Consider the following 288,358-nt stretch of genomic DNA (forward strand, 5'->3'; position numbering starts at 1 on the left):
ATGAACTCCTTGAGATCAGGAACTATTTTTTCCGTTCTTTGTATTCCCAGGATTTAGCACATGGTCTGGCACATAGTAGGTTCTTAGTAAATTTTAGTTGATTGACTTTCTCTGGAGAGAGGGCTGTTGACATACTTTGTTCTATATTTAAATTGTTATGAGTATTCAGTTTATTAATTTGGTGCTTGAGTGTGTCCTCTCTGGGTTTCTGGATGAGTCATCTGGGAGAGGAGTTCCTCAAGATCTTTTATTTCGCATGAGATGTACCATCTATTTGTGCCCAGAATTCTAAGGAAACATCACTTCCAAAACAGCATATTGTCCCAAGTGGTAGCCATCATTGCCTCCTCCAGATCATGGGGGCAGATACTCAAGATTGCATGCTGGTAAATGTACTACCCACCACAAACAAAGCTTGAATGAAACCAAGGGCATTTACTTTATAAATTAAAAACTCTTGACAATCAGGGAGAGGTTGTGCAGAATCTCTCTGTGTATCTTCTTAAGAATAAGGAAGTGCAATGTCCTACTGTGTATAATTTGAAGTATCATTCCAGTATAAGACAAACTCCTTGAGGACAAGTTTTTAATTTTTTTTTGTTTTTGCTTTTTTACTTTTGTAGCCCTATTGCCCAACATAGTGCCTTGTGCCTTCAAAAGAATCAGGTCAAATTTGAACTCAGGACTTCTCATTGCTAGACCTGGCTCTCAGTCCATTGAACCACCTAGCTGCCCCTGTAATAACTTAATAGATTTTACTGTTTCTTGGATCAAAAAAATCAACCATAGTAAAACAGAATGAGGGAAAAGTGGCCATAAAAGCAGTTTCTTTCTTTCTTTCTTTCTTTCTTTTTTTTAAGGTCTGAGGGTTTTAGTGAATTAAGTCAATATGAGTCATCAGGGTATTCTGACAGTCAAAAAGTTCATACAATTTGAGACTGTATTAATAGAAATAATGTCCAGAAGTAGGCATGTGACTATTCTCACTATACTTTGACAGTCAGACACATTGGAAATATCGATACACTTCATCTACAGTTGTTTATCTCTTCTTTGAAAACAAGATATCAGGTGAAACAATATTGCAAGGAGGGAATAAGTACAGGACCAAAATTCCATATTGGTGATTGACTCAGAGATGTGGCAGTGAGGATTTATGATCTTGTAGGCATACCCAGATCCTGTCCTTCATTAAAAATTCAACAACAGCAATAAAAATGTTCACTTGCTTTTGTATCTCCCAAGCCTAATGTTTCTGCCCCTTTTTACAAATCCCTACAAAATGTCAGCACAACTGCTTTCATTTCCTCACCTCCCACTTATTTCTTCCTGCCTTGTGATCTGGCTTCTGATCCCACTTCTTGATGAAAATTGCTCTAGCCAAGGTTATCAATGATCTCTTTTTTTAAAAAATATATTTTATTTGATCATTTCCAAGCATTATTCATTAAAGACATAGATCATTTTCTTTTCCTCCACCCCACCCCCCATAGCCAACGCGTAAGTCCACTGGGCATTAGATGTTTTCTTGATTTGAACCCATTGCTTTGTTGATAGTATTTGCATTAGAGTGTTCATTTAGAGTCTCTCCTCTGTCATGTCCCCTCAACCTCTGTATTCAGGCAGTTGCTTTTCCTCGGTGTTTCCACTCCCATAGTTTATCCTTTGCTTATGAATGGTGTTTTTTTCTCCTGGATCCCTGAAAGTTGTTCAGGGACATTACACAGCCACTAATGGAGAAGTCCATTACGTTCGATTATACCACAGTGTATCAGTCTCTGTGTACAATGTTCTCCTGGTTCTGCTCCTCTCGCTCTGCATCACTTCCTGGAGGTTGTTCCAGTCTCCATGGAACTCCTCCACTTTATTATTCCTTTTAGCACAATAGTATTCCATCACCAACATATACCACAGTTTGTTCAGCCATTCCCCAATTGATGGGCATCCCCTCGTTTTCCAGTTTTTGGCCACCTCAAAGAGCGCAGCTATGAAAATTTTTGTACAAGTCTTTTTTTCTCTTTGGGGTACAGACCCAGCAGTGCAATGGCTGGGTCAAAGGGTAGATATTCTTTTGTCGCCCTTTGGGCATAGTTCCAAATTGCCCTCCAGAATGGTTGGATCAGTTCACAACTCCACCAGCAATGAATTAATGTCCCTACTTTGCCACATCCCCTCCAGCATTCATTACTTTCCTTTGCTGTTATGTTAGCCAATCTGCTAGGTGTGAGGTGATACCTCAGAGTTGTTTTGATTTGCATCTCTCTGATTATAAGAGATTTAGAACACTTCTTCATGTGCTTGTTAATAGTTTTGATTTCTTTATCTGAGAACTGCCTATCCATTTCCCTTGCCCATTTATCAATTGGAGAATGGCTTGATTTTTTGTACAATTGATTTAGCTCATTATAAATTTGAGTAATTAAACCTTTGTCAGAGGTTTCTATGAAGATTTTTTCCCAATTTGTTGTTTCCCTTCTGATTTTAGTTACATTGGTTTTGTTTGTACAAAAGCTTTTTAGTTTGATGTAGTCAAAATTATTTATTTTACATTTTGTGATTCTTTCTATATCTTGCTTGGTTTTAAAGCCTTTCCCCTCCCAAAGGTCTGACATGTATACTATTCTGTGTTTACCCAATTTACTTATGGTTTCCTTCTTTATGTTTAAGTCACTCACCCATTTTGAATTTATCTTGGTATAGGGTGTGAAGTGTTGATCTATTCCTAGTCTCTCCCACACTGTCTTCCAATTTTCCCAACAGTTTTTATCGAATAGTGGATTTTTGTCCCAAAAGCTGGGATCTTTGGGTTTATCGTATACTGTCTTGCTGAGGTCGCTTTCCCCCAGTCTATTCCACTGATCTTCCTTTCTGTTTCTTAGCCAGTACCAAATTGTTTTGATGACTGCTGCTTTGTAATATAGTTTTAGGTCAGGGACTGCAAGGCCCCCATCATATGTGTTTTTTTTTCATTATTTCCCTGGATATCCTTGATCCTATGTTCTTCCAAATGAACTTTGTTATGGTTTTTTCTAAATCAGTGAAGAAGTATTTTGGTATTTCAATGGGTATGGCACTAAATAGATAAATAAGTTTGGGTAGGATGGTCATTTTTATTATATTGGCTCGTCCTATCCATGAGCAGTTAATGTTTTTCCATTTGTTCAAGTCTAGTTTTAGTTGTGTGGCGAGTGTTTTGTAGTTGTGTTCATATAGTTCCTGTGTTTGTCTTGGGAGGTAGATTCCTAGGTATTTTATTTTGTCTAAGGTGATTTTGAATGGGATTTCTCTTTCTAGTTCTTGCTGCTGAGCTGTGTTGGAGATATATAGAAAAGCTGATGATTTATGTGGGTTTATTTTGTATCCTGCAACTTTGCTAAAGTTGTTGATTATTTCAATTAGCTTTTTGGTTGAATCTCTAGGATTCTTTAAGTAGACCATCATGTCATCCGCAAAGAGTGATAACTTGGTCTCCTCCTTGCCTATTTTGATGCCTTCAATTCCTTTATCTTCTCTAATTGCTACTGCTAGTGTTTCTAGTACAATGTCAAATAGTAGAGGTGATAATGGGCATCCTTGTTTCACTCCTGATCTTATTGGGAATGCATCTAGTTTATCCCCATTGCAGATGATATTAGCTGTTGGTTTTAGATATATACTGTTTATTATTTTTAGGAATGACCCTTCTATTCCTATGCTTTCTAGTGTTTTTAATAGGAATGGGTGTTGTATTTTATCAAAGGCTTTTTCTGCGTCTATTGAGATAATCATGTGGTTCTTGCTAGTTTGCTTGTTGATGTGGTCAATTATGTGGATGGTTTTCCTAATGTTGAACCAGCCCTGCATCCCTGGTATGAATCCTACTTGATCATGGTGAATGATCCTTCTGATCACTTGCTGGAGTCTTTTTGCTAGTATCCTATTTAAGATTTTTGCATCTATATTCATTAGGGAGATTGGCCTATAGTTTTCTTTCTCTGTTTTTGACCTGCCTGGTTTTGGAATCAATACCATGTTTGTGTCGTAAAAGGAGTTTGGTAGAACTCCCTCTTTGCTTATTATGTCAAATAGTTTGTATAGTATTGGGATTAACTGTTCTCTGAATGTTTGATAGAATTCACAGGTGAATCCATCAGGCCCTGGGGATTTTTTCTTAGGAAGTTCTTTGATGGCTTGTTGGATTTCAATTTCTGATATGGGATTATTTAAGAATTCTATTTCCTCTTCTGTTAGTCTAGGCAGTTTGTATTTTTGTATATATTCATCCATTTCTCCTAAATTGGTGTATTTATTGCCATATAATTGGGCAAAGTAATTTCTAACGATTGCCTTAATTTCATCTTCATCGGAGGTGCTGTCCCCCTTTTCATCTTTAATGCTGTGAATTTGCTTTTCTTCCTTCCTTTTTTTAATTAGATTGACCAGTACTTTGTCTATTTTGTTTGTTTTTTCAAAGTACCAGCTTCTTGTCTTATTTATTAAATCAATAGTTCTATCACTTTCGATTTTATTAATTTCTCCCTTAATTTTTAGGATTTCTAGTTTGGTTTTCTGCTGGGGGGTTTTAATTTGATCGCTTTCGAGTTTTTTCATTTGCATTTCCAATTGATTGATCTCTGCTCTCCCTTGTTTGTTAATATAAGCATTCAGGGATATGAATTTACCTCTGATTACCGCTTTGGCTGCATCCCAAAAGGTTTGAAAGGATGTTTCGCCATTGTCATTTTCCTCGATGAAATTATTAATTGTTTCTATGATTTCTTCTTTAACTAAATGGTTTTGGAGTATCATATTGTTTAATTTCCAATTGGTTTTAGATTTGGTTTTCCATGTACCATTACTAATCATTATTTTTATTGCCTTGTGATCTGAGAAGGCTGCATTCATTATTTCTGCTTTTCTGCATTTGTGTGCTATGTTTCTGTGACCTAATGTATGGTCAATTTTTGTGAATGTGCCATGTGGTGCTGAGAAGAAGGTGTATTCCTTTTTATCCCTATTTATTTTTCTCCATATGTCTATTAATTCTAATTTTTCTAAGATTTCATTCACTTCTTTTACCTCTTTCTTATTTATTTTTTGATTTGATTTATCTAAATTTGATAATGGTTGGTTTAAGTCTTCCACTAGTATGGTTTTATTGTCTATTTCTTCCTTCAATATTCTCCTAGTTTCTCCATTAGAAATTTGGGTGCTATATTATTTGGTGCATACATGTTGATTAATGATATTTCCTCATTGTCTAGAGTCCCTTTTAACAAAATATAATTACCTTCCCTATCCCTTTTGATCAGGTCTGTTTTTGCATTGGCTTTATCAGATATCATGATTACCACTCCTGCCTTCTTTCTATCAGTTGAGGCCCAGAAGGTCTTACTCCATCCTTTAATTCTTACCTTGTGGGTGTCAACCCGCCTCATGTGTGTTTCTTGAAGACAACATATGGTAGGGTTTTGGATTCTAATCCATTCTGCTATTTGTCTACGTTTTATGGGTGAGTTCATCCCATTCACGTTCAAAGTTATGATTGTCATTTGTGGACTCCCTGGCATTTTGATAGCCTTCCCTAATTCTAACCTTTTCTTCTTCGGCTCTACCTTTTAGTCCAGTGATTTACTTTGAATCAGTCCCCCTTGTCCGCTCCCTTGATGTTTCCCTTTTTAGTCCCTCCCTTTTTGTTCCCTCCCCCTCCCCCCTCTCTTTCCCTCCCTTTTTGTTCTCTCTCGCCCCCTCTCCCCCTTGGTTTTCCCTTCTCCCTACCCTTGTTGGGTAAGATAGAATTCAAGATCCCAATGGATCTGGATGTTTTTCCCTCTCAGAGTTGATTTCCCTGAGATTGAGGTTTAAGTAAAAAAAAAAAAACCTCTCTTCCTCTCCTTCTTATAGGAGTTTTCTTCCCCTCCCCTTCCCATGTGAATCTTTGTGTGAGAACGATTATTCTATTTGGTCTTTCTTTACCCCCTATTTATACATTACATTTTCCCCACATATTAGTATACATAGATTGATATAAATGTAGTCCTTATAGAAGAGAGTTTGAGTAAAAGAAGAAGATAACATTTTTCCCCTTTCCTTAATATTTACCTTTTCAGGTATTCCTTGCTCTTTGATTTTCGGTATCAAACTTTCCACAGAGCTCTGGTCTTTTCTTTGCAAAAAGTTGGAAGTCTTCTATTTTGTTGAATGCCCATACTTTCCCTTGGAAGTATATAGTCAGTTTTGCTGGGTAGCTGATTCTTGGTTGGAGACCCAGCTCTCTTGCCTTTCTGAAGATCATGTTCCATGCCTTACGATCATTCAGAGTAGAACTTGCAAGGTCTTGTGTGACCCTGATTGGCATTCCTTTATATCTAAATTGTCTTTTTCTGGCTTCCTGTAGGATTTTTTCTTTTGTTTGATAGCTTTGGAATTTGGCAATTACATTCCTGAGAGTTGTCTTTTGGGGGTTTAGTGTAGAAGGTGTTCTGTGAGCTCTGTCAGTGGCTGTATTGCCCCCTTGTTCTAGAATCTCTGGGCAATTTTCTTTGATTATATCTTGTATCACCATGTCGAGTTTGGTGTTTATTTCTGGCTTTTCTGGGAGTCCAATTATTCTTAAATTATCTCTTCTCCCTCTATTTTCCAGATCTGTCATCTTGTCGGTGAGATATTTTATGTTCTCTTCTAATTTCTTGGTATTTTGGCTTTGCTTTATTAATTCTTGCTCTTTTACATGATCGTTGTCTTCCAGCTGCCTGATTCTGGCCTTTAAAGCCTGGTTTTCCTTTTCAGTTTCATCATACCGGTTTTGTAGATGCGTGAATTTCTTTTGCATTATTTCCAACTTTTCCTCCCAGAAGGCTTCCATCTTTTTGGTCATTTCTGATTCAAATTCTTCATAGGTTTGTGGAGAGTTTCCATTTCCTTTGGAAGGTTTTGGAGCATTTTCTTGTATATCATCTTCTATCTGCTCTGTATTTTGTATTTTGGCTCCATAGAATGTGTCCAAAGTCGCCCCTTTCTTCTTATTTTTCTTGGTATTTTGGGGCTTCTGTGCTTCTGTGGAGTTTGCCATCTCTGAATGTGGAGGATTAGTTTTTCTTATCTCTGTCTGGTGTTCAGAGGCTTTAGACCTGGGCAGATTGTCGGTTCTATGAGCTTTCCCTGGGTTAAATTGAGTATGCCTCACTGGAACTGGAATGGAAGGGTCGGACCACGAGGCCACACTCTCCCCTGGCTCTCTGGGTCGGGTTGCTTTCCGGAAGTTGCCTTCAGAATAGCTGGCCGTGAGGCTGTTTCGTCGGCCTGCGGGGGGATGGGCTGCAGCTTCCCCAAGCTCCGAGGGCAGGGACTTTCACTGAGATTTGGATAGCAGGATCCAGCCCTGAGGCTGTCTTGCCCGCCTTGAGGGTTGCTGTTGTTTCGACCTTGCTCTCTGCCGGGGAGCTCCGAGGGCAGTGACTTTCACTGGGACTCAGATAGAAGGCCCTGAGGGTTGCTGTTGTTTTGACCCTGCTCTCTGCCTAGGGAGCTCCGAGGGCAGTGACTTTCACTGGGACTCAGATAGAAGGCCCTGAGGGTTGCTGTTGTTTTGACCCTGCTCTCTGCCTAGGGAGCTCCGAGGGCAGTGACTTTCACTGGGACTCGGATAGAAGGCCCTGAGGGTTGTTGTTCCGAGGACACTGCTCTCTGTGCCGGGCTGGGTTGCGGCTTCCCGGAGCCTTGGACTCTGCGCTCCTACCCCTTAGGTCCGAGTGATCTCGGGTTCTGGCTTTTGAGGGGGGCCGTACCTTTTGATCCAGGTCCAGGTCCAGGAGGAGGATTCCCAGGGTCTATGCTGTTGATCGTCTTGAATTTCGGCGCCTTAGGAGCTTATAGTTTGAGATCGGTCGGGAAGGGTTTTCCGGAGATCTGAACTTTAGCTTTCTCTAAGACGCCATCTTAACCGGAAGTCCTCAATGATCTCTTAATTGCTAAATCCTACAGACTTTTCTCAGTCCTCATTCTTCTTGTCCTCTTTGCAGAATTTGACATTGTTGACTTCCCTTTCCTCCTGAATATGTTCCCATCTTTGACTTTTCAGGATACCGTTCTCTCTGATTCTCTACCTTTTCTGGCTACACCTTTCCAGTCTCCTTTGAAGAATAATCATCCATGTTCCATCTTCTCTACCTGGACATACCCTAAGATTCAGATCCCCTTCTCTGTCTATATTCTCTCCCTCGATGATCTCATTAGGACCTATGGGTTCAGTTATTATATCTATGCATATGATTTTCTAATCTACTGTACATAAGCAACCCTCACCTTTCTCCTGAGCTCATGTTAAATTGCCAACTGCTATTTTGACATCTCTACCTGGATATACCATAGGCTATATTAAATCCAACATATCCAAAACAGAATTCATTATTTTCTCCCTAAATCCACCTCTCTTTCTATATTCCCTGTTTCTTCAAAAGGTACCATGATCTTTTCAATCAGGTTCACATTCTTGGAGTCAATCTTGATTCTTAACTTTCCTTCCCTCCTGATATCCAGTCAGTTGCTTGGTCTTATCAGTTCTAATTTCACAGCATCTGCTATTTTCTCTCCACTCCCATAGCCACCACTTTAGTCCAAGATCTCATCCATCTGAATTATTGATTATTGCAGTAGTATTCTAATTGGACTCCTGCTTCTAGCCTCTCCTCCCAGTCATCTTCCAATCCTGATGCCGGGTTGATATTCCTAAAACACAGGTCTGATCATGTCAATCTCTTCTCATGATTTAAAGCATATTATCATCTGGCTTCAACCAATATTCCTAGTCTGATTTCAAATGACTATTCTTCACATATTCTAAGTTCTAGCTTAATTGGCATATTTACTATTTCCTGCTAAAAACATTCTATCTCCTAACTCTTTGCCTTCATACTCCTTGTCTCCCATGCTTGAAATGCTCACCCTGAATCATTTCACTTCTTGGAGTCCTCAGCCCCTATTAAGGCTCAGCTCCGATTCTACTTCCTAAATGATACCTTTCCTAATGCCCCCTATTGTTAGTGTACTCCCCAACCTCCAACAAATTATCTTTTGTCTGCTTTGTAGGTATTTGATATTTGCTCATCTATTCATATGTTGAGTATCTCTCTGTGTCTCTGCCTCTGTCTGCCTGTCTCTCTCTCACACACACTAAAATGTAAGCTCTTAAAAATGGGGACTGACCTTTTAATCCTGAGATTCCACTTCTAGGCATATATCTCAAGAGGGTCATAGATAAGAAGAAAGTTGCCAGATAGACCAAAATATTTATATTAGCAATTTTCTTGGTAGCAAAGAACTAGAAAAAAAGCTAGACACCTATCAATTAGGAAATAATAAACAAATTGTGCTACAAGAACATAATGGGATATTACTATACTATAAGAAATAGCAAATATGATTAATACAGAGAAAGATGGAAAGACATATATAAACTGATATAGAGCAGAACCAAAAAAAATAACATTCACAATGATTACAATGATGTAACTGGAAAAAGCAACAAACAAAAAACAACAGAAAATTAATGTTGCAGCATTATAAAAAACAAGCATGACTCCAAAGAGTAGATATAACTAGGTAAATAAGCATTTATAAGGGCCTACTATGTGCCTTGTACATTGTTAAGTGCTGGGGATACAAGAAAGGCAAAAGACAGACCCTATTCTTAAGGAGCTCAAAGTCTAATAGAAGAGACATCATAAAAATAACTACATGGAAAAAAGAGGTATGCAGAAAAAAATTGGAAATAATCAGAGAAGGAAAAACATACTCACACTAAGGGGGATCAGGAAAGGTTTCTTGTAGATGGTATTTGGGATGTGGAGAAAGACAGAGGGCAGAAAAAAACTAGATAATTCTAGGCATGGGGGACACCTTGTAAAAGCACCCAGAATGAGAAGATGGAGTGTTTTATTCAAGGAATGGTAAGGAGGCCAGTGTCACTAGATCACAGAGGATGTGGGAATGAGTAAGGTATAAGAAGACTAAAGATGAGAGGGTGACAGGCTGCCAAAACAGAGGATTTTATATTTTATCCTGAAGGTGTCAGGGAACCACTGGAGTTGGTAGGTGGAGGGGAGAGACATGATCAAACCAACTCTTTAGGAATATTAATTTGATAGCTGAGTGGAAGACATACTGAAGTGGGGGAATAGTTCTAGGCAGAGAGACCAAGCAGCAAGCTACAGAAAAAGCATAAGGTAATAAGGTCCTGAAACAGAGTAGTGGCTGTGATAGAGGAGAGAAAGGGGCATATATGAAAGATATTACAAAGGTCAAATCTATATAGAACTTGGCAGTGGTTTGAGTATGGGGAAGGTGAGAGAGTAAGGAGTTGGGGCTAATACCTGGGTTGCAAACCTAGGTAACTGGAAGGACAGTAACACCCTTAATAGTAAGAGGAAATTAGGAAGGGAGGAAACATTGGAGAAAAGATAATAAGCTCAGTTTTGGACATGTTAAATTTAAGATATCAATGGGACATCCAATCTGAGAAATCCACTAGACAGCTAGAGATATGCATCTAGAGGTTAGAAGAGAGATAAGGATTAGATAAGAAGATCAAAAAATCACTAGCAAGGGATCTAAAAAAAATACTACCCACAAGCAGAGGATAAACTGTGGGAGTAAAAACACCGATGAAAAGCAACTTGGTTGGAGGAGATAAGACTGAGGAGAGACTCTAAATGAACACTATAATGCAAATTCCAACAACAGGGAAATGGGTTCAAGTCAAGAACACATGTGATAACCAGTGGAATCATGCTTCAGCTATGGGAGAGGGAAAGGCGGGGGAGGGGAGGGGAGGAAAAGAAAATGATCTTTGTTTCCAGTGAATAATGTATGAAAACGACCAAATAAAATAATGTTTAAAAAAAATCACTAGCATAGAGACAATGCTTGAATACAGTGGAACTGGTGAGATTAATAAGTGAAATAAATAGAAGAACAGAAGAGAGCCCAGGTAAGAGACCTGGATAACACACATAATTAGCAGGCATGCTTTGGATGAAGATCTATCCAGTACAGAAAACTGAGGAGTGGTCATACAGGTAGAAGAAAATCCAGGAAAGAGAAGTGACATGGAAATCTAGAAAGAAGAGAGTATTGAAGAGGATAGGATAATAAAATTTCAAAGTCTTCAAAAGTGTCAAGAATATTGTGGACTGAAAAAAGGACAATAGACTTGGCAATTAAAAGGACATTAATAACTTTGGTGTGAGTAGTTTTGGTTAAATGATGAAGTTGGAAGCCAGCTAGTTCAGAAGAAAGTGAGAGAAAAAAATGGAAGTACCTATCATTTATGGCCTTTTCAAGGAGTTTAGTCACAAAAGGATAGGTCAAGAGTTTATTTATTTAGAGAATGAAAGGCATAAAGGCGTATTTGTAGGCAGTAAGGAAGCTACCAGTAGATAGTGAGTAAGTGAAGACAAGTGAGAAAGAGGGAATAATAGAAAGGACAATGTATTAGAGAAGTTAAGATGGAATGGGATCATTTGGGCATGCAGAGTGGTTTTCTTTGGCAAAAGCATTAACTCTTTTTCTGAAAAAGGGATGAAAGAGAAAATAGAGACAGAAAAGATCTGGGAGATGTGAGAAGAGGACGAAGGAAACTCTTAACTGAATGGCTTCGTTTTTTTTTTTTCAGTGAAATATCAGGCAACGTTATTAACTTAGAAAGTTAGGAGAGAGGGAGCCATGAGAGGTTTAAGGAGGATTGTTTGGAAAAGCTTTTTTTTTTTATCAGTGAGCTAGAGAGCTGATTAGAAAGATGTAACAAGATTCCCCTGCTATAGTAAGGACCCAGTTGAAATTATGGATGATTTATTATAATATGTTCTCTAGGATTTATTTTTTTGATCATGACTTTCAGGTAGTCTAATAATTCTTAAATTTACTCTCCTGGATCCATTTTCCAGGTCAGTTATTTTTTCAATGAGATATTTCATATTTTCTTCTATTTTTCATTTTTTCAATTTTATTTATTGTTTTTTGATGTCTTGTGAAGTCATTAGCTTCAATTTGCCCATGCCTAATACTTGCCTGACATTTCAATCCTCCTTTTCCATTTGGATCATTCTAGTTTTTTATGGAGCATTTTCCTTCTTTGTATTTTTATGCTTCTTTTTCCAGCTGACCAATTTTGCTTTTTAAGCTGTTTTTTTTTCTTTTTGCATTACTTTCATTTTCCCCCATTTTTATTTGACCTGTCTTATTTGATTTTAAAAAATCCTTTCTGGGTTCTTCCTGAGCTTGAGACCAGTTCCATTTTTTTTTTTAAGTTTTGCATGTGGTTTCTTGAATCTCACCATTCCCTGTTGGTTCTGTGCTTTGCTCTTTGCCCCCATAGAAATTTTTGAGGATTAAATGTTACTTTCACTGTTTGCACATTTTCCCAGCCTTTCTTTTTGCCCGTGGACTGGGGATTCTAAAAGCTGCTTGCTGATTTTGTCTCCTCTGCTGACTTGTAGGGATCCCTACATGGTGAGCTATTTTGTCCTGGGACTAGGTCTTCAGCACAGCAGCACAGGCTTAAAAAGGGACCAGTCTCACTGCGGGATGGTGCCAGGCCTGGGACTTCAAGGCATGGGTCTGAGTGTAGCCCATATCCTGGGATAACAAAGTTAGCCTATGCCTAGGTGGAGTTTGGGAGTTAGTCGGTAAGCATTCCTCTGTGTTCAGTTTTGCTTCTGGTTTTACCTTGTCCCATGAAAATCAATTCTCTCTGTCTACCTTTCAAATTGTATCCAGTGGGAGAGCCCCCCAACTCTGTCTTGCTGTTCATTTTTTATTCCTGTTGTTTTGAGGTGCTTTTTAAAGACTGGTTTGGAAGGACTGTCAGAGTGGTTTCAGCTTTAGCTGCAACTAAGCCACCATCTTGGCTCTGCTGCCCCAATTGAAATTATGTTACATAAATTTGTAAAGGATTCAATTGGCACAGTTTAATGATTTTCTTTAGTTGAATGGGTATGGGAGCAACAGTAATGGACAATGAGATTAAACCAAGGTTGAAGTTTAGCAGGATAAGATCAACAATAGAAGTGGGTAAGGGATTCAAGAGAAGAATACACTATAGAATTGGATTGTTTCACCAGGGGGTCAAAATGGAAGAAAATATAGATAGAGCAGGGATGATAGCCTATATAAGAACAGAGTGACCAAGGGATTAGAAGTCATACTGAGAGTAAAGAACAGGGATTGGATCACAAAACATATGGAAAGGTGGAACAATAACAGATCTTGATTGGATTGAGATGGATTTCAGAGTTCATGAACATGGCAGCAGTGCATCTGTAAGTAATGACAAGATCAAGGGTAGGACTATCTTTGGGTGAGTTGAGATGAGGTGGAAGAATGGGCTATGTCCAATAAAAGAGTTAGGATCTCAAAGGTTAGAGTACTTGAGAGAGTATCAATATGTCTGATGAAGTTCCCTGGTATAAGAGCAGAAGTGGGGGAGGAGAAAAAGACTTTAGAAGTTAGATCCTGAACTCATTGAGGAAAGAAGAATGTTCTAGAAGCTGGCAGACAACAGCTACCAGAATTTTGATGGGGGTGGAGGGGAGGTTTCTTAGTGATTGTGGTAGAGAAAGAACGTGGAAGTTATAATGGGGTGCAAGAAGAATTCTCTTTCACATCAACGAGCGAATCAGGGGGAATGAATGAAAGTACAGGCTAGACTGGAACAGGAGAACAAAGAGGCCATGTTCTGCAAAGGGAGCCAGATCTCTGTCAATTGATCTTTCTGCCTGTCTTTCCATCTCTGTCTTTTTCTGTATTTCTTTCTAACATATTGTCTTTTTCACTTTGTCTCTCTCCCACCTGTGTTATCAGAAGGGAATCAGTTCTCTCTCCATTTTTCCTTCTCTCTCCCTCCCTCCTAGCCCTTCCTTCTTTCTTCATCTTCCTGCTTCTTTCCCAGCTTCCTTTCCCTATCACTTTCTCTTTTGTCTAACACATCAATATAATTTACTTTACTTCCAGCATCCTGTACAGATCCTTTTCCTATGCCATCTGCTCAGTCCTAAAATGACCTCATACACTATTGATGCCAGGCTACCTCCCCTGTTTTTTCAAAGGCTGTCATGTCCTTTCCCCCATCATTAAGTCAGCTTCTAGTAAGGGAAAGATGAAGAATTATTTCTTCCTGGTTTTCACGTAATGTCTATAATCTGCCATCCCCAACACAAGCAAGATGGAATTTCCAAAAATGACATTAAAAACCTATATATTCCCAAACAGATTGGAAGAAAGACAAACAGAAGCTGAGATAGAGCTGGGAAGGCAGAGAAACACAGAGGACAAGAGAACTCTTTACTGCTTCTTGATTACCTGTTATTGTAAACTACTGAGTGGAAAACTCATGTAATAATATTAACAATATCTCACATTTTAATACTTCTTGTTTTTTTTTTAATCTCATCTTTTGTTTTTTTTTGTTTCTTTATTTTTAATTACTTTAAAAACTAAATTAAATTATTAAATTAAAATTTTATTATCATGCAAAACACTTCCATATTGGTCATTGTTATAAGAGCACACTCATACAAAACCAAAACCCTCAAATAACAGCATAAATACACTGATGTGAAAGATAGTACAGTATGCTTTGTTCCACATCCATCTAATTCAACAGTTCTTTCTCGGGAGGTAGGTATCATAAGTCTTTTAGGATTGTCTCAGATCATTGCATTGCTGAGAGTAGCCAAGTTTTCACAGTTGATCATCATACGATATTGCTATTACTGTGTACGATGTTCCCCTGGTTCTGCTTATTTTACTTTCCATCAGTTCATATAGATCTTTACAGATTTTTTTGGAAATTATATTGTTTATCATTTTAATAGCTCTTGTAGAACAAAGTCTATAGTGAGAGAGGATGATGATGGTGGTAGTGATGAGGAGGAAGACATGATAAAAGATACTGTTGTGAATATGAATTTGATGCAGACCACTAAGATTGAATTTCAGTCAAACACCCTACTTTAACTGGCTCTTTTCCTATGCAATTATCCGCCAAGTCATACAACATCCATATCAACATATATGCTCTTCTTACCACTTAACACAACCTCTACCTGAGCTCAAGCTGTCATGATCTCTCACCTGGACTACTTATAATTATACTCCCAGTTTCTAGTCTCTCCCCTCTCCAATCCATCCTCTACATAGCTACCTCAACAATCTGTCAGAAACTCTGCACATATTCTGCACACAAACTAGCCAATTGCTATTCCACAAACTTGGTCTTCTATCTCCCATCCCTATAGTCCGGGCCATATGCCTAGAATATACTTTCCTCACCTTTCCCGAGTAGTATTCAAGGCTTAGTTAAGGTGCTACCTTCTAAATGAAGTCTTTCCTTAGCTCCCTCAGGTCATACTATTCTCTCCAGTCTCAAAGGATATTTACTTGTCTATGTATATATTGTATTTTCCCATTAGAAGCTCCTTTATGTCAGGGACTTTTTTTTAGTCTTGGCTCTGTATAAGTGTCTGAATTGTAGAAGACCATAAAAATACTCATTGGATTGGATTAAATGAGATGTTCTTTCCTTGTCTAAAATGACTTTCAGTCTTAATAGCAGGACAAGAAGAAGCAGGAAGTCTAGAGATAAGTTTTAAAACAATGTCAGGCTTAGTTCATGACCCACTTGGACTGGTCCTGGACCTCATTATTTGTCCATCTATTAGACTGCCAGGAAACTAGTTAGCAGCAAATTTATTCTTGCTCAAAGGAAAGTTGTATATCAAAATGTTTCTTAGAGCACTGCAGTTGCTGGAACTATGTTGAGGGAAGAATTGAGTAAAAAGGAAGATATGGTGCAGAAGAGATGTGTTCCCCAAAAGGGTTTGGATCCAGATTTTTTTTTCTACTTTTACAATATGGCTATACTGTTGGAGGTTTGGAGAAGAATAATTCCTTGCAACATGGCACCCATAAAGCTCTAGATGTGTGTCAATCAATGGTAAAGGTAGATTTTGTACAAGTTTCTCCATGAGCATTGTCATCAATGCTCGTGTGTGTGTGTGTGTGTGTGTGTGTGTAATCATGCTTAGGTGAACTGGAAGGTTCAGTGAAATGATTCTGAGTCTTTAGTACACTAACCTAAAAAAAATAAACAGTTTTCTTTGAAAGGAAGAATGAAAAATACAACCCTGAAATATATTTTGTTTTCTCCTGTCAGGCTGTTATAAATAAAAATTGATCGTGGAGACTTTATACTAAATTATAAGTATTTACTAGTAAAGAGAAAGAAATAGAGAAAGAAGAAAATTATACCAGTCTAACTTCCCAATATCTCCTGCCATATTACTTCTGCTTTACGAGGTCCTAGATTCTCCACAGACCCAGTTAACTACATGGTTGAGTCAGACAAATTAAGGCCAGTCATGGAATGGGTTCAAGTTCAGGAAGGGACCATAGCCCAAGAGACTGAGTTTGCAAATTCCCAACTCTGCATGGTCCCCAGATCCCCAGCCTGGCATGGTTCCCTGCCCCTTGCCAGAGATGACTTATATAAATAAGTGTGGGGAGGGCTTAAAGAGAGTTCCTTTCACAAGCCCCCCAAATGGCAGAGATAGTTCACGTCATGCCTGGCGTTTTTATGCACAGTCTAAACCCTCCCCTAAGATTTCCTAATTGGACAGGTTTCACTTCAGTCCCTACAGTTGCATTCCTTGACTACCTCTGGTTAGGAATCTCACCTACAATGCTGGAAAATTAAGACACATGACTGTGATTCTTATAAGGTGAGACTTCTGGGATCTGGTAGGGGGTTGGGGGTCTTCCCAATATTCAATTTGCACAAGGCGAGACACACAAGGACCTTTGGTTCAAGAGGCTGGATCCATAGTCTATTTGTTAAGTCTTTCTTCTCCATAGGTATGAGTGGATTTTCATTTCATGAGTTCTGAGATCCCTTTAGCCAAAGAAATAACAAGTCTGAATAAAAAAAAGTAATAAAACTTCAGACCTCAGACAGAATCTTTTGAGGTTTCGTAATTTAAGGTGCAGTTGGCAAACATAATCAGTGAGTGAATGGAGAGAATGAGTTAATGAATGAATGAAAAAAGCATTTCTTAAGGCCTTACTAGGTGCAATCTACTTCACTAAGTTCATAGTATATAAGTAGGAAAGCAAACAAGCTCTGCTCTCAAGGAGCTCATGTTCTAATGGGGTACACTATACAATTTCCTGATTATTAAGAGGGTAATGAGAGGTTGCTCAAAGGGTTGATAAGAAAAAAAGAAGCTTATCAGCCTTTTTAGACATCTGAAAGGCTCTTAGAAAAAATTTTATTATATAAGGTCAAATTAAAGAAAGACATATGGGTTTCAGTTTTCCAGAGACACAAGGATTTGGCAAATCAAAGGTATAATAATTTTGGCAATATGAATTCGGGGCTTTCCCAGACACCAAATGCTCAAAAAAAATGGTCCAGGAACACTCTATTGAACTCTGTCCTGTGGCTATGATGGGTCCTCATTTTGTGATAATTAACCAGGTCAGGATGAAGTAGAACAGACAATTGAATTAGAACTATGTGGACTTCCTCACTGTAGGACCCTGGGCCAGTCACTTAACCCCAATTGCTTAGTCCTTACTGTTCCTCTGCCTTAGGATCAATACTATAAAAGACAGAAAGTAAGAGTTTAAAAAAAAAAAGAGGAAGTATTGTAGAATGAAGAGCCCTGAGCATGAGGTCAAAAAGTTCTAAAATCAGACTTTGACTTTTGTATGTACGGGGCACATGATCATGGACGATCACAGAATCAAATAGAGGTAGGAGAGATTTCATTTGCAATCTAGTCTGAAAAAAAATTCTCTCTACAATAAACCTTATAAATGGTCATAGAGTCTATAGTTGAAGACTTCCAGTCAGGCGTAACCCAGCACCATCCAAAGCAGTACATTCACTTTTTAGATAGTTCTAATTGTTAGAAAGTTTTGCTTTAATTGAAACCTATGATTCTCTTTTTTTGCAATCACCATGGACTATTCCTTGCTCTGCTTTCCAAGGGTCAAGAAAAAAACTCAAACCAAATCCTTCTTCTGGATTACCTTTTAAATATTTGAAAACATATCTACCTCTTTCCATTGCCTTTCCAATCTGTTCTTCTCCCATTTCTAGAGAGGTTAAGTAATTTGTCCAAGTTTATGCTTCATAGTAAATGGCAGAATTGGGATATGAATTCAAGTCATTGGGCACTCAAAACAGTACTTTCTACTGTGCTGCCTCAACCCTCCTCCAACCCTCAATATCTTCAACCCATATGGCATGAATCGGAAATGAAACCTCAAGTTCTTCACCTCTTGGTTATATTCCTTTGGGCTCTCACCAGCTTATCAATGTTTTTATTAAAACAGAACTGAATATAATCCTCAGGATGTGGGATTACTAGTTTTAAAGGTAAAATTAGGGTTCTTGACTAAATATATTTTAGTGGTCAGCAGGGATTTAAATTCAATACCAATAAAATACTCAAGTCAGTTTGGAATTTTTATGGTGGTTTAATTACAATATTAGGAAGAAATTAAGAAGAAGAGAGAGAGGAAAGGGTATAAGATTTTCTCCAGCCTAACCTAAACCAAGGGAAGTTCAGAGGCCTTGGCCAAGGGGCCTTCTCAGAATAAATAAATAAATAAATCTAACTAGGCTTCCAGCCACAAGGCCTCATCCAAGATGAGGGACTTCTTTGGAGGATAGTGCCTTTCAGGAGGTCAAGGAAAGGAGAAATTATGCTAACCACTCACCAAGGTTGCTCAGGGCAGACGCCTCACCTAAACCACACTACAGAGCCAAACCCTGCAAGCTCGCCAAAACACCGACTGGAGCTCCCAATGCTGCCCAGAGAGCCCAATATCACTGAGAGAGAGCCTAACATAGCTGAGGGGGCGGGGAAGTGACGCAAAATAAATAGGCAGTTCTTTACATCACTTCCTTCATCTCACATGTACCAATGGTAGCATAAGCTTGGTTTAGGACAGCCCAGGGGGTCTGTCAGTTGTTCTGATTTCTCACTTGCTAACACATGTCGGTCAAAGGTCATCCTCCTAGATACTTAATCCTTAAGTGGGGGGTGTATACATTCCTGGTTGCTAGAATTCTAAAGTCTAAGCAGGGTGGAATAAATCTAAAATTCACACTAGGGTGAGAGAAGAGCTGTATTATTGCCTCCCTAGTCCTGGCTGGCACTATACTTGTCATAAAACACTCTAAGAAAAAAGTATGGACCCTTGTGACTTTTATATCATATTGCTGACTTCCATTGAGTTTGCCATCTACTTGAAATTCTAGATTTTTAAAAAGACAAACTGTTCTCTATACCTCTCCTATCTTAGACTTGTAGAATTGATTTTTTTCATGTGAAAATTTCTATATCCATAAATACATATATATATATGTATATATATCCATATACACAAAATATCTTGTAATAACAATTTAACATTTATTTTTTGAAATTTTGAGTTCCAAATTTCCTTTATTTCTCTCCTTGCTCCTCCCTGACACAGTAGTTTGACATATTATACATGTACAATTAAACAAAATATATTTCCATATTAGATGTATTATAAAAGAAAACACAGAAAAAAAAAACAAGAAAAATAAAGTTTAAAAAAATATACCTTGATCTGCATTCCAGTTCCATCATTGATTTCTCTGGTGGTGAATAGCATTTTTCATCATGAGTCCTTTGGAATTATCCTAGGTCACTATATTGCAGAGAATAACTAAGTCATTCTTAATTGATCATTGTACAATATTGCTATTACTGTATACAATGTTCTGATTCTTCTCACTTCATTTTGTATCAGTTCATATAAGTCTTTACAAGTTTTTCTGGAAGTATCTTGCTTATCAGTTTTCATAGCACAATAATATTCCATCACAATCATGTAATATGACTTGTTCAGTCATCCCCTCAATATTCAATTCCTTGACACCACAAAAAGAACTACTATAAATATTCTTAGATATTCTCTTCCCTTTAAAAAAATTATTTGGAATGCAGATCTAGATCTAGATCTAGTAGTGGTATTACTGGGTATGCATAATTTTAGAGCCCTTTTGAATAGTTGGATCAGTTTATATCTCCACCAACAATGCATTAGTGTCCCAAATTTTCCACATGCCTTCTAACATCCATCATCTTCCTTTTCTATCATGTTTTCTAAATTGAAGGGTGTGGGGTGGTATCTCAGAGTTGTTTTAATTTGCATTTCTCTAATCAATAGTGATTTAGAGCATTTTTATATGACCATAGGTAACTTGATTTCTTCTGAAAACTGCCTGTTCATGTCATATTCTTATGAATTTGACTCAGTTCTCTATATGTTTGAGAAATGAGGCCTTAATCAGAGAAATTAGAATTGATTTTTTAAACTTGAGCATGAGACTTCATATTTATACTTACTAAATTTCAGCTTATTTGATCTGATCTACTGTTTTAGCACATACTAAATTTGTGTCATCTGCAATTTGATAAATATTCCATCTATACATACCTTTATCCAGTAATTAATTAAAAGTATCAAACTACCCAGAGTCAGATATAGGACCTTGTAAATCTTAAAGGCTACTTAAATGTGTAATATCAATAAAAGTATTTTGTGTGTATAGTGGTTTAGAGTCTACAAAGTTCTTTCACATAAATTATCACATTTAATTCTAACAACAATAGTGAAGTAGATAGTAAAAGCATTATTACCACCATTTTAAAGAAAACAAAACTGAGTTTTAGAAAAGTTGAGTGATTTACCTATGATCATACAGCTGGCAAATGATGCAGTTAGAATTTGCTTCCCCCCTACACCCCCAAATCATATCATACCTTAACTATATCTCTGGCTTGAGAACTATAGAGCTGTATGACTTTGGGAAAGTCACCTCTCCTCTTTCAGTCCCAGTTTCTTTATCTGTAAAATGAAGAAGTTGGAAAAAGTTATGTTTAAGCAATACCATTTCTAGATCTGTATCTCAAAGAGATCAAAGATAGGGAAGAAGGACCTACTTGTACAAATATATTCATAGCAGCTCTTTTTGTGGTGGCAAAGAACTGGAAACTGAAGAGATGTCCATCAATTGGGGAATGACTGAACAAGTTCTGGTATATGATTGTATTAGAATACTTTTGTGCTATATGAAATGATGAACAGGAAGATTTCGGAAAACCCAGAAAGACTTATATGAAGTGATATAAAGTGAAGTAAGCAAAACCTGGAGAATTTACACAGGAGAATGTACACATTAACAGCAATAATGTTCAATGATTAACTGTGAATGACATAGCAATTATCAGCAATGCAAGGATCTAAGACAACTCCAAGAGATTCAAAATGAAAAAGGTGATCCACCATCACAGAAGGAACTGACCGCGTCTGAATGTATATCGATTTGCATGCCATTCTTCATTTTATTTCCTTTTTGAATTTTTTCTATAATATATGCAATATGTCTTCTTTCATATGATGAAATAGAACCATGTGTTGTTTCTGTATGTTATCATGTATGATAACACATATCTAATTTATATCACATTACCTGCTATCTTGGGAATATGGAAAGGGAGAGAGCAAGAAAGATAACAGATAAAAAAGTCATAAAATGATTATTACAATTGTGATCTGGGGAAAAAAAGAAAAAAATACCAAGGTTCCCTTTTGGCTTTAATGCTTTATTATTCCAAGTATTGTTTTTCTTCGGGATTTATGACATAAATACTCAATTCAGATACATAGTCTATGTTGTAATCTTTGAGTTGAAGCTGACCTATTAAATATGGGGGAGAAAGAGAAAAATAATAATTCTTGGTATATCATTGCTTCTAGCATTGCCTTTGTGTAGCTATCATACATATAAGGCTTGTTTGCTAATGAAATAACTTTATTTAGAGTTCATTACTGTTGTTTCCTTTCTAATAATTTTCCTGAGGTCAACATATATGTAAATACACAAAGAATGTCTGATTTCAATAATGTTGGGACTTATTAGCAAAGAAACTCTCTCCATCCTCCATTTATGACCTAGCAGATAAGTCCTAGGGAACAGACTAAGACACACAGAGGGGCTGATGTGACTTGTTGATGTCATGTAGGCAGTTAGTGTCAGAGGCAGTGGGATTTGGACACAGCCTTAGTGACTTGTCTCATAGTCTATCCACTATACCATGTTGTAGGATCTGGTAAGTATTTTCAAAAATATTCAAATGTATCTGTCACATCCTAAATATAGTTATTCCCTCCACTGATTCAAATCACAACTCATCCATGCCATCTCATTCTGTACAGTTCTTGTCTTTGCCTTATAAATTTGTCATCGAGGGACCACTCAATGTGCTAAGGGCCTTTCTTTATTTCCTCTGACATTGTGAGGGAAGCACTGAAATACACTGGGCATCCATCATTTATCTAGGGCATTTGCCATGTGACTAGTCCATATTATTTTTCTATCATATATTTCTTAGATGGCATCCTTTTCTCTAGCATATTATATGCACATGAACTTAACCCCAGAATTAAGTATGAAGATGACTCTTTTTTCCGAACAAAGATCCTCATCTTTTTTTCACTTTAAAGAGTACATACATGTGTACTTGCCCAGTTACCTATATAAAAATTTCATAAATTCAGGTACATCTTAAATGCACAGAAGGCTCTTTAAAGAGACTTGGCTTGTATCCTTTCACAGAGATAAGATTTTTTGAATAATGTTTATTATTTGGAGGCAGCTAGATAGCTGAGTAAACAGAGCACCAGGCCTTGAGTCAGGAGGACCTGGGATCAAATCTTTCTTGACATTTCCAGCTGTATGACCCTGCATAAATTACTTAATCCCAATTGCTTAGTCCTTACTGTTCTGCTTTGGAACTGATACTTGTATCAATTTCAAGAGAACAGATACGAGTTTTTTAAAAATACGCCTATTATTTGGTAACAATAGCTGAGCATTTTTAGGCAGGGGTAGAAAGGATCCACTATATACTCTTGTTTCCTTACCCACCTGTTGGGTTTGGGGAGGACACACAATGACATCTGAGGCAAGTTGGCTTCTCTGCCACATTTGACCTTAGATTTGTCCTTTGATTTATCTTTGTTTCTCCAGTACCTAACAATGCCTAGCACATAGTAGACAGTAATAAATACATATTGTTTGACAGACTCAATGACAAAGCAGGGGAAGCCTAGGTATCTGGTGACTCTCCATTGTCTATAATCCATGGCAGTTTAGGAAGTGGAAAAACAGCGGGTAGACACCCACAAGGTCAGAATTAAAGGATGGAGTAAGACCTTCTGGGCCTCAAGTGACAGAAAGAAGGCAGGAGTGGCAATCATGATATCTGATAAAGCCAAAGCAAAAATAGACCTGATCAAAAGGGATAGGGAAGGTTATTATATTTTGTTAAAAGGGACTTTAGATAATGAGGAAATATCACTAATCAACATATATGCACCAAATAATATAGCACCCAAATTTCTAATGGAGAAACTAGGAGAATTGAAGGAAGAAATAGACAGTAAAACCATATTAGTGGGAGACTTGAACCAACCATTATCAAATTTAGATAAATCAAATCAAAAAATAAATAAGAAAGAGGTAAAAGAAGTGAATGAAATCTTAGAAAAATTAGAATTAATAGACATATGGAGAAAAATAAATAGGGATAAAAAGGAATACACCTTCTTCTCAGCACCACATGGCACATTCACAAAGATTGACCATACATTAGGTCACAGAAACATGGCACCCAAATGCAGAAAAGCAGAAATAATAAATGCAGCCTTTTCAGACCACAAGGCAATAAAAATAACGATCAGTAATGGTACATGGAAAACCAAATCAAAAACTAATTGGAAACTAAACAATATGATACTCCAAAATCGTTTAGTTAGAGAAGAAATCATAGAAACAATTAATAATTTCATCGAGGAAAATGACAATGGCGAGACATCCTTTCAAACCTTTTGGGATGCAGCCAAAGCAGTAATCAGAGGTAAATTCATATCCCTGAGTGCATATATTAACAAACTAGGGAGAGCAGAGATCAATCAATTGGAAATGCAAATAAAAAAACTCGAAAGTGACCAAATTAAAAACCCCCAGCAGAAAACCAAACTAGAAATCCTAAAAATTAAGGGAGAAATTAATAAAATTGAAAGTGATAGAACCATTGATTTAATAAATAAGACAAGAAGCTGGTACTTTGAAAAAACAAACAAAATAGACAAAGTACTGGTCAATCTAATTAAAAAAAGGAAGGAAGAAAAGCAAATTAACAGCATCAAAGATGAAAAGGGGGACATCACCTCTGAGGAAGAGGAAATTAAGGCAATCATTAGAAATTACTTTGCCCAATTATATGGCAATAAATATACCAATTTAAGTGATATGGATGAATATATACAAAAATACAAACTGCCTAGACTAACAGAAGAAGAAATAGAATTCTTAAATAATCCCATATCAGAAAATGAAATCCACCAAGCCATCAAAGAACTTCCTAAGAAAAAATCCCCAGGGCCTGATGGATTCACCAGTGAATTCTATCAAACATTCAGAGAACAGTTAATCCCAATACTATACAAACTATTTGACATAATAAGCAAAGAGGGAGTTCTACCAAACTCCTTTTATGACACAAACATGGTACTGATTCCAAAGCCAGGCAGGTCAAAAACAGAGAAAGAAAACTATAGACCAATCTCCCTAATGAATATAGATGCAAAAATCTTAAATAGGATACTAGCAAAAAGACTTCAGCAAGTGATCAGAAGGGTCATCCACCATGATCAAGTAGGATTTATACCAGGGATGCAGGGCTGGTTCAATATTAGGAAAACCATCCACATAATTGACCACATCAACAAGCAAACCAACAAGAACCACATGATTATCTCAATAGATGCAGAAAAAGCCTTTGATAAAATACAACACCCATTCCTATTAAAAACACTAGAAAGCATAGGAATAGAAGGGTCATTCCTAAAAATAATAAACAGTATATATCTAAAACCATCAGCTAATATCATTTGCAATGGGGATAAACTAGATGCATTCCCAATAAGATCAGGAGTGAAACAAGGATGCCCATTATCACCTCTATTATTTGACATCGTACTAGAAACACTAGCAGTAGCAATTAGAGAAGAAAAAGAAATTGAAGGCATCAAAATAGGCAAGGAGGAGACCAAGTTATCACTTTTTGCAGATGACATGATGGTCTACTTAAAGAATCCTAGAGATTCAACCAAAAAGCTAATTGAAATAATCAACAACTTTAGCAAAGTTGCAGGATACAAAATAAACCCACATAAGTCATCAGCTTTTCTATATATCTCCAACACAGCTCAGCAGCAAAAACTAGAAAGAGAAATCCCATTCAAAATCACCTTAGACAAAATAAAATACCTAGGAATCTACCTCCCAAGACAAACACAGGAACTATATGAACACAACTACAAAACACTCGCCACACAACTAAAACTAGACTTGAGCAATTGGAAAAACATTAACTGCTCATGGGTAGGACGAGCCAACATAATAAAAATGACTATCCTGCCCAAACTTATTTATCTATTTAGTGCCATACCCATGGAACTCCCAAAAAATTTCTTTACTGATTTGGAAAAAAGCATAACAAAGTTCATTTGGAATAACAAAAGATCAAGGATATCCAGGGAAATAATGAAAAAAAAACACTAATGAGGGGGGCCTAGCAGTCCCAGACCTCAAACTATATTACAAAGCAGCAGTCATCAAAACAATTTGGTACTGGCTAAGAGACAGAAAGGAGGATCAGTGGAATAGACTGGGGGAAAGCGACCTCAGCCAGATAGTATACGATAAACCCAAAGATCCCAGGTCTTGGGACAAAAATTCACTATTTGATAAGAACTGCTGGGAAAATTGGAAGACAGTGTGGGAGAGATTAGGAATAGATCAACACCTCACACCCTACACCAAGATAAATTCAAAATGGGTGAAAGACTTAAACATAAAGAAGGAAACCATAAGTAAATTGGGTAAACACAGAATAGTATACATGTCAGACCTTTGGGAAGGGAAAGACTTTAAAACCAAGCAAGACATAGAGAGAATCACAAAATGTAAAATAAATAATTTCGACTACATCAAATTAAAAGGCTTTTGTACAAACAAAAGCAATGTAACTAAAATCAGAAGGAAAACAACAAGTTGGGAAAAAATCTTCATAGAAACCTCTGACAAAGGTTTAATTACTCAAATTTATAAAGAGCTAAATCAATTGTACAAAAAATCAAGCCATTCCCCAATTGATAAATGGGCAAGGGACATGGATAGACAGTTTTCAGATAAAGAAATCAAAACTATTAATAAGCACATGAAGAAGTGCTCCACATCTCTTATAATCAGAGAGATGCAAATCAAAACAACTCTGAGGTATCACCTCACACCTAGCAGATTGGCTAACATGACAGTTATGGAAAGTAATGAATGCTGGAGGGGATGTGGCAAAGTAGGGACATTAATTCATTGCTGGTGGAGTTGTGAACTGATCCAGCCATTCTGGAGGGCAATTTGGAACTATGCACAAAGGGCGATAAAAGAATGTCTACCCTTTGATCCAGCCATAGCACTGCTGGGTTTGTACCCCAAAGAGATAATGGACAAAAAGACTTGTACAAAAATATTCATAGCTGCGCTCTTTGTGGTGGCCAAAAACTGGAAAACGAGGGGATGCCCTTCAATTGGGGAATGGCTGAACAAATTGTGGTATATGTTGGTGATGGAATACTATTGTGCTCAAAGGAATAATAAAGTGGAGGATTTCCATGTGAACTGGAACAACCTCCAGGAAGTGATGCAGAGCGAGAGGAGCAGAACCAGGAGAACATTGTACACAGAGACAAACACACTGTGGTATAATCGAATATAATGGACTTCTCCATTAGTGGTGGTGTAATGTCCCTGCACAATCTGCAGGGATCAAGGAGAAAAAAACACTATCCAAAAGCAGAGGACAAACTGAGGGAATAGAAACACCGAGGAAAAGCAACTGCCTGACTACAATGGCTGAGGGGACATGACAGAGGAAAGACTCGGAGCGAACACTCTGATGCAAATACTAACAACATGGCAATGGGTTCAAGTCAAGAACACATATGATACCAGTGGAATCACGCGTCGGCCACGGGGGGTGGGAGGGAGGAAAAGAAAATGATCTTTGTCTTTAATGAAAAATGCATGGAAATGAACAAATAAAATACTATTTAAAAAAAAGAAAAAAAAGGAAGTGGAAAAACAGATGAAACAGTGTACCAATGTTAAAGTGCTGACAAAGGGGTCAGAATGCTCTTATTATATTCATATTTTAATTTTTCTTAAAGTGGGACAATTTTGTGTTGGTCAAGATAATAATAATAGTATTTATATAATACTTTAAGGTTTGTAAAGTGCTTTACAAATCTTACTTGATCCTCACAACAACTATCATTCTTTTCATTTTGCAGATGAAGAAACGGAGTGATTTGTCCAGGGTCACATAGCTAGGAGATATCTAAACTCGGATTTGAACTCAAGTCTTCCTGACCCTAGATTTGGTGCTCTTAGCCACTGTGAGACCTAGCTAACTAATCTCCTCATTTTACAGATGAGAAGCTGAGGAGAAGATGGGTGAAGTGAGTGTCTCAGGGTAAGGAGCAGAGCCAGAATTCTTTTGAGTCCCTAGCTGAGGCATTTCCACCACACTGTTAGCGTCATTCTTCATCTCTGTGGAGTCAGGACTAGTCTCCATGGCCCCTCACCTCTAAACTGATCCCCACCTCCAATATCCCGTCAGTGAAAAATGCCCTTCATTCTCATAAGGGCTTTTGATCACTACAAACCAGGGCCAAATTCAGAGCAGTGACTAAGAGGTGAAAGGCTCTTTACTCCATTACCTATCCCATTACCTATCTCCTGAGCCATCTTGACCCCCTGTTCTAAGGGGTATTTTATGACCCAGACATCTCTAATTTTATGTCCCTGGTGAAATTTATGACAGAATAAAGAGAATTGGAAAATGAAGCCAACCAAGATAGAACCCTAAATCTCCCTTCCATCATTCAGACCTCTATTAGCCCCAGTTCCATTTAATACCTCTTTTAAAAGGAAAAAATAGATTTAAAGAAAAAGCAAATGTGACAGGAAACCGCTCATGGCCGCCTGGACCAGAAAGCTAAGGGTTGTTTTTCTCTACTCTCAGAGCTGTAGCCCCCTCTAGTGGTAAGAACACGAATTTCTCTCAAACAATGCCTTTTCACCTAATCATTTCCATCCTTTTACACCAAAAGATAACTTGTGTACTCTTGTGGTTGGATTAGCGGAAGATGGCTTCTACAATCTTTTGGAAATAAGAAATATTGGGGTTTGTCCCATGTTGTGTGGCTTAAATGAGAAAAGATTCTTGAAAGAGGAAATAATTCTACATGTTAGAATTTTGTTACCTTTGTTACCAGACAATAATGCTTTCCCGGTGTTAACCCTATCAGGTTTTGAACTGACAACCCAGCCTCTAGATTTCTTTTGACTCTAAAGTAAAATGCCCAGAGTTATTGAGGATTGCTTGTAAACAGACATCACAGAGACCAGAATACTTTGCTCCTTAAAAATGACACAGTGGGGGGCAGCTAGGGGGCTCAGTGGATTGACCTTAGACACTTCCTAGCTGTGTGACCCTGGGCAAGTCACTTAACCCCCACTGCCTAGCCTTTCCCACTCTCATGCCTTGGAAACAGTAGTGATTCTCAGACTGAAGGTAAGTAAGGGTTTTTGTTTTTTTTAAAGACACATTAGAGTGATCAAAAGCCTTATAAATAGAAAGAGCACTATATGAAGTACTAGGCTTTAAACCTAGGTTTAAATTCTATCTCTAACAATTGCTCATTGTAATATGTCCTTTGGCAAATCATTTGCCTCCCTAAACATCAGTTTCCTCATCTATAAAGATGAGAGATGGGTGCAACTATGTGGCTCAGTGGATAGGGAGCCAGGCCTGGAGATGGGAGCTTAATGGGTTCAAATCTGGCCTCAGACACTTCCTAGATATGTGACCCTGGGCAAGTCATATAACTCCCACTGCCTGGCTCTTACCACTCTTCTTCCTTAGAACCAATAAACAGTATTGTTTCTAAGATCAAAAGTAAGGGTTTTAAAAGGAAAAAAAGAAATGAATAGAGGTTCCACGAGAAAGTTTTGATCATAACAAATTTTTTCCTGCTCAAATGTTCAATGTGATATTATGTAGTTGTTATAAGAATTTATTAGATGTGGCAATTTTTTGTTCTGTAAATAGGCTTAATTTTTCTCTACTTTGTTCCAAGATATTTCCTAACCCCCTTAACTCAGGGGTATGCTATAACTTCTGTTCTCTTCAAAACAGTATTTATGGGTTCATTTGGTTTCATTTCAAACCTCCAAAAGTGTTCTGGGGCCGATTTAGTTTAAAAACTTTATTCTGGGATTCAGCCAGCAGGACCAGTGTTCAGTGCTCCTCAAGCATCTTTTCTCCCTCCTCCTCACTTCATTTTATCTACAAAAAAAAAAAATGTGCAGAGAAAAGGAGGAAATTATCTGAGTAAATATGGTCAATCTGATGAGGCTTTCATTTGTTTGTTTTCCCCCAGAGACAAACAGGAACAGGTGGGATAGGTGGCCCTTACGGGCTTTTCCCACTAAAATAGTCTTGGGATCCAAAAAACCCTAAGGACTACTGCACTGTAGAGATGTACATATGTCATATTCACAAACATAATATGGAATGGGATGCAGCTGAAAGATTTGGCTCTCTACCAATAATCCTTTCTTCTCACAGAGAAATTCAGAAAAATAAAAGTCCCAAAACATGTAGAATTTTTCCCTTTCTTTTTTCTTTCTCCCAGTCAGAGTGGTGGGCAATTCCTTTTATGAATAGAGTCTGTAGTCTGGAAAAACCTCATTAAGCACAAGTCTGTCCCCTCCAAAACTGGGTTATCATAAGCTCAAATGCAATGTAGGGGAGAATATATCGCCCCCTATCAACCTTTTAAAGGACAACAAACAATACTCTGGAATCATCCCCACTCACAAATCTCAGTTAACAAGTAAGTGGTTACTTTGTGTCAGGCACTATGCTAAGTGCTGGGATACAAAAAAGCAAAAACAGGATCCATGAACTCAAAGTGTTTACATTCTAATGGGGCAAGAGCAACATTAGAATAATTATGTACATTCACAATATATACAGTATAAATGGAAAGTATTCTTAGAGGGAAGAAACTAGTTGTGGTGAGGTCTGGGCAGTTAGATATGGGAGGAATTTCTGCTGAATCTTGAAGAAATCCAAGAAAGTCAAAAGGCCGACTTAAGAAGGGAGAACATTCCAGGTTTGACAAGAGGAAAAATGCCCAGTCAGGACATAGATGTCTTGTTCTAGAAACAGCAAGGAGGCCAGTCGGAGAGTGCCTGAAGGGAAGTAAAGAGTAAAAATAAGAACCAGCATAATATAGGTTTTAGGTTGCATAAAACACACACACACACACATACACACACACACACACACATATTTATTATTTATATTTATAAAGATATTGATTTAATATGTAGGGCTATATACAACCAAAAGCCCTATATTAAAAATGGGTTATATATCTATATTATACATTATTATATGTACACATTCTTTACATATATGCCACACATATATTATATACATTTGATCCCCACAACCCATTTCCCCATCTTCCCAGATGAGGAAAGTGAGACTGAATGATGTTAAATGATTTACCCAGGGTCATATAGCTAAAAAATCTGAGGCAGAATTTTAATTAATTTTTTTTGGCTCCAAGTCCAGCATTTTATCTACTGAGTCACTTAACATGTGAAGTTAGAAAAGCAGGAAGGGGCCAAGGTGTGAAGAGCTTTAAATACCAAAGAAAGGATTTCATATTTGATTCTCAAAGTAACTGGAAAATGAAGGGTTGACTTGTCCTTAAGGATTGAAGTGGGGTAAAATTTTTGCCTAGTCCTAAAAGTGAGACAGCTAGGTATTGCAGTGCATAGAATGCTAGGCCTAGAGTCAGGAAGATTCATCTTTCCAAATATGGCCTCAGATTCTTTACTAGCTGTGTGACACTGGGCAAGTCATTTAACCCTGTTTGTCTCAGTCTCCTCATCTATAAAAATGAGGTGGAGAAGGAAAGGGCAAAGCACTCTAGTAACTATGCCAAGAAAACCCCAAATGGAGTCACAAAGAATTGGACATAACTGAAATGACTGAATAACATGTCCTAAAAGTACACGTACCAGATGAGGAAGCTTGCTATTCTAAGTCTAAATCCCTTTATATAATGGCATTTATCAAGAAAAACCAATATTCATGCCATTAGTTGGGATTTTTGACTCAGTGGGGTCAATGGATTAAGCCAAGGCTGCTCTTAGAATTAATGCCTTTAAGTAAAAAGGACAAAAGAGAGGAATAAAGAAAAAGTAATCTTGTGATTTTTTTTATTTTTGAATGCTTTGAGTTGATCTGTAGAAGCTCCTCAGGGTTCTACTACTTATGAATGAAAAATTTAAGAAATTAATTTAATGAGCTGGATCATGGCCCTCATATTCCTATTTTGTAAGTATCCCACTTCTTAGGAAGTAAGGAAAGAAACATATTATGCACCTATGTGCCAAATGTCCTAAGTGTTTTATGAATATTTCCTTTGGCCCTTACAACAAACTTGTGAGGTAGGTACAATTTTGAGCAACTAGCACATTTTATAGATGAGGAAACTGAGGCAGATATAGGTTAAATAATTTGTCTAGGGTCATGCAACTAGTAAGTGTTTGAAGCTAGATTTGAACTCATCTTCCTGACTCTAGATCCAGCACTCTCTCCTCTATGCCATCTAGTTACCTCACTGCAGAAAACCCACAAGCTTCAAAATATAGAATATCTTCTCCCACTTCCCCCCTCAACCCCCCAAATGTAGGGCAGCTAGGTGGCACAGTGGAGAGAGTACTGGAGTCTTATCTTCCTGAATTTAAATCTGGCCCGAGATACTTCTTAGCTGTGTCACCTTGGACAAGTAACTTAACTTTGTTTGCCTCAGTTTCCTAATCTGTGAAATGAACTGGAGAAGGAAGTAGAAAACCACTCTAGGATCCTTGCCAAGAAAATGCCAAATGGGGTCACCAAAAAGTTGAACACCAACTGAAAAATGGCAGAACAACAATTGGGAAGGTTTTTCTCTGCTAGCACAATTTCAAGTTTCATTATGATGGCACAGCCAGTCCTTAATTCTTTGCTAAGATCTCTCTCTCTTTGCATTTAATATCTACTCTACTCATTAAGCCACTCTTTCTTGCCCCCATCCAAGGTATTTTAGATTCTTTCTCCCTTCTCCTTTGGATATCTGCATCCCTGATTCCTTGACATATTCTATTTCAATCCGTGACTACTGACATAGTTTCTATATCTTTGCTCACTCTCTGTGGGTACACCACAATGACCAGAGTTGATGTACCAGTTGAAACCCAGGACCCCACACCTCTGCCAATTATCATTTTTGGCTTCCACCCCCCTTTCTTCTCCAAATTAGTAAGATTCACAGGTTTGGGTTTTTTGTTTGTTTGCTTGTTTTGTTTTTAACCCTGAGCTACTATTCCCACAATTATGGCTTCTGCTAGTCTTTTTTAGGAGTGCATCAGGCTTATAAGCCCTGACTCCCAGGGGAGTGTGTGTTGTCCCTGTTCCCACACTTGCCCTATAGGATTGCTGTACTGGCACTTCCTGGGGATGCGGGTGTGTGCTTCCCAAGCCTGTATATCCTCAGGGACACCGTGAGAACCAACATATCCTTTTCCTCTGTCTGTGGGCGATTTCTTCCCAAAATCTCACCCTTCAAGTTTTGAATTCCACCCTCTTTTTGTTTATATTTTCTAACCTGGTGACAATATAAACATCCCATTCCACATAGCATTTTGTTAAGTAACATATACAATTAAATTTGATTCAATTTAAATCAGCAAATATTTATTAAATATCTACTTCATGCAAGATAATGTGCTAGGAACCAGAGATACAAAAACAAGCTAGTCTCTGCCTTCAAGGGGTTTAAATTCTATTTGAACAGATAATATAATGTCAATAAAAGAATAATATATTGACAAATCGACGTCGTTCATCTTCAAAGGTGGTGGAACGACGTCGATGTCTTGCCGCTGTGCGTGAACGTCGACACCAGGCCACAACCGCACCTCCCGAAACAACTGGCGTCCCATGCCCCATGTGCCACAAACTTTGTGCCTCAGTCTTTGGACTTCAAAGCCATATGAGGGTACATCAATAGATGATAATGCACAAAGACAATTGTCATTCTCAGTCACCGAGAGACTACCACTATTACTATTACTATATTGACAAATACAAAATGATACAAGGTAATTTCAAGAAAGAGATGGTTTCAATAATCAGGGGGAAATACTGATAACTTCTCTAATTGGAAGATCCATGGTGTAGCATTTAGAGTGCTGTACTGGACAACAGGAAGACTTGAGTTAAAATGCAGCCTATGACACTTACTAGCCCTGAGATCACAGATAGATTTTTACTCTTTGAGCCTCCTCAGTTTGCTCACCTGTGAAATGGGTGAAATAAAATCTTTAGTAGCTCCTCAAAGGATTGTTCTGAGGATAAAATGAAACAATATGTCCAAAGTATTTGGCAAATCTTAAAGTGTGATGCTATTATAATACCAGCTATCATTACTTATGAACTTAGCATGCTGAAGACTATAGGGATCTAACTATGCTATTGTCTTACCTTCCCAACTAGACTCTACCTTCTGTCTTAGAATCAACACTAAGTATAGCTTCTATAAGGAGGATATTAGAAAATAAGTATTGTTTTATTAGTTTAGGAATAAGAAGTAAAAGAGAAAGAACTGGAATTTGAAGGTGACTTGAGAGAGCGTGTTAATTTCAGATGTGACAGTTATAACCATTTTTCTATGTCAATTACTCTCTCTGGCAGTTGGCAGAGACACACTCAGAGACTCTCTCTCAGGGCTGGAGGAGGTAACATCTTTGCCTCTCTGTCTGAGTTTTTCTTTCCCAACTTGGGAAACACTATTCAATATCTATGTCGGTTTTATAGATTGTTTAACTCTGAGAAGACCAAAGAAAAACCTGGTCTTTGGTTGGGATGCTGAATCTGTTAAGACTCAGAGTCCTAACTGGATTCTTGTTGAGACTTAACCAGCTAGCCTTTGCTATTTAATCATTTGAAGGCAAAGTTAAGATTTATAAGGATAATAGTGGTAGTTTTTATTTAGATAGTATAAATTTGGGTTAGTTAGATCAGGGAGGATTAGTGTAGCCTGTGAAACACAGGAGAAGTGGTTCCTTGCGGAACCTGGGAATTTATTTGGGTGGATTTAGAATCCCTTAGAATTAGAAATCCTTTATTTATTCTTATATATATATATATATATATATATATATTATATATATATATATATTATATCCTTATATATTTCAACAAATATTTTACTTTTATAATAAGAGTCTCAGTAGGATCCTTTTGCCTGGCCCTGAAGGGAAGTTCACATTTGAGCTTCACTTCATCACTAAGGATACTTTTGATTACCTCTATCAAAAGTATCTGAAAATATCCAAACAGTTTGAACCTGATTGATGAGTTAAACAGTTTTAAACCTGTATTGAAACAGTTTTTCCATCTAAATATTTTATTTTTTAACTCACCCATTTATTTTTATACTTCTGTGGCTGAAGAGGTAGGCTAGGCTATTGGAATTGTGACTTGCCTAGAGTCTCACAGTGAGGAAGTATCTGAGGCTGGATTTGAATTTAGGATCTTCTATCACCAGACCTGGTAATCTATCCACCGAGTCACCTAGCTGCCCCTTTAATTGTAAGTTTCATCAAGGTAGAGGCTGCATTTTGTTTCTCCCTCAGAGCCCAGCATGGTCATCTGCATGTGGTAAGTGCTTAATGCACTGAATATTTGTCAAATGAATTCTACAATCATCTCTAATTCCTTGGCTATTCCATTGTTCTCTTTTTTCCTTTTGCCCAAGTCCTGAGGGGTCTGTAACTGTGTTAGTTAGGCCAAGGGCTTAGATCCTTTTGTGTGCCCATATCTATATAATCTATAGTCTCTAAAAATGGTGTTTTTATCTTAGCTCTCTAGTAGGAATAAGTCAGAACTGGCCTGAGAACAAATAGTGAAGACTATAAAAAACAAAATAAAGGTGTGAAAGCATGAGGCCCTGGCACAGCAAAGAAAAGGGAGAGAATAATACATGTATGCTACTCAGAGAAGTTAAATGACTTATCTAACCCCAAATATCAGCCCCTGGCCCTAAAATAATTAAGTGATGCCTTAGTCAACATAGTTGTCCATAGACAACATTGTTGTTTGACTATAAGTCACCTAATTTTTTTAATCTTCAATTTTCCAATGTGTAAAATGGGGATAATTATCCATGGACTGCCCACTTCATATGATTGTAGAGAAGGAATTATTTTGTAACCTATAAATACTCAGACAGATCTGTGATCTCATAGATATGAATATTCCCTTCAATGGTACTGATAAAAATCTATCCTGGCATGGCTCTGAGTGACTGCTATAGATATCTTCTTGTAAGTTTGCCACATGAGTGGTCTACCCAACATTCTGGAGTTGGAGTTCTCCAAACATGCTACACAGATCAATGGAACATACAGACTAGCCATCAGGTGAAAGTGAATACCTCTTGCTCTTATCTTCTCCTTTGATTACATATTTTATCCATGGCAACCTTTACTCAGTTTTTTCTTCTTTATTCTGATATTTGTTGTGACTTCCTCATGCCCATAGAGTACATCTCCATTGCCCTTTGGGTTATCTTCAACCTCAGTTTTCCAAAGACTACAACAGTGTTCCATGGTAGCCTCCCATCACTGGGAGAGTATTGATATTAACAAATCTGTACTTATTAAGTACCTTCTATGTGCCAGAGAAACTAAGACAAAAGCATTCTCAAAGACCTTACTTTTATATTGGGGAAAACAACACAAACACATAAAAATAAATGCAAATGGATACAAATATCTCTTTGGGGGGACATTTTTGGGTAGTTTTGGGGTAGTAGGGTGGCAGTTGGGGGGGTCAGGAGAAGCCTCAAATAGGAAGTAGCACATGAAGTGAACACAAAAAGAAGCTCCGAATTCATATAGGAGCAGAAGTGAGGAAGGAGTACATACCAGGCCTCTGGAATAGCAGAGAGGCAAGATGGGATACTGGATATAAGAAAGAGCAAATACGTTAGTCTAGTTTGATTATCAGGGTGCATTAAAGAGGATACTGTGTGTTACTGTGTGAAACTCTTTCCTTAATGAAACATTTTGAGACAAGAAGTATAAAAGTATTCCCCATTCAAGGAAAGGGGTTTTTCATTTGTTTTTGCTTTTAGAATGGGGGCATAAGTATGTTCATAATCAGAGTGGGGGGAAGCATGTAGAAAGGGAATAATGAAAGATTAAACAGTACAAGGGAATGTACAGAATCAGTTTTTAGGAAGATGGGAAGGGATACGGTCAAGATTACAAATCTGTGTTAACCTTTCACAACTATAATTAGGGGAGAATTTATAGATAAATTTATATGTGTATATAAATAAATAAATATAGATAAATTTATAGATAAAACAATAGATAAGGAAGATAGCAAGGGACAAAATAAACAATTTCAGTCAGGCAAAGGTTTTATTTTTTTAAATCAGATTTGATTTGTTGATAATTTATCGGTGAAGTTTAACACTTGCTCTGTAACTTAGACTTATAGAAAGTTAGTTGCCTGGGATACTGAGGGGCTAAGTGATTTGCCTGCAGTCACACAGATGGTATGTGTTGGAAGTGGAACTTGTTGATTCCAAGACCAGACTTCTATCCACTACACCAGGCTATATTGCCTCTCCCTAAAAATTTTTTTGCAGGATTAACATTACATGTACTTATATGTAGATATATATCTTTTTGTCAAATGATGCTTTCTCTAGTGCAAGGAGGGAAGGGAGAGAGATTCTGGGAATTTTAATGTAACAAACAAATAAATGTTAAATTTCATTTAAAAAAAAAAAGAAGAGATGCTTTCTTTTGCTGGAATGATGCTCATACCTCACATGAGAGGAAGTATAATGTGGCAGAAAGAGTGCTGAATAAATATCAGCAGATTTGGGTTCTAACCTCAGTTATGCCATCAAGTAGGGTTCATTGTGAGCAAAGGGACCACTTCATCACTCTATACCTCAGTTTCTTCCTTTATAAAATGAGAGTACCAGATTAATCTCTAAGGCCCTTTCTAATGCTCAAATTAACAATTTGTCAATCTAGTATCTAGTGTGTCTTCTTTAGAGCATCCCACCATTTCCTTTCAATTATTTTAACAAGGCAGAAGGGCCTCATCACTGTAATTAATAGTGCCAAGTTCTATTTCAATGGATCAAGAAAATATACACATTGAAAATCTGTAACAAATGGCAATGAAAAGAACAGAAGAAGGAAACACTTGAAAGGCAATTACACAACAACATTTTCTCTTTCTGATGGTCACATTATGAGTTTTGTTTTGATAGATCATTTCATTTCCAACTGTGCTAAATCTGATCCTAAGACAATGAACTTTTCTTAGCATGCACTTTCAGATGACATGAAAATTACTTGGTTCCTAAAAACAGCTTTCTAGTGATGATTCACTCTAGCAAGGAATACTTTGATTCCTGTCTTTTGGGGATACTTTTAACAAAATTTTCATTTTTAAAAGGCATCCAGCTCATACTAGAGAGCAATGAAAACTTTAGACTCTAGATTAGATACGTTTGTATTTCTAGTTCTGGTTGTATTTTTTCTTTTCTAGTTTATTATAATAGAATATATCTTATTAATTCGAGTCAGGCAAAGTTGATCATTAATATAGTTAAAAAGGAAAACTTGGTATTTTGAGAAAACAAAAGTGCATTTTATTAAAATGGAAATATAAATCATGCCATATAAAATGGGGCAAATTCTTTTCTTTATGAAGCTCAAACTCTTCATCTCTGAGGGGTGGAAAATAATATGTACTATCTAGCTCAGGGGATAGGAATAAGGAAATCATTTTGTATGCCTCAAAGTGCAATGTCAGGAGTTCCCAGATTTTTCATTATCATTGATTATGATTATGCTATGATTAAAATGACTGAGGACCCCCAAAAGAGCTTTGTATCTCTTGATAATTACCATATCAGAAATTAAAATATCTTAGTATTGTTATGAAAATAGTTTTGCCTTATAAACCCTCTAAAAAGGGTTTGAAAACCGTTTGTTGAGAACTTTGAGAACTGTTAGATAATACAAATGAATTATCATGACTCTGAGGCTATAATGCTGACCTAATTAAATTATTTTAGTATGTTAATAAAAATATTATATAATTGATTCCAAGGCAGAAGAGTGGTAAAGGATAGGCAATGAGGGTTAAGTGACTTGTCCAGTGTCAGGACAAACTGACAATCAAATCTGAAGTCAGATTTGAAACCACATCCTCCTGACTCCAGGCCTGGATCTCAATCCACTGGGCTATCTGATTGCTCCTGATTATGTATACCTCTTTTTTCTTCTTTCTTTTTCTTTTCTTTCTTTTGTCTTTTTTTTTAAACTCTTACCTCCCGTCTTGGAGTCAATACTATGAATTGGCTTCAAGGTGGAAGAGTGGTAAGGGCTAGGCAATAGGGGTCAAGTGACTTTGCCCAGGGTCACACAGCTGGAAAGTGTCTGGGGGCAGATTTGAACCTAGGACCTCCCGTCTCTAGGCCAGGCTCTCAATCCACTGAGCTATCCAGCTGCCCCCTTTTCTTTTCTTTTTAAAAATATGTTTCCATGATTCATTTTTTTCCTTCCCCTTCTCCCTACCCTCTCCCAGAGCCAACAAGCAATTCCACTGGGTTGTACAAATGTTATTACTTGATACCTATTTCCACATTATTCATTTTTACCATAGAGTACTATCTTTTAAAGCTGATGTGTACACCTCTTGACCTAGTGATACTATGAGTAGGTCTACCCTAAAGAGAACAAAGAAAGAGAAAAAGGATATTTCTGGTAGTCATCAGGCCATGACACCTTGACAGAGTCATTCACGGCAGTCAAGAGGTCACAGAATGTCTCTTTGGCAAAATGGAATTGCCCACTCAGCCCCCTCTATTCGACTTCCCTCATCTATATCCCTCACTAATGGAATTGATATGATTCTTGTTCTCTCCCTAATCTTAGAAGGAATAATATAAGAGCAAAATACTTGCACTCTATTTCCCCAAAATGCCACCAAAAGATCAGACTCTCAAATCCAAACCCAAAAGATCATCATGGGTTAACTTTTACTTAGGTACATAATTCCCAACAAGACTAGAATTTCCCCTACTCCTCTGCACAGAAACTTATTCTCCTAAAGCCAACATATAAATTAGTCATAAAGGCCCAAACAAAATGTACAAGTACATCAAGCTTCACCATGCCTCAGTGACTCCATTTCACTAACCAGAAACTCCTCTTGGTAGAAACTCCCTGCTAACCCTGAGAAATGATGAAGCTAATAATTGATCTGAATTGTGTTCTCAATGCCTCTCTGTTCTCTCAACCTCACTGCTATGATTGTTGAATTGTTTCTATAACTTCTGATTGATTATCTATTTTTATTAAAAGTAATAAGCAGTTTTCCTGAATTGTTTGTAAGCTCACGCTCCTCACAGGTTAATGAGAAAATTAAGCCATCTGTGACAAAATCACTTATCTTAGGTAGAACCTTTATTCATTCTGTCAAAAACCTGTAATCACAATATAAGAATATAGAATGACCTCAGAATGTTAATCAAGTGATTTGTTAAAAGTTAATGTATCACTTTTCCAATTATCCTTACTTGAACATATGTGTTAGGTAATGTATCTATGTGCCAAGAAAATGGGTATAAAAATAAAGACCAGACCTGGGCATGGCGGAACAGCCACCAGATGCAGAGCTTGCCCCTGGCTGATTTATATGCACAGCTGTCTTTGGGTTTTTTTTTTTCTCTAATTGTTCATTCACCTTTTGAGAACCCCTGGAGCCACAAGTGGGACTGGACTCAACTTGTGGCAGCATATATATATATATATATGTGTATATATATATATACACATATATATATGTATGTATGTATATGTGTATGTATATGTGTATATGTATGTATATATGTATATATGTGTACATATATATGCTATATATGTTAAGCGATTATAAAGATTTGTGAATATATATATATATATATATACACAAATATTTATAACAGCTTTTCTTATGGTAGCAAAGAATTAGATACAGAAGGAATGACCATCAACTGGGGAATGAATGATTAAGGTAACGTATATGAATTGATGGTATACTATTGTATTATAAGAAATTATAAAGGGGATAGTTTCAGAGAAACCTAGAAAGACTTGTATGAACTGATACAAAGTAAAGGAAGCAGAATCAGATGTAAAGGTAATTAACTGTGAAAGACTTAGGAATTCTGGTCAACACAATGATCCTCCACAGTTCCAGAAGACTCATGATGAAATATGCTATCCATATAACTGATACAGAAAATTGTCTAGAAGAAAATTTAGATTATATTATTTTTATACTTTTGTCTATCTCTGTATCTACAGATGGAGAGCTGATTGAGTCAATACAATATGAAGAATGTTTTCTTTCTTTTTTTGACATAACTAATGCTAGAATTTGTTTTTCACATATGTATAATAGGCTTTGTTTTTCTTGCCTTCTTAAAAGGTGGAAGAGTAAAAGGAGGAAATTTGAAATTGCCAATAAAATAAAATTGAAAGAAAGAAAGAAAGAAATTTAAGGCAGTGTGCAGAGGTAAGTTGTAACCAGCCAGCAAGACTGAGTGTACCTTATACTCTAGGGCAGAGATGGCAAAGCTTTTAGAAACTGAGTGCTAGACTGTGACCCTACCCCATCCCCCAGACAGAATGCTGAATCTGGCCCCCTCTCCACTTTACCTTTTCCCCCAGCTCCCTTCATCCCTTATACCAGACAGGGCAGGGAGGAAGCATTCCCACTGGGATGCTGGGCAGAGGGGTGAATGATAAGAGGTACATGTGGAGAGGGGGAGAAGAGTGGCTCCAGTGCTCTGATCTCCTACAGCTCTGTGCCATGCTGTGAGCTATACTCCCCTCAAATCTAGCTCTTCTACAACCCCACCATGGGAATCACTTTCATCACAGATTGAACAGGCTGCTATCTGTACCACACCCTCATACAGTATGTGAGTTCCTCACCCCTAGCACCTTACCAAAGACACAGGAGGGAGGAAGTGCTCCCATTGGGCTGTTGGGCAGAGGAGTGGGTGATGTGAGGAATGTCCTCAGGTGCATGGAGAGGGGAAAAGGAATAGCTCTGCCCTCAGTCCCTCTGGCTTTCTAGTAACAAACTCCGGTGGGTGACTGCAAGCATGCCCACAGAGAGAACTCAGCATGTTCTTTTTGGCATGTGTGCCATAGGTTCACCATCATTGCTCTAGTGCCTATCCCCAAAATTTGATTCTAGCATTTGGGGAGAATGGTGGCCGAATACTGGTAGAGGGAAAGTATCTGAATTGCACAGTTCTGAGCCCTCTACTCATCTATTGTTATAAGATCCAATCTGATCCACAAAACCATGCTGTTTACCTTCTTGGATAACAACTTGGTCCATATTCTTTCCCCTCCAGAAATGTTTTCCTTACCCTGTTAGTCATCCTTATTTACCTAAATACATTGGACCCATTTCCTTATTAGGAGTGGATCTTACAGAAAGATTTCAGGGCAAGGGCCAGAAAAGGCTTTCAGCTCTTTTAGGTCATATCTGCCTACACTTTATGTATCTGAAGGATAGACCCAATGGTTAGGCTTAATTTAGGTATATTTAAAAGACTTTTATTGAATGTTTATATTCACTGATATCCATCTGAATCTACTTTGCTTTCAAGCTGATTTCTTAGCAAAATTCCTCAACTACATATTCATATGCTGGTACCCTTATCTAAATTTTATATAATTTATATATAAATTTATATAATTTAAACCTTCCCGAACCTGGACAAGAGGAAGCCATTTCTCCTTTCTGGCTCATTCTCTTCTACCAAATGACTAAATAAATTTCTTTCTTAAAAAAAAAAATAAATCTCTTCTAGGTTCAGCTGAAAATCTGAAGTTATAAAATAGAGGCAAACATCACCAAGAAGTTTATCACTTCTATTTTGTTTGTGAATTCTTTGTCAAGATCTTGACGGAGATTATAGAAGCTATTTGAGTGATTAGACGATGATAGATTTGGAGATGGAAGGAACTTAAAGGTCATCTAGTCCACTTCCTATTCCTTTCATTTCACAAATGAGGGAAATGAGACAGAGAAAAATTGGGTGATTTACCCAGTCACTGAAGTAGGACATGGAGGAACAAAGATTTGAATCTAGTGTACCTTGGTTCAAAATCCAGTACTTTCAGGGCAGCTAGATGGCTCAGTAGATAGAAGGCCAGACTGAGAGATGGGAGGTCCTGGGTTCAAATGTGACCTCAGACACATCCTACCTATATGATTTAACCCCAATGGCTAAGTACTTACTACTCTTCTGCCTTGGAACCAATACTTAATATCCATTCTAAGACAAAAAGTAAGGGCTTAAAAAATTATATTCTTTCCCTCCACCAGCCTCTGGTATTGTCTTATTGATACAGGTTAGCATCTGGTGTGGAGAATACTCTGAATACCTCTTGCACCTATATCCTTCTTATGTGACAACCAAAAGAAGATTTCTCTGTAGTGTTTCAACAGAACAAAATGTCTTGGACATCCATGATTGACCACTTTGCAAGTGACTTGACTTTCCCCCGTATAGGAAGCATTAGCAGGACTGAGATGAGAAAAGAATAATGTTAGCACTTGTTTTCTCCCTCTGGCTCCAAAATATAACTTCCTGAATGATGTAGTTTATTCTGGATCTTCAGCTTTTGTGGTTTCAGGCTAATGTACTTTAATGTGTTGTGTTCATAGCCACTTAAAAAAAGTATTAAAGTAAGCATGCAGAGATAGCACCAAAGTGTTATAATGCTTTTAACTTTTTAAATCAATGTCTATTATCTTGAAGATTTTATAAAGAATAATGGACAGAATTATGGTAGATACCAACAGGCTGCATCACCTTATAGATAAGGAATTAGAAGGAAAAGTGGTATAAAATATGACATCAAAAGTATATACAAAAAAGAAAGAAAGGAAGGAAGGAAAGAAGGAAAGAAGGAAGGAGGGAAGGAAAGAAGGAAGGAAGAAAGGAAGAAAGAAAAAAAGATAGGTTGGTCACATGGCCAGAATATAGGATGTCCAAAGAATAGCCTCTGTATTCCTCAGCAGTAAGACAAGGAAAAGTAATAAGAACCTGGACTCATTTGAGTATTTGAATCTGTTATCTTATTTCATATCAGATACTTGAAAATAGAAATAATATTCTTATGTAAAAAAATCTCTATAGCTCAGGAGTTAGAAATTGGCTTTGTTCACTAGATGGGATTTGATGACCTCTCTATCTCTAAATTTATGATTCTTTGGTCCTATGATCCTGGCACAAAAGGCTCTCCATACTCAATCTATCTTTGCAGATATTTTGTATTACTCTCTTTGATACCTCCTATTCTAGCTAAAAAAGATGATCAGTTTTTTCCTGAAATTGACATTTACATGTATGTGGAGTAAAAAGAATTAATTTGGTCTTCTTGGGGTGAACATCCCTCCTAGACCCTATTAGGGAATGAAAGCCTGTATAGGCTTTATAATAATAGATAAGAATAAGATAATAAGATCTCAAGGACTTTCATTATTGCCATAAGTCCAGTGAATTGGGAATCTTCTTATCTCAAGGAAGAAAACCATTTGACTATCTTACCTTCTTATCTCTTCTGACTTTTAGAAGTCAGAGGAGTCCCTCCTGAGGACATGGCTATCTCCCAAAAACCTTTCCCCTCCCTGGTAGAAGCTTGTGATGAGCTCAAGCTATGTAACTTCTTGTTTTCTAATTGGTAGACGTTCATGCCTAGGTTGTAACTTCAGTTGGGAGACATAAGGTATCTGACAGAGACTTGTGTCAGGAATCTATAAAATGTTTATATTTGCACTCAATTGCCATTAGGGCAATTTCTCCTTTCTCATGAGAAAGAATAAAGACTGCTTCCTATAATATCCACTCTCTGACTCTTGGTTTGTAATTATAATTTGGGTGGGTGGTCATTTTATTTCATCCCACTCAAACGGATTGCACTAATATGCCAGGAGTTAACTTTTTCATCAGAATCTTTGTCCTCCTTTAAGACTTAATTCATTCATCACTTCTTCAATCAAATCTGTCTTCCTGTCCCCAGAGTTGAAAATACTCTCTCCTTTTTTTATATTTCCCTAGAGTACTTTATGTAATTCTTTTCTTTAATTCAATCACCACTTAACTTCTATTATTCTTATCTGTATACACACCATAGCTCACTCAATCTAGCAAAATATAAGCCCTTTGAGGGCAGAGTTCTTTGTTTTGTTTCTCCACCAACTAGTATCTTGCACATTGCAGGTCTTTAATGTTTATTGAATTAAATGAAATTTTCTCTCTTTTTTTTTTGTTCATGATATACATTTTAAGCTCAAACCACAATTTTGTTTCTATTATGATCACTAAAGTTTATATAATGTTATTTTGTATGTTTAACAACAGGTAATAATAAGTTCAAAGTATGTTATTATATTTAAGAACTTAAGCATTCATTTGATGCTTACTTCTTCTTGTACTTATTTTTATTGTTCATTGAATTTTTTTACAAATTACATTTAATAACAAATTTCCACACACATTTTCCTAAGTTATACGACTGAACTTATGTCCCTCCTTTCATTACCTTCCCTTTCCTGGTGCTGGTAGGTGATCTGATCTGCATTATACAGGTATTATCATGCAAACATATTTCCATAGTTTATTTTTGTGAGTAATCTTTTAAAACCAAAATCCCAAAATATAAACCCAAATAAACAATTGAAAAATTGTCTGCTTTCATCCACATTCTGACTCCAACAGTTCTCTCTCTGGAGGTGGAGAGCATTCTTTGTCATAAGTCCCCCAGAATTGTCCTGGATCATTGCATTGCTGATACTTACTGTGTACAATGTTGTCCTGATTCTGTGTAGCAGTCTTTTTAATACTGGCGTTTTGCTGGTCAATTCTCAGGCCTGGTTGACTTGAGTTCTCTTTCACTCATGTATTTGTATTTTTGTCAATGGGTCTTTTATTTCTTTCTGTGCTTTTTTGGGGGAGGGGACAACTTAAGGTCTTTTAAAGTTCATTTATTTACCAATTTTATTTTATCCATTGGTAGTTCTTACATCTTCTTTAGGTTTTCTTATACCTCCTTTAGGGTGTTTCAGCTTGAATTTATGAATTTTATCCCTTTTTTATTTATCTGTTTATCCCTCAGATCTTTTTATGTTCCAGAATTTATTGTGTCCTCGTTTTTCTTTGGCATTATCATTATATGTTAAATATCATTGTTTACTCTTGTTTTTTATTTCTAAGGGATACTGTGAAACATTAAAAGTCTACTTTTAAACAAATGATTGTTGAATTAAATTGGCTGCTATTTCTATAAATCTTTGCCTCTAGGTCTTTTAAAAATTAATTTCTGGGGGCAGCTAGGTGGCACAGTGTATAGAATGCCAGGCCAGGAGTCAGGAGGACTTGGGATCAAATTGAATCTCAAACTCTTTCTAGCTGTGTGACCTTGAGCAAGTCCCTTAACTTCCACTGTTTTGCCCTTACCACTTTTCTGACATAGAATTGATACTGACAGATGGTAAGGGTTTTAGAATTAAATTAAATTAATTCTCCCTGGTCACTTCTTTCATTCTGTTTTTGTTGTTCCTTTTCCCTCCTAGAATAATCAGGATAGAGTAGTAGTGCCTGTTTACTTCAGCAAATTCTACATTATGCATTTTTATTTTATCTTCTACCCTACTTTTATCTCCTTTCAAGGATGTAGATGATAGTAGGAATATCAGGAGTTATAATTAGCTAAACACACAAAGGTGAATGAAACTTTTGCTAAATTAGTGTAAGTCTTTTTTTCTTTAAAGAGTTATGACATGTATCTCATTGGTGTGAGAGTTTGCTTAGCTACATCTCCAGAATTTGTTCTTCTCTACAGCCAGCTCTTTTCTCTGCTGCCACGGGACATATTCCTTGAAGTTCTTACTCTTTCAAGTGATTGCCTTTGTGTACTGGCATATGTCTAGAATGTGCTCTCAGCTTTCCAATGAATTCATCTCCTACCAGACAGTAGCCCTATTTTAAGGCAATATAACTAATTGGGAGTTAAGGAATTGAACATGAGAGAGAAACTCTGTTCTTACAAGAGCTATTTTTCAGGGGCCAGGTTTTCCCTCCACTTCTTGATTTCACCTTAGAAAGGCCTAAAGAGCTAGCAACTCTGCTTTATTTTGTTTTGCTTTTTAAATAGCCCTCAGATGTATGACCAGTTTTCTGTCTAACCAATCTGATTTGCTTAAGACATTTATTCATATCTCATAAAGGTATATCTGCAACTTTACAGTTAGTTTAATGTTTTGTTTACACATTAAAACTTTTATTATCTATGAATAACTAAGTTTTGTGACAATATAACTCAGCTGAGGGTGGGGAGAGTGTGGGGAAGAAAGGACACATCTCATTTTTCTTATAGAAATATGTTTGGAATAGTTCTGATTAGGGAGAAGTGAATTTATTGGACAAGGGAACCATCTCTGATTTTTTTTTACCTACTTTATTTGCATCATTAATAAAATTGCTCATTTTTTAAAAGTCTCTTTGCAGAGGAGAGAGAATCTTTAAGGAGATGAATAAAAATTAAAATGTTCTTGGCATTGTGCTATATTCTGTGTGTAAAATAAAAAGGGAAAAGGGATAAAGGCTTAGATGTTTCAGTGGTGCAAATGTTTGACAAAGGTAAGCAGCCTATCAGAAATTCTCTAACCAGAAAGATCAGAAAAGTTGATATTTGAATAAAATAGAACATTTGTTAAGGTACATTTAAAATGGTTTCTTCTTCCTTAGTGTCCCTCAGTCTTCTTCTGTTTCAGGAAATAGAGGCCTGGTGTGATTTGTCTTGGTGAAGGAATATGATAATGCCTAAAACTAAAATGAGTTTCTGATTATAAGTTAGTTGACAGTTGAACTGAGAGACCCAAGAAAGATAAAGAGATTCACTTTAGTTTAGAGGAGAGACCTAAAAAAGAGTTGAAAGGGTTGGTCTGACCACAAAATAGTAATTTCTGATGAAGTCTTCTTAAATTCTATTATTTATTCCTTTGTTTCATCTAAACTCCACAGAAGGATAATCATACAGTAAATCTCAGATTTCTTTAGATGCAGAGTGCTATCTATGTAGTTCCCATTATGGTCAAATCAAGTAAAACTTTTTTAAGAATGGATATCTGGGCATACTTGTAAGCAAAAAAAAAAAAGGCCAAATAGAGAAAGAAATATATAAAATTAAAGAGAAAAATGATCAAATAATTCTGTCAATCAATAAACAAGAATTTATCAACCACTTCCTAGGTACTTATTGTTGGTATAGATCACTGTTGGTAGGCATTCAAGATAGCAATACAATAGCAAAACATTTTTTTTCCTTAAGGAACTTCTGTTCTAAAAACAGGATATGCCCTGCATAGAAGAGTGATGATTTAGGAATGGAGTCTAAGTAGTCATTGGGATTATAGGTGAAGCAACAATAGATCATGTGCCTCTCTTTCCAGTTGGAATGTAGTATTAATTTGATTATTATTTTCAAAATAAGATAAAAAAATGTGTGTATGGAGGGATAGCTAGGAGAGTATATATAGTAGAAGGTCAAAGACTAATATATAGGTAGGCTCTGGTTCACTGATAGATGACTGGAAGAGAATATGAAGCATGATCCTGGGAAAACTAAGTATAATGGGCAGCTAGGTGGCTAAATGGATAGAGCACCAGGTCTGGAGTTAAGAAGGTTTGCATTCAAATTTGACCTCAGACACTCTCTAGCTGTGTGACCTTGGGCAAATCACTTAACCTCTGTTTACCTTAATCTGCTGGAGAAAGAAATGGCAAACCACACTAGTTTCTTTACCAGGAAAATCTGAAAGGGGGGCACAAAGGGTTGAACATGACTGAACAATTGAACAACACATAAGTATAGTGAGTTACATGAAATTTCATATATTCATTCACTCATTTACTTACTCATTCAATCACCACTTAAGACAACTCAGTCTCGGGGAAGAGTCCTAAATTTAAATGAATTAACTCTCTATGGGTGGAGGATAGGGATGGAGGAATAGTCTCTCTTCTTCGTGGAGAGATAAGGGCAGTGGCAATGAGTAACAGCACAGATGGTATACTTCCAGAAATCATAGGAAGGAATAGGATCAAAGATACAAGTAGAAGTCTTGTCATTTGCAAGGAGAAGGGCCTTCCTCGGATTCTAAAGCAAAGGAGTAGGGGATGATTTTTAGGGGATTTGTTTGGAGGGCAGAATTATGAGGAAGAAGAGGTTTTTTTAACCAGTTATTTTATATTTCAATTGAATTAAAATGCCTTTGTTATGAACAAAGCATATCTTATGTTTGACTAGTGAAAGTAAAACACATTGATTGGAACTTGTGAGAAAAGATTTAGAAAGGATTCTGACCCACAAGCAATTAGAACCTATGGTAGCTAAATGGGAGACCAAATTGAATGGGATTTTGTAGGCTACATTAAAAACAGAAGTTCCCAGTATCAAAACCAGATTATATGAGCTCAGACCTGAGTTTTTGAGCCATTGGTTATGAAATGGATCTTAAAAGTAAGGATATAAGGTAGGGATGAGAACTGTGGGTAACAGCTGCATCTTCTAGATAAGGAGTAAGACCTGAAGAAGAACATGAAGGTAATGGGCTCCATAGCAATAGTGAAACTTCAGATGTGGTTATAGGTGTAACAGTTAAAATTTTTGGGGAAACTGGGGCAGGTAGAAATTAGTTTCTCTCTGCAAGGAGTATTATAATTTTAAAGTTTTATTAAAGGTTGAGAATTTGAGAATATACAAGTAAGAGACTTCTCTTACTTACTTACTTACATGCTAGGTGGGCCAAGAGGCCCATTTTAACCTCACCTACATCATGAAAGAACCTTCTGCTTGCAAGGGGAAACAGAAAAGACCCCTCCATAAGCAGAGAACTCCTTTAAATAATAATTTGTGATCTCGCCCAGGTGAGAATTCAGTGCGATTACAAAGTATTCTGGGAAGTGAGCAAGGACTTCTGGGGACTGGAGTCCTGGGTTCAAGTCTCTATTTTTTACATAGGGGCTCTGGAAATGATAGAAACATAGCTTGCAATATCTTGACTGGAGAGTAAGATGAAGGATAGAAGTTGTGACCTTATAGCCTTGAGCCTGGGGGTAAGATGGTTACACCTGGGCTATATGCTGAGGTGATGGCTCTTCCTTTCTGGTAGAGATAAAGGATAATGTTGGCCTTCCCAATGTGGCCAAAGACCTTGAAGGAAGAAGATATTAGAGGCCATCAGTTCCCTTGCTAGGCTAGAAGTTGGAGTTGTTGAGATGCAGGGAGAGGGCAAGGCACAAAGGCATGCTGGAGCCAGCTTCAGAAGAGTCGGCTAATCATTAAATTTCCCGTGTGAGCATGTACACTTCAGAATTTGGCAAATGCTGCAAGCTTGATATGACATTTTTTAAATTTAATTTTTTCACATGTTGATATAATTTTTAATGATCATTTTCTGATATTTTGTGATCTATGTTCTCTCTTCCATATTTCTCCTTTCTCCTCCCCAAGATGGCAGGTAATATGGTATATGTTATCTTACAATATATATTTCGATATTCATCATTTTGTCAAAGAAGACATATATTGCTTACACTAAGGAAAAATTCATGGAGGAAATAAAGTGAAAATTGGTATGTTTACATCTGCATTCAAACTGTTCCTTCTGGTGGTAAATATCCTTTTTCTTCATTAGTCCCTTGGAGTTATCCTGTATCCTTGCCTTGTTGATAATAGTCAAGTAATTCACAGTTGCTCATCATACATTGTTGTTACAAAATATAACCTTTTCTCCTGGTTCTTTAACTTTCTTTGTGTCACTTCAAAAAAGTTTTTCCAGGTCTTTTTGATGATCATCTTGGTTATTATTTCTTATGGCATAATAGTATTCCATTGCAATTCAGTTTCTTGTTCTTTGCCACCACAAAAAGAGCTGCTATCAATATTTTTGAACATGTAAGTCCTTTTTCCCTATCTTTGGTCCCTTTGGGATACAGATCTAGTAGTGGTTTTGCTGGGTCAAAGAGTATTCAGTTTAATGGCCCTTTGGACATGATTCCAAATTGCTCTCCAAAATGACTGTATAAATTCACAACTCCAACATTTATCATTTCCCTTTTTTTCTCTCTCTCTTAGATTAGCCAATTTGACAGGTCTGAGGTGGTTCCTCAGAGTTATTTTGATTTATATTTCTCTAATTAGTTGTGATTTGGAGCATTTTTTCATATGTTTAAGGATAGTTTAATTTCTTTATCTGAGAATTGTTTTTCTACATGAAATATATGTATTTTAATTATCTAACCTTGACATGATGAAGAAAATGTTATTTATGTAGATTAAATGTGTATGCAGGTGGTTGTTTTTTTTTTTTAAGATAGCCAGTTGTTAAAAACTTACAATCATCTCTTGAAGGAACAGTACAAACCATATGTGCTACTTGGAATTGAAGATACTGAGGTTCAGGGAGCAGGTAACATAGTTTCTAGCAAAGCTTCTTCCACAATGACAGCCAATGTTTGAAAATTAGGATCCTTTTTCTGGGATTCATCTCTAGATGATGCATCTCTTAGAAGGAACCCATTTCTTAAACCTGTGAAATCTGGCAGATATTTCAGGTTATCTCAAATATTGATATCTACACCAAGATGAAACAGTCCTAATACAATTATTTTGTCAAAGGGCTGAGTTAAACTCATACCAATTCCAATTGGGGATTTACAAAAGTGAAGGTCCAGGTCTATAGAATAATCCGAGCCCTGACATAGGCTTTTGTTGCAAAGGGCTATATTGCTTTTTTCAGTTCAGGGGCAAGTATGCCTAGTTCTTAATAAAGCACTGATTAAGAAAAAAGATCAATCTGTCAGCAACACTGCCAATTTATGTCAGCAATCTCTGGGCAGCCAGAAAAGATGTGTGATGATTCTCAGGAAGGGGCCAGATAATGAGTGGTTTCTGGCCCTGATTAAGCAGGAAACAAAAGGAGAGTCATAACTAGATTCCGACATTGATTAAGCAAGAGGAATTGATGCTGGCACTCTGGGTGCATTTACAGCATCTGCTTATACTGAGAAAAAATATTCAGGGAAGTTTCCAGAGAACATATTCCCTTGAGAAAATCAGCTTCTGTGTCTCTGTCAGAGCAAGTTTCAATAGCTGTCATCCAAAGTCTGAGAAAACAGTGAAAAATTTTCTAGTAGTGAGGCCAGTTGTGTAAGGCCAGGCTTGCTTTAAAAAAAATTAAGAAGTAAAAATTACAGACATTTATTTTCACCAAGATAACTGAATTCTTTCCTTCTGGGACAATTAGCTCAATCAGATACTAGTAATTCTGAGATTTTCTCTTTGTTTTTTAATTGCACGCCAGAATTGGTAATGAGACAGATATCATATTTTATCTAAGTCCCAAAGGAGACAACAGTTATACAATTTTGTCTGAGTGGATTTTCTACTACTGAAAAAAATGCAGGGAGTAGTAATATGAAAGAAAGTAAAATTAGGCTTGTGGACACAATAACACATTTGTATGCTAAGAAGCATCCAATATATCAAATGTACTAAATGAGCTGCAAATAGCAATAAGCAGTTTCCTGTATGAGTAAGAACTAGGACAAGGGATCAGATAATTCAGAAGCCAAAAAAATGGTGATGCTAGTGTCCATGGCTGGTTTGAGATGTTTGGGAGTATATTTGGAGTAAGCCTGTAATCCACAATAAATTCTGAGTGACAGAATGAATAGAATCAAGAAAATGGCTTCTTTGAAGGGTAAATTGGATGAAAATGAATAACAGGATCAGTATTAACACAATAAAATAGCTTAAATCCATTACCACCTCCATTTTGCTCTGTAGGGGTATCCAACTCACAAAGGAATCTCCTGGGCTATTGTAATAACCTTCCAATTAATCTCTCTGCCTCAAGTTTCTTCCCTCTTGTCTCTCCACGCTTCAGTCAATCTTCCATATAGCTGCTAAAGTAATTTTCTTAGAGCACAGGTTTGATCATATTACTTTTCTACTCAATAAACACCAGTGGCTCCCTATTGCTTCTAGAGTCAAATATTATTTCATCTTTCTCTCATTCTTTTTTTAATTATGCTTGATGATTCTCAGGAATACAGCTATGAGATTCAAAGAAAAAAGAGCACAGAGACCTTTGCATTATACTCTTGCCTCTTTCTTCCTCACCATTTACTGTTCAGCCCTTGGAAATCTAATTTCTGAACCCAATACTCTACTGAAACTATTCTCCTATGCATTTCCTTAATTAGTAAATTATGGCCTTTTCTTGGTCTTAATTTTTCTCAATAGAGAATACAGAATAGTAGTCTCTAATACCACTAACCCTTTGCTTTTCCTGGGTTGTTTCTCCCCTTGATTTCAGTGTGCCCCTCAGATGAGATCTCTTTGAAAGTATATACAGGGTGAGGGGAAGCTAGGTGGCCCTGTGGATTGAGAGTCAAACCTAGAGACAGAAAGTCCTGGGTTCAAATTGAACCTCAGATACTTCTTAGCTGTGTGACCTTGGACAAGTCACCTAACCCCCAGTGCTTAGCCCTTACCACTTTTCTGCCTTGGAATCAATTCCAAAGTGGAAGGTAAAAGTTTAAAAAAAGAGAAAGTATATATTGAGTCAGCTAGGTGGCACAGTGGATAGACTGTCAGGACTAAAGTTAGGAAGACCTGGGTTCACTGGCTTCAGACACTTCTCAGATGTGTGAACCTGGGCAAGCCATTTAACATTGTTTGTGTATTAAAAAAAAAAAAGCATACATATGTGTGTATACAAAGGTATACACATATGTATATGTTTATATGCATATAAACATATATACTATATATACATACAGTATATATGTATACACAATATTGAAAATAATACTAACTTTAGTCATAATTTTTATATAAGCCAGATCTGAAGAAATGGGATTGCTATATTTAGGGCTTCTTTTCTAGGTGCCATACTGATAAAATGGAAAAATGAGGTGTCTCAGAGCTTTACTCAAACAAGCACCAGTCCCTACCTTCAAGGACCTCACATTCTAATGAAGGAGTCAACTATGTACTAAAAAGATATATACAAAAAATTGGGGGTAATCTCAGAGGGAAGGAATCAGGATTGAAAATGACTAGGAAAGGCTTCTTGATCAAGGTAGAAATTTAGCTGAGATTTGGAATCTAGGAGGCAGAGATGAGGGGTGAAAGAAGTCCAGGCAAGTGAGGCAGACAGTGAAAATGCTTGGAATCTGGAGATGGAGTGTTTTATGTGAAGACAGCAAGAAATCCAGTATTATTTGGATTGTTCAATTTGAGGCCCATCCTCACCAGCATTGACCTTCTATCTTAATTTGATCATCTGAGATAAATTTCTCAGGTTCCACAAATAAGTGAATGAGTGAAAATGAATGGTGTCCCTCATCTCTACTGTCCTCAAAGTCAAACTCCTCTCATTCTCCTTGAGAGGGGAAATTTCACTATTATTCTAAAACTGTTGAGAACAGGACAATCTCCAAATGAAAAGAACCAGAAGTAGTGGAACTGAGGAAAAGGGAACAGCATCCAAAAATAAAGTATCTATCCTGGACAGATAGCATCTAAAGTATTTCTGGGGCCCACATTTTAGGAAGGATTAGTTGGAAAGCATCAAGAAAAGAACTAGAATGGTGAAAGACCTCAAGTTCATCCCATCTTTTGAAAGAATTGTAGAGAATTTAGCTTGTAAATGTGTCTTCTGTTACCTGGAAGTGGTTTGATAAGGTTTTTTTTTTTTACTTTAGGGTGCAGAACTATTATGGGGGTAGGAAATTCAAAGAGGCAAATGTAGACTTAATACAAGGAAAAGTCACATATGGATAAAGAGCTCTCCAAATGGATGATAGGCTGCTTTAGAGTATAATAGGCACTCCCCTCAATAAAGACCTTCAGACAAAAGGCTGGATGTCCATTTATTGGGGATATTATAAAAATGAAATCATTTTGTCAGATTGAACTTGATAACTCTGATGTTCCAACTCTGAAATTCTATGTTTCTAGAATATGTAATCCTAGAATATGTTTAGGCCTGGAGCTTTTGTATGACCCTCACCTCAACGGTGGAGAGAATGGCAATTCAATGCTTTTGTGCCTTTGTGAGGAGCAGATTTGACCTTCCTTTTACCTTTGAGAAAGGACACACCCTTTTCAGGGAGTAACCAGGAAAAAAGATAAAAAATCTTTGGGAAGCAACTGAAATGAATACTCAGTGCTTTAACAGGTTCCTTTTTTTCAGTTTGTGTCCTTTTTATGGATAGGCCTGCCTAGGTCCAGTACTAGCTTTGATATTGGTATGGAATGAGTTACTAGGTCATTGAGAAAAAATTGTAAAGGAGTTTACTTAGTCCTGATTCATTGGATAGCTGGTGACACTGGAGAGAGTCCTAGGCCTGAAGTCAGAAGATCTGAGTTTAAATTTGACTTCAGACACTTACCAGCTAGGTAACACTATTTGCCTCAGTTCTTTATCTGTAAAAATGAGCTGGAGAAGGAAATGGCAAATCACTTTAGTATTTTTGCCAAGAACACCCCATATGAAGTTACAAAGAGTTGGACACAACTGAAAAAAGACTGAACAACAGCATTGACTCATTATACTTATGCTTAGACCTAACATAAAGGATATTCAACAAGCATAATTGGCACTTAGCTCAGGTAAATAGATGGGTGTCCCCTGTCTCCATTTGGAAATTCTTCTAGTTAGCAGGGCATAGTGTGGTGGGGTCTTAGGATATCCTCCAAGTCTGAAAGACTCTGACCTCACAAAGTGGACCTTTTAGGCCATTAGGTGACCAGGAAGGCAATCAATTTGACCAGAGGCTACCAAGAAGCTGCATTAAGGAAGAAACAGCTCACGTTTCCCCCACCCAAAAATCCAACTAAGTCCCAACTTTGTTTCTTTTTTAGAGAAAAACCAGCCTAACCTGCATTGTGAGGGGAAAAGGGTGCTCTGGAAGATATTAGTCCTATCATATTTCCAATAGAGACTTTGGAGAAATTCTTGTTGGGTGGGATCAGGGATTTTGTCTCTTTTGTGTTGAGCCAAGATATCCCATTCCCACCCTTAGAGTTTATTCATTCTATTTGTTAAATATTTTGTAATCTGTGCAGCTCAATTTTGTATGCTATTTGCTTGGAAAATAGTTTTACCCATTATTGTTTGTCTTTATTTGGTGAGAAGGAACCAAGCCTGCACATATAAGCTTCTGATTCTTTAAGCAGTAACCTTTTTTCCTCTAACTTTAAAGCTCCGCTACAATGTAAAAACTGTTTAGCTACATAAAGCATTCATTATTTGGATTGTGGGTAGAAAATTGATAGTGCTGTTCAGGTATGAGTAGGGTTGGGAAAAGTAAACAGCTACAAAAAATATCCTTCTTCACAAAAATTTGTTTACTTGCCATGATACTTGAATTTCTTACCAATTCCTTTGGGTTGATATACTGTCATCAGGAAGGTGATACTCAAATACTTCGAATGATCCATGATTTTATTTGTGTGGATAGTCCTTTGGGACAGCGAGGTAACAGTGAGGAGAGTGCCAGGCTTGGGCTTGGAGTCAGGCCAATTCATTTTCCCGAGTTCAAAGCTGGTTTTAGATGCTTCCTACCTATGTGACCACGGGTAAGTCATTTCACCCTATTTGGATCATTTTCCTCATCTGTAAAAAGAGTTGAAGAAGGAAATAGCAGACCTCTCCAATCTTTGCCAATAAAACACCAAATGGGTTCATGAAGAGCCAGCCACAACTGAACAAAGATGAAAAAGTTTCCCCACTGTTGTAAATAAAAATCGCTCTAAGTCTTCTCATTATGTGTAATTCTTGCCCAAATCCTTTCCCTTCGTAAATCCTTAGTGCATTTACTGAAAGTTAGTCTTTCTTTTTATCCTGTTATTTTCTGAGTGGTAACAGTGTACCACTCAAGTTATTCATTTTTCATTCTCAGCGAAAGTAGCTCATTTCCTTTTTCTATTATACATCTCAATACAACAATGGTTACATATCTTCAACCTCCTAAGGGTAGCATCCATGCTGAGAATTCCTGCTTCCCTTAAAATCAGGACAGCCTGTATGGTTGATGGTTCTTTAACTGACAATGAAGAATGGCATTAAAAACAAAACAAAACAAAACAAAACCGAGAGGGTGGAGGAACACTGTAGTTCTATAGTGCTCTAAAAAGCATATTCTTGCTTGCCCACCCCTCTTGAGGGCAGGAAATTTGTGTTTGTGTGTGTACCAGCAATCTTGCTATTACTTGGCGTTGGGGGCGAAGAGCTGCACTTGGTCAAGAAAGCCTGATTACTTGTGTGATCCTGAGCTTTTTCCTCGGCTTCAGTGTTCTCATCTGTGAAGTGAGGAAGAAAGAGAAGTCATTTCCAGTTTTAAATCCAAACGTTTCTGTAATTGAATTGAATTGTAATCATCGGTTGTACGTGCTAGAACTTAAGCTGTGACTCTTTTTCATGATTATTGTTGGGAAGAGGGCAAGACCGACCTTGAGCAAGCGCACTCAGGGCTGGTAAGGAACGTTCCAAATCCTTAGCTAGAGGCGGTGTCTTTAGAAGCGATCACCCAGACGACGGTGGATTGGGCCGGATCCCGGAACCTGAGAGCACAGCGGCCGGCTTCCGGCCGGACTTTTTAGAAAGGTGCACTGACCGAGGCCGGTGGACCATGAGAAGGCCGGAGCCAGGCCCGGAGCCGAGCATGGAGGGGGATGTGCTCGACACGCTTGAGGCCTTAGGGTGAGTGTTTGGGGAACGTTTCCTTCGGGGAAAAAAGCTCTGCGTCGCCTTGGTCTCTGAGCATTTGCAAGGAACCTTTTGCCGGAACCGCCCCGGGGGTTGAACGGCGCGGACCTGGACGAGGAACGGCATCGACGGGGTTAAGTGGGGAGGGGGGCTAAGGGTTCCAGTGGCCCCTGGTGTCCAGGACGAGGCTGAGACCGAGACCGAGGCTGGGGAGGAGGGTGGGGGGTGTGTGTGTGATTTGTGGGGGTGTCTTTTGGGGGGGCAGGTCGCGAGCGCCACTGACTCCTCCCCCCAGGTCTCCCGCCTTTCTTGTCCATCTTCTTTACGACTCTATTGTCCGTCTGCGTCGGGCACGACCCGCTTCCTCGTGGCTGCCACCCGCTCAACGGGACCGAGGAGCCACAATGGGAGCCTGAGCCCTGCAGCCCTTCTGAGGGTGTCAGGAAACGCCTCCCGCAAGAGACTTTACGGTGGTGTTGTGGCTCTGGGGGAGGGGAAGGTTTGCAGAATCACCCGTCCCCTCCTCCCCCGCCCCCCGCCTCTCGCCTTTCCTCTGCGCGGGGCGGTCAAATGGAAACTTTGGAGAGGCAAGTAGGTGGCGCAGCGGATAGAGCGCCAGACCTGGAGTCTGGACACTCGAGTTCAAACCCGGCCTCAGACACTTCATGTGTCTGTGGGACTCTGGGTAACTTGCTTCACTTCTGGGGATGTTTCCTCAGTTGTAAATCGGAGATAATAATAGCACCTGCGTCCCAGGGTTGTTGTGGAGATGAAATGATATAATGCTTGTTAAATACCTTGCAAACCATAAGGTGACCCAAGTGTCTTGGCGCAGTTTAAAGCTTTCTTCTTATTACCTACTATTTATACAGGCAGTCCAAAAGTCTTAGTGCGGTCTACTTTTAGAATACCCTGTATAAATTCTAGTTACTATTACTAGAGATACTTCCACAGCCACTACCGCTTTCACTTTTTCCTGAGGCTTTAGTAAAGATATTTCCTTTAATGAATGATAATGAATTTTTAAAAGCATTTATTAAGCTTATGTACAAAGCACCTACTAAGTGCTGAGTATATAACTGGAAGAATTAAGGCAGTCCCTGCTTTCAAGGAGATCGTATTCTAATGAGGGAGACAACACAAATGGAGGGTTCCACCTGCAAGTTGGATGAATGGACAGAAATTCTTTATTTCATTTGCTTTTATTCGTTTTTAGTACAGTGTCCAGCAGAGTTTATTCCAGTGTATGGCACATAGTTGTTGCATAATAAATGTTTGCTGATTTGACTGCTCCCACCCCATAGAACAACACTTGTTGGTTACAGAGGACAATCTGCTTCTGGGCAGAAGTGGCAGCACGTTTAAATTTTAGTGCTGCTATTAGTCAATTTACTGAGAAAGGTGATAGACCTTGATATTCCTTATCAGGCCACAGTTCCCCTGCACCAGTTGAAGCTGCAAAACAAAGGTCCACCTGATATAATACTGTTACTTACCATATTATGTCCTGACAAATTCATGATGGATTGATAATCTGAACTATACTATTTGTACCATGCTAAGAGCTGTACAGTCATGGGAACCAGCTGCCCCCCCACCCTGAAACAGCCAATGAGATTATTCCCAGATTACCTAATCCCTACACCCCTAACTTTCCCAAACCCATAAAAATCTATATCTCCGCCTGCCCAAATGGGACCCTTTGCTAGTTCTCCCGGCTTTGGGTCCTTTGTCTTTGCTGTGCCTAAAAAACTTTACTGAATCACCCTACTCTGGTCTCATATTGCCTCTTGTGTTGGGCCTCCATCAGCTAGGACTGGCAAAAGGTATGGGCTTATGATTTCATTAGTGTAGGAACTTCAGATGAAGAAATTCTTTGTGCTCCTTAAACTTTTTTTTGTCAAATAAAAACACAGAGGATGAAGTGACTTGTTTTAGGTGGCATAGAAATTGTGACTTCAACCCATATCTTCCAGACTCAGAAGGCCAGCCCTCTATCTGTGGAAAATTAATATTAAATTGGAATAGTTTTTATGTGAAACCTTTCTTAAATCTTGGGTTTTCTCATTGGGCTGGCTTTTGTTGGAGAAAGAATGGAGACCTGTTCCTTATTTATCTGTAAACAAGAGCTCTTAAGTAATCAAGTCAGGGAGCTCTAGCTGCCATTTTGGATTACATTGGGGGAGACTACCAGCCATGAGGAAGGAATTGAGGTCTCCAAGTTCAACTTCTCAGTGGCTATTTACCAGTCAGAGATGTCTTGGGATATCTAGTGGAAGTTACAAGGTGGTATATAAGACATGGGTCAGAGGAATTCACTTTGGGGGGGGGGCTGTTCTTTTAGGCCCCACTCTTTTGCCCTTGTTAGCAATCCTTCAGTGTCCCAATTTAATTATGGAGGGAGTTTAACTTGCTAGTTTAGATTGTTTTGAGTGATTAATAAATTAGCTTGAAATTAAGAAATACTGTCTCTTGAGAATTTAAAGCAGTACACATCTACAATTCCAAACATGATTCAGTAATAATAATAATAACAACTAACCTGTATATAGCACTTTTGATCCTATCCCTTTCAGGCTTTAGCAAATTTCTTCTACTGTCATCTCTTAACTTAAAATGATTTCTATCTCCTGGGTCCTTCCTTGCTGCCTACAAACATGTTTGTATCTCTCCCTTCCTTAAAAAATCCTGCCTGTATCTCCCTGGGTATCTTCTCAAATCTCTCCTCTCCTTCTAGGCTAAAAACACCTTCAGAAAGTCATCTATGTGAGGTACCTCTGCTTCACCTTACACCTGCTTTTTGGAACCCACTTCAGTCTGGTCTCCAATTTCATGATTCAATTAAAACCACTCTTTCCAGAGTTGTCTCTTAATTTATTAATTTAGATTATCTCTTAATTGCCAAATCCACTGACTTTTTCTGCAATCCTCATTCTCCTTGATTTGCCTCACTCTTCTTTTTGAATATTCTCTCCTTGGGTTTTTGTGACAATGTTCTTTCCTGGTTCTATTGGTTTTCTTCTATCTGGCTATGTCTTTACAATTTCCTTGATTGTGTCTTTATGTTTTGAAGAGGACCAAAGGCATCACATCGTGATGTCATGGCTTTTAAGTAAGTTGGATTTAAGTGAGACAGAATTGAACAAAAGCATCAATTTCACTCTCTTCCAGTCATTGAAGTACTGAGGCAAGACAAAAGTCAGTATAACTGTCACAAGGGCACAGAATGTAATGGATGATTGTAAAAATGGAGATTTGAACCCCGGACTTCAATCCCCAGAAGTCCTTGTTCTAGTTCCCGAGATGCCCTCTAGTCTCACTGAGATTTTCACCTGGGCGAGATCAAAATCTCTGTTTAACTGACTGTAAAAGCCTACTGAGGCTCTCTTCCTTCTTCCCCTTCAGAGCACACGCGGCTCTCTACCTAGCAGGCAAGATGTGAGTGGTTGTGAATGGGCTCACTGGGCCTAGACACGTGCTTTCTTACTTGTACTTTCTTAAATTCTTAATCTTTAATTAACCTCATAAAATATAAAACTTCTAGCAGACAAATTAATTTTTACCAGCAACAGTTTGACAATTTTAATTTTAACATGATCTTGACATCTTTGATGTCTGAGAAAATTTTAAGAGTTCCATATCATCTACTCCAGCCACCTTCATGGCCTTTGGAACAAATTATTCTCATCCATTCATTCTGATGGGGAAAGTATTCACATTCTTGGGGTACACATTCCCCTAACTCATCAATAGGCTTGAAATCTGTTGGTTATCCTCAACCTGATTTATCTGGTATGCTGAGATAGTTTTTCTAGGGTATGGTTGCTGTGCATTCTATAGCTTCTTAGAGTCACAGGTGAGTGTTGGATGACAGGTGGACACCAAAGGTGGATAAGCAGCTTGGAAAAGAACTCTGCAATCTCTCACATGAGAGATGCTAGTCATATATACTAATATGTACAACATATGCACAATAGTTCATATGAAACCTGCTACCAAGTTTCCCCCAAGGCTTTGTTCTGGAATCCATTTTCTTCTCTATATATTAGGGGTTCTTAATCTGGAATCCACAGGGTTCATGGAATCTTTACTTTAGCATGCAGTTTTATGTATTTCATGCATATATTCAAAACCATTATTCTGTGACAGGTTTCATAAAGCTTCACTAGCCAAAAAGGGTCCATGATACAAAAAAAGTGAAGGACCCCTGCCCTGAATTTCTCATTTAGTGATCTTATCAACTCCCATGGGTTCAGTTATTATCTTTATGCATGATTGACAAATTAAGATATCTAGCCCCAGTCTCTCTTCTATGCTCAATTTACTCACTGACAATTCCCTTTTGGATATCTCTAGCTAGATATCTCATAGACAAATTAAATGATTAAATGATGTAATTTATGTGAGAGCACATTGAAAATTCTAAAAGGTAGGTGGCTAAAAGGATAGAGCCAGGCCCAAAGATGGGAGGTTCTACAGAAGGTAAGGGTTTAAATAAAAGAAATGAAGTTAGGAAGAAAAAAAAGATTTCTAAAAGGGCTCTATGAGTCCTTGGCTATGAGAGTTGAATCTTTTGTCCTAGAGACAGCCAGACTTTTTACCTCACTGCCACTTTTTGCAGGATCCTTACTTTGGGTGTGTGGGATTACTCATTCATTCCCTCTTCCCTCCTGCTTTCCAACACCCTTTTATTAGTTGTCATACCCCATTAGAATGGAAACTTCTTTTTTTTTTTAATTTTTAAATTCTTTATTGATTAATTAATTTAGAATATTTTTCCATGGTTATATGATTCATGTTCTTTCCCTCCCCTCCTCCCTAACCACTCCTGTAGCCAATGAGCAATTCCACTGGGTTTTACATTTATCATTGTTCGACATTTCCATATCATTAATATTTGCAATAGAGTTAGTCAACATCTCTAATCATATCTCCATTGAATCATGTAATCAATCATGTTTTTCTTTTGTGTTAGAATGTAAACTTCTTGAGGGCAAGAAAGGTCTTGTTTATTTTTATATTTTCCAGCTTAGTACAGTGCCTGGTAGATACTAATGGCTTATTAAATGCTCTGTCAATCTATCTCTCAGTATATTGGATGTATGAGCATCTGTATAGCTATAAATTAAAGTCATTAAGAAGAAACCATTGGGGGCAGCTAGATTGTTTAGTGAATTGAGAGCCAGGCTCAGAGACAGGAGGTCCAAGGTTTAAATTTGGACTCAGATACTTCCTAACTTTGTGACCCTGGGCAAATCACTTAACTCCCATTGCCTAACTCTTAACCACTCTCCTGCCTTGAAACCAGTATGCAGTGTTGATTCTGAGACATAAGGCAAGGGGGTCGGGGGGGAGAAGAAACCATGCCTAACCCTGTATGATTCTTCAACAGTTAATATCAATGCTAAATTGTAAGAAAAGTCAAATAAGGGGCAGCTATGTGGCTCAATGGATTCAGAGCCAGGTCTGTAGTTAGGAGGTCTTGGGTTCAAATTTAGCCTCAGACTGGGTAAGTCTGGTAAGTCACTTAACCACAACTGCTTAGCCCTTATCACTTTTCTGCCTTTGAACTGATAGTGTCGAGTCTAAGATAGAAGGTGAGGGTTAAAGAAAGTCAAATATTAATTACATAGAATTATGTAGCTCTAACTTTTATTTTCTTTATTCCTTTCTTTTCAGATACAACGGTCCTCTTTTAGAAGAACAAGCACTTATCAAAGCAGTAGAAAATGGCCTGTCCTCACCTGAATTTTCAGAGCTCTGTGTTTGGTTAGCATCTCAGATAAAGCCATTATGTGACTTAGAAGAAAGCATTTCTTCAACTGCTGGTATTCCATTGAACTTTATTTATTCATTTGTTCAATTGTAATATGTAATTAAATCTCCATTTAAAAAAAAATCCTTACTTTCTGTCTTAGGATCAATACTATGTTGGTTCCAGGGCAGAAGAGCACTAAGGGCTAGGCAGCTAGATTAAGTAACTTGCCCAGGGTCTCACATCTAGGAAATATCTGAGGCTATATTTGTATTTAAGCCTTTAAAAAAAAAGTTTCCTTAACTTTATTCTTAATATACAAAGAAGAGATTGTCATTGTTTAACATACTTAGCATTTGGTTGTTCCATTAAGTTCAGTTTATTGGAAAATGTGCAGAAACTTAATTATGTTTTGATTTAGGAAAACAATATAGCAAAATTATATTAATTCAATTTAAATTTATTCCAAATTAATGATTACATTTTATTATTCAATACAAAGTTTTTCATATATCTTAGATGCCATTTTTAGCCTTAATTTTTAAAAGAAGCACAATATGAACATGTTAATTCAATCTTTTTCTACTCCATTTTGTTTTGAATTATTTGGTTTGGAATATCTAAATTTTATATAACATACATTGAAAATTTCATAGAATTTTTGGCAATTTAGGGAAATTCTTGGGTCACCTTTAGCTTGTTTCAACTTTTTACAGTTCACTCTTTTCTGAACTCCTATGTTTCCAATCTCCAAGTTTCACTGATAGTGAGAATAGCAGCTACCATGACTTTGTCCATGAGGTATTTTTCATAGAAGGACTGCTTATACATATATAAGCTGAATCAGATGTGGAGGAATCTATTCTTTTGGTTACATATCAACTAAATCAGCTTTGAAATTCAAAATACTACTGACTGCAAAACAGGCTTCTATCATATTACCTCCAAGAATAAAGATGAGCAATTAAAGTTAATCCAAGGATTGTTAAAACCTGAATACACACATTTCTCTCTCTCTGACTTCTACTCCATTGTTTCTAGTTTTATCCTCTGGAGTCAATTGATCAAGTCTAATCTCTCATCCATGTGATTTTCTTTCAAATACTTGAAAGTAATTATTTCACCACTAGGTCTTTTCTCCTCTTTGGGAAACATCCACTGGTAACTGCAACTGATTCTCATAGTACATTGACATAGTTGCAAACCCTTAGATACCTTCTGGACATACTCTGGACATTTGGGATGGAATACAGTGCTCAGGGAGGGGTAGTATCTCTGGTATGGAGGGCTTGTCATGCCCTCCTAGGGCAGTTCTCCAGCCTCTGACCCCCACCTGACACCCAGCTCTCACACTTGTGGCTCCCAGTAGCTGCTAGCATGTGGCAGTGGCCACACCCCGGGCAACGGCTAAACCTTGTGAGGGTAGCCATCGGGTCTACGTCGACCCCTGGTGAACTAGGGCTTTGCTCACCCAGCATGTGAAGACTGCTTCGGCAGAACAGGCAGAAGAAACCAATAAGAAGGTTCAATGGCTGAGATGGCGACGCAGCAAGGCACTGTGGAGTGCTTAGGGTGTGTTGGAGCACAAAAGACAACACGGCCATCCAGTGCAGCTGAGGAAGTCTCCAGGTATAACGACTTTTCGTACCACTGGACCCAGGCTTCCAACGCCGAGAGAGTGGGACTGTCTCTGTGCAACGACTTTTCCACTTAAATCTTCATGCATAAGTGTCTTTGTGCACAAAAACACACAACGACGGTTACCGAGAGACTACTACTACTGATGGGCCAGAATACAATGGAACTTTTAATTTCCTTTTTTTTTCTATCTTCTCCACTTTTGTTCAGTATCTCAGAATGCTAGAAATTTAAAACTTAACTAGCTTGATGAAACTTGGGCCCAGAGAAACCTGTTTGATTTTGCCCTTGGTTACAAAGTGAGTTAGCAATAGAAAGAAATCCAGAACAGGCCTCCTGATTCCCAGATCAGTGTTCTTTCTACTGTTACATTATTGCAAATATAATTTACTGATAGAATTAAATGCTATAATGTTGCAGCTTCCACTTCCAAACCTTTTAAGTTCTCCCCCGAAAAAGTGAAGATATGTATATATTTTTCTGATCCAAGGAATGAAGTATACTACACTAATACTTACCTGTGGAACCCATTTATAGCACATGGAGCAGGATTATGCTAGATATATCACTCAGTTCAGATGCTTTTGGTATTATGTATTTGTTAAATACTTGTTGGCTCCCAGGTCATTCTTCTTTCACAACCAACCAAAAAGCATTTATTAAACACCAATCAGGTATTAGGAACTGAGGATTCCCTGACAAGCAAAGTTATCTTGAATGTTTTATTATCTCCTGCTATATCATCTATAAGTATTCCACTTCCAAGACCAAGAATCTAAAAATCCTTTTTCCAACCATAATCCCCTGTTGTACTCTTCCTAAATCTATGTATATTTATTATGGTCACTACTCATTTCATCCGTTAGTATTCTACCAAGTTCATCTCTGTTCCTGCTTGATTTCCTCTTTCCCGAGGACACTATAGTTAGTTCAACTGTAAAATGGTCCATTATTTTTTAATTCCTTATCCAAGCACCTCTCATCTCTCATCAAGGCCAATCTTAGATTATTATTCCCACCCTTCAATTCCTCTGTTTCTACTTTTGTGGTTTTGCTAAAAGGGTTTACAGGAAGTCCTTTAGCTGTTGCCAGTGTACACAAATGATTGGTTATCTAATCCCACCTGGTCCCTTGGTGCAATAGGCCAATATTTTTACATCAACTCCTAACAATAGCTATTCTAAACATTCTTTTCTTTCTTTGAGTCTTTTGCCTAACTCTTCCTCACTCCTCTCAGCAAACCTTTTCTAAGATAAGAGGTCTTTCTCTCTAAGCTCCCTTTCCCCATTCTTAAATGTCAAAACCTCTTCATGTCATCCTTTATCTTTTTATTCTGGTGCGTGATACAGAGAGGGTGTGTGTGTGTTTGTGTGTGTGTGTGTGTGTGTGTGTGTGTCTACCTTATTCATCTACCTTACTCATATTCTTCAATCTCCACATATATATATATAGTTGTATTTTCTACTGCCTTTGAAAACACATATAGTTCTCCCTCAAAAAATCCCTAAACATGAACCTGCAATGTCCTCAAACTGTCTCCATAGCTTGCACCGTGTCTTGATTGTTGCTATTGCGAAGACCTTTTCCCAATCCTTGTCTTTGTTGACTTCCCTGTAACATTTGACATTAACTATGTAGTCCTCTTAGATAGTCTCAACTTTCTAAGTTTTCGTGAAACTACTGTTCTTTGCTGCTGCTTCTCTTATGTAACTCCTCTTTAGTCTCCTTTGTTGGCACATCTTCCATGTCATATCCCATAATTGTGTTTGTACCCTGAGAGTTCTGTCCTGGGTTCTCTTCTCTCTCTACGATGATTTCTTCAGTCCACATAGTTTCAGTTATCATCTATATTCAAATGTCTTCCAGATTCATTTATGTGGTCTAATCTGTCTTGAGCTTGAGTTATGCATCATCAGCTACCTGTTAATCATTTTAAACTGGATGTTCTGTACATATCTCAAAATCACATGTTCCTACAACCCACCAATATTGTGACATTCCCAGTTGTGGTCAAGTGCACCACTGCCCTCCTAGTCTAAAGTTTATAACCTCAAGTTATTCTTGTCTCTGCTCTCCCTTATCCTTTCCTCATATCCAAATAGCTAACAAGTCTTATATCTCTTGTATCTGACCCCTTCTTTCCACCCAAACAGCTACTACTAGAGGTTTTGCTTAGGCTATTGGTCTTCTTGCCCTGTCTTCTGCCAAAGTGATTTTTCTGAAGTGCCTGTCTGAGCCCATCAGGCCTCTTGCACAGTAATGATGACGCCTTCTTGCCTCTAGAATCAAATATAAATTCTTATGTTGTGCACATGTGTACATGTTGTTTGCCAATAGACTCTAAGGTCCTTCAATGTAGGAGCCATTTCATTTTTGTCTTTTTATCTGCCAGGGCATAACATAGTGCTTGGCATATAGTAGGCACGTAATAAAAATATGTTGATTGGTGCCTTCAATAACAGGAAATCCTGGTTTGTACTGCAGCATTTCTTTTAACTTAATTTTCACCTAAGTTGGGATAGCATTTTTTTTTCCGCTTTGCATAAGTGATCAGTATGTGTTTGATGAATTATGTTAATTTTTTTTTTCTTTAAAGGAAGTGAAGATATAGAGAGCTTCCAGCTTGAGATAAGTGGTTTTCTGAAAGAATTGTCCTGTCCCTATTCAACACTCATCTCAGGAGACATTAAAGATCGTTTAAAAAAGAAAGATGATTGTTTGAAACTCTTATGTAAGTTATCTTTTACAGTATGTACTTGAAGTAATCTGCATTGCTTATTGTTTTTAACCTGTTATTTATATATCTGTATGCATGTATATGTGTTGTCTATTCATGTACAAACATAAACATATGTTTAGTGGTGTGGAAGCAATCATATTTTTCCAAAGGCTTTCCAGGAGAGCATTTGAGGACAGGCTGGAGATGGGCTGACTGTATGTTGTCCAAGGATAGAGTTTAGTTCAAAAGGTCAGTCACCAATTGTTGAAGGCTTCCTACCAAGGTATAAAACAATTGCACTCTGTTTTGGTGCAATTTTTATCCCTCACAGATAAAATCATAGATCCTTAAAACATTTATGTATATATGTGTTATATCTGTAAGTTAAAGATTAGGATAAATTTTCACTAATGAAATATAGACTTTTAGTCATAAAATTTAAATTGGTATAATTTTCCCTATTTGAATAGGTAATGTATTTTCAGTCACACTTGCATTTTTCTAATTATGGTGATAGAATATTAACCAGGATTTATAAGGCTTTTGATTTTATTTTATATAGCTTGGTGGTAGTTTTTGTTATAATTAAATCTTTTCATGTTTATACCTTTGATAGAGATTTTGAGAAATCTGGTAGTAATTAATATGAATTAAGAAATTTTAATGAAAGGCAGCATGTAGAAAAGTGCCAGATTTGGAGTTGGAAGAAATCTATATTTGAATTGTACCACCAGGATCTGCTAACTTTGAGACCATGGGCAAGTCATTTAACATTGCTGAACCTTAGTTTTCTCATCTATTAAATGGTGGTAATAATACCTATAGTATTTTATTTCAAAAGGTTGTTGTTAGGATCAGATAAGATAATGTGAAAGTGTTCTGTGTGCTTTAAGTGGAGCCCTATGTAATTGTCAGCTATAATTGATACTTTGAGATAATAGGGAGATGCCATGTCTTTATATGTAATGTCAAGAAATTAATTTCTAATGGATAATACATACATTTGTAAACAAAGCCATAGACTTTGAGATTTATCAGATCTGATTAGAGTAAGGGTTCTTAACCTTTTTTCATGGACCTCTGGCAGTCTATGGATGGACCTTTTCTTGAATAATGTTTGTAAATACATAGGATTACAGAAGAAACCAATTATTTTGAAGTAAAGATATATTTTCCCCTCCTAGATTCACAGAACCCCCCGAAATCTATTCATTCCCCATTCTCCACCCTCTCCTTCCCCCATTATAACCCCTGATCTAGACTCAGAGAAAACTTGACACTGAGTAGAAAAGTTACATAAAGTTAGTGTGTTTATACTGTTAATGTATAACTGAATTCCCTTTTTTCTATTTTTTTGTTACTTTTATAATTTTCCATGAAATTAATATAATACTTTACAGATTGTTTTGTCTTTGCATGCTGTCCATTCATAGTAATGAGAATAATATTGTAGTTATTGTGTAGTTAAAATCTTTTATCTTGGGAGCAGATGGGTAGCTCAGTGGATTGAGAGTCAGGCCTAGAGATGGGAAGTCCTAGGTTCAAATCTGCCCTCAGACACTTCCCAGCTGTGTGACCCTGGGCAAGTCACTTGACCCCCATTGCCTAGCCCTTAACCACTCTTCTGCCTTGGAGTCAATACTGTGTATTGGAGCCAATACACAGTATTGACTCCAAGATGGAAGGTAAGGGTTTAATTAAAAAAAAAATCTTTATATCTAAAATCTTAGTCTAATGTCTCATGGTGACCCTGAAAACAAAAAGTCTGCCAATATTGTCTAAGCTCTGGTATGTCCTACCAGAACCTGAAAAAGGATAAAGTAGTATGAACCTGGTGATCAATAAATGTAACATTTATTAAGTATATGTTATGTTCCAGGCATTTTGGAATTTATATCTCCAAGTGCCTGGCATGTAATACAAATCCGTACAAAGAATGAACAGTCAAGGCAGGTAGGTGGTTCAGTGCATAGTGGCAGGCCTGGAGTAGGGAAGACTTAAATTCAAATATGTTTGACAGGGGGCAGCAAGGTGGCTCAGTGGATTGAGAACCAGGCCTAGAGATGGGCAGTCCTGGGTTCAGATCAGGCCTCAGACACTTCCCAGCTGTGTGACCCTGGGCAAGTCATTTAACCCCTATTACCTAGCCCTTACCACTCTTCTGCCTTAGAACCAATGCCAATAGATTCTAAGACAGAAGGTAAGGGTTTTAAAATATATGTGTGTGTGTGTGTACATATATATATATACATATATACATATATATATATATATATTTGATACTTCTTAGCTGTGTGACCCCTGGGTAAGTTACTTACCTAGCCCTTACCATTCTTCTGCCTTTGTAAAGATACAAGTATCTTTTCTAAGACACAAGGTAAGGTTTAAAAAAAAGAAAGAATGAAAATCCTTAATCTCAAGGGCTTTTCTAACAATGAAGAAACAGTGTATAAATATATACAAGATAAATGTAAACAGAATACCTATAAAGAAATACCAAGCAGACAAGTGCAAAGTATTTAGGGAGGAAGGGCACTAGCACTTGGAAGGATCAGGAAAAACTTCATGGAGATGGTTGTCCATGAACTGTATCTTGAAGGAAGAAAGTAATCCTATAAGGCTGAATTGAAAAAAATGCATTCCAGGCATGGGGCACAGCCAGTGCAAAGGTGCAGAGATAAGAGATGTACTACCCTATATGAGGAAAAGAGAGGACAGACAGTATTGGTTGGATAGAGAGTATGGAAAGGGGAGAGTTTATACAGTGGGGTTGGAAGAATAGATTTGGATTTGGACCAGTTATAAAAGGAAAAACCTAAAACAGGATTTGATTGAGCAGGAATGTGACATGTTCAGAGCTGTATTTAACAAAGATTTCTTTGGCAGAAATGAGGAAGGAAGACAGTAGGAGGTATTTGAAGGAGAAAAAACATTTAGGAATACTTTGCAGCAATCTCTATGAGGTGTGATGAGGCCACATATAAGATTTAGGAGGTTGTTGCAGTCATCTAGATGAGAGGTGATGTGGGCCCCTGTGAGTAGAGAGAAGGGGTTTGGATATTTATGGAGGTAGAAATGGCAAGATTTGGCAGAGTGGATTAGATAGGTGGAGTGATAAAGAATGAGGAGTTGGAGAATACTACTAAGCAAAGGGACAGATTGTTTGGCCACAGCAACTGATCAAATGTAATTGATAACTAATAGAAGATGTATGATTTGTGTCATTGGAAAGATTATCTAAATAAACAAAAAAAAATCCCTTATGCTTCAAAGCATTTAAAACAAGTTCTTGTGTATATGTCTTGGACTGTTAAGTTCTCAAGGGAAGTGATTTTGTGTCTTTTCCTTTCACTTACTTTTCCCATCCCGTTTCATTACCGTAGTTATCCTTGTTTTCTATAGTGCTTGACACAATGCCCAACACCTTCTTCATGTTCAATAAATGTTTTTTAATCAATAAAAGTGAGTATAGCAAAACCTCATTCTGACTGCTTCAAATTCAGAATGAAATTAACATTTATTGGGCTTCTCTGATATACAAAGCACTCTGCTAGTCTCTGATGAAGAAACAAAGATGAGAATTCAGGGCATCATCCTCAGTGAGCATAAAGTCTAATGAGCTATAAGAAGAGAAAGTTAAGGCATTTGTTCAACAATCAGTAGAACATTTAAAGAATTAAATGAAGTTTTCTCTTTTTACTTTCATGGAATTATTTAAATAGTTAATTGTAGTTTTCATTTTTTCTTTTGTGCATATCAAAACCACTTAGGGATTAAAATAATGACCCAAATAAAGACCATATAGTATGTAATAGAATACATCAATGATTTTTCAACTGTTTCTGCTTTTCATAAGTTACTATGTTTCAAAAGTCATCTGATATCAATGACATTACTCTTTGATCTTCTTAGGAAGTTTTTTCTTAAGTAAAGTATTTTTAAGGAACAGAATTTTTCTGTTTGTATATTTATATTTTCCTGTTTTCCTTACAGTATTTTTGAGTACAGAACTTCAGGCATTACGGATTTTGCAGAAAAAGAAGCTCAAAGGTTCTCAATTGGACAAAAACAATGAAATTTACCAGGAAGTACAAGCTATCTGTGACACCTTGTGCTTGCCAAAATCAACTACTTCTGACATTCCTGTCATACTAAACCATGTGGAATCAAAGGTACTAATTCTCTTAAAGAAAAAAAACTAATGATACTCATATTTTAAATTGCATTTATAAATATTTTAATAAGAGATTTGCTAATTGAGGTCATCTCTGTGAAAATAGAATGTTGGTTTCTGTCTTAATTATTTCTACCATGACAATAGAATTTTTAAACCGAATTTTTTTTTTACCTACATGATCTGTAAGTCAATACCAATTAATTGTGATATATGGCATGATATGTTATTTATAAGGCATTTACTATGTGCCAGGTACTGTGCTAAATTCTGGTGTTACAAATATATACAGAGTTCTCATTCTCAAGGAGCTGACATTCTAATGTGAGAAGAAATTACACAAATGGGATAGAGAGTACATAGAAAATTACTTCAGAGGGAAAGGTTCTAGCACCTGGGAGATCTAGGAACGACCTTATGCAGAATGTGAGGTTTCATCTGAGTCTTGAAGAAAGCCGAGGAAAGCCAAAAGGCCTATGGGGATGGAAGAAGAGCGTTTTAGACAGGAGAGGCAGTTAGGAGGAAGCCATGGAGACAGAAGATTGAGTGATGTTTGAAATATAGCAGATAGGCCAGAGTGGTTGACTTGCAGAGTGGATAAGGAAGAGTAAAGTATAAAAGCACTATAAAAGTTAGATGGTCAGGAGTCAGGTGATTGAAGGGATTTAAATGTCAAACAAAGGATTTTGTATTTACCATCCATGTAGTGATGAAGGAGATAGTGGGGGAAGATAATTTATGAAAAGAGGAGGAAGGGAGAAAGGAGAGCTTTCAGTGAATGGCCATGTGAAGTATGAAGTATGAGGCAAAATTCTCAGTTTAGAGGGTAGAGGAAGAAGGGCCTGAGAGGTTTGGGGAGAGATGAAAAGATCTGGAAAAGTTACTGTGAAAAGTGGGATAATCAGTCAATAAAGGAAGAGTAGACTGATTGCCTTGCTGTAATAGAAGTCAGGTTGAGGTGTTAAACATAAATTTGTGGTGGGTCAGTATATATAGTTTCCTGAGTTTTTCTAGCTTTGTTTAATAGCACATCAATAAAGAATTATGAGCCAATCCATGGTTGACCTTTGTCAAAGTGGCAGTAGGGACAAGGCAACAAGTGATCCAGGAGTAGGGGTTAGTGTAGTATTGACATGTTGATCACTAAAAGGTTCATAAAGAGAGGGAAGAAGAATGTAGCCAGGGCAGTGAGGAGGCCTGGAAAATAACAGGGAATTGAGGTCATGAAGAGGATGAAGAAAAGATTTAGGATCATAAAGCATAGGGAAAGATTATGATCAGATGAAAGAATTTGAGAGTACATGATTATGCAAGTAAAACACTTTTGGGTGATGGCAAGATCCAAGGGTATGACCATCTCTGTGTAGTGAGGTGGTTTGGAGAAGAGTAAGTTGTAGAAATTAAGTTCACTTAGAAACTGGGAAATCAGGGTATTTGAAGGAGTATCAGTGTGTATGATGGAATAACTGAATATGAGGGCATAAACTGGGGGACAAGAAAGACTGAAACATACATGAATTCTTTTAAGAAGGAAGGAGAATGTTCTGGTGGTTCAGTAGATAATGGTCACCAGAATATGAATTGGTTGATAAATGTGGATAGTGTAAATCACAGATGAGAAGAATTTGCTGAGTAGTTGTGATAGAGGGAAAAGCTGAAAGTGTCAATGAGGAACTGATATTATTTCGGCTTCCTGCTGTATCTTGATGAGCCGGGGAGTAAGAGAAAAAGTGTAGTTTATCCTAAAAAGGATGATCTGGAATACAGTGTCATCAAAGGGAGCTAACTCTCAGTGCCAGAAAATGGAGGAGAGAGTGAGGAAGGAAGAGGTTTAAGATGAAAGAAAGTTTATCATTTATAAAGCAGTCATTTCAGAGGGCACAGTGGAAGGAATAGACAGGTCTGGAGCAAGACATTGTGGAGATAAGATTGAGGTAAATAGGAAGAGAGTGGGCAGTTGGGATGAGGAATGACAGCGATACATCATTAATGAGAATGAGGGGTTTCAAAATCACAAGGATTGAGAGTTGGGCATTTGAGTGTGCCATTTATGAGTGAGGTCAAGCAGCTTATCACTGTTTGGAGAGAAGTTGTTGAGATACATGTATGGTTATATTGTTTGAGGTCTAGCCTCATGGCAGGTGGTATCCTATGAATAGGATATGTTTCCCTCAGGAGGACTGCCTCACTGCAGGCAGGAAGAGGACCCCATACTGAAGGCAGAGGGATCTTCTCCTTGGACAGACTACCATTGGAGAAAGTCTCTGAGGCCAGGAAGTGAGAGGTGGGTGGTGTTGTCTGAATCAGGCACTGGAGGTGGCTCCAGGGCAAAGTTTAGAGAAGGCTACAATTACTGTGGCCACAGGATTTTTTGGCTATTGAGTGCTTGTAAGACTTTTTATTAAATGACAATACTTTCACCTGCAAGAATATAGTCAGTTTTGCTGGGTAGATGATTCTTGATTGTAGACCCAGTTCCCTTGCTTTCTGGAATATCATATTCCATGCTTTCTGGACCTTCAGTGTAGATGCATACAGGTCCTGTGTTATCCTAACTGTGGTTCCTTGATATCTGAATGACTTCTTAGCAGTTTGTAATATTTTTTCCTTGGTCTGGTACTTCTTGAATTTGGCTATAATATTCCTGGGCATTGTCAATTGGGAATTAAATGCAGGAGGTGATCTGTGGATTGTGGATTTCAATCTCCACTTTTCCCTATTGTTTGAGAATGTCGGGGCAGTTTTCTTGGAAAATTTCCTGTAGGATGATATCCAGGATTTTTCTTTTGTCGTGATCTTCCAGTAGTCTAAAAATTCTTAAATTGTCTCTCTTGGATCTCTTTTCCAGGTCTGTAGTTTTGCCAATGAGGTGTTTCATATTTTCCCCAATTTTTTTCATTTTTTTGATTTTGTTTTATAGACTCTTGCTGCTTTGTGAAGTCATTTGCTTCTAGTTGTTGGATTCCAATTTTTAAAGACTGAATTTCATCCTTGGCTTTTTGGTCAACCTCCTTCTGGTCTGATTTTCTTTGTAGGTCATCTTTCACCTTTGCCTCATTTTCAAGCTGGCCAATTCTGACTTTCAAGACACAATTTTCTTGTTTTAGTTCATGTGTCTCTGTTTCTTGATGACTTATTTTGCTTTTTAAGATGTTTTCCCAATTGTCTTCAGCCTTTTTGATTGTTTTTTGAACTGTTTTTTGAGGTCTTCCAAAAGCCTGTGTCTTTGAAGTTTCTGTGTCTTTGCTTGGTGTTCCTTGGTCTTCCTCTGTTCCATTTGCTCTTTGTTCATTACCTGGATAGAAATTGTCTATTGTAATTTCATTTTCTGTTGTTTACTCATATTTTTTCCTTCTTTTCCCTTCTCTCATTGGCTGTAGTCTTGCTCCTCTGATTATATGCTGGGTCTGTGGGTTTGGGCTATTCTGTCCTGAAAGGGCTTCTTCTCCACTCTGCTGATAGACCAGGTTAGACTGATGTTATTAATGAGCCATAAGGTCAGATCTTTTCCAACGGGCAGAAGAAGCTAAAGGTGTAGGTGAAGATGTGGAGGCTAAAGGGAGCTGGACTTCCCACCCTGTCATTAAGGTATTCTGTAGTAGTTGCAGCCTTTGCCCTCAGAATTGTCAACAAGGCTCTCAGTGGAGTCAGTGGAGGAGTGTTGGAGATTGAGCTTCCCTGGCCTCTGAAGGCTTTCTTATCTGCCTTATTGATAAGATTAAGCCTGGGCAGAGTTGATCTTCAGAGCTGGATGTGCCCTGAGGCCAAAACCTGGGGGAGAGGGGGATGATGGAGTGTTTTGGTTGTGACTAGGCTACCCTCTCCTTGCTTCTCCAGCTGCCTCTTTGCTGATTGTGTTCAGTGTCCTGAGCCTGGCACAGCTGTGCCAGCAAAGCATTCCCTCTGGACTAGTGCCCTTTCCCACCCAGAGATTCCAGGGACCCCTTCTTCCTTTCCCTTATAAAAATTAATTTATATCTAATAATAAAAATATATTTTATGAGGTTTATTAAGGATTTTAGAAATCAAGGATACAAAATAAAAACCACGTGCCCATGGCTGATTCAAAATCCCCATGCTTAGCTTACCACTAACTTCCTACATCATTGGAATTGAAGAGAAGAGAACATGGGAGGTGTTACTGCCAGTTAAATACCAATTGTGATCTCACCAACTTGGGAACTCAGGTGAGATTATAGGGAATTCTGGGAAATACCAAGGATTTCTGGGGATTGAAGTCTAGGGTTCAAAATCTCCATTTTTACACCCTTGAACCTAAGAGTTTAAGAATTCAGGCTTTTGGGGGGCATACGTTTTAAGTTCAATCCAGCAGGAGGGTCCCCCAGCTTTGTCATGTTGGTAGATTTGATTTTCTGTCCCCATAAAACACTTTGTTTTTGATTGGTGTGGAAGGGTTTTCAGAGAGGTCTGGACTTTTGCTCCCTCTAAATGGCCATCTTGACTCCGCTCCCTTTTTAGCTATTGAAAGTACATTGGTGTTCACTCATTCAGTGCTTCCCTCTGGCCCTCAAGTTTAAGTCAAATCAACAAGCATTTACTAAGTGTCTACTAAGAGCTAGGCATTGTACTAACTCTAGGGATAGGCAAAATTCTTGCCCCTTTAGGAACTCACATTGTAATGGGGGAGACAAATGCACATAACCATTTAGAGTGGTACAAGCATGGGATTCAGCCTGTGAGAAGGAATAGTCTGAACCAGAGATGGAATGTCTTATATGAGAAGGAACAGCAAAGGGACAAGTGTCACTTGATTATAGAGTAGGTTGGGGGAGTAAGAAAATGAGAGAGGCCAGGTTGTGAAGAAATTTAAATGCCAGACATAAGGTTTTATATTTGATCCTCAAAGTCCTGTGGAGCCACTTGAATTTATTGAAGGTCAAAAAGAGGGATGGTATATGTTCAGACCTACACAGAAGATCAGTTTGGCAGCTGAAGAGAGCTTGAATAGGAAAACTAACCAGAAGCTATTTAAATTAATTTAGACTTGAAATGAGAAACCTAGATTAGTGGCCATGTCAGAAGAGAAGAGCTGTGGTGCATTAGAGTGAGTGTAGACCAGTTGGAAAATCACTTAAACTTTCTTAGAATCCATTTCCATTTCCTCATCTGTAAAATGGGAATAATAATTACCTCACAGTTTTATTGTAAGAAACAAATGAGATAATATATGTAAAATGCTTCTCAAAACTTTAGTGTAACTGTTAGCTGTTACTATGCCCCTTTACATGACAAGTGATCTCATTCTATCTTGTCTTCTCCAGCCTCTTGCCCTCTGAAATCCATTCTTAACTAATCTTCAGGTTCATCCTGACCTTTGGCTGTTTATTGTCTGTAGACACATCCATGTTCTTTCTATCTTCAAAAAACCATAATTCCTCCCTCCATCTTTGTTAGTTGTTATCCTTCTATATATTTCTACTTTGGGGGACTAAGCTCCTTGAGAAATGGGTGCTGTATTTCCTTTTTTCTTCCTTCTTTCTTAACTTTGCCTTCTGACTTCAATCTCTTCATTTATCTACAGCTACTTTCCAGAGTTAACAATGACTTAAGAAAAATGACTTTAACTTCCATCATAGAATCAATAGTATGTATTGATTTCAAGGGAGAAGTGTGAGTAAGGGGTAGGCAGTGTGGGACTTGCCAGGATCAAAAAGCTGGGAAGTGTCTGAGGCCATATTTGAACCCAGGACCTGGTTTTCAAGTCTGCCTCTCTGTCCATTGAGCCACCTAGCTGCCTCTCCAAATGACTTCATTGCCAAACCTAATGGTCTTTTCTCAGTCTTCATTCTTCTTGACCTCTGTTGCAGCTTTTGATATTTTGGTCACCCTTTTCTCCTAGATAGTTTCTTTTTGTGACATGATTCTCTCCTGTATCTCCTCCTACTTGTATATGTCCCCTAAAGTTCTATTATAGGCCCTTTTCTCCCAGATCTTATTACCTCCCATGGATTCAGCTAACATCTCAGTGGGTAATTCTCAGATCTTTTTATTTAGCCCTAACCTCTTCCCTGATTTCCAGTCTCATTCCCCAGTTGCCTAATGGAAATCTTGACTGGGATATCCTGTAGCCATATTAAACTAAATATGTTTATAACTGACTGCATTGTTTTTCCTTCCAAACCTTCCCCTCTTCCTAATTTCTTTCTTACTGTTGAGGATACTACCTTTTTTCCAGTAGCATAGCCTTATAACCTTGGTGTCATCCTCAATGCCTCACTTTTGTTCAGCATCCATAGCATTCAATTGCCATGTCCTATCAATTCAACCTTGGCATCTCTCATGTTCCCTTCTCTCTGACATTGCCACCACATTGACATAGGCTATCATTGCTTCAGGTCTGGCCTGAAGCGGTGACCTCCTAGTGCATCTTCTCTGCCTCTGGTTTCTCTCTGTTCCAGTCTGTCCTTCACTTAGCTGTCAAATTGATCTTTCTTAAATGTTAATCTGACCATGTCAAACTCCTCCCCCTTCAGTTAATTCTATTGGCTCCCTTTTGTGTCTAGGATCAATTATAAAATTCTATGCTTAACTTTAAAAATTCTTTGTAGACTGGGTCCTTTCTTACTTTTTTAGCCTTCTTACACTTTATTCCCCAATATAACTCTGGGATTTAGCCACACACCCGGCTCTTCTTCATATAAAACACCTCATCTCCTAACTTGCAGCATATTTATTGGCTATTCTTTATGCTTGGAATTGTCTCCCTCTTCATTTTCTCTTGACTTCATTCAAGTCTCAATTCAAGTCCCACCTTTTATTTTATTTAATTTTTTTCCTTTTCATTTATTTATTTATTTATTTATTTATTTATTTATTTATTTATTTATTTATTTATTTATTTATTTGAGGTTTTTACTTAATTAATTAAAAATAGTTTTTCCATGGTTACAAGATTCATGTACTTCCCCTGCCCTCCCCAAATTCTCTTCCGTAGCCCACTCGCAATACCTCTGTTAAGCCCTACCTTTTAAAAGAAGTTTTTTCTTAATCTTAGTGTCTTCCCTCTGAGACTACCCCCAATTTGTACTTTCTATATAGTTTTTTGCATGGTGTTTCTCCCATTAGACTGGAGTTCCTCGAGAGTAGGGAGTGGTTTTTTTTCCCCTTTCTTTATATTCCCAGAGCTCAGCACAATGCCTAGCACATAATAGGCACTTACAATAAATGCTCATTGAGTTGATGTGACCAAGTAGGGGCATAAAGAAAAAGCAGGCCTATGAACACTTAAGAGGGAAGAAAGAATCAAGAAGAGGGTGATGACAGTGTCATATGTTGTATAGAGATCAAGAAAGACAAGGCCATTGAGTTTGACAATTAAAAGAATTATGTGGAAAGAGTAGTTTCAGTGAAATGATGAGAGGAAGTCAGATTGTAGAGAGTAAGAGCAATGGAGGTGTAACCTTAAAAGGGAGGAGAGGTATTGGACAAAAACTAGTGGAAATCAATGGATCAAGTAAGGTTTTTTTGAGGATTGCAGGCATGGATGTGTTTGTAGGAAATAGAGAAGCGGCCTAGATAGAAGATAGAAAATTAATGAGAGGGTGGAGATGATTGAGAAGAACAGTTGGAAAAGACACAATGGAGCAGGATTTGAGGGTGCATAAAAAAGGATGAGGATTAGCATTAGCAAGGAGAAAAACTACCCCTTCATTTAAGATGAGGAAATGGAAGAAATAGGGGAATTTATCTGAATGATGGGATCAAGAGAAAGGCATCAATCTCATCAACTGGCCTCAGTTTGTTCAGTGAACTTTCTCCAGTGCTACCTTTTATGTGAAACCTTTGCTGATCTCCTTAACTGCTAGTGACTGCCTTATAAAACCACTTTGAATTTAATTGGTCCAAATTCAGATTATTTGGATTTAAATAGTACTTTGTACATATCTTATATGTATATATTTTATATTTATACATAGTCTTTCCCCACAGAATGTAATTTTCTCGAGGACAGGAACTGCTTTCCTTGTCATTTGTACCCATGTACCCAGTGTCTCACACATGGTATATGCTTAATGATTTGTTGATTGAGTTAAGAGTGGTAGGTCATAAACTACAGCCTTTGTATTGAAGTATTAGATGGTCTTTATTATTGCACAGTTGCTTCTTCCCCTGTAATAAGCAGAAACTGTTGCTTTACCCCATTTAAATCCAATATCAATCTGAAATGTGTGTTAGACATCATATCACATTTGAATTCTTATGGTAAAACAAACCAGAGTTGGTAACTTATAGAAACCTAAGTAGGTATTCTATGGTCCCCTTCAATTTAACATTTTTTAGTTGACTGATATTAGGAGATAAGAATGGGAGGTTATTTTCCCCCCTTAAAGAGTAGGAGTAACTTTGCAGAATGGAAAGCTATCTAAAGGTAGCATCAATTCATTCTAGTGAATATTTGTGTAATTAGACCACCTCTCACCTTGCAAAACTAACTCCTTTAGATTGCTAAATGTCTACAATTAAAAGGAGTTTCCCCTGTAGAGGCTGTCATTTTTAAAAGCCATTTTTCTTTATGAATTATTTTTGCTATATGATCTTCAGTGTTGCTAAAGGAAAAATGAGTGCCTAATTTGCTGTTTGCCAAACTGAAAGTGCACCCTGTAGTTTGAAACAGTGGCCATAAGATATTTCTGGCATTTCAAATAGTTTTTGGGGAAAAAAATCTAATGTATGAAATTCAGTGACCCAGGCAAAACAGGGAACATAGAGGCAAGACTAAACTTCATGTGCAGGGCTCCCCCATGTGGCTAATATTTGTATTACTCTTATTGAAGCATACAAGCTGAATGTTTGATGTACATGAATTATGTATAATGGGGTGGGGTGGAAAGTTACCTGTTTAAAAATTTCTATAAAACATTGGGATTCAACTAGAATATGAAGTAGTTAGTATGTGATTTTTGAGAAACTTAAAAATCCAAAATTAATGATATTCCACACACTTCCTATATTCTGGCCCTTTTACAGATATTTCTGTAGTTCCAGACACATATCATGTCTTTTAATTGGGAAGACGACTACAACGTGTAGTCTTGAAATAAATTAGCTTTTCTTTGAAAGAAGTACCTTATTACTTTTTTTTTATAGCATTGAGAAACACCCTGATAATGCTCCTCTGGTTATGAAAGCTTTTAATTTTAAATTTCATTAAACTTGTCTAATTTTAGAAGAAAACCTTGAATAAGAAACAAGATCATCATGAATTTTAAGGACTTGTATTTTTCACAATGAACATGTTTTTGTATTTTTTCAGATGAAGGATATTCTCTCAAAAGTTCAAAATAACCACATAGGAAAACCATTGCTGAAAACGGATTTAAGTCCAGAACAGGCGGTAAAACCTTTTCCTCATGGGTTTATGTAATTAAATAGGGACATATTAATTTTCCAAATAGTTACCTGGATTTTAAAGGGTTACTTATTTATAAGACTTTGGTGAGTAAAAATTAAATTGAGAGACTATGGAATGGTGAATTTTTACACATATTGCTAATTAAATAACTAGTCCTTGAAACATTTTTATAGTTCATAAAGTGGATAGGACTGATATTACATTATATGACACAAACAAGAAATGTTTTGCTTTCCTCTCTTTTGTAGATTATTTATAAAGCAAGTTTTTCCATGGCTTAAGATCATTGACCAAAGATAGATATAACACCAGTGAAAAGAGATATTTGCATAGTGCTTCGGTTATAGGATCATATATCTATAGCTGGAAGGGACCTCAGAGCCATTCAATCTAATCTCATTTTACAAATGAGGAAAGTAAACCCTAGGGAGGCTAAGTGACTTCCTCATGGTCATACAGGCAGTATGCATGAGAGTTGGGATTTAAGCCCGAGGCCTCTGACCCCAGAGCCAGTATGTTTTATATACTATTTATATTAATGATTTGTCTTCAAAACTTACTCAGTGGCTTTAGGGAAGGGTATTAATTGGGACATAAAGTAAGGTGAATCAGTTCAGTATTTTTTCCTACAACTTCTTATTCATTACCATTCAAAACTGATCATTTCTGTTATTTATATATTTTAGGAACAATTGGAAAGGATCAATGATGCTCTCTGCTGTGAATATGAATGTCGTCGGCGGATGTTAATGAAGCGATTAGATGTTACAGTTCAGTCCTTTGGATGGTCTGATAGAGCCAAGGTAAGAATGCGTTTTCAAGCCTATAATTTTCTCCAAGCAATCTCATCTAAGTATATGTTAATTGTATTTATGTGCTAACAAAATTGCCTTAGTATTCCTTAGCTGGCTAGATCCTAAATCCTAATGATAATCACATTTTGAAGTAGTTCCTCATTCCTATCCAAGACTAAACCTAAATTAAAAAAAAATTAAAATGGTAATTACTTATGAGGTGGAATAACTAAAGATGAATCCACACACAAAAAAGATGCTCCCTATAATTGCAGAAGAGTTAAGTGACCATAATAATATGAGTAATAAATGGCAGAACCAGGATTTTCACCTAACAACTTTAACTCAAAATTCAACATTCTTTTCATTGCATCTCTGCTTTTCTGGCTTTGCAAGAGGCATCAACTGTATGAATTCTTAAGAGACTCTATTTCTCCTCCCCCTTTCCCAAAATACATTGTATATTTCAGGTGCAGGCAGTACAAATAATCTCATAAACTCTGCCTAATGGTCTAGCAATGGGATTTCCTCCCTGGTTACCCTCTACAGTGATTCCACTGGAATGTTTCTTCACACCACAAGAAATGGCAGACACCAATTCTATCCAAGCACCACATAGGAAAAGTAGAGTAGAAAAGATGTAGTACAGAAGATGTGGGCAGTCAGTGCTGGGGCAGAGTCATCTAGAAGGGAGAAAAAGAGCACCTAACCTTCACTGAGGGAAGGAGGGAACATTGCAGTATTTCCAATGTTATTTTATAGTTTAAATGCTCTACATGGCAAACTATTAAAGGGATTCTTTACAGATCTTGATAAAGTTACAGACTTCATTTGGAAAAACAAAAGATCTAGAATATCAAGGGAAATATTGGAAAAAAAGTAGGAAAGAAGATTAAATAGGAATTCCAGACCATTTTTCTTGTTTTAAAAATTGTGGAGATCAATGGGATAGACTAGACAAGGGAAAATTGGAAATAATGAAACTTGAAATGGAAGGTGTTGGGCTAAGATGGTGGACCAGTAAGTATGGTCACGTTTCTCCCACAACTACTTCACAAAGATCTGGAAAGCTCATTTAATCAAGTCTTGATCAGGAAATTAGAAAAAATATATCACAATACGTCATATCAAGTCAGCATAAAAAGATAGATATGTTTGTACACAGCTGGGATTGGGATCTAGCAAGGAGTGGCATACAGAGCTTACTAATATAGAAATTAGGAGGAAGAGGTGAGGAAGAGGCACCAGACTCACCTAGAGGGTCCTGATCCCATTCAGGGTATAAGAACAAGTTCCAGTTGATAGCTTTGTTGCTCACTACCTAGTTTTGGGTCACAGATGCAGGAGGGACTGAGGCAAGACCTATACTTAGGAGTAGAATTCTACAATGAAAATTTATTGTTAGGACTATGCTCTGTATAGAGCAAATTTAGAAGCGAACAATAGCTGTGTATGGCCTATGACTTTTCAGGTTCACAGTGAAGAAAGTGATTATTCCATATCTCATTAGGGGTGGTAGGCAGCTGGTTCAGAGAGCTAAGCCCAACAAAACTACTGCTTTTCCATTGTGAGGAAAGATCATTAAAAACAAACAGTCAGAATGCTCTATAACCAAATCAATGCATTCAGTCAATGATGCAATCATTTTTCCCCTGTCCCACTCACCAATATCCCACCTCCAATCAAGCTGAGGGTAGGGGTCTGAATTTTTCTCTGACAGTCCCACTGTGTCCCTGGTCACATGAGCATCTTCCTCCCACCTCCAAGTAGGGAAAGAAACCATAAGGTGAGTCCATGGATACCATAGAAAGTTTATGAATGTCCAGCGGCTGTGAAATAAAGCAACTTTACATAGTTTTGTGGAAGCAGTCCTCGTTTGCCATTTAAAGTTCATTCTAGTCAGCCATGTTCCCTTGAAGTTTGAATATCTTCAAAAACTACTCCTATTTTAAAAGACAGCCTAGAACTTTGCTCTCCCTCACATGGAAAGATGGCCCAACCTTTCACCTCAGTTTTTAGTTGGCTTGTCAGCCACAACACTAGAAGGGGAGAGAGGAAAAGATGACGCCATTGGTGATGACAATACTGCAGCTGTGCTGGCGCTTGAGTTTGTATGAGGCTGTGGGTTTAGCCACTGGATGGCCACCGGACAGTAAGAGGGCAAGCCTGGTTAGATGCCTAGCCCACCAATTCCCCACCATTTGTAAGTGGTGGGGTTTTTTCCCCCTGGCCTAGGGGAACTACTCAATAGTGACAGGTGTTAGGGGAGTGTGAAGAAAGAGAGTTGAGGCTGTCTTGTTAGGTTGTCCTCCTTGGGAGGACGATTGTTATCTTCCACCTTAACTGTATGGCCTCAGGTCTCTTATGCTTCCCCTGTCTCTTCAGTTACTTTACTGAACCATTTGGACATTGACATGGAGTCTGGTCCAGGGAGGGTGGCATCTGGCAAGGCCCTGAAAATCTTTTCATGGTTTTCTATAAAGATTCCCACTACAATGTTCAGAAATTTCAGGTCATAATGGCAGTGACTGTTTATTCCTGTGACTTCCTCACTGTTGTTCCAAATACCACTCCCAGATTTGTAATTGTCATTAGATTTTGCTTGGCTTAGTTTGAAACATTTGTAATTTGGAGTGATACAAATTGGGAATAATCTGTGTTGAAAGGATGTACTAGTGTAGAGCTATGAATTGTTAAAACCATTTTGGAAAGCAACTTAAGAGTTAGGCAAGTCAACTGATTAAATTATCCATACCTTTTGACTCAGATTGTGCTGCTAGATATATATACCTCAGGGAGCCCTTTCATAAGAAGAAATTCTCCATGTACACGATAATATTTACAATGGCACTTTTTGTGGTATCAAAGAAATGGAAATAAAATGGATGCCCATCAATAGGGGAATGCCTAAGCAAACTGGTACATGAGTATAATGGGATAATATTCTATAAAAAACTAAATATAAAATCAGAAGTGTGAAAAGTCTTAGATGAACTAATGTAATGAACTAAGCAAAATCAACAATATACACAGTAATTTTAATTTAAATGAAAGAATAACCACAAACAAAACAGTAGTGAATGTTGCAGAATTACAAAAAAAAGCTGCAAGAAGGAAATATGAGAAGACATTTCACCATCTCATTTTTAGAGGCATGGAACATTGCATATATTTTCATATTTGTTTTGATATAATGATTGATTTTACTGATTGTTTTTTTTCACTTCTACTTATATTTTATGGCTCTCTGGGAGGTAAGAGGTGAAGGAATACAGTAGAAAAATAAAAAGTATTACTGAAAACATATTAAAAAATAAGTACAGAATACATTCTTTGCCTGGGGGTAAATTGTCTAGGCTATCCTCAAGACTTAAGTACAATTAGAAAATATTCTTAGAAGAAATAAGGAGTGATTTAAGTAATTGGATGGAGATTTATTACTTATAGTTAGATTTCATCAGTGTAAAAATTATTATATTGATTGTATTACTTTGCAAATTTGTTCTTATGGCAATGAGACTACCAAGTGGTTAATTTATAGAATTAAACAAAACAATAAAATTCATTTGGAGGGAAAAAAGTTTCAGTGATGAGAAAAAAGTAATGAAGGGGCATCATATGTCTTCAGCTCAAGTTATTATAAAGCAGCAGTTTTTAAAACTATTTTGGTACTAATTATGAAATAGTAAAGTAGGTCAGTGGGATGGATTAACAAAGTAAGAAATAGAAGCAATTGAACTCAAATACCCCAATGTTTAACATTACTTTAAGAAGTCCTCATTTGACAAGAATTAAGATAACTAAGAAGCATTTCAGCAGAAAGGTTTAGATGAATATCTTATATACATACTACCACAAATTTAAACAGTACACTTGACCAGATTATAAAGGTTATACCATAAAAGAATAGAAGACAAATAAGAACAGGTACCATACATAATTATGTCTAGAGAAACAATTCTAAATCAAATGAAGTATGAAGATATCACAAGGTTTAAAGTAAGTTTAATTTTAGGAAATTAAATAATTTTTGCACACAGGGCAGCTGAAATGATAGGAAGTCATCATTTGTAGAAAAAACACATCAAATGTTTGATGTCTAAGATATGGGGAATTAAAATAATATCAAGAACCTATTATATATAATAATGTCCATTCCCAAATGGATATGTAGCTAAAAGACCAGAGCAGTTATCAAGTGAGTTGTGAACCACTAATCACATAAAAGATTGTGCCAAATAACTAATAAGGGAAACACATATCAAAATATCTGAGATTTTCCCTCGTGCCCACCAAATTGGACAAAGATGGGAAATAGTTTTGGATCAGCTTTAAAAAAGCCACATTAATATACTATTGATAGAATAATGGATTGGTTTAACAATTCTGGTAAGCAGTTCAGAATTATGCCTTTTAAAAAGTTAGCAAAAATATCTATAAACTCTTTGACTCAAGATTTATCACTGCCTGTGCATATGCCCTAAGGAATTAAGACACAAACTGCTTTATACCCCAAAATAGTTATTACAACACTTTCTCTGATAGCAAAGAACTGGAGACACAAAGGTGCCCATTGATTTTAGGATGGCTAAACAAATTGTGTTATGTGAATATCAGAATATTTTGTTTCATTAAGAAAAAAATCAGAACAATTAAGAGAAACATGGGAGGATTTATATATACTGTTGAAAAGTGAAGCAAACAACCAAGATAAAACTGTACTCAATGACTCAATGATTGTAAAAATGAAACAGTAAACAAGCTTATTGAACACTATTGTAATCACACTAGAAAACTGAGAAAATGTGCTTCATTCTGCAGAGATGGGGGGTAATGGGTGTTGAATATATCACATATACAGCCAAATTTGATGCTACGTTGATGTGTTAGTTTTACTGAATTCCTTGCCAGTAGGTGAGGCTTGAGAAACATTTAGAAATTAATTATTAGAAAAATATGACCAACAAAAGTATGAATTAAATTTAAAGTGGAGAAAGAAATCTTTAATGTTAAGGAAAAACTGCATACTGATAATAAAAAAAGATCAGATAGTTTGCTTTAGATTCTGAAGCAAAGAAAATCAGTTCTATTTGAATGAGAAATTTTATGGGAGCAACTAATACTTCAACTCACTCTTCTGGAGATACCACTTCTCTGAGGCTTCATTTTTCTGGTTGTTAACTATCTCCCTGAACGGATGTTTCAGTAGGTGCTTCAGCTGTGCTTCACTTACCTTGAAACTTAATTCTCTGGTCTTCTGCTGTTGGATGCTTATTTGACCCCTGCCCAGACTGTCATCTTCCTTCCACTCCACTCCCTTTTCTATCCTTAGATACTTAGTACAATGCCTGGTACATAATAAAATTTCTTAAAAATTGCTTTAATCTAAATATTGTTACGTGTATTTGATGACATTTGAAATTTGTTTTTTAATTCTATAATGTATAGTTAAAACCATGAAAATTATATATCTATTTTTTAAACATCATTTTATTTGGACATTTTCATACACTGTTCATTGGAAACAGATCATTTTCTTTTCCTCCCCCCAAACCCCCCCCACGCCTTCCCTAGCTGACACGTGATTCGTCTGGGTATCACATGTGTCCTTGCTCTGAACCCATTTCCTTGTTGTTGGTATTTGCATTAGGGCGCTCATTTAGCGTCTCTCCTTGATCATGTCCCCTCAACCTCTGTAGTCAAGCAGTTGCTTTTCCTCGGTGTTTTTACTCCCTCAGTGTGTCCTCTGCTTGAGGATTGTTTGTTTGTTTGTTTGTTTTTTTCTCGTAGATCGCTGCAGGTTGTTCAGGGACATTGTAAAGCCATTACTGGAGCAGTCCATTATGTTCTCTTGTATCACAATGTGTCAGTCTCTGTACAATGTTCTCCTGGTTCTGCTCCTCTCACTCTGCATCACTTCCTGGAGGTTGTTCCAGTCTCCATGGAATTCCTCCATTTTATTATTCCTTTGAGCACAATAGTATTCCATCACCAACATATACCACAATTTGTTCAGCCATTCCCCAATTGAAGGGCATCCCCTCATTTTCCAATTTTTTGCCACCACAAAGAGCGCAGCTATGAATATTCTTGTACAAGTCTTTTTCCTTATTATGTCTTTTGGGTACAAACCCAGCAGTGCTATGGCTGGACCAAAGGGCAGACAGTCTTTTATCGCCCTTTGGTCATAGTTCCAAATTGCCCTCCAGAATGGTTGGATCAATTCACAACTCTACCAGCAATGTATTAATGTCCCTACTTTGCCACATCCCCTCCAGCATTCATTACTTTCCTTTGCTGTCATGTTGAACAATCTGCTAGGTGTGAGGTGATACCTCAGAGTTGTTTTGATTTGCATCTCTGATTATAAAAGGTCTAGAACACTTTTTCATGTGCTTATTAATAGTCTTGATTTCTTTAACTGAAAATTGCCTATTCATGTCCCTTGCCCATTTTTCAATTGGAGAATGGCTTGATTTTTTGAACAACTGGTTTAGCTCTTTATAGATTTGAGTAATTAGACCTTTGTCAGAGGTTTTTGTTATGAAGATTGTTTCCCAATTTGTTGCTTTCCTTCTAATTTTAGTTACATTGGTTTTGTTTTTACAAAAACTTTTTAATTTGATGTAGTCAAAATTATTTATTTTGCATTTTGTGACTCTTTCTAAGTCTTGCTTGGTTTTAAAATCTTTCCCTTCCCAAAGGTCTGACATGTATACTATTCTGTGTTCACCTAATTTACTTATAGTTTCCTTCTTTATATTCAAGTCATTCGCCCATTCTGAGTTTATCTTGGTGTAGGGTGTGAGGTGTTGATCCAAACCTAATCTCTCCCACACTGTCTTCCAATTTTCCCAGCAGTTTTTATCAAATACTGGATTTTTGTCCCAAAAGCTGGGGTCTTTGGGTTTGTCAAAGACTGTCTTACTGAGGTCATTTACCCCTAATCTATTCCACTGATCCTCCTTTCTGTCTCTTAGCCAGTACCAAATTGTTTTGATGACCGCTGCTTTGTAATATAGTTTGAGATCTGGGACTGCAAGGCCACCTTCCTTTGTATTTTTTTTCATTATTTCCCTGGATATCCTTGATCCTTTATTCTTCCAAATGAACTTTGTTATGGTTTTCTCTAATTTAGTAAAATAATTTTTTGGTAGTTCAATGGGTATGGCACTAAATAGATAGATAAGTTTGGGTAGGATGGTCATTTTTATTATGTTAGCTTGTCCCACTCATGAGCAATCAATGTTTTTCCAATTGTTTAGATCTAGTTTTAGTTGTGTGGAGAGTGTTTTGTAGTTGTGTTCATATAGTTCCTGTGTTTGTCTCGGGAGGTAGATTCCTAGGTATTTTATTTTGTCTAAGGTGATTTTGAATGTGATTTCTCTTTCTAGTTCTTGCTGCTGAGCTGTATTGGAGATATATAGAAATGCTGATGACTTAGGTGGTTTTATTTTGTATCCTGCACCTTTGCTAAAGTTGTTGATTATTTCGATTAGCTTTTTGGTGAAAATTATATTTTCAGTGAGCAAATGCAGCAAAACTTTACTTTTGACAATAGTTATCAAAAATAATAGTAGACCCAATGTACAAAATAATCTAATGACCATAATCCCTACATTTGAGAAAAGATAGCTTGGTTTCCATGTACTCTACATATTTTGTATCTTCTATATAACTTCATTTAAAAAAAATGTAATAAAAATTTCCAAATAATTCAAGTTTAAAGGCTCCCATGAAAATTGCACAAATTTTAGAAAGTCAGCTCCATGGGCTCTACTAACAAATGCTTAGCCATGTGTGCATGGTAGAACTGAAGCTTCAGAATATGCCTGGCAAATGATAGTTGCTTAAATATTTATTGACTGTCCATCAATTTAGGTGAAAGAATTATTCAATTATTAGGTGAAAGGATGTTCAAGCCTAGTCTTATTCAGTCTTGTGTAAAAGCCATTTTAATTACAGAATGTATATCTTTGCAGTACAATGATTGAAAAATAACAAATGGTGGTTTTTTAAAATCAACACTAAACACCTAATTTTTTTTCTTTCTTTTCTTTTCAATAAATACTTCCAGTTTATTTCCAGTAACAGTAACATGAATAGCAGGCCTGCTCCATTGAGGCAATACATTAAAATACAGGAAGACCTAATTTTGCTTGACAGATGTGTTCCTAAGGTCCTTTGTATAAGTTAACAATCATGCATAATAGCAAACTCCATTATTTAATAAAGAGCATTAATGAAATCAAGAGAAGCACTGCTCTGAAATGGACATGACTTGTTATAAGAGAGAACTGGACAAAGACTGATGGGGGAACTAACGTTTGGTGAAGATCAGTATGATGACTCACAGTGATGCTTCTCAGAGAGACAATGAGCATGATTTGGTAAACTTCTGTGAGACAATGCCACTTGGAAAATCATGTAGACTTAGTACATAATTTAAAATTTTTGCTTTATGTGATTTTTGCCTTTTTTTTTTGATTGCTAGTTGTATATACCTGAATTTGTGTGTTTTAATTAGCATGAAGTGAAGTGCTACTGTACATTTTTGGTTGCAAAAAGATGAAGGATATTTTTGCCATTTCTCTTTAGCATTATGATTCAGTTCCTCAATAGCAACACTACTGTACAACAATAAATTATATTGAAATAAATGTAGCTATTTATTTATTTATTTATTTATTTATTTATTTTGACTGACTGGCCTTCTCACTATATCTTCTATTTTTTGCCTAGCAAATAAAGAAAAAATAAACTCAAAAGCCCATGGTACATAACTACATAGTCTAGGAAACAAATTTCTATATTGACTCTGAAAATGTATGTCTGTATTTTCACCTTTCTCTGAGGTGAATAGTGTGGTTTGTCTTTATTCTTTTGTTTTCATAGTTTATCATTGTGTTGGCCTGAATTCTAAAGGCTTTTGAAGTTTTACAATTGTGTTCTTAGTTCTGATTTTATTCCATATCAGTTTACTGAATTTCCCAGATTCCTCTGAAATTGTCCATGTTGTCATTTCTTATGGCATAATATTCTGTTATGGTCATGCACTGGAGTTTGTTAATGTTTCTAAGATAGCTTTGTTTCCAGTTTTTGCTAATCATGAAAAGAGCTACTCTAAATATTTTTGTATATATAGGTCTTTTTCCTCCTCTTCGATTTCTTTAAGTTCTAGGTCTAATGGTAGTAAGTGAGTCAAAAGATAGAAGAATAATAACTTTTGAGGGAATAGTTCGAAAATGTGGACCAGTTCATGGCCTGACCAATTGTCCTCTAGTTTCCTTGTTTTTCTGCAGTCCCTCCAACACTTAACATCATTTTCTTTTTCCATCTTTGCCAATTTGATGGGTTTGAGGCAAAACCTCAGATCTTTTCATTTACCTTTCACTTGCTTTCAAGTAGGTGGAAGAAAAATACTGAGGTGATCTAGATCTGAGTTCCAGCATCACGAGATTGAATTTTCTATGAGGCAGAATTGGACACACCCTGATAATCCTGGTGTAGCATGTGTCCTGTTCAGATCAGTCTAGAGTTTATATAAGCTTCTTAGACCTATGTTACTTTATCAACTAGCAGGTAGCTGATGCCTGATTCTCTTCCATATATGGCTCAGGATTCAACTCTCAGGATAACCTAATAAGCCTATGGTCATCCACCATTAGAAGAATTTTGGGGACCTAGAAAATATGGTATATAAACCCTTTCCATAACTAAGACTACTGAATGAACCCAGTGCTGTAAAAGGCAATTTTAATATTTATATGTAGTTTTAAGACAAATTTTCGAAGATGAATTATAAATTACTGAATATTGCCCAAGAGAAAATCATCTAAACCAAATGGGTTTTGTTATTTTAGGGGAGAATTGGATTCTCAGAAGGTCTCTTTGTGTATCCCAGGACTAGAACCCGAGTTTTTATATTGTATCATGAATCATATTCAGATATACTGAGTGAAATGTTACTCTGTGATCTGCAACTGTATTGTTGCCTTTTCACCATGGCCTTGGTGTTTACCCACATGTCTTCTTTCTCTTTTTTTATTTTTGTTTCTTCTTTGATCTGAATTTTTACCCTTTTCATTTACTTTCTGAAGTTCTTAGAACTTTACTTTCACACTTTTCCATATGAGTTCCTGAATTGTTTCATTACACTTTCTTCTTCCACTTTGCTTATTAGTTATGCTTTGGGAGCTCTTTTTTCCCTACTTAGTTACATTTTTAGGTATTGTTTCAATTTACCTTTTTATAACTTTTTTTCCTGTTATATTCCTGTTCTACTTTCCTCAAACATATTAGCTACAAAACCATTATTTCTTTTTCCTTTATTATTGCCCAGTTTTTTAACCTGCCCGTGTCAATATTTACACAAAACTATTTTAAAGCCCACTACAGTTATTATAGAGGGAACTAGAGGGTGCAATAGAATGCTAGACCTGGAATTAGAAAGTGTTGGGTTCAAATGCAAACCCAGATTACTTCTTAGCTGTGTGATCCTGGACAAGTCATTTAACCTCTGCCTGTCTCAGTTTCCTCATCTATATAATGGAGATAATTATATCATTTTCCTCTCTGTGTTGTGGTGAGGATCAAATGAAATCATAAAGCTTTTTGTAAATAGTAGCCTTAAAAAAAAAATTAAGCCTCTTGCCTGAATTTCCAGATCTGTTTCATATTGCTCTTCTTAATCTATTTTCCTGTCAAAGTAAGTTTAATAATTATTCTCTAAACTTGATGTTCCATCACCTATCTCTTTACCTTTTCAGAGTCTGTTCTCCTTTCTTGTTTGAATCTTGCTTCCTGAGCCTCCTATCTGCCTCTCAGAAAACTTACTTTCCACTGAACCTAAGCAAATCCTTGTAGCCAGTTGTTAGTTTTCCCCTGTGTCTTTGTAGATCTTGTATACCTCCTTTAGAATATAAACTTTTTGAGGGGAGTACAATTTCTTTTTTGCCATTAAACACAGGGCCTTGCACATTAGAGGTTTTTTTTTTTTTTTTAAATCCTACCTTCTGTCTTAGAATCAATACTAAGTATCAGTTCCAAGGAAGAAGAGCAGTAAAGGCTAGGCAATGGGGATTAAGTAAATTTGCCCAGGGCCACAAAGCTAGGAAATGTTTGAGGTAAAATTTGAATCCAGGGCTTCCTGAATCTCCAGGTATGGATCTATCTACTGAGCCATTTAGTTGCCCTGCACATAATAGGTTCTTGATAAATATTTTATAACTTGAGTAACGGGGTTGTATATAATTGCATTTTAGAGAATTTCTTTTTTTTTCTTGCCTTATTAGTTTTGCAAATACATATGAACGACTTCTATTTTTGATTTAATGATACGTTGCAGCAGAAAGTTCTGGGTGGTGTCAGGAAGCTTGTTAAAACTTGGATCTGATGTTTACTAACTAATATTTATTAGGCTAAGTCTCTTATTCTCTCTGATTTTCATATTCCTCCTCTGCAAACTCATAGTTGCTTTACTTGCCTTATAGGTTGCTAGGAGAAAATTGCTTTGCAGACTATTAAATTCTTTGGGAATGAGAGCCCTTTTTAGTACCTTTTGTTTTAGCTCAGATTTGAGTTTTCCCAAGTATTTTTCCTACTACTTCCATTTTCTTAATCTGTTATATTTTTTCTTTTTCTTATCTGATAATTGTATTATTTTGCTTTGTTGACATTTTTTTTCTATCTTTTTTCCAGGTAAAAACAGATGATATAGCAAGAATATATCAGCCTAAGCGTTATGCATTGTCACCAAAAACAACAATTACACTAGCACATCTTCTTGCTGCTCGTGAAGATCTATCCAAGATTATAAGAACAAGCAGTGGTTCTACCCGGGAGAAAACTACATGTGCCATCAATAAGGTTTGCTTTTTAATTGAGACTTGATGAGGGCAGAATCTCGTCTCGAGGTGTTTTAGGGAAATTTTTGTTCCTTGATTATGTTCACAAATTTTCTTCTTTATTCAAAGCCCACTTTTGGCACTGGAAAAAAAAGTGCTTCAGCACACCCAAGCTTGATTAGAGATGTTTTCTGTTTAGTTCTGTTTCAGTGAAGAGTTTTTGATACTTTTTCAGTTCTGGCCTTCTCCCGTTTTTCCCTTGGAGATTGGAGTGTGCTGGCAGTAGCAGGTGCAACTTCAGTGATCTTTTCCATTCTCTTGGAATTATAGTTAAGGAAAATAATTATTTTTGTAATAGTTTGACATTTATTGAATTGTGTCTCATGATTAAGAATTTATGGACACTGTCATAAACATAATTACATGAGCATTACTTAATGAAATCATAACAGATTATAGTCTTTTCCTTTTTAAAGTATAATAGAGGAAAATAGTTCTTTAAGAAATTACTGCTGCTAAGGCCTATTAGGATTTTTTGTTGTATTAATGATAGTTTACTATGTAATTTTTAGAATAATTTAAAATAATTTTGAAATAATTTAAAATAACTTAGTTTAAAATAATTCACTTTTTTTAACAAACTTCATGACTAAATTAAGAAAATGATTTATTTGTTTATAACATTTCTTACTTGTGTTGATATGGTTCTTAGAAGAAAAGAATAAATTAATAGAAATTTGTTTTTTCTTTTTCTAATTCAGAGTTTGCTTTGTTATTTGAATAATTCCTTATGGTTAGAAATTCTTAATTTTTCAACAAATATTTTTATGTTTATTTTGTGTAAGACATTATATTAAGAACTGTGGGAGATAAAAAGGCTTATAAGACAGTCACCTTGCCCTCAATGAACTTAAAGTATAGGAGAAAACAAAGTAAATACACATTAAAAAGATAATTGACACATACAAGTAGTGCTTGTTAGGTAGTAGCTAAATGTTTCAGATATTAGGATGGTCAAAGGGGTCTTCACCGAGAAAGTAAAACTTCAGATTAGTTTTCAAAGATGTATATTCTTTATATAGATGGAAAAGAGAAGAGAAATGATTCCAGGTCTTGGTAATGATTTATGCAAAGGCAGAGAGATAGGAGTATAATGATTCCTAGTTACTACACTATTTGTTTTTCTAACCTGATTGTATCCACATACTTCAAGAACTATTCTTTAATAACAAAATGGGTCCTTTGTTTATTTTTAGTGATCCATATTAGGGCTCTCATTCATTTTCACCCCCTAGACCACAAGAATAGGAATCTCATCTAAACTTTGGATGTCTTTCCCAATTCCTAAAGAGTTCTGCATTTAGAAAGAATCTAATAAATGTGTCTTGAATTGAATTCATCTCCATGGTCCATCTCAAAGTTAACAACTTAAAATAATCTATAATTCTTTTATGTCATCAGTATTTTTTAAGCCAAGATCCTGATGGGGCTAGAAATAGTAAATATAGAATTCTCAAGAAGATTTTAATTTAATAGAAGAGAAAAACTATACCAAAATAAATATACAGTGAAGAGTGTGTCAAGTGAATAGGAAAGGCCTAGGTAAAATATTTTGAGAAATTTGAGGTAGGAGATTTAGAATTTTTTTAGGAAATCACTTGCCATGTACTAGACAACATGTCATACAGATGAGGGTTATTTGGAGTTGGGCATAGGAAGAGAAGCCTCAAAGGCTGCAGAGAGGGAAATTGGATTTTTTTTCCCCAGGGTAAAACTTCTTAACAATTAAGAGCTATCAAAGAGTAGAATGAACTGTATTGGGGGATAGTAAATTCTTCAAGTTGAAGATAGTTGACCATTGTAGAAGAGATGGTTACCTGAGCTGGTCTTTAAAGGAAGGGGGGGAAGGACTTTAGTAGATGGGGTTAGGATTGAAAGACTATTATAGGATGTGTAATATTAGTGAAAGCATAGAGGTCGAATAGGACAGGATAAGCAAGGGACCTAGACTATTCTAGACTTGCTGTAATAGAATATAAAAGGGATGAGATATGCTTTACTCTGATTTTTGGAATCTTTATTGTAGAGGGCCTTGAAAGTCACATTCAAACATTAGTTGGTGGGGAATGAGTGAAATTTGTAAATAGAAGAGTGTTATGATCATAGCAATAATTAGAAATATCACTGTGACTGTTTTGGAAAATGAATTTAGGGAGAGGAATTAGAATGGAGGCAGAAAGATCTATTAGGAGACTGTTTTAGTTTAGGCAAGAAGAAATAAGATGAACTTGAGTAGGGAATAGAAAGGAGGGGACACATTTAAGAGATAGGATCATCAGGACTTGGCAACTAATTGAATGTTATGGTAAGGAATAATAAAGAGTCAAAGTTGACTTGAATGTTATGAATCCTTGTGACATGTCGGTATTAACATGATAAAGAAGTAAAGGGAAGAGACATCCTTTGGTGAAGGGAAAGTTAAGTTTTGAATAAGTTTGAGGTTTTAGTGGGACCGTTATAAGTGGAGATACCTTAAAAAATCATCTTTCTGGAAGAATAATATTGTGGATTTTTTTCCTAATTGATATCTTTGCCTTTTCCAGGCAATTTCTTGAAAATTGCTCCTTTTCAGTGCTTTCAGAATTGCCATATCTAACAGAACATTGGAAATATAGAAACAGCTCTGGAAAAAAGTTTGGAGTTAAATGAGATTTTTAGATTTTAACACAGAAATGCTCATCGAAGACATAACAGATGAGATCAGCAAAGGAAGAAATAGAGAAGAAAAGAAGACTAAGGATAGGATTTGGAGGGACATCTATCAACATCTATCTGTACAAATTAATTTTTTTTTTACTTTACTATTTTAGTATTTGCTCTCATCCATGTGAGCACTTCCTCCCATGATGCAGGTCATAACTTATCCATGTATTCTTGTTCTATGCAATCCAAGTCCACGTCTTCCTATAAATTCTCATTATAGGACCTACCCAGTATGTCTGGAGTCTTTTACCCTTCTCCATTGTTAACTTCTTTTATCTTTTTCTATGTATATAAACTTTATTGTCTGCACAGATACACTTCAGTGTGTATAGATTATTTTAAAGCTTTTATAAAGATAAGAAAGTAGTCATATAGATCTGTAATTAATAAAGACCTCTTGATCATCTTTCTGGAAGAATAATATTGTGGATTTTTCCCCCCTAATTGATATCTTTGCCTTTTCCAGGCAATTTCTTGAAAATTGCTCCTTTTCAGTGCTTTCAGAATTGCCATCTCCAGCATGGATATCTTCTCTTTGTGTTTGATCTGATCCAGCTGGTTTTAGAGTTTCTAGTTACATTTCTACTTCTTCATATATAGCATGTTGATTACTGATGGTTATTTGAGTCTTCTTTGGATAGTTCTACTATCACTAATCATTTGTTAGTGATGACTTTGATCTTTGTTGTAATGAATTGTTGGTCTGATTGTAACTGATTTTAAAGGCCTCTTCATTTATAAAAAGTAATTTTGTGTTTATTAAGATAGTCATTGCTAACCAAGTTTTGTATCTTTAGATTCTCTTTTTAAAAATTTCATGATATAAGACTTGAGGCTTTCAAATAGTTAACAAGCATTTGTCCTCTTTTGTTTTTTTATCATGAACCATATTTTCCAAAAAAGTTTTCACTAACCTTCCTTGGGCCCATCTTTTTGTTGATATCACGGAGTATCAGTATGTCTGTTCACTTGGTCCCACTTATGTATACTTATGTATAATTTTTGTTTATGTTAACCAGTTACCAAAAGTCCCACTAAGTGTTTTTTCTTATTCTTGGTTACATAATAAAATAAATTTATGCTTCCTTATTTGGAACCTCCTTGTTGGAAATTCCATGTTAGTGTATTATTTATGTAGTTTCAGAGTAGAATGCTTTTTTTTTCTTTGAGGAATATATGTAAGAATATTGTTTTAGAAGACAATTAAATATGTTTGAAATAAAAATAAATAAGCAGATTATCTTAAATAATGGAGACATTCTCCCTGATTATTCTTTTGGACAAGTTAGAAATAAAGCCTTATACTGAGATTTGTTAAGTCATATTTGTATGTTTAGTATTATTATAGTGCTTTAAGTTTCAGGATGGTCTACATAGTCTTAAATAACTGTCTTTTATTTTTATATCATTAAAAATAAAAACTAGGGGTAGGTAAGTGGCTCAGTGGATAGAGAACCAAGCCTGGAGACGGGGAGGTCCTGGGTTCAAAACTGGCCTCAGACACTTCCTAGTGTGACCCTGGGCAAGTCACTTAACCTCAGTTGCCTAGCTCTTACTGCTCTTCTGCCTTGGAACCAATACCTAGTACTGATTCTAGGACAGAAGGTAAGGGTTTTAACAATAAAAATAAAAACTTCCAGAATGTCTGAATGCTTCGGAATCTTAATTTTTTCCTTTTTTTTTTCCATCATAAATTATAGGTGCTGATGGGAAGGGTTCCAGACAGAGGAGGAAGGCCAACTGAAATTGAACCACCACCTCCTGAAATGCCTCCTTGGCAGAAGAGACAAGAAGGCGGAGGGAGGGGTGGCTGGGGTGGAGGTGGAGGTGGAAGAGGAGGAGGTGGTGGGGGTGGCCGAGGTGGTTGGGGAGGAGGTGGAGGTGGAGGTGGAAGAGGAGGTGGTGGTGGGGGAGGCTGGGGAGCCAGTGGTGGTGGTGGTGGGGGAGGAGGTGGAGGTTGGGGTGGGGGTAGAGGTGGGGGTTTTCAAGGCAGGGGAGATTATGGTGGAAGAGGAGATTATGGTGGGAGAGGGGGTTATGGTGGGAGAGGAGGTTATGGTGGGAGGGGGGGTTATGGGGATCCATATGGCGGAGGAGGTGGAGGTGGAGGGGGTGGATATAGAAGATATTAAAATTCCGTTCTAGATAAATTAGATGATGCTTGTTTTCTAGTAGAAGGATGTGTTTGGTACTTTTAGGCATAGTATTTTAAATAACAGATTTGAATATGCTCTATGAAGTATACATTCTTTAGACCACCTGATACCATTACTATGGAATCTGATTAGAACATAAGAGCATTGTTTTTATATTGAATTTTGATCTCTTAAGGGAAATGGCCCCTGTACTCCATGTATCCTTGAGCATGTTGGAGCTTTTTTTTTTCAAAAAAAAATGATGAGGAGAAAATAAAATAAAAAACTTTTTAACAATGTAAATATTTATTACCACTAATCTTAGAACATGGGAAGGGAAGCATTTTAGTATCTTCTTGATCAGAGTTTAGACTCTAAAATACCTATATTTTATTTAAGTTTGTTTCATAGAACTGACCTCACTTCCCATGAAGCTGTAGATTGTTGGCTTCATCAGTATTTTTTTGTATATCCTTTGTATTTGTTAGCTGCTCCCACCTCCTTTTTTTTGCTAGGGAATAAGTAGTCAAGGGTCTAACATGCATATATCCAATTTTCCTTTTTCTTTACAGGAGGGACTCCCTCTATATTTTTGCTATGTTCCTTCTCTATAATCCAAACCTATTTGTACATATGAAAAGTAGCAGGTTTTCCTTGCTTTATAAAATTTCTCTGTAGCGTTTGAAAATGATTTTTTTGATTTGAATTTAAAATCTTTGGAATTTTCATATCTCACTAACAAAAGAAAGTTGAAGATTCAAGTGAAAATTATCTTAATATCAACAAAGGTTATATGTACTGTCTGCATAAAAGCATGAAATAGCTTTCTTTGGGGGAAAGGGAACAAGCCTTTGAAGAAAATGATAATTTTTGCCTCACTTGGCCTTAGACCATATATAAATGCAAGCTGAGATGTCTTCCACATTTTAAAGTAAGGAATTGACTGGCCCTTTGGGCCAGATTTTTTATCTGGTTATTCTTTAATGTTAAAATATGGCCAGAAATAAGATTGGCTTGGCAGATTCACTGTAGTGCCACTTCCTGAAAGAACAATCTCATTTGACTGTTGGGTGAGTCAGCAAGTTGGGATAGTTCACCAGGGAGCTAACTCGGTTCCTCTGGACTGATGGTTAGAACAATGGCCTGGGAATCTAGAATCCAGAGTTGTAATCATGGCACTATTTACTGGTATATTTGTGGGGTGGAGCAAATGCTATCTCTGAGAAAGAAATATCCCACATATGACATGGGGATGATAACACCTTGCTTACTTGCTTCACAAATATGTAAACATTAGTGAAATAATGTTGGGAAGTCTTTTGGGGCAGTTGCTTGTATTCAGGGAGCAGATGATGAATGATAAATCTCTTCTTAGAAATATGGTTGGGCTACACAAGTTCTTCTCAGGCAGGTTGTAGAACCATTAACCCAGCACATGTATAACAACTTTTCAAACCCCAGTTAATTTAGTAGACGTGAAAACATGTATCGTTATCCAGAGAAGTAATGTGATTACTTGTTGAACAATTTTTCAAAAGAAGCCATTAGGTAAAATCCTAAAGAAATGTAATACTATTAAAAAAGGAAATGATTCTGTATGCTGTAGTCTTGAAAAATGTATTTTCAAGCCAACCCTTTAAGATAAGATACTTTCCAGAGGAAAGGAAAATGTAGAATTTTTTTTTATTATTTGTGAGCATTTGTTTAGGGTATTTTTGGTATGTTTATGTTTTAATGGACAAAAACATTCAAGTTCTCATTTGTGACAATAGAAAATATCCTTTCCATATTTAAGAAAACATCTTTTAGTAACAGCTGTGAACACTGAATAAAATATTGTTTTAAGTTTCATTTGTGTTATTTTTATAAAACCTAACATTATGCTCTACCAAATTATTGTCACCTACTCTAAGTAGAACAGAAAGGACCACTTGAAAAAATAAAAATAATTTAAAAAATCATTTTTGCTTTGATCACTAAATAATTCCCAACCCCTCACCTTGAAAAATATTTTTAGTTTTAAAATAATTTTATCATTCTGAATTTTGTCTGGGAGGATGTAAAATTGAGGCAAGATTAATTTAGGTTTCTGTAACAAAAGCCCTAAACCTGGGATAGGAGAAACAGAGGGCAATGAATGACCTGGGTGCTCTGGTGCTTAGTGACTTTGCTAGTGGAGGCAAGTTACTCTAATTTCCTTATTTGTGAAATAACAGGGCTGGATTAGGTGATCTCTTGAGGTCCCAACTTGGATTTTTGGATATCAAATTCCCAGTTTTTTAAGTGTATCTATTCTGAGTAAGTATAAATAGGAGTGAAATAGATTAACCAAAGTTCTAAAGTAACTTCTGCCATTCTTTTATCAGTGTAGTTAAACTGTAGTTGGAATAGGATTGGAAGGAAAAGGATGGCTATAACAGCTACTCCTGATCAATGACAATTATATGGCAATTATGCCCAGTACCTTCTGCTGGAAACAAAGCCAAAATGAAGTTTGTATTTTTGGCCTTTTATATTCCCAAGTTATAAAAGTTTTTTCCCTTTATATCTTGCCCATAATCTCTAGTCTCAAGTTTGTTGGGCCAAAGCTATGGTATGAAAGGTATAAAATTATAACTCCAAAGCTTTGCTCTGGTGACATCTCTGTCACTATTCCTTTTCCCCTTAAAAATGACATTCTCCAGACCTGATTTAGAGACTGTCCTGCTGCTAAGTCAACTCACCCAACTATATGAAGCTCTGCTTTTGGGCCGAACTACTTAATTTCTGAAGATGAACTAAGCAATTCTAGCTGGACCCCAGACCATGCTTCATATCCCATCCAGTGATCCACCCGAGACATCTTGGCAAGGGCACTACATCAACCCTTTAGAGACTGCTTTTCCTGTCCAACCTTCCCCCCCTCCCCCCACTCCAGGCTAATCATCTCAAGTTTTTGGAATGGATTATTCATTTCATTCATTCAATAGCATTGGATTCTCTAAGTTTAGGCCAGTGAAGTACAAACTTTGGTCCTACTATGCTAGAGAAAGGTTTTCAAATGCAGACCTAGATAGGTGAATTGTTAGGTCTTTTGACCATTAAGGGATGAGCTACGTTCAGAAAGGCCCATCATTGTCGATAGCAAGGTTAACTTTTTGTACCACATCAATTTCCAAAGCTTTTAGATAGGTCGTTCTGTTCCACACTTAACACAGTGCCTGGCACTTAGTAAATAAACCATTGTTGACTGAAGGAAACACATACGCTGACAAAATTACAGCAGGTGGAATCGGTGTTCTAACACATTAGTGACAGCTTTTCAGTTTTAGCACAGTCTTGTTAGTGAATTGATGTGGTTGGATATTTGACCAAAACCATGGGGCAAAATTCCAGTTTTCAGTTATTCAGAAAGTAAAGTGACATTTTTCCGTTTTTCATTAGTTACAAGAAGAGACGTGACGATGGGCCTAATGTTTTTTATCATAAATATTAAACAAAGAAAACTTACATTAGGTATCAAAAGACTTTACAATCTGTACATTTGATTTTTCTTTCAGTTCTTTTACATTATACAACTTTGAACAGTTTTACAAATTACAACAGGGAGGGCACATCAGAATTAACAAGTACCAGTGAGAAATGAGACTACCTACTAACAATGACAAGTTCTGGGAATAAACATCTACAGTAAGTACACTTAAGACCAAAGATGGTTAGATCATGGTAAAGCAGGTATTAACCAAATTATTGTGCCATGTTAATTCTGTAACTTTTATGACTTCACAAGGTTTATTGTAAATAAGCCTAACGAGTTCTGTTTATTGATTAAGCACAAGGATTTTTAATCTAGGGTCTGTGGACTTGTTTTTGTTTTTAATATTTTGCTTAACTATTTTAACTTGGGTGGTTTCCTTTGTAACTTTATGTATTTTATTCATTTAAAAACATTCCAAGAATGGATCTTTTGGCTTAGCCCAATAGCTTAAAGGGGTCTTTGACCAAAATAAGGGGGGGAAAATACAAACTCCTGGGGGCTTAGTGAATCTGGGAAAATTTGTGGAAAATTAGTCACCCCTCATCCAATTAATTGTCCAGGACCCAAATAAATGTTTGGGGTTGTCTAGAAATGTTTGTTCTAGCTAGTGAATTGTAGCTTTTGGAAAGCTGAGCATTCAAGTTTTAAAAGTGAAAGATATTCCAAAATAAAAGATAAAGCCAAGTTCTCATTTGGTAGAGAGGGAACCAAAATAGCAGTTTGCAAAGCCTTGTTCAAACTAAATTAGTAAAGTTGAATGATGCAAAATTCCAAGACGGTAGAAAAAGTTACAATTCAAATTTGGTTACATTTGACTAATAAAATTTGATCTTACCATACTCCTTACAAAAGTGTAACAATTGACAATATAGTTGTAAATCTTTGTGCAAGATGTTTTACTATTTTGATTTCAGGCTACCTTGGTGTTTTTGTGATTAATGTAGGAATATCCAAAAATTGTACATATTTCACATTCACATTTTTACACTGAAGGAGGAAAAAACCCAGCCCACATGCAGGTACAATATTTCCTATACACAATGTATACATATTTACAACGTCAGCTATTGAAACTATTCATCTAATTAGCTTATACTTCAAACACTTTCACTAATAAGAGAGGGCATATATAATCTGCTTCTCCAAAATACATACAATGAAACAAAAGAATTGTTATGACCAGCTGAACTTTCATAAGTTTCCTTGAATTAAAATTAGTTGCAGAACAAACAAGTTTAAAAAAAAACCTCATTTTCTAGCCTTAGTATAATGTTAATCTGTATACCAATATGTTGATCGGCTATGTCATAAATTTTTAATGCATGCTTTATCGAATGTAAAAATACATATTTGGATACAATATTGTATTTATTTTAGCTACCACTGATGCTAAAACCATATGATAGGGTAATAAATTCCCAGAGACTTAATTTGATAGCAGTGGACTTGGGACTTAATATCCTGCCACTTTAATAGATTATGACCTTGGAGCAAGTCACTACTTTCTGAAATTCCATTTTCTTCATCTGTAAAATGGAGGTAATAATTCTTATGCTACCCATCCTGTACAGTTGTCCAGTATGGTGTTGTGAAAAGGACCCTACAGAGAGCCAATTTAAGTCCCAACTTCACCATTTATAAGCTGTGTGGTTCTGAAGAATACACCTATCTAAGCCTTTGAAAAAATTTGAAAAATTAAAGACTGGAAAAATAGTTTTTTGGGTCCTACTAGCTCTCACTTCCACACTAAAAGAAATGACGAGTGTGCTTTGTATGTAATGTATATTGTGCTTTGTAAATGTTTAAAGCAGCAGTCATTCAATTTGGAGAGGATCTCTTCTGATTATGATTATCATGTAGGTTAGATAGTTGAGATGATAGATAAGCTATAACTTTTCAATTACACATAGTGATATTTTGTTAACGGGCTTTTTAGGTGAGGACAAGTGAGTTCACTGTCAAGTAGAAATGTCCAAAATGTCCGTGGATAGAGGAAGAAGTAGTATTTGGAAGAATGGGAGAGGAGGAAAATGGCTATTCTTTTGGGAAACTTAGGGACATCAAAAGGCAGAATGTTTGGCCAGTCTTCTCCAAAGACATGGAATACTGGTGTTAAGATGATCCATAATGGCTCACTGAGGATCAAGGGTGCCAGCACTGGAGAAGGGATATGTAGGACAAACATAGTCTACTGACTTACTAACAGATTCTCTTCCTTATCTCTGATAGAAAGAGGGCACTGTTGCAGATTTGAAGCAAGTTGAATAGGTGGGACAAAATGAATCCTGATCCCAGGTAAAGTAGTTTCTGCCCCACAGGGAAGAGAAATTTTAGAGCAATTATGGCTAGGTTTAGAATTATGAGAGGTGTAGAGTTCATCTGAAGTCATAAGAGCAGTATTTCAAGAAAAGAGTTGCTAGCCTTGTCAAGAGCCTGTAATGAGGTTTTCAACTCTCCTGGACTGGAACTGGAGTTGGAGAGGGGAAGGGAAGGATTGCAGTAGAAGGAGATGCCTGTTATACCAAGTGCTGACATATTGTCTGGTGGGGAGGACATCTCTGGAGAACACCCCATCAAGAATATACTTCCTCCTCGAATGAGGGGGAAGAGGAATGAGAGTATGTTTTTCCTGAAAAGAGGGCATATATTTTAAAGTACCTCTCTAAATCCCAATATCCTTGCTTTTCCTCATTCCCTTGTATTTGGCAGTTCTGGAGAAAGTTGAGCTCTACTACTCTCCATAATATGGTTCCTATGCTTTCCTAGCTTCAGGATTAGGAGCAGTTTTGATGCTCATTATGTCTCAGGACATGATTGTTGCTTCTTTCAAGCCGGAGAGACTCAATTTTCTTCTGAGCAAATCTTAGTTCAGTCCTTAGAACTTCATTGTCTGCCTTCAGAGTGTGTATTTCCTGAGGAAAAAGAATGAAGTGTTTATAAGGGCTGCAATGAAGACCAAATCTGGTGGTGTCCCAATATACCATGTTTTAATATGTATACCACATTCATTGTAGGGAAAATAAAATGCCATTTTCAAGAGAGTTGGGTTCCCCCCACCGCCACCTTCAGGAGAAAATATCTTGAATCTCAAAGCAGCATGTGAAAACAACAATTAGTTCTTGGTTTCATGACTCAAGAATGTACTTGGCCACTACATATGTTAACCCCCATTACAGTTAGAAACGAGAATTCCCTAGACCTATCTGTTTGCGTGTTATGAACTCTCAAGTCAGAAGGCCAGGAGGTAGCAAAAGCACCAGACAGTAAAGTCAGAAGGGGAATCAAGTGGTCATCATTAGGTCATTGTCAAGAGACCCTTGGGCATGTGATAAGAGGAGATTTTGCAGAGTTTAATTGGGAGAAGGAAACCAGCTCTGGCCAGGTAGAGTGAAGGTAGAATTGGGGATAGGAGAGAGAATACAGCGTAGTGGCTGGGAAGAATCAAGAGGTCTAAGATGGTTGTGGCAGCTTTTTCACTTTGCCCCATTCCTATCACCTCTTTATTCTATGCTGCTTCATCACATTTCACATCTCACTTCTAGCCGCTGTTTTTTTTTTCTTTCATTAAGAAGCATCTGCCCAGACCAAGTTTTTTCCTGCTAGTGAAAAGCAGACAAGACTCTTAAAGATTACTTGAAGCTTGTTCGCTCCAGATGCCAAGTAGATTTGCCATATCTGTGTTCCTAAAATTGTCCTTCCTTAGGACTCTTAAAATTTCCTCTTTTTTTTTTTTTGGATATTTTCCTCATGAAAAAGTCCATTGCCCAAATCTGAATTTTATCACTTTTTGAAATGACTTGGTTCCTGGAACACTTCTCTCTCCTGCATTTCTCCCAATCTAGTTTTCTTTATTCAGACAAAAGAATTCCTTTCCTTTCCATCAACAGCAAGGGATCAGTAGCTCCTTGCATTGCTTTTTCTCCAGCTTCCTTCAGTTCAGTTTCTGAGATGCCAAATTTAAGTGAATGCCTGCAAGGCTGAAGGGTGGCTTCAGTAATCCTATCAGGTAGACAGATGGAAAGATAGCAGGGCTTTGGATTTGAAGTCAGGAGGATCTGGTTTTGAATCTCACCTCAGACCCTTACTAGCTGTGTTTTCTAGGCAAATGATTTGAGGCCTTAGTTTCATCATCTGTAAAATGAGAGTATTGGTCTTGATTTCTAAGGCCCTTTTCAACACTAAAACTATGATCTGGTAAAGTTGTAAATCTTGTATTTGTTATGTTTGGTTTCTGAAAAGGCCTGCCAACCTCAGTGTTGTGGGAAAAGTGGCAGGTCCAGGAGTTCCTTCAGATGTTTAATCCTGGCTAATGGAGACATAAAGCCCTTTGCTTCTTTGTCCTGAAAAGGAAGGAGATGATCCAGAAATGAGTGGTTAGGGGTAAGATTACAGCAAGGGTATCTAAACCCCACTGAAAACCTGTGACTTCTGACAAACTCTATTTTTTGATCGCTTGTTGAAGAAGTGTCTTGCCATCTTCACCTTTTTTTCACATCTCTTTCCTTTCACCTCACAGACCCTAACTCAAACTCTGTTAAACTCTCCCTCTTGATTCTCCTTCACTTGGCATATGTTCTTCCCTGATCAGCTCTGACATGTAATAGGTTCATGGTCGATGTATTCTTTTAAATTCAAAAGTGTTCTTGATTGTTGCTGTTGAGCCAATTGAACATATTCCCTCAAGCACATTCCAGACAGATTTAGGAAGGAGCAGATTTAGAACTGAAAAAAATCACAGAGGTCTAGTCTAGTCCCTAATGGGAAGCAGTATGGTACAGTGATGAGAGCACTGATTCTGTAACCAGCTGTGTGAACTTGAGCAGATCCTTTAACCCCCTGAGCCTGTTTTCTTTTCTGAAAAATAAGAGGGTTGGATCAAGACCCAACTTTAAGTGTATGATCCTGGTTCAACCCCTTCTGTCCTATAGATTAATGAAAGTAAGACTCAAAGAGATTAAATGATTTGCTTAAGGGTAAGTGGTAAATTCTGATCCACTGATTCCAACTTTGGCCCTCCTATTGCACCATACTAGGCTACTCCCTGAGAATAGAGCTGCAAAAAACAGAATCCTACTAGGGAAGAACTGGGCAGTCACGTGTTGTTTCTGCCAAAGGGAGAGGATAGGCATCAGGCCAGGAGATTTCATCTGGCTAATGCCAGCTCTTGGGCACCTAGATGGCAGAATTCCAGGCCTGGAGTCAGAAAAACTCACCTTCCTAAGATCAAATCTGATCTCAGACACTAGTTGTGTGACCCTGGACAAGTCACTTAAACCCTGTTTACCTCAGTTTCCTCATTGGTAAAGTGAGCTGGAAAGGGAAATGGCAAACCACCTTAGTATTTCTGCTAAGTAAACCTCAAATGGGGTCACAGCGTGGACACAACTGAAAATGACTGAACAACAATAATGCCAACTCTTAGGGCTTTTCAAAAATAGACCTGCAATAGGGATAGCTCAGAGGTGGCTTGGTGGATAGAAAGTCAGGCCTGGAGGTGAGAGGTCCTGGGTTCAAATTTGGCCCTAGATATCTCCTCGTTATGACTGGGCACATCTCTTATCCCTGATTGCCTAGCTCTTCCCACTCTTCTGCCTTGGAACTGGTATTTGTATCAATTCTCAAAACATAAAATAAGGGTTTAAAACCACCAGAGCAAAAAAGTCTGAAGGATTAGGACTTTACCTAATCTTGGCTGCTACAGCTGATTGCCTGGAATGGTTTGGAAATCTGAGACTCGGGGATCCTGTACGCCCTTTCCATAAACAATGAGAAATGATACACCGAGACCATGATGTAACAAGCCACAAACTTGTATCTGCATAATGATACTGATTATAATACTGTTTTGTGGTTTATAAAATACTTTTTAAAACTTTCTAATTTGAAGTTCAGGACAAATCTAGTTGAGGCTATATGATTGCATGGTTGATGGAACCATGAATGGGTTCAGTCATTCTGGAAAGCAATTTGGATCTATGCCCTCCAAAATTACTTTGACTCAGTAATACCACCATTAGGTCTATATCTAAAAAAAAACATCAAAGAAAAAATTGGACCCAAATATATAAAAATATTTGTAACAGATCTTTTTGTAGAGGCAAAGTATTAGAAATTGAGGAATTAAAGAAACCCCAGTAATTGGGAAACAATTGAACAAATTTATGAATGTCATAGAATACTACTATGCCTTAAGCAAGAGGGGAGAAAAAATAAGCATTTATTAAGCAATAGTTGTTGTTTAGTCACATCTGACTCTTTGTGGTGCCATTTGGGGTTTTCTTGGCAGAGATTCTGAAGTGGTTTGACATTATCTTCTCAAGTTCATTTTACAGATGAGGAAACTCAAGCAAACAGGGTTAAGTGACTTGCCCAGGAGTCACATAGCTAGTAAGTATCTGAGGCCAGATTTGAATTCAGGAAGTCTTCCTAACCCCAGGTCTGGCTCTCTATCCTTTTTGTTATCTAGCTTCCCCTAGTATTTGCCAAAGGTGGATAAGCAACCTTGAAAAGGGCTTAGCACACTGGATGTGCTAGTCCTTTCTGAACCCTATAAACCAGGCCCTGTGGGAAGCTCTTTACAAACAATATCTAATTTAATCATCACAATAACTCTTTGAGGTGATGCTATTATTCTCCTTCCACTAAGGAGGGAATTGAGAAGAGGTTAAGTAGCATGCCCAAAGTCACACAACTAAGGAGTGTCTGAGGCCAAATTTCAACTCCTATATTCTAGACTTGCCATGCCCAAGACTATCCAGTGTGTCATCTAGTAAGAAATTATGAAAGGGGACTATATCAGAGAAACAAATCTAGGAAGACTTGTATGACTTAGGAAATTGATACTGAATAAAATGAGCAGAACAGTAATACATTTTATATAATAACATCAACATTGTAAAGACAAACAACTTTGAAAGACTTAAGGTTTCTGACCAGGGCAAATGACCAACCATGACTCCAGAGGACCAGTAATGAAACATGCTATCTATTACCATCATCTAGAGGTGATGGACAGAAGGTACAGGATAAAATATGGCCAATGTGGAAATTTGTTTTGCTTGACTATGCATATTTGTTATGAGAGTTTTATTTTCTTTTTTCTAATGGGGAGAGGGCAAGTGGGAATGTGAGGTGAAAAAAGAAACAATCCAATGAGGATAGGCAGGGTTGGTAGTACCTTCATCTTGCAAATGAGGAAACAGAATTAGGAAGGTTACAGGACTTGCCTGGGGTCAACTTGCCAATGGGTAAGTGACTGTCCTGGGACTCAAATGAGTCATTGGTGATTGGAATGAGTAGCAGGGCCTACTCTAAAAGAACGTATCAAATAGGTGTAAGCTTATTTCCAAATGAAAGATTGTCTTCTCTCAAGGTTAGGAGACTAGAGGCAATTTGTGAAGGTAGCGCCCAGGTCTTTTGAGTCTAAATCTGGCTTTCTTTTTACATTCCAAAAGTAGTTCCAGTTCCTCACTTCTCCATTATACCTTTTTAGTGAGTGACTTGTCCCCAAATGGAGCACTAATCTTGGGCTATCTGGTTTCAGCTTTTCCCCCTATCATCTTCACCCAGAAAAAGGAAGGGGATGGGGAGAGAGATAGGGAAGAGGAATACCTGCTCCAGATCCTGATAGGTGGGGAGTCTGAGGTGTCGGAGGTCCTCCTTTGATTTTGTGATGGATTCCTTGTTCTCCCACTTCACAAAAGCCCGCTTGCGGACCAAGACTGGGCTGGGGCAGGGAGACATGGAGCTGGGCAGTAGATAAAGAGTGTCCTGGGCTGTCTTTCTTGGGGAAGACAGCATAAAGGGGCTACTAGGGCCTTCATGGCCAACCCAAGTGACTGACTCTGTCTGTGTGCCCTTGTGGACCATGGCCCGTTTTAGCCGAACAGAAATCTTCTGAGCAGACACACCCATCAGCATGATTGTTCGATCCTTGCTCTCCTCATTGTGTTCCATCATCTCCCCATTCACTAGGAAAGGTCCTTCTTCAGATCCTAAAGAAAGACAAACAATATATCAATCTGTCCTGTGTAAAAAAGATCCTAACAGAATTACAAAAAGCAGTTGTTCCAACTGGGACAGCAGAAAACCTACCCCAGGACAAAGGGCACAAAATGGAACCTCAAGCCAATTTTTAAGGACAAATTCAGTTGAATGAAGCGGTGGGGAGACCCCTTAGGATATGAGTAAACAGAGATTCTGAGATAGCTCAGAGAGGAAACTAAATGCAACTAATAAGTAATTAATTTTTCTTGCTCACTAGGGACCACACCCAGATGATTCTAAACTGAAAGATTGCAAATATAGTTAGCAACCTGTAAATTTTGGTTCAACTCAATTCTAGTTATGACCTCTGACTAGGCTGATAGATTAATTTCTGAAATGAGAAGAACTATAATCTTTATGCAGATATCTCCAATATAACTTCTTTTTAGAAATGTTTATGCTACTTTGGAGTGGATCATAATAAACTTCATAAAAGCTACATATTAATTCACAAGAACTAAAAGGAATCTTTAGACAGTTGTGGTAATAATAAATTCTAATCCAGACTAGGTTATTCCAAATTACTTTGTGTTAATTTTTTGAAGGTTTTAAAATAATATGGATAGATGGAATAAGCCTTGACACCAGGAAGACCTAATTTTGAGTCTTGCCCCAGAAAAATACTGGCCATATGATTCTGGGCAAGTTACTTAAACTCTTAGTGGTTCTAATTAACTAAGATGATAATTCTGCTAACTTGTACTGATAAAGGACAATTTTTACACCCTGGAGTTCCTGTTATCAATGAATTCACAGGACCAGTTTCTATGCTTAGGTCTTGTACTTATCTGTTTTCCATATGAAATGTAAGCTAGGTGACTAGCAAGACCATTTCATTTTTGTCTTTGGAACCTGCTTAGTACATCACTTGAAATATAGTGGATTTGCACCATTAAAACCGTAACACTTCAATTATCAATTCAGCAAACACCCATTATGCATTCACTGTATACACAGGGCAATAGAGATAAAAAGGTGAAACAACAGCATATATTTCATAATTTAACACAGCTTATAAAGCATACCTGAAGATCAAATATCCTTAGGAAACTACCAAAGTATCCAGTGTCCCAAGGGCCCAATTCTAATACTGATCAGCACAGAAGCTTTAACCTGCTGCTTTCCTGCCAATTTCTCCCCCCACTCTTGCCCTTGGGCAGCCTGGTGATCTTCCACTCCCAGGAGCTCACCATATCGGTGTTGGAATTAATGTGGACAAAACTGATCAGTTTTAACCTTACTATATCTCAGAACTCTAAAACGTGACTTGGTCCTCCAGGCTCAGCCTCCATAATAGCTCAGTGATGTGTGCCACCACTCCCAGGTACATTATTAACTTCTGGACAGCACCCAGGTCTATTATTTCTACAGTCTTGACCATAGTTCTGGGGACAGAGAAGACTCTTATAAAATAATTGTTGCTGAATACATATATCTATATCTATCTATATATATATATGTAATACTCCCCTCCCCCCTTTCCTATTTGGTATCTTGGAAGGCTTTGTCATGGGATTATGGAGGAAATCAGTCCTGGACTTGGTTTCAATTCAACTCAGCAATAACTCAAGGTTTTTTTTTTTTTTTAAACCCTTACCTTGCATCTTAGAATCAATACTGTGTATTGGATCCAATGCATAAGATCAGTAAGGGTTAGGCAATGGGGGTTAAGTCAGTTGCCCAAAGTGACATAGGAAGTATCAGATCAGATTTGAACCCAAGACCTCCCACCTCTAGGCCTGGCTCTCAATCCATTAAGCTACCTACCTTCCCTCAGACATTAACTGGTTCTTTGGTGAGATTGCACCTATAGTGAGAAAAGCTTGATAGGACCTTGGCTGTCCTTTCTGCTCAACTCCATATCCCATTCCCCAGTTCTTAAGATGGCAACTCCAAGTCTCACCCACTTACCATGTAGCGGATCTTTGACTCCAAGGGGGCAGAGGGTAGATGCTAACCCAGCAGAGGTGCTATTCTCTGCTGGCATAGCTGGGCTCTTGGCTCTCTTCTTGCACTCAAACACAACCAGGTCTTTGCACTGTTTGTGGCAGTTCATCCCACAATCTGTAAACAAATGTCCTAGTCAGTGATTTAGTTCCCCTTCCTCATGCAATTTAATTGAACAGTTATTAAGTAACTCATGGCACTGTGTTAGGTTCTGGGGACATTGAGACAAAAACAAAACATCTATTCTCAAGGACTTTCTATTCTACCAGGAGCAAATTTGTACACAAGATGGCATACTACATGGTGCACTGAGGAAGAAAATACTAATGGATGGAGTGGGGAGAAGGTGATAGAAGCTGTGATGGCTTCCTAGTGGATTTAAGGGGGTGTCTGAATTGAGATTTGAAAGAATTCAGTATTCTGAGGTAAAGAAGAGGAAGTACATGTGAGGCATGAGGAATGGCCTGTACAAATGCAAGGAGACAGGAGGAGTGTGAAGTTAAGAGACCTGCTAGTGTTGGTGAGCATGTATGAGAGTTTCTTGAAGTGAAATAAATCCTGATTGGTATGAACTTTTCTGACCTCCCTTTTTTGTTTTTTTGTTCTTCCTGAGATTAGCAAACTAGAAAATATGGAATCTTTTGGCTTTATTGGAATAGGCAGCAAGGGCCGGGCCATTCTTAACAAGCCAATTCATTAAGCAAGTATAAGCTGGCATCTCTAAATCAAAGACTACCTTATCTTTTCTCAAGGTTGGGAGATTAGGGGGAAGCTATGTGGCTCAGTAGATTGAGAATCAGACCTAGAGAAAGGCAGTCCTCGGTTCAAATCTGGCCTCAGATACTTCTTAGCTACATGACCCTGGGCAAGTCGCTTACCCCCCATTGCCTAGCCCTTACCACTCTTTTGCCTTGGAACCAATACACAGTATTGACTCCAAGACGGAAGGTAAGGGCTTAAAAAAAAAAGGTTGGGAGATTAGAGGCAAGATGTGAGGGTGGTGTCCAAGGCAAATTATCTCCTTGGGAGACTTCAGTCACCATCTCCTGCTCTTTTTTAAAAAAAATTTCATATTTTTACAGATATCATGCCAATAGTTTAGTAATCATTTTATGACATTTTGTGATGCATGTTTTCTCCTTCCTCCTCCCTTCCTTTCCCTCTCCCCAAGACAGCAGTTAATATGATAGAGGTTGTACATGTATTATTGTTCCTCATTTCTGAATATCCTTGCTACCTGGATTCAGGATTCTATCCTGGGAAATGTTGAATGTGGACATACTAATCAGGGTTTGGGGCTGTCAGTTAGAATCACAGAATCTCAGAATTGGAAAGGACTGCATAGATCACCAAGTGACCTTTCCTGCTGTCATGGCTGCCATGTTTGATGCCCACTTTATGGAGTTTTGGGAGAAGGTGAGTAGAGTCTCTTCACCTATTTTTCTAGGCTTACATGTATCTTATAATAATGGTCAATGACCTTATCTTTTCTGAGCAGGGGACCAAAACCCAGTCTATGATGGGGTACAATCTCTGCCTTGAGAATCATCTTAGATAGTGGCTCAGTTGGCCTTTTCCCTTGTGATCTCCTCTGACCACCCCAGAGATGTTACTTGTGGTTTGGACCTTGGCTGAGATTTGAGCAATACCCAAAAAAATTCCCATTTCATCCAAAAAAGGGGTGGGCCTTTATTGTACTTCTAATTCCGAGATGGGGTGGGGCAGCTTCCTACCCACTGCATACATCCTAACAAGGATTCATTTTATCTACTTCAAGAGAAAAGCCCATTCCATTTCCATACACCTTTAATTATTAGACAGTTTTTCCTTACACTCATCTGAAATCTCCTTCCCTAGAATTTCTGCCTATGGGTCAAAGCTCTGTCTTCTGGGGTCAAGCAGATTCAGTCTAATGACTGTCACATTAAGCTCTTCCATTATATGAAGATATAAATCATGTTCACCTCAAGTCTTTCCTCTAGGCTAAATAGCACCATTTTCTTCAACTGATCTTCATATGCCATGGTTTCAAGTTCCCTTACCATTATGGTCACTTTCCTTTGGATTGGCCCCACTTTGCTGATGTCCCTCCTAAAATGTGGTGCTCAGAACTGAATTGAGTATACTTCTGGTAAGTATACTCCAGTATATACTGAGGGAACTGTCCCCTTTTTTCTATTTACTGTGCTTTTAGTAATGCAGACTAGCACTGGATAAAGACTAGAACTATAAAGTAGTTACTATCTATCTCATTAGCGTGGCCCTTCCATTGGGACTGGAAGGCTTCTCTGTGTATGCTATAAGAGCACAGAGACTAAGGCCTAACCTATGTGGGGAAGTGATGGCATGACATGTGCATAAGTTGACCCCACCAAGTTGTTTCTAAAAGTCACTAAATCATTGGTCAGCAGATAAACCATTGAAAGCTATAATTTATACTAAAAAGCAGCAATCATCAAAAGAGTCTAGTACTGGCTAAGAAACAGAATGGTAGATTAATGGTATAGATTAGATACACAATATGCAGGGTAAGTGACTTAGCAACCTAGAATTTGGAAACCCAAAGATTCCAGCTTTTGGAATAAGAACTCAAACTCAGTATTTAACAAAAACTGCTGGGAAAATGGAAAACAGTATGGCAGAAACTAGACATAGACCAATATCTCACACCCTATATAGGAAGATAAAGTCAAAATGGTATATGAAGAGTGATACCATAACTAAATTAGGGGAACACAGAATAGTGTATGTGGCAGATCTGTGGAGGAGGGAAAAATTTATGACCAAAAGAGATCAAGGGTATTATGACATGTAAAATGAATAATTTTGATCATATTAAGTTAAAAAGGTTTTGAACAAATAAAACTAATGTAACCAAGATTAGAAGGTAAACAAAAAACTGGGCAAAAAATTTTATATCAAATTTCTCTGATAAAGGTCTAATTTCTCTACAAAGAACTAAGTAAAATTTATAAGAATACAAGCCATTCCCCAATTGACAAATGGTCAAAGGATATTAATAAGCAATTTTCAGATGAAGAAATCAAAGCCATCAATAATCATATGAAAAAATGTTCTAAATCACTCTTGATTAGAGAATGCAAATCAAAACAACTTTGAGGTACCATCTCACACCTATCAGATTGACCAATATGGCAATAAAGGAAGGTGATAAATGTTGGAAGGGATGTGGCAAAATTGGGACACTGCTGCTTTGTTGGTGGAGTTGTGAACTGAGCCAACCATTCTGATGGGCAATTTGGAACTAGGCCCAAAGGACCATAAAACTGTGCATACCCTTTGATCTGGTAATACCACTACCGGGTCTGTATCCCAAAGAGATAATAAAAAGAGGGAAAGACCTAGTTGTACAAAAATATTCATAGCACCTCTTTTTGTTGTGGCAAAGAATGTGAAATTGAGGGGATGTCAGTCAATTGGGGGATGGCTGAACAAACTGGTACATGTTGGTGATGGAATACTATTTTGCTCTAAGAAATAATAAGGTGATTTCAGAAAAAGCTGGAAAGCTCTGGGAACCAATACAGAGTGAAATATTCAGAACTGGAAAAACATTGCATATAGTAACAGCAATATTGTATGATGATCATCTGTGAAAACTTGGCTATTTTCAGCAATTCAATGATCTTGGAGTCTTCTTTCACATCAGTGAATCTATGATTTTATTTTGGTTATGAATGAGTGTGCTCTTACAGCAGTGACCAATATGGAAGTGTATTTTGCATGACAATAAAAAGTTATAATTTACCTTTGCACCGATAACCTTGTTTTATCACTCCCCAGAGCTATAAGGCAAATAAAAGACATGTTAGAAAACTTCCTCCACAGTGGTGGCCCACTTCATCCATTTGTTTGATTTTCAAAGTTTTGAGACCCGATCTTTTTTTTTCTCTGATCCTATTTTCTCCTCTTTGCATTTTTGTCTTCTGGTTGTCACAGCCAAAGAATTTGTCATCAAGTGGTCAGCCTAGTGGTGATAAGACTCTATACTTCGTTAGCTAGTTGGTCCTTGGAAAGCAAATGTGAGCTACTGCCTGGACTGTGGCTGAAACCTTCCTCACATGGGTGGAACCTGTCAGAGATTAGGATAAGTGAGAAATAGCCTTAGAAAATTGAGTCCCCTCCACAGAGAAAAGAGGCATTAGATCAGGACCTGCGGAGATACATTTAGAGAGAAGTTCACCATCTTTCATATCTCTTAACTATTTTGCCTCTGAATGATCAACAAGAAAGTTTATGCTGACCGAGAGACCACGGTACATCGAGAACTAGTTAGTTGTGGTGTAGCAGCCCTTTTCTAGCTTCAAGATATTACAAATCCTAAAACAGACTGACTTGCCCTTTCACAGGGCCCATTCAGTTCTTCCCGGGTAGCTTCTTTTATGTGGGCTCCTTTTAGCTCAGATTTAATTTCTTTCCTAATTCATCTTGTATATGAACACTGTTTACTCCATTTGTGTCCTGTTGAAGCACCTGCCCACCATATTCCCCTAAGGACTCGTGCCCCAGAAAGGGAAAACAAACAATTTTATGGGTCATTTGCTTTGGGGCAAGTGATAAGATACAGCAGGGGTCCTGGAAGCCAAATCAGGAATTAGAATCTGGTGTCTGTCTTCCCACAACATCATTAGGTCATAGATTAGAGCAGGAGGGAACTTGGGAGGCTCTAGAGATCTGCGTTCATTTGGCAGATGAAGAGAGTGAAGCCTAGGGAGTCTGAATGAATTGTTCCAGGTCGCACAGGTAATACATGTTGGAGCTGGAATTTGAGTCTAATTCCTTTGGTTTCAGAGTAAGTGATCATTTCACTGTACTTCACTGCCCTAAACGACTTTTTAGCTTTTTAGGCTAAGGTAACAATTCAAATTCTGCCTCAGGCACTTAGTTGTGTGACTAAACTCTATCAGTCTCAGTTTTCCTTATCAAGGAAAAAGCAAAAAAACCAGAAGTACCCACCTCACCAGGTGCTGTGAGGATCAAATGAGATGGCATGTAAATTGTTTTGTAAGCCTTAAAGTGTTATATAAATGGTAGCTGTAATTATCATTGTTGTTGTTCAGGGCAGAGAGGTGGCTCAGTAAATGGAATACTGGGCCTGGAGTCAAGAAGACCTGAGTTCAAATTTGACCTCAGACACTTACTAGCAAATCATTTCACCTTAAATACCTCAGTTTCCTCATCTATAAAATGAAGTGGAGAAGGAAATGGCAAATCACTGTGATATCTCTGCCAAGAACACTCCAACTGGGGTCACAAAGAGTTGGACCAAACTGACAACTGAACAACTTTGTTACTGGGTTCTCAGTCAGTATCTGTGTCATGGTGAATAATAATGAGCAATAACTCGCCATCCTTTTCCTCTTGTATTCCACACCTCCTCTCTCACACCTTTACCTCCCCTCTCCAACCAGAAAGCTCCAAAAAAGAAACTCACAAATCCAGCGCAGTTGTCACAGAAGGTAGGCTTTAAGTAAGTTGTCTCCTGGAAGTTATGAGGAAAGCCAAGGCCTAACTTGGAATAGATCGAACTGGCCCTCATGAAGTAGGCAGTGATTTCATCCCGACTGATCAAGCCTTCCCTGTGAGGGACCAAAGAAGGAAAGGCATGAACACGTGGGTATAGACACTAGTGGATTAGTGGTGGGCATTATTATGTAGTAACCTAAAAAACCCATCCCCCTACTGACCCTTGGCATTTCCATGTGGTTTCTCCCCAAGTGCAATGATTTTTCATCTCTTTTTGTGTGTCTTGGCCCGCTTTGGCAACCCAATGAAGCCTGTGGACCCCTTCTCAGATTCATGTTTTTAAAATCATAATATAAAAACAGATAGGGTGCCAGAGGGAATCCATTATATTGAATAAAGTTAACAAATCCATGGATCCTAGGTTAACAACTTTTGCTCTAGTGGCAACCCATATTCCTTAGAATTATACCTATTTTTAAGTTCATGAGTTATTTAACTAAAGAGGTTTCAGTTATCAGGACAATGGAACAGAGCCATGTTGGAAGAAAAACTGTCTTGACTCTCCCTCTCTCCCTCTCCCCTTCTCCCTTTCTCTCTCTTCCTCTCTCTCTTCTGTCTGTCTTTGTCTGTCTGTCTCTCTCTCCACCTCCTTCCCTCTCCCTCTGTCCCCCAGCAAGGCTCTGCTCCTACAAGTTGGTGTCAGTCTCCCCCCATCATGGAATTATTTAACCAGAAGAGTAGGCAAAGAAGGAACAAAGATATATGGGGATATTAGGTATGAGCTTTTCCCTTTATCTCCAATAGGCAGGAAAGAGATATGATACAGCATGAGAGATTTAAATTTTGTCTAAGGAAGAATTTCCTTCCATTGGAATATGTTACTAAAGTAGACAATTGGAATCTACTTTTGGAAGTGGATTTAAAAGGCTTTAAAGGAAGCAGCATACTTTCCTCCAAGTCTAGGATAGTTTTGATGTGATCCTGGCTGAAAGGTCCTGGCTATTAAGGATCTCGTAAATCTTTTTAAAAAAAAAACCTTTTTATTGATATCTGTTTCTTATATCATCAATATCTCCTTCCTAGAGAGCCATCCAATGGAACACAAATTTTAGAGAGGAAAAAAGTAAATATAACTGGTCATTACATTGTAAAAGTATGAAAATATGAACAACATGTAACCTCTGTGGGCCTTACTTAAAGGGGTGGGTTGGAGATGTCATATATTTTCATTCTTTTGATTTTTTGTATGTCCTTTACATTGTTATAGTTATTATTGTACATTATTTTCTTGAATCTATTTCCTTCTCTCTGTGTCAATTCATTTAGATCTTTCCATACTTTCTGATATTAGTTGCACACATCATTTCTTACAGTAGAGTAATATTCTATCACATTCATGTGCTGTAATTTGTTCAGCATTCCCCAAGCTATTGGTATCTATTTCACAAAAATGTATTACTATAAATATTTTGGAGTATATGGGAACCTTTTTTTCTTATCAGTGACTTTTTGGGGGTAATAAGCCCAGCAATGGAGTCACTGGTTCAAAGGATATGATCTGTAAGCAAATTATTGCCAGATTCTGTCTATAATGCTCCATGCTCTTCTCTTCATTGGGACTTTTGTCATTACCTTTATCTCATATATATTCAGAGAGGAGGTTTTTAGTCATTTTATTTATATAATTCCAAGTTATTTTCCAAAATGGCTGTATTATTTTACAGCTCTATCAACAATATATTAGTGTGCTTTTTATTCTACAACCTTTCCGACATTGATTCAATAATCATATTTAAAATTTTTTCATTAATTGTAGGATGTAAGGTGAAACATCAGTATTGTTTTTGGTTTGTATTTCTCTTATTATTAGAGTTTTGGGGTTTCATGTTTGTGAATACTTTGTAATTCTTCTTTTGAGAACTACTTGTTCATATCCTTTGACAACTATTCTATTGAGCAATGGACATTAATATTATATATGTGTATATATAATTATTAGATAATTTATTATACATATTATTAGTATGTTTACACACATATTCATTATTTGTATATCTTGGATACCAAACCCTTATCAGAGTAATTTGATACAAAGATTTTTTTTCCATTCATTCAACTATTTCACTTCTTATTCTACATATATTTTGTCTGTGCAAAAGCTTTTCAGTTTCTAGTAATCAAAGTAATTTATTTTATCTATGGTAATTGCCTCCATCTCTTACCTGGTTAAGAATATATCTCCTTAGGTCTAGAAACATGAGGTCCTAGCTTCAAAGATGGCCTCAGACACTTCCTAGCTGTTTCACCCAGGGCAAGTCACTTACTCCTCATTCCCTAGCCCATAAAGTTCTTCTGCCTCACAACCAATACACAGTATTGATTCCAAGATTGAAGATAAGAGTTAAAAAAAAAACAAACACGTCTCCTACCCTCTGCTGTGAGAGGTATATGCTATTGTTTCTCTTCTAATTTTACCTAGGGTAGTCTTTATTATTAAGATTGTGTTTCTATTTAGAATATATTGTGGAAGATTGTTTAAGGTGTTGGTCTAAGCCTTATTTCTGTAAGACAGCTTTCCGATTTTCCCAGCAGTCTAAAAAATGATCAAATAAGATTTTTCCCCAGGTGATTTATATTTTTCACATGATCTAATACTGAGTTATTGAGTTCTATTATTTATAACTCTCCTCTAGTCTGTTCCATTGACTTATCTATTTTTTTTTTTACCAATATGAAATGTTTTTGATAACTTTCTTTAAAGTACAATTTGAGGTCTGGGAATGACATTCTTCCTTTATCCCTAATTAAAAAAAAATTTCTCTTGATATTATGTTTTTACTTTTTTTGAATTTTTTTATCAAGTTCTAAAATTATCCATAACCTTGATAATTTGATTTGGATTGCTTTGAAAGTATAAATTAATTTTGTTAGTATTGCCCTTTTTATTATATTGACACAGCCTAGCCATGAGCACTGAATATTCCTTTAATTTCTTTTTTTTTAACCCTTATATTCAGTCTTAGAAACAATACTGAATATCATTTTCAAGACAGAAGAGTGGTAAGGGCTAGGCAATTGGAGTTAAGTGACTTGCCTAGCGCTCACATAGCTGGGAAGCGTCTGAGGCCAAATTTGGATCTTGTCCCTTCTCTAAGCCTGGCTCTCTATCCACTGAGCAACCTAGATGCTCCTATTCTTAATTTTGTTAAGAAGCATTTTGTAATCAAAACTATATAAGTCTCTTGCATGCTTTGGTAGTTTAATCCTCAAATATTCTATGCATTCTGTACTTATTTGGAATAGAAGGTGTCTTTTTTATTATTGCTTCTTGTGCTTTGTCATTATTATGAAGAAATGCTTTTATTTTTGAGCATTTATTTGTAGCCTGCAACTTTTCTAAAGCTATTGTTTTAGTTAGTATCTTTGCTGTTTTCCTAGGATTTTCTAACTAAACCATCACCTCAGCAGCAAATATGGATGGTTTAATTTCTTCCTTACTTATCTTTGTCATTAATTTCTTTCTCTTGTATTATTTCTTTTGCTAGCATTTCCAGAGCTATATAAAATAATAGTAGAGAGAGTAGGCTCCTTGCTTCACTGCTGGGGGCTGTCAAGCCACGATGTTTTGACATGGTCACTTGGGGAAACCAGGATATCACAAAGTGGCTCCTTGGAAGGATGGAGACATCCACTTAGCCTCCCCTCTGTGTGACTTCTCCCACTAACATCTCTTACTTTTAAAACTGCTATGATTATTGTTCTTTCCCTAGCTTCAGGAAAAATAATATAAGAGGAAAATACTTGCAGGATTAATACATATGTCCTGCTTTAATTACCCCAGAATATCATTAAAAGATCATATTTACAGAATTAAACCCAAAGATTCTTATGTACCCACTTAGGTGAAATACCCTTCTTCTTCTTCCTAGGCTTAAGCCTCTAGCAAAATCACATTGAGATTCTTCACCCCCCACTGCAAACCAGGGATGACAGGCATATTAATAATTTCTTAGGCACTGGCTGGTACATCACACTTCACTGACTTGTTGTGTTTGCAGAATCCCAAGCAACATTTCTAAGATACCTTAATGAAACATAAGAAAAATGAGAGCTGGAAATGAGAACATACCTAAATCTGGACTGTGCTGAATTTACCCTTTAACCCCGCACTTAGCAGCAGTGTTTTTATTACCTTTCTCCTAAGTAATTCTGATTGGTTATGTAAGTTGATTAAAAGCAACAATGATTTTCTTAGTTGGTCATCCCTCAGGTCAATGGGAACTGACCACTGGTTACCCTGCCAATGACATTTATCTCTAGCAAGCTTTGCTTTGTTGTAGCAACTTGGTATGCAAGATGGTCATAGAATGTTAATTAAATTATTTGTTAAAAGTTAATGTATGACATATCCAATTATCTGTAAGAAATCATGTATGTTGAAAAAATGAGACTGTGTGCCAAGAAAAAATGTAACCACTGAGGCATAAAAATAAAGATGACTCTGTGCCAAGCAGAACAGCTCCTTGTCATGCCTGTGCAACAGGTCTGAAACACTCAGCTGTCTCCCATTCCTTTTCCACCTTTGTCGCCACACCTAGTCAGAAGAAACCCCTGACTTCATAGACTGTAGTTCAGCTTTCGAAACTTTACTTCTGTATTTAATGGAAAAGGTTCTAATGTATCACCTTTGCATATGATACTTGCTTTTAGGTTTTGGGTATTTTTTGGTTTTTAATTGCTAGCCCATCACACATCCTTCTCTAGTTCCCTCTCCCTTCTTCATTTCCCTATCCCCTTTTATGTATCCTTTAGCTTGTTTATGAGGTCAGTATGCTTTGCTTACATAGTGAGTTTATTTTTCTTTAATGTTACTATTTTTTGTGTCTCTTCTAGATTGTCTTTTACTTTTACATATTTGTATTTCCAATCTACTGTTCTTTCTTTTGTTTCTATTGTGAGACTTGACTTCCCATATTCCAGTTTTTCTGTTCTGCCCGTTTCTTTTGTTGTGCAGGACATAAATTCTGCTCTCATAAATCTCATTTCTCTTTTGAGCTACTCAGAAAGAGTGTATTGTAGTTCCATGATCTCACATTCCATAAAATCCTCTTGTCTCATCAAGTGTAGCATTATTTCCCTCTGTTTTGCAGTATTTATTCATGGATATCTGAATTCATTTCTGAAGGCCATATTTTCTTCTGTTGTTAGTGTTCCCCATTGATTTATCTGCTTATGTTCAAGGCTGTTGAGTTTTCTTTTTGAGATCTTTGATTATTCCAGGCTCTCCCCAAACCTTACCTTCTAATTTTCCCCTATTTACTTTCTGACTCTATCCTTCTGTTATTTCCTTGGGGGCTGGATCTCAAAGTATCTCAGTCTCCTCCCATGGTGGACCAGCCTAGGTCTCTGCCTCGAATAACTTTTGGGTAGTCAAAACTGATCCCAGGTCAATGGTATACTATTTCCCTCAGGCTTAGTGGAATGTTCACAGTTCCACCATCATATAGTGTCTTACTCTGGTGTTTTTCCCCACTCCCTCTGTTCCTTAGGTCTCTGACCAGGCTTGGGCAGTTCAGAGAACTGCTCAATTGATGCTATGGGATTTTCCACCCTAGCACTATCATTAAGAGCTTTGTACCATTGGTACTACAGGGTGGTATAAGCTACTTTCTATTTGTTGTAGTCTGAGCAAACTCCCACCACCCGGAGATGGAGTCTCCATGCCATTAAAAAGAGAGGGGGGGGTACTGAGGAGGTGGGTTTAACAAAACCCAGTAAGCCTATACTGGGTTCTTGGGTCTACTATTGCAGCTTTGCCATTGGTAGCATGGGAGGTGGGGAGGGATGCTAAATGACCTGAAAGTAAATGCTAGGTTTTTTTTTAAACAAACAAACAAACAACTTATTTTGGATTCTGGGTAACTCAGACCCCAGAAACAGTTAAAGTTGCCTTATCTTTGGCACATAATTTCTGTTTTGGAAAAATATGAAAGGTCACCAGGATCTGAGAAAATGTCTAGTCCTCTGTCTTGTTGCTCACATGACCTAGAAAGAAGTCTTAGCTAAAGGGGAGGGGAATTGATTGCAGGTTCCTTCTAGCTGCAATTCAGTTATAAGACCATGGTAGGTATGACCTTATGTATAGGGATTCTTCTAACACACTGTTCTTATTCACTGGGACTCTCATTCATGTGCATGCACCCTTGCTCATGGACTTACCTGTCCTTATCCATCACACAAAAGGAGAAGGGGAAGCTAGCAGCAATCTTTTCAAACTCTTCCTGGGAAATATATCCATCTTGGTCATGATCATAGTTCTTGAAAACAGACTGGAAAGAAAAGTAAAGGAAGGGAATTTTCAAATGGCTCCAAAAGAGCCACTGATTATCTTTCAAGTTAACTAAGTGACCAATGATCAGGAGGACCCAGATTAAATCCTCTTATTACCCAAGCAGGGGCATATAGAATCTTGCTCCTCAATCATCAGCAAAGTAGATATGTAAGTCACTCCCACAGCTTTTGTCTTTTCCATTATCTGGAGGACTACAATGTGCTGCCAATACCACCAACACATCCAATATATGCTTAACCTCTGGTTATCCTGCCCTCTTTGTTCATCAGACATGAGAAAGATAGATAAGGCTTGGCTAGGCAGGAGGGAGAGAGGAAACTACCCTACCCAAGCCCTATCCATCTTTCAAAACAGCTCAAATACTTCATCCTTACTGCACTAGCCTATAGGGATGCCATCTATTGCAGAACTCTTTCTGTTTTTACTATCTGGCTATTGCCATTCAGTGTTCCAGATTGAAATCTTCAGGGGTTCGTGCATGTGTGTGTGTGTGTGTGTGTGTGTGTGTGTGTGTGTGTGTGTGTGTGTGTATCCATTGTAAGGATATCAGAAAATAAGTATTGTTTTATTAGTTTATAGATAAGAAGTAAAGTGACTGGCTTGAGAAAGAACTGGAGTTTGAAGCAGAGCAAGAGAGCGTGTTAATTTCAATTGTTGACATAACTTTTTCTGTGTCAATTACTCTCGCTGGCAGTTGGAGAGTTGCTCTCTGATGGTTGGCAGAGACACACTCTCAGGGACTCTCTCTCAGGGCTGGAGGAGGTAACATCTTTGCCTCTCTGTCTGAGAGAAAGACCTGAAGTAGCTCAGTGTTTTCCTTTCCCAACTTGGGAAACAATATTGAATATTTATTGTGGTTTTTATAGATTGTTTAACTCTGAGAAGACCAAAGAAAAACCTGGTCTTTGGTTGTGACTCTGAATCTGTTAAGGCTCAGAGTCCTAACTTAATTCTTGTTGAGACTCAACCAGCTAGCCTTTGCTATTTTATAATTTGAGGATGAAGTTAAGATTTATAAAGATAATAATGGTAGTTTTTATTTAGATAGTATTAATTTGGGCTAGTCAGATCAAGGAGGAGTAGTGTAGCCTGTGAAACTCAGGAGAAGCGGTTCCTTGCAGAACCAGGGAGTTTATTGGGGTGGATTTAGAATCTCTTAGAATTAGAAATCCTTCTTTATCCTTATATTTCAATAAATATTTTATTTTTATAATAAGAGTCTCTTTAGCATCCTTGCGCCTGGCCCTAAAGGGAAGTTCACATTTGAGCTTCATTTCATCACTGAGGATGTTTTATTACATCTATCAAAAGTATCTGAACAGTTTTGAACTGGTATTGGCAAGTTTTACATCTATTTTGTGTAGCTTGCCATCATCATTTATTTTTACACTATCTATCATCTATCTATCTATCTATCTATCTATCTATCTATCTATCTATCTATCTATCTATCTATCTATCCATCCATCCATCCATCTATCTGTCCATCTCTCCATCTATCTGTCTATCTAATCGATTCTTCACAATTCTTATTACAAGCTTTGGGAAGGAAGGGGCCATATATCATCCTTCTTTTTATCCTTTTCTGCATCTAGATAAGTACCTTAAACCTAAAAGGTAATCAATATGTTTTGATTCCTGTGACCTGGTCACTTTGCATCAGCTTAGCAATTGCCATTTATTAAATGCCCTCTACATACAAGGAATTGTTCAAAATGGGCAAATTTTAATTTTCACACTTAATCTTTTTTTGCCCACCTTTATTATATTCTGCCCCCTCCCCCATTAAAGACTCTCAAATAACTAAGAATCGTTGAAATATTTGGGGGGGAATTCCCTTGCCTGTATTTGTTACCCTGAGGTTCTCCCTATCTTGGTTCAGGGTTTGAGAGAAATATATCTCTTTCTCTAATCAGGGCTAAAGAATATTGAGTGAACGGTTAGGAGTCGCTGCTCATGCAGTTTTAGTCACTTCCTCTGCTCATTCCCGAATGAGTTCCAGAATAACCACCACATCTCCTTTTCCTTCCTCTGCAAGACCAGGCTTCCAATAGCTTGTCCTTGCTTTATTCTCTCCTCTGTGGCAGCAACTTGGTACTTACATCCACCATCCTCTGCACATGTTTGCTGATGGTCTTTGGATCAGGTTTGGGAGATATTCCTGAGGCCCAGTCTACTACAACTGGAGGTTTTGAAGGTGTTAAAGGCTGTATTGGAACATTAAGAGAGAATACCATTGTTCACTATCAGGCAAAGTTGTAACTAGCAGTTCTTCTCATCCCTCAACCCTGACCCTACACACAGGCTGATAGCTATTCATAGCTAACTTTTAATTATCTTAAGTGTAAGAGTGGAGACAAGATACTAGCAAATTACTGTCCATTTTTGTATAACCCAGGAGCTAAAAATGTCTTTTTCCTTTCTAAATTAAGTGGCATTGTATTTTAAAATGTAAAGGCCATTCTTAGAGCTTAGAAGTACAAAAACAGGTGGAGGACCAGATTTAGCCCTTGGACCAGAATTTGCCAACGCCTGGTATAAATTGTAGAAATCTATGGAAAATATCCAAGTCCTAGGTAGACCAAGGATCAAACACTATTCAGGTAGCAAGGTGGAGTTTAAAAGAACACTGGCTTTGGAATCAGACTCCCTGGCTTGGAAACATAGATCTTCCATTTACTAGCTAGTCAGTGAACCTTTCTTAGTTTCAGTTTATAATAATACTTTTCCTTATCTATTTCATAGGAATGTTATGAGGAAAAGGATAAGGACTGGATGTGTGATTTCATTAGTATAGAGAACTTGAAGGTGAGGAAATTCCTTTTTAAATGCAAGTTGGCACCTTCTTGCAACTTAGCATTTTAAAGTTGTCTAGGGCACTGAGATGTTAACAGATTTGCCCAAGGTCACACAGCCAGTATGCAACAGAGGCTGGACTTGAACACAAATCTTCCTGTTTCTGAGGATGGCTCTCTATTGCCTTTCATTGCAAAGAAAAGCATTTAATAAATATTATTATGATTCCAACCTCTCATCTGTTTGATCTCTTATCAGAACCATCAACAAGGAATAAAATGGACTGGTTTGTTTCTTGACCATTCTGTTCAATTTTTAAAAAACTGGGAAACTCAAACAAAGAGGAAAATAGCCTAAGTCATAAGAGAAACAGAACACTTGACTCGGTAATTTATTTATTTGTATTTATTTTTATTTTGACTCTAATTTAAAACTTAAAAACAAAAAGGAATAATATTCCTTTAAATCTCCTTGCTTCAAAGTGCCCCACCAACTTGTATATTTTGAGATGTGAGATTTTGAAGGTGGTTTTTTCTTAACTTCCTCTTCCTGTCCAACAAGAATAATGAATTTGATCTCACTTTAGAAAAAGGAAATGAAATCCAATTCTCAGATAACTAGCTTGGACTTCTTTTGGTGAGCATCAATTGGCTTTGGTCTGAGCCCCTTCCTAAATGAATGAGATCTATCCCCAACCCAGCATCACAAGAAGCTTTCTCCACCAAATGATTGTCTCATAGGGATTTGATAAAGACTTATTAAACTAAACTGCACCAGCATCGAAAATTGGGTCTTTACAGTGACTACTCTAAGACCTGCCTGTGTGGCATGAGGACACATTAATGGAGAAGGGGGAGTTAGCATATGAAAAACTCTTACTGGCGCTTTGTGATTTCTTGGTTCACGAGCGTAGGAAAGCTCATAGATTTCATCTTCAGTATAGTAGAGATCCAGGGATAACTGCAGATCAAACAAAGTCAGGTAAGCCTTTCAGGTATTCCATTTATCTTTTTAGAATAACTTTTCCGTTCTTAGTCTACTCTCTTTTATGGAAATTCTTGGCCCAATTAAGTCAATTTTTTTTTTTTTGAAACCCTTACCTTCCGTCTTGGAGTCAATACTGTGTATTGGCTCCAAGGCAGAAGAGTGGTAAGGGCTAGGCAATGAGGGTCAAGTGACTTGCCCAAGGTCACACAGCTGGGAAGTGTCTGAGGCCAGATTTGAACCTAGGATGTCCCATCTCTAGGCGTGGCTCTCAATCCACTGAGCTACCCAGCTGCCCCCAATTAAGTCAATTTTTAACATCTATGGATTATCCATGTAACATAATTTAAATTAGTTCACACATCCAAGCAAATAGTAGCTCTTGTTGCAATGGGCGGGTATCAGCTTGTGATCAGCATTTGCATATTGGAAACTTAATACTTTTAGGAATTTACAAAAAGCAATATGTTCCCTCCCCTACTTTGAGTAGTATGAGAAACTCAGATTGGTTCCTAGAAAGCATCAAGTCCAGTCTTAATAGCCAAAGAAAGGGGAAGAGCAAAGACAAGGACAAAGACCTTCTGGTGTTTCTTCTAGTATATCCCTAAAGCACTCAGGAAGAAGGGATCTCAGGGTCATAGACTTCGAGCTGGAAGAGATCTTAAAGGCCCTCTAGCTCAGCCTCCTTCCATTTACAGATGAAGCGCCTGAAGTCCAGAGAGGCTGTCACTTGCCCATGGTTATACGGGAGTGGAGGCAGGTTGCTCTGACTCCTTCATGCAGATTGAGGGCAAGGGCTGTCTTTTGTTCCTTTTTGTATCCCCCGTGCTCAGCACAGTGATTGATGCTTGATAAATGTTTATTGATTGACTCCTAACTTGACATTCTTTCCATTCTACTGTGTTGGGGAAGCTATAGTGGTCCCTCTCATTTTATGAGACAAACGTTCGGAGAATTTAACTCATTTCGGGGTTGTAAAGGTCCATTGCTGTTCCGTTGTTTTAGACACATCATGATCTTTTGGGAGTTTTCTTGACTAAGATGCTGGAGTGGTTTGCCATTTCCTTCTCCAGATCATTTTACAGATGTGGAAACTGAGGCAATTAGTGTTGAGAGACTTGCCCACCCTGCTCAGGGTCCCACCACTAGTAAGTGTCTAAGGCTGGATTTGAACTCAGGAAAATGAGTCTTCCTGGCTCTAGGCTTGGCAATCTATCCACTGTGCCACCTGGCTGCCCTTGTAAGTATCCTTAAGTTACCCAATCAGATCTGCTCCTCTTATATATGAGATATGAGGCTGTAATGGGCCTAATGAAAGAAGGAAATGAGCATTTATCAAGGGCCTGGGCTAAACATTTTACAAATATGATCTCATTTGATTTTCACAATCACTTTGTGAGATACGTTGTATTATCATCTTTATTTTACAGTTGAAGAAATGATTTGTCCACAGTTATACAATAATGATGATGATGCGTAATATTTATATAGTGCCAGGCACAGTCCTAAGAGCTTTATAAATATTATCTCACTTGTTCCTCATAGGTGGGAGGAAGGTGCTGTATTTATCCTCCTTTTTACAGTTGAATAAACTGAGGCAAACAGGATAAGTGACTTGTCCAGGGTCACAATTAGTAAGTGTCTGAGGTTGGATTTGAACTTAGATCTTCCTGACTCCCAGCTCACCACTCTCTTCTGGGCTACTTAGCTGCCTCCACCCACAATCATTTAGTGGAAGAGAACTTTTTCCACATACTACTTTGTACTTCAATACATTTACAAATGGGTATATGGTCTCCCTGATAGTGTGTAAGTTCCTCGAGACCAAACACAAGTTTCTTTTCTGTGTCTATATTGTGCTAGACGACAGAGGTGGGCACTGACTGACTAAACCACATTGCCATTCTCTGTCCTGATTGTTAAAAATCTGGCTGTTTCCTGAGGCTCTCAAGCCTTCTCATGTGTTTGGGGAACATCCCCTATGTTTGTTCTCACCCCATCCATTCTCAAGAGGCAGCTATGTGGCACAGTGGCTAGAGCATTGGACCTGGAGTCAGAAAGACATGAATTCAAATCCAGCCTCAGACACTTCCTGAGTCATGTGCCCCTGGCCAAGTCATTTGACCCTTATCTGCCTCAGTTTTCTCATCTGTTAAATGGGAATAATAACAGAAACTCATGGTTGGAGTGAAGATAAAATGAGATAATATTTAACAAGCACTTAGTAAACTTTATAGAACTACATAAATACTATCAGTTGATAATGAGGAAGATGATAATAATGATGACTGGGCAGCCTCACCGTCAGCAAGTGCACCAAGTCCTTATTGGCCTCCAGGGGTGGTGCTACCTCCTGCAGTTGGACCAGCTCATTGATGTGGTTGTAGAGGGCGAGCAGCTTGTGGAAATTCACTTTCCTGTCTTCCAGATAATCGGGCATAGCCTCATGCAAGGAGATCAGGTCCTTGAGGTGTACACCTAGGATGGGAATCTTGAAGTGGGTGCACTCCCCATAGGCTCGCCGGTAGTTGTCATAGTTTCTACAAGAGGACAGTAGGTCTGTCATTTCACTGAGTACCTAGGGAGATAGGAACATCAAAATCCAGTCACATCAATTGCCTGAAGGAGAGGCACAAGTTATTTTTTTAAGATCTCTTTGCTTACAGCAACTATTTACCACAGTTTCTTTCCTGTCACTAATCCATGGGATAAGAGCCATAAACACCAAGGCCCCACATGCTTTAGGAAAGAAGTACATATGTGTGATGTGGTCAGGGGACTGGCCTGGGGAATCAGGAAGATCCAAGTTCAAATTCTGATTCAGACATTGCTAACTGTGACTGTGGGGTCAAATCATTTAACCTCACTCAGCCCCAATTTCTTCACCTGTAAAATGGAAATAATAATAGTACCCACATCACAGGGTTGTTGGATCAACAGAGATAACAATACATGTAAAATGCTTTGAAAATCTTAAAGAAGAGGTTGATTTACTTCTCTTCCTTCTTCTCTTTTTCTTTCTTTCTTTCTTTCTTTCTTTCTTTCTTTCTTTCTTTCTTTCTTTCTTTCTTTCTTTCTTTCTTCCTTTCTTCCTTTCTTTCTTTCTTTCTTTCCTTCTTTCCTTCCTTCCTTCCTTCCTTCCTTCCTTCCTTCCTTCCTTCCTTCCTTCCTTCCTTCCTTCCTTCCTTCCTTCCTTCCTTCCTTCCTTCCTTCCTTCCTTCCTTCCTTCCTTCCTTCCTTCTTTCCTTCTTTCCTTCCTTCCTTCCTTCCTTCCTTTCTGATTTTACCATACAACTTCCTTTTACTTACATGCCTATAAAAAGGGCCCTGGCCCCTCCTCTGGATTAGCACAGGAAGCCAATTTTGTCACAATGAAAGAAAAACTCTGAACAATTTTCTGTCTTGGGGCTCCTGCCAAGAACCCATGGAGTGAAGAGGGTAGCACTGACCTTGTTGATCTCATGGGGAACATAAGAACTTGTCTCCTTCAGCCTGGAGATGGAGCTGTGACATAGTCCTCCAATCACAGCCATCAACGTGTTGAAGTTCTGCAGCTGATGGAGTTTCTGTATTACATCCCCAATAGAACAAGTGGCAGTTAGCAGCCCATATCCATCCATCACCCAGCATGGGAAGAGCCTGCCTCCCACTTTCCCTCTAACTCCCATCATTTGTTGCCACACATTTTTTTTTACACAAAATTGAAAATTAAGAATCCATTTGCAAATTTCTCTGTATTTCCCTCTTCAAATCTGATTTGAAATTCTGGGATATGGGACTAATATAAGATTTCTAAATCATGTGCTGGGATATGCAATGATAGTTGGCTTTGTGGGGTCAATGCAGACTTACTATTTTTTTTAAATATATTTTATTTGATCATTTCCAAGCATTATTCGTTAAAGACATAGATCATTTTCTTTTCCTCCCCCCCACCCCCCCACCCCCCATAGCCGATGCAGACTTACTATTCTTAATGACCATTAGAGTCTCCTAAAAGTATCTCCTGAGGTTCAATTAGACTCAGAGTGGAGCTTTATCTAGGGAGGGAAGCTGAATTGTCAGGACACAATCCCATGTCTTAAATGTCCCCACAGATCCCCAGCTTATAAAGGTTTACACTTATCACTGTGTAAAGGCTGCCATGTAAGCTCCTTAAGGTCAACTGTGGCATTAAAAAAAAACAAAAAACAACCAAACAAACCCTTTAAATTCCTAACAATACAAGTGAAGAATTGCCTGAAAGCCAGGAAGACCAGGTTTTTACCATTAATAGATACTGGCAGTGTGACCGTAGACAAGTCCCTCAATGCTCTAGACAACTCTCTAAGGCTGTAAGTTGTAGAGATGGGTGTCAACTGGTGCTTTTCTGAGTGTTTTCTAACCTAATGAAATCATAGGTCAAGCACCTAGTACAATGCCTGGCACCTAGTAGGAATTCAACAATTGCTGTGTTGAATTTTCTGAGCAAAAATGGCAATGTTTAAAGGTCTAGAAATAAACCAGGCCCATTTTCGTCTTCAACCTTCCTTAAGAGATCAGAAGAATATGGATTCAGGAGCTTGGAGGGATGTTAGAGACCATCAAATAATGTTTGACTGGGGAGAACACTGTAGGCTGAAATGGATCTTTTGAAAAAACAGTTTTTACACTTCCCAGCTGTGAGACCCTGGGCAAGTCACTTGACCCCCATTGCCTAGCCCTTACCACTCTTCTGCCTTGGAGCCAATACACAGTATTGATTCCAAGACAGAAGGTAAGGTTTGTTTTTTTTTTTAAAAGAAGCAACAGTTTTTAATTGGGTTGAAAATCTCTTTTAAGCCTTGTCCTGAGCACTGAATCAGGTTGTTCAGTAGCACTGAAGGGCTGCTTTGGCAGGAGCATCCCAGTTGCTATAATGATCTATTGAATAGAGTGGGGGTTCATTAGCATCAAAAATCTTGTCACTGGACTTTGATGACTGGAAGAGAGGGTGAGACTGAAAACTTGGTTCAACTCTGCTTCACTTAAATCCAATTCATGAGCAAGTCAAGACATCACTCCATGATGTCATTGGTTCCCTTTGAAAATGAAGGATGAACAACAATAGATTTTATTGATGCTGTTTATCTTTTACAGCACAGTAATTTCCCAATTTACCTGCCTCTACCTCCTTGTAACAAAGCAAAAAGTTAAGCAAAACCAAACCATACATCAACTGCATATGAATGCATCGATGATACTCAACATTTAGGACCCCAACTTTCAATTGAGAAAAAGGAAGAATATTTCACTCATTTTCCCTGAGACTTCTTTATGAATACTACATCATGCTCCTCCCTATCCACGCCCCCCACTTCCAAAGAAAGCACCTTTTTTTTATTTATTCATTTATTTATTTATTTATTCATTCATTTATTTATTTGTTTTTTGGGTTAAGTGACTTGCCCAGGGTCACAGAGCTAGAAAGTATCTGAGGCCAGATCTGAACCCAGGACCTCCTGTCTCTAGTCCTGGTTCGCAATCCACTGAGTTATCCAGCTGCCCCCAAAAGTACATTTTAGAAGACCAGGAGGAGGTAAATGCAAGAGCATTGGTCATCTCAGAGACTGAGGTCAAGGATGGGAGTTGTCACTCACCTGAGCCACCTTTATGAACTTGATGAAGACTTCTGCCCGGAGTTGTGGGGTGGGACGGCTGAGTACCATCAGCTGTACCCACTGGGATATGCCGTTGCATAAGGCAATGGACCGTTCCATGGTGGGATTCTCTTTCACACAGCTATTCACAATGTAATTTTGATAATCGGAGAACTGACAAGAGAAATAGAGGAATCAGGAGGGCTGTTCTATTTTGGGGAAGCCAACTGGGTGGACAAGGTCTGCTGATTGCCATCAGATTCATAGAGTGCTGTATAGTTAGCAAAGAATTTTCCTCACAATGGCTGTGGAGGATGGAGTCATTAATGCACATATCATTCCCCCAACTTACAGAGGAAGAGACTGAGGTTCCAAGAAGTTGAGCAACTTGCCCTAAGTGATATAACCACTAAGAAGCACAGCTGGCCCTCAAATTGAGGACCAACACCAAGTCCTTTGCTCTTTCAACTACCTAGCGCAGTGGAACACTGAATAGAGCATTGGGCTTGGAATCAAGAAGACCTGAGTTCAAGTCCTAACACAATCACTAGCTGTGTGACCCTGGACAAGTCACTTGACCTCTCTCAATCTCAGTTTCTTAATCTGCAAAATGAGAGTCATCGCTTCAACATCACAGGGTTAATATGAGTATCAAATGAGATGTAATACATGGATAGCACTTTGAAAACCTTTCGGCACTATATAACAAAGGGACCCACGATTCATGTACTTATATAGCTATTGGACTTGGGACCTCTGAGACTTTGGAAAGAACCTGCTTCTTCAGGATTTCAGCCCCCACCTTTATCAGCACTCTCATCTTTCAGCCCTTCTCTCTCTTATACATGTATATTGTTGATTTCCTTTTCCTTAGTGAGATAACAAATTAAAAAGGAAGCAGTAAATGCCACTATCTGCTTCCAACAAGAGGATAGAAACTGTGACCTCTTGCATTCTTTCCCCATCCGGCCTTATAGATCTGATGATATCTTTTCAAACTGCCTAGATAAAACGCAGACATCTTTAGAGAAATCTTCGATGAAAGCGCCACCTCATCACAGAGGAAGAAAATGTTGAATCTGGAGGGCAGGAACTGGCTTCTTCCCCCCACCTCCTTTGTATCTCCAGTTCCTGGAACACTCCCTGACACATAGTAGGAGCTAAATAAATATTTGGTGAAGGGATGAATGAAGACCAGTTCTCATCAGAGATTGCCAAGGAAAATGCCAACTCTGAGGCGGCCCTTTTGCAATGATTTCACACTTCCCCCACAATTTATCTGACCACCAGAATCCAACAGCTCTTCAGTGACTCTGATGGGGAAGGCACTGCCAGTTCAGATTTCCAGGGGAGATAAATGACCCTTTTTAGCTGTGCTCTGATGTGCTCCCTCATGGCAGGTGGCATTGGCAGACCCAGTAGGCTGCCATTTGTTTGAGGCAATTCCTTCTGTTTTGGAGCTGTGGGGGTGGGTGAAGGGGTCAGAGTTTGGGGAAGTGGCACATTGGGTAGTTTCGTGATTTACCAGGCAAGTGTGGGGGTGGAAGTTCTTGACAAATGAAGGAAACTGCCTGGTAGTGAGGTTTCTTGTGCTTTGCTAGGATTACAGGAGGAACATCTGTGTTCTGAGAGGGGGAGCGATACAATACCTGATAGGTCCTATGACTCCAAGTGCAATGCTGTTGCCATTAAACTATGCTGTTTGCCTGAGTGACAAGTGCTCCTGTAATGTGGTACAATGGGAGGAGAGGTAGAGTTGGAGCCCAAGGACCTGGGTTCAAATCCTGACTGTCATTTTATTTTTATTATTAGTATTATTGCTATACCTGATCTGACTTAGGGTAAATCACTTCACCTTCTCTAGGCTTCAGTTTCCTTAGAGATAAAATAAGATGAGGGGAAGGTGTTGGACTAGATGACATATGAGGTCACTTCTAGCTCTAAAATCATGATCCTGGGATCCCCAATGTCTTCCCCCCTACAACCCTTACTTTCTGTCTTAGTAACAGCTCTATGACAGAAGAGTAAGGGCTAGGCAAATGGGATTAAGCAACTTGCTCAGGGTCACACTACTAGGTAGTGTCTGAGGCCAGTTTGAATCCAGGGCTTGACCCTTGTATCCAGGCCTGATGTTCTATACGCTGTCACCTACCTGCCCCTCCTGATGTCTTATAGGCATTATAAGGCAGTGGGTAATAGCAAGGTCTGGATGGTAGGGGTTTGTAGTACTAGTGCAAGCCACTGAGTAAAACTGTGAGGAAGGACCTGCTGCCATATTGGGCTCCTAAAAAGCTAAAGAGAGGCCAAGTCAAGGTCATGGTTAGGGCTGGGTGGCATGGCAATGGCAGACAGATCACCTGAGCCTTCCAGCTGTACCTGTTGGACACACACCTTGAATATCGTGCCATGACTCCAGAGGTCTTTGGAGATCGATGGACCATAGATTTAGAGCCGGAAGGAATCTTCAAGACCATCAGTACAACCCCCTCATTTTATAGACGATGAACTTGAGGCCCAGGAAGGTTATAGAAGGAACCAGGAAGGTTCATAGAGATTCTGCCATAAGTGGGATTTGGACCCAGGTCCCTTAACCATAGAGTCAGGAGTCTTTTCACTGTTCCATGAATGAAAGGCAACAGGCACATAGATCTACCCCTTGTGGCCCTGCCCCCTCTTCTCACATGGATCCCAAATCTCAACTTTATATTTTTCTCAGAAGCCCCAAAGCATTCACCAGCGTCCCAGAAACATACCGATATCCTTCGGAAGGATTTGAATTCAAGGTAAGTAAGATGCTCAGACAATTCTTCTGGCTCCAGATGATCAAAGAGAAGTGAGACTTTCCGTTTCTTACTGGTGTTGGGCTTTATCCTTTGAGTAAGCTTCCTAGACCAGTCTCGGGCATTGCTTTTGTTATATGAGTTTTCAAGACAGATAGATGGACAGATAGAATTGTGACGAAATGGAGAGAGAGAAATATAGGGACAGGAAAAGGAGAGAAAAAGATGACAAGAGGAGATGGAAAAAGACAGCGGGGGGGGGGGGGAGAGGGGAGAAAGGGGGAAAGAGAGAGGGAGAGAGTAGGAAGGAGAGAGAGGGAAAGAGTGAGAGAGAGAAAGGGAGAGAGAAGGAGAGAGAGAGAGAGAGAGAGAGAGAGAGAGACAGAGACAGAGACAGAGAGACAGAGGGACACAGAGAAAGAGAGACAATAGAGGGAGAGAGAGAGAATAAATCAGGTTGCTTTTTTCGCAGAAAAACAACTCTATTACCCCCCCCCCCCCCAAGCAGATAGCATTTCCTTTGGATAACAGTTTCCCCAAATCAATTTACAACCGAGAAATCTTATTGGTTTTCAATAAGCACTTCAAACAATGCTCCCAGGAAAAATGAATTTACTTCAAGCTAATGGAAAAAGCCTAATTACAGGCGCTAGTTACAGTTTCAGCTCCCTAATGTTAGTAAGTAATTTGTATTGCCTGCTCTCCTTGCTCCTTCAAAGCACTCCTTGTCTGATTAATGCCTTCTGTGACCCTAGAGGTGGTTCAGAAACTTAGCTGTAATGAATGTATATGTATGTATATAAAGTGAACAACAATGGGATAGCATCTTTATCCAGAAAGAAAACAATCTCCATTGACTGCTACAGCATCTTCTAATAATTTCCCTAGCAAAACATTTTAGGAATTGCAATATAGTAGTAGAAATCCAATGCTAATCTGGGAGTAAAAACACCATTCCCCCCCTTGAAAAATGGAAGGAAACAGAAGAGATCAAACTTATTACTACTGAAAATTTGGCACACATGAGTAATTTTGATTCATCCAGAATTTCCTATTTAACAAATTAGAAGCAAAGTGTTCTTAGCATTACGGTTTTCTTTGAGCATCCCTATTCCCACCATATCTAATCACATCTAATACCAGAGCTCTGTGGGACATACATGTCCTAGGTAAAAGTGCAGAGGCATATTTTAGCATTCCATACAATGGTATGGAAATTCCCTTGGATTCCTTAAGACAACCAAGAGCATTGGCAGGACATAGGAATATCCCCTTGAAATCAGCCAATGTCTTTCTAAGTCAGTTCTTATTTCCTTAATAGATAAAAGCCAAAGATAGTCAGAAATATGAAATAATTTCAAAATCACTTATTCAAAATGTGATTTGGGACTAAACTTTGGGGAGTGTTCAACTAATGGGAGTCTTGGGTTCTAATCCTGATTCTGCCATCTAACTAATTATGTGATCTTGGAGGAATCTGTCCTATAACTTTTCTTAACTTTAGTTTCCTCATTTACAACATAAAGGACTAGATGGTTTCCAAGCTCCCTTCCATTTGAGCATGCCTGTTCATCAACACCTTTTTAAGGGGAAGGAAACCTAGGTTCAGAGAGGCTAATAATTGTTCACATATATACAGAACATCCTAAAAGTCTTTTTCTTTTTTTTTTTAAACCCTTACCTTCCATCTTAGAATCAAAATTGCATATTGGTTTGAAGGCAGAAGAGTGGTAAGAGCTAGGCAATAGGGGTTAAGTGACTTGTTCAGGGTCACACAGCTAGGAAGAGTCTGAAGCCAGATTTGAACCTGGAACTGACCATCTCTAGACCTGGCTCTAAATCCACTGGGACACCCAGCTGTCCCCAACCTAAAAGTCTTAGTGAAAATTTAAATTATTATATTTAAGCCCTTATCTTCCATCTTAGAATTGATACTAAGTATTGATTCTAAGGCAGAAGAGTGTGGTAAGGGCTAGGCAATTGAGGTAAAGTGACTTGCCCAGGGTCATCCAGCTCAGAATTAGCTGAGGCCAAATTTGAACCCAGGACCTCCTGTCTGCAGGATGGTCTCTGTATCCACTGAACTATCTAGCCACCCCAATTTTAAGATTATTAAAACTTAAAGCTATTAAAGCTTAAAACTATATTAAGATTTTTGAGGTATGCTGTAAAGTAACTTAAGATTTATAAAATCTTTTCCTTCTAACAACTTTGTGAGGTGGTTATTATGGTTTATTATCCCTGTTGACAAAGAAACCAAGATCCTGGCAAGCTAAATGAGCTTTACAGTCATAGGGTCAGCACATAACAAAACTAATCTGTGAACCCAAGTCTCTTGTCTAATACTTTAAAGACTGTCTTAAAATCATTTAGTATAAATTTAATATTAAACATTAGTACAACTAAATTGAATTGTTCCTATTTACATTTAAATACATTTACTTCAAAGCACAAGAGTTAAAACATCAATTTATGCAATCTAAGTTTCCATCAGGATTCTGTGCTCACTCTTATTTACTCTTCCTCTTATTTGGTTACAGTTAGTGTGTATTCTGTTCTTCTAGCTTTGCTTTTTTCACTCTATAATTTCACAAATATCTTTGTAGATTTCTTTATATTCATAATATCATTGATTTAGGATTTCAGTGGCCAATTTAATTTTTCAGATGAGAAGATGAGATGGAGAGAGTTTTTTGGTAGTCTGCCCAAGGTCACATAGGAAAAATGTAGCAGAACCAGTATTTGAACCTGGGTCTAGAGTCTCCAAATCCTTCAAGTTTTCCACTGTAACATGCTATTATTAATTTTGTTATATTATTTTATTACTGTAACATTAATTTTATTATATTAATATTGCAAAAGTTTTTAAATCCTTCTATTGCTAGAAATTTAGGTTACTTTCAGATTCTTGCAACTCTGAAAAATTTTGAAAATATAGTTTTAAAAAATCATAGGATATTTCTGACAATGGAATTATCCAGGCAGATGGTTTATTTTTCAAACTTTTCCTATATACTGCCAAATTGTTCTTCTAAATCATTCTACAAGTTTGCTATCCCATTAGTTATTAATGAAGGTATCTGTTCCACCACAATAATTACAATGCTGAGTTTCATGGCTTTATATTATTTTCTTACATTTGGAAGGGTGGCAATTTGGTACCTCAAAGTTGTGTTAACTTGCATCTCTTTGAATGCTGAGGTTGAGTGTTTTTTCAAGTGATTGTTAGTGATGTGTTTTCTCTTCTAGAAATTATCTATTCTTATCCTTGATCGTGTTTATGGTAGGGCAGTAATGATTGTAAAAATTAACCATGTTTATTCCTTATGGTAAGTGCTAATTTTTTATAGTTCCTTATATATTTTAGATACCACGTTTTTAATCGATCATATTTGTTATGTGTTTTTCCAATCTGATTTCTTTGATTTTATTTTGTACAGTTTTAAATTTTAATGTGGTTGAGCACACTTTTGTCCTTAATAATGCTTTCTCTTTGTTGAATTTTTAAAAAAGGCACTTCTACTCCACAAATGAAGTAAATACATTTCACCACTGTCTTCCATATTTCATTTTTAGTACTTATTTTTGTTTGTCTCTCTCCAGGTAGAATTCATGGTGTTATTTGGTATGAGATATGAGTTTAAATCCATTTTCTGCCAAATTGCTATCCAAGTTCCTCAAGAACATTTGTTAAATAGTGAAATATTTCCTCAATTTTCATATTCTGTAGAAATAACAAACATTTATCTTTTATATATATTTGCTTAGATGTCTGTTACCTTGACGTATTTTTTGGTCCAGTACTAGATTTTTTTTTTATAATTGTTTTGTAATAGGTTTTTAATTTTGGGAGTTTGAGACCATTTTCTTCATCCTTTTCCTCTTCACTATTTCCTGCCCAAAATGTCCATTGATCATCTTGTGTGCCCATTTTTTCACATGCATTTTACTATGATTTTATTCCTTCCACAAAGAAACCCATTGCTTGTTATTTTGTCCAGAGCTCCTTCTGCTATTGCATTCTTAGGCATACACCAGAGATTAGGACCAGTGAGTCATCCATAAAAGCCAGTTTTGGAATCAGATTTATTCTGCTTAATGCCAGAGGACAGAACTAGGATCAATAGCTAAAAAACTGCAGAGAAACATTTTGTTTTATGTAAGGGAAAAATTCCCAACAATGCTCTTTAGGTCCCTTCCAACACTTAAGACTCTGTGAATGTCAATTTTCAACATCTTGCACTTTATTACACAATATGTAATCCCCTGGAGTGGGGCAACAAGATGGTTCAGGGGACAGATTGCTGGACCTGGAGCCAGGAAGACCTGAGTATAAATCTGGACTCAGACCCTTACTAGCTGTATGACCTTGAGCAAGACTCTTAACTTCTGTATACCTTCAGGGCAGCTAAGTGACTCAGTGGATAGCGTGCTAGGTCTGCAATCAAGAAGACCTCAATTCAAATCTAGCCTCAGACATTTACTAGGTGTGTGACTTTGGGCAAGCCATTTACCCAGTTTCCCTTAATGCACTGGAGAAAGAACTAGTAAACTACTGCAGTGTCTTTCCAAAGAAAATTCCATGGATATCATGGGCCATGGGGTCATGAAGAGTCAAACACAACTCAACAACAACAGCAATACTCCCTTGAAGTAGGGTAATGAGGAAAGCACTGTAATCTATTTTCTTAAAGGAATATGGAAACAAAAAGATACCCATTTCCCCAGGATGGGCTAGTCAAAATTGGAGATGAGTAACCTATGGGGATGAGTCTGAAGAACTCTGATTGTTTCTTCTAGATTGAAGGTCCTAGGGTTCTATCATAGGTACCCAAATATTTCGAGTTTTGGATCTAGATTTGGAGGACCTGAGTTCAAATATCAGCTCTTCTGCTTACTTCCTGTAAGGTTTTGGACAAATTGCTTCATTTTTCTGGTCCTTAAGTGCCTCCTCAGAAAAAAATCAGGGGATTGGACAAGTCCTTTAAGGTCCCTGGACTCTTTCCAGATCTAAAACTAAACCTATGGCCCTATCCCATGTTTTTTTAAAAAAAATCCTTATTCTAAAGTCTTAGAGTCAATACAAGTATTGGCTCCAAGGCAGGAAAATGGTATAGGCAAGGCAATTAGGGTTAAATGACTTGCCCAGAGTCACAGGGCTAGGAAGTTTTTGAGGACAAATTGGAACCTAGGTCATCCTGACTCCAGGCCTGTCATTCTATCTACTGATCCCCTAGATCCCCTTCTTATACTATGTTCATCAAATAAGATAAAGCACTTAGCACTGCCTGGCACACAGTAGATTCATAGTAAATGCTTGTCATTCCCTATCCCCTACTACCTCATCAAATTTTTACTAGCTCCTTCCATTGTAGTTATGGCTGACAGCACCATTACCACCATCCCTGTTGTGATAATTGAAATTTATAAAACATTTTTTTATTTTTGCAAAAATATTTTATGTGATCTTCATTTAAGCCTCACAAAAAAACTATGAAAGTAGGTATTATAGTAAGTATATCCATTCTACAGATAAGCAAACTGAGGCTCAGAAAGATTAAAGATTAAAAAAATTGCTCAGAAAGATTAAAGATTAAAAAAATTGCTCAGAAAGATTAAAGATTAAAAAAATTGCCCACAGTTATACTTTCTGTATTACTATCTATGAAAAGTCAGTATCCCTCAACCTGTTTTTTTTTAAACTAATTTCTATCTCTGGTCCAAGAATTCATTTCCAGCTACTTTGCCAGTTTATTTTTCTTCTTCACTCCCTAGTTAAAGAATCAAGTCTTTTCTAAAAGCAAAAACTTTTTATTAAGTAACGTGAGTCATCCTGACAGACAGGAGGGCTTCTCTGAACAACTTTGCTCACAGCAGTTATCAGCAGTTGCTGCTGCTATGGCAGCTTCCCTATAACTGTATTACAGAAGCAATGTGACTTTGAAAGGTTACTCCAAACCTAGACACTCACATTTGAGTTGTGTCAATTAGGCGGCAGTGTAACTCCTCACCGTTAGCTTTCACCAATTCCTGAAACTCCTCCATAGTGTTTGTCAAGCTGGCATCCAATTTAAACATGACCCAGAATTCTGTTATCCAATATCTACAAGGAGGAGATTAAAAAAAACAGGCAATTCAGAGTCTAAGGAAGAAAGGACTTTTTCCCTTTGAAATTCCAACAATGGTGGTAGCAGTCTATGGCTTAAAAAGGCCTTAGGGAGGGGGGGAAAAGTAGAGTCTGCTTTTTATCCACTTTTTGGTTTTAGTAGTTGAAAAAATAAAAGAAACTCTTGACATTCACTTGACTTTATGCACAAAAACACATGAAATTCAGATGAATGTGGGTTCAAATTGAAGGGATCCTTTATCATCTCTTGACATGGCCACTTATATTGGATGTCAAAACTGATAAGAGGATTCTAGGATGAATTTGCGTACTATCTTGTACTTAAAAGCAGTGGCATTAATAAGCTCAGTCACATGGAAGAGAAAATTAGTATGGATTTCAAGAGTAAACATTTTGCCATTTACATTCCAACTCCCCAAGATATATGCATGGAACGAGAGGGAAAAGGTGGAGACATCCTGAGAAAGAAAGCAATGGCTTCATTTCTCTCAGCTCTGGAAAATCACTGACAGCAAACAAAAATTTTACCTTACAAAATAGCAGATCTTCAGACAAAGCCCGGATGAATGCTTGGCCAAAGCATCCTTATATGTAGGGATCAGGTTAAGGAAAAAAGGAGCCTCTGCTCACCACAGTAACATAAGACAACTCTTTTATTAAGAGGTACAAGTCCTTACAAAGTACCTTTTCTAGTACTCAAGCACCAGATGTTGTCCTTTTTTCCATCTTCTCCATCTGCCTCCCCATCTTAAGATGTAATCACTGAAAAGTAGTCTCTTTATATTGATTGGTTTTCTGGCTAATATGATTGTTTTCTGGTAACCCAATAGTTTGTTGTTGTTGAGTCATTTCAGTTGTGTTCAACTCTTCAGGACCTTTTGGGGTTTTCTTGGCAGAGATACAGGAGCAGTCTGCCATTTCTTTCTTCAGCTCATTTTACAGATGAGGAAATTGAGGCAAATGGAATTAAGTGACTTGCCCAGGGTCACACAGCTAGTAAGTGTCTGAGACCAGATTTGAAATCAAGAAGAGGGGTCTTTCTGACACCAGGTCTGACGCTCTATCTGCTGTGCCTCCTAGCTGCTGATATGGTTCCTTCATGAAGGTTAGAATATGATAATGGAGTTAAAATAGGTACACATCATCAGCACAGAATGAGAAAGAAATAAGGGCCATAAGGGCACCTAGGTGGCACACTATGGAGAGTTCTGGCCTTGGAGTCAGGAAGATCTGAGTTTGAAATCCAACCTCAAGAGACTTCCTAGCTATGTGACCTTGTGCAAATCACTTAACCTCTGTTTGCCACTGGACAAGGAAGTGGCAAAGCAGTCCAGCATCTCTGCCAAGAAAACCCCAAATAGGATCATGAAGAGTCAGTCATGCCTGAAATGACTGAACCACCACAACAAAGGACCGTGAGAGAGACAACAGAAGAGTGGCACTAATGGAGAGTCACACTCAGGAAGCATTGGGTTCAAGTCTTGCTTTGGATAGGTTCTATGTGATTCAGGGTAAATCCCTAACAAGGAAGAGGAGCAAAGGAGGAAAAGAAGCAAACATTTTATTAAGTACCTATATATGCAAGGCATTGTGCTAAACACTTTACAAATATCATTTCATTTGATTTGATGCTTATAAAGTAGATGCTATTATTATCCCCATTTTACAGTTAAGAAAACTGAAGCAACAGAGAGGGTAAGTGACTTGCTCAGGGTCACACAGCTAGAAGAAGATAAAAGGAAAACTAGAAAGCTGTGGCATGATTCTTTAAAGATAGCATGAGGAGTTTTAAAGCTAAGAGCGAACTGAGGCTGCCAATTAAAATATAAGACAGAGGACAGCTGGGTGGCTCAGTGGCTTGAGAGCCAGGCCTAGAGATGGGAGGTCATGGGTTCAAATATGGCCTCAGACACTTCCTAGCTGTGTGACCCTGGGCAAGTCACTTGACCCCCATTGCTTAGCCCTTACTGCTCTTCTGCCTTAGAACCAATACAGGGGATTGATTCTAAGGTGGAAGATAAGTGTTTAAAAAAAATAAGGCTTAAGACAGAGCAAATATTTTTAAAAACCTGTTTTGAAGAAAAGGAGTAGGGTAGAACTGTCACTAAGGATGGGGGTATAATAATAATGGATGACAGAGAGAAGTCCAAGCTGTTAAACTCTGATTTTTGCATGTTTTCTCTGCCAAGGAGAAAATGAATTTTCGATAGGAAAGGACAGAGCAAGAATGGTTAAAAGGGAGTTGAACCCCAGATATTTAAGGAGATACATCTCCTAACTCTCCTTTAAGAATTCAAGTCATTGCAATCCTAAAGACTCAAGATGAAAACTGACATTCTCCTCTAGAAAAAGAACTGATGGCGTCTGAAGGCAGACCAAAACATACTATATTTCACTTTCTTCTTCTTTTTATTTTTGGGTTTGAGATTTATTCCCCAAAATGACTAATATGGGAAAATATTTTACATGATTTCACATGTAAAATCTACATCAAGTTGCTTATTGTCTCAAGGAGTTGGAGGAAAAAGAAAATTTGGAGCTCAAAATAAAAAAAAATGTTAAAAATTATTTTTACATGTAATTAGGGAAAAATAAAATATTATTTAAAAAAACTCAGATCATTGGGTTCATATGAATTACACCTCTGCTACTAAAAAGAACTGGCAGATAAGATTTCTGAGACATTTCTAGTAATCTCAAAGAGACTGTGGAGAGCAAAACAGAAGGCCCAGGTTGACCAAGAAAGGTAGATGTTGTCTCATTTTAAAAAGATGAAAGATAATGAATTCTGGAAGCAATAGATAAGTGAACTTATCTCTGACTCCTGGCAGAAGTATTAAAAATTAGGGTTAGGGAAATCTTGAAAAAGAAGTAGTGGTGGTGACACAGCATGGCTTCATCAGGATTGTTCCATGCCAGAATCATTTTGTTTTCCTTTAGTGCCAGAGGGAATACTACAGATCTAGTTTACTTAGATTTTGACAAAGCATTTGGCTGTCTCTATCTGTAGTTCTTCTGGAAAATATGTGGGTGGGATAATGCAGTTGGGTGAATTTGAAATTGTAGTAACGACTGGACCAAAAATGTAGCTACAAGGGAATTAATCCTAACTTGAAGTGAGCTTTCCAGGCCACATGAGCTCAGTCCTGTGTGGTTTGAGGTTTTCCATTGGTGGCCTGGGTAAAGGGTATAGATGGCCTGCTTATCGAACTGTAGATGACACAAATGTGGTAAGGATCACTAATTTATCAGACAACAGGCAGGATCTTCAAAGGTTAAAATACTGGGGGAAAGTTCAGTGAGATGGAATTTAATAAGGATGAATATACTCTTACGCCTAGGTTCAAAAAATCAATTTCATAAGTGCAAGTTGGGGGCAGTGTGGTTACATAATATCTATCTATCTACCTACCTATATCTATCTATCTATCTATCTATCTATCTATCTATCTATCTATCTATTTTTCCTCCCTCCTTCCCTCCCTCCCTTCCCTCTCTCCCTTCCCTCTCTCTCACTTCCCTCCCTCCCTCCCTCCTTTCTTTTTCTTCCTTCCTTCCTTCCTTCCTTCCTTCCTTCCTTCCTTCCTTCCTTCCTTCCTTCCTTCCTTCCTTCCTTCCTTCCTTCCTTCCTTCCTTCCTTCCTTCCTTCCTTCCTTCCTTCCTTCCTTCCTTCCTTCCCTCCCTCCCTCCTCCCTCCCTCTCCCTCCCTCCCTTCTTCTTTCTTTCTTTCTTTCTTTCTTTCTTTCTTTCTTTCTTTCTTTCTTTCTTTCTTTCTTTCTTTCTTTCTTTCTTTCTTTCTTTCTTTCTTTCTTTCTTTCTTTCTTTCTTTCTTTCTTTCTTTCTTTCTTTCTTTCTTTCTTTCTTTCTTTCTTTCTTTCTTTCTTTCTTTCTTTCTTTCTTTCTTTCTTTCTTTCTTTCTTTCTTTCTTTCCTAGGCTGAGGAACCAGTGTGGTTTTGGGAGCTGAGGGAGAAATTTGTGAATTAACTTTTGGCCGGTGGCTGAGTGTGGTGAAGAAGATATTGGTGTCTCTGAGACTTAAGTTTGAAGGAAGAAGAAAGAATATTAAACAGTTGTCCTCCCATCTCCCTGAAAGACTTTTATGTCACAGCTGTGACAGGACTGACATTTCCCAAAATCCTCCTAACCCTCCTTATAGACTAGGGATAACCCCATCCCTCTCACCTCATTTTCCATCCTTGTCCTGTTTTTCCCAATAAACCCCCTTACCTGAGAAAGAGAGAAAGAGTATTTTCTCTAAACCTCATAGTCCACTCTGGGAAGGAGGGGGAAGGGGCAAAGCTAAAGACTTCAGAAGTAAGAGGTGAAGGGAGGTATTGAGGGAGGAGGAGGGTAGGCAAAATATTGATCTATAAGCTATCTAATATGGATCTATTAGCCATCCACTATTGATCCATAGGCAATCCCCAGTATCTTTAGTATAGATCAGTAGGCACCCTCTGGAAGTATTCCCTCTATCTCTCAGAAATATCTCTATCTCCAAGTATATCTTTTATTACTATAGGCAACACCAGTATATCCTTTATTGCAACTAGAAATATCTCCATGTGTATCTTTTTATTAGAGAGGAAAGGTAAAAGAGTTAAAAAAAAAAAAAGGATCCTGAGGCCAAAAAGTTTGAGAACTATTAAAGTTTAGCTGATCCCCTGAAGTCATAGGGTTCTTGAACAAAGTAAAACAAAACAAAACCCCAAGTAGTGAGGAAATAGATCTTTTCAGCCATGGGGGCATCCTATAGTCCCCGGGCAGGTGAAGAACTGAATCTTTACCAGAGGAATTATAGCATATGGTGCTAAGAACTCCTGACTCACTTGGTTTTCTAAAGCTCAGAAATTCGAACCTTCCTAAGCTTTGCCCCTTTTTCCCTAGTGAACGTTCTTAAAGTCAGTTTCCAAATGTTCCGCCTAAAGCCTTTGGGCATTTGAACTATTGGAAGATCTGGATTTTTTTTTTCATAATGGAAAAATGCAAAACCAATGGGACTAATTTAGTGAAAAGATTCTGACACTTCTGAGCAAGGACTGGCTCCGGGAATATCCTACACTAAGAGCAAAGGTTTTTCTTGCTCTGGGGTGGCAGGTGTGACTGGTCTAACCCCTCTTCCAGTGGGGCATGATGTGATGAAAATTGGGGCATACCACTCATTCTAGAACATAATAGGCTAGATCATTGAGTAATAAATGATGTTCATACAGTATTTTTAGGTGTGCAGAGCACTTTACACATATCTCATTTGAGTCTTACAACAATGCCAAGATTCAGGTACTAAATGTATCAACCCTATTTTACAGGAGAAGAAGCTGAGGCATAAGAGTGGTTAGTTAAGGAATCTTCCTGTGATCACTGAAACTGAAGTTGGACTTGGTCTTACTGACTCTGAGTTAAGCGCTCATCCACTAGGGAAGATTCTGAGAGGCTTCTCTCTATTGAAACATGCAGGGTTCATTCTTGGCTACTGAGTCACTCACTGGGACCTATGTAGGCAGCTGTCCTATTTTACTGCTGTTCAACTTCACTGCTGCTTAGTTTTTATTTATTTATTTTAAAAAATATCTAGTATTGTTAAATAGTCTCAAAACATGGAGCCTCTCTTCTTTTTTTTCTTCTTCTAAAAATCCTTATCTTCTCTTTTAGAATCAATACTGCGTATTGGTTTGTTGTTGAGTTGTTTTTCAGTGGTGTCTGACTTTTCATGACTTCCTTTGGGGTTTTCTTGGTGAGGATTCTGGAGTGGTTTGCCATGTCTTCTCTAGTTCATTTGAAAGATGAGGAAACTTGAACAAATGGGGCTAAGAGGCTTGATCAAGGTCACACAGGTAGTAAGTGTCTGAGGTCAGATTTGAATTCAGGTAGATGAGTCTTCTGGACTCTAGACTTGCAATTCTATTCTAGCTGCTCTTTTACTGCAGTTAAATAGTCTCAGAGCATTTAGCCTCCTCCTCCTTTTAAAAATCCTTACCTTAGTTTTTAGAATCAATATTATGTATTGGTTCCAAAGTAGAAGAGTGATAAAGGCTAAGTACTGGCTGATAAGTGACTTGCCTAGGGTCACACACCTAGGAAATGTCTGGAGTCAAATTTGAACCCAGGACCTCCCATCTCCAGGCCTGGCTCTCCATCCACTGAGCCACTTAGCTGCCCCTTAGGCTCTTTCTTGTTCAGGGACCACATCTTACAGATGAAGCCGTGGGTGATGATAGGGATGGGGGTAGAGAGTGTACAGGAGGATCTCCTAGTTCTCCCTACTAGTTTCACACCAGAAACTAAAGTTAGAGAAATAAACAAGACCGTCTTGGCCATTTGCCAGCCTTCCTGCAAGTGCCTGCACGATACATGCTGTTGATTCTGAAGCCTGTGACATCTGCAAGCTTTTTTCAGTCTCAGCCTTCCTAAACAAGTGGGAAAATTGAGGACAGGACAGGCACACGAGAGCATCTACCCTCTGAGCCCTGGAGACCTCTCTCACACACCACCTTCCCACCTCTCCTGGTCTACTTCTTCAGGGTATGTAAGAATTTTGGCTGAGTTTGCGGAAAAGACATCTTGCATTCCTCTTAGTATCTGCTTCTTGGGAAGCTCTGATGATTGCTACTAGATATCTATATCAACATTCACTCAGATAACAATTATTGAGAGTGTTCATCCTCTTCAATGGCAGTGTGGTAGAATAAAGGACAGAACACTGGAAGGACCTCAATTCAATTTCAGAATCAGATACTTACTAGCTGTATTTAACCCTGTTTGCCTCAGTTTCCTAATCTGTAAAATGATCTGGAGAAGGAAATGACAACCTACTCCAGGATCTTGGCCAAGGAAAGCCCAAATGGGATCATGAAGAATCTGACATGACTGAAAAACAACATAACAATAACAAAAACTCTCCAAAGGGGACAAGAATTTTAAATATACTCAAAGAAATTTTCACTGAATTACATCTCTTCTGCCTTGGAATCAAGTATTGAGTCAGTACCATCTGCCTTGGAATTAGTATTGATTCTAAGATGGAAGGTAAGGATTAAAAATTAAAAAAAAAGAAATCCCCCAGTGTTGGCTTTCTTTGAGTATGAAGGACCGTGACCACCAACCTATAACACATCACATCATCATTGCCTCCTGCACGGTGCCAGGTATACAGTAGATGCTATATATATGCTTATTCCCTTCCCCTTTCTCCTCAGCTTGAAAACACAAGTTGCAATGCTGAAGGATATAGTTCGATGAGCTTTTGGAGCAAGTCTGTAGATGAGATGATAAGTCGATGCATGGTTAGCATCACTTGCAGCAGCTGGTTACTCCGACATAAGTTTCCATCTGTATCTAGAAAAGTAAATTGAGTCATATGCATTAGATATTGGCAAGATAGATGTAACCCAACAGAAACACAAGCCAGCTATCAGGGCATGACCTTTTTTTTTCAAGTTTTTAAATGAATCAGTGCCTCTGAATGTCTTCCCCTGCCCTTTCCCCTTCTTGCCTCTTTTTCTCCCTGATCCTTCCTTAGCCTTTGTAGTGCTCCTCATTTGGAGTATTTTACTGCTCATTAAAATCTTCTGAAGGTGACAAGAGGCTGGGAGAAGAAGGAAACTCTCGTCAATCCATTTTTGGCCTTCGTCACCAGATGGCTGGTGAGGGAGGAGGCTGAGGCTGATGGTAAATGTGGGAACTGGGGGTTATTTGTGGAATCTGCTAACCTATGGTCTGTCAAATCTCCAACAGCATACGCAGCTGAGGACTGATGGCATTCTTTTCAGCATTCCTAGTCCTGCCTGGAACTGCATTCGACAGTAGAATTCTGCATATAGATTTTGGAAAAAAGCAGCACAATCTGCTGATTGACTGGTATGGGGTAGGAACACTTCTAAACGAGTATCCAAAGTTACCAGGTAAAGTGCCTGACATTCCTTTCCAGGCCCTATTCAAAGTCACGAGGGAAATAAAGAAAACACCATTAGTGATCAAAGACTCCATGAATTAATTGGGCTTAGGTCCAAGGAGTTTTGGCTTAATTTAATAAGCAGTATTTGTTGTTTTCTTAACAACAACTTCCAACAACAAAGTGGTCTTTGTTTTCATAAGAGCTTTTAAAATTAAGGTCTTGAACAATTTGTGGATTGTAAAGTTTCAATAGGTTAATGAACCTACTTTATTCTACCCATGTTTCTCTCTCCCTCTTTTTTTTTTTAAACCCTTACCTTCTATCTTAGTGTAAGTTCTAAGGCAGAAGAGTGATAAGGGCTAGGCAAATATGTTTAAATGACTTGCCCAGGGTCACACAACTAGGAAGTATCTGAGGCCAAATTTGAATCTGGAGCCTCCTGACTCCAAGCCTGGTGTTTTATCCACTGTGCTACCTAGCTCTCCCTTGTGTTGCTCTTTTAAAAACTACCAAAATATACAATCTGGGAAAAAAATTTTATAGCAAAGTTTCTCTGATAAAGGTCTCATTTCTCAAATATATAGAGAAGTAGGTCAAATTTATAAGATTACAAGTTATTCCCCAATTGACAGATGGTCAGAGGATATAAAAAGCAGTATTGATATGAAAATATTAAAGCTATCAATCACATGAAAAATGTTCTAAATCATTCTTTATTAGGGAAAAGCAAATTAAAATAACTCTGAGGTACCTCCTCATACCTATCAAATTGACCAAGATGACAGTAAAGGAAAATAATAAATATTGAAGGAGACGTAACTAAAGTGAAACACTAATGCATTGTTGGTGGAGTTGTGAACTGATCCAACCATTCTGGAAGGCAATTTGGAATTATGCCCAAATCGTGATAAAACCTTTGGATAGCTAGGTCTATCTGTATCCTAAAGAGATTTAAAAAAGGGGGAAAGGACCTACTTGTACAAAAATATTTGTAGCAGTTCTTCTTGTGGTGGTAAAGAATTGAAAACTGAGGGGATGTCCATCAATTTGGGAATGGTTGAACAAATAGTGGTACATAATGATGATGGGAATACTAATGCACTGTAAGAAATAATGAGCAGGATGGTTTCAGAAAAAACTGGAAAGACCTACATGCACTGAGGCAAAGCAAAATAAGCAGAATCAGGAGAACATTATACACAATAACAGCAATATTGTGGAATGATAACTGTGAAAGACTAGTTATTTTCAGCAATGCAATGATCCAGGACAATTCTGGAAGACTACCTCCAGAGAAAGAACTGTTGGAGTTAGAATGCAGATCAAAGCAAATATTTTTCTCATTAGTTTACTTGTGTTCTTATTTTGGGGTTTTGATTATATATGAGTATTCTTTTAGAACAATAACCTATTGGAAGTATATTTTATGTGATAATGCATGTATAACCCAGATCAAAAACTACCATCTCCAAGAAGGGAGAGAAAAGGGAGAGAGGGAGACAATTTGGATCTTATAATTTTGGGAGATGTATGTTGAAATTTGTTATTACATATAATTGGGAAAACAAAATATAAATATATATATATGTATAATTTTATTTTTCTTGAGTATTCCCAGGGACTATCTCCACTTTTTTCCATTTAAAAGCCCTTATTTTCTATCTTAGAATCAATACTTCATATTGGTTCTAAGACAAGAGTGGTAAAGGATAGGCAATGGGTTTTAAGTGACTTGTCTAGGGTCATACAGCCAGGAAATGTCTGATGTTATATTTGAATCTAGGACTTCCCAACTCCAAGCCTGGCTCTCTATCCACTTAGCTATTAGTTGCCCCCTCTACTTTTCTATTTATATCCCCCTAGTGTTTAGCACAATTCTTTGCATATAGAAAAACTTAAGAAATGCTCATTCATTAACTTACACTCCATTATAAGAATTCATATCTCAGACTTGACCATTACCTGAAATTATTTTACCTTAATGATCTTTTAAAAAAAAGTTAATCAGTTTCTTTCTTACCAAAGCTACATATCATTGCGTGGAAAATACTCTAAATAATAATGTTGATTAATGATTCTTAATGATCTTAAGAATTTCCCTCACTGGATAATCCATCACTTGGGGAATATATGAACAAATTGTGATAGATGATTTTAATGGAATACCATTGCTATTGTACCATAAGAAATGATGAATAGGATGAATTCAGAAAACCTGGAACAACTTATGTGAATTGATGCAAAGTGAAGTGAGCAGAACCTGGAGAACAATGTATACAGGAACAGAATTATTATCTGATGATCAACTGTGAAGGACTAAGTCATTATCAATCAGCAAAGCAAATTTTCAAGATAACCAGGAGGGACTCATGATGAAAATTCTATCCACAGTCAAAGAAGGAACTGTTGGAGTCTGAGACAGATCAAAACATAATGTCTTCCAGTATATTTCCTTCATGTGATTTTATTGTATGTGTGACATGTCTTCTATCACAATATGAACAATATAGAAATATGCATCATATGAAAACACTGGCATAACCTCTATCAGAGGCAGTAGATAGGGAGGGAAAAATCTGAATGCTAAAATGTCAGAAAACAATTGTTGAAAATTGTTTCTACATGTAATTGAAAAATAAAAAAAATAAAAATAAAAAAACCCACGAGGGCCTGACATGTGGTGGGGGGAGAGAACAGGTCCAAAGCATGTGAAATGATAATTCTAGAAGATTGGCAAAAGAAAAGAAAATTAATGAAATTAGAAGATATTAAGGTCCTTAGCAGAACATGACAGGGCTGAAGCATTTGATCCAGAGGTCCAGAAATGATTGAATTCCAGGCTGAGAGGCTTCCCTTTTATTTGTTAGATCAAAAGTTTCTAAGCAGTGGAATGGCTTGATTAGAGCTATACATTATAATAATTAATTTGGCAGAGATAGGAGGCAGGACAATTGGTAAATTCCCAAGGGCAGGAATTAGAATTGTTTGGTTTTTGTGCTTCTCCTAGCACCTAGCACCTAGTACCTTCTACACGGTAGGCTCTCAATAAACAAATAAATTGGTGATGATTTAATAAAAGTATATTATCTGTGATTTCATTGGTATAAAAAATCTCAGGTGGGGAAAGACCCTCTACTAAGGGATGAAGATACCTATTCTACAATTTATAGTCTCAGAGAATTGCCTGGGCACACTGACAGATCAAGTGATTTACCCAGGGTCACACAGCTAGTAAGCACCTAAGGCAGAAGCTCTCTATTTCCCAAGTCACACCATTTCTAAAGAGGGCAGCAGGTACTTTAAGCAGAATCTCTGCCCTCTTTACTTTCACTCAAATCTGCATTAATCATGCTTGTCTCCAGTCCTTTATTTCTACTGCCTCTGGGCCTTCCCTGAACTACTTTACATTCCCCTCTTCCACACCTTTAGGTGTCCAGATCTTAGTCTTTCTTCCTTCTCCAGCCCCTAAAGACGTCTTCATTTCCCTAACATATGAATATGTGTACCAATTATTCTGACAAATAAAAAGAGTTACTTTAAAAAATTTCCCTCATTGATCATAATGCCCTCCATTTCCATTCCTCTCACTGCCTCATTCTTCCTGCCAGATTCTTCCTAAGACTGTTCTTCCTCTTCATTGAGTCTGTTTTTCCAATCCATTATTCCTGTTCTGGTGTCAACTTTCTTCCCTTCAGGCTTGGGAGAATCTGAACTGATTCTTCTTCAACTTGTCCTTCTAGAATTCACACCCTATCCACCCTCAATCCCAGACTATCTCTCCCATCCATCTTCCTTGTCCCAACTCTTAAATTGAAAAATGGTACCAGAAGAAGGTATGAAACCCTACAACCTTGCTCTGCCCCAAATTCACATTATAGAACCTCAACTGCAGTTCAACTCTTGTATCCATCTCTGACCAAGTACCACATTCCCAAGAGTACAAATTCCCAATTTTTTTCTTTTTAAGCCTTCAATTTCATCCTTATACCCCCCCCCCAACAGGTGAATGTATCTATTTTACTGAGAAAACTGATTCTTTCTCACCTATTTTAGCTCCTCTCTTTTATCAACTAGAGGCAGCAAAGTGATGTAGTATATAGTGTTGGGCCTGGGATTAGGAAGATTTGAATTTGAATCTAGTCTCAGAACTACCTGTGGGATTATGAGCAACAAACAACCTCCTTCTGCCTCAGTTTCTTCACTTGTAAAATGGAAATGGTAATAGACTTACCTCTCAGGGCTACTGTGAGGATTAAATGGAATAATATCTGTAAAGCACTCAGCCCAGTACCTAGCACACAGTAGGCACTTACTAAATGCTTATTTCCTTCATTTATTCCATACCTCAAAAATCTCTATTTTCACCTGTTCTCTCCTGCTTTGCTTTAGTTTTAGGATGGGGTGGCCCTTCTCCTTAACAGGGCTAAATCCCTTTATTTGTGCCCTTAAACCTGTCTTTGGGAATTCCTCTTTTCACATTCAATCTCCCCCATTTATTACTTCCTTCTCCACTGCCTGCGAATATATCCAGCTCTCCTTCTCTATGGTCCTCTTAAACTACTGCCAAACATTTTTCACTTCTAGACTCCTGTGCCTTCCCTTCCTTACCATCTACCCTCCCCTCAAGCCCTTTCAGTGTGGCTACCAACCCCATCTCTCAAATAAAAAACATTCCCTCAAAGGTTATTCATGATTGTCTGTTTCCCTAGGGGAAGCTGGGTGATGCCCTAGATAGAATTCCAGGAGGACCTGAATTCAAGTCCAGCCTCAGATATAAATACGATATACATAAAATATAAATTCTAGCTGTGTGGCCCTGGACAAGTCACTCAACCCCAATTGCCAAGCCCTTGCCACTCTTCTGCACTGGAATCGATATGTGGTACTGACTCTAAGACAGAAGGTAAGGCTTTACAAAAAGTGAGCCAGAGAAGGAAATGGCAAGCCACTCCAGGATCTTTGCCAAGAAAACCCAGAGTCACAAAGAGTTGGCCATGACTGAACCAAGTGAACCACAACCAATTTCCCATGTGTGGGTCCCTCATTCATGATTTCTATGTACTCTCACTGTCCCCACTGATACGTGTGTGTGTGTGTGTGTGTGTGTGTGTGTGTGTGTATTTGTGAGATGTTGCTTTACATTATGGTGTGTGTGTGTGTGTGTGGAGATTTCATTGCCAAATTTTTTGCACTACTTTTGATTTCATCAAATGTCTTTACTTTGAACTGTTTACGTCTTCTCTTTAACTGGAGAAAAAGTAAACACTTAAGAAAGCCCTCGAGAAGCTAAGACCAGGGTGAGCACGACTAAATGATTATTGTTATTATTTTTGTCTTTTACCTTGCATATTTCCTTCTACAGAGTTTCAACACAACTCAGCCTGTGAATCCTCACACCTCCTTTGTCGGGGTGAGGTGGTATGAAATGGTTAGGCACCAGGAGATGATCTACTCAGAGAAGAAGGGAAAGAGTTGACTCTAGACCTCTCATTTTGACAATTTGCTTTTGCCTTCTAACCCCTCCAGGTGGCTTAGGCAGGGCAGTGGATAGACTGCAGGGAAACTTTTCTTCCTGAGTTCAAATCTGACCTCAGACACTTACTAGCTTTGTGACCCTGGGCAACTCACTTAATGCTGTTCAGTTTTCTCATCTGTAAAATGAGTTACAGAAAATCACTCTAGTATCTTTGCCAAGAAAACTACAAATGGGGTTATGATGAGCCAGATGTGACTGGACAACAACAGTCCCCCTCTCTATTTTCCAACACAGTCACAGGACTAGAGCTAGAAGGAATCTGTGAAATTACTTTCTTCAAGTCTTTCGTTTTAAAGAGAAATAGTCTTTTATCAGTTGGGAACAAAATTAAAGAAGATTCATGGCCATCCACTTGGCTGATGTTCTTAAAGGACCACAGGACTTCTCTTTCCAATTTCCAACTAGATCCCATGGGTTCTTATCTCTATTAGAATGTGAGCTCTTTGAGAGTGGAGATTGTCTTCATTTTTTTTTTGGTATCCCCAGATACCAGAGAGTGCTTTGCACACAGTAAGCACTTAATAAAGTTTTTCCCCCCATTCATGACCAAAAAATGGCCTCAGAGGTTAAGTGTCTTGCCCAAAGTCATGCAGGTTGTAATAAATGGCAGGTTTCAAACTCAGGTCTTTTGACTCCAAACCCAGCTTTCTTTTCACAGTGCCATCTTATATACCATGTGGGAAGGTTTTTTGTTTTAGAATGGATATAAAGGAATATGTTTAGATGGGGACAGGAGCGGTAAATGGCAAGAGAATGAAGATGAGACAAAGAGAGTACACCTGAAGGAGATGAGAGCATATGAGAATAAGGGCACAAATCAAGAAGACTTTCCTTGTTAAAGAGAAGGGCTATCCCATTCCATTGACTCACAATAACCCTAGATTTTTATCTGTACCTGGGTCTTGTGAATATGCTACACCTCCATCAGGCAATCAGGTGGTACAGTGGATAGATCCCTGGGCTTGGAGTTAGGCTGACCTGAATTCATATCTAACCACAGATGCTAGCTATGTGACCCTGGGCAAGTCACTTAACCTCAATTTCCTCAACTGTGAAGTGGAAATAATAATAGTATTTACCTCCCAGGATTATTATGAGGATCAAATGAGATACTATTTAAAAAGCTCTTAGTATGGTGCCTGTCACAGAGTAGATACTTAAAAAATGGTTGCTTCCTTCCTTTCTTCCATTATCATCCTGCAAAGTTTATGCTCTTTGAAGGAAAATACTAAATATTCAAATTGACTTATTCTGAGGGAATGGCTTTAGGGGAAACACTGTCTAAACTGCTCATTTTTATTTGGATATGCTGCTATTACTGCTGCTAGATAAATATTTCAACTAATCATTACTTTTTTTGTATCCTTGGGCTTATTTTAATGTGGGGTATCATATTAAAGATCTAATAAATAAAATGCGCAATAGCAAAATGTGCCCACCTGTCCGCTTTACCACCCAGTCCACGCCACCCTCCGGAGAAAGAATTCTTTTTAAAATGTTTGAAGCTCAGTGAAGCATATAAATGCCACATTCTCAGAGTCTAGCCCTTGCATCATTTTCCTAGAGAAGCCTATCAGATAAGAACCCTTGCTTGAAATCTAGCTGGAGAGGGAAAACATTTCACATAAAAGGATCCCTCCCTTATGATACCAAGCAGGAAGGGCCAAATGCAGGAAACAAATTTAGAGGATCAGTGTCCTCATCTGTAAAATGGGAAAGTTGGATTAAACATCTTCAGAAATCCATTCTACCTCTGAATGTATTTAGTGATAATGTTTAGTGTTTATATCATCTTTTAAAGTTTGCAAAGAACTTTAAAAACATCTGATATGATTTCTACAAAACCCAGAAAAGTAGGTGCTATTATTATCCCCATTTACACATGAGGAAATTGAGGCAGACAGAGCTCAAAGTGGTCTGTTCAGGATCACAGAGCTTGTAAGTGTGTGGGAATGAATTTTAACTCAGTCCTTCTTGCCTAGAGATCCAACTCTATACACAACTATCAGCTGGATTGGTCAGACAACAGGAGGTGAGGCTTGAGCTGGGCAGTTGTTAACCAGTGAAAATCACTTTGCATAGTGGGGCTCAGTCTCCTGAGATGCATGTATGTTAAGGATAATAAACTCCAAGCATTATTCTCATCCCACTCAGCCCCAGCCTCTAGCTTAATGGTACAGCTGACTTAATTCTCTTACTCCCCTGCTACTTATTACTTATTCCTTATGAGACAATTTAGAAAAATTCCCATTTTCCACATTCCAACCATACTATTATACCATCATATAGATGAGCGAGCAATCTCCTATTGGTTACCACTCTGTTCTTTGTCTAAAACTCTATATTAGCTTGAGCCCTGAGGTTACCTGGACCTTCTGCTGGAATTCAAAAGCTATTACATGACTTTATTTCTGGAAGTCAACACTGTGCTGCCTCCCCCAATAAGAGATTGGGGCCTCGTTATGAGACCATTCTTTGTTGGCATCTGTTTTTCCTCCTCCCCTTGGGGTCAGTAATAAAGTTTTGTTCACGGTCATCCTTGTATGGCTCTGCTACCCTCTATCCCCCCAAATCTTGCACCATGGCCCTTGTTTTCTGTTTATCCATTTGCTCATCTCATTAGATCTCTGCTTTGGGGCATAACCTTGAAACCTCACTTAGCCCTTGCCATGCCTAGTTGCCCTCCACCTCGAAGAAAGCCTTCTAGTCCTCTCATTTGGCTGAATCTTGACTGCTCTGTTCTCCTCCATCTGCTCTGAAATGCTTCCTGCCAATCAGGGCTCTGTGGGAATCAGATGAAGATGGGCTGAGATCCAAAACTTATATGAAACTGATTTTCTTCCTCTGTATTCAACAAGAGATATGTGTGATTAACTATTTTATTTTCCCATAGGATGTGATGTAGCTAGTTGAATGACCTAGGATTCTTCTGCCATGATCCATCTACCATTAGATGCATTGGATTTGTCTGGGGTTTTTTGACATTCATTTCATTTGTCATTATAGCCAACAAGTCTGGTGCCCCATTCTACATGTTCCTTAGAAGGTTAATCTTTAGAGGACCCAGAGTAATTCAGGACCTATTCAAGCCTATAAGAGGCAGTCAGGTGGCATGGTGGATAGAGTGCTGGACCTGAGTTAGGAAGACTCCTCTTCCTGAGTTCAAATCTGGTCTCAGACACTTACTAGCTGGGTCACCCTAAGCAAATGATTTAACCCTATATGCCTCAGTTTCCTCATCTGTAAAATGAGCTGGAGGACATGGAAAACCACTCTAGTATCTTTGCCAACAAAACCCTAAATGGAATAGAAGGGCCATTCCTAAAAATAATAAACAGTATATATCTAAAATCATCAGCAAACATCATCTGAATGGGGATAAACTAGAAGTCTTCCCAATAAGATCAGGAGTGAAACAAGGATGCCCATTATCACCTCTATTATTTAACATTATACCAGAAACACTAGCAGTAGTGATTAGAGAAGAAAAAGAAATTGAAGGTATTAAAATAGGCAATGAGGAGACCAAGCTATCACTCTTTTCAGATGATATGATGGTCTACCTAGAGAGTGCTAAAGAATCAACCAAAAAGCTAGTTGAAGTAATCAACAACTTTAGCGAAGTTGCAGGATACAAAACAAACCCACATAAGTCATCAGCATTCCTATATATCTCCAACACATCTCAGCAGCAAGATTTAGAAAGAGAAATTCCATTTAAAATCATCCTAGACAATATAAAATACTTAGGAATCTATCTGCTGAGACAAACACAGGAACTATATGAACACAACTACAAAACACTCTCCACACAATTAAAACTAGATCTAAACAATTGGAAAAACATTGATTGCTCATGGGTAGGACGAGCTAACATAATAAAAATGACAATCCTACCCAAATTAATTTACCCATTTAGTGCCATACCCACTGAACTACCAAAAACTTTTTTTTTTACTGAATTAGAAAAAACCATAACAAAGTTCATTTGGAGGAACAAAAGATCAAGGATATCCAGGGAAATCATGAAAAAAAAATGCGAAGGAAGGAGGACTTGCAGTCCCAGATCTCAAACTATACTATAAAGCAGTGGTCATCAAAACAATTTGGTATTGGCTAAGAAATAGAAAGGAGGATCAGTGGAATAGACTTGGGGTAAATGACCTCAACAAGACAGTCTATGATAAGCCCAAAGACCCCAGCTTTTGGGACAAAAATCCACTATTTGATAAAAACTGCTGGGAAAATTGGAAGACAGTACGGGAGAGATTAGGTTTGGATCAACATCTACACCCTACACCAAGATAAACTCAGAATGAGTGAATGACCTGAATATAAAGAAGGAAACTATAAGCAAATTAGGTGAACACAGAATAGTATACATGTCAGATCTTTGGGAAAAGAAAGACTTTAAGACCAAGCAAGAGCTAGAAAAAACCACAAAATGTAAAATCAATAATTTTGATTACATCAAATTAAAAAGGTTTTATACAAACAAAATTAATACATCCAAAATTAGAAGGGAAGCAACAAATTGGGAAACAATCTTCATTACAAAAACCTCTGACAAAGGTCTAATTACCCAAATTTATAAAGAACTAAACCAATTGTACAAAAAATCAAGCCATTCTCCAATTGATCAATGGGCAAGGGACATGAATAGGCAATTTTCAGTTAAAGAAATCAAAACTGTTAATAAGCACATGAAAAAATGTTCTAAATCTCTTCTAATCAGAGAAATGCAAATCAAAATAACTCTGAGGTATCACCTCACATGTAGCAGATTGGCTACCATGACAGGAAAGGAAAGTAATGAATGCTGGAGGGGATGTGGCAAAGTAGGGACATTAATGCATTGCTGGTGGAGTTGTGAATTGATCCAACCATTCTGGAGGGCAATTTGAAACTATGCCCAAAGGGCACTAAAAGACTGTCTGCCGGGGGCAGCTGGGTAGCTCAGTGGATTGAGAGCCAGGCCTAGAGATGGGAGGTCCTAGGCTCAAATCTGGCCTCAGCCACTTCCCAGCTGTGTGACCCTGGGCAAGTCACTTAACCCCCATTGCCTAGCCCTTACCACTCTTCTGCCTTGGAGCCAATACACAGTATTGACTCCAAGACGGAAGGTAAGGGTTTTTAAAAAATAAAAAAATAAAAATAAAAAAAAAGACTGTCTGCCTTTTGATCCATCCATAGCACTGCTGGGTTTGTACCCCAAAGAGATAATAAGGAAAAAGACATGTACAAAAAATATTCATAGCTGCGTTCTTTGTAGTGGCAAAAAATTGGAAAATGAGGGGATGCCCTTCAATTGGGGAATGGTTGAACAAATTGTGGTATCTGTTGGTGAACAATCTTCAGGAAGTGATGCAGAGTGAGAGGAGCAGAACCAGGAGAACATTGTACACAGAGACTGATACACTGTGGTACAATTGAATGTAATGGACTTCTCCATTAGTGGCAATGCAGTGATCCTGAACAACTTGGAGGAATCTATGAGAAAAACCACTATTCACATTCAGAGGAAAAACTGTGGGAGTAGAAATACAGAAGAAAAACAACTGCTTGATCACATGAGTCAATGGGGATATGGCTGGGGATGTAGACTCTAAATGAACATCCTAATGCAAATACCAACAACATGGAAATAGGTTCTGATCAAGGACACAAGTAATATCCAATGAAATTGCGTGTCGGCTGCGGGAAGGGTGGATGGAGGGGAGGGAGGGAAATAACGTGATTATTGTAACCAAGGAATAATGTTCTAAATTGACTAAATAAAGTAATAAAGAAAAAGAAAACCCTAAATGGGGACATAAAGAGCCAGACACAATGGAAACAACTGAGTGACAACAAAATACAGGTCCATAATTTTTCAACAGCTTAATAATCATCCATACTTCATCTTCCTCATACTCTGCAACTTACTTCCCATATAGCCTTTGACAAGTCACTCATTAATGTGAACCCTGGTTTCCCCAATTGTAAAATGGGGGATTGGACTAAATGACCTAGACGGTTTCTGACTTCTCTAAAGCTGTAATGTTATGATCTGATGTAGAATTAAACTACCAGCTGTAATGCAAACATGGAAACACATGCATGCCTACCTGAAAGAAACCTGGAAGCCTGATATTCTCTGCCTCTCCCTTCCCTTTTGGTTTGGTTTCTATGGAAACCTGTGGAGATGTGTGGGATGATGCTTAGGTACTCCGGGGTGATATTGGGGAGAAAGGAGTGGTGAGAAAGGCACAAGGCAGCATTTGACAATGGGATCATCTCAATCGTCTACTTTTTAATCTTGCTAAGTTTCCTTTGTAATCATAGTATTTTACCTGGCACAGATTTTCACATGGAAAAAAGTTCATGATTCTTGAAGCTATATAACAAGAGAAAGAAGGTTATATTGTGTTATGCCCAAGAGCTATAAAGCTGAATAATTTTGTTCTTGACAGTGACACCAAAGGGCAGTTACTTTTGGGGGGATTCTGCATGTGGGAATAAGAAAATGTCTTAAGGGACAGCTAGGTGACTCAGTGGAGAGAGAAACAGGTCTGGAGACAGCAGGTCCTAGGTACAAATCTGGACTCAGACACTTCCTAGCTATGTGATTCTGGGTAAATCACTTAACTCCAGTGGTCCAGCTTTTACCATTTTTCTGCCCTGGAACCAGTATCAATTTTAAGATGGAATGTAAGGGTTTTTAAAAAGGAGGGAAGGAAGGAAGGAAGAAAGGAAGGGAACAAAGAGAAAAGGGACAAATGGAAGAAGAAAGGAGGAAAGAAAGGGAGGAAGGGAGGAAGGAAGGAAGGAAGGAAGGAAGGAAGGAAGGAGTGGAGAGAGAGGAAGAAAAGGAAAGAAAAAGAAAGAAATCACCTTAAGAAATACTTGATACTTGTACTTTAAACACTTTATGCCACTTCATTCTCACAATGACCTCACGAGTTAGGTGGGAGATCCAAGTATTACCAGTCCCATTTACAGTTAGGGAAATTGAGGTTCAAGGGAAGATTACCAACTTGTTCAAGGTCACAGAGCTAACAACATATCCAGAAATGGAATATAGGTCTTCTGATTCCAAGTCTGGGGCTCTTCACAGCATATCACCCTGTCATCTTCAGCATGTTCCAGTCCCACAAATTCTGACTGAAACCAAGGCCAAAATATGACAGCTAGATCTTACTTGAGCAGTGTGAAAAAAATGGTTGAGTTAAAAATAAACTCAGTAGTTTTCTTAGCTTGTGGCAGCTGGGGCTGGGTCAGGAAATACACCCAAAGTAATGCTTTGGGGATGATACTTTGAACTCACATAGCTTCTTTCATGGTATCTGCTTGAGAAATTTTAACTAGTGTTATCTTAGTCGTCTTTCTAAGACACCTTCAGGACCTTGAGAAGGAAAAAAAATTGCATTCATTCCACTTGACAGATGGAGAAAATCATGAAGCAGGGAAAGGAATTGGTGAGTATTGGAAAGAGGTCCCATATTGGCAGATAGTGTCACAGGGGAAGGAGTCAGGAAGACTGAAGTTCAAATCCATCCTCAGATACCTAGTAAATCACTTGGCTACCTGCCTCAGTTTCCTCATTTATAAAATGGGGATAACAATAATACCTACCCTCCAGAGTGATGATGATAAAATGGGATATTTGTAAAGCACTTTGCTAACCTTAAAGGATTATATAAATGCTAGCTAAAACAAAAAAAATGATTTTAGAAGAGTCATGGCTTTCTGCCTTTTCTCCAAATTTAAGTTTCCTCAACTGCAAAACTGGAACAAAAATACTTGAACCATCTTTCCAGAAAATTCATAGTAAAGAAAATAGTTTGAAAACTAGAAAATCCTGTATTCTGGAGGTGGTAGTTGTTATTTGTCATAGGTTAGATAGTGTAGTAGAATGGACAGAACACTGGGTTTGGCCTCAGAGAGAGAGAGAACTTGTTCCACTTCAGACTTGTGAAGCCTTGGGCACCCTCTCTGGATCTTGCTTCCTCATCTATTAGGTTAAGGGGTTGGAGCTGACGGCCCCTGAGATCCCGTCTTGCTCTAATTCTGATGGCTGTTCTTATTAAGGGAAGGTCACGGGCAAGACTGTTGGACCTAGCCAAAGTCTACCTGTCCTCTCCCTTCCCTGCCCCGCAGGCACCAGAACTCTCAAGTTTGCTCAGGCAAAACTTGTGTTCCTGATTTATCATTACTTTCTCTTGGCCACTCTCCTGTTTCATTTCCTCAGAACCTACTGGATGACTAGTTAGCTAATCTGATGGGCTAATTCTCCCCTCGGGTATTAATAACCAGTAATATCTTAAGTTATTACTGCTTTCAGGAGGGGCAGTAATTCCATTCCACAAACATTTAAGTGCTTATCCTGAATCATGAATTGTGCTTAGGGCTGGGAAAAAAAATAAGATTTTAAAATAATGTGTTCTTGCCCCTAGGGAGCTTGGATTCTAGGGGCGATAGACTACCTCTATAAGGATCCTGTGGTTGTTTGGCCATTTCTGGTCTTGGTTGGCAGAGATCCTGGAGTGGTTTGTCATTTCCTTCTCTAGCAGAGGAAACTGAGGCAAACAGGGTTGACTTGCCATGGGACCATAACACACCAATACTATCCATGGAGTTTTCTTGGTTTGTCATTTTCTTCTTCCACTCATTTTACAGATGAGGAAACCAAGGCAAATAGGGTTAGGCTACATGCTCACAGGCATATAGGTAGTAGTTGTCTGAGGCTAGATTTGAACTCAGGAAGTTGAGTCTTTCTGACTCCAGGTCTGCCACTCTATCCACTGCACCACCTAGCTGCCTGACAAGGAGCATACGGGTGTGAAATAGGGCAGATATAAAAATCCTTTGATGATGACCCTAGCCTTCTTGACAATTCTGCTGCAGGTCAGGGCTCTTCACTTTCTATCATGGATTACGTTGGCAATATGGGGAAGCCTCTGGATGTCCATGGATCTTTTTCTCAGAATAATGTTTTTAGATCCATAAAATAAAGTGCAAAGGAACACAAAGGAACTGATTATATTGAATGACAATTATAAAAATAGAGTAAACAAACAAACAAGTTTGCAGCAGACTTCAGGTAAGGAATCCCTTCCTAGGGGAATGTTGAGGAGGAAGTGAATGCCTTCACATAGAGAGATGAATAGCAGATAAGAGTGCCTGGCCTGAGATCAGGAAGATCTGAGTTCAAATTTAACCTTCGTCTCCTGTTTCATTTCCTCAAGACCTACTAGATGACTGGTTAGCTAATCTGATGGACTAATTGTCCCCTCAATAGCTGTATGATCTTGGACAAGTCACTTAACCCTGTCTGCTTCAGTTTTCTCATATGTAAAATGAACTGGGGGGAAGAAATGGCAAACCACTGCAATATCTTTGTCAAGAAAAACCCATGAGAGATTATGAAAAATTGGACAGGACTGAAAAGACTAAACAATAGCAACTCAGAACAGTCCGGACTTTTGAGCCTTGAAGGAAGAAGATTCTGAACAGAGATAAGGAGAGAGTGTTGGAATTCCAGAGATGGGGCTGGAAGGGAAGCTGTGGGAAGGATGGCATCTGGAAGTGGAGGTCAGGTTCAGGGAATCCTTGATAGTTTGGTTTAACTGGAGACTAGGAAAGAGGAGGATACATAAAACAAAGCTGGAGTCAGATTGTAGGGGGCTAGAGTTTGTATTATGTCCTAGAAGTGATTGGAAGCCACTGAAGGCTTGACTACCATCATAATAACAAATAGCAGTTAGATAGCACTTAAGCTCGGCAAAGGGTTTTAACCCCAACAGACTGGATTTCTAATTGTAGGGATGGCAAACCAGTGGAGGAGAGGCTTTGGGGCTGGGAATCTTTCAGCAACGCCCACCGCTATGGGAGGCCAGCCTTGCTCTTTGCACCGAATCATCTCTCTTGGCAAACCAAGATATCTAAATATAGAAAGGAGAGTTGGGAAGCTGACTGCTTTGGTGATGAGGGCATGTATCCAGGCAGAACGTTTTTCTGATTCTATTTATTTGTGGCGAATGGAGACACAGCGTCATGGATTGTCTCTATACCTCAATTTAACTGTTAGCTGTGAATTCAGTTTTCTCCCCAACACAAACTTTGAAGAGGTCTGCTACCAAGGAAAGACTTGATTTGAGTTTCATCTTGTCATATCTTGAAAAAGCCAGGAGGGCTCTTGGACATCATTTGGTCTAACTCCCTCATTTTTCTAAAGAAGAAATAAGCCCAGAATGAGAAATGATTGCCCAAAGACACACATTGAGCTGGTGGCAGCCCTAGACTTGAGACTAGAACTCAAGTCCACTATACTGAACTTACTACTAATCTCATGCCCCAATATTCTCTTGGTTCCTACCAAACTTTTGGCAAATGGATGAAAAAAAAATGCTGGGTCCTTGGATAAATTTGTACCTTACTTCTTTCAGAGACAGAATATGAACCTGAGTGACTTGATTTCTATTGTCCTTTTCCTATCTTATTAGGGTGTTTGTTGTTTTTCAGTCATTTGGGTCCTGCCGGGTCCAGATAATCCTTCCACACTGGCCCAGGCCATTCTCACTCTGCTAGTTTATCCACTTTGGTGAATTCCACTCCTTCCCGTGGCAGTCTCTCTCTCTCTCTCTCTCTCTCTCTCTCTCTCTCTCTCTCTCTCTCTCTCTCTCTCTCTCTCACACACACACACACACACACACACACACCTCTAGGCATGGGTTTTCTTATGAAGCATGAAGCTCTATGTAGAGAACGACCTAGTTTTGTGTTTTTGGTTTGTGTGTTGTTTCTCTGTTTTGTTTTTGGATGAAAGATCACAATCTATAAATGTCTAACCGAGAATAGGAGCTGCCTGCTGAGAAAAAGGGCTTTTAGCTGCATTACCTCTACTGAGCTAGGTGCTTGGGTTTACTGCTTTCCCCTGGAGATCTCTTACTCACTTCTAACTTGCCACCTCCAAAGAAACAGGGGGCTGAGAAAGAGTGAGGAAGACAAACTGTCCCTTTGAATTCTCCACGTTAAAATAGCAGCCCGCAAGCTCTGGGGATAAAGGGAAAAGGGAAGAGAGAGGCTCAGATGTTTTACCCAGTCAATTGAAAGCTAGGTCTCAAGTCAGGGAGATCTGAGTTCAAATCCAGCCTCAGACACTTATTCTATGACCCTGGGCAAGTCACTTAACCTGTCTACCTTGATTTCCTCATCTGTAAAATGGGAATAATAATAGTAACTACCTCCCAGGGTTGTTGTGGGGATCAAATGAGATAATAATTGTAGAGCACTTAGCACAGGGTATGGCACATATAAATGTCAGCTATTACTATATTATTTTTAATTGGATCTAGTCATTTTTGCCTTGAAAGAACTTCACTCAGTGAAATTTATCTCTTTCATTCATTCATTTATTCAATTAACATTTATTTTTTTAAAAACAATATTTTATTTTCCTGATCACATGTAAAAATAATTTTTGACATTCATGTAAAAAATTGTGGGGTGGGGGTTGCAAATTCTTTCCCTCCCACATTTTCCCCTCCCTGAGATGGTGAGCTACCTGATATAGATTTTGCATATGTTAGTCCATTTTAGTCATTTTGTGCAAGAGAAGAAGAAAAAGAAGAAAGAAGGAAAAGGAGGAGGAGAGAAAGAAAGAAAGGAAGAAAAAGAAAGAAAGAAAGGAATGAAGAAAAAGTAAGGAAGAAAGGAAGGAAGGAAGAAAGGAAGGAAGGAAGGAAGGAAAGAAGGAAGGAAGGAAAGAAAGAAGGAAGGAGAAAAGAAAGAAATATAGTATGTTCTGGTCTACATTCAGACTCTCACTTCTTTCTCTGGAGGCAGATGGCATTTTTCATCAGGAGTCTCTGGGATTGTCTTGGCTCACTGTTCAATGAACATGTATTAAGCATCTACTTCTTGCCAGGCACTGTGCTAAGTACTAGTCTCTGGAAGCTACTCCAATAGAGAACCCAAATACTTTTTTTAAAACCCTACCTTCTGCTTAGAATCAATACTAATTATCTATTTTAGGGCAGAAGAACAACCATTAGGGCTAGGCAATGGGGTTTAAGTGACTTGCCCAGGGTCACACAGCTAGGATGTCTTTGAGGCCAGATTTGAACCCTGGGGCTGCCCACCTCACTGTGCTATCTAAATGCCCCAACCCTATTAATTTTAATTCTCTATTACCAAGTCACATATGTAGAGCTAGACAGGAAACCAGAAAATTTCGAATCCATTTTCCTCATAAGACATGAAAACTATATCCCAGAGCAGAGAGGTGACTTGCCCAGCATGACAAAGTTAGTAGCCAAATGAGTGAGAATTCAAATTCAAGTCCCCTGGTTCTAAAAATAGTCCACCATTTAGCTGCTTCATAAACATAAGCAGCAATTCCATCACTGCCACTGGACCATTGGGATGAGAGTGGCAAGGGGAAAGAGCAGAATGGCTTGTCTAATTCCAGATGTTCCACTAAAACACATGGGAGAGTGTCAGCTGCTGCAGGTGGCTTAGAAGGGGAAGAAGGAGGAGGAGGGCTAATACAGTATTGCCCTGACTAAAGGTTTGTTCAGGAGAGGGGGCAGCTGGATGGCTCAGTGGATGGAGAGCCAGGTCTAGAGATGGGAGATCTTAGGTTCAAATCTGGCCTCAGACACTTCCTAGCTGTTTGACCCTGGGCAAGTCACTTAACCCCCATTGCCTAGCTGTTACTGCTCTTCTGCTTTAGAACCAATACCATAGTATTGATTCTAATATGGAAGGTAAGGGTTTAAAAGAGAAGTATAGGGTTGGAGGGAACCTCTGAGGTCATCTGGTCATCTCATTCATGCTCCTCTTTTAAAAAGAAAAACAAAAACAGCCTTACTCTTATCCATTTCTAAGACAGAATGGCAAGGTTCTGGCATTCCAGATTATGTGACTTGCCCCGTGTCACATGGCTAGGAAATATCTGAGGCCAGATTTGAACCCATATCCTCCAAACTCCAAGTCTGGCGCTCTATTTATTGTACTACTTGTCTGCCCCATACCCCTCCTTTTATAAATAAAAGATGTCAAAGGGCTTATTCAAGGCCACACAAGTACCAAACAGAGTCACGATTTGAATCCATAAAAGGCAGGTCCCTCAGATTCTTAGGAGCCTCTTCTGCCTATCTAGTACAGCACAAGCTATTTTGCAAATGATCACACAGTTAAATTCAAGTAAGGAATGTCTGGCCATGATTGGTTAGCCATGAACTCCACTCACTTTCATGAAGTGGCTTTCAGTCAATGACTCAGTTTACTGCTTCCCTGACGACATCCAGAATAAGTCACGTCCTCTTCTCATGACTTCACATCACGACAAAGGTTCCTTTCAAATAAAGCTATCTCTATGTCCCCACACACGCTCTACAGCAGTGGGGCTTCGGTTCTCTGTCTGTCATGAATAATTCTTTGCAAGAAAGACCCCTCACTTCTGGCCCCTCCACAATTAAAGTAACTGAATGAAATGAGATCCTTAGAACTCTTCCACGGTCGGCAGTCCAACTCTCTCTCTCTCTCTCTCTCTCTCTCTCTCTCTCTCTCTCTCTCTCTCTCTCTCTCTCTCTCTCTCTCTCTCTCTGAAATGTTATATTCACCTCTTTTTCTAGGCTCTCCCTGAGAAACTCCAAACAAGAGATAGAGGGAGAGACAGAGACAGAGATAGAGAGTGACACAGAGGGACAGACAAAGAGAGAGACAGAAACAGAGAGAGTAAAACAGACAGAGATAGAGAGAGAGACAGAGACAGAGATAGAGAATGATACAGAGGGACAGACAAAGAGAGAGACAGAAACAGAGAGAGCAAAACAGACAGAGAGAGAAAGAGAGACAGAGACAGAGATAGAGAGTGACACAGAGGGACAGACAAAGAGAGAGACAGAAACAGAGAGAGTAAAACAGACAGAGAGAGAAAGAGAGACAGAGACAGAGATAGAGAGTGACACAGAGGGACAGACAAAGAGAGAGACAGAAACAGAGAGAGTAAAACAGAGAGAAAGAGAGACAGAGACAGAGATAGAGAGTGACACAGAGGGACAAAGAGAGAGACAGAAACAGAAAGAGTAAAACAGACAGAGAGAGAGAGACAGAGACAGAGATAGAGTGACATAGAGGGACAGACAAAGAGAGAGACAGAAACAGAGAGAGTAAAACAGAGATAGAGAGAAAGAGAGACAGACAGGCTCAGGCACAAAGATATAGAGAGCAACAGATAGGGAGAGAAAAAAGGGGGGAGAGAGAAGGAGGGAGGGAGGAGGCTCTGACAGAGACACAGAGACAAAGAGAGGAACAGAGACAGAGAAAAAGAGACAGAGGCTCAGACACAGAGAGAGAACAACAGAGACAAAGACAGACAGAGATAGACACAGAGAGGCTCTGACAGACAGAAAGGCAGAGACACAGACAGAGGAGAGAAGCAGAGACAGAGACAGAGACAGAGACAGAGAGACTGAAAGGCTCCGACACAAAGATGGAGAGAACAACAGACAGACAGAGAGATAGAGAGGGAATGGGTGATATTGGAAACATATACTTGACATGTTCCTCGTTCTGGTTTCTCAAGACTTCTTTCCAAAGTGCTAACTCACTTTATAGAGAGGCTAAACATCACTTTTCTTTCATTTCTTTATTCTGCAGGTAGGGGTTGAAATAATAACTAGCATTTATGGAGCAGTTTAGAAAGCTTCACAACCCTGAGAGGTAAATGCTATAATTACCACCCCATTTTGCAGATGAGAAAACTGAAGCAGATGGTGGTTGAATAACTTGTCCAAGGTCAATTGGAAAGCGATTGGTTGAGGTCAAATCTGAACTCAGGGCTTTATGACTCCAGGCCTGGCACTCTGTACCACGGAGCTCAGTTTTTGCTCCTTCAATTGCCTCTCCCTTCTGACTGGAGGGTGGAGCAAGAACCTCTCCTCGAGCCGTCCTTTCTAGAGGGCTCTGATCTGAGCTTTATAATGAATTCTTCATTTTCTGTCAGCAGAGAAGTTCTTGCTTGTTCATGGAAACATCATATCCCTTGGTCCCTCTCACCTCAAAACTCCCCTAAGCCCCCTCCCCACTTTTTAGCTTCCTTTTGTGCTTCATGTGTTTTCTCTCCCTGACTCATTGGATTATAAGCTCTTGAGGACAAGAACTGTCTATATTTTTCTTTTTTGTATCCCCAGAACTAAGCACAATGTCTAGCATATAGGAGGCGCTTAATCCATGTTTATTGAACCATCCACTGTGTCACATAGCTACCATAATTTTTATTATGAATTTTTAGACTTAGTTATAAATTGTTAGAAAGACATAACTCATTTCTCTCTGTCTGAGTTTCTCTTTCTCTCTACTCTGTCTCTCTTTCTCTATTTCTCTGTCTGTCTTTCTCAGGGGAAGACTGGAGAAAGAAAAAAAAAACCCAGCTAGGTGGCCTAGAGGATAGAGTATAGCAGCCCTACTCCTTTTCCTGAGTTCAAATCCAGCCTCAGACATTTACTAGCTGTGTGACCCTGAGCAAGTCACTCAACTCTGTTTGCCTCAGGTTCCTCATCTGTAAAATGAGCCCGAGAAGGAAATGGCAAGCCACTCCAGTATCTTTGCCAAGAAAATTCAAATGGTGGGCACAAAGAATCAGTTCAATAACAATAATCCATTATAACCAGATCCCACTACAGGGGAGATTTCCCAGTTTGCACTTATAAGAGCTTTTGATCCGTGTATAAACACTAGGGCCATCTGAAGGCAGGAGATTGGATTTGATAGCCTCTTGAGTCCACTTCTGCTCCTCGATTCCAGGCCTTGAAATCCTCAAAACTGCAAACTCTTCTCAAGCCTCCCTGGGAAAACTGAACTGTATGAGATTTGGGGTACCTCTCTACAAAGAAATACCAGATTTACACAAATCTAAAGTGGAGAGATGATACGTTTGCTGCAAAGAAAAAATGCTGGCAAATGAATCATCAGTCAAGAGCCACAGAAGTAGTATATTTCAAAACATCCAAAGCCACCAACTGGCACTGTGTATTCATCTTCTGACAATAGCATCTGACAGGCATCACTGGCAAAAGAAAATGTTCTTTCTAGTTGGGAAATGGTAGAGAAAGAAAGGGGGGGGGAGACAAAGGCAGAGTTAGAGGGAGAGAAAAAGAGAACAAAAAGGGGCAGCTGGGTGGTTCAACGGATAGAGCACCAGACCTAGGGATGGGAGGTCCTGGGTTCAAATATGAACTCAGATACTTGATAGCTGTGTGACCCTGAGTAAGTCACTTAACCCCAATTGCCTAGCTCTTACAGATCTTTTGTCTTAGAATCAATATCTTAGAATCAGTGATTCTAAAAGAAAAAGTAAAGGTTAAAAAAAAAGAACCCTTTAAAATTGGGGACAGTTTGTTGGCTTGGTGTACTGAGAGCCAACCCTAGAGATGGGAGGTCCTGGGTTCAAATGTGATCTCAGATACTTCCTAGCTATGTGAACCTGGACAAGTCACTTAACCCTCATTGCCTAGGCATAATTGCTCTTCTGCCTTACAACCAGTATATAGAATTTTTTTTTAAGTTTAAAAAAAAAGAAAAGCAAAGATGAAGGGAATGGTTTCTGAAAAATGTGGGCGTTGCTTGAGGTTCACAAGACTAAGAGCCTTGACTAGGATCATATATAGAAGCATTAAAGGTAGGATTTGAATTCAGGTCTTCCTGACTCCAAGTACTTGCCTCAAATAAATGTTCTCCCAAAATATTTATTAGGCTTCATGCAGCAGATTTGTTCTCTGCTCTCAGGGTGAGAGGACTGGATCATTGACTTGGATATCAGGTTCTTAGCCACTGAGCACTGGGGGCTGCTTATGTCTAGCACTCTATGGATCCCTTCCCAGGCCAAATTCCTCACCTCTACTGTTGGACAGTGCTTGAAGGTCCATAAAAACTTCATTTGGCTCAAATCAAAAGGAGTATTTGTACCCATTAGATAGAATAACTCCTTGTCAGTCATTTCCAACTCCATTTGAAAAGTTTTATCATAAAAGGAAATTTTAACAAGGATTTGGGGAGAACTTAAATAGAATGAAGGCAAGAAAGGCAAACGTATCCTCCTCTGCCAGCCCACTCCCTCCCCACAATAATTTTGCCTTTTGCCAGTCTTTTTATTTTTTAGACCTTTATCTTATGGGTTAGAATCAATACTAAGTACTGGTTCCAAGGCAGAGGAGAGGTGGTAAGGGCCAGGCAATTTAGATTACTTGGCTTACCTAAGGTCACAGAACTAGGTAGTGTCTGAGGTCAGATTTGAATCCAGAACCTCTAGTCCTTTAAACATGACTCTGTCCACTAAACCAATCTAGCTGCCCCTATTGAGAGTCTTGATGGTGGCATTAGTAACCTCATTAGAGTTTGATAGCAGATGAAGTCAAATTCTTTTCCAAATTAAGGAATGTCTTAAGAACCTTTAGTGTGCTCAACCATGATGGAGGGGAAGAGGTGCCAATGGGAATGCTTCCCTAGAGTGTACTGGCCCACCTGAGCCATGCAAGAAGGGATAGAATTTGGACTCTCTCCTCAGTGAGCTTGGTCATGCCAATGGAAGAGATCCTGAACAAGGTGGTACTCCGCTAAAGGGGTCCTCAACCTTTTTGGGATCATGCACCTTTTGGGCAGTTTGGTAAAGTCCATAGACCTCATATTCAGAAAACTATTTTAAAATAATTTAAGGAAATACAGTTTCAGTTGGAGGCTAATATGAATAAAGGCATATATTTTCCCCATCTAATTTCACAGACCCCCTCCCCAAAATCTATCCTCTTATGGACCCCAGTTAAGGACCCTTACTCTTCTGTAGCCCATGTCATCTAATGCTTTGTTGGGCATAAAAAGCATATAAGAGAAAAAGGCCAGGTTGCAGGGTTCCACTGAAAGGGAACAACTCTAATTTGAGGTGCTGATTTTCTTTCCCTTTAAAATAAAGTGGGGAGGAGGAACTCTACTAAAGCCCTATTCCATAGTTTCAAGGGACATGGAAGGAAGGAAGGAAGGAAAAAAAGGAAGGAAAGAAAGGAAAAAGGAAAAAGATAAAGAGGAACAGAGGAACAGAGAGAAAAAGAAAAAAGGAAGGAAGGAAAGAGTAAGAGAGAAAGAGAAGGAAAAAGAAATAAAGAAGGAAAAAAGAAAGAAAGAAGGGAAGGAAGGAAAGAAAAAAGAAAAGAAAAAAGGCAAAAAGGAAAGAAAGAAAAAGAAGGAAGAGAGAAAATAGAGAAAAAGAAAGAAGAAAGGAAGGAAAGAGTAAGACAGAGAAAAAGATTGAGAGTGAAAAAGAAAGAAGGAAGGAAAGAATGAAAGAAAGGAGGGAAGGGGGGAAGGAAGGAAAATGGAAGAAAGTTACTAATCTGGGAAATTATTTTTTGCAAAAAGTATTTTCAGGTAAAGCATTTCAGCAAAAGCTGGCATGTAATGTCTGGGTATTGTCATACAACATATGCCCCAAGGACAGAGGCACCTCAAGTCATTTTTAAGAGTTTCTTAGCATTCCACCTGCATACTTGAACTAACCACATACCTCCTGCAGAGTCAAACCCCAAGTGAATACTCAATTGAACCAAATATGGACAAATGTCTGGGGTGCGGTTAGGTCACTTTACAGTTAAGAAAGATGTTGGGGTTGGGGTGGTGGGGAAGAGGGGTAACAAGACCTTCCACACTGGCCTAGCTTTTGCTGAATTACTTGTTTTTAGAAAGGTCAATAATTAGTATTTGCTATTTTTCTCCTACTTTGAAGTTGCATTCACCAAACTTACTGAGTCTGGGAAATGTTTTTCAAACAGAAAAATGTTAATGAAGCTATTAGCTAGCAAGCAGCCAAGACTGATGGCCTCCAACTAGGAGAAGAAGGGGATTGTGTGACCTTGGACAAATCACTCCACCTTGCCTAGCCTCTCAGTTTTCCAACTATAAAATAAGGGATGGAGAAGTTTGATTAGCCTCTTTTAGTGAAGCCCAAGATCACACTACCATTTTGGGGGTAGGATTATACTTTTGATTAATGCTAAACTTGTTGTTTTCTCTCCTCTTTTTTAAAAAATTGCTGTCTAAATAGAGATTAAATACTATTCTTCACTTTATTTCCTCCATGAATTTTTCTCCAGTGTGTTATGTGTCTTCTTTCACAATATGATGAACATGAAAATATGTTTTGTATAACACATGTTCATCCTATAACATGTTACCTGCTGTCTGGTGGAGAAAAGGGTGAAAGGAAGGGAGAGAACATGGATCACAAAATGCCAGAAAATGGTTATTAAAAATTATATTGACATGTAAAAAAGATTAAAATAAAAATTAAAAACAAAGAAAGAAATTGCTGTCTGGCCAAGCTTCTCTCTCATCTTGTACTTCTGCATTTGATGTTTTTTAATCCAAGGGTAGTATTACTAATTAAGAATATTATTATATAATTAATAAATAATATTAGTATATAATGTTATTATAATGGCATTATAATAAAATTCATATTAGATTTCATCTTACTTTACTTGGCTAGATGCTCCAACCCATCTAGATCCCTTTGGATCTGGACTCTTATTATCTTATGTATTAGTTCATCTTCCCAGCTTTGCTTTATTTATACATGTGTTGAGCTTGCTGTTTATGCCTTTATCCAAATCATGAAATGTTTAGCAGCCTAAGGCTAAGCCCAGATTAGGGAGCTATGTAATAGATGACACCATCCACGTCCGACCTAAAGAGCTTTTGGGGTCTCCCCAACATGACCATAGAATAAGCAGAGCCTTGGAGAGTCTGTTGTCTCTATGGGTCTATGAAGTTCTTTTTCACAGAAGCATCTACATTCTTTTGTTTTTTTAACATCCTTGCCTCCATCTTAGAATCATTACTGTGTATTGGTTCCAAGGCAGAAGAGCAGTAAGGGTTAGGCAATGGGGGTTAAGTGACTTGCCCAGGGTCACACAGCTGGGAAGTATCTGAGTCATATTTGAACTCAGAACCTTCAACTCGAGACCTGGCTCTCTTATCCACTGAGCCATCTACCTGCCCTTCCCCATATAATCTTTAATCCAGTTGATGCTGAGCTACCTGCTATGTATTAAATAAGACACTTCATCTCTTGGATCTGTGCATTTTCTCTAGTTGCCCTCCATGCCTAGAATGCTCTCCGCCTCCCCTTCCTGTCCCTGGCTTTCCTGACTTTCTTTAAGTCCTGATTAAGTCCTCATCCCGTCCAGAAGTCCTTCCCGATCCCCCTCAAGTCTCTTGCCCTTGCTTTTTATTTCTCCTGTTTGTACATGGTTGTTAACAAGCTTCCCCTGTTAGATTGTGAGCTCCTGGATGGCAGGACTGTTTTTTGTCGTTATTTGAATCCTCTGTACTTAGCCCAGTGCCTGACATGCACAAGGGGCTTCATAATGGCTACTGACTCTACCAAATGGGCTCGACTGTAGTAAAGACAGAGGATCATTTGTTGTTCTTTAAGGAATATCTTTCAAAGACAAGGAGAGAAACCCCATAACTACAGCAATGTAGCCTGAAAGAACTGCCACCAAAAAAATAAAAGGGAATGTTGTAAAATGACAAAGAATGAGCAGGACTCAAAAGACAACATATAATAGCTGACTTTTATAGAATATTTTAAATTATTTTTATATTATGTTTTTATTTATTACATATTATTATAATGTAAAATAATTTTATATAATAGAAAAATTTAAGATTTGCAAAGTAGTTTACTAATATTATATCATTTTTTCCTTCCAACAACCCGAGGTGCTCTTATTATTCCCATTTTACAGATGAGGAAACGGAGGTAGACAGAAGCCAAGTGCCTTCCTAGGGTCAAACAGCTAGACAGTGTTTGGGGCAGGACTCAAACTCAGGTTGATTTTGCCTATAGGCCTAGCACTTTGTCCATTACATTATTTAGTTGCTTTTAGAGATATGAAAAGAAATCCTCCACCCTATCCCTTCGTAGAGATGGGAAGTCCATGACTTTGGCAAACTACATGTTTTCAAACTTTTTCAATGTATTGATCAGTTGTGCTTATTTTTTCTTCTCCTTTTTCGTATTTTAAAATATTATTTTATATTTATAATGAAATGGCTCTTGGGGTTGGGGGGGTGTGTGGAAAGGGGCCCTTGGAGCAACTATGGCAATGCAAAGACATGAGTCATTTTAGGGTCATTAAAAGTTGTAATATCAAGGATTAATGGGATGGGGCAGCTAAGTAGTGGATAGAGCACCAGGACTGGAGTCAGGAGGACAAGGGTTCAAATCTCACCTCAGACACTTCTTAACTGTGTGACCCTGGGTAAGTCCCTTAACTTCAATTACCCATCCCTGGCCATTCTTCTTTATTAAGAGTTAACATTAAGGGGGCAGCTAGATGGCTCAATGGATAGAGAGCCAGGTCTGGTGTGGGGAGAACTTAGGTTCGAAACTAGCCTCAGATACTTCTTAGTTGTATGGGCAAGTCCTGGGCAATTGATCCCCATTGCTTAGCTCTTACTGCTCTTCTGCCTTAGAACTGATATTTTAGAATTGATTCTAAGACAGAAGATAAAGATTTTGTTGCTTTTTAAAGAATCAATGGGATAGGCTGGGAATAGGGGTGGGAAATTCTCCTTAAAAATCAGATTGCACAGATATGGTGATGGCTGCCAACCACTCTTTGGAGATTTTTAAGTTGGAGGGGTAAGGGTAGGGGAAATATTTCTTTTGGGATGCCCAGAATACAAACCTAATTAGTTAGGAGAAGAGGCTGATCAGCACCTCTCTTAAATTCTCTTTTAAGCCTAGAATTCAGCAAATAGAAGTTTTGATTTATACAACACAAGGTACTTATTTTTTTTATTTCTATGGATTGAGAATCTGAACTAATGGACAAGTTTGCTGGCTGTTTTGTTGTTATTAGAACTGTCATTTCAGCAGTGATTGGGAGTTCCCACTCCCTCCATTGGTTGTTGTAGTTGAATAGTTTTAAACCCCCATTTTGGAGTTTTCTTGCCAAAGACTCTTTGATAGGCCATTTCCTTCTCCAGCTCATTTTGTGAATGAGAAAATTGAGACAAACAGGGTTAAATGATTTCTACAGGATCACCCAGCTAGGAAGTATCTGAGGTTGGATTTGAACTCATGAAGATGAATCTTCCTGATTCTAGGTCCAGGATTCTATCTACTGGGCCACCTAGCTGTCCTGCACAGAATGGTAAATCATCTGGAACTTAAGAGTCTTAGAGAGTAGACTGAAGCACTGAGAAATGAAGTGAGAAGTACCAGGAGTCAGAATTCAGGTCTTTGTGACCCCACAGTTGGCCCTCAATTCCTTATATCACACTGACTTTCTTACTTGCCTTGTAAGATAAAATAATTGCATTACTAGCACACAGCACATACCTGGGGCCAGGCAACTGGGAATATCTCAAATCATTCTGTGTCTCAGGAAATCCAAGTTAAAATGGGAAGTTGGAGAGGCATGATAAATGGCCCTGGTCTGTGTCATGGGGTGGCTTCCCAGGGTCCAGAGGGCCCTGATGTCTTATGTAGCCTCATTTGGAGAAGTAACATTTCATCACTGAAACCATATAGAAGGAGCCCTGGATTAATAACTCAGGGGTTATTAAGCGAAAAAAACCCCAAAACTTTCCCTGGTAAAGTTGCCCACTCAAAGCCTTTATTCCTGATGTCTAAGGAGCACGTAACACTAACCACCTTCCTAGAAATTGACCAGCATATAGTAGGTGCTTAATAAATGCTTGCCCATTGATGGCCTTTTATAGAATTAGAATTCTGGAGCTGGGAATTTAAGTTTAATTTAGGAGCATGTTTCATTGCCTGTTCTATAGGACCAAGATCGGTCATTAAAAAAAACCTAAAAACAACTCTTACCTTCTGGCTTAGAATTGCTATTAAGGTAACTTGGATCAAATTGTTTACCAACTCCAAGAGGAGGGAACAGAGGGAAACAGTCTGGATCTTATAATTTTGGGAAGTGTATGTTAAAAATTGTGATTACATGTAATTGGGAAAATAAAATATTTTAGAATTAAGAGAAAAGAAAGACTCGATATTGAGGATCAGTTCCAAGAAGAGCAGAAAGGATTAGGTAATTGGGCATAAGAGACTTGTGCCAGGATCACACAGCTAGGAAGTGGCTGAGGCCAGATTTAAACTCAGGTCCTCCCATTTCCAGGCTTGGTTCTCTATCCATAGAGCCACCTGGATATCCCTGATTTGTCATTAATGTAAGGAAAATCTTTTAAATAATTAAACCTGTCCTAAGGTGGAAAGAACTGCCTTCAAGCAAAAGCCAGATGAACCCAGGTCCTCCTGACTCTGGACCTAATGCTCTGTCCATTGTACTACCTAGCCCCTCAATTGTCGTCCTTTAGCATCTTTGGTAAAAGCAGGGGAAAGGAGGGATAAACTTGGTGATCAAAATGAGGAATTCGGGTTCTTATATTTTAGTTATCCAGGCTATTCTTTTTCTTCTGCAGTTATACATTGTCTCTAAGAGTCTGCTAACAAAATATCCTTTCATTTAATTTACAGTTTCATCTCTTTGCTGCTGGGGATGTCTAAACAGGATGCCATTCACCAAAAGCAGTTCCCTTGAGGATATGTATGCAGGAGAGACCTCCTCCTGGCCAGCTTTTATTTAATCATCCCTTTTGACTCTCTGGAACAGAGCCTCCAGGACCTGAGTCACCCCATATGTTCTCCCACAGACTCTTGCCCTCACCCGCCTCTTCTCTCGAAAGCACAAAGGTCACCACCTGTTTAAAGACCGAGCACAGAACTTTCTCCTCCACACGCTTGTTGCTCCAAAGGACCCACTCTTGCTGGGTGACAAAGCCTAAAAGAGTTTCTTTTATTTCATATTTATATAAGGTCTCTCCTCTTCCTCTCTTGTGTTGGAGAATAATCTTAATTAGGAAAATATTCTTTATGACTGATTGGACTCTCAGGAGATGGAAAACAACTAGTTTTATTAGACAATGAGATGATTGAGGGCAGGTACTCCAACTTGCCTAAACTCTACATATACACATAAATATATATATATATATATATGTATATATATATATATGTATGTATTATATACCGTTTAGTCATGTCAAACTCTTCAGTCTTTTTACCCCTTACATGGACCAGAGCATGGTACTAGTGTTCATGGGGTTTTCTTGGCAAAGATACTGGAGTGGTTTGCCATTTCCTTCTCCAGATCATTTTACACATGAGGAAATTGAGGCAAACAGGGTTAAGTGCTTGGCCAGGATCACACAGTTAGTATATGTCTGAATCCAGATTTGAACTCAGGTCTTCCTGACTCTAAGCACTATCCACTGGGCCACCTTGCTGCAGAAAAAGTCCTGACTGTCATTGATAAGGGAGTTTCTCCTAGGAGTTTTCTAGTCCAGTCCTTGTCCTAATGATATCTTTGGCTCTTGACCTCATCACATTCCTCTAAAAATATAAAGACCGTATCTGGAAAAGACACAATAATTATAGCATGTTATATTTGAAAAGAAACTAGATTAGAAGTCAGAAAACTTAGATTCTGGTCTTCACAATTAACCCTGTTTTGAATTTGGGCAACTCTAACCATTCAGGTCTTTATCTATAATATAGGTATGGTGATACTTGGCTTACCTACCTCATATGGGATGTGTTTCAAATGAGATAATAAATGTGAAACCATTGGAAATGCTATAGAAGTTGCTATTACTTTTATTGTCATCATAATATCTCTGGTTTCAGAGTAGTGACCACTCAAATTAGTAGAGAGTATTTCCTCATCTTAAGTTCCCTAAACCAATGAAGTCACAAGGTAGGGGAGGAAACAAAACTCTAGTTGGGGATTTTCTTGTTGTCCTTTAGTCATTTCAGTTGTGTCTGACTCTTCCTGACCCCAGCTGGGGTTTTCCTGGCAGAGATTCTGGAGTGGTTCACCATTTCCTTCCCTGGCTCATTTTACAGATGAAGAAATTGAGGCAAATGGGATTATGTGACTTGTCCAGGGTCATATAGCTTGTTAGAAGTGTCTCAGGCCAGATTTGAACTTAGGAAGATGAATCTTCCTGACTCCAGGTCTTGGCACGATATCCAGTACCCCTCCTAGCTGCCCCCAGGTAGGGTTTGGTCTAAGCTAAATACAAGGAAGTGAGAGGCAGTAGGGGGTAGAAGCCAACTACAGGGTCAGGAAGACTGAGTGAGATTCAGGTGTCTTTTCTGATACATACTGGCCACGTGACTTTGGGCTAGTTATTTAACCTCTCAGAGTCAGACAACTCTTGGAAAGATTGTGTTTTATAGAAAGAACTTCCTTAATGTGTTTTATGTGATTGCACATGTATAACCTATATCAAATAGCTTGCCATTTCAGAGAGGTGGAAGTAGAGGCAAAAAGAGAGCGAATTTAAAACTCAAAAATTTTAAAAACAAATGTTAAAAATGGTTTTCACATGTAACTGGAAAAAAATTTTAAGTGAAAAAAAAATTTCCTTACTAGGGGTCCTCTAAATCAACAAAATCAGGAGGTTTAGATTTTAAAATAAATAATAAAATAGAATTGTCATTTGCTTCTTCTAAATTAATTTTTTTAATAAAGCTTAAAATCATACAAGTTAGATTTCAAATGTTAGAAACTTTGGATTTTTTCTATTATTTCAAAAATAATATTTTGAAATATTTGAGCTTATACCTTCTTGTCTTTCTAGGATTTTTTTAAACCCATGTGTCCCTATTTTCACTATTTTGATTTTAGCTCCTAGGAGAATAAGCATTATTTAGCTGGAGACATAATGAATAACAGTCAGCCAACTAACATTTTCTGAGGTTCCATCATGTTTAGTAACTGTAGCTTGTATCTTTACACTAAGGCACGCCATCACATAGCTACATGAAGAATCAATTAGGCCAGCCAGGTAGCACAGTGGATAAGCACCAGACCTGGAGCTAGGAGATCCTGGGTTCAAATCTGGATTCAGACATTTCCTACCTGTATGACCCTGGGCAAGTCACTTAACCCCAATTACCTAACTCTTGCCATTCTTCTGTCTTAGAATTACTACTAAGACAGAAGCTAAAAGTTAAAAAAATAATCAATTATAGACTCTTTAGACCTCATAGGTTCATTAGCCCTATTTTCTTCCCAAAGAAGGCATCATCCCCTTATATTAAATGCTAAAAATATATGTCAAATGCATATCAAATCCCCGCTCAAATACTTCTAGCAATGGGGATCTATACAGCTTAGAAGGCAGCCCATGTCAGTATTAGGCAGGCATTATTGTTAGAAAAGCCATTCTTAGAGCTGAAATCTTTCTCTTTCTAATAGCTGCCTCTTTATTGGGTCTGGTTCTTCCCTTAAAAGTTATACAGAATAAATTGCATCCTTCTTTCACATGACCGTCCTTCAAATGTTTATTATGTTTCTCCCTCCCTATTACCTTCCAAGTTCTTTCTCCAGGCCAAATCTGTCCAATTTCTTAAACCTTTTAGCATATGGCAGTTTTCAGGCATTTTACCATATTCTACCAGCCTGGGAGCTCCTTGAGAGGAGAGACTGGCTTGTTTTTCTGTGTATTCCTAGCAATTAGGACAGCATCTGGCACACTGTAAGTAAATGGTTATTGACTTGACCGATTGTTTTTCTTCACAAATCATTCTAACTTGTCAGTATCTTTCTTGAAATATGGTACTAAGTCCAGTTAGTGCCTTCATCCATATCTCACACCACATTTCCATTAATGTCTCTCGAGACAGTATTAGCTGCTTCTTTCTTTTGGGGGGCATCCAGGTCAGAGTGTTTGTTGGCTTGCAAAATGATTGTAGCTCAGATGTTCTGAGTCTTTTTCTTTTTCCCACATTAATTAGTATAAAGCTAGGTCATCCTCATATGGTACTTGTATAGCTGATTAAAAAAAAGCAAAATCTCTTTCCTCCTCTGACCTGTAAAAACATTTTCTTAGTACCTCTCTTGTGTGCTAATCATTATAAATAATTTTAAAGTATTTTCTTCATTTGTTGACCTCCTTTTGTTAAGATGTCTAAAAAGATTCAAAATGAACCCAAGAAATACAATAAACAAGCAATAATGGTCACCAAAAACTAAAGGGTCCACAGGTTCATCGAAGCCTCAGAACTGGGGACTGTGGAAGCAAGGCAAAACATGGTGTGTTAGCAAGAGTGGAAGAAAGACTCGTTTTGGGGGGCATCGAAAAGGGATTCTCACAATGAGACACAGTGGAACCCGAGCTCAGATCCCAAGCGGTAACTAACAAACAAACAGAAAACACAGCCAGAGGGTCGGCTTGTGGGCGAGTGGTATGACACAGTTCTCTTCCTGGAAGCAGATAGACTGGGCCATGCCAGAGACTGGCCTTAAAGGGACACTTTGTCTTACTCTCTAAATGGCTGGCTGGCTTCCCTTCGATCTGGAATGACAGAATCCTGAGATCAGAGTATCTTAAGCTCTAGAGCTAGAAGGGATCTTAGAGGTTATCTAGTCCCATCTCCTCATTTTATAAATGAGGAAACTGTGGACCCAAATAGTTAGTGATTTGTCCAAGATCCCACAAGTAGAGGGTAGCAGATCTGGGATGTGAATTCAGGTCCTCTGACTCTAAATCAGCATTTTTTTCCTACTATATTACCTGTGGCAGATTATAGACTGCCTCTTCCAGATGAAATCATTCTGGAACATAGGGCTCTTAGGAACACGGGGGAAGAGAGCCCTAGTGTTATTAGCAATGAATAATAAATGAGTAAAACATGAACTAAAATTATAATCATTAAATTTAAGATTGCTATGTAGAATGTGATTCACATTTTAATATATACTCCTACCCATTTTATAGGATCAGATAAAATGATGCATATTACATTAATTATTGGTACAGTGCTCTAAGACATAATGCTAGATAGGGACCATTTCCTTCCATTTTTTAATTAGTGTGGATTGACTCAAAGACAAAGATCCAAGATGGTGGTTCAGGTACTTCAATGTGGTAGAAATGGACAAAACCATCAGGACAATGACTTGTATATTGGCTACCAATGAGGTATCTAGCACCAATTCCCAGGCTCTTATTCCTCTTTTCACTTTCCTTCTTCACTCTCTGATGGATTCCACTTTTTTTTTTTGTCTTTTCCTTCACTATAAATAACTATCATCTTTTACTTTTCTCCTTTCTTTTCTTTTTACTTTTTTTTTTTTACTTTTCTCCTTTTAGCCTTTATTTCTTATCTCCATTTCCCTCTTGAATTTCCTCTTACCCCTAAATCATTCTGACAGCTTCTCTTCTCCTGGAGGACTCCTACATGAACTACAATAGCTTTCTCTGGGGGTCTTGGCCTATGGGAATCACCCTTATGCACCAGAGCTTCCAATGTCACTGTCTGCCAACATTACACCATTTTGCACAGGAATCCATTGTACCACTGTGCCTGAAGATTTAAGGAGCACATCTCTGTCCACAACTTTTTTTGTTATGTAGAATGACTATCTTTCTACACTAGCTTCATCTGACTTCTCATCTTTCCTGATTACTTGGCACCAATGGATATTGTATGTTGTTGTATTGTTTAATTATATGTATATTTTTCTATTGCTATTGGTTGTGTGCATAAAATGTTATTATAAGAAACTTGTAGTGAAATTGATTATATTGTGAATTGCCTGTTTTTGGTGGTGAATAATTAATTTATTTCTTTATAAAATGGGTATTATCCTTGTTCTCTTCTAGACATACACAGTATATCACTTTACCAATATTTTACATACTCGTTTTTCTCCAGTAGAAAGAAAACCTGACCTTACTTAGTGATGGTTAATTCAGGTGAGAGGCTGCCATTGACTATATTTCATCAAAACAACCAAAACATTCAGTCATCAATCAATCTGATTATTTAGTATTACATAGATAAATCTCAGACTGGCAGAACAATGAAGTAGAAAGGCTTTATAATCGGAGGATATGGGTTCGAATCCTGGCTTCACCAGTTTCTCTTTGTGCCTCATTGGGTAATTACTTTACCTTTCTTGGCCTGAGACTCCTCACATGTAGAATGAAGGGGCTAGAGGCAATGATTTTCAAGGTCCCTTCCAGCTCTCAAGTCTATGAACTGAAACCTCATAAAAGGCAAAGTCAATTCTTCCTTGGTCCCTGTGATACCCAAGAAATAGTATTGGTGGGTAGGTGCTTAGTCAGATAAAGTTGGGGAAGGTAGCTTGCTTTATCTCTTAGACATCAATCTGTAATATATAAGACCATATCCTTCCTCACCTCAAAATGTTGCCCACCTAAGATTCCTAGCAATTTCTGTACCTAATTAGCTAGTGCATATGAACTAATTGATTAGCAGAGACTAACTACCTGCCTTCTGATACTATTGTGTAACCACACTAGAGTTCATGGATCAGTTAGTTATCATAAATGAAGCTGGTCATAACCTATTGTAAAACAAAACAAAACAAAACAAAAAAATCCCAACCTTTCAGCACAGAGGCATTTCTGATTGTGTGGTTTAATACCAGAACTTGAATGCCTTTGCTTTATTCCAACAGTTTCCTAATTTCCTTTTGTTTTATTATTTTTGACTTTTAAAAATTATATTGACTATTATTTCTCTGAATATAAATCAATGCCTACTTTGATGATTACTTTCCCCTTAGCACATACTAAATATTAAAACCAGAATCTTTTGCCCTCATGACATCATTGCCTGATTTGTTTTTCTTTTTAGAAGTGTTTTAGTAGAATATAAATTCCTAAGGAGCAAGCACTAACCTAGCTTAGTACCTGGCATATAGTAGGTATTTAATGTTTGTTGAACTGGATCCTCTTGGTTTTGTAGACTCATAGTTATAGAGCTGAAAAAGGACTTTGGAGACCACCTGGTCTAACTTCCTCCTTTTTCAAATGATGATATTGAGTCCCCAGGAATTTTAATGGCTTGTCCAAGGTCATATAAGTAGCATCAGAAGTAGAATGTGAACCCAGGTCTTTTGACGCTATGATCTTTCCATCTTTTTCTTTCAATTTTGAAACAACTCACCTCCCTCAAACCTTCACACTCATTAAAAGTGCTATATGCTCTCTATTTTTTCACATTTAAAAGTAAATTTAAAAAATTAATTCCCTTTAGTCTCTATTGTCTATCTCTATACTTCATCTTAAAACACCAAATTCTCTACTATTTCAGCTACAGCCTAACAACATCTTTTAATTTCCTGAACTTCTAGCCCCAGTTAGAAAGACACCACCCTAGACCACAGAGCTCCCTTATTTCACCACCTGCTGTGCCCCAGATTGTTGCATCCAGGTCAACTAAACTGACATTCTCATGGTCCCTCAATATGCCTTCTTGGTTAGTATCTCTAAGAGTTTCCATGGAAATAATGTCTAGGGAAAGTTAGTAAAGAAAATGGTTTTTTTTGTGGGGGAAAGTAGGTTCAGTACTATAAGGCAATCAAGCTATCTATTTTGTTTATTTATTTGTTTAAATTGCTTTATTTTCAGTTCCAAATTTTCTTTTTTCCCAATGAAAAACCAAGAAATAGGAAACCTATCATTTACGGGACAATTTAAAGAGCTCTCTAAAAGATATATTTGTTTTTTTTTCTCCCATCTCGACACTCATTTCCAAATAAGAATGGTTCCCACCAAGAATCTTGGACAAGCTTTAGTTTTTATTCATTTATTACAGCAACTTTAATCAGTTCTTGTTAATTCAATTAGCACTAGGCATTCTGAAGAGCCTTCACAACCCTACTCTTCTTGTAATGTCATTAATTCCTCATTAATATCATTTCTGTTACCAAGCAACATTCAAGTTTATGCACCATGTTTGAAGGAATTGTGCCAGGTTTTTTTGTTTTTTAAAAACCTTTGATTTCCATCTTAGAATCAATAAAGTATTATTTCCAAGGCAAAGGGAGGTTAAGTGACTTGCCCAGGGTCACACAGCTAGGAAGTGTCTGAAGTCAAATATGAACCCAGGACTTCTCATCTCTAGGCTTGGGTCTCTATCCACTGAACCACCTAGCTGCCCCATCTTTTTATTTATTTATTTTTAAACAAAGACCAATCTTTTTTTAGTATAGAATAGCAACCCTAAAGGACTTTCTTTCACTTCATTGGGAATGGGAGCCTCAGGGCTGACTTTAGGACCGTTTTTTTTTTACCAGACCCCTGATTTATTTCACTGATAGAGAGAACTCTCAGGAAGGAAATTCCTTCTACCAATGTTAAAAAATAAAATGTAGATTACTATGGACCTCTGCAGTCTGGAGGCTTAGAGAGTTGCCTAAGGGCATCAATGGGCTCAGTGATTGGACCAGAGTCATTCAATCAGTACCTCTCAGACCAGGTGTGATGATCCAGGTATTTCTGTGTGGAGGCTCATTTTCTATGCACTATATATTTGGCTGTTTCTTTAAGTACCACATTATTTTTTTGATTTTATTTAAAAAAATAAAGTTGCTCCATTACGAAAGGCAAACAAGGTATAGCTTACAAATGAATAGAAAAAGAAAGTAAAAATGAAAGTTGGCTTGCTGTTTGCAGGTGTACTGACTTTAACAATATGTCACTACCTTTTGATATGAAACTAGGTCTAAAAATTTATAAACAGATGCAAAGTTGGCTGGTTCTCTCCTCCCCTCTCCCTTCCTCCCCACCCACTTTAGAAAGACTCTAACTACCTCAGAGGGAACCTGAGCTTCTTGAATGTGAAATATCCCCATAAAAAAGACTGAGTTTTGCCTGAAGGTATATATCAATGATGGTGAACCTATGGCACAGATACCAAAGATGGAAGCAGTGACCACCTTCCCCACCCCCACTAAAGTTCATTTCTAGAAAAGCAGAGGGACTCGGGCACAGGACAAGAAAATAGGTTAAATAACTTGCCCAAGCTCACACAGCTAATAAAAGTCTGAGGCTGGATTTGGACTCGGGTATTCTTGTGATCAGACCCAGTACTCTGTCCATCATGCCACCTAGCTTCCCTAAAACATCTATGCTCAAGAAATCTCTAGTAGAATTCCATTTCCTAAAAGATGAAAAAAAAATCTTTCTGTCTTTTAGAACTGCCCCCTAATTTAGAGAATCACTTGGGCTTTCTTGGCAAAGATACTGGAATGGTTTGCTATTTTCTTCTACAGCTAATTTTACAGATGAGGAAACTGAGGCAGAGTTAAGTGACTTGCCCAGAGTCGCACAACTAGCAAGTGTTTTAGACTAGATTTGAACTCGAGAAGATGTTTCTTTCTGCCTTTTGGTCTGGCATTTTGTTCACTCTGTCACCTAACTGCCTTTCCCTAGAAACTTAAAAAATGGTTGCTGAACTGAATTAAAAAACAAACAAATAACCCCACATTTATCCAAATTTCTGGCCTATGAAAGTTAAAAGTCTACCAAACATGGTATAGAAGAGAAAGAACTCTCTACCTCTTTTTACATAAGAGTTTTTATCCTTCCTTGATTTTCCAGATCATAATGATGGTAATTTTTTTAAACCTTTACCCTTTGTCTTAGAATTGGTACAGGTATCAGTTCTGAGGCAGAAAATCAGCAAGAGCGAGGCAATTGGTGTTAAAGGGACTTGCCCAGGATCACATAGCTAGGAAGTGTCTGAAGCCAGATTTGACCTCAGATCTTTCCAGCTCTTGGTGTGGCTCTCAATCCACTGTGCCATCAACTGCCCCTGGTCATAATGATGGGAAACTCTGAAAACAAGCTTGAAAGATAGTTCTAGAAACACTACCCACTAATATTTTCTGAAAAGAGTAAGTAAAACATCAGTAGCCAGAATGCCCAAGTCATAATTTGACTTGGTTTCAACTTCCAAATTGCTCCCAAATTCTTCTACCCTCCCCATATCCTACACTATGAGGATATCCACTGGGAAATTCAGCTCTCCAAATTGTGAAATAATCCCAAGAGAGCAGGTCATTTCCTTCTTGGCACAAGAGAACATGAAAGAAAACCAAATGGCAAGAGTAAATAGGTTTAACCATTATTCCAGAAAACAACTTGGAATTCCTACTGGTAAGTTACTAAACTATTCCTAGCCTTTGACCCAGTGAGCCCACAAATCAGCCAATACTCCAAGGAGATCAAACAATCACAACAACAAACAGTAGTATTTATTGAGTATCTGCTAATGCCAGGCACTGTCCTAGGCACTGGGAAAAATATATGCAGAAAGAAAAGACAGTTCCTGACCTGAAGGCATTTACATTCTACTGGGGGATGGCAACACATAAGAGAAATCAAAGAGAAGTCAGAGTCTTTTTTAGTCCAGTGGGAGCCACAGTATTGGGCATGGCAGTACTTTTTGTGGTAGCAGAAAAATGGAAAACCTAGTTAGCCCTTTCTGATTGTCTAACGGATGGATGTGGTCGAATATAAATGCAATTATATGCTGATAATTAGTGACCCCCAAATGTAATTAATTACACTGAAAGAAATGATGGATATGAAGAATTCAGAGTGCTATGGAAAGAGCTGTGTGAATTGATGCAAAGTATACTGAAGCAAGAGAATGGTGTATGCCATCACTATAACAGAGGGAGTGAAAGCAATGCTAGAAGGAGCATAATGGGCAGAACATTGAGCTTGGAGTCAGAGGGGTTAGAGGGCTTGGGTTGGATTCTTAGTACTTTTGGGTAACTTTGAGCAAGTCATCAAACCTCCTTGGGACTCAGTTTTCTTCTCTGTAACAAGAGAGATGGGACTATATGCCCTTCCTGAGTCCCTTCCAAGTCTAATTAGATGGCCCTATGAATTATTATTATTGATATTTTTAACAGTTCTAAGACAAAAGAGGGGCAATGGCTAGGCAACTGGAGTTAAGTCACTTGCCCACTGTCATAGAGCTCAACCCTATGCATTATAATAACCAATCTCCGTCCCAGAGAAAAGAGATCAAGTTATATGATCTTTAAAATCTCTTCCAGGGAGCAGCTGGGTGGTTCAATAGATTTTGAGAGCCAGCCTGGAGATGGGAGGACCTGGATTCAAATCTGGCCTCAGACACTTCCTAGCTGTGTGACCCTGGGCAAGTCACTTAACTCCCATTGCCTAACCCTTACCACTCTTCTGCCTTGGAACTAATACACAGTATTGATTCTGATACAGAAGATAAGGGCTTAAAAATAAATAAATAAATGAATAAGTAAATAAGTAAATAAATAAAATCTGTTCCAGTTCTAATTTTTTAAACAGATGAAGAAATATACCACCTTTTTATAGATAGAGAAGGAGCAGGGACATAAGAGAGTGGATAAAATACCAGGACTGGCGTCAGGAAGACCCGAATTGAAATCTGGATTCAGATGCTTTCTAGCTGTGTGACCCTGGACAAGTCACTTAATCCTATTTGCCTCCGTTTCTCCATCTGTCAAATGAGTTGGAGAAGGAAATGGCAAACCATTCCAGAATCTTCTCCCCCCCCCCCCCCAGGTCATGAAGAGTTGAACACATTTAAAAAAACACTGAACCACAACAGAACAAAAACAAATAGGTAGAGAAGTGTGGGAGTATAAGCGTGGAATATTGCCATACACTGTTATATGGATAGCTAATTGGTTGGTTTTGTTTAGTTGATTTTCTTTGTTATGAGAGAGAGAGTGAAAGAGACAGAGAGAGAGGGGGAAGGGGAGAGAGAGAGAGGAAGGGAGAGAGAGAGAGAGGAAAGGAGAGAGAGAGAGAGGAAGGGAGAGAGAGAGAGAGGAAGGGAGAGAGAGAGAGAGGAAGGGAGAGAGAAAGTGCAGAATACGTTCATTGGGAAATAACTGATGTAAAACAAAAAAAATTAATAAGTAAATACATAACCTATCATATTTAAAATATAAATTTCAAAGAATAAGTTGGCTTTCTTCCCTTCATTGTAATCTTGCCAGGTGCTAAATTATGCTACTGGGAAGAAAGCAGTCACAAAAGCCTTGGGTACTGCGTGATCCCTACCTGTCAGTGCTACAGCAGAGATGTTTTTCACAATCAATCATTTCCTGTCAAACTGCAACGCCTGCCCCTACTTCAGTGTGCGAGGAACAGCTCTGCCTTCATCCCTTATATGAAGAAGCTGCTAGAGCAAGCCCTGCCGAGCTCCTTTCCTGTTGCTGCTCTCCAGGGTTTCTGAGTTGAGAGCTCTAAGTGAGTTCAGTGGCAGTTGGTGCTCAGGGGGCTGGCAGGTTGCTGTGTCCTGCATGGGAGGTTTTGCTTAAAATGCTCCATTACAAATGTGGTTTTGTGTGCCCAGAAAGTGTGCACACCTCTGTCAATGGTTTATGCCTCTTGGTTTCCTGTTGAGCTGGCTGTGAGACTTTATGTTCATAGCGCCTATGGGTGCCCCCAATTCTAAAGTTATTTACTTTTCTTGAATGCCTTAACCTCCCTTTCCCTCTGCTTTTCCATGACCCTGAAACAATAATGTGTAACATTTATATAGCATGTTTAAATTTTCATAGTGTTTTATACAGACTCAGATTTAAAGCTGGAAAAGAAATTAGGGAATACAGTCTACCCTCCCACATTCATTTTGCAAATGAGGAAACTGAGGACAAGAAAGGTGAATTAATTTGTCTTGGTAGCAAGACAAGTAGGTACTATAAATATCCCTATTTTACACGTGAGGTGCCTGAGACTTAGTGAGGTTAAATTAATCCACATGGTCTCACAGGAAGTACATGTTTCAGACAGAATTTATACCTAGATCTTCCTGTCTGCAATACCAGCACTCTCCGTGTTATGCCAACCTTTCATTAACTTTTGTTTCTCTTACTTTCCTCTATTTGTAAAATATGATGCTGACTTAAGTTAATGAGTTCATGTCTAGAAGGGGTTTAGAATAGGAGTTTTTAACCTGGATCTATAGAAAGATTTCAGAGTGTCCCAAGATTAAAAAAAAAATTGACAGTTAAATTCCAATATAATTAATTTCCTTTGCAATTCCATGTATTTTAGTTTATGCATTCAGAAACATTATTCTTAGAAGAGTTTATCTATGGGATTTGCCATTGTCAAAGGGGTCCATGAAGATGTCAAGGGAAGAATGAAAATAAGGAGTCTTCCAAACTATGAGCTATGTCTCGCTATCTCTCTGAAAAACTGTTCAACCATGGAGGTGGTTGATCTACACGTGGATGGATGGCTGTACATTGAGGGTGGCACCAAGCTCTGATCCAACTGGGTGGACTTAATGGAATCTAAGGTCTCTATGACCCTGCAACACTTTTGAACATGGCATGTGCTTTCTTTAATTGTTTTGCTATTTTATAATAAGGGTCTCCACTGAGGTCTTACTCTGGTGCATTGTCATGGCCACATTATGTCAGTAGTACGCAGCTGTTAGGCTCGGGGAAGCTGAGTATTCCCATTCCAGTAGGATACAGGATAAATATTTTTCAGTAATAATAAGACAGTGAGGTGGTACACTGGAGTCAGGAAGGTCTGAATTAATATCCAAACTCAGACACTTACTAGCTGTGTAACCCTGGACAAGTCACTGAACCTCTGCCTGCCTTGGTATCTCCAAATATAAAATGGGGAGAAAAATAGCATCTGTCTCCCAGGACTGCTGTGAGGACCAAATGAGATAATATTTGTAAAGCACTTAGCACAGTGACTGGCATATAATATAAATACTTATTCTCTTTCCCTTAACAGTAGTCAATAAATATTTATTAAGAGCCAAGCACTGGGAATTTGCTCAGTCTGCTTCTAACTCTTCAGCACTACATTTGAGGTTTTCTGGGCAGAGATACTGGAGTGGCTTGCCATTTCATTCTCCAGTGCACTTTTCAGATGAGGAAACTGAAGCAAGAAGGCTTAAGTGACTTGCCCAAGGTCATACAATTATTAAGTGATTGAAGTAAGATTTGAACTCCAGAAGAGGAGTCTTCTCTTAAAAAGAAAAATAATTAATTAAAGAAAAAAAACCCTTACCTTCCATCTTAGAATCAATACTGTGTATTGGTTCCAAGGCAGAAGGGTGCTAAGGGCTAGACAATGGGGGCTACATGACTTGCCCAGGGTCACACAGCTAGGAAGTGTATGAGACCAGATTTGAACCTTGGACCTTCCATCTCTAGATCTGGATCTCAATCTGCTGAGCCACTCAGCTGCCCCCAAGATGAGTCTTCTTGATTCCACTCTATCCATTGTGCTATCAGGCTCTTCCTGAGTAAATTGGACATACAAATAAAAATAAAAAGATAGTTCTTACCCTTAAGAAGCTTCCATTCTACTAGGGGAAGACAATACCCAAAGGATGCCAAAAAGAAAATATCTGACGGAGGGGATGGGAAAGCAGGATGGACAAATCTAAAAGTAGGCAGCTGGTGGAAAATGGAGAGAATAGTGTGTGACCCTGGGCAAGTCACCTTTGCCCCCATTGCCTAGTCTTTCCCACTCTTCTGCTTAGGAACCAATACACAGTATTGAATCCAAGACAGAAAGTAAGGGTTAAAAAAAAAAAAAGAAATGGAGAGAATTGGATTTTCTCCTTAAAATGGAGGTCATGGCTCTGTCCTAACCCTTACTCTAATCTGAGAGGTAGTGGGCATAAAAGAGATAAGAGTTCCAAGGCTTCTTCAATTTTTGCAGGATAATGAGATTTCTCCAATTATGAATTTCCTGGGGCAGGAAGTCCAAAGAAGATTTTCCTTTAAAATGTTAAGTGTTCATTTGATAAAAATGCCCTACCCCACTCTGCTTAAATGCTATTTTCTGCTCCAGTTAAATCACAGAACTGAGTGAAAAGTATCTATTAAGCACCTGCAATGCAGCCAGCACAGAGCTAAATGCTAAATGTTAGAGACAGAAGCAAAAAGCAAAGGTAGTCCCTTGCTCTCAAGCAGCTGGCATTCTCCTGAAAGGGACAGCACCCAAAGGGAAGTGGTGGTCAGGGAGGGGCGCTGTGATAGGGAAAGGAACAGGGATGGTTAATGGCACCAAATATGAGTAAACAGACCTGCCCAATACCAGAACCAAAGAGGCCAGGAACAATGGCAGAAGCAACAACAGACTTTGTTTTATGAGTTGAAAAGGGGAGTGATAGAGAGGTTTAGGTGGAGGCGAGGCAATGTGTTAGTCAAGATGGCTGGAGAGTTGGGAAATAGCTAGTATTTAGAGTCTATCTCTTTGCCCAGTTCCTTTGGGAAGGCCCTGGTGATAAATAGCAGTCGACCCACCCACCTTCAATTTTCTAAACTCAACCACATTCTACAAATGCATCTGAATGACTTCTAGTCCTTTGAAGTTTTCAGATGGGTCTCACTTTTCTCTATCTCAGCTGTTCTCCATGTGAGGGATGCAGACTCCAAGGGGAGATGAGAAACTGGTCAAAGGGATTTAGGGAATAGTAATATTATAATATAATATGATATGATATGATATGACATGATACAATATAATGACATAATATGTGATATAATATAACATAAAATATAAAATATTATATGATAGAATATAATATATATGAAATATATAATGAATACTTTTATTAATCTATTAAATTTAATCTTTCTTATTTCTAATGTACATATGAATAGTAAATTCCAGAATTTCTTTCTTTCTATATTAAATACAGGATATGGGTAGGTTTATTGAAAACCAAGGGGTACGGGAATCTAAAGAGATTTGAAACCCCAGGTCTAACCTTACTCAGTGACTACCTGTATATCTCCCTCTACCCCAGGTAAACTTCTACTGTAGGGGATATGAGTCAATAACAGTGTTACAAGAAGAGGAGTCAGAAAGACAATAAATAGTACAGAGAGAAAGGAAAAAAGGAAATAGTGAGATAGAATTACTAAAATATTTGTTTGAAAATTGCCTGCAAATGGACCATACTTTAGCTTTGACTATCAAGATGGTACCAAATTGCGAGGAGTTCACGTGTAGCCCAGTGGTGTCAAATTCAAATAGACATGGAGCTCTGCTAGTCACATATTGACTTAGAAAACCACAAATTAATATTATCTATGTTTTACTGTATTCGCCTTTGTTTTGTTAAACATCTTCCAATTACATTTTAAGCTGGTTCTGGCCACATGTGACCCCATTAGTAGAATTTGACACCTCTGCCCTCCCAGATTATTTCCGTAACAGTAACAAATATAATGACCTGGGCTCAGAGGCCAAAAAGAATGTGGGCATGTTGGAATGGTCCAAGGGAATTGAAGGCCATACCAAAGAAAGTGGGATGCTATCCTGGAAATGAGAAGACAGGAGGGAACATGATAGTTGGACTGCTGACATGTGGAAGATAAATTATGTCCTTTTTGTCTTCAAAAGGAAAAACTGAGGAAATAGATTTAAGCATGAGGTAAGGAAATTTTTCCTAAAGATGCTTTTTGGCCAATCCAGACCAATGACTTCATTATTGTAGGGAACTTCAGGTGTGGGCACCCTTCTACAAATATAAATCAACCACTCATTTCTTCTTAACTATTCAAAGGGGTAAAAGTGGCTCAGTTCTAGTCAGTAGGTATTTATTTAGCCCTCACTTGGAGGAGAAATACCTAGGTGACTTAATAGATAGAGCACTAGGTCTAGAGTCAGGAAGACCTGAGTTCAGATCCCACCTCAGACATTGTTAACTGTGGATATTTACACTTTTTAAATAGTAATAATTTAGAGTGTTATTATAAAGAATTTATTTCTTGCTAACCCCAGCAGTAGAAGCCCATGACTCCTATTCCAGAAGAGGACCTGGCAATACTGATGAGATCAGTTGAACAGATAATGCTCAAGCAGATATTCTAATGAAGGAACCCTAAGGATGTCCTGCCTTCCTTCCTCTTCACCAACTGATCCATAAGCCCCTAATCCCTTCTCTTGCTTAGATATTCCACTCTCTTACCATAAGGAAAAAGACTTGTACCAAAATATTCATAGCTGTACTCTTTGTGGTGGCAAAAAATTGGAAAATGAGGGGATGCCCTTCAATTGGGGAATGGCTGAACAAATTGTGGTATATGTTGGTGATGGAATACTATTGTGCTCAAAGGAATAATAAAGTGGAGGAATTCAATGGAGACTGGAATAACCTCCAGGAAGTGATGCAGAGCCAAAGAAGCAGAACCAGGAGAACATTGTACACAGAGATTGATGCACTGTGGCACAACAGAATGTAATGGACTTCTCTAGTAGCAGCAATGCAATGATCCAGGACATTTCTGAGGGACTTATGAGAAAGAAGCTATCCACATTCAGAGGAAGAGCTGTGGGAGCAGAAACACAGAAGAAAAACAACTTCTTGATCACATGGGTTGATGAGGATATTAGTGGGAATGTAGACTCTAAGCAATCACCCTAGTGCAAATATTAATAATATGGAAATAGGTCTTGATTAATGATACATGTAAAACCCAGTGGAAGTGTGCATCAGCTATGGAAGCAGGATGGGTGGAGGGCAGGGAAAGAACATGAATCTTGTAACCATGGAAAAATATTCTTAATTAATTAATTAAATAAAAATTCCCCAAAAAAGAAGATATTCTACCTTCTTCTCAAACTTATCATATGCCATCATCCCATTCCTGCTTGTGGTTTTAACCTTTAAAAGTCCTGCATGCATCCTTAATTTTCCTCTCTTTTTGGATTCCTCTGATTTTAAGACAGACCTGTCTTCAAAATTCTTTTCCAAGTTAACAATGCTTACTGTGTGACCCTGGGAAAAATCATATAAACTCAGTTTCCTCATTGGTAAAATGACCTAGAGATAGCAAATCACTCTAGTACCTTTGCCATGAAGAGCCCATCATAGACAGCATTGGTGTGCTATGCTGCACAGAGTCATGAAGCTGGACATGACTAAACAACTGAGCAACACTGAGGTGGGCACTGTGCTGGAAATACAAATAAAAGCAGAAAAAAAGATGGTCCCTGCTCTAAAGATGCTTCCATTCTAATGGAGGAAGACAACACATAAAAGAGAATAAAAGTAGGTGATGGGGATGAAGGAAGGTACCCAGGGAAGAGGGGAGGGCATAGAAAAGAGAGGTCATCTTTGGTCACAGGCTACCTTCAAGTGGATACTGAGTGGTCACTTGGACACTGGAGAAGGGATTCCTGTTCAGGTACCCATAGGACTAGGGGTAGCTTCAGAGCTTCTGTGATTCATAAACTTGAGTAAGGCTCTAGGAAATTCCTAATGGAGACCATCTTGTTTGATTCCCAGAGCAACAAAAAATAGCTTCTCATAAAATAGTTTTTGAATAATTTTGAGGGAACAGAACTACTGTATGAGGATATTATATCTGGCAGTAATAAAATTTCCACTTAGCATGGTTCTCCCACCCCTACCCCTTGCTTTTTTTTCCTAGTTAAAAATGCTAAGACAGAAGGTCAAAGGCTAAGTAAATGGGGTTAAGTGACTTGCCCAGGGTCACAACAACTAGAAACTGTCTATGGCCATGTTGGAACCCAGGTCCTCCTGACTCCAGGCCTGGTGCTCTATCCACAGTGTCACTTAGCTACCCCTCCCACATGATAATGTTAAGAAGTTTCAGAAAAGCCAGAGACCTGAGCATTATCATGGGCTGAACAGGCACACAAATATGTGAATGAGAAACAAGAAAACTAGTTTCAGAGGTGAAGTAACTTATCCAAGGTTATACATCCAGTAAATGGCAGAGCTAGACCTAGAACTGAAGTCTTCTGTCTTAAGCCTAATGCCTTGCCCATTACCCTATGTTGGCACCAGAAGGGACAGGGGATACTGAAGGAAGATGAGAGTACCACAAGGCTCAGGAAAGGAAATGCCTCAGCAGCACTCCTTTGGGTTGCACTCCAGGGGAAGAAAAGGGGAACATCATGAATATGAATGAATTTTAAAGGTATTTTATTGGGGCATCTAGGGAGCACAGCCTGGAAATGAGAAGACCTAGGTTCAAATCTGGCCCCAGACACCTTCTTAATTGTGTGACCCTGGACAATTCACTTAACCCCAATTGCCTAGCCCTTATAACTTGCTTATCTGTCTTGGAACCAATACTTAGCATCTGGTTCTTAGACAGAAGGTAAGGATTAAAAAAAAAGATTTATTAAATCATTGTAGTTTAGTCATTTCTAAGTCTCCATGATCCCACTGGAAGTTTTCTTGGCAAAGATATTGCCATTTCCTTCTCCAACTCAGTTTACAGGTGAGGAAACTAAGGCAAATAGAGTTAAAGGACTTACCTTCCTGACTCCAGGTCCAACACTCTATGCATTGTACCACTTAGCTGCCCTGTTAGTAAGACCTTACCATTGTGCTAAGTGCTGGGAATACAAATACAAAGGTAATGCTTGCCCCTGTCCTTAGAAGGATTGCAAAGAGTAGCATCTGCCTTTGCTTAAGACCTGCACTCAAGTCCTAGCCATATAAATTAAAGAGTGTAGAAGTAAATATTGCAAGATGTAAAGAGTAATGATGTTGGGAAACCTCAATGCCCATAGTCTGTGGAGGGTTCTCAATCATTATTCATTATTTGGGGTTGGTATATAGCTACAGACAAGACTCAACTAATAATTAGCTGTCTGGAACTTAGCTTCCTTATTTGTAAAATGAAGGGGTTGGATGAAACGATCTCTACCGGATCTCCTTGGTAAAAATTCGATGAGGCTCTGAGTCAAATAGTTTCCTTATCTGGCCAATGAAGCTAATGATACCTGTCCTGCCAACATTTCAGGGTAGTCATGATGTGATTGATTGAGATAATACAAGTGAAAGTACTTTGAAAGGTAAGAGTACTAAATAAGGAGGGAAACAAATCTTTATTAAGTGCCTACTATGGGCTAGGCACTGTGCTTTGCAAATATTAACTCATTTGATCTTCAACAACCTTGTTATGCAAGTATTATTATCTCCATCTTACAGAAGAGGAAATTGAGGCTTGGAGATGTTAAATAATATGACCTAGGTAATGTATCTAGTCAGCATCAGGTATTGGGTTAGAACACAGGGCAGCAAGGTGGCTCATTGGATAGAGAGTCAGGCATAGAGACAGTCAATTCTGGGTTCAAATCTGGCCTCAGACACTTCTTGGCTGTGTGACCCCAGAGGCAAGTTATTTAACTCCATTTGCTTATCCCTTGTCCTTCCATCTTAAAGAGTTGCCACTAAGACAGAAAAGTAAGGGTTTAAAGAAAAGATCACATGTCAAGTGCTTTGCAAACCTTAAATTCATATAGCTGCATCAGCTATCCCTAGGAGGGGAGATTGGGATGGGATTCCCACTGATTAACATACCCATGAAACATCCTTTATTCATTCTTTTTTAAACCTTTACCTTCTGCCTTAAAATCAATACTAAGTATCAATTCCAAGGCAGAAGAGCAGTAAGGACTAGGCAATGGGGGTTAAGTGACTTATCTAGGGACACATGGCTAGGAAACCAGGACTTCCTGTCTCCAGCTTGGCTCTCTATCCATTGAGCCATCTAGCTGCCTTGAAACATTCTTGAATAAATTATACACTTATATATCTCCAGCTTCCCAGATAATAACATCCTGATCTTAACCAGTGAGGGAAACAACATCCATTCATTGGAGGTTATGTGTTTCCCCACAAGCATGAGGATACAACTAGTGGCACAGCTGGAATTCAAACCCAACTTCCCAGACCAGGTCTAGAAGCTCTTCTCTAGGATGTCTTCTAATGCTGTCACTTGGGAACACAGCCCAGATGATCTCAGAGTTTCTCTCTGCCTCTGACACAAATGGAGTGATTCACACATGGCTGACATCAAGTGTGCTGGGTTGTGAGGATTTGCTTAATTATGCTCAGCTGAAGATGGATTAAAGAGCATTAATAGCCAGGACTCAACCGTGTGTTCTGATGAACAGAGACAGTAGGAGTGGGCTGGCTCTGCTGAAGGCACTGAACTCCATGACTCAGGGCTGCTCCCTCAGGTTTCTGCTCCCAGGCATACAGCCTTGTAGGCTGCAACCAGAAAGCCAACTGGAGGTCTTATTCCAAAGACTTCATTGCTACTCACTGGTCACCCATTATCCAAAGAGCTAGAATAAATCCTATCTCAGAGAAGAGAGAAAAATACTCATTTATGTTTCAGGTGAAGGGCAGCTAGGGAGCACAGGTCTGGAGTCCAGAGGACCTGGGTTCAAATCTGGCCCCAGACACTTCCTAACTGTGTTTGACCCTGGGCAAGGTACTTAATCCCATTTGTCTAGCCCTTTCCCTCCTCTCCTAGAGCTGATACTAGGAAAAAAGACAAGAGCTTTAAAAAAAAATTAATGTTAAAGAGATTATTGGAACATTCTTAGGAACAATCACAATGGCTTAGATATTGCTCAGGTTGTTAGAAGAATCTATCTGGCAGAGTAGATAGAAGCATTGGACCTGAGTTCAAATCTTGCCCTTGCTACTTACTAGCTGTGTGACCCAGGCAAATTATTTACGCTCTGTCTTAGCTTCCTCATTTGTAAAATGTGGATAGCACTAGCTTCCATGGTAGCTACTGTGGAATTGGAAATCTGTTACCCTAAAAACTACATTTCCCAGGAGCCCACTGCCTTCCTGTCATTATGCTGACATGGATAAGGGGATATATTGGGTGGGGTTCCTAGACTCCTGCTTTTTGCTTCCTGTTGGCAACTGTGGTGGAGTGTGGGGTTTTTGAACAGGTAGATTAACCATTGGCATGTGGTTCTATTTTGTTACTTTTTTATTCCTAATGATCGTTTAAAAAATCTCAAAATATAATATTTTAAATTATTGTATATTAATTTTAATTTTTGTAGTAGGTGGCTCAGTGGATAGAATGGCAGACCTTAGACAGCTACTAGTGATACGATCCTAGATGAGTCACTTAACCCTGTTTGCCTCAGTTTCCTCATCTTTAAAATGTGCTGGAGAAGGAAATGGCAAACTGCTCTACTATATTTGCCAAGAAAAACCAAATGGGATCACTAAGAATTGGGCATGACTAAAACAATTGGATATAACCACAACAACCACTTAGTTTCCAAGGTAGTAATGAAGACCAAATGGGATAATATTTGTAAAGCACTTTTTAAACCTTAAAGAGCTATATAAATGTTATCTATTATTATTATTACAAAAGATGCTAGTTGGAAACTTGCCTCTGACACCTGTTGGCCATGTGGCCCTTGGCAAATGACTTAAGTCTCAAAATGCTCTAAACCAGAACAGGCCCTTGCTTCCTGCAAACTCCCAGTAGTTCCAAACCAGATTAAAATGTAATTGGGAAATGTTTAACAAAATAAATACAAATGCAATACAACACAGGTATTATAAATATGTGGTTTTCTCTAAGTAAATTTGCAGGCAGCAGGGATCCATGTCTATTCAAATTTGACACTCCTGCTCTAAACCATTCTCATTTTTTTTAAACACTTACTTTCTGTCTTATATTTTATACTGTGTATTGGTTCTAAGGCAGAAGAGTGTTAAGGGCTAGGCATTGGGAGTTAAGTGACTTGCCCAGGGCCACACAGCTAGGAAATCTCCAAGGACAGATAAAAACCATTCTAAATGGTAGACATGATACTGGCCTCTAAGGGTAGAGAGAGTTTTCTCCACTAGGAGATGTCACATGTATCAGCAACATCACGGGTTCCAGTCCCTAGCCCTAAGTGTAATGTTCAAACAACTTGTGGTCCAATGGAAAGCACTCTGGCCTTAGAGTCAGAGGTCCTGGATTCAAATCCTAGCTCTATCACTTAATAATTTGAACAAGTTTCTTAATCTATCTGATTCTCAATTGTCTAATCTGTAAAATGGAGATCTACTAGCTATGTAACCCTGGGTAACTCTTTTAACCTCTGTTGCCTTAATACATTGGAGAAGAAAATGGCAAACCACTCCAGTATCTTTGCCAAGGAAATTCCACAGAAAGTATCCAATAGGGTCACAAAGAGTCAGGCATGACTGAATAACAACAACAAAAATGGACCAGATTAGATGACCTCTTAGGTCAATTCCCACTCTAAATCTATTATCCTAGGACACCGTATCTTCAGATTATCCCAATTTTGCTGGTAAGGGGAACCCTTCCCTTCAGTTCTACTACCTTCATGCCTCATGCCTGGAAAGTCCTCCCTTCTTTTCATCTATTGAATTCCTATTCATCTTTTAAGTTCAACTCAGATAGTCTTTTATTTTGCAATTCTCTAATTTGCTTGAAATGCCATATTCAGTTTATCTGTGTTTACGCCTTCTTCATCCACCCCACCATCCAAACCCCAAATAGACTGTAACTTTCATGAATGCAAAGAACCTGTCTGATCTAAAACATTGATTTCCTCATCTGCACACCATTCACAAAAGGTTTTTAAACTGAAGTCTGTACACTTGTTTTCGAGAAATATTTGGAAAATTGTATTTCAACATAAGTGGTTTCCCTTTGTTGGTTGTGGTCCCTCTTATTTGAAGAGGACCAAAATGGCATCACTGTGTTAGGATCAATCAACTATGCCGACTATGAGCTCAAAAGGCTCACCCACAGGTCCAGAGTGCTGAAAATTTGGGATGGAGATGTTTCTAAATTTGCACGTCTCATGGTTCTTTTGAACTACTGCAATTCTGCTTTGCTCATAGAGCACAGAGCCTTCTTTGATGTGGACACACCATCCTGGATGGTCCTGGGTCAGTGTTTCCCATAGTCCTATGCAGGGATCCTTAGGATTTGATGAGACTGCCAAAGGGATCCATGTCACAGAAAAGATTTTGAACCCCTGGAATAGAATATTTATCTGTCCTTGGATCAAATCAGACTTCTCAATATCTGAGAAGGGCTTCTTTTAAGAAATGAAAGTAATGGACAACTGGGTAGCTCAGTGGAATGAGAGCCAGTCCTAGAGATGGGAGGTCCTAGGTTCATGTCTTGCCTCAGACAATTCCCATCTGTGATCCTGGGCAAGTCACTTAACCCCCATTGCCTAGCCCTTACCACTTTTCTGTATTGAAACCAATACACAGTATTTACTCCAAGATGGAAGGTGAGGGCTTAAAAAAAAAGAAATGAAAGTAAATAAAAATAAATTATATGTAAAATAAATGATAAAGTAAATACAAAAATAAGCTAGTTTTAAAAGAAATCCTTCTCCAAACTTTGAAGAAGCTTTCCTTAAAGTATTAGTAGGGATAAAATCACAGAATTACATCATGTCAGAAATATAATAGAAAAGACTTTGGAGATTATTTGATTGAATCTCTTCATTTTTTCACAAAATTAAATTGAGTCCTAGAGAAATCCTAATAATCTTAGATTTCAAACTAGAAGGAACTTTAAAAGCCATCTGGTCCAAAGATTTCAATATACAGGTATCTGGGGGCATTTCCTGTCAATAAACATTTATTAAGTCCCTACTATGCGCCAGACATTATCCTAAGCATCACAAAAAAAGCCACAGGACAGCCCTTGCTCTCAAGAAGTTCTGAGTCTAATCAGGGAGACAACATGCATAGAAGCGTTGTTCAGTTGTTTTTCAGTCATGTCTAACTCTTCATGATCCCATTTGGGGTTTTCTTGGCAAAATACTAGAATGGTTTGTCATTTCCTTTTCTGGTTTATTTCGTAGATGAGGAACCTGAGGCAAACAGGTTTAAGTGACTTGCACAGGGTCATCCAGCCAGTAAGTGTCTGAGGCCAGAATTGAACTCAGGAAAATGAATTCTTCCTGACTGCAGGTCCAGCTCTCCATCTACTGAGCCACTGAGGTGCCCCACAGAAAAAATTAGAGATAATCAACAGCAGGAAGGCATTAGCATTTAGGAAGATTGGGAAAAGCTTCCTGAAGAAGGCAGGGTTTTATCTGGGACTGGAAGGAAGCCAGGGAAGCCAAGAGGGAGATAAGAATAGATAGATGAGAGATATTCCAGGCATGAGAGTCAATGAAAATGCTCATTCAGGAGATGGAATATTTTCTGAGGAAGGTACAGGAAGATTGGGGTGGGGGAGAGATAATGAAGGACTTTGAATAACAAACCAAAGATATGACTTGGAGGTTGGAATCAACCATTCAACCAACAAACATTTATTAAGCACTTTCTGCATGCCAGCCACCATGCTAAGTATACAAAGACAACAATGAAAAATTCCTGGTCCTTCAGGAGCTTATATTTGATAGAAAGAAGACAGCATATACACATAGAATCTTAGATCTAAACCTGGAAAGGACCTTAGGAGCCCATTTTCTTAATTTACAGATGAGAAAACTGAGACTCAAGGAGGTTAAATGACTTACTCAAGGCCATAAAAGTAGTGAATTAGAAGAGGCAGATTTTGAACTCAAGTTCTTTGATTCAAATCAGAGCTTGTTCTGCTATGTCCTGTATAAGCAAATACAAAATATAGGAATGAGAACTGGATCTATGTGGTCACTGTTTTAAGGGACTCCCAGATGAGTAAACTCTCTCTACCAATGCTGGTTGGCACTTTCTCTGCAATTTATAGTCTTTGAGAGTTGTCTAGAGCTTTAAAAACAATTAGAGGTGTCTACACAATGAAACACAGATCCTCATGTGGTGTTTAGTGGGTCTACCTTTCCTTCCTTCCTTCCTTCCTTCCTTCCTTCCTTCCTTCCTTCCTTCCTTCCTCCTTCCCTCCCTCCCTTCTTTCTTTCTTTCTTTCTTTCTTTCTTTCTTTCTTTCTTTCTTTCTTTCTTTCTTTCTTTCTTTCTTTCTTTCTTTCTTTCTTTCTTTCTTCCTTTCTTTCTTTCTTTCTTTCTTTCTTTCTTTCTCTCTTTCTCTCTTTCTCTCTTTCTCTCTTTCTCTCTTTCTCTCTCTTTCTTTCTCTTTCTTTCTTTCTTTCTTTCTTTCTTTCTTTCTTTCTTTCTTTCTTTCTTTCTTTCTTTCTTTCTTTCTTTCTTTCTTTCTTTCTTTCTTTCTTTCTTTCTTTCTTTCTTTCTTTCTTTCTTTCTTTCTTTCTTTCTTTCTTTCTCTCTCTCTCTCTCTCTTTTTCTTTCTTTCTCTTTACTTTCTGTCTTAGAATTGTGTGTCAAGGAAATTTTATCCCCTCCCCCTCCTGAGGAACTTTACATGTCTATCAAACATTCCTGACATACCATAATTGTGCCAGGTTTTACCTTGGTCAATGTTCTGTATGTGAATAAAGGTCAAGGTTTGGGGCTTCTGAACAGGAGAATAGAGAAAGAATCAGGGGGAGAACCAACAAGAGAACAGAGAAGGCAGGTGAGAGGGGGAAGGAGAGAAAAGACATGCAAGCTAGGGGCCATGTGGTCAGGTTACTTAGGAATAATTGTCTATCTTCCTAATAAACTTTATAAAATATGTTTCTGGGGACAAATATTATTTTTAATTCTTACAATTGTTACTAAGTATGTATTCCAAGACAGAAAAGCAATAAGGGATAGGCATTTTGGGGGTTAAGTGATTTTCTCAGTCACACTGATAGAAAGTGTCTAAGGTCATATTTGAACCAAGGACCTCCCTTCTCTATTCTGACTCTTTATCCACTGGGCCACCTAGCTGCCCCTCCCCACTTTCTATCACAGTTTGACGCCTAGAGCCCTGAGAAACTTGCCCTGTTACAGAGCCAATAGGTGCTAGAGGTAAAATTCCAAGGCCATTTTGTTCTCTTTTCCAGGCTGATCCTCTATTAGGACACAGTCCCACTCATATGGGATATAACTAAAATGGATAGTGTCAGATCTGGAGTTAGAAAGACCTGAGTTAAAATCTGATCTCAGATGCTTACTGGCTGTGTAATCCTGGGAAAGTCATGTTTCCTCATTTGTAAAATGAGCTAGAGAAGGAAATGGCCAAACACTGCAGTATCTTGACCAAGAAAGCCCCAAATAGGGTCATGGAGAGTTGGACATGGCTGAAACAGCTGAACAACGACATATATAAGGTAATATTTTTTTGGTGGAGGGGAACTATTGTTTGAGGGTGGAGTGGGGAAGAGAGAGGTTAAGCAGGTGTCAGGAAAGACTTCAATAGGAAGTAAGTAGCATTTGAGCTGAACTGTTAGACTTGGCCTTGAGGCTGAACTCTGTCACCAGCTTGAGGCAAATCACTAAATCTCTGTGAAGCTAGGAATCAGTCTTACAGTGCAAATGAAATAATGGATGGGGAAAGAATTGAATAGCTTTAACACAGGACACAAATATAAGATCTATTAAGATGACAGGACATTGAAACACTTTAGCTGAATGACAAATGATTTTGCCATATCCCAAAAGATAAATCTTTAGATTAAAAACTCAGGATTTCGATAAACAGGCCAAAATGGGCAATCCCTTCATTTCTTTCCTTTTTTAAAAAAACCCTTGCCTTCAGTCTTAGAATCAGTACTGTGTATTGGTTCCGTGGCAGAAGAGTGGTAATGGGGGTAAGGGACTTGCCCAGGGTCACACAGCTAGGGCATACCTGAGACCAGATTTGGACCTGGGACCTCCCAACTCTGGGCCTGGCTCTCAATCCCCCCATATCCCTTCATTTCTATACTCTGTATGGACCACACCACACTTAGAGGGGCATGGTCAAATACTTGGCAATTTGGCATGGGGAGGCAAGGAGGGAGGAGACAGAGAGGGCTGGGGGAGAAGAAGAAATGTCCATGAAGTGGAATTCTTCCCCAGCTAAGAAGTAACCTGGCTTTAAACCAGTCGGAAAACTGATTTCTCTCCCTAAAGGTATATTACACAGATTTAAAAGCAAAGAAAGAAAGGCAAATCACTGATGAGAGCTGCTGTCACCCATTCTCTCACAGACACAAAATGTTCTTTTCTTTAATGCCTCTTTCATGTAAATTTTCCTATGAAAAGAAACTCTCAGCACTTAATGCACAAAAAAAAAAATAATAAAACACCACCAGCTCTTGTAACCTGGAAGACAGGTTTATCATTTATCCTTCCATGTGAAAAACTTGTAACCATTCTTCGAAATTCCACAGAGACAAAGAATATGGAAGCTCAGAGTCCAGAGACAACATCCAGTTCACTGCTGCCTTCCTAACCTTCCAAGTGGTGCAGAGGAGAAGTGGAGGTCCAGAGTAATCCAATTCATTTCTTAAGCCCATACAAATAGTGGCCAAGGCACTCAAGCATCTAGGTCTTCCTATAATCTAAGGCTTGAATTCATGTAGTCAGAAATCTAGGGCTGAAAAAAGACCTCAAAAGCTGTCTAAATCAACCTCCTCACCTTACAGAGGAGGAAATTAGGTTGCTGGGAGGTTAACTAATTAATCAATTTGAAAAGCATTTATTAAATTCCTATTTTAGTCTGCTGATTGGTCTGACCATCACAAGTCTCTCTTGGACTCCATGCATCCTCCATTTAGCTGTCAAAGTGATCTGATGTTCCCCTCACCCCCCATTCAATAAACTCCACGATCACCTCCAAGATCAAATATAAAATCCTCTCTGTGGCATTCAAAGTTTTCCATAATCTGATCTTGGCTACTCCATCTTCCAATTGTCTGTTCTCTGTGCCTGGAATTCTCTCCTTCCTCATCTCTAACTTTTGGCTTCCTTCAAGTCCCAGCTAACATTCTGCCTTCTCCAGGAAGTCTTTGCTAATCCTCACTAAAACCAATGCCTTCCTTCTGTTGATTATCTCTAATTTATCTGATACATAGTTGTTTGCATGTTTTCTCCTCAATAGATTATGTGCTCCTTAAGAGCAAGGACTGGCTTATGTAAGGATGTAAAAAGTTCTTATTGACTAACTCTCCCCAATGATCATCTTACTCTTGCTCCCTGCTCCAAAATTCATTTATAGCTACAAATGTGAATGGGATGTAGACAGCTTTACTGTTCGTTCTCATCTTGGTTTACTACTTATCTTTGGCTGTACATTTTAGTGTACCTCTGTAAATTCTTGAAAGGCAACCCTAGGAGAAGAGAGGTGGCACAGTAGACAGAGTGCTGGATCTGGAGTAAGGAAAACCTGAGTTCAAATCCAGCCTCAGTTACTCGCTGTGTGACCTTTGACAAACATTTAACCTTGTTTGCTTCAGTTACCTCATCTGTAAAATGAGCTGAAGAAAGAAAAGGCGAATCACTCCAGTATCTCTGCTAAGAAAACTCCAAATGGGGTCATGAAAGGTAGGACTGAAAACACCTGAACCACAACAGAGTAGTACCGAATGTTTATCATGTTGACAACTGGGTGGCAAAATGCTGCATGTAATGAACTGATTAATGCATACTTTTTGGTGACAGTCACAATGGTTTAGAAAGCAACAAGGTGATATAGTCAGAAGCCTCAGTTTCCTTCTATAAAATGGAGTTGAATTACATAGCTCCATGTAATCTATGAATTTAAGAGTGTCAGAGACTCTTACAGGAGGAGGTATAGGGAAGGAGTAGGGAAAGGGGAGAGGATGCAGGCAAGAGAACTGAATCACTGAACCTAATATTCCTGTGCTTCAGGTGTTTCAGTTGTATAATGGGAAAGAATTCACTTCCTGAACATCTCCCAGTACCCTTCTGAAGATAAAGCTAGAAATACTCTATAACAGCTTTGACCTTTCTGGAATAGAGATGAAAGAAAAGTTCATCATTGATGACTTTCCAGTCAGTATTTTATTCTTTTCCTCTGATCCTTTAGTTGTTCTTGTTGGTTGGTTTGTTTGATTTTGCAAAATAGAAAATTTTAGAGGGAAAATCCCCTCATCCTCATGTTCTCCTTTTAATAGAAGGATTAAAGTTTCTACAATAAAAGGAGAATTAAAATGAAGGCAAAAGCTGAAATGTGATCAGCCAACCTACTAAATTTATTCCTTCATTCTTATGCCCCCCAAAGTCTTGAAGAAGTAATATATTACATTAATCTTGAAATACATAGGAAAAGGGACTTTTAAAAGTCAGCTAGAGTAGAACCAGGAGAACAATGTTCACAGTAACAGAAATATTATACAATGATCAATGGTGAAGGACTAAACCATTATCAGCAATGCCAGGCTCCAAGATAACCACAAAGGACTCATGATGAAAATGCTCTCCACAACCAAAGAAGGAACCATTAGAATCTGAGTGCAGATCAAACATGCCATCTTTCACTAGATATCCTTCATGATTCTATTGTATGTGTAATATGTCTTCTATCATGACATTAGCAATATGGAAATATGTATTATATGAAAACATTAGACTATTCACCACTTTGGGGGGGTAAAGGAAAGGGAGAAAATCTAAATTTTAAAATGTTAAAAATTGTTTCTACATGTAACCAAATAATTTTTTTTTTAATAAAAGGGAAAAAGTCAAATAGAAAAGGAAGTGGTATGGTGGGAAGACAGGGCAAGAGAAACAAGTTTAGCCTTTGACATCTACTGGTTATGTATTTCCATGGATAAATATCAGCTCATCCTAATGAGTCTCAGCTTATTGTTTTGTAAAATGGGCATAATAGTACTTATTATATTGTACCTATCTTGCAAGGTTGTTGGGAAGAGAGAATTTCATGAACCTTATGAACCTTAAGGCATCATAGAAATGTGAAATCATAGAAAAGCGAGGTGGCAGAGTGGATAGACTGTTGGGTCTTGAGTCAGGAAGACTCATCTTTTCAAATATGGCTTCAGACACTTACTGGCTGTGTGACCCTAGGCAAGTCACTTAACCCCATTTACCTCAGTTTCTTCATCTGTCAAATGAGCTGGAGAAGGAAATGGCAAATAACTCATCAAGTATCTTTGCAAAAAAAAAAACAACCCTAAATGGGATCATGAAGAGTCAGACATAATTGAATAACAGGTATTATTATTTTTTAAACTCTTACCTTCTGTTTTTGAATCAATACTGTGTATTGGTTCAAAGACAGAAGAGTGGTAAGGACTGGACAGTGGGGGTTAAGTGACTTGCTCAGGGTCACACAGCTTGGAAGTATCTAAGCCAAGGCTGGCTTCTAATTTACTAAGCCATGTGGCCTCAAAAACGGAAAGAAAGCAATGCAAGGGACCATTAGGAATCTCTGTGGGGGAGGGGATCTCTCAACAAAGAAAGGTACCACAGGAACATTCTGTCATTCTGATTACCTTCTTTCTTTTGGGAGGGAAGAAAGGGAGGCAAAATTTTGAGCACTTTTCAGCTGTGCTTTATCCAGAAATAATACAGAAAAAGCTCCCATCATTTACTGAATGAAATAAAAATAGGGCCACTTAAGAAAATAGCTTGCCTGCTGTTTTTAAGTTATGTATCCCATAATGTTTAGGCTTTTGAGCCATGGCGTTGGAAAAGTGCAAATCATGATTAATTCTCGGGATAATAGATATGTAGCAAGATACTTATTTCCTAAATTCTCTACCCTTAAAAACTGGGCTGATTGGGAGAACCTCTTGTAATTCAATCCCAAGCATACCCATTTTACATCCCTATTTTCTCAGTCTACCAAAACTGCCCTCTGGATTCCAACAGAGGTTATCAGACTTTATTTACCCAAATGTTCAAATTGCTCTGGTTTTCCGTGGGATGGTAATATGCCAAGGTTATTTTTTTTAAAACTCCCTTGGCGTCCACAGCATGTGAGAAAAGAAAAGCGACAATGCATCTCATCAGGCTTTCTTTCAAAACAATTTCACAGAAACCTACCAACAGCGGCAAAACTCAATCCCAAGAAAAACCTAACTTCCTTAGGAGAACTTTTTTCACTTCCGATCACACCTCTCATCACGAAGCAGCACCCCCACACATTCATATGCAATATGTACTGGAGAGGAGTCAGACTAAAACCTTTCAAAGACTATTTCAAAAACCTATTATAAGCCAAAAAGAAAAAAAAAATCGAAAACAGCTACACTTCAAAACCAAATGTCTTGCAAGAAATGCAATACAGGTGTGCATATGGCATACACACACACACACACACACACACACACACACACACACACCGGTTCTTACACTCGGACACGTCCATCCCAGTTCGAAAAACTTACCAAAAGAGTGAATGCACGTTTCAATGAGATCGCCCAGGCTGGCTCCTTTGGCTAAATGTCCCAGCGACATCATCATTCGGAACTGAGCAATTTGGGCCAAGTTGGGATGAGAGGGGAGAGGGTTGCTTGGCTTCGCCTCTAGTCTTGCTTTGGGGGCAGCATGGCAGCCATGCGAGGGCTTCCTAAGTGGAAAAGGGACAAACAAGTCAGTGAATTGTGGATCTTAATGAAGAAGGAGGAGGAGGAAGAGGAGGAGAAGGGGAAAAAAAGGCAGAGTGAGGAAGGAACTGCAAGCTCTGCCGGCAGGTTGGAATACAAAAGAGGAGAGAGATAAGACAATTAAATCCCGGGAGTTGGGCTGGGAGAAGGCATAACCCTCCCACTTGGCAAATGCACCAAACAGACCGCGGGCTGTTAAAGAGACATTGTCCCGGCGAATGGGAAGGTTGGAGTTTTCCGGAGCTTAGAATTCCGACCTGGGGCTCGTCCCTTTCACATCCAGGCTGCTTCGGTGTATTTAGCTTGACTTTAATTCCCAAAGGAGGAGCCCGGGGACCGGGAGAGAGAAGGGGTGAGGCCATTTCTCTATCTTTCTTTGGTCTGGGGACCCAAGGGAGATTGTCCGGTTTTACTCTCCAGGTCCCTCACGTGAGTTGTAAGCTCCCTTTTTCCCTTTCCTTTATCTTCCCCAGAAATGGTTTCATTTAGCCTAAATTCCATACCAAGTCAGGATGTCCTACTACAACCTCCAATCTAAAGAAAGATTTTTTTTTTTTTTTAAATAAGAGGTTTGGTGGAGAGATAGAAAGGAGAAATGAGGAGGAAAAAATGTGGGTGGTTGGAATTAGACCAGACTCGGGGCTGGGTTTTCACAAGGATTCTCTTTAGGGTTTTGGCTGCTCCTTCTTATTGATAGCACAAGAAATCTTTTCTGGCCATTTTACATGAAAAAGCCTTTCCATCAAGGGAAACTATAGCATTTATCACACACACACACACATATATATATATTTGTGCATGAGAAGATAAGTAATGGGAAAAGAACCAAATTGGACTCATTGAGTTCTGTGGGTCTTTCAGTTTCCAAAATAATAAAATAAAAGTGCTACAGAAATTGAGAAGGAAGAATTTCCAGTTAAAAGAGTTTGGAGAAGCTTACTGGAGAGGGTGGGATTTTTGCCTCTTAAATGGGCATATAGCACCCTTATGGTCACATACGACTGATAACACAGAAAAACAAAATCTGAGGATATCTGTAGACTTTGCTTAGACATTCTGTCTGAAGAAAACAGAAAGGACTAACACAGAACCTCTGCATTGGTATTTTGGTAAGTATTTAACAACCACCCTTCTGGGTCAAAATGTACGAACAACATGCTTTTAAGTTTAACATGCATTATTAACATTTCACCATCAATTTCTCAAATCTGGATAATAAATCAAGCCCCAATTCTAGCATTTGCTGATTTCCAAGGTATAAATGGGGCAACTAGGTGGTGCAGTGGATACAATGCCAGGACTGGAGTCAGAAAGACATCTTCTAGAGTTAGAATCTGGCTTCAGATACTTATTAGCTGTGTGACCTTGAGCAAGTCACTTAAATCTGTGGGTCTCAATTTCCTCATCTGTAAAATGATCTAGAGAAGGAAATGGCAAACCACTCCAGTATCTTTGCCAAGAAAACCCCACAATAGGATCACAATTGGAAAAAAAAGAAACAATTGGATTGAGTCCTACATTAATGAAAGGACCATAAAACAACAACAAAAGTGTAAATGATCACTCTGAGAATTCAACAAATGGCTCCCAAAAGTTGGTTGAACATGAATCCTGCACAACTTTGAATCTTTGTCACCTAACTCGAGTTAGGATCCATTCAGTTAAGTAAAAATCAATAATTATTTTTCGAGCACCTACAGTATAAAAAGCATTGTTGAAAAAGATCTTTATCTCTGCAATATAAAAGATTCTAGAATGACAATGTTATCTCTGAGAGATTCAGTTTATAGCCATTCATCCTCTGGGCCCACTTACAGCTTGAAAATCCTCCTGGACTGGCTTCCTCCTGATATTCAGCAAGGTTCTGGGCTAACTACCTCTATTGAGGAATATTAGAGTATAAGTATATGATTCATTCATTTCAGTCATGTCTGACTCTTCACCCCATTTGGGGTTTTCTTTGGCAAAGACACTGGAGGCTATTTCCTTCTCTAGCTCATTTCACAAATAGGGAAACTGAGGCAGGCAGGATTAAGTGACTTGCCCATGGTCACAAAGCTAGGAAGTGTCTGAGGCCAGATTTGAAATCACAAAGATTATGAGTTTTCCTGGCTGACACTCTATGTACAATTCCATTTAGTATAATATAGCATTATTCTAAGGTGAACATGATTAAGAAGATAAATCTTCCAGGGAGGGGGACAGTGGTCAGAGGGACAGGGGTAAAAATCAAACCATATATTCCAAAGCTTAATAGAAATGGGGAACCCAGTACCTCAGCTTGTCTCCATTAATACTGAAGAAATGAAAAGTTAATTGCATTGGCTCTACTATTTGGATTACTTGTAGGTGTCCAATACTGATCTTATCACTATCTCATTCCATCCCATCTCATACCATTATATCACAGACCCAGAAAACGGAGAGTTGACTGAAATGTTTGTTCCTTATCCATTAACACAATGAAAAGGAAGAAGGGGCCAAAAGGATAGAAATAAGAAACTACTGATTATGGAAAAATGGGAAGAAAGAGGAAAGAAGAACAGAGAAACAAGAGAACAGTAGCTTAACCCAGTTTCCATTTGCCATTCATTTCTTCTCTTGGAAAGAGATCATTCAGAGGGTCAGTTTCTTCAAGTGTTTCCCCCCCTAGGGGTTGGTTATAAAGGAATAAAAAACAATAATATGAGAAATTTCATTCTAGCCAACCCATTATATACATTGTCAGCAAATTAAAGTGGATGGGCTGCTAAAAGCTGAAGCTCCAGATCGGATCTCTCCCTTTCTACCCTAAGATTTTATAAAGGTAGGGTGTGAAGTGCCCTCATGGTCATTTCCCTGACCAGATATATAGCAGATAAAATAGATGTAGCTGGGAGAATTTTGAAGCAGAAGTGGCAAATTTCCTTTTTTCAGGGATAATGTAGAACAGACTAATGTAATGGGCAAGAGGCTGAATTAAGAGTTAAGGAATCTTCTAACTCTCAGATTTCATAGATCTATAAACATATGAACATGGGATTGTAATTCAAGTAGACTGAATTCTAATCTCAACCTTGACATTCATGAGTAATATGACCTCAGATAGGGTACCCTGCCTGTCTGTCCTTGGTTTCCCCATCTGTCAATTAAGGAATTGGACTCATTGAGTTCTGTGGGAGGGAAAAACTACCCAGATTCCGTGAATGAAAAAGGGCCTTAAGTTGAGAGAGAGAGGAAACTATGATTCTTCTGTTAAACAAAAACAAAAATACTGGGCAGCTAGATGGCACAGTAGACAGAACACCAGGACAGGAAGATCTGAGTTCAAATGCAGCCTCAGATACTTACTGGCTGGCTGACCCTGGACAAATCTCTTAACTCTAAATGTCTCAGTTTCCTCATCTGTAAAATAAGCTGAAGAAGGAAATGGCAAAGCACTCCAGTATCTTTGCTAAGAAAACCCCAAATTGGAGTAATGAAAAGTCAGATATGTCTGAAATGACTGAACAACAACAAAAAATCCTTTCAGAGGCAGCAAGGTGACTCAATAGATTGAGAGTCAGTCCTATGGATGGGCGATTCTGGCCTCAGATACTTCCTAGCTATGTGATCTTGGGCAAGTAACTTTACCACCTTTGCTACTCTGCTGCTTTTCTTTTTTTTTTTTTATTGCTATAGGTTTTAATGTTGATAAGAACTGGACAACCAAAACATTGTGGTGAGCTGAGCAAGTACATTTAAAAATGAAGTCACGGACATGATTCTTCTATACACTTTTGTTTGGAGAAAATTATAAAATTATATAGTCAGCAAGCAATCATAAAATGGAAGAACAGAGAGGGAAGAGAGTTGTTAAGATGTGGAAAAAATGTTTGTTTAGGTTAAAAACAGACAGTGGTTTATTTTGCAGCAAGAAGAGAAAACGGTTGGTGGATGGCAATTGATGGAAAAGGAGAACGCTCAGCAACATTTGCTCTTCCAGCCTGTTATTCCTCCTCTGCTGCTGATATCTACATTTTCATTGTTGGCTCTTCTACAGAGATCTTTCAAAGGAACCAATACACAGGATTAAGATGGAAGGTAAAGGCTTAAAAAAATAAGAATAGTAATACACATACCATAAAATCTACTTGATAATGAGGCTGCTAAAGATAAAAACCCTCTAAAAGCCCACAACCTTTACTTCTCTCTTTTCCCTGTATATATTACTTCAGTCTCCAGGAAAAATTGATCCTTTGGGGAAATTATAATAAATTTCAGATCCTCTAGGAGCTATCAAATTTTTAATTGGTCCACCCTCTCCTTTCACCTGCTGCCTATTGGCCATTTCATTGCTGACCAGTTTCTTGTTGATCAAGAGCAAGAAAAATGCAAATCAAACCACTTTGTGTCTTATAAAGGTTGCCTGGGAGAGAATATTAAAAACTCTAATTGAGGGGGCAACTGGGTAGCTCAGTGGATTGAGAGCCACGCCTAGAGATGGGACATCCTAGGTTCAAATCTGGCCTCAGACACTTCCCAGCTGTGTGACCCTGGGCAAGTCACTTAATCCCCATTGCCTAGCCCTTACTATTCTTCTGCCTTGGAACCAATACATAGTATTGACTCTAAGATGGAAGGTAAGGGTTTAAAAAAAAAACAAAACAAAAAACTATAGTTGATTCTGAGCTTATCACTTATCTAGCACACACTCATTTTATACCAAGCACTTTGCAGGATGGTAGAAAAAGGGAGGATCATGGGATTATGGAAGCATCTCATTATAGATGAAAGGGAAAGTAAAGGTGATTGAAGAGGACCCTGCCATTTTATACACGAAGACAAGAAAGGTTGTTTATTACTCAGAGTCACATTGATAGCAAGGGTCTAAAGCAAGATTTGAATTCAAATCTTCCTGTCTCCAAGTACAGTAAATTATCTACTATACTATCTAAAAGATACAGGATTGCTGCCTATTAAGATATTAGTATCTACACATTTGATTAACCATTCATGATAGTGCTATAGCTGATGAGAAGAGAATTAATGGAGATAGTTGGAGAAGTGTGGAGATGACAGAGAGAAAGGCAATATGGTAACCTTTCTTGGAAGATTTTTCTTAGCTGTTACTTAACATTACAAAGATAATTTCATAGAGAGTAAGTCTGGAGAGACTGGGTTAAGGGTGATGTCTTGAAGTGAGCTAAAGAGACTTTTCAAGGGGTGGAAAGAAGCTGGAAAAGACAGTGAATGAGGATGTAGAGGATATCTTTCTTGATGGAATTGTTTTAACCTTTTTACCTTATGAAGAGAATAAAGAGCATTTTAATAAGAGACTTAGCTTGGTATCTTTATTTTCCCCAATTTTATCCTTTATTCCTCTTTTTTAACTTCATATTTTCTCACTTTACATGTAAAAACAATTTTAACATTTGTTTTTAAAAATTTTGAGTTCTAAATTTTCTCCTCTCTTTCTTTCCCTCCTCCTTAAGAAGGAAAGCAATTTGATATAGATTATACATGTATAGCCATGCAAAACATGTTTCCATATTATTGTTTGGTATCTTGAGTGAATTGGATGGTGAGCCTGAATTTCCAGAAATAGAAAATTAGCTGTGTTTATAGTGATGATTAGAGATAATTTCTGGCTTCCAATTTACTCACAGCTAAAACATTGTAAATCATTTTTTATATCTTTATGTTCTTATTGATTACATTGTTAACAAGTTATATAGTTAGTAACTTTAATATTATGTTAATCCTAAAAGATTAGGAATATTGATATATATATAGAGAAATGAAAGCTATTGCTTTTGGGATATACAATTATATAATAATATACAAATAACTAGGGTGAGGACTCTGAGATAACTGATTGATGAGAAAGAAGTTGAAATTTTATCAATTGATGAGAAAAAATAAAAATGTAGCTTTTGAAATTATACTAGAACTTGGGATGATGAAAATGTATATGGTAATGAGACTAACCTACAAGCCAGTGAGGTCGATCCCATAACCTAGTTTCGCAAGTATTAGCAGTGAAAAATAATCCTGGATTGTGGTCCTCCTGACATCCAATAGATTTCCATGCTACAATCTCACTATCAAAGATTTCTCAAGAATAGAACATATCACTGGCCTAAACAGAACAAAATTCAGATGGCAAATTGACTAGGGACCAGAGAGAATGACAGTATGTTTTAAAGCTAAGAAGTGACTTGGGAATTCCCTATGCCATCATTCACCTCCATTAGAGTGGAAGAAATAAAACTCTGACTATATTTGCTACTCATTTTGGATTACCTGTAGGTATATCAACTATCTATTTTATCTCTATCCCATTCCATTCCTGACCCCAAATAATTGACAGTTGGCTAAAGTGTTTCTTCTTCCCATAGTCCTTAGTACAAAAGAGAAGAAAGCAGGTCTAGCCAGTCAAAATAAAAGAAAAAGCAATGGCTCCCTTTAATTTTTATCCTGTTTTACATTTGAGAACAGCAGAGTTTTTAGTCAAGGTTTCATTTTATGAGGCCTTGCAATCTCAGTATGACAATGTTCTCCATAGTCATTTATGGGAGAAAACTGTCTTAGTTATTAAAGTCAGAAGAGGGATAGAGTTCCAGGGATTGGAACACCAAAGGAGGATATTTGCTTTAGAGGAGAAAAATCTAAGAACTTTTAAATATTCAGGGAGAGGAAAGATTTTCAGTCATTTCTAGCTTATTGCTTTAGAGCTAGAAGAGGCCTTGGAGGTTACTTGTTCCAACTCAAAAGGAAACTGAGGCCTAGAGAGGTTAAATCACTTAGCTTCAAAAGACGCATTGCTTAACAAGGATTTGAATACAAGCTGTCCTCTGATGTCAAATTCAACACTTTTTGAAGGTGAAAGATGAAAAAGAAAACGCAGGGAGATGGCAGGAAAATGCAGAATATCTGCAGAAGCTAAGGAAACTAGACATGAGTATCAGGGGCATCAAAAGATAATAAATCTCAATTACAAAATTCATTTGGGGCCAAAAAGAAAAAAAGTCTGGAAAACTGACATGTAATGAGTTCCCTGCACTATGAATCAGGAAACATGGGTTCTCTTTCCTCTGACTCAGCCCATTTATGGCCTCATGACAAATCCCTGGATCTCTGTTTCTCCATGTTCCGTTTCCATTAAATATCTGCAGATAATATTTCAGTAAGAATTTACAGAATATTTTGAAATCTTGCCATGTTAGGCACTGAGGTAAAGAGATGTTGCCATGTTAGGCAAAGAGATAATCCAACATTCATAAAGCAGAGTTAAAAATATGATGGAATTTAGGATGACTTCCCTCTCACCAAAGACAGATTTTAGAACAATCTGGACATTGTGGTACCATTTTCTTCTTTGCTTTCTTAAATCTAGATGGTCAACAAAACAGTAAATCAAGTTCCCAAGAGTAAAGGCTCACTTAAAAAGTTAACAACCTTGGAGCCAGCTGGGTGGCACAATGGATAGAGAGCCAGACCTAGAGATGGGAGGTCCAAATCTGGCCTCAGATACTTCCGAGCTGTGTGACCTTGGGCAAGGCACTTAAACCCCATTGCCTCCACTTTTCCACTCTGGCTTTGAAATTAAGCCCCTAGATTTGCTCACCTTACCGATTCCCTTTGTGAATAACCATAGGCTAATCACTAAAGTTCCCTGGGTCTTATCTGTAAAATGAAGGGGTTAAGCTCAATGGTCTCTGAGATTCCTTCCAGCTAAGTAAGGTCTCCCAGGGATAGTTTGAATGAATGGAAAACATTTCAATCTGAACTTTCTTCAAAACCATCCACAGACTCCAGGAGGAGGGAAAATCAAAATTCCCATAACCTTATTTTCAATGCACAGGGAAGTAAAGATCTTGTAAATCGTCCTATCTGGCGTTGTTTCAGTCTTTGTCCTCCCAGGAACAAAGTGCCCTAACACAGCAGGTACTTAATGAATGCTGTGGATAGACTGAGACCGGCAGCAGCGTAAGCTGCCAGCGGTTTAGGGTAGTACCTCAGGTGCGCCAGACCATTTAGAGCCTCCTCCGCACTTTTTTACCGCCTGGGCGCCCTCACACACGCATTCACACACATCCAGGTTCACTTTCATCCTCCCAGGCCTTTAAAACTCTTCACAGTTTGCACATCTGAGTTAGTTGTAAGGTTTGTCAGGTTTCCGCTGATGTTTCTATCTCCCCTCATCAGATCGCAATCTTTTTGGAGCGAAGGGGCCGGGTCTCCAGTCCCTAGGCTTCTAAAAGTGAGATGCTCTGGGGGAGGGGGCTGAGGTCCGCCCCAGGTCGCTCGGATCCCCGAGATACCGCTAGATGGCGACGTTTGGACCCCGCGGGTGCAGCAGGTGCCGTCCACGGAAACTCCGCTGGGTGAGAGTCGCCGGGACAGGGAACTAGTTCGCTAAGTGTTGGGGACAGAAGAAGGACCAGAGAGGAGCCAAGAAAAGTGCGGAGAGAGGGCAGGCGAGATAAGACATCTGCACTGGTGGTCCTTGTGGCTCGGATGTTGAGCCTTGCCGAAAACCTAGACCAACTCTTGTTCCCTGCCTCCATTCCATCACCTCCAAAAGCTTCCCATTCCCCACCCACCAGAGTGGGGCACTGGAAGTGGAAGACGTTTTTGTACTTTTCTCATGGTCCCTGTCTCCTCATTCCTTCAACCTCCGGGGCTTTAGAATAGATGTGGCTTCAAGACAGATGGTGCTACCCCTTGTGTTCACCCCCATTCAGCATCTTCCCGAGAGTTCGGGTAGGGGAAGGTGAGAGAAGAGCGGTGGGAATGGGACAGGAGAAAAGGCTTCTCTTCATGATCGCAGCCCCCAGAGGGCAGGGAGCAAGCAAAGGGGCCCCGAGCAGAAAAAGTTGCGCCAGGCGTGGGCGCACTTGGCAAGCGGCTGGTAGTCAAAGGGTGCGGGGGAGGTAGGAAAGGAGAGTCTTGCCCACCGTAGCCCAGTTATCCCGGGGCTTCGCACTTACCGCGGAGTTTCTCTCGCTTTTCCCAAGGTGCCCATGGCCATGGCCTCGGCGCTTGGCTGCCTAGCTCACCTAGCAAGGCGGAGGGAGGGAGGCACGGGGCGCGGTGCATAGCTGCCTCCACACCACGCCACCACCTCCTTCTTTCTCCTCCTCCCTGGGCAGCGCTGCACCGCCCCTCACTCCTCCCGCTGTCGAAGGAAACCAAGCTAAACAGAAGGACTCACTTACACCTTTTTGTCCCTCCCTCCCTCCCTCCCTCTCCCTCCCTCTCTAGAGCTCCGTCTCTCTTTCCTCCGTCTCTGTCTCCCTCGCCCTCTCTCTTCCTCCTTCCCCTACTCTCTCTCTGTCACCCTCGCTCTATCCCTTCCTCTCCCTTTCCCCCTCTTTCTCTCCCCTCTGATTCTGACTCTCTCTTTGATTCTGACACATTCTCTCTGTCTCTCTCTGACTGACTCTCTCTCTGACTCTGTGTCTCTCTGTCTCTCCACCTCTCCCCTTTTCTCTCACACCACCTGACACACTGATGTTATCTCTCCACTACGAAATAGCTGCTTCACTCTTGATTCTCTGAAATCTCTTCAAGTTCCCTGGTATTGTGGCCTAGCCTTAGCTGCTGCTGCTGTTGTCTCTCTCTCTCTCTCTCTCTCTCTCTCTCTCTCTCTCTCTCTCTCTCTCTCTCTCTCTCTCTCTCTCTCTCTCTCTCTCTCTCTCTCTCTCTCTCTCTCTCTCTCTCTCTCTCTCTCTCTCTCCCCGCCCCCTTTCTTTTCCTCTTACCCCTGCCTTCTTGCTGCTGGGGAAAGGGGGAAGATATGTTCCTCTTATACCTAACTTTTCAAAGGAAACTACTACAGATTAGCAGAAACATGCCTTCCCTGACCCATGACTGCAGCACCAGAGTGTCTAATATTTGTTTCTGATGGTTCACACATAGACTGCAATCTCCTTGAAGGGTCCTGTTTTCTACTTCTCTGGAGGTCCCTTATTCTTCCATCCCACCTTTCCCAGAGCTTACCTCTGTGTTGTTGTCCTTGATGGTTTTCAGGGGTGACTCAGTCTGTGTGGGGAACTCCCAGCAAGGAAATTCCCTTCACTTATTCAGATTGATAATTGTTTTACAACTTATTCACACCAAGAATTGACTGGGTGGTCATTGAGTGAATAAATGATTTGCCCAGAGTCATATAGCTAGAATTTGCCCCAATTCGAACCTAGTTCTTTTTTCTGGATTTAAACCATGCAATGCTTTTTGATTTGAGTTGAAGTATAAATTAGAATGCTTCTTCAACGAATGAACCATTAGACTTGAGTATTTTAAGCCTCTTGGCCTATCAGGTGTTTCTGTGGTAAAAAGGCCAAAGTTAACAAACTTAGTGGCAAACCTTCTTTAGCTGAGCCTTTCTGGGCTAGACTTCTCTCCCATTATAGAAACATAAAACCTCAAAAGACTTTCAATTTTGGGAGGTCTTGTGGGCCTTTGTCATAACATTTGAGAATTCAGAGTCATCTGCAGGTCAGGGTTAAGCATAAAAGCAGATCTTTAGCAGAATGGATGAGGCACTTAGAAACAATTCTTTCTAGAGGTCTGTTGCAAGACTTGACATTACATAAATTTACTCCCAAGGAATAACAAAAATAACTAGCATGTATATATCAGCATTACGGTTTGCAAAAGCACTATATATGTACATGTATGTGCAATCTCAAACCTGTGAGACAGGTGCTATTCCTATTTTACAGATGAGGAAATTAAGCTGGAGGGAAGTTAAATGACTTGCCCAGGGCTACACAGTTAGTAAGTGTCTGAAGCACATTTGTAACTTTAGTCTTCCTGACTCCAAATCTGACACTTCATCCATTTTACCATCTAGATCTTATCTTGTATTTATTACCTTATTGGAAATGTTCACCCTCCCCCCTCCCCCCTCTAATTTGTACATTTTGTAATCCTTAAAGAGCCAACTAACTGGGACAGGTAGGTGGCTCAGTGGATGGAAAGCATCAATCCCGAATTTAGAAGAATTTGGGTTCAAATCTGATCTCAGACACATCCTAGCTGTGTGACCCTGTGCAGGTCACTTAACCCTGTTTGCCTACCCCTTGCCCTTCTGTCTTCGAATTGTTATGAGAACTGAAAGTAAGGGTTTAAAAGAAAAAAATTTAAAAATCCAATTCAACTACCACTTCTTCCTTAAAGCTTTCCCTGATTCCCCCTCTTCCTCTTCCTCTCCCAACCAGATATGAAGTTTCTTTCCTTGGATCTCATATAGAAATTTCACCTCTCATATGCTTGCATAAGAGCATATTCTGCCTTATGTAAATAGTGGAGTGGATCTAAAATTAGCCTGGGTTTCAAGAATGTTGTTGTTCAGTCATTTCAGCTGTGACTGACTTTTTTGTGACCCTATTTGGGATTTTCTTGACAAAGATACTGAAGCTATTTGCCAACTCCTTCTTCAGTTCATTTTACACATGAAGAAGCTTAGGCAAACAGGGTCAAGTGGCTTGTCCAGGGTCACACAGCTAGTAAGTGTCTGAGGCAGTATTTGAACTCATATCTTCCTGACTCCAGATCTGAAGCTCTATCAATTGCGCCATCTAGCTGCCCTGAATACTTATTCAACTCTTGGCCTCTGATGGCCATGGAGCATGTAACCTTGGGCAAATAATTAAACTTCCTGATGACTGCAGGGAATTCCCTGAGACTTGTTTTAAGTTGGTAGTCTACATTAGTATAGGCAGTTTCCTCACTGGGAGTGCCCTAAACAAAATCACAGATCAATGCAAAAAAAAAATGAGGTCAAGAAAATTGTCTTTTACTCTCATTCTACTCTCCTATTACCTAGCCCATTGTCTTTTCCATAGCAGGAAGTATACTTGTTGATTTGATTTTGGTTTTGAAAGTGTGAACACATGACTATCCCAGTTAGAGATGCAGATAACATCAACCTTCCTTATTCATTTGAAAATCATTCCCTTTGATGTAGGCTTTCTAGCATTGCCTCTGGCCACAAGAACTTGGTTACCCACTTATTTTCTGTCCCCTTCCTTATTATAAATCCTCAATTATGCTTTTTCCTTTGATGGAAAAGATAGAGGTAGAATCAAAGAATATCAGATAGATTCAGAAGTCAATGAGATGTATTGGAGTAGGAATTCCATTTATAACATATATTATCCTTGACAGATGATCTACTAGACCTCACTTTAAAACCTAGATCTCTGGGAAATTCACCACCTAGAAGTAGTTGGGTTGCTCAATGAATAGGGTACTGGACCTGGAGTCAGGAGTTTCATACTGGTCTCAAATACTTTGCAGTCACTTAATCTCTGTCTTCCTATATTTCTTCATCTGTAAAATAGTGACGATCATAATAGTACCTATCTTAAATGATTGTTGTGAGGATCAAATGATATAATATTTGTAATGTGTTTTAAAAACCTTTAAAGAGCTGTATAAGTGCTAGCTCTTATTACCCCCTGAGACTGGTCCACTTTAGATCTGTTTTAAATGTTAAAAAGCTTTTCTTTATCTGAAAACTCAATCTGCCTTGCTATAAATCTCTTTAATTTTTCAATCTGGATTATACATGTAATTATCATGCAAAACATATTTCCATATTGTTCATTTTTGTGAGTAGTCATGTAAAACACAAACCCCCAAACATAAACCCAAATACTTACTGTAAATCTTGTCCATTGTTCCTAATTTTGGTAGTCTGGGACCAGCAGGGAAAAAAAAATATAATCCTCATCCAAATGACAGACAGCTCTTCAAATACTTGAAGATGACTATTATATTCTTCCCAAGTCTTCTGAGCCAGAAAAAAAGTGCCCAGTTCCTTCAGGTGATCATTGCATAGAGCATTTTTCTAATTTTGGAAACCACATACAGGTAGGAAACTACATTAGAATATTAATTAGAATCCGTAAAATTCTAAGAATACATTAGAATTCTGAGAGACTTAAAATCAGAAATCAACTTTCCTTAGTTTGATTGAATTTCCTTGGATCTGGTTGTCTCTGGTCTGACTCAGAAACCAATCTGCTGTCCAGGGTCCTCTCTTCTGGTTTTCTCAAAGATCTTTTATCTCTCTAGTTTCAGTCTGTTTTTGTTTCTGGTCTGGATTGAGCTCCCAGATAAAGTCTTCTTGACTTACATTTTAGATGCATATCTCTTCTGCTCCTTGTTTCTCCTCCCATCTATATTTTCTCATTCTCTATGTGTCCTCTGCTCCCAGCCTGACAATTCTCCTTTTGATTTATTATTCTTTGAATATAAAGTTATTTGGAAGGAACCAAGGCAATACTACTTATTTCCTCAATACCAATTAACTATTAAAATCATATAATTTAAGTAAGATTATATGACTTCTACCAAATCTCACTCATGAAGCTCATCTGGTATGGTAGTGACCTTGGATTTTCTCTGACTGTATCTCATCTCTGAAATGTTCTCCCTTCTCTCTCTAACCACTAATCTCCCTGGCTTCCTTCAAATCTCAGCTAAAAAACCCACTTTCCACAGGAACCCTTCCCCAACTCCCCTTAATTTTTGTGCCTTTCCCTCTTTTCATTATTTCCTCTTTATAATATATATATATATATATATATATATATATATAACATAAATATATCTATATCTTGCCTTGATTATTTTGGTTGGCATGTTGTCTCCTCCATTAGATTGTAAGCTCCTTGAGGACAGGGACTTTACTTCTTTTTGTATCCTCAGTCCTTAGCATGGTGCCTGGCACATAGTAGGCTCTTAATAAGTGTTTATTGATTGAGAATCTTGCAGCTTCTACATAGCTAGAACATATTCCATCATAGATGAAGCTAGCAACAGGCTGTCACTGTTTCTTGAGGAACAGCGTTGCTAATTATTTTTGCTATTGTGGTTCAGTTGTTTCAGACATTTCTGACTCTTCTCAAAACTATTTGGGATTTTCCTGGCAAAGATATTGGAGCAATTTGCAATTTCCTTCTCTAGATTATTTTACAGATGAGAAAACTGAGGCAAACAGAGTTAAGTGTCTTGCTCAGAGCCATAGAGCCAATAAGTAATTAAGGCTAAATTGGAACTCAGAAAGATGAATTTTTCTAATTTTTAACACTCTATCCACTGAGCCACCTAGCTATCCCTTTTGATAATTATGGAGAGGTTCAATCACCACCATATTAGTTCTTTTTAAACTATTGTCATTTTAAAACTATACTGCCTGCCTTCCAGCTTCCACTCTCTCTTTCTATGCAGATTAGACCCCTGGCACTGGGCTCTGATTGGTGAGCTTTTACTTTATAATTTGGTTTCTGGGCCTCTAAACTATTTCCAACTCTTTCTCCACAATATATGTTTTCCTTCCTCTAATAGAATATGAGCTCTTGAAAGACTAGGACTGTTTTGCTTGCTTATATTTGTATCTGCAGAGCTTAGCACAGCGCCCGGAACATTGTTATTATTCAGTCATTTTATTCCTGTCTGACTCTTCTTGACCCTCTTTGGGGTTTTCTTTGCAAAGATACTAGCATGATTTGTCATTTCCTTTTCCAGCTCATTTTACAGATGTGGATATCGAGGCAGGCAAGAGTTGAAGTAATGCCAATAGTCACCCAACTAGAAAGTTTCTGAGGCTAGATTCTAATTTAGGTCTTCTTGACTCCAAGCCTAGCATTCTTTTTACTTTGCCACCTAGTTGCCTAATGATAGCTAGACCTTTCAGGGCAGCGAGTCACAATGGATAGAGTAATGGACCTGAGATCAGGAAGACTCATTCTGTGTTCAAATCCACCCTCATTTACTAGCTGTGTGATCCTGGGCCAGTCACTTAACCCTATTTGCCTCAGTTTCCTCATCTGTCAAATGAGCTAGAGATGGAAATAGCAAATTATTACAGGATCTCTGCCAAGAAAACCCAAAAGGGGTCACAAAGAGTTAGTAATGACTAGAAAAAATTACTCAACCAGATAGACATATCTATGTATGTATGTAATATATATGTATGTAATGTATACACACATTACATATATAAATATATAATGATAACATACATAGTACACATATACATATAAACATGATTGTATTTGTGTGCATGTTTATGTATATATGTATATGTGTATGTATACATACATATATATATGCACTATATATTCAAACATATTAGATGAGGTGCAATTTGCACCAAAAGCTAATGTAGAGAGCAAAACCTTTCTGCCATCTTGCCCTTCATATAGAATCTCCAAAGGTGATTTATACCTACTTGGAATCCCTACGTAGCAAACTATTTAGGACCATAGGATCATATATCTAAAGCTGGAAGGTACCACAGAGGATCTTTTGTGAAACTCTTTCATTTTACAGTTGAGGTAACCGAGACGTAGGTATATTAAGTGAAGTGCCTGAAGGGACAGAGGTAGTAAATGTCAAAGATGTCAGATTTGAATCTAATTCTCATGACTTTAAAAACAATGCTTTTAGGGGGGTGAGGTGGCTCAATGGATAAGAGCCAGGCCTAGAGATGGGAAGTCCTGAGTTCAAATTCAGCCTCAGCTATTTCTTAGCTATGTAACCCTGGGAAAGTCACTTAATCCCAATTACCTAGCCCATACCTCTCTTCTGCCTTGGACCTGATACATAAAATTGATTCTACAATAGAAAGTAAGGTTTTAAAAAATTAAATTAAAAAATTTTTTTAAATTAACTAAAAAAAGGTTCCTTCTATTGTAGAGCTAGAAGGAAACTTAGATATCCTGGTCAACTTGGCAGCCACAATGCTGGATACTCAATGCTTGAAAAGAGTTCTGTTTCAGGAAGTACAAATTCAAGTGGACATAGATGGAAAAAGAGAATACCACATCAGAATCTCTAGAGTAACTCTGTCCCAAGCTATACCTCTGAGTGTCAGTATAGGCAAGCAGAGGGCCATTTAAGATTGTAGTGGAGCTAAGGGAGAGTGGAAAAAAAAAGAGACAAATGAAGAAGATTGGACTGAGGAGTCATTATTCAGTCTGTAGCATAACCCTTGTCTCCAAAGAAAGAACTGACATCATTGTTTTAAATGATTAATTTTTGTTTCTTAAGCCACAATAATAACGTTCACTTTTTAGTAGTAATGCTTCCAAACTTTTTATAAATGGAAAAGCTTCAATATATACATTCTAAATAAGCAAACCCAATAGTCTTAAATTTTTCCTATAGAGCCAATGGTATTTTGCAACATATAATGTCTTAAGAGACACATAATTGACTAAAAGTTATAAAGAATTTTGTTGTTCAGTGGTTTCCAAATCTTTGTGATCCTATTTTGGGTTTTCTTGATAGAGATACTAGAATGCTTTGCCATTTCCTTCTCCAGCTCATTTTACACATGAGGAAACTGAGGCAAACAAGGTTAAATGATTTGCCCTGGGTCGCACAACTAGTAAGTATCTGAGGCCAGATTTGAACTCAGAAAGATTCGTTTTCCTGACTACAGGCCAGGAATTCTATCCACTGTAACATCTATTATCTTAATGGGTTTAGACTATAAAAAATCATTTGGGGGACAGCTGGGTGGCTCAGTAGTGTGAGAGCCAGGCCTAGAGACAGGAGGTTCTAGGTTCAAATCTGGCCTCAGACATTTTCTAACGGTGTGACCCTGGGCAAGTCACTTACCCCCCATTGCTTAGCCCTTACCATTCTGCCTTGGAACCAATATACAGTATTGATCCTAAGATGGAAGGTAAGAATTCAAAAAAATAATTTTATTTCAGTATAACAAACTCTGTCCTAAAATATACTCTCTGACAAGGTGTCAGTCAGTTAGCTAGCATTTAAGTGCCAACTATATACTGAGGTTATAAAGACAGTGAGGAAGAAAATTTCTGTCCTCAAGGAGCTCACAATCTAACGCAGGGCCCCAAATTTAAACATACTATATGCAGGATAAATTTGGGGTCATCCCAGAGGGAAAACATTAAGATTAAGGAAGCCTGGGAAAGACTCTTTAGCTGAGCCTTGAAGGAAGCCAATAAAATCAGGCAGTGAAATGAGTAGGGAGAATGTTCCAGGAAGGAACGATGGCCTGTGATAATAATTAGGAGATGGATTATCTTGTGCAAGGAACAGATAAGAGACCAGTGTCATTGGATCTGAGTATACAGAGAGGAGTAAGGTGTAAAAAGTCAGGAAACTTAGAAAGGGGCCATTATATGAAGGACTTTGAATGACAAACAGAGGATTTTATATTTGGTCCTGTAGAGAAGAAGGCACTGGAATTTGTTAAACGGGGGGTGTAGTATGATGTGACATGTTCAGAGATCAATTTGACAGCTGAACGGAGGATGAATCGGAGTGAAGAGACTTGAGGCAAAGAAAACAACCATCAGGCTATTATAATAGCCTTATATAGTATAATATATTGTGTTGTATTAATATAACATAATATTATGCTATACTAGATAGCATTTATTATATCTTATATAATGTGATATATAATTATACATACTACATAACAATATAGTATATTAATATTATAATATTCCAGATGTGAGGTGATGAGGATCTAGACTAGGATGGTGACAGCATCAAAGTAGTAAAGGGGGCATATATAAGAGACTAAAAATAGAGCTGATAGGAATTTGACATGGCTTAGATGTGGAGATCAAAGAGAGTGAGGAACTGAGGATGTGAACATGGGTAACTGAGGAGGATTGTATCCTTGACAGTAGTAGAGAAGTTAGAAGGGCTTGTGGGAGAAAGATAATGAGTTCAGTGTTGGTCATATTTAGTTCGAGATTTTTATGGAATATATAGGTTGAGTGAGATGTTCACTAAGCACCTAGAGATGAGATTCTGGAGCTTAGATGAGAGGTTAAGGCTGGACAAGTAGTTCTGAGACTCATCAGCATAGAGATGATGATGGAATTTATGGAGACTAATGATATCATTAAATAAATAATACAGAAGGGGGGGCAGGACACAGCCCTGAGGGACACTCATGGTGACCAGATTATTGATGTTTGTCTTCAAAGAGAACCAATGACATCATTGGTGATTTCTTGACTTGCTGAATGTAAGTGAGGCAGAGTTGCACAGTCATCAGTCCCACTCTCTATTCCAGGGTCATCGAAGTCCAGTGGCAAGGTAGAGTCAGATGACTAGTCTGAGATGCAGTGGATGACTTTGGGGTCTTCAATGTTTGACCAAACTCTATGTGCTCCACAGCATCAGCTTCAGCTGTCTTTATAGCCATTGGAATTTCAATTTGGGCAAGGATGAAACTGAATGAAGATCTAGCAAAGGTAATGAAGAGTGGTCAGAGGCAGGAGGAAAGCTGAAACTGAAGAAAAGCATGACTCTAAATGGCAAGGTCCTCTGTTCTTGTTCGGTTATTTCAATTGTGTCTGACTCTTTATGACCTTATTTGGAGTTCTTTTCACAAAGATACTACAGTATGTACACCGTTGATCTTTTCCTTCTTCATCTCATTTTATAGATGAGAAAATTGAGACAAATTGAGTTAAGTAACTTGCCAAGAGTCACACAGCTGGTGAATGTCAGAGGCGAGACTTGAGCTCATCAATTTGAGTCTTCCTGACTCCAGGACCATCACTCAGTCTACTGAGCCACCTAGTTGCCCTGAAGGTCCTCTATTTGAAGATGTGTACTGATGCCACCAAACCACCAAATACTCCATAGCTTCTTAAGAAAGGTTAAAAAATTTCAGCCTAACTATCCACACAGGAAAGCCCAAGTAGTTAAAGAATACTGGTTGTCCAGACTATTAAGTATAACTAGATGGACAGCTCAGAGACCTGAAAGACACTACAAAAGGACAGTGGTTTAGAACTGAATGGGAAGGGGAAGGTAAGCTGGTTTGTTTTTGGAAATTACATTTTTTTTGTTTGTTTTTTAAAAACCCTCACCTTTCATCTTGGAATCAATACTGTGCATCCAAGGCAGAAGAAAGGAAAGGGCTAGGCAATGGCGGTTAAGTGACTTGCTCAGGGGCAAACAGGAAGGAAGTGTCTAAGGTCAGATTTGAGCCCAGGACCTCCTGTCTCTAGGCCTGAGTTTCAATCCCTGAGCCACCTAGTGGCTCCCTGCACAGTATTTTTAATAACTCTAACCTTCTTCCTGAAACCAAGATCCATTTTCTAATAACAATATTTTTCTCTTGAGACATCATGGTATATTAAATAGAAAGCAAGTTAGAGACATGAAGTACCGTATTCAAGACCTACCTCAGATACAACTGGTCTTTTTTCTTTGACCAAATTACATTTACTTCTGTCCTAGTTACTGATTAGCATTGGTGGAGGTAATTTCCTGATCAGTAATTCCCTTTGCCAGTGAAACACCAGGTTAGAATAAAAAGAAAAAAAAATAATTCGGGCATGCTCTATTATCATAAAACAGGGAAGACCTTTTCTGAAGAATTTTAATTAAGGATCATCCAAAGGGCAATAGAGAGGCACATGGCATGTATCAACAGGCCAAAACAAGTCCAGTAAAGAATTATATATAAAGGATTTCATCACCAAGATGCCTTACCAGAAAAAACAACAAACAAACAAGGTTGGGCATGAGATGGAGAAGGGGAGGATTTGGTCACATGGTGAACATGAGGAATAACCATTTGGCAGCCTTATGTGTCAGTGATATACTTGAAATGTCAGCATTTCTAAAGAGGGGCCCCATTACATTGAAGGGACCAACAGTGCTCCCAGGCTTCCACAGTGGAAGCTTTGTGGAATGACAGGGAAAAGAGTAGCACGGGATGGACAGGCATGGATGTGTTAGTCTCCTTGGATGGCACTGGCAACATATAAGTAAGATTAAAGATCCATCAAAGAAATATCTAAAAAATTTGGAACCATCTAATCTGAATATGACAGTTCACTTCTGTATCTTTTTGAAATCTCTCAGTCAGAGCTTTCCTCTCCTAAAGGACCATTCCTCTATCTATGAAAATTAGCTCTTCAGGAAAATTATCTTGATGAGTTTCAACACTGGAGAAATACTTGGTACTCCATAGTCAGTCAGAGAAAAAAGCCCAGGGCAGGGGCAGCTAGGTGGCTCAGTGGATTGAGAGCCCAGCCTGGAGATGGGAGGTCTAAATTTGACCTTAGACACTTTCTAGACATCTGAGCCTCAGCAAGTCACTTAATTCCCAATGCCTGGCTCTGACCCCTCTTCTATCTTGGAACCAATATACAGTATTGATTCTAGAATGGAAGGTAAGAGTTAAAATTTTTTTTAAAGCCTAAGGTAACCATTCAGCCAATGACTGAGCTCTGATTTTATATACATATGTATTATAATATATAATTATATGTTATATTGTTATATGTATTTTAATGTGGTTTGTATGGAGGGCTTGTTGTGACCTCTTAGGGCAGTTCTCCAGCCTCTGACCCTCACCTGACACCCAGTTCTCACTTGTGGCTCCCAGTAGCTGCTAACTTGTGGCAGCAGCCACACCTCGGGCAATGGCTTTGACAGGCCAGCTAAACCTTGTGAGGGTAGCCATGGGGTCATGGACCCCTGGTGAATTAGGGCTTTGCTCACCCAGCATGTGAAGACTGCTTCGGCGGAACAGATGGAAGAAACCAATAAGAAGGTTCAATGGCTGAGAGGGCGACACAGCAAAGCACTGTGGAGTGCTTAGGGTGTGTTGGAGCACAAAATACAACACGGCCATCCAATGCAGCTCAGGAAGTCTCCAGGTGTCATGACTTTTCATACCACTGGACTCAGGCTTCCAACGCTGAGAGAGTGGGACTGTCTCTGTGCATCGGCTTTTCCATCTCTTTCATGCACAAATATCTTTGTGCACACTCATCTATCCTAACCCCGTCCACCTTCTTCAAGACCTGCGGCGATGGGGCAGTGGCGATGCAACAGGTGGAGGTGACCACTGGCTGTTGTAGTCACGGGGCGGCCCACGGACCAGTGGTCTCTCGGCCCTGTGGGCAGCAGGGACGTTTGGCAGCATCCTGGGCGACTGAGCAGCCCTCTTTAGGACAGCACTGCTCACCCTAATCAAGGGAAGGGACTAGAAAAGGTGTTCCAAACATTGACTGCCCTACAAACACCCAGTCAGCACACTGTGGCTGGTGGGTCATCCCTTTAAGAGGTCGAAATAAAAGAAAAAAATACAAAGAAACTCCTACTAGGAGCATGGAACATCAGGACATTACTTGATAGAGAGAATACCCCAAGACCTGAGAGAAGAACAGCTCTAATCGGTAAAGAACTGGTGCGATATAACATCGACATCACAGCCTTAAGTGAAACACGCTTACCAGAAGAGGGATCACTCAGCGAACCCACCACTGGATACACCTTCTTCTGGAAAGGTAGAGCCTCAAATGAAGACAGAATCCACGGTGTTGGCCTGGCCATCAAGACCAGTTTGCTCAAACAGCTGCCAGACTTGCCTGTGGGCAACAGCGAGAGGCTCATGAAGATCCGTTTACCTCTCAGCAAAGAATGGTATGCCACAATCATCAGCGCATATGCCCCAACACTGACCAGCACAGAGGAGACCATCGAGCAGTTCTACTCTGACCCGAGTGCCGTCCTGTACTCAGTGCCCACAAATGACAAACTGATACTACTGGGAGACTTCAACACCCGTGTTGGCCAGGACCATGAAAGATGGAAAGGAGTGCTTGGCAAACACGGCGTGGGCAAAATGAACAACATCGGCCTACTGCTACTCAGCAAATGCTCAGAGTTCGAACTCACCATCACGAACACTGTTTTCAGAATGGCGAACAAATATAAAACAACGTGGATGCACCCACGATCAAAACAGTGGCATCTCATTGACTACATCATTGTACGCCGGCGAGACATCCAGGATGTACAGATCACCAGAGCCATGAGAGGAGCTGAATGCTGGACAGACCACCAATTGGTTAGAGCAACTCTTCAAATACTCATTGCGCCTCGCCATCCAAAATGCGCCCAGAGTTTGTGTATTTTACAATATGAGTCATCTTAGAGATCCATCTTATTTGCAAACATTCCAGTCCTGCCTGGACAACAAGCTGTCTGCCAAGGGACTACTCACTGGAAGCTCAACCGAGAAATGGAATCAGTTCAGAGATGCAGTGAAGGAAACATCAAAGGCAGTCCTAGGCCCCAAACAACGCAACCACCAGGACTGGTTCGATGAGAACAACACTGCTATTGAAGACCTATTGAGCAAAAAGAACAAAGCGTTTATGGAGTGGCAAAATAACCCAAACTCTGCTCCTAAAAAGGACAGATTCAAGTCTCTCCAAGCCACGGCACAGCGTGAGATCAGGAAGATGCAAGACAGATGGTGGGGAAAAAAGGCAGAAGAAATCCAGCTCTTTGCTGACACAAAAAACTACAAACAATTTTTCAGTGCCCTCAAGACTGTCTATGGGCCATTAAAACCCACCACCACTCCTTTGCTATCCTCTGACGGTGACACTCTCATAAAAGATAAAAAAGGCATCAGCAACAGGTGGAAATAACACTTCAGTCAGCTTCTCAACTGACCCTCTTCAGTCGACCAAAGCGCCCTTGACCAGATCCCCCAAAACCACACCATTGAACAACTTGATGTCCCTCCTTCAATAGAGGAAGTCCAAAAAGCCATTAAACAAATGAGTGCAGGCAAGGCACCCGGTAAAGACGGGATCCCAACCAAGGTGTACAAGGCTTTAAATGGAAAGGCACTCCAGGCATTCCACATAATGATGACCAGCATATGGGAAGAGGAAGACATGCCCCCAGAACTCAGAGATGCCTCCATCATAGCTTTATACAAGAACAAAGGCGCACAAGCAGCCTGTGACTACAGAGGCATCTCACTACTCTCCACTGCTGGAAAGATCCTTGCCCGTGTTATACTCAACAGACTCCTGTCATCTGTTTCAGAGCAGAACCTGCCTGAATCACAATGTGGCTTCTGACCAGATCATAGCACCATCGACATGGTCTTCACGGTGAGGCAAAAGCATGAAAAATGCCTTGAGCAGAACCTGAGTCTCTACATTGTCTTCATAGACCTGACAAAGGCATTTGACACAGTGAACAAGGATGAATTGTGGGTGATCCTTAGAATGCTCGGTTGCCCAGCAAAATTCGTCAAACTGATCCAGCTCTTTCATGTCGACATGACAGGGGAAGTCCTATCTGGTGGAGAGACTTCTGATCGCTTCAACATCTCCAATGGCGTGAAACAAGGCTGTGTCCTCGCTCCGGTACTATTCAACCTATGCTTCACCCAAGTATTACGACATGCTGTGATGGATCTAGACCTGGGCGTCTACATCAAATACCGACTGGATGGCTCACTATTCGACCTTCGCCACCTGACTGCAAAAACAAAGACAAAAGAGAGACTCATCCTGGAAACTCTCTTTGCAGATGACTTGCAGGATGAGACAAGATCTCTTGCAGATGGCCCACCAAGAAAATCATCTCCAAACCATTGTGGACAGGTTCTCTACCACAACAAGACTGTTTGGCCTGACTATCAGCCTCAGCAAAACAGAGGTGCTGTTCCAACCTGCACCAGGAAGGCCAACAAACCACCCGTGCATTACAATCGACGGCACGCAGCTTTCTAACGTCAACACTTTCAAGTACCTGGGCGGCACCATTGCCAACGACGGGTCCCTAGACCACAAGATTAATGCCAAGATCCAAAAGGCCAGCCAGGCACTCGGGCGGCTGCGCTCCAAAGTCCTCCAACACAGAGGTGTAAGCACTGCGGCGAAGCTCAAAGTGTATAATGCAGTGGTCCTCAGCTCGCTCCTGTATGGTTGTGAGACATGGACACTGTACGGGAAGCCCATGAAACAGCTGGAGCAATTCCACCAATGCTCCCTCCGGTCAATCATGAGGATCCGATGGCAGGACCAAATCACCAACCAGGAAGTCCTCGACAGAGCCAGCTCCACCAGCATCGAAGTCATGGTCCTCCAAACCCATCTACGATGGTCTGGACACGTCATCCGCATGGACCCACAGCGAATACCAAGACAGGCATTCTATGGTGAACTGTCAGCTGGACTCGGGAAACAAGGCCGACCAAAGAAAAGATTCAAGGATCAGCTAAAGTCCAACTTGAAGTGGGCTGGCATTACACCAAAGCAACTAGAACTCGCTGCCTCTGACAGAAGCAGCTGGCGAACCCACATTAACCATGCCGCCACCACCGTTGAAGATGAACGACATCGACGTCTTGCTGCTGCGCGTGAATGCCGACACCAGGCCACAACCGCACCTCCTTTAACAACTGGTGTCCCATGCCCCATGTGCCACAAACTCTGCGCCTCAGCCTTTGGACTCCAAAGCCACATGAGGGTACACCGTAGATGAAACTGCACAAAGACAGTAGTCATTCTCAATCACCGAGAGACTACCACTAATGTGGTTTGTATGATATAAGATTCAGGTGAATCAATTTGATTCAGATGGAACATACTTCCATGTATTCTTAGTAACTTGCTCCAAATTATGCAACATACATAAAACAAAATTTCAGACATGCTATAGAGCTTACTGCTTTGTCCATCCAGTGCAACACCATCCAATTTGATTTAACCAATATTCATTAGGCGCCAAAGTGCTAGATATCTGCTTTGTTTTTTCAACCTACTTTTGCCAAGTTCTGTTAAAGACTATTTTGTAAATTATAGTCTTAGAGATGTTTGCCTGGGGCACCATGACCTTCTGTGATTACTTATAATAGGCAATATAATGGGTAAGAGTTCTGGACTTGGAGTCAAGGAGAATAGAATTCAAATCCATCTCAGATACTTCCTGTGTGACCCTGGTCAAGTCACTAACCTCTCTAAGCCTTGGTTTCCCCATCTTTAAAATGGAGGACAATAATAGGACGCATCTCCCAGGGTTGCTGTGAGGATAAAATGAGGAAACAGCACTTTGCAAACCGTTTATTATTTTTTTCAAACCCTTACTTTCCATCTTAGTAACAGCTCTAAAATAGAAGGGCAAGGGCTAGGCAAACAGGATAAAGTGACTTGCCCAGGTTTCCATTGTTAGGTATTTTCTGAAGCCAGATGTAAACTCCAATCCTCCCAATTCCAGGCCTAGACTAGCGCTTTCTGCTAGGCTACCTAGTGGCCACTATTTTGCCAGCCTTAAAGTGAAATATAAAATGTTGTCATTGTTGTCATCATTCAGTAAGAAGGCTTCAGAGGCAGGTCTCCCTAATTCTGAAACCAGTTCTTTGTCTTCCACACTTAGCTGCCCCACAAAGCATTGTGTGGGACCCAAAAGGGTATGCAAAGCTCCAGTAGCCTCAAGAGATGTGCTAAATCTCCCTGCTTTAGTCATGTTGTTATCAAATTAACACCTCTGTTCAACTTTTTCCCTTTTGAGACTTAAAATGCTTCATACCTCCAAAAAACATTGAGTAAATTAGCACTCCCCACTCCCCAGGGAAGCCACTTTTCACAAGGAGGATACAGACACCTGGACAGAGCACTAATTTAAAAGTTAAAATGATTTCAATCTATCAAGAAGTCCTTTTAAGTCTCTACAAAGTGTTTGAGGAATGTGTGACCATTAGCAATACTCAATTATTTAAAATTTTAGTAGGCTACAAAGATCAAAGTGTGAACAAATTCTTTGGTCGACAAGTGAGTAAGCATTTATTAAGTGCTTGCTATGGTTCAGGCACTGTGATAAGCATTGGGGATACAAAAAGTAAAGGCAAAAGACAGTCTCTGCCCTGGAGCCTTTTAGAGAAATATTTCTAGTAGGGAAAAGATTCAGGAGAGTATCTGAAGGCAGCTGGGAGGCTCAGTGGATTGAGAGTCAGCCCAGAGACAAGGAAATCCTAAATTCAAATCTGGCCTCAGCTACTTCTTAGCTGTGTGACCCTGGGCGTGTGTGTGTGTGTGTGTGTGTGTGTGTGTGTGTGTGTGTGTGTGTGTGTGTGCATGCACGCGCATCCTCCTCTCATCAATGGATCCACAGTCTGTCTAGGACTTCCTTGTCTAAGTTTGTACAAACTTGGAGGCTAATGGTGTAAATAGAAGAGCACTATAAATATGGAATAATTCTGAAAGTTGGAGGTGGAGACCATTGCCTTAGAATATCACCACTGGATCATTTTTTAGGTCATCCTTGGTAGAAAGCATGAAGAATCTTATAGATTATCTCAGCCCATTACTTTATAGCTTTTGAGGCAACTTACTTGTAGGAGTTGATATAGGTAGTTCTTTTTTGTTTGTTTTTAAACCAAGATTTGGTTCCAAGGCATAAGGGTAGGCAATCAGGATTAAGTGCCTTGCTTGGACAGCAAGGAAGTGTCTGAGGTCAAATTTGAACCCAGGACCTTCTCTCTCTGCTCCTGGATACAAATTTTATGATACCTTCCATATCCCTTTACCATTTAATTGAGAATTATCCAATGAACCCAGTTGTTATAAGATTATACAAAATGCATCTTTGGATTCAGCTAAGACTTTTCTTTATGAGGAAGAGTCAGAGGAACCTGCTTCCAACAGAATTATGATGATATATAATGGAAGTACTTTGGAGAAACTTTGTAGCATGGGTAGATAATCTATAAGTATTCTGGTTTGGTTCTCATCTTCTAATTGTATAATGAATGGCAATATTTTTTTATTGGCTGCAGTTTGGAATCTGAAATTGGTGGTGGGGGGCATTCAAAAGGACTTGATTAATTTCAACCTGTTTGGACCTGTCTGTCTAGGTTTCACTCCTTCAAAGATAGTATCTGTCCACAGACAGTGCTGTAAAGGGAGAGACCTTTCCCTCTGAGACAGGACTTGTGGTTCCATAATCTTGGTTCCTTGACAGCAATAGCTTCTATTTTTTTCATTTTAGTGAAGAGTGTGGACATTTATTTCATTTCATCCTCCTAATAACAGTGTGAAGTATGTGCTATTACTATCCTTATTTTACAGATGAAGATATTGATGCTCAGAGAAACAGAATTACTCTTCTGGAGATCACATAGCTAGTAAATGTCTAAAACAGAATTTGAACCCAGATCCTTCCTGAATCCAAGTCTAGCATACTGCTTCTGTATCTTTGCTAATCCGAGTACATATTCTTTTTAGCCCAGTCAATTATTGTGCACTCTGAAAATTCTGAGGGCAGCTAGATGGCGCAGTGGATAGTGTGCCAGGCCTGGAGTCCAGAAGACCTGAGTTCAAATTCACCTCAAAAATTCATTAGCTGTGTGACTGAGCTTATCACTTAATCCTGTTTGCCTCAGTTTCCTCATTTATGAATTGAATTGGAGAAGGAAATAGCAAACCACTCCCGTATCTTTGCCAAGAAAATTCCAAGTGGATCATGAAGAGTCAGACAGGACTGAAATGACAACAACAACAAAAAAAGGAAAATCCTGTCTTTGGCAGGCAGTGAAAGAAGCTGAATATTATAGTAGGGTCACTGCTGAGAAATGAAAAAAATTAGAAAAACATTTATCGAAAACCAAAACTGAAAATTAAAACCTACCACATAAATTAATTGATATATATCTTTTCTGTGACTACCAGGAACCAGTGACTCAAACATTTTGGTTAGGTTGCTTCTTTCAGGTGCCCCCAGAATTAATTTTAAGAGCTCAAAGAGACTCAAGGATTTGAAGAAGAGACTTGATAAAACTCAAGAGACTGAAGAGATTAGAGCTCTTTTCTCCCCCACTCTCACCAGCTCTACAGTCTTTAAATAGAACAGAGAGAAGACAGGTAGATGGCCCAGTGGATTGAGAGTCAGGCCTAGAGACGGGAGATTTTAGGGAGCAAATCTGGCCTCAGACACTTCCTAGCTGTGTGATTCTGGGCAAGTCTGTTAACCCCAGTTGCCTTACCCCTTACTCTTCTGCCTCAGATCCAATACATAGTATCGATTCTAAGATATAAGGTAAGGGTCAAAAGAGAGAGAGAGAGAGAGAGAGAGAGAGAGAGAGAGAGAGAGAGAGAGAGAGAGAGAGAGAGAAAGAGAGAGAGAGAGAGAGAGAGAGAAACAGAAAGAAAAGCAATGTACAAAAAGTGAATGAAGCAAGACAGTTGACAATTCTTTAGCTTACAAAGTCAGATATTTTGTCATTTATCTTTGCATTGTTTACCTTGACTATTTTATGAGCTAATTAACCATTTTATCAATAAAAATTTCTCTTTTAATTTTATAATTTTTCTTTTTCAATTAATAAACCTTTATTTCCTCTTCAAAAACACTTCTTTTATTCCATTTATATGCTTGTGTCTGCAATAGACTTTCCCTGTCCCTAAACTTATCCCTCTAAATGGCTTTATCACTGATTTGGTATTCAACATGCAGTGGTAAATGACTATAGTAACCTACTGTTTGAAAAACCCAAAGATCCCAGCTTTTGGAAGAAGAACTCACTATTCAACAAAAACTGTTGGAAAAACTGGAAAATAGTATGGCAGAAACCAGGCAATACCTCACACCATATACCAAGGTAAAGTCAAAATGGATACATGATTTAGGAATAAGGGGTGATGGGAGCAACTAGGTGGCTCAGTGGATTGAGAGCCAGACCCAGAGATGGTAGGTTCTGGGTTCAAATCTGGCCTCATACACTTCTCAGCTAGGTGACCCTGGGCAAGTCACTTGACCCCTGTTGCCTAGTCCTTATTGCTCTTCTGCCTTGGAACCAATACATAGTATTGATTCTATGAAGGAAGGTAAGGATTTTTAAAAAAAGAAATAAAGGGTGATTCCCTAAGCAAATTAGGGGAGCACAAAATAGTTTACCTGTCAGATCCATGGATAAGAGAAGATTTTATATCCAAACAAGACGTAGAGAATAAAATAGATAACTTTGACATATTAAATTAATAATTTTTGCACAAAGAAAATTAATGCAACTAAGAATAAAAGGCAAACAACAAATTGGTATTTAAAAATATAGAGCAAATATCTCTGACATAGGCCTTATTTCTCAAATATTTAGAGAGAGGAGTCAAATTTATAAGACTACACATATTTCCCAATTTACAAATGGTAAAGAATATGAAAAGGCAATTCTCAGATGAAGAAATTAAAACTATCTCTAATTATATGAAAAAATGCTCCAAATCATTATTAATTAGAGAAATGTGAATTAAAACAAGTTTGAGGTACCACCTCATACCTATCAGACTGGCTAAGAGAACAAAAAAAAGGAAAATGATAAATGTTGAAGATGTGAAAAAATTGGGGCACTAATACACTGTTGGTGGAGCTATGAACTGATACAACCATTCTGGAGAGTAATCTGGAACCATGCCCAAAGGGCCAAAAAATATACATGCCCTTTGACCCAGCAATATCACTACTGTATCTGTAGTCCAAAGAGATTAAAGATAGGGGAAAAGAACCTACTGGTACAAAAATATTTATAGCAGTTCTTTTTTTGTGGTGACAAAGAACTGGAAACTGAAGGGATGTCCATCAATTGGAGAATGGCTGAGCAAGTTGTGGCATATGATTGAATATAATACTATTGTGTCATAAGAAGTGAAAAAACAAGATAATCACATACAAAAAAGAAAGACGTGTAAAGTGATGCAAAATGAAGTGAGCAGAACCAGGAGAATATTGTACATAGAAACAATAATATATAATGATCAACTGTGAATGACTTAACTATTATCATCAATGCAAGGATTCAGGCAATTGCAAGGACCTCATGATGAAAAAGGCTATCCACTGTCACAGAAAGAACAGAGTCTGAATGCAGATTAAAACATACCATTCTTCACTTTATTTCCTCCATAAGTTTTTCTCTAGTGCAAGCAGTATGTTTCTTGTTTCCAACATGATTGACATGGAAATATGTATTGTATGACAATCTATGTATAATGTCATATTATCTGCCTTCTTGGGGAAGGGTGAGGGCTAGAAGGGAGGAAAAGAACATGAGTTGCAAAATGTCAGAAAACGATTGTAAAAATGTGTATTGACATATTAAAAAACAAAAGAAAACCACTGCTGTGTCAATTGTGCTATGTAAACAAATGATACTTGAGCCACCTGATGCCAGCAAATCAAGCCCCAAGGAAAAGCTGGCTGACCCTTTCTGAACATGTCCAAACCTCCTCAGCAGTGGGCATAGCAATCAGGGAATCAGAACAGAAAGGATGAGGTGGATCATCATCTAGAGACCTTTAGAATTAAGCATGATGGGAGAGTAGCTTCCAAATATAAAATTCCTAAAGTCATTTCAGGGTTGTTCCTAGAGTATGACTACCCTTCCTTGCTTCCTCCTCCATTTCCTCTCCTGTTCACTGACATTAGCCCATGGGGGGGGGGGTGTGTGCAGAAAAAGAGAGGGTTCCTGGATTCTTATTTCTCAGCTTTGTTTCCTGATAGAGTACAAAGACTTCTAACTTCTTGACTGACATCTGATATTACTGTCATTATAAAAAATGTGAGGAGGGGAAGTTTCTAAGGATACCAAAAAGGAATAAGGGAGCAAAGCTTTTGTCCCAGAATCCTCTGGTAAAGATAAGAATCCTCAAAGTATCATACATTTAGAGCAGGAAGAGAACTTTTCTAGCCTCAGTCTCTCATTTTATGGAAGAGGCAACTAGGGCAGAGTAGTTAAATTACCTGCCCCAAACAGGCAACTGATAAATGCCTACCAGCAAGTAAAATTCAAATCCTGACACCTGATCCATTATGCCAGCTGTCTCTCCTTTGGACTGTGGCAGCAAAAATGGACAGAGGTGATTTTAGGGAGTTTTCTCCTTGAAGATGCTCTGGATATTTTCCTCAAATGATGGTTTTGGATTATGAATGGTTAGAATTATTCTCAATTCTCCCCAAACCATTTTTATGGGTTTTGCTAATGCCTGTTACACCTTCTGAAAGTGGAAAGATTTCTATCTCTGAGATATGCCAGGTAAACATAACAGATGGCTATGTAAATGCAGTTCTTAGACTAAATGCTTTGTTTACCCTGCCTGGCCCAGAAGAGGGAGAACAGTGAACTATTTGGCTGTGTTAATGTAGCTGAAAAATCCTGGAGCTGATGGATGTAGCAAAGGATTGAAGTGAATACTTTAAGTGCCTTAAGAATCATAACTGATAATTTTCCAGATGTTTTTTTTCTCTTGAAACTTCTAAACCACTTAGAAATTGAAATGTAGACACAACTTCTAGGGCAAGGAGTGTTCCTAACCTGTGGTCCATGTACTCAGATTTTAGGGATTCCGAGAATATTGATGGGAAAAAAAATACATCTGTATTTAAATGCTAATTTTCTTTGTTATCCTATGGGCTTTATTTTATGTATTTTAAAATGTGACTCTAAGAAGTACATAAGCTTCATTAGACTGCCAAAGGGGTTCACAGCAAACACACACATAAGAGTCGAGAACTCCTTTTCTAGGATTTGCCAGGTTTTCCTTCAAAGCTCAGCTCAAGTATCACATCCTATATGAAGCCTTTTCCTAAACTCCCTAGCTGCTAGTGCCTCCCTCCAAAATTACTTTGCACTTACTTTATATATACTTAATAGAGGTACATATTGTCTTTCCCACTAAAATGTAAGCTCTTTGAGGGGAGGACTTTTACTTTTGTCTTCGTATCCTCTGTGCCTGGCATAGTTCTTGGTATATAATATATATTCTATAAATATTTATAGTTTGATGATAGAGTATAACTGTAGTAAAGTTTGTGAAAGTGACCGTGGGTTCTCAAGTCTTTGCCATTGGAATTTAAGCTCTACTAGGGCTTCATGAACTGAATATTGGGCCAGTCATGGACTCTGCCTGTCATCCCATGATTAACATGGTAAGTTCCTAGAAGCTTATCACCTGGTTGGTTGGTGATTGATTTTTCTGGCAATAGCAGTTCATGAAGATCATGTCCTAAGGCAGAGAGGCTGTGATCTGTGTGAGAAAAGGGAATATATGGATGAAATCATAGGTTCTTAAAGTACAGAAGAATACATTTATACCATGATGCCTTGCACAATAGTTTTGATAACATAGGGCCCAAGTTCTATGTATAAGTGTTTGTGTAAGAGCACTCTGAATAATGCTTAGACAGAAGGCTCAGATCCCTAAAGTTTCTCCCATACTGTGTATAGTTCTCTTTAAAAAAAATAGTGGTAGTGGTAGTAGGGTGTATGGGGTGCTTAGGGAGGGGTAGTATCTCTGGTATGGAGGGCTTGTTGTGCCCTCCTAGGGCAGCTCTCCAGCCTCTGACCCCCACCTGACAAAAAAATAAATAGCAATAAAAAGTGATTTGAAGTCTTAGATAAAATCAATTCAGCACACATTGAGTAAGTGCCTACTATGTGCATAGCATTGCTCTGGATATTAGTATTACAAAGACAAGGACCTTAAGGGAAAAATGGCTCTCACGTAGATAATACAAAATATATGCCTAGTAATTTAGGGGAGGACATTAATTAACAAATAGAGAAATTCAGGAAAGATCAGAAGTACTAAGCCTCTAAATGACCAACATCAAGTCAGATATTTCTTAGCTGTGTGATCTGACCAAGTCACTTATTCCTAACTGCCTAGCCCTTATGACGTCTCTGCCTCATAACCTTTACTTAGTATCAATTCTGTAGAGCTCACAAATCCCTGGAGCAGCCTTTATTAATCTGATGTCTTCTACAGGATGATAAACACCAGGGTAGGACTTTGATAGTGGCTACTTTCAACTCCAACATGACAATAGCAATATACTCTCAGATCCTGAGGTCACAAGAATTAAGTCAACGGTTGTCAACAGATGACTTCTCAGAGTTCAAATTATGTATAGTTAGGTCATTTTAGGTGTAGAAAAAAAATGTAAAAATTTACCTATTTACAGTCTTCCCTCTATCCAGGCATCTAAGTTTTGGGTATTGCTAGTCCATATCCTTCCTCTCATTCTGTATGAGGAATTGTGATTCTCTGTCTAATATACTCTGATTGTCCCCTAGCCCAAGCCAGGCCTTCCTTTAAATAGACCTGGTAATTGAGAAAACAGATATCACTTGCTTATTGGTTCTTCAGACCACTATCTCTTCTCTTTTACTTGGAAACAGGTTGAATGGTTATTCCAGATAACTGACAGCAGACTTTGAAATGCCCCTTCATCCATTCTCTTCTCTTCATCTTCAGTTCTTGTATCAGAATACTCTCATCCTACTATACATTCTCTCTCCTGTTAATTTTTTAAAAAACGTATTTTTTATATTTTGTATTTTTATATTTAGGTATAACCTGGCAGGCCACCAACCCAAGAATATGCCACATTATAAACCTCAAAAAACACTGTCATTGATGATGAATACACAGAAAGTAACTACAATGTTTTAAAATCCAAGAATACCTGTCCCCTGATGAGGGAACTTTCTTGGCAAGAAATGAGACTCCATGGGTTAAATAAGAAAGCAGTTTGCTTTATTCCTAGTCTGTGGTTATTTGTTAAAAGATGTGTATGTGTGTGTAGGGGGCAGCTAGATGGTTCAGTGGATGGAGACCTGGAGATGGGAGGTCTTAGATTCAAATGTGACCTCAGATGCTTCCTGGATGTGTGACCGAAGGCAAGTCATTTAATCCCAGCCCTTACTGTTTTTCTGCCTTGGAACCAATACAGTATTGACTCTAAGAAAGAAGGTGAGGGTTAAAAAAAAGGGTGTGTATATGGGGAGTGTGTCTGGGTGGAGGAAGTGTCTTTAGGTCCTGCTATAAAGGAGTATGATGGCGTTTCATCCCACCCAGCCTCATATCAATACTAATAAGAATGGCTGTTTATTACTGGCCAAGATAAGTTGGAATCCACAACTTACTGGTTGAAGGCAGGGGTTGTATGCTTAAGGTTCATTGCAGTGCTTTCATTCTTTGATGCCACAACTATTGCTAGGTTATCAGTAATTCAAAACCTGTAAGATCTCTCTGAGATTCAGCGGTGACGTGATTCTTTTTTGGCAGATGAAGAAGGCACAGAACAGTAAGTCATTGTTGAATGGCATGAATAAGGAGAAGGCCTAAAGGAAGTTAAGATTTCAAAAGATTGTCTAACACATTGCCCCTTTCAGTCCTGCAGTTCCGAGTTTCACCCACATTAAACCAGTGTTATTTAACAGGAAGAAAGCATATAGAACTTTGCCAGCAACAAAGGTACTCACGTAAGTAGGTCAGTTACCATTTAAAAGGAGATGTTGTTCTCTGCTTAGCATCAGGTTTAGCTAAAAGAAAATAATCTTCTGGATATCTTCAATTCTCTTCTCATCTCTTATTTTCCATTGTCAGTGCATTGTATGAGGGACATGGTTATAGTTACATCCATAAAACCAATACTAGACAATGCTAGAGAGCAGCAATCCACTAGGAGAGGAATTAGGAATGGTGGTAGTGGTCAATAACCACTAGCATCTCCCTCTCTCCTTCCTTCCTTCTTCTGCTTATTTCAGCAGGCTAGATGGATCGCAGTGGCTACTTTAATATGTTTGACCTGGTCCTAATTCCTAGCCTTGGACCTGATCAGTTTCATGGTAGTTATAGGGCATATGATAACCTTGGAGCATAAGAACATGAAGGGTCCAGGCCCATCCAATGGTCAAAGCATCTTCCAGAAAATCTCAGAGTTGGAGGGGATTTCAGAGACCACCTAATTTTTTTACCTAAGCTGTCAGATTGTTTATTGTGCAAATTCACTAAAAATATTACAGGAACAAGAGGTTCCTGGGTTCAAATCTGACCTTAGACATGTCCTAGCTGTGTGATCCTGGACAAGTCACTTTAATCCCCCCTGTCTACCACTTGCCACTCTTCAACCTTGGAACCAGTACTTAGTATTGATTCTAAGATAGCAGCTGTCTCACCCTGAAACATTCCTCCAACATTCAAACTTTCTTGTTTCATTAGTGAATTCCTTCCAGGGCTCTTATTTAGAGGAGAGGCCCAGACTGGATGGCCATTCTCCTTTTGACCTGGCTTCTGACTTTTTGGACTTGACTACCAGACCTCAGTCATAGTCCCATTCTGAAATGTTCCCCCAACATTCAAGTTCCCTTGTCTCACTAGTGAAGTCCTTCCAGGGCTGTCATCCAACTTTTGAAGATATTTGACACAGGGGAAGTAAGTCCTTCTAACACAGCTCATTCCACTTTGATATGGCTCAAATTTTTAGAGAAAATTTCTTCAATCAAGTCTAAATTTGCTTCTTTGCAAATTCTACCAGTTCATATTTTGCCCTCTGAGGCCAGGCAGTATATGACTAATCCTTCTTCTGTTTGATTGTGTTAATTGTAATCTATCACCAAGAATGTTGTAAATAAGAATGGCTAGGAACTGTTACTATAGGAATATTACGTGGGAGGAACTCCATGTAACTGTTTGGGCCTGTGTAATGGAGACAGATGTAAAAAAAAAGGAAGAAAGAAAGAAAAAAATTTCTATTAAATATTGTAAAAATTTCTATTAAATATTGAGGAAAGGTAAGGAAAGGTAACAAAGGTAGAAGATTAGGATTGATTCCCTAAATCTAAAAGGGGATCTAAACTTTTACCCACTCCTTTCTAGTTCTTGAGAACTTCCTTTGTGCTCGTTTCCTTGAGCCTTCTTATAACTCCTTAATCTATGCTAATTCCCAGGGTCTATCCTAAATAACCTATGCTATTTACTAATACTCTTAATTATAAACAAGTTACGGTCTCTGTATGTCTCTAAATATGCCAACTATCATCCCTTCTGGGCCTAGCTAGGTTTTTCAGCCTAAGCAGGCTTCTGGGCCTACACAGGCCTTAAAAAATGGCTGCCTCTGCCTCCAGCCACATAGAGGAAAAACACAGTCTCTTTCTGTCTCCTTAGATCTCTTTCAGCTTTAAATCAGTCAGGTTATTCACTCTCTTTGCCCACTACCAGCCCTTCAGGGCCTAGCTAGGCTTTTTGGCCTAAGCAGGTCACAAAATGGCTTGACCCTCTCAGCAGCCACACAGACTTTTTTCTTTTCTGTTGATTTCCCCCACAAACTTATTCCAGAAACTCTAACCTGTTCTCCTCCTTCACCTCCCACTGGGTTTTTTCAGTGTTCTAGGGCAGTTGGAAAACCCAACTGACTCAGACTACCCAGAATTCCAACTGGCACCCTTCCCAAGATTCTGTCTGACCTTAAAGAAACCTTACCCACTATTATTTACCCTGTCCTTAGCACTAAGATCCCAATTACTCCAAATGGTCCTCATTAGCCCTATGGCTTAATTAATCCTAATAATTGTACCTTAAATATTTGAAAACAGGTATCTTTCTTCTACCCAAATCTTCTCTATTCCTCCATAATAATGATGATTAGGAAATCTTACCTAAAGGATCCTTTTACATTATCCATGAAGATAGATTTGGGAGAGATCTCAGAGGACCTCTAGCCTGTTTTTTCAGATGTGGAAAATGAGGCCAAGGGAATGTTAAGTGATTTGCTGAAAGACACATGGGTAGAGGCAGGAATTGGAACCAGGTTCTCTCACTCTAGAGCAATATTCATTCTACTGAATACAATAATACTGAATAAGGACTTTGGTTAGCTTAAAAACATTTTTGGGGAAATTTTTAAGCCTTTTAAGAGAATCTTTGGGGAAAATTTTAATCTGTTTACTGAACATGAAGACACAATATTGCTAATAACAAATGAGTCTTATTTGTTCATTAAAATAGATCCTAAGGGGGCAGCTGGGGAGCTCAGTGCATTGAGAGCCAGGCCTAGATATGAAACGTCCTGGGTTCAAATTTGACCTCAGACACTTCCTAGTTGTATGACCCTGGGCAAGTCACTTAAACCCCATTGCCTAGCCGTTACCCTTCTTCCTTAGAGCCAATACAGAGTATTAATTCTAAGTCAGAAGGTAAGGTTTTTTTTTTTTAAATAAAATAAATCCCAAAAAAGGATTTCCCCTTCTTTTCGACAGTTAGAGATTAGGTCAAGCTCCTCTCAATGCTTGAAAATTACAAAACTTACCTCTTTCTAAAACTATGATATGGACTTTTCCTGTGGAATTGCACTGATCTTTTCCCATTCCCATTCCCTTTTCGCTGAATATGAGCTGACAGTGGTTTGTGAGTAAGTAGCAATATTTGTTTTTAGAGTGTGTTCTGAGGACTTCTGGAAAATTGGCTATGATTTTTGTGTATGTGTTTGGATTCATGCCTATTTCAGGTCAGCAAGGGATTAAAGAAAGTTAATTAAATAAAGAGAAAGAAAGTTACCCTTGGAGTGAAGATGGATAATAAGGAGGCATTGTGGAAAAAAGGATTGACCTTGGAATCAGGTGAGATCCGAGTTTGAATCCCACCTCTGACATTTTAAACCATGGGCAAATTACAACCTTTCTGGGTCTTAACTTTTTCAGTAGAATGGGAAAATAATGCCTTTAGTATAATAATTTCATATTCTATATGTTAATTAACATATTATTTTATAACATAATGTATCTTATACTTATGATATATTTTATGTATTATGATTTATAAATTATTTAATAGATAATTAAATCTATATAATCATTCTATAATTTCTCTATTATAATTAATATTCTGTAAATTCTATAATTCTAAAAATATTCTATGAATTGAAGAAGGAAATGGTAAACTACTCCAGCATGTTTGCCAAGAGAACCCCAAATAGGGTTAAGAGTTAAACTTAACTAAAAATGACTGAACCACAATAACAACAAATACTATAAAATAGGTTTAAGAAGTGGCTGTAGAGTCAGCCTTGATTAGTGGCAGGAGGATTGATCTCAGAATCAGGAAGATCTGAATCCAAGTCCTACTTTGGGACTCTTACTGGCTGATTGATCTTCTGTGAGCTGATTAACATTAGTGCCCCAGGCAACCCTCTAGGATTATACATTGCTGAGCAGGTGCAGAGCTGCATTAAAGAGGGAGTTTCCTCTTGGGGAATTCCCTACAGTCATAAAATCATAAGTGTGGCACATTACCTCAGAGACTTACCTCAGAGAACTATTGTAAGGATAAGTGATGGTAAATAAAGACTTTTGCCAACTTTGAAGCACTTGCTTGTGGTGAGGGGATGCCAATGAAAATAGGAAGGGAAGGAGTAGCCTACAAAATCTCCCAAGAACCACAGAGATCTTTGGCAGAAAAGGATTGAGACTTAAAAGAATAAGATTTGTGATATAAACTGCTACTTAAACACATTCATATTAGGTTGTTCATGTTTTATTTAAAGCTATAAACTTTAAAAAACCCTGTATTTTCTCTCTTAGTGACAAGTCTAAGACAGAAGAGCAAGGGGTAGAAAATGGGGTTAAGTGACTTGCCCAAGGTTACAAAACTAGGAATTATCTGAGGCCAGATATGAACCCAGACCCTTCTAACTCCAGTGGGCACTCTCTCCACTGTGCTACCTAGCTACCCTGAAGCTATAAACTTTTGCAAGGATAGTTCGGAAGGATAGAATAATTTTCTGGTTAGAGCTCTAGATCAGGACACTGGGATCCTATTCCAAATTTTATTGCTGACTCCCCACTCCACTTGATATAACAGCCCAACAGTTAAATTTTTCTGGGTGAGATATAAAATGTAAAACACAAAGGGGAAATGCCTAGCCATTTTCCACTTTCCTCTCACTGGAGTGATCTAAGAGTAGATAAAAAATTGTCCTTTGTACTCGAAGAGGATGAAAATGGCATCACTGATGATGTCTTGACTCACACATAAATTAAATTTAAATGAAGCAGAGTTGCACACTTATCAGCCTCATTTTCTGTTTCAGTCATCCAAATCCAGTGGCAAGACAAATGTCAGGATGATCAGTGATGGCTCGGGATGCAGTGGAAGACCTTGGCTTCTTTGGTGTCTCACCAAACTCTAAGTGTTCCATAGTGCCTGCTTCAGCCTTCATGAATGTCAGAATGAATTGTTCTTATCCCCCTTTCTGCTTGGGGAAGTCCTCACATGCCTGAAGTAGACATCTCCTTAACTTACCTAAGGTTTTGAGACTTCTCAAACCTGGTTTGTGCCCTCTTCTGAGACTGTTTACCAGACTGTACAGCTTTTTGGAGCCACAGGTGAGCTGGGTGGCAGGTTGACACCAAAGGAGGATGAGCATCATGAGCTTAGCAAACCATCACACCAGAGGTGCTAGTCCTCCTTGAATACCCCATGGACCAGGATATAAATGCCATTTCCAAGGGTGGAACAGAGCTGAGTGCAGATTCCTGGAATGCCAGGAGAAGATGGGACTCCAGCTAACTCTTTCATTTTTTAGCTGAGAAGACTGAATCTTTAATTGACTTGCCCAAGAAGGCTTTAATTGACTTGCCCAAGATCCATCCCATTCTACCGAGTGGAAAAGCTACTGCTGGAATCCAAACGTCCTGGTATTTAGTCCAGTATACTGTGCCACAAAATTGTCATTATGATCTTAGAGGTGGGGTCCAGTTCTCATTTGCCATGGGATGGCCCTTCCCTGCTGCTGTCTCCCCACTGCAGATTCTTCTCTCACCACTCCCTATCATTTGGCACATGGTACTTTCAAAACTGTCTTCAAACGTTAATTAGTTATGCCTCCCAATTAGTACTCTTAGGTGGTTCCTCCTCCTCCTCCTCCTCCTCCTTCTCCTCCTTCTCCTCCTTCTTCTCAGGTCTTCCTAACTCTAGGTCCAGTGTTCTATCTTCTGAGCCATGTAACAGCCTCCTGGCAGTGAACTAGTGTGATTTGAGGGACTATTTTCAAAAACATCTTCTCTATCATGCTGCACAAGGTCTAAAATTTTTACATTAGTTCCACCATTTGGATTAAGGCATCAGTGTTCCCCATTCAACTAAAACAACTTCCATTTGTTTAGCACTTGATTCTTTTCAAAGCACTATTGTAAACCTACCTCAGTTGATTTTTGAAACAATCTTATGATGTAAGCAGGACTAATAATATCCCCATTTTACAGATGGAGAAATTGTGGATCAAAGAGTTAAATGACTTGTCCAAGGTCAGTCCCACAGCTAATAAGTGGAATATTAGTTTTAGAACCCAGGTCTATTTAAAGTTCAGTGATTCTTCCACACTTTATTGTCCCTTACTGCAAACATTTGACCTTGGAAGGGAATAGACATTTATGTAGGGTCTATTATGTGCCAAGCACTTTAAAAATATTATTTCATTTGATCCTCACAATAATTCTGAAAAATAGGTACAATTATTATTTTGGGGGGAATAAACTGCGGAAACTGAGGCAAACAAAGGTTAATTGTCTTGCCTAGGGCCACATAACTAGGAAGTATCTGAAGCTGAATTTGAGGTCTTCCTTATTTCAGACATAACACTCTCCACTGTGCCACCTGTGCCTCTTGGAAGGAAGGGCCATTTATTAAGGCTTTTTAGTTCATTAGCATTTTATTAGCATTAGCTTCCTGGCTTGTCAAATGGAAAGCGAGGGGAGTTTTCTTAAACTATCTTCTGCTGTTCATCATTCTAAACTGGGTCCTTCTCTCATGCCTCATTATGGTCTGAGGGTGACCTTGGTTTCTCAAAAGCTGAGTAAGGGAACATGAGGTCTTGTAGACTGTACCAGATCTATGCTTGTTGTCGGAGGAGCAGCTTACCTTTGTCCCCAGAAGTTCATTACCTAACTGGCCTCAGGATGATGAAATTTTTTTTGACAGTAGCAATACTCAAAGGTCATTTTCTCTAATAAAATTATTTTCCTTATATAGAATGTAAGTTCCTAGAGGGCAAGAATGGTTTCATTTTTTTCCTTTGTATCCCCAGTGCCTAGCTCAGTGCCTGGCACACAAAACAATAGCTTAATAGATGCTTTATTGGTTGAGGTAGCTCCCTCCTCTCTTCACCGGAAGAAAAGGCACATCGTGAATACACTGACTCAGCTACCTCAGTGTTTTGTCTGAGGCCAGCCCAAATCTGACCACTGGAACTATGGAGCTTCTTCCTATAGATTTATACAATGTGGCTTCAGTTGATTTTTGCTTTTCTGACCCTGCTTCAGTCACTACCATTCCCCAATTCATTCTCTCCATTAATTTCCTGTATCATGTCATTCCTGACCACCATTTGAATAACCTAAGAACTCCTGAAAATTGTCTACCTGAAGAAATCAACAGATGGTATCCATGAGAATAACAACTGATCTATCCATCTATCTAGCTGTCCATCCATCCATCTGTTCATCTATCCATCTATCTTTCTATCTATCTATCTATCTATCTATCTATCTATCTATCTATCTATCTATCTATCTATCATCTATTTTCTATCCATCTATCTGTATCTATAGCTGTCTGTCCATCTCTTTTTCTAAATAAATATACATATCTGTCTGCTATCCATCTATATTTCCATCTATAATTAAATATATATATATATATGCATATCTGTCTGTTTGTCCATGGGTCTTTCTTTATATTTGTATACATATCTATTTGTATGTCTGTTGGTCTGTCCATCTACCTATCTGTTTATCTCTCTATCCATGTCTCTCTCTTTGTCTTGTATGAGGGTGACTGGATCTATGATTTCATTGGTTTATTTAACTCCACATGAACAAATTTTCTTGACTAATATATATCAGTACTTGTTCTACAACTTAAAACAGTCTATAGAGTTGCCTGTCATTCTGAGAAGTGTAGCAATTAACATATCCAGGCAAACACAGTTAAGGTAGGTCAGAGGTAGGTCTTTCTGTCTTAAAAGACTGCTTTCTACTGCTAGTTTTATATATACGAATTTACATGATGTCATTTGAGTTTTCCAACAACCCTGTGAGATTGATATTAATGAATAATTCTTGATTCACTGATGACTGAAATCTATAATTTAGGTGTTCCTATTTAGTACTTTTCTGTTTGTTTTTGTTTTTAATCCTCTACTTTGACTGCTGAACCTGAGCATATTTTCAGAGGCTACCTGTAATCTTCTGTGGTCTACTAGGGTGCCATTTTCCATCCTCTTAATGATAAACTCTTCATTTCAAACAATCTGGTTTGGTCCAGATGAAGGCAGACATCTAGACATATAAGATTAATAAGTATTTCGTTGATCATTATCAGCAGGTCCTCCTGACACTAACTTGAACATTTATCTCAGATGGTCAGCCTGTTAGTAGCCATGTGTTTCATCAGAGATAGGCTTCATTTTATTTATTTGTGGTTTTAAATTTATTTAATTGCTTAATTAATTAATTAATACTCTCCCCCCACCCTCCCCATAGCCAACACACAACTCCACTGTGTTTTACATATGTAATTGATCCAGACCTATTTCCATATTATTGATATTTGCACTAGAGTGATTGTTTAGAGTCTAAATCCCTAATCATATCCCCATCAACCCATGTGATCAAGCAGTTGTTTTTCTTCTGTGTTTCTACTCCCACAGTTCTTTCTCTGAATGTGAATAGCATTCTTTCTCATAAGTCCCTCATAAATGTCTTGGATTGTTGCATTTCTGCTAGTAGAGAAGCCCATTACATCTGAATGTGCCACAGTGTGTCCATCTCTGTGTACAATGCTTTCCTGGTTCTGCTCCTTTCACTCTGCATCAATTCCTAGAGGTCATTCCAGTTTACATGGAATTCCTCCAGTTTATTATTCCTTTTAGCACAATAGTATTCAATCACTAACAGATAACACAATTTGTTTAGCTACTCCCCAGTTAAAGGGAATCTCCTCATTTTCATTTTTTTTTTTGCCACCACAAAGAGCACAGGATAGGCTCTATTTAAAAGCAAGCTCATAAAGAAAAAATAGGATCCTGTTTGTGTGTGTGTGTGTGTGTGTGTGTGTGTGTGTGTGTGTGTGTGTGTGTGTGTGTGTGTGTTAATCTTAAAGGAGATTGCTTTTAGGTGTTCTGGATCTGACACATGAAAAGGTGAATTAGGGAGAAGTCCTCAAACATGAACTTTGTGGAAAGAAAATAGTACAAAATTTAGGTGACAAAATAATAGAATTTAAAGCTAGAAAGGACTTTAGTGACTGTATAGTTTAAAGTTTTAAGTCTTGTAGATAATGAAACTGAGGTCCAGACATCTTTCATGAGTTGCCAAAGGTCATACAAATTACTTAACTGTAGAGCAGGGACTCGATTCACAGTCTAATGTTCTTTCCATTATAGCTTCCTTGAGCTTTGTTTTTTTTTTTATCTTCAGGAAAGAGAATCATTTTATTTTGTTATCAGAGGAACATGTAGAAATTGATACTTTTATAGAGGTCTGTCCAGCGACTTCTCTGAAGACCCAGGGTCTGTCTGCCCAAGTGTGACGTCACGGTCGGAATAAGGAGATGAGACACACCATGCATTCAGCCCACGTATGCAGGCATCACACACAGTGCTCTGCCATAGTATTGTGGTATGTTTATTTTATAGGTTTTTGGTACACACACATAATCAATTCTCTACAGATGTGACATTCTACAGTTTGATTGGATATTATCAAATCACCTAAACAATACTCTTGTGATGTTAGTACAACAAAGAATTCTGTGATCATTGACCAGGTTTCTACAACACTCTGTGATAGATATGATTAATGTGAATAAAGCCATTTGTAGGTTAGTACCCCTTGACCTGCTGAGAGGATCATTGTGCTTTTGGTCAGCTTTCACTATCCATCATAAAACATATTCATATCTGGGTGTGAGGACTTAAGGCAGACCAATTTTGGGGTTTTCCTCAATTTACAAGTTCTGCTTTTCTTGTGTTACTTTGAAATGCCTAGCAATGCTGCTTGGCTTCTGTTTCAACAAGTTCATTGGAGTGTGGTAACTGTAGGACAAGATTCATTATGGTACTCAAGCTTTTGGCTGGTGTTTATTGTAGGGCCTTGGAGTGTGTCTTATGCTTGAGAAAAGAGAGGTCATGAGCAGAAATCTTTGGGCTTTTATTCTGTAATTGCAATCTTTTGGGGGTAATAACCTAGGGAGCTTAAAGTAGGTATATATTTATTGATCCTATAAGTATTTGCTCTCATATTATTTCTCCTGTATTGGAGAGCATATTAATCATAGTGGGGAAAATTTGGGGAAAGAAGTCACAAAGGGGAATCAGCAGGGGGCCCTCATTCTGAGGTCTGCTTTGCTGACCTTCCTTCCTCAGACCGTGATCTTGTCAATCGGTTGGGGTATGATGGCCTCCGGCATGCTTTAGCACCAAATTACAGAGAAAGGAGGAAAGAAGTTCTGAGATCATAGGGAGACTATACAACAAATTCATAGCAGTACCTTATGTGATAGTAAAGAAGTAGGAACAAAGGAGATGCTCATCCATTGGGGAATGGCCAAACGATTGTGGCACATTAATGTAATGGAACATAACTATTGTGTAAGAATGAGCCTGATGAATGGCTACAAAGGAGCATAGGAAGATTTTGGTAAACTAAAGTAGAATGAAGTAGGTAGAACCTGGAAAACAATATATGCAAGGATTACAATGATCTAAATAGGAAAAAAAACCAGCAACAAAGGAAATTCAAGTAATTGAATGCTATGTAATTATACTGGCCAGTATTGTCCCTGAAGTAGAGCTGATAAAATATGCTTCCTTCTTTCCTTTACTGGGCAGGGGGTGAGAGAAGGTAAGAGAAGTTAGGCTGAGTAGCAGTGAATTCTGGAGCTGGAGCAAAGTCCATTCATTATCCTGAAACTAGAATTGTGCTAGTTTGCACAGTAGGGCAACACTGGGCTTAGAGTCAGGAAGACCTGAGTTCAAATTCATCCTCAGACATATTAACTTTGTGAGCCTGGGCAAGTCATTTAACACCTAGCTGTCTTGGTTTTTTCAACTAGGGATAGGGATAATAATAGTATCTACCTTCCAGGGTTGTTATATAGATAAAATAAGTTAACATTTGCAAAATACTGCCCAAACCTTAAAGTTCTATGTAAATGCTAACTTATTGTTATCTGACATTAAGCAAATCACTGAAATTCCTGGGCCTCTGAATTTTCATCTGTCAAATGAGATGACCGAATGAGATGACCTCTGAAGTCCCTGGTAGATCTATGAGCATATATTTAAAATTTTTATTTATTTGCTTGTCACATTAAAGTTCCCAATTATCTCCCTCCCTCTCTCCCCTCACTTCAGTAGTGTATCATTTGAAAATTTATATATATTCTATATTTTGCATTTAAAATTTTATATTTTCTTTTTCTTTCTTTTTTATTATTCTTAACAGAATTTATCTACAAAGGTCCCAGTCCTTCACGCCCATCTCACATATCACAGAAGGAATCATCTGGGAGTCAGAAATGTTCATATAAATTAAGTCTTTCATATTTCTACCTTTCAGGTCACTCTCTAGAGGTAACATTCACAATTTGTTCTTTAAGAATGAAGTCTGTAGCTGTGTATGATATTCTTCTCTTGGTTCTACTTATTTATCCTGTATATTTTTAAAAATCTTTAAAAAGATGGAATTTATAGTTTCATCCTTTTAAATTTTTCTCAGTGTATTTGAATAATTAATTTTTAATTGACATAATAGTAAGTGCTGGGAAAGATCTGAAAAGAGACATCATTTCTCAGTCAATATTGTGTCTGCATCAGTCTACTGCAGGAAATGCCTCCTTGGACTGGGAAGGAGTCCATAAGAATTTGTTGTTTCCTGAATGCTCAATTAGCTGATGTTTTGGTGCAGATTGACCCTGCCCTAGAGTCGTTACACTGAAAATCTCTGCCCCCAGTGTGGAATATTACCCAGATTTCTCTGAGGTCTCATGGCTTTTGACCTAGAAGGTATTTCTGTAGAGAAGTGTCCTTACAAATGGATGGAGAAAAAGGACTTGCTCTGAGGGTCCTGATGGGTTCATCCCTGTTGGCTAAGACCTCCTTATGGGGGCCAAATATGCAAGGAATGCAAGACTCTCCTGATCATGATGCCCTTGTGGTTGATAAAGGGTATTAAATCTAGCTACCTGCTGGCCAGCTGCTCTTAAGGTCCTTCTTTCACTTGGTCTCTGGAATCTGTCCAGAAACAACAAATCACCCAAGGTGGCAACCAGATGTGAGTGTAAGTTGGAAGGAACTGGTACACCAAGGAGTTAGCAAGATACACAATCCCAATTCACAGTTTCTTCATTCTCCTCCTTCCTGTTAGGTTTGGGAAGCCAAGTATCTGAGTATTTCATTTTTGCCCTCTTCTTTCCCAGTGGGAGGATGCTTGTGGAGGGGAGAAAGATCTCTTTGGCCCTTCTTTACTGAATCCAAAATGGTAATTTAATTCTTTAACTGTCTACCTCCATTTCTATGCTATTTGAAGCTGTTATTAAAAAAGAAAGCCCAACTAGATAGCCATTTACTACAAGCTACCTGTCTATGAATGTGTGAAATAGGATGGAGAAAAGGGAAGCCCAATCCAATGGGGAGAAATTTTTTTCCTACTTGTGCTGAAATTATATTCTGTTTTGTTCTCCCTGACCAATCCTTCATCTACTACTTTTACTTAGTATAATAAGTTTATAAGTAGCCAACACAAAATGGCAATAGCAGGACATAATATGGGCAGATAGATGGTATGGTAGATAGCATTGGGTCTAGAGTCAGGAAGACCCAAGTTCAAATCTGCCTCCAGGCACTTATATTTTTTTTTAAAGGTAAAACATCTCAGCATTTCATTTGATCAGTGACAAGTAGTTCTTGTAAGCTAGAATATAGCAATGCTCTTGAGGTTGGTCTCTGGGCTATGCAGAAAAAAACCTAGCCAATTCTTCTCTCAAGAGAATTCAGCTTTCTCCAAATAGCTTCTAACAACCCAAAACTTTTTCTTTAATATGCATAGCTTATAGTAAAACAGATGCAATGCCTGTCTTGTTTCCTGTTCCTCCATCTCAAAACATAGAATACAGTAGAGGACAATCAGATATTCTTGAGAGTTTGCCTCCTCTCTGGTAGTGATAGAGAACAATGAGCTTAGTTGGAGATTGGCCTATTACCAGGCCCTGGTTGACAGAAGTGACTCCATATTTGAATACTGATTAGTCTACATATGTACAGGGGAGTTCCTATGTACCAAATAACTAGTTTAGCAAACATCATCTTAGCCAAGTATGCAAGGAATGCAAGACTCTCCTGACCATGATGCCCTTATGATTGATAAAGAAGGTTAAAGTCTGGCCACCTGCTGATCAGCTGTTCTCAAGGTCATCTTCTTCTCCCTTGGTTTCTGGGAATATGTCCAGTAACAGCAATCACAGATACAGATAGGGACAGGGACAGAAAACTCTAGACTCTGTACCAAGGCACACACCTCTCTCTCTCTCTCTCTCTCTCTCTCTCTCTCTCTCTCTCTCTCTCTCTCTCTCTCTCTCCTGAAGTACCAGGGAGCCATAAAGCTCCCATGAATATTTGTGGGTGTTTGTGAATATTTAACTACCTAACTTGTGATCCATGGATATTCATGTACCTTCTTGGTACTTCACTCATGACCTCCTTACATTAGACAGCTCTGTCCATAGCATCAGGAGTGTATGGGGTGCTCTGAGAGGACTAGCATCTCTGGTATAAGAGCTTGGTAAACCCCTTTCAGGGTTGCTCATTCACCTTTGGTGTCCTCCTGTTACTCAATTCTCATCTGTAGTTCCAAGAAACCAGTAATCATATCCCAGTAAAACAGTTTTTGGCAGATAGTCTAAACCAGATTCAGGCTGAAGGCAACTGGCAGGCCTTAAATCCTTCTATGAATTAGGGGGATATCTACCCCAAGAACATGAAGATTTTTCTTACTGTCAAGCCCCAAGAATTGGCAGATAAGAGCAATTTGTTCCAGTGGCCACAAAGGTGGCTAAAGCAGACACTGGAGCACTTAGAGCTTGGTCAGACATTGAAGTCATCCATGCTGGGCCATCACCAGTCATCTTGACTTTAGTTTTGCCATTGGACTTGAATGACTCTCAAAGAGAGAGTAAAGCTGATGACCTTGTACAACTCTGCCTCACTTAAATCCAATTCATGTCATATCATTAGCTTGTGACATTATTAGTTCCCTTTGAAAAAGTGACAAAATTCAGTTCTGATCAGCATAATAGCTGAAGAGTTCTCTCAGTCAACCTAGTTTTTTTCCTTGACCAAATATCAAAGAAATGTTTCTCTTCCACTCTGCAGGCTCCAAGAAAACCCTGAAGAGTCAGCTATCTCAGTTTCTTTCCTTACCTCTCCATTTTTAGTCTCTGGTTTCTTGTGATTCATCCTTTGATTCTCTTGCTTCTTCATAATAATGTTGAGTGTGAACCTCAGGTCCACTATTCTGGTTAGATGTCATTGGTTCCAAAAGTCCATCTAAGGGGAATCTTTGACCTAGAGCCATATTGGTGATTCATGCAATCTGGTCACTGAGCCTGACCAAAAATTCCTCCTGGATAAAGATGACTGAGATTCAAGTTGTGATTCAAATATGAACCAGATTCTTTTCAGGAATTGATGTTTTAGTACAGTGCCTGGTCCATAGTAGGTGCTTCATAAATGTTTGTTAACTGAAAGACCCTGAGCAGGTTAGTTGACCCCTCTGGGTCTCATTTTCCTTGTCTATAAAACAAGGAACTAGACTTGATGACTTCCCAGACATCTTTCTTTTTTTTTTTTTTTAATTTTAATATTATTTTATTTGGTCGTTTTCATACATTATTCACTGGAAACAAAGATCGTTTTCTTTTCCTCCCCTCCCCCCCCCCCACCCCCCCCCCCCCCCGCCTTTCCCTCTCCCATAGCCGACGCATGATTCCACTGGTTATCACATGTGTTCTTGACTCGAACCCATTTCCCTGTTGTTGGAGTTTGCATTATAGTGTTCATTTAGAGTCTCTCCTCAGTCTTATCTCCTCCAACCCTGTGGTTGAGCAGTTGCTTTTCAGCGGTGTTTTTACTCCCACAGTTTATCCTCTGCTTGTGGGTAGTATTTTTTTTTTAGATCCCTGCAGATTGTTCAGGGAAATTGCATTGATACTTATGGAGAAGTCCATCACCTTCGATTGTACCACAATGTATCAGTCTCTGTGTATAATGTTTTCCTGGTTCTGCTCCTTTCGCTCTGCATCACTTCCTGGAGGTTGTTCCAGTTCACATGGAATTCCTCCACTTTATTATTCCTTTTAGCACAATAATATTCCATCACCAACATATACCACAATTTGTTTAGCCATTCCCCAGTTGAGGGGCATCCCCTCATTTTCCAATTTTTGGCCACCACAAAGAGCGCAGCTATGAATATTTTTGTACAAGTCTTTTTGTCCATTATCTCTTTGGGGTACAAGCCCAGCAGTGCTATGGCTGGATCAAAGGGCAGACAGTCTTTTATCGCCCTTTGGGCATAGTTCCAAATTGCCCTCCAGAATGGTTGGATCAATTCACAACTCCACCAGCAATGAATTAATGTCCCCACTTTGCCACATCCCCTCCAGCATTCATTACTTTGCATAGCTGTCATGTTAGCCAATCTGCTAGGTGTGAGATGATACCTCAGAGTTGTTTTGATTTGCATCTCTCTGATTATAAGAGATGTAGAGCACTTTTTCATGTGCTTATTAATAGTTTTGATTTCTTTGGCTGAGAATTGCCTGTTCATGTCCCTTGCCCATTTGTCAATTGGAGAATGGCTTGATTTTTTGTACAATTGATTTAGTTCTTTATAAATTTTAGTAATTAAACCCTTGTCAGAGGTTTTTATGAAGATTGTTTCCCAATTTGTTGCTACCCTTCTGATTTTGGTTACATTGGTTTTGTTTGTACAAAAACTTTTTAATTTGATGTACTCCAGATTATTTATTTTGCATTTTGTAATTCTTTCTAATTCTTGCTTGGTTTTAAAGTATTTCCCTTCCCAAAGGTCTGACATGTATACTATTCTATGTTCGCCTAATTTTCTTATAGTTTCCTTCTTTATGTTCATGTCAGTCACCCATTTTGAATTTATCTTGGTGTAGGGTGTGAGGTGTTGATCTAAGCCTAATCTTTCCCACACTGTCCTCCAATTTTCCCAACAGTTTTTATGAAATAGTGGATTTTTGTCCCAAAAGCTGGGATCTTTGGGTTTGTCATATACTGTCTTGCTGAGGTTGCTTGCCCCCAGTCTATTCCACTGGTCCTCCTTTCTGTCTCTTAGCCAGTACCAAATTGTTTTGATGACCGCTGCTTTATAATATAGTCTGAGATCTGGGACTGCAAGACCCCCTTCCTTTGTATTTTTTTTCATTAATTCCCTGGGTATCCTTGATCTTTTGTTCTTCCAAATGAACTTTGTTATGTTTTTTTCTAAATCAGTAAAAAAAATTTTTGGGAGTTCCATGGGTATGGCACTAAATAGATAGATGAGTTTGGGTAGGATGGTCATTTTTATTATATTGGCTCGTCCTACCCATGAGCAGTTAATGTTCTTCCAATTGTTCAAGTCTAGTTTTAGTTGTGTGGAAAGTGTTTTGTAGTTGTGTTCATATAGATCCTGTGTTTGTCTCGGGAGATAGATTCCTAAGTATTTTATTTTGTCTTGGGTAATTTTGAATGGGATTTCTCTTTCTAGTTCTTGCTGCTGAGCTGTGTTGGAATTATATAGAAATGCTGATGACTTATGTGGGTTTATTTTGTATCCTGCAACTTTGCTAAAGTTGTTGATTATTTCAATTAGCTTTTTGGTTGAATCTCTAGGATTCTTTAAGTAGACCATCATGTCATCTGCAAAGAGTGATAATTTGGTCTCCTCCTTGCCTATTTTGATGCCTTCAATTTCTTTTTCTTCTCTAATTGCTACTGCTAGTGTTTCTAATACAATGTCAAATAATAGAGGTGATAATGGGCATCCTTGTTTCACTCCTGATCTTAATGGGAATGGATTTAGTTTGTCCCCATTGCAGATGATATTAGCTGATGGTTTTAGGTATATACTGTTTATTATTTTTAGGAATGACCCTTCTATTCCTATGCTTTCTAGTGTTTTTAGTAGGAATGGGTGTTGTATTTTATCAAAGGCTTTTTCTGCATCTATTGAGATAATCATGTGATTCTTGTTGGTTTGCTTGTTGATGTGGTCAATTATGTGGATAGTTTTCCTAATGTTGAACCAGCCCTGCATCCCTGGTATGAATCCTACTTGATCATGGTGGATGACCCTTCTAATCACTTGCTGGAGTCTTTTTGCTAGTATCCTATTTAAGATTTTTGCATCTATATTCATTAGGGAGATTGGCCTATAGTTTTCTTTCTCTGTTTTTGGCCTGCCTGGCTTTGGAATTAGTACCATGCTTGTGTCATAAAAGGAGTTTGGTAGGACTCCCTCTTTGCTTATTATGTCGAATAGTTTGTATAATATTGGGGTTAACTGTTCTCTGAATGTTTGATAGAATTCACTGGTGAATCCATCAGGCCCTGGGGATTTTTTCTTAGGCAGTTCTTTGATGGCTTGATGGATTTCAATTTCTGATATGGGATTATTTAAGAAAACTATTTCTTCTTCTGTTAGTCTAGGCAATTTATATTTTTGTAAATATTCATCCATATCACCTAGATTGGTAAATTTATTGCCATATAGTTGGGCAAAGTAGTTTTTAATGATTGCCTTAATTTCCTCTTCATTTGAGGTGAGATCCCCCTTTTCATCCTTGATGCTATTAATTTGCCTTTCTTCTTTCCTTTTTTTAATTAAATTAACCAGTACTTTGTCTATTTTGTCTGTTTTTTCAAAGTACCAGCTTCTAGTCTTGTTTATTAGCTCAATAGTTCTGTCACTTTCTATTTTATTAATTTCTCCCTTAATTTTTAGGATCTCTAGTATGGTTTTCTTCTGGGGGTTTTTAATTTGTTCATTCTCAAGTTTTTTGATTTGCATTTCCAATTCCTTGGTCTCTGTCCTCCCTAATTTGTTAATATATGCACTCAGGGATATGAATTTTCCTCTAAGTACTGCCTTGGCTGCATCCCACAAGGTTTGAAAGGATGTTTCGCCGTTGTCATTTTCTTCAACGAAATTGTTAATTGTTTCTATGATTTCTTCTCTAACTATCCGATTTTGGAGTATCATGTTATTTAATTTCCAATTAATTTTTGATTTGGGTCTCCATGTACCCTTGCCGATCAATATTTTAATTGCCTTGTGATCTGAAAAGGCTGCAGTTAATATTTCTGCTTTTCTGCATTTAAGTGCCATGTTTCTATGACCTAGTGTATGATCTATTTTTGTGAATGTGCCATGTGGTGCTGAAAAGAAGGTGTATTCTTTTTTGTCCCTATTTATTTTTCTCCATATGTCTATTAATTCTAATTTTTCTAAGATTTCATTCACCTCTTTTACCTCTTTCTTATTTATTTTTTGATTTGATTTATCTAAATTTGATAGTGGTTGGTTCAAGTCTCCCACTAATATGGTTTTACTGTCTAATTCCTCCTTCAATTCTCCTAGTTTCTCTATTAAAAATTTGGATGCTATACCATTTGGTGCATACATGTTGATTAGTGATATTTCCTCATTGTCTATACTTCCTTTTAGCAGAATATATTTACCTTCCCTGTCCCTTTTGATCAGGTCTATTTGTACTTTGGCTTTGTCAGATATCATGATTGCAACTCCTGCCTTCTTTCTATCGGTTGAGGCCCAAAAGGTCTTACTCCAACCTTTAATTCTAACCTTGTGAGTGTCAACCCGTCTCATATGTGTTTCTTGAAGACAACATATGGTAGGGTTTTGTGTTCTAATCCAATCTGCTATTTGTCTGCGTTTTATGGGTGAGTTCATCCCATTCACGTTCAAAGTTATGATTGTTATTTGTGGATTCGCTGGCATTTTGATGTCTTCCCCTAGTTCTGACCTTTCTTCTTTAGCTTTCTCCTTTTGAACCAGTGATTTACTTTAGGTCAGTCCCCCTAGTCCCCTCCCTTGAGATGCTTCCCTTTCTAGCCCCTCCCTTTTTATGCTCCCTTCCCCTCCCCCTTCTCCTTCCCTCCCTTTTTGTACTCCCTCCCCCCTCCCCCTCCTTAATTTTCCTTTCTTTCTTGCCCTAATGGATAAGATAGAATTCAGGATCCCACTGGATCTAGATGTTCTTCCCTCTCAGATTTGATTTCACTGAGAGTAAGGTTTAAGTACTTCCACTTCACGCTCTCTTCCTCTCCTTCTCATATGAGAGTTCTTCCCCTCCCCTTCCCATGTGTATCTTTATATGGGAAAGTTTATTCTATTGATTCCCCCCCTATTTCTTGAAGTTAATCTTAGTATTATCACGGTTCCCCCCTCCCTTTTCCTTTTTTTGCCCCAACTTTCCCCAAATCTTCTTGATTCCCCAATCTTTCCCTATGCATGTTTCTTCTAACTACTCTTATGATGATACAATTTATGAGAGTTACACAAAACATTTTCCCCACATATTAATATATATAATTAGATGTAAATGTAGTCCTTATAGAAGAGAGTTTGACTTAAAGAGAAAGATAAGATTTATCTCCTTTTCCCTTTCTTTCATATTTACCTTTTCATGTTTCTCTTGCTTTCTGTGCTTGGATATCGAACTTTCCACAGAGCTCTGGTCTTTTCTTAGCAAATGCTTGGAAATCTTCTATTTTGTTGAATGCCCATACTTTCCCCTGGAAGTATATAGTCAGTTTTGCTGGGTAGTTGATTCTTGGTTGGAGACCCAGCTCTCTTGCCTTTCTAAATATCGTGTTCCATGCTTTGCGGTCTCTTAGTGTGTTAGCCGCTAAGTCATGTGTGATCCTTATGGGAGCCCCCTTATATCTGAAGCTCTTCTTCTTGGCTTCTTGTAGGATTTTCTCCTTTACTTGGAAGCTCTTGAATTTGGCAATTACATTCCTAGGCGTTGTCTTTTGGGGATTTAGTATAGAAGGTGTTCTATGAATCCTTTCTATTTCTATTTTGCCCCCTTGCTCCAGAACGTGGGGGCAATTTTCTTTTATAATCTCCTCTAGAATAAAATCCAATTTGTTGTTTACCTCTGGTTTTTCTGGGAGACCGATGATACGGAGATTTTCTCGTCTTCCTCTGTTCTCCAGGTCCGTGACCTTCTCAGTGAGATATTTTATGTTTTCTTCCAATTCATTAATTGTTTGGGTTTGCTTTATTGATTCTTGCTGTTTTATCATCTCACTTTCTTCTAGGTGCTTGATTCTGGTCATTAGGGACTGGATTTGCTTTTCAGCCTTGTCTGCCCTTGTATTGGATGCTTCGAGTTCTTTTTCCAATTGAGCAGTCTTATCTGTCAGACAGCTGATCTCTTTCTCCCATTTTTCTTTCCAGAAGGTTTCCATCTTTTGGATAAGTTCCAGTTTGAGATCTTCCAGAGCTTGTTGATAGTTTCCATTTTGGGAGGCGTGTTTGAATTTTTTTGGATTTCCTCCTCATTCTCCTCTTTCCCTTGGGTACTTCCTCCATAAAAGTTTTCAATAGTCACTTTTTTCCCTTTCTTCCTGGAGGCTTGATTTTGGGCCATGTGAGCCATCCCTTTGGTGGTTTTATTTCCCTTTCCTTTTTGGTCTGGGGTCTGGGTTATAAGAGTGGTTTTTCTGTGAATTTAGGTTGCTTCAGACTAGTTCTTCCCAGCCTCCGAGCCCAGGTATTCAGCTCCGCCCAGATAATCAGCGCGCCTTGTTCAGCGCAGCCCGCCCGAAGTCCGCTGGCTTCTCCAGTGAAAGCGCCCTGAGACGTTTTTTCCTGGCAGTCCCCAGATCCCAAGGACCCTGGAGTGCCCCCCCAGACAGAGACGCTCCCCACTCACTCGCTGTCCCGGTGAGCGCTCAGGTAGCTCACTCTGGTTTAGTGGGGGAGGTGGGGTGGGGGAAGGGCGGCTCAGTTCACTTTTCTGTGCAAGCTTTTCCTTCTTATTTTAGTGTGAAAATATTCAAGCCCCACGTACCTTTGCCTCTGTGGGGTACTGGGGAGTCCTTCTGTTCCTCCAAAGGTGATTTTATGCTCCTTTGATGTAGTCTATTTCGTTCAGTGCTGGGGAGAGGGAACGTGCCGCGTCTAGATTGCAGCCATGATTACCCGGAAGTCCCGACATCTTTCTTCTAAATTGATGATCCTTAGTTTTATTCAGTGATTTCTCTGGGAAGTATCCATGGATTTTGGAAGGCTATTTTAACAAAGTAGAAGCACTCACAGGTCCTACAAAATTCAAAGACTTTTCAGTAAAGGGCTATGATAGTGTTTGATGTCTGAGGACTAGCCTAGCTAAATTCAGGGGGCTTATTGCAAGATTTCCTACAGGAAGGGGGTGATTTTTTTTTGAGCAGCTCTTGGAAGCTATTTATGAAATTAGGGAGGGGTTGCAATAACATCACTGGAGGGATAATCCATACTAATTAGCCCAGTGCCTGGCCCATAAGAGGTACTTAAATAAATGCTTATTGGCAAATTGACTGTGAGTATGGAAAGAATTATTTCATTTGTATTAACTTTGTTTCCTCTATCTAGATTGTAAACTTTTTGAATGGGACCACACTTCTAAAGCCTTGGAATTAGGAATTGGGAGGGCATAAACATAGAGCAGGCCAGAGCAAAAATCTAATGATTAGTTAGCAAGTGAGCTCCATTCTAGAGATGCCCCCTGCCCTGTATTCTAATTTCTATAAGTTAATGATGGTTCTTAACCTCTGGGTGTCCATCTACCACATACCACTTCTAATACAATATGTTTCAGTCATTTAATCCCTCCCTCCTCCCCCAGCCTTAGGGAAATGTCTATGGACATCTTAAAAGCAAAAGGAGCAATTTCCCAAAGTGATTCTACCTTGCATAAAAAATACACCCAGAAGTACAATGGAACACAAGCAAACCTGTCTGAGATTTTTGAATTGGTTCGCTTCTTTCACAGGATGTGTGATAGAGGCTGGCACTAGAGAAAAAGTACCAAGACTGAAGAGTATGTAAAATTGATCATCTCGACAAGGGAGGGGCCCCTGGAGAGGATTCCTGAGGAGAGAAGACTTTGGTGAGGAGAGCAGTGAGGCTCTTAGTCAGGAGAGTTGAGAAAAAGAGACTTTCTCCTGAGGGTTGCCCATTTGTCCTGCTGGTAACTGGAAATCTTTTCCTCAATACTTCCCAATTGAAGGGATTTCTGAAGAGAAACCTGAGCAGACTTTACCTCAGATCCTGTTGCCCAGAGGTGAGTCAACCTGACTTTCTCTCAGGGGTCTCAGGCTGCCAAGGCCTGAGTTCCCCCCTAACTCGAGGAGGGAGGAAAAGGGTTTAGATAGAGACAGGGACCCCCTTTTTCCACTTTCCTTTTCCAATTCTTCCCTGCCCATTATTCCTTTTGTATTACCTGATTGAGTTAACATTAAAGTTATCTGTTCCCCAAGCTGAGTGTGAGTAAATGGATCAAGGGGAGACCTTTTGGTCTCCAGTAGTGGAGGGGAGACAAGAGGGACAAGAGCAAATTGGGGAGAGCAGCTTTAGCTAAGGAGAGAAAGCAGAAGGGGGAAAATCTTCAAACCCCCTCTCCTTTCTCTGAGCCAACTCGTTATATCTGCTATCTCCCCTGAACCCCACTTTGAGAAAGGGGTTCTCCTCTCTTTCCCCCTCTCCATACTGAAAGTCCAAGCTTCACATTGGGGCACAGAACTTCCCTTCTTTTATTATTTTTTAAAACAGATAAAATGCTAGAATGATTGCTATATTGAACTACTCTAGGTGAATATAAGGGAATCACCTGACTGCGGCTCAAGAATGATTAAGGTATCTGAGAGATGTAAAATAGTAAATAAATCAGAGAGGTCACACTATGTTTTTCATAGGAAGCTTCTATACAAGTCACTGATTTTTAGTGGTAGCAGGTACTAACATGCTCTGATAATCCCAGTGAAAATTATTAAAGAAGTTTGGTGCTTCTAGTAGTTTCTAAAAACATGAATCATATCTATGGGGCCAGAACTGGACTAGATGTTTCCTTCACCCTCATCCCCATTGCATATATTCCCTAGGATAGCTTAGCCTGCATGCTGGATAGGGTGACAAGAATAGCAGTAGTGACAGTGGAACAAGGTCAAAGAGTAAAGAGGCTTGATGAGCAGAGACATATCCAGACATGGCAATATGCAGGGATTTTGTACTAATGATATCCTAGAATGAATTGTGGTATGTATGAGAATGCAGGGGATAGCTACTAGAGAAGGAGTAAAAAGAGACAAGGAAGTGGTGGGCAGCTAGTTGGCCCAGTAAATAGAGTTTCCAGACTTGAAGTCAGGAAGACATCTTTTTGAGTTCAAATCTGGTCTCAGATACTTATTAGATGCTTGACCCTGGGCAAGTCACTTAACTCCATTTGCCCAAGTTTCCTCATTTGTAAAAAATGAGCTGGAGAAGGAAATAGCAAACCACTTCAGTATCTTTGCCAAGAAACCTCCAAATGTGGTCAGGAAGAATCTGTTAGGATTGCACAAGAAAAGAATGTAAGAAGGGTAGAGAAACCAAGCATTCTCTGTCTTCCTCCACTGCAGCATCAACAAACTGAATAGTCAATTAGCCTCAGACCATAAAGCAATAATTTTATGGAATGATAATATAGTTAACCAAGTACTGCTTGACAGCTCAACCTGTCAGGGGCAAGACAACAGTGCAGGAATTGCCCCTCTTTTCTACTGATTCAAGCTAAGAAGACCCTGACCAAAAGACCTGGTTTCAGAGAGCTAGAATTGGAATGGATATCAGGGGCCACCTAATCTAGTCTCTTCATTTTACACATAGGAGGACAGTTGGTTTTTAATCAATATATTTCTGAGTGCCTTCCATTCCAATCCCACCCTTTCACAACCCTAAACCTTCTCTTCTGGCTACAGAAAGCAAAGGGCCTGCTTTCTATGACCAGACATCAAATGATTGTACTATGAATAGATTTGAGTTGCTCTGACTGCATATATGCCTCACCAATATTATCTTCTAAGTTTGTGGCCATTATTTCCATGGTGACTGTGTGTATTTGTTGTACAGTAAGTTGAAGACTGGAGGGTGGGGGGTGTTTTGTGGCTACTATTTTACTTTGCCATTTTAGTAAATGCCTTTACTTTGAGCTTATTGTGTCTACTGGCTGACTATTAATGAGAAGCTTGTGAGCTACAGTGTTAGGAATGGGCACCTAAACCCTAAAGCCTAGGAGTATAGTCACCCTATCTGGAGACTCAACCATCAAACTTGTGAATCTTAAGTTGCCATAGTAGCCCAGCAGGGGCTGTACATACAAATGAAAAAAATGAAGCCCAGAAAGATGCAATGACTTTTGTCTTGGGTCACAAAAGTAGTAAACATCAGAGAAAGGATGTCAACCTAGTGATGGTCTAGTTTTTCTACTCAGTGCTACCTCTGGATGCAAGGAATCTTCTGCTGCCTGGAAATTCAGAACTACTACTGATATTGTGACTTCAGACAACTTTTTAGTATCTCTAATTGGAAAGAAATAAGGGGTGCTAGTGGATGTAGGACTTCTACTGGCTATTCCTAGCACATCCCCAAATGAAACAACACTATTATGTGTTTGGAGCCTTGTAACTAGGCAACTTCTCTCTAATTCAGTTTTATAATAGTAGTCTCTCGGAAGCCGAGAATGACGATTGTCTTTGTGTATGACCATCACAACTGCATTGCTTGCCAGTCTCTCTTTCTAGTCCTGCACTAAATAAACTTCCTTTCATTCAAAGAAATATTGGTAAACAGGTAAGTTTAAAAGAATTGGAAAGAATTTGATTAAAGTGATATGATAGTCTTTGCCATTTGTTTTCCATATTTCAGAGTGTGAAATTGGAGAGTGAAAAGAATTATGGTCAAGCAAGAAGATCAGATTTCTCCATTAGTTAACTGTATATATGCCTTTTGATTTCTTTGGGTCTCAGAAAGAAGGAAAATCAGACTAGATGGTCTCTGTGTTTCCTTCTAACTGCCATATTTGATGAAATCAGACCATAAGGGGCTACTAGGTGACTCAATAGATTAAGAGCCAGGCCTACATGGGAAGTCCCAGGTTCAAATCTTGTCTCAGACACTTCCTAGTTGGGTGACGCAGGGCAAGTCACTTAATCCCCATTGCTCAGCCCTTACTGCTCTTCTGCCTTGGAACCAATACTTAGTACTGAGTCTAAGATGAAAGCAAGGGTTTAAAAAAAAAGGAATTTAACTCTCTATTAACACTTCTTTGAACATTTTGCAACCTGAATCTCATGCATCAGTTTTGTATAGGGACATTTGAGTTTATAACATGGAAAAAGAAAAGCAGAAAGCAGAAAGATCACTGTATTTAGATTAGAACTATCTTCTATAACAATCGACAGTATACTTTGCAGAACTTGTAATAATAACAACCTTCATCTGAAAGAAAAAAAGGTTTTATAATTTTAAAGGAAATAATGGGGAAAGATAATAATGAAGGAAGAATGACTCAGGCCTCAAACAATCTTTTAAAGCAGCAATGACCAAAATCACTTGTTTTCTGTTAAAATAGAAAAATATTCCAATGAAACATAGCAGACAAGAGAGAATCACTAATAATAGAACTAAAAAACTTAGTGTTTGATATATACGCTGAATCACAAATTACCTAAGAAAGAACTTTTTATTTGATATGAACTACTAGGAAAAGTAGAACACTGTCTGGAAGAAATCAAACTTAAAATAACATTTATGCCATATTCTATAACAAATTCAAAATGAATATGTGATATGAATACTATAGATCATACCATAAAAACAGTAGAAGAGAAGCAAATCATACCGCTTTCACAGCTCTGAACAGGGAATGAATAATTCTTTCCTTTCCTTTCCTTTCCTTTCCTTTCCTTTCCTTTCCTTTCCTTTCCTTTCCTTTCCTTTCCTTTCCTTTCCTTTCCTTTCCTTTCCTTTCCTTTCCTTTCCTTTCCTTTCCTTTCCTTTCCTTTCCTTTCCTTTCCTTTCCTTTCCTTTCCTTTCCTTTCCTTTCCTTTCCTTTCCTTTCCTTTCCTTTCCTTTCCTTTCCTTTCCTTTCCTTTCCTTTCCTTTCCTTTCCTTTCCTTTCCTTTCCTTTCCTTTCCTTTCCTTTCCTTTCCCTTTTCCCTTTCCTCCCTTCTTTGTTGAAAAAGAAGTATACTATGGCTTTGTTGCTGAAACTGAGAAGGCAATTTGTAATGTAAATAAAGTGACTAAAATGTCTACTCTCTTTACCCAGAGTATCTGCTACTAGGCATATGTCCAAAGGAGGTCACTGACAAAAAGAGAGGCTCATAGATATGAAAATATTTATAGCAGAACTTTTACTTTCTACTTCCCAAATTTTCTTTCTTATATTTCTCAAGCCTCTTTTTTTTTAAGGCCTTACCTTCCATCTTAGAATCAATACCACATATTGGTTCTAAGGTAGAATAGTGATAAGGGCTAGGCAATGGGGGTTGTGACTTGCCCAGGGTCACATTGTCTCAATATACCCTGGGAGGTAGGTGATAGGTGCTATTATTATCTATTATCTCCATTTTATAGCTGAGGAAATTGAGGCAGACAGAGATGAAATAATATTGCCCAGGGTCCTATAACTAGTAATCATTTGAGGCCACATTTGAACTCAGGTCTTCCTGACTACAGGTCTGATGCTCTATCCACTGCCCCACCTAGCTGCTTCTGTAGACAAAAAAGTGACATGATTTAGTGGGAAGAGCACTAGAGCTGGAGTCAGAAGACCAAGCTCTGTCATCTTGCAAGCTATATAACCCCAGGCAAGTCTCTTGAACCTCTTTGAGCCTCAGTTTCTTCATCTACAAAATGGGGATAATAATAGCTGTCATATGTTGTAGAGCTGCAAAGAAAACTTTATAAAATGTGTGATGCTATATACATATGAACTATAATTATTGAAATAGCAAAATGAGCCTGAGGAAAAAGAGAGAAAAGGGATAGTACCATCTGCCTGCCTTGACTGAGTATGTGTATATAAACATTAGTTGTTTTTTTTTTAATCTATTCACTCCTTCCTCATTTTCTGCCTCCTTGAGACACTCTCTACCAAGCTAGTACTCACAGAAATTTAAGATAGGTAAATGATAGGTCGATAGATAGATAAATAGTTAGAAAGATAGATATATGATAGATAGAAAGATAGATGATAGATAGATAGACAGACAGACAGGTAGATAGATAGATAAAAAGAAAGAATGATGATAGATAGATAGTTGTAGATAGATAGATGATAGATAGGTAGATAGATGGATAGAGCATTTATTAGTGCTTACTATATGCCAGGTCCTGTGTTAAGCCCTGGGGAAATAAAAGCTAGTAAGCATAATAGTGCCTATACTCAAAGAGCTTATATTTGTATTGATTTAGAATCTTGAACCCTAGAGACTATATTTTCCCACAATCCCCTTTTCCTTTTTGTGTGTCTCTGTACCTGGGAGGAGTTTTGAGTGCTGTTCCCGCCCACAAGGCTCTCTCTGGTTCCTTGGCGGTAGAGGGGGGAGCGGCTCTTGGTTTTTGCTAGCCTTACTTCCTTATACTTCAAGATAAATATTTAATAAATATTATTAAATATAACACTTGGAGTACTGGATAAATTTTAATCTTTACATATTCTAATGGATAAGGTAATATAGAATGGGGAGCTGGCAAGTGGGTTATGGGGAGGGTACTCCTGAAATTTATGGACCCAGGCCATTGCTCTAATTTGCCATAGCCTTGGATGGTTCTGATGGGAAGTGGCAAAGGCTCTCTCTTGTGCCAAGGAATTTGTTGATCCCAGGATTCAAGGATGAAGGATTTGAGGTTAGGTTGGTGGGGTGAGTGAAGGGGAGGGAAGGGACAAGTGAGGCATGGGGCTTAGTTGCCATGTATTCTTATTGTATTATGAATTAGCTCAAATTCCTTAGAAAATGAAGCTGATCAGATTCAGCACTCTAATGAGATTCAAAAGAGATGGGCCTTACATCTAAAACAGAAAGAATCTAAATGGGTGAAAAATACATATTGCCCAGACTATAATTTGCAGTTGGTTGGATGGTCCATTAAGTTAATTCATCAGTACCTGTCTCTGGAACAATAGCTACAGAGAGTGTGTCAGTGAGTGAGAGATGGGCTCCAGAATTGAATAGGAGGAAGAAAACAGGACAGATTACACTCTACATGCAAAAGTTTGTGCAGTGTTTTCAATACTCACCAGCTGCTTTTAGGCACAAAAAACAATCTTTTTAACACAAATGGTCTTCACATAATCTTGGCATATAAAACTAAAGAATCTAAAGTGATCCAGAGGGCAGAGAGATACATGGTAACCCTCAGTAGGCTGTACCTAGTTAGTTAATAAAAATGTATTAAATGCCTACAATGTATCGAACATTGTACTAAGCTCTATTAAAGATAAAGAAAAAGATAAAAGAAAGACAGTTCCTGCCCTGAAGAAGTTTATAGTCTAAGCAAGGATAAAATGAAATTGAAAGTGGTGGCGATACCTGGTTCAGACAATGGTGAAGTCCAGAGGAGTGCAGCTGGGTGGGAAATGAAGAAATGATTAGGATTGGTGGCTTCCTTAAATAGAGGTTATGGAAGGAGCTCTCTCCATCTCTACCTCTCCAATCCATAGGAGAAGTCCCAGAGACAAGGAGTACTGACAAGGTATGAGTTCTAGAGTTTGAAGTAATCTTGCAAAATGATGGGAGAGAAATGAAAAGAAAGTCTGGCTGACATCTGACAAACTATATAAGGGTGACATAAGGGAAAGGGAATAGGGACCAGACCCGTGACTTCATTGCTGCTGTTAGCTTTCACTGAGGAACTTCCTCTCCCCAGGCAAGTTGACTTATTTTCTGAATTTTATCACCCTACAGTATGTATCACAGGAAAATCTGAACCCATTTCTTCTGGCTATGAGTTCACCTCTCCTTCTTTATACCATGCTCCCTCTTGCTAGAAAGGAATATACCTAAGGAAATGTATGATTGGAAAAGAAAGTGGTCCAGTCATGTACCAAAAAGGGTAGAATAATAGATGAACAGTTTGGATGAAACTCTAGTACCCTTGATATGGACTGATTGAGGGAGACTCTTTGTTGAGGTTCTGTGGGAAAACATGGGCAAGAACTACAGAAGATGAGAAAATACAATAATAATAATGATAGTAATAGTAGCTAACATATAGTACCAACTATATGCCAGATACTGTGCTAAGCACTTTATAATTATTATCTCATTTGATCATCACAACAACCCTGTAAAGAAAGTGTTACTATTATCCCAATACTATAGCTAAGAATACTATGGCAAAGAGAGACTAAATGACTTACCCAGAGTGACACAGCTAGTAATGGTCTGAGGCCAAATTTGAACTCAAGTCTGCTTAACTCCAGGCACTCTATTTACTGTGTCACCTAGCTGCTCCAACATATGTGTTGTTCTTCAGTCATTTTTCAGTGATTTCAGATTCTTCACAACCCTTGGCAAAGATACTAGAGTGGTTTGCCATTTCTTTTTTATCTTATTCATAGGAAAGGAAATAGAGGAAGTGTTAAGTGACTTGCCCAGGGTCACAGTGTCTGAGACCGTATTTGAACTCAGGTATTTCTTACTTCAGGCTCTAGACTCTATCCACTAAGCCAGCCAGCTGTCACAGTTTTTGGATGGAATGTAGTCTCTCCATTCATCAAAATGATGAAAAAACAATCCACCAAAGTGCCCAAGTTCTTCTTCCTATTAGGTTGTGAAAAATCAAGATGACTACGTATTATAAATACATGGAATTAAAAGAATCATGTTTCCCACAATAATTTGGATTCAAGAATTTGCCAATTTGCCAGTTAAAACTTCACAACAATGAAAAGGACTGACTTTATCAAAAGTACAAAAATTCCTGCTCTAAATCCAGTTGGAAATTTTCTTAATAGTCACCAACGTTTATATAGCACATTAAAGTTTTCAAAGCCCTTTACAAACATGCTCTAATTTGAGTATTATAGAAACCTGGCGAGGTGGTATTATAGTTGTTATAATTTATATTTTATAAATGAGGAAATTGGGACACAAATGCTAAATGATACTCCCTATATTCCTTATCAAATCACACATTGAATAAGGAGGACATAGCCACCATGACTGCATCCCCAAATTAGCATCCCTCACTTGAGTCTCCTAGAGACTGAGTCAGGCAGAGAGGCCAATATAAGGGAATCCCATGTGCCATTAAAGTCTTTTTTGGAATTTTGATCTTGAAGTTCCAAACTGTAGCCATTTCAAGAGTTAGGAGCAAAGGAGGAAGAAGAGTCCTGAATTTTCCCTAATCTGCAGCTAGGTACAAGGTAGATAGTTCACTCAATGGCTAACATTTTGAATCTCTTGTCAGGAAGACCTGAGTTCACATCCTGTCCTAGATACTTAGCTGTGTGGCCCTGGGTAAATCACTTAAATATTCTTAGTCTACGTTTTCTCATCTGTAAAATGTAAAATAACTTCTACCTCATAGGGTTGTTTTGAGGATTAAATAAGATAAAAGATGTAAAGCTCTCTATAAACTCTAGTGATTAAACCACTGCAGTTTGGGATGTACCAAGTGACTGGCAGGGTTTCCAGGGACTGAATATAATTAGATTAGAGTTATTTCTCTACTAGAGGCTCAATGTTCCATTTAAAGATGACATGCAGATTTGTTCCTATTATAAGGGTGTGATCAAAGTGACTAGGCCCTTCCTTCTTTTTTCTTTCCCATGCCCTCTTTTTCTCTTCTTTCCTTTATTCTTTTCTTCCTTCTCTCTTTTCTTTTCCTTTATTCCCTCCTTCATATCTTTCTTTTTCTTCCTTTTCCCTTTCCCCTTTTCTTTCTTTCCCCTTTCCCCTTTTCTTCCTTTCCCCTCTCCTCTCCTCTCCTCTCCTCTCCTCTCCTCTCCTCTCCTCTCCTCTCCTCTCCTCTCCTCTCCTCTCCTCTCCTCTCCTCTCCTCTCCTCTCCTCTCCTCTCCTCTCCTCTCCTCTATTCCCCTTCCTTCCTCCCCTCCCTCCCTTTAGCTCTTCTTTTTCCCTCTCTTTCTTTCTTTCCTTTCCTCTCTTTCCCTTATCCTCCCCTCTCTTTTCTTCTCTTTTCTCCTGAATGTTCTTGTCATCATTTCTAATTACCCTATCCCCTTATCATTATTCATAGTCCTTCAGGACTAGGAGCCAACCCATGACTTCTACAAAAACATGTCTATTACAAAGCATCATTCCTTTTATTTGGTGAATCACATGCCAGTTTATAGTACATTTTCATAATCAAGAGGAACCATGGAAAACAGAGCGAAAGGACAGATGTTAATGCCAAATTCTGGTCCATCAAAACAACTTCTGATACATACTAATAGGACAGCAGTTGAGACCTTAGTCCAAAAAGAATTAAAGTATTTTTCAAGTAGAATCAAATGTGTGCTTTCCTATTAGACAATACTAGTTGAAAATCAGCTATAAGTGAAATCTGTTAGATATAAAGAAATCTCTGGTTCATAATTCTGAGCTGAAGATCCAAACTTTAATTTTGGAAAATTAAATCTGGAGTTCTTTCCATGCCTGGTTTGTGATCAGATCCCATATAGATGTTTAACAGCATGTTTTACAGGTTTTTGAAAACTAATTAGCATAAGTCATCAATATGGCAGAATGTACAGCTGATGTTAAGAAACACGCAATGGTGCTTGATGACAAGGGTTTGAAACATTTTCTATGAAGTCCTCAAAGTTCAGTACAAGGTTTACTATCATACTTAGATCAGAGTAACCTTTCTTGGCCACAGTATTCTGGGGAGCCTATAGTGGTATAAATCTTTAAAGGATCAAACACCTGAAGAAAACAAGGGTGTTTTCATAGTCTCATCAGGCCAGCTGTACACTCTCTACTCTCAAGGAACCCAGCTCCTTCTGTATGGGTTTCAGCTTCCTTAGATAACTATACACACCTAAAGTTTTTGTTCCTCCAACAGAAGCTCTTAACATATTTAGTCACTATAATATTCTAATATACCAAACTATCCTTTTGAATACTATGATTAATAGTCTATTATTATAATTGACATCTTATACACAGTTTAATAACTGGGCCTAACTCTTTCTAAAATGTTTTATTTATTTTAAAGGATAATATGTGATCACTCTGATCATAATCAATAATATAAAGGCAATAGAACATTTCCTTTCAAGCCCAAGAGCTAAGCATTTGTTCCATGTTTCTCCTATTGAGAAGCCAGAATGCACATTGTAAATCTAAAATTGCAAATTACAATTATTAATTTTTAAGGCCTTACTTTCTGTTTTAGAATTAACACTAAGTATCAGTTCCAAGGCAGAAGAGCAGTAAGGGATAGGCAATTGGGGTTAAGTGATTTGTCCAGAGTCATATAGCTAGGAAGTGTCTGAGGCCAGATTTAAATTCAGGCCCTCCAGACTCCAGGAATGGCTCTCAAACGACTCCACTGCCTAGTTGCCACAACATAAAACCATTTAACAAAAGAAGCCAGCACACAGAGCATGTTCAAAACAAGGGTGTGTATCCACAGTTCCCCACCTTAAAGTATGGTCTAAATGTGTTATTTCTATAGAGAAAAGAAAATCAAGAAATGACACTGAAAACATTATTTTTAAGCCTTGACACTTCAGAATAGTAAAGATGTCTTTGTAGTATTTGTAGATCTATGCAAATAATCAGGCAAACATCATTAAATGGAGCTGAAGAAAAGTAGTCATAACTTTTTTTTTTCCATTTGCAGGTTTCATTCTAGAGACAAGTAAAAAACATGGGCAAAACCCAAGAAGGAACCGATGCTGATTCACTTAGATGGATGTCTAGAAAATAGTTTTTCCTCCCTGGGGTTCAGTTTCCTAGTCTGTAAACAGAGGGTCATCTATATAGCTTACCCTCCCCCAAAATGTTGTTACAAGGAACAAGATTACCGAAATGACAGTCTTCTGTCAAGGACCCTGGGGAGGATCTTTTGAATGAGGCGCCACAGAGATGACAGGTGTTATTATTGTTTTGATGTTAGTAATATCTCTGGTACTCTAATAATAGCTTGTCATTAGGTAGTGCTTTCCGCCCAACAGCCCTGTGAGATACAGAGTAAATATATTAGTATTTCCATTTTAAAATAAAGAAACTGAGACTTAAGGTCATTGTGTCTTGCTCCCAACTATAAAGCCAAGCAGTGTTGCTGCCTAGATTTAAACCCAGCTCACTTGATTTTAGATATACTGCTCTTTCCAAGACCCAGTGCTGTGTCTCTGCTTTGGTTTTCAACCACTGGGTTCAAGTAATGCTTAATTGTCTTTACTTTTAGGAGCTCTGGCAACTGTTTATACAGTAGGTGATAATCAGTCTCCTTGAAATAACAAAAGGTTTGCAAAGGTCTGGAGATAACAGAGGCCTAGAAGTTGGAAGTGGGGCCAGCTCTGATTCTTATCAGTTCTCCCAGCTGGCCTTAGAGGAAGGAGATAAGCACCCCCCCCCCCCCATATACACATATCACCTCCTTTTAGCGTGCTGAATGAGATGTCTACAGCAAATGGATAATAACAAAGGCAGAATTTGGGACAAAGTATGAAGACCTTTCAGAAAAGAGGAAACATCAAAGAAGGTAAAGAGGACAAGACAATAAAAACTGAGCCCGGAAGGGTAGGAAATGCTTAATTTTGGTTTTGTATCTCTAGTATTGTGCCTGGTATAGGTACCAAGCTAGTACTTAAGAAATGCCTGTTGAAAAGCAAATGCCCATGGACCAGGAAATGTCTAAGCAAGTTGTGATGCAGGAAGGCAATGAAATATCACTATACTGTAAGAAACAATGGATTTGATGAATACAGGGAAGCATGGGAAGACTCATATGAACTGATGCAGTCAAGAAAACAAATAGGAGAAAAATATACCCTAATGGAAATTAATAATACAAACAAGATAGGGACAGTGGATAAAGCAACAAGCCTGGAGACAGGAGGATCTGAGTTCAAATGTGACCTCAGACACTTTCTAGCTTGTGAATCTGGGCAAGTCATTTAACTTGGATTGCCTAGCCCCATGGTAGGGAATCTATGGCATACATGCCAGAGGGGGCACTCAGGGCCCTCTCTGTGGGCATGAGTATCATTGCCCAGAGGGACGTGGGGCTGGGCTACTCCCCTCTTCCTCTCCATAGGCACCTGAGGACATTTCTCACATCACTCACCCCTCTAAAGGTTCACCATCACTGGCCTAGCCCTTGCTCTTCTTTGTGTCTTAGAGTTGTTACTAAGAGTACCCTCTTAGAGATTAAAACAAACAAACAAACAAACAACTAATAGAAACAGAAATAATTGCAACCCCAAAGCAAATGAAACTAAACACTGGAATTATGATCAAGGAGGAGGTAAGGCTTTGTGTGTGAGATAACTTGTGGTTCTGGCTAGTTCCTGCCCTGCTTTGAGACAGCCTATTTCAGGTTGGATTTGACAAAGCTGCTGAAGAAGTGAAAAACTTGGAGACTAAACCAAATGATAAGGAGATGCAATTCATCTACAGCCATTGCAAACAAATAACAGAAGAAATACAGAACAAAATTAGACTTGCAAATAATGGTCAAATGGGATGTCCCAAACTCTTTAAATGGGATATCCAGAGAAGATTCAGTGAAAACCTATATTACCAGAGTAGAACCAAAAAGACAAACCTAGTGTAGAAAAGCAAGGTTACCTGGATGCCCTACTGGTATTTCAAGTTCAATATGTAGAAAAATAACCCTGTCCCCTGCCCCCCAATCCCCACAAAAACAAACCCAACAACCAGTCCAAACACCACCTTCCTTCCACATTTCCTTATTTCTCTATAGGGCTCCAACATCTTTACGGGCTCCAAACTGGATTGTTCCCCTCCAGACAACCTCAGTGTCATCTTTGTCTTTTCCTTTTTCTCATGCTCCATATAAACCAATCGGTTGCCTGGTCCCATCAGCTTCATAGTATTTTTCATATTTCTTCCCTACTCTCCACTCATATTGACACCCTCCTAATTTAAGATCTTTTCTTCTGTGCTTTGTACTATTGTAATAGGCTCCTATTTAGCCTTTCTGCTTCTAGTCTCTAACCTCTCTATTTGTCACAGCTGCTATATGAGCTCTGGATATGATATCAGGGAGACCTGAGACCTAATTTCACTCCTGACAATGACCAGCTATATGGCCATGGACATATTGTTTACCTCCCTGAACCTCTGTTTCCTTATCTATAAAATGGGGGTAATAATGTTGGTAGGGTCTAAATCAAAGGACTGTTGTGAGGCTAATGAGATAATGAAGGTAAAGCACTTAGAAAATCTTAAAGTACCACATATGTCCATGTGGTTATTATTCTTGCTATATCGACCAGGCCAGCCATATCACTCCCTTATTCAGAAAACTTCAATGATTTCTTAATGTCCAAAAGAAAAAAAAAAGTAAACTTTTTGGCCTGGCATTGAAAACCCTCTGTTATATGGCTCCAGTCTACCTGTCTAGTCACATTGCTCTACATTCCAGACATACTAGACTAGAAGATATTGTTCTCTTATCTTTTTATCTCTGTCCTCAGGTGCATTCCTTTGTCCCACTGGGCCATTTTCAGTTTCTAGAATGCTTTCTCTCCTCGTCACCTTTCCAATTTCTTCCCATCCTTTAAGAATCAGTTAACTCTTCCATGAAACATTCCTGGTTCATTCCAGCTGAATGTGTAATCTTTCTTGTCTTTCTCTATGGTATTTGGTATAGTTCTTTCCCTTGGGGAAAAGAAGGGAATAAGCATTTATGTAGTGCTTACTCTGTAGGCACTGTGCTAAGCACTTTTCCTAAATGTTATCTCACTTGATTTTCATAACAACCCTGAGAGGCTAGGTGGTGTGTTATTATCTTTATTTTATAGTAGAGGAAACTGAGGCAAACTGAGGTAAAATGACTTGCTCAGGGTCCTACAGCTATTAAATGTCTGGGGTCAGATGTGAACTCAGGTCTTCTAGTTGTCAAACCCAGTGCTCTGTCCATTGCACCACCAACTTCCTGTCATACACTAATGTGTATTATACATATTTGTTTATCTATTTCTTATCTTAAAAGCCTCAGAGATTGTAAAATCCTGGAGCAACTATGGAGCCTCTGCAGTTTTTTCTTTTGGTATCTCTTAGGTCAGTGCTTGTGAACCTATGGCATAGGTGCCAAAGAGGGTATGCAGAGCACTCTCTGTGGGCATGCACACTGTCGTCCCCTGCCAGAGTTCATTACTAGAAAGGCAGAGGCACTTGGGCAGAGCTGCTCCTTTCCCCCTCTCCACCATGCTTGACAATATTTTTTCACATCACCTATCCCTCTGTGCAGCAGCCCAATGGGAGCACTTTCTCTCAACCCTGGTGGGATAAGGGAGGGGCACAGGTGGCACTTGGCCTAGGGTGGGGAAATGGGTGAAGCATGGGACACAGTCTCTAAAAGGTTCACCATCACTGTCTTAGGTGTTTGTATTTTGGGGAGGCGAGGAGGGACGATGTGGGAGGGAACACATCTACCTATGTTTTCACTGATAAAGAAAACGCCCAGTGAGGAAATTCCCTATGCCAAGGTTGACTGGCACCTGGTTCCACAATTTATATTCTTAGAGAATTGTCTCCAGGGCATTTGGAGGCTAAGTGACTTGTTCAGGCTCATGTAGTCAGGATGTATCAAAGACAGGAATTGAGCTTAGATCTTCATTATTGCAAGACCAACTTACCAGACATTATGCCATCATTACCCATGTGACTTGCAGAGTCTGTGTTGAATAGAACTGAATTTCTGATTGACTGACCACACCAAAATCTGTGACTTCAGAGTTGCTGAAGGGAGAGGCCAGCTGGGTGTCGACTCAGCCTGAGTGAATTTCTGGTCCAGCATCTTTGGTAATGCCACCTCCCACATGGTCCTGTTCTTCATTACCCTACCAAAGAAAATGGCCAAGGCTCATTTGACTAACTGCAAGAAACCTAGGATGATTCTTGTCCAGTCTTATCTGTTCAAGGGTGTTATCAAGCCATATTATCCTAATGAAACATGTCTTTTGGCTAAGGTGGAATCTAACTAGTGAATTGCTCAAGAGCTCATACTAGAAGAGGGAGGAGTAAGAAGACAACAGAAGCTCAGCAAACAGGCAAAACTCACTACTATTAGGAGTAGACAACACACCTGGAGAGGTATTTGTGGGAATTTCTTATCACCAGTAGATAAGAGTGTTGGGCCTGGAGTCAGGAAAGCTGAGTTCTGATCTAACTTCAGACACTTACTAAGTGTATGTATGACCCTGTCACTTAATTGAGTCACTTAACCCTGTTTGCCTCATTTTCCTCATCTGGAAAATGAGCTAGAGAAGGAAATGGCAAACCATTCCAGTCTCTTTGACTGGAAAACCTCAAATGATGTCGTGAAGAATTGGATGTGACTGAACAACAACAAAAAAAATATTACCAGATGAAGATAATGCTCATATTTAGGTTTGGTTCTAGGGCCTGGACTCAAAGACAGAAAGGGGGAAAATGTCATTCATCTAATACTTCATTTAATTTCTTGCAAAAGAGACTCTCAGACCTACCAACCAATCAATCAATTGTAGTAAGTCTGCTATGTTAAGTACTTAGTACTATACTAGGCTCTGTTAGGGATTCTTAACCTTAGGTCCATGAATTTGTCTTTCAAAAATATTTTAGGGCAAGTCACTTAATCTCCTTTGCCTAGCCCTTACCTCTCTTCTTCCCTTACCTCTCTTATCTCTCTTCTGCCTTGGAACCAATACATAGTTTTGATTCTAAGATGAAAGGAAAGGGCTTAAAATATATTTTGATAACTATATTTCAATATAATTTATTCCTATGCATTTTATTTTCTGCATTTAAAAGCAGGCTGAGAAGTAGGCTTTCTCTTATTTTAGGGGGAGAATACAAGAAGATTAGGAAATGTTAGAATTTATTTGTGGGTTGAACTTGAAATAATATATTAATTAAGTGGTCGCCAGGGATTTAATTTCTAAATCCCAAAATGAATTACTAAAGTAAATGGAATTTATGGTAGTTTATTTACAATATTAAGTTGGACCTTTCCTGGAGGCTTTATGCCTCCAGGAAAGGCAGGGTCATTAAGTAATTTCATTCACCAATGGAGACAGTCTTTAAAGAAGTCTGGGTGTCTGCCTTCCGGTCACTCCTCCGAGTCAGTGCTCAAATCTCTGAACAAATGTCTGTCTTCCCTTCAGCTCTGAGTGTGATCCTTCACTCCAAGCCCTGATGACTGACTGTCTTCTTCAGTCTTTGTTTCCTGTATTTAAAGACCTTTTTCTCCTGTGTCACCTCCTCTAAATTTTCACGTCTACCAATCACAGCAGAGGCTTTTCTCCAGGACTGCCCATTCTTTAGTTCTCACCTTCTTTAGTTAGATTTTCTCCAGGACTGCCCATTCTTTAGTTCTCTCCTTCTCTGGTTAGATTATATCTTTTTGGGTTACTTAACACCTCTTTTTGGAAGTTCACCTTTTGTAGTTACTTAACACCTTTTTGTAGTTAAAATCTAACAATAGATTGTAGTTTACAATTCTAGTTTCATTATAAAGGAAGAGCTAAGTATCTTCATTGTTACAATCAGGAGATAGCTAAATTCAGTCTTCATAGAAACACATTCTGGGTTGGGAAGACAAGATGAACAAATACAAATTCATAAGTGTGGACCTAAAAGGACTTCAGGAGTCATCTAATCTACTCTGCTTCTTCATTTGGCATACAAGGAAATGAAGTTCCAGGGAGGGTAAAATGATTTGCCCAAGGTAGCATAGATAAGGACCACAGATGTCACAGTGGATAGAACATTGGACTTAATGGTCAGACCTGAGTTAAAATCCAGCCATAGATATTTTGTGATACTTTGGGCAAGCCATTAAAATTGATTTTTTTAAACTTTTTTTTTGTCTAGATTACATGTTGATACAATTTTCAGTAATTGTTTTCTGACATTTTTGTGATCATTTTCTCTCCCTGTCCTCCCCTCCTCTCTTCCCCAGATGGAAGGTAATATGATGCAGGCTGCACATTTGTAATCATATAATACATATTTCCATATTCATGATACTGTGAAAGAAGACACGGAGGGCTTACACTATAGAAAAATATGAGAAGGAAATAAAATGAAGAATGGTATGCTTCTGTCTGCATTCAGACTCTGTTACTTCCTTCTAGAATGATGGACAGTCTTTTTCATCATGAGTCCCTCAAAATTACACACTGGATCCTTGAAATGCTGATAATTGTTAAGTTGGATAAATCATTTAACCCCTGTTTGCCTCAATCCACTGGAGAAGGAAATGGCAAGCCACTCCAGTATCTTTGACAAGAAGACCTCATGAACAGTATTGGCATGCACCAAGTCCATGGGGTCACAAAGAGTGAGAAACAACAGAATAACAGAGATAAAGCCAACACCAGAGGCAGAAATGAACCCAGTGCCTGCTGACTAAAACCAGGGCTTGTTCCATTGTATCATGGCATTATAGCAATAAGTGACATGTTGTATTCAAGCATAACATTAGGTCATACTTTAAAGAGATCACCAAATATAGGGTCATAATAATGAAAATAATAATAATTAGCATTTATGTAGCATTTTAATCTTTGTAAAACGTTTTAGATATATCTCTACAACAGCCCTGAGAGATGAGTGCTATTGTTTTTTAATAATTTAAAGATATTCTATTTTCCAAATTATACATAATAATAAATTTTAACATGTTTTCCAAAATTATAAGATCGAAACCATCTCCTTCCCTCCTTTCTCTCCCTCCATTCAGAGATGGTAAGGAATTCTATCTAGGTCCTATCATGGAAGACACACTTCTATATTGGTCATTGTTATAAGAGCACACTCACACAAAACCAAAATCCCCAAATAAAACCATAAATACTCTGATGTGAAAGATAGTGTGCTTTGATCCACATCCATCCAACTCCATTTCTTTCATTGGAGGTGGATAGTATTCCCCATCGTAAGTCTTTCAGAATTGCCAATGGGTGCTATTGTTAACCTCATTTTACAAATGAAGAAACTGAGGTAGATGGAGATTACATGTAAGTAAGTATAAGTAAAAACGATTCCAAGTTTGCTTCATTTGGATAAAGAGATCCTAGCTGGTCATTATCTCATCTGATCCTCCGAATAGCTTGGTGTTGAAAGGTATTAGGATCAAGGACCCTATAGTTTTCATAGAAACAATTTTAGGAAGGAAAGAAGGAAAGAATGAGCATTTATTCAGTGTCCACTATGTGGCAGGCACTGTGCCGAGGGGTTTACATACCTTATTTCATTTGATTCTTGCAACAACCCTAGGAGGCAAGTATCCTATTGTTATCTCTATTTCAGAGTTGAGAAAATTGAGGTGGACAGAAGTTAAATGACTTGCCCAGAGTCTTAGAGCTAAGAAGTATTTGAATCCAGATTTAAAGTCAGGTCTTCCTGACTCAAAGTCCAGTGCTCAATCAACTCTCCCAACTAGTTGCCATTTTAGAAGCTATAGAGTCTAATTAGGTCTTTGGGGCTACATCCCTGGGCTGTTTAAGATTTGGTTCTATGGAGACTTGGTTCTAAGGGGCATGCCTTTGCCAGCTTGCAGACCAGCCTGAGCAAGCCTACAGAGGTGGCAATGTGCATGTCCTATGTGACTTGAACCTGGCCTGTTGGGGCATGTAGTCTAAAACTGTGAACTTCTAGGGCAAAATACCATACCCCAAATGCACATTTACATTTGCACAAATGCAGCCTCATCTTCCAAAATGCAAAGATTTTTATTTACCATGGTGGCAAAGTCCCCCATGACCTAGCTCAGGAGAAGAATTTGGCTACGATTTTTGCTTGGGTATCATTTACTGTCATGTCCCCATTTTCAAGACACTGGAAAAACCAAATGAGAGAAAAATGAGGGATGTTGATGAAGAGACACCCAATATTTGGATCTTGAACAGCTGGTTGTGCCAAGATTTCTAGAAAATCCTGTTTAATCCAGCCTGGTCTCAGCCTCAGGCACTTGGCACATAACTTCTAGGGAACTGGCAGCCCAAATAATTGGTATCTTGGTCATGTGTTACTACTGACAATCCCTCTTTTACAGGAAAATGGTATATTTTCATCAGAGGAATCTTTCTGGGAAGTGAAATAATTGATGTGAAATGCCCCTTCATTTGCTAGGACTTTACAACTTCAAGTTATCACTATATTTCCTCTAGTTTACTCAGTTTACCAAACAGTTAATGGCCTAATTTGAGGTGCTAATTTAGCAAGAGTGATTTTTCCAGGCGTTGGGCCAGCCCTACTCAAAAGTATGAAACCAATCAAGTTTGTCACCTTTGTTCCCTCCCCCTTCAGAGGAACATACTGTGCTAGTCATTGGATGCCTATGTCTCCTCACTGCTTTATCTTTCTTGGGGAATGCTATCCTTTGGCTCTCACTCTCTACTTTCTTTCCTCAGCAGAACTTGCCTGGCCTGTATCCTGGTTATATAGACTCTCTTCTCAATTTTAAGGGAATAGTTAACTAGATGATAAACGAAATACATGCTAAAGTGTATCAATGACTGATAATGAATAAGTTTTTAGTTTCCTATAGGGCTATTTGCATCTTAATAAGCATTTTTTTTGTAAAGAATTTTTTTTTTTAAACCAATTACATGTAATAACACTTTTCCACATAAATTTTCTGGCTATATGATTCAAATTGTCTCTCTCCTTCCTTTCCTTCCCGCTTCTCAGAGGTGGTGAGCAATGTGATCTGGGTTATACTTGTATTATCATGCAAAACATATTTCCATATTCCCATTTTTGTAAGAGAATAATAATATAAAACCAAAACCCCCATTTTAAAACAAAAATTAACTAAAGTGAATGCTTTCATCTACATTCTGATTCCAACAGTTCTTTTTCTGCAGGTGGGTAAGCATTTGTCATAAATCCCTCAAAATTGTCCTGGATCATTGTATTGCTGAAAGTAGCTAAGTCTTCCACAGATGATCATTCCACAATATTGCTGTAACTGTATAATGTTCTACTGGTTCTGTCTATTTGTCTTTGCCTCAGTGCATGTAGGTCTTTCTAGCTCTTTCTGAAATCATGCTATTTAGCATTTCTTATAGGAAAATAGTATTCCATCACTACCAGATACCACAACTTTTTAACTATTCCCCAATTGATGGACATCCCCTCAATTTCCAATTCTTTGACAAAGATACACAGCTTTAATTGATCCAAAGGACTAAGTCTTTAATGATATTTATTCAATGAGACGGTATGATAAAGGAGTTAGATTTTTATATGCTTGATTTTTGGTTTTGTTTGTTTTTTAATTAGAGATGGCTTTTGCCACATGTCTTAGGTCAGTGATGGAGAACCTCTTAGAGGCTGAGTGCCCAAACTGCAACCCTTATGTTTCATGTGAGCCCCCTCCTTACCCCAGACAGGGGAGGGAAGAAGCCCTTCCACTGGGCTGCTGGGCAGAGGGGCTGATGAAGTGAAAAATGTTCTCAGGCATGTGTGGTAGAGGGGAGGAGAGCAGCCCCTCTGGCATGTGTGCCATAGGTTCATCAATATAGTCATAGGTAATACTAAAAAGGCAGGTGCTTACTCTTGTAAGAGAGGAATATGCAAAAAGAAGAAATGACAAAAGAGAGGAATTAGATCTAGTGAAGCAAGAAGCAGCCCATGTGGGGGAAGGGCAGAAAGGAAGTGACCCAGAATTTCAGGGAAAAAACAGAGGTTGAAGGGAACTCAGAAATTGCCACTTCAACTGGATTCCTTCAGCTTGGAGCCTAACAGGAAGGTCTCAAAGGCTGGAGGATCCCCTTTGGACACCAACAGCTTTCCTAGCAATCCCTGGAAGTTTTCTGCTTAACTCAACTCAACACAGTAGTTTGGACTTTGAGAAAAGCCATCTACTGAGGAAATTCTCTTCAAGGATTTTCTCCACCTCTCTCTCCCCAATTGTCCTGAAGTTTAGCAATAACCAGACTAGCTCAAGATTAGGGACAACCAGCAGCTGACCAGGAAAGGGGTCAAGTCTTAGAGCCTGAATCCCCCCCCAAGATTTGGGGGGTTCAGTCAGTCAATCTTTAGGGATTCCTGCCACCCACTTTCTTTCTCCAACCCTCTTATTTCCCCTTCCCTGAGTGATTCTCCATTAAAGTGCTAATATCTAGATCAGGCCTGTCTGCTTTTTGACATCAAAGAAAGGGACTGAAGATTTGGGGAGAACCATACCTCTCCCCAAAGAGGAGACTTAGCACAAGACTGGGGTTGGGGAGTGAACCAGATCTCAAAGGGAAAGTGGGAGTTGGGGTATTGGGAGGATCCAGAGGCAAGAAAGTCTATCCTGCCTCTCAACAATAGCTAAGACCAAGAAGGGAGGCAGTGGGTCATTTCTCTAAACCCTCTCTTCCAGTTCTTAACCTCTACCTTCCAAACCAAATCTCCGAGGAGAAGTACTCTGTCCCTCAGGGAAACAAACTGAGGTTGTCTTCACCAAAGGGAAGAGAGGGGAAGCTCAACCTTTTCTCCCCTCTCAGTCTCTCAACCCCTTCTCTCCCTCTCATTCAATTCACCAGGGTAGGGGGGAGTAACCTCCCATAAGGGCCCTATATTACATTCTCAATTTGATATCCAACAAATATAAATCAATAGACCATTGAAGGAAGTGCTGACTTTCTATGAAGTGTATATCTCAATTCATATAAGCCTAGAAATTCTCCCAAAATGCTAGGTGTTTACCTAGAGATGTCTATTTATTGGCCTATTAATTCTTTTATTGCCTTTTTTTTTAACCTTTACCTTCTGTCTTAGAATTGACACTAAATATTGATTCTAAGACAAAGGAGTGGATGGGGATAGGCAATTGATGTAAAATGACTTGCCTAGGGTCACATAACT

At 38.6% G+C, this 288,358-nt stretch overlaps 2 protein-coding genes across 2 annotated transcripts; one reads left to right on the forward strand and one right to left on the reverse strand.

Annotated features, from left to right (window-relative positions):
• Positions 1–56,992: 56,992 nt before the first annotated feature.
• On the forward strand, positions 56,993–100,385 carry FAM98B (family with sequence similarity 98 member B). Its single transcript, XM_001370653.4, has 8 exons — positions 56,993–57,221; positions 62,907–63,055; positions 67,217–67,351; positions 71,333–71,511; positions 80,788–80,868; positions 81,573–81,689; positions 93,381–93,548; positions 97,990–100,385. The coding sequence occupies exons 1-8, from the start codon at positions 57,151–57,153 to the stop codon at positions 98,419–98,421; spliced, it is 1,332 nt and encodes a 443-aa protein (XP_001370690.1). The 5' UTR covers positions 56,993–57,150; the 3' UTR covers positions 98,422–100,385.
• A 1,481-nt stretch (positions 100,386–101,866) lies between these two features.
• On the reverse strand, positions 101,867–219,771 carry RASGRP1 (RAS guanyl releasing protein 1). The gene is made up of 17 exons (XM_001380877.3): positions 219,558–219,771; positions 210,385–210,566; positions 149,309–149,414; positions 142,607–142,669; positions 141,923–142,054; positions 135,925–136,078; positions 133,172–133,345; positions 131,003–131,119; positions 129,856–130,131; positions 127,449–127,529; positions 125,876–125,980; positions 123,641–123,750; positions 117,390–117,534; positions 115,704–115,740; positions 111,899–112,051; positions 109,553–109,935; positions 101,867–104,853 (listed from the first exon to the last, which is right to left on the reverse strand). Exons 1-17 carry the CDS (start codon positions 219,596–219,598, stop codon positions 104,716–104,718), a joined length of 2,397 nt encoding a protein of 798 aa, XP_001380914.2. The 5' UTR covers positions 219,599–219,771; the 3' UTR covers positions 101,867–104,715.
• Between the last annotated feature and the right edge of the window lie 68,587 nt (positions 219,772–288,358).

The sequence above is a fragment of the Monodelphis domestica genome, chromosome 1 (assembly GCF_027887165.1).
Source record: "Monodelphis domestica isolate mMonDom1 chromosome 1, mMonDom1.pri, whole genome shotgun sequence".
NCBI classification, from domain to species: domain Eukaryota; kingdom Metazoa; phylum Chordata; class Mammalia; order Didelphimorphia; family Didelphidae; genus Monodelphis; species Monodelphis domestica.

What these genes read in the sequence shown, in the direction of transcription:
- FAM98B (XM_001370653.4), top strand. Translation starts at nt 57,151, where the DNA reads ATGAGAAGGCCGGAGCCAGGCCCGGAGCCGAGCATGGAGGGGGATGTG. An exon ending in AAGCATTTCTTCAACTGCTG is followed by an intron (nt 63,056 to 67,216) that starts GTATTCCATTGA and finishes TTTTCTTTAAAG; the next exon opens with GAAGTGAAGATATAGAGAGC. An exon ending in GATGGTCTGATAGAGCCAAG is followed by an intron (nt 81,690 to 93,380) that starts GTAAGAATGCGT and finishes TCTTTTTTCCAG; the next exon opens with GTAAAAACAGATGATATAGC.
- RASGRP1 (XM_001380877.3), bottom strand. Translation starts at nt 219,598, where the DNA reads ATGGCCATGGGCACCTTGGGAAAAGCGAGAGAAACTCCGCG. An exon ending in AACGTGCATTCACTCTTTTG is followed by an intron (nt 149,415 to 210,384) that starts GTAAGTTTTTCG and finishes TTACTTTTCTAG; the next exon opens with ATACAGATGGAAACTTATGT. An exon ending in AGTTCATAAAGGTGGCTCAG is followed by an intron (nt 131,120 to 133,171) that starts GTGAGTGACAAC and finishes GATGTAATACAG; the next exon opens with AAACTCCATCAGCTGCAGAA.